Raw genomic sequence first — 288358 nt, 5'->3', positions numbered from 1 at the left:
AGACTGGGGTATGTCTTCACACATGGGTCATTTATAGCTTAGCTCCCTTTTTGTCATCTGCTTCCTCTTGTTCCTCACTCCAAGAACATAGTGGGCTTTTCCTACAGAGCCAGACACTCCTTCCCTTTCTCTGCAAGCTGGTAGGCCACTTCCCTCTGAGTGACTGACTTTAATGCAGACACCCTCCTGGCTCACACAGTAGACCTTTGAGTACTCCCTTCCATTGACACAAATAATTCGGAACGGGAACAAAGTGGGAGGGTTTTGATGTCACTTTTATAGTCATTATCCAGATAGGGTATGTGGATGCACTATCTATGTATAAATTAGAACCAATGTGGATTGGTTCTCTTTCAAATGTCATTTGGTTAAGGTGATAGCTCTCACAGCAGAAAGCAATGATGTTGTCTCCAATTAGGAGTATATAAAACAAAGACACTATGAAATCTGAGCTCTCTGCACCTTCCAAAAAGAGTAATTAGTAAAAAAGGCAGGCCGGGCATAGAAATGTTTAATGGCAAAAACTGCTAAAGTAATCGGCATTCCTTTGATAACAAGGTTCTTATTAAATATATAAGGGTGGCCCTGCCTCCACTCTCCCCACTTCAGTGTCTGGGCCACCTCTAGCCACAAGAATGTAATCCATATATGTCCAGTTTCTGGGAAAGCTGTATTCAACCCTCCATTTCATGCCATGCTAAACCAGGAGCTATTCAAAATAGATCCCAGTAGTCCCTGTAAATCTAATTCAAATTCAAATACTTTATTCGGTTAATTGACAATAACCATAAAAGCATACAACATGAAATTTCATTTACAAAGAAGTATTACACATAAGTACCTATATAAAACAGTTTTCCACACAAAAAGACAGTTAAAATTCATCCATACAGATTGATTTCCGCAATATAAATACTTGTTTTAAAAATTCTGAGACTGTTGCAACAGTTAAGACTGTATCTAATCTCTGCAATTCTAAAAACGGTGGGCAACATCGATTTAAGTTCATTTCCTTGCGGATAGGGATAATAAGTTTCCTGCGAGGCAATGTATAAAATTTACAGAAAAATAGTACATGAATATCAGACTGGGCTGAAGAGTCATCACATGGGCACATATTTAAATCATGGGACCAAGAGTTCATTTCAGGGAAAGTCAAAAGTCTAAAAACAATGTTTAATCTAAAACGCGTCAGGACAAACCTCTCATAATTAGTCATATATAAGGTTAAGTATGGCTGTAGTTTGTCCCTAATTAATATCAGTTGATGTAAAGAAACCGTCTTTTTCTTTACTTCCTCTTTTAATCTTTTCTCTTGAAGATGTTCCATACTGAGTTTTTTCAGTAATTTTCTGGATATATTAACCATTGTGAGTGGATCGTCGTAATATTGTTGGCAATCAATTTCAACAAGGAAAGATTTAACATAGTCAAGCCACTTGATCCTACTCACTTTTTCTAGGTTTAAAACATCCCAAAGAATAGCGCGGTTCAGGACACACTAATTTGTTGTCCATACCCTATGCCACAGAAGGATGGGCTGAATTCTAATTGTGTCTGTGATATGCGGCTGGCCGAGTTCTGCATGACAAATATAAGTCGCAACACTCTCAGGTAGAGTTAAAATGTGTCTCAAGAACATATTTTCGGCCATTTGGATTGTTTTTATGCTGGCATATCCTCAGAGACCTGATCCATAAAGTACAACTGATATACAAGTAGCATTATAAATAGTTAAAATTTCCCTGATCGGTTTCTTCCCCATTTTTTTATAACATTTTTTAGAGACATTATTGTTTTTGAGAACAAAAGAGTTCTCGCTTTTACCGCACTTGCCCATGTGCCAGTCTCATGGAACAGGATACCTAAATAAGGGAAGGTAGGGGTAGAATCCAAGGGAATATTATTTATGTACATCGTTTTTCTTCGTTGCTTACTCCCTGTATCGCCGTTCATGGAGAACGTTTTTGTACAATTAATTTTTAGATCCAGGTTTGACATAAAGTTGTTAAAAGATGTTGTCAGGTTCTGTAGGGCCAGGGGCGTCCATGCCCTTAATACCACATCATCTGCATACAAGAGTGCAGGGATAGATCTCTTACCAACCATAGGCATATCCCTGCACTCTTGCAGCAGACGCTGCTCAAGGCCATTTATATAGATCAAAAAAAGAGAAAGGGCCAGGACACACCCTTGTCGTACCCCACGACCTATCCCAAAAGATCTAGTACATTCTCCACCCTTCCCATAGCGGACAGATGCTGTGGCCCCTGAGTATAATTCCCTTAGAAAGCAAATAATAGTTTCTTCCACCCCTAGCCTTTCTAGTAATGCCCAAATTTTACTATGGGACACACAATCAAATGCCGATGTAAGATCGACAAACGTAAAATATAAACGTTCCCCCTTTATCCTAGTATATTTTTGGTGCAAAATAAATACATTTAGTCCTTGTTCAACTGTTCCTCTGCCCTTCTGGAAGTCATATTGCAGGTCACTTATTATCCCATTTTCTTCTGCCCAGTTTTGAAGTCTCGCTAAAATGACTCTGCCAAGGATCTTTATGGACCACCCTTATTAATCACTACTTACTTGGTCCTCACACCCCTTGCCCTGGCATGGGTTTGCTCAGCCCCGTCCTATGGGCGTGTTCCGCCTCCCCCGCCCTTTCTTCCCCTCCTCCCTTCACCATCCTTGTTCCTTTTCCCTTCTTGATTCAACCTTTCTCCCAACAGCACTGCTCGTAACTCTTCAACCCTGTCCTGATGACGATCCCGACTCAAGGGGATCGAAACGCCGTCGACATTGCAGCGCAATTTTATGGCGCATTTAACGTTTTTGGCTCCTGTAAAATTGTTTATTCCATGTTTTAAGTGACTAATACTTAATCCTGCGGAGCCTTCACTGTATAAATTTCATTGTCACTTTGCGCCGTTCGCGCTGTACACGTTCAGCACTTGCCACTTCCCCTTTCACAAATTGTATATACCACCATTCACCAAGTGCCCTCGGGTTGTCACATGATTCCTTCTGTAAAGTGCTGATTTAACTGTATCTCCATGTGAAACATCCTTCTTCAAAATTGGTGAATAACAAGCTTTTAAAACCTTATGAGCCTCCTTGTTTCTTGTTAATGTAATCACTTAACTGCCTTCAACTGATACCTGTTGGGAATTGTTTTTCTTTCTACTCCACACCCATCCCAACGTGGTTTATGGGTTTACTCCTGTTGTTCTTATACATACTTTGAGCAGCTGCCTAGCTGCGAGAGTTGTACCTTTCGGTACCTTCCTTATCCGCCTTAGTCAAAAAAGTCCCCCATCGGTGTATTACCATCCGGCATACACACGATGTCCAAGGAGTCTCTTACTTACTCAGAAGAGTATATCCAGTCACGGTTGGCCAGACCCTCCCTCCTCTCTGGTACGACCACCTCCACGACAACCCCCATTGCCCCGAACACATCCTGTGTGCTTTTGGATAAACTCGAAAAGTTGAAGAAAAAACAGATCAGGACTGATCTCCACGCCCGGATGCTGACAGACTACCTGCGTTCAGGTGTGATCCCTGTGGGCTTACAAATCCGCAACACCCCAGCCATTTTTACACAGGACCCTAAATTCAGAACAAGCTTCAGTCATCTAGCGACCACCTGCTCCCGCCATTGGATGGTCCTTGGCATTGACACGGCCATTGAGCATAGTCGCCTTGCGTTGGAAGAAATTGATGAATTGGAAAAACTTATCTTGGCAGATAACTCTCTTACTGACACCAAGAGTCTTTTAGACAAAATCAACTCAACCATCTCTACATTCAATACCTTTGAAGTTAACAAAAAAGTTAACAAGATACAAAAAGACATCAACAATTACAAAGTGGATATTACATACCCCTACCTAAACGAGGAGTTCTTCAACACCCCACAGAACCCCCTGAGAACACGTAACTGGGGTATATACCGGAATAACCAACAGGTAACTTTATCCGACTCTTCCAACACCTCCGCGGACGACTCAGACGCCGGTTCGTCCACCTCCACATCCAGACCTCAACCGCTTCTGCCACCTGTATTTTTAGCCCGGGGCCGCAGCCGCGGCCAACCTCCGCCACAGAACCGCCCAGCCAGAACCAGACAATACCAACCTCAGGCACCAGGCGAGCGCCAAACTCGGAACCGCTATTACCAATGGGGCCCACCCCAGTAACCAACACGGCAGCTACCTTGGGAACTGATATGACTATCCCCAACTTCAACCTTTCCAATCACATATTGACCACTGAAGAAACCACTCTTCTGTCTCTGGGTCTTTCTTTCGTACCCACTGTATGAACTAACTTCCTGGAGATACAATCCAATCTCTTAAAATTCTTCAGGAGAATTCGTCTCAAGCACTTTTTCGCGGATAGACCTGACTCTTTGCCACTTCAGGTCTCTCCCTTTCGGCTTCCGTCCACCTTCAATCCCCCTACCAATCTTATGACACCCGAAATATTGGCTTTTGAACGGCTAGTCATGAAGGAAGTGATGGACCTTAAAGCCATACCAAGGTTCATCCCTTACAACCTTCCCCTAATTGAAAAACATGCCCTCAACTCCCTCCAAAACAACAGTGGAATCATCATTAAGCCCGCGGACAAGGGCCGCGGGATTGTCGTCCTTAGCAACACCCAAATGACCAGGAGATCATGCGCCAACTCTCCAATGCGGAACATTATCGCCCACTTTCCAGGGATCCTTTGAATGACATTAGAGAAGAGATTCTATCAACCACGTCCTTGGCCAAGGATCTTGACATCATCACCAAAAAGGAATTCGAATACCTGAACAACCCACACCCCAGGACACTTGTTCTCTACGTCCTTCCGAAAATTCATAAGGACGCCACGAATCCTCCTGGACGACCCATAGTCTCTGGTTGCGGGTCTATACTGGAAACACTGGGAAAGTACATAGATGCCATCATCAAGGAATTTGTACCGACCACTGACACCTTTATACGAGACACAATGGACCTCATCAATACCATAGAAGACAAGGCTTTTGATACGACCACTCAGCTTCTAGTCAGCCTGGACATCGAGTCACTTTATACGAACATCCCTCACCAGGAAGGACTCAAAGTTATCAAAAACATCCTGCTTTCCAGACCCCAATCAACAAAAATACCAACTGAATACATCATGGATCTACTTCGAATTGCACTACAAAATAATTACTTTTTGTATAAAGACACGTTCTATTTACAAATAAAGGATGTTTCAATACGCGCTTGCTTCGCCCCCAACTTTGCCATTCTGTTTGTCCACAACATGGAAAAATCACTTATCCTGAACCCCATCAACCCGTACCGACCACAGATCGATCTGTGGCGACGGTACATAGATGACATTCTCTTAATCTGGAATGGTTCTCCAGATACCCTCTTACCCTTTATCGACTGGCTCAACAACGCACAGGAACACCTAAAATTCACAAGCGAATACAAGACCAACGACTTACCCTTCCTGGATGTGATAATCCATGCAGAAGATGGTTCCCTCGGTACATCCCTCTACCGAAAACCTACGGAGCGAAATACATTGCTACACTACTCCAGCTACCATCCCAGAGGCCTGCGAGACGGACTACCATATGGTCAATTCTTGCGGATCCGCCGCAACTGCAAATGGCGCAAAGACTATTTCAGGGAGGCAGACGTATTGGTTACCAAACTTATCAACAGAGGTTACCCACGACGACTAGTTACAAGAGCGGAGAAACGCGCCTGGTACAACCATCATGAAGATCTACTGGCCCCGAATAACAACCAAAAAACGCTGACCAGAATTCCATTCGTCTCCATATTCAGCCCTGATAGCAACAAGATTAGTAAAATAATCAAGAAAAATTGACCACTCCTACGATCTCAGGAACTATTCCGGGAACCCCCTTTGTTCTCCTATAAACGGGGTAATAACATCGCCAATCATCTGGTACATGCCATCACATGGCCGGACCAACCCACGGACAAACATACTATCACAGCCGCGTGGGGCCTGGAACCTGTAATTGGCCACTACATATGCCAATCCTGCAGTGTGTGTGACCTCACCATCAACACAAAAGAATTAACCTACAACAGCCTCACACACAAACTCAACCATCACTCCAACTGCAAGACCCAGAATGTGATCTATGCGATCCGCTGCCCATGTGACCTCATTTATATCGGCCAGACCACCCAAATGGTTAAGCAGCGCATCATACAGCATAGAAGCAGAATTAACTGCAAAGTGTTGACCCCCCCTCTAGTCTCACACTTTCTCGAAAAACAACATCTTGACACAGACCTAAGATGGATGGTCATTGAGAAACCTAAACTGCCTATCAGAGGTGGCAGTATGTCCAATTTGCTAAACAGAGCAGAATGCAAATGGATTTCACGCGTTGACTCTGTTAACCATGGCCTCAACACTCTTGATGAGTGGAACAGTACCATCACTGTCTAAATACCCTTATCCTGAAAACCGAGCCCTCCCTCCTTTGGCCGCCAAACTCACTGTGCTCTGAGACACACCCTGTAGCCGTTTCCTCCCCATCATACTGCCCCATACCAAATGTAACTTGGCATATGTTCTCTATGCACTCTTAGCCAATATGTTTACCCATGTATTCTATTCAGTTAAATTCTACTGTGATTCATCACAACTGATAGTTGCCTTAATTACATATATGTTTTACGTGCTCCACTCATGTATTATAATGCTGACACAACATATGTCTTTCGCTTTCTCTCAATTGTAAACATGCAATCCAACTGACCGATTGAACAATGCATGAGTAATGTCTTAATGCCTGTTTTCTAATGCTTTTCAATGAGCCCTCGATTCAGCCCACGCAATAAGTTTTTGGGCCACTTCTGTTCGCTACTTATTCGGCTTCCTACGATGCCTTGAGCTCGCCAGTCCTGCTCTGTCCTCAATTCTTCCTGTTTCCCTACGTTGCCCCGACAAAACCCCAAGCCACCCCCTGTCCCGCCCCCCTCGCCTCCAGACACGCCTTCCACCTAGCCCACCGCCCAATCACGGATAATATACTAGGTCCGAACCCTTCCGGGTTCACGGAGCTGCTTGCATTCACAGCCAGTCACCCGAATCGCCTGAGCCCTTATCGCCGCCGGCCACCTTGATTTATTCAGGTACTTATGATCATGTTGTCTTGCAGCACGCCAGATGAGGAGCGCGCCAGGTACTGCTCCCGTCGGGCGGCCGCTCCATACATGCCTGCTCCCTCACACCCTCCACGCCTCCTGCTATCTCGCAGAGCTCTAACTCGGGGCTTGTTTTTTCATAGGTGCTGCCACGCTATCACTGCCCATGGCGACACCATACTGGTGCAGGTAAATTGATTAATGTAGATATTAGCCTGTGACTTCATCGTCCCCATTTTGGGTCATGACGGTCCCTGCCTTTCTCTCTTAGACGCCGCTGCCTCCAGCAGGGTATCCAGATACCACACAATTGGTCTTGCGTGCACAAGTATGTTGTAGCATAATTACCCACATTATCCCCAGCACCCGTTTCCCGTTATTATCACCATAGTTCACCGCTACCCCCGTGTCACATCTCCCACACGCGTTAAAAATCCCCCCTTCCAACGCTCCACCAGCATACCCCTTTACTTCGTCGCCTATCCCCCTGTCACCTTGTACCCATCTTAGCACTCCAAATTTTGCGAACCACGACGCACCCTAGACCCCCCTTATTAATCACTACTTACTTGGTCCTCACACCCCTTGCCCTGGCATGGTTTTGCTCAGCCCCGTCCTATGGGCGTGTTCCGCCTCCCCCGCCCTTTCTCCCCCCCCCCCTCCCTTCGCCATTCTTGTTCCTTTTCCCTTCTTGATTCAACTTTTCTCCCAACAGCACTGCTCGTAACTCGACAACCCTGTCCTGATGACGATCCCGACTCAAGGGGATCGAAACGCCGTCGACATCGCAGCGCAATTTCATGGCGCATTTAACGTTTTTAGCTCCTGTAAAATTGTTTATTCCATGTTTTAAGTGACTAATACTTAATCCTGCGGAGCCTTCACTGTATAAATTTCATTGTCACTTCGCGCCATTCACGCTGTACACGTTCAGCACTTGCCACTTCAACTTTCACAAATTGTATATATCACTATTCACCAAGTGCCCTCGGGTTGTCACATGATTCCTTCTGTAAAGTGCTGATTTAACTGTATCTTCATGTGAAACATCCTTCTTCAAAATTGGTGAATAACAAGCTTTTAAAACCATATGAGCCTCCTTGTTTCTTGTTAATGTAATGCTGAATGCATACATCACTTAACTGCCTTCAACTGATACCTGTTGGGAATTGATTTTCTTTCTACTCCACACCCATCCCAACGTGGTTTATGGGTTTACTCCTGTTGTTCTTATACCTACTGTATGTGCAGCACTCTTTGCTATTGTAGGTTTTAGGATTGATTTTAAGTCCTGGATATTTGAAGATGATATTTCCAAAGCTACCGGTTGATTTAAGACGGTATTCCCTGCCCCAATACTTTTGGCCACAGTAGTTTCAGTTGAATTCTGAGTTTGCTTATTTCCTACCATTTCCTTAATAAGTATGGCCTTTGCCTTTGTTGTTTCCTCTATGCTCCCCACCTTTTCCCCTATTCTCTTCACTCTTTCTACTAGCGGTAATATTAAGGATTTAACCAGATGTTCAATCTGAGCCAGTAGGTCTGGTGGTGGGGTAAATACGGGCACTTGTGGTATTGGGCAAACCTTCGATGTTCTAAGGGGGCTGTTGATAACTATTGGGGGACTTAAATGCAATTTTCGTTGTTTCGCTAATCTCCCCCTATGCTTGGCACCTTTACGCTTCCTTTTAACAGATGGAGCCTGAGCAGGTGTAGCAGATTACATAATATCTTTAATTGTTAAGCTAGGGGCAGTACCCAAAAGGCTTCCGTCCAGTATAAATTGTACACTGGACTCAGCACTTGTATTTCCCGTGGTTAGCTCACAGCTAGGAACCCTGATTGGCCCATTTTCCCGTTCTACTGGGGTACATATAGTGTTACTAATCTCATTTCCATCCCCTAATGCAGATGGAATTTGCGAAGATTCAGTTAACACCAAGGAAGATCGTTTATTGGATGTAGTTTCTAAAGATAGTCGTTGTTCGGGTCTCACTATTTCACGTTCAATATCAGATGTTGCCCTTGTTAAATAGTGGTCTATTATCCTCTTAAGCGATCCCCCCTGGGAGATAATAGTTTTGGGAACCTCTTTAGTGGTCATAATATGATTATTATTTATATATGTAGCCAGAAAACAAAACAAATCACATAAGCACAAATTATTAGCAGACAAATAACCAACTAGCCAATATATAGTCCATTTAGCAAAAGCCATAATATAGGCTATCATATCCGTATATATTTAGCTTACTCAGTTTTCTCGATGTCCAAAGTCAAATGGGGTGGCCCAGCCAGCCTCCGTTGGCCTCTGAGGGCCACAGAGGGTCCGCCCTTTGCCCGGGCTTAGCCCGACTGGTTCAGCGTGCGTCCCGCGAGGCGGGTGGTGGCACGTCTTAATGCGGCGCCTCCGGGCGCGTTTAGGGGCGTGTCCTGTGGCTAGAGGCTCCTGGGGGTTGTAGTCTGTAGCCTGAGGACTCCCCCACTCAGCGGCAGCGCCTGGTGAACTGCGGCGCCTGCGGCGGGGGGAAGCTTCGTCCGGGCAAGGAGAACGTCAGGTGGCAGCCCAAACAGGTTGAAGCACTAACAAAGTGCTGAAAAGTGGATTCCAGGTAACGGCAATGGCAAAAATCAGCCCCTGTATTCAAACTATCACCACACGGAGTCCCGCTATCAGACATGATGTACACTCATTGCACATGCACTCAATTGGCATTCACACAGGATATCAGTGCAAAGATCTGTGACCCTCATAACAACATAGGTTTACACAAACAAGCATTTGCAATGCAGTAGGTCTCGCTTTTACGCGAGTATAAGCTATTGGCACTGTAAATGAAAATGACTTTTGTTTATGTTTTAAAAACGAAAACAAAAATAAAAGGCATTGTTATTTGCAATGTCAATAGCTCAAACTCGCGTAAATGCGAGACCTATTGCATTGCAAATGCTTGTTTGGTAATGCAATTTGCTAATGGGGACTCTCTTAATTTGGGCCTATTTCCTGTTCCATTCCGACCCTGGTCATTGGTGTTGTATGGAGCAATACAATGGCAGCCAGTCTCTATAACTTTTTTCTAATTGTTCGTCAATAATAGGATTTTTTCTCTTATGGCTGCGATTCGCCCAGCATGTGTGAGCCCACTTATTTCTTTCTATACTAAACCTCATCACAATTTTCCTTTTCTCAACAAGGGATTTGGTGATTCAGGAGTGACATTTGTCTTTTTAACATTATAGCACACAGATGGAGGCAATACTAATAGATGTTTGAAAGTACTACGTTTTTTAATAAGTACAGCACAGTATATGTTCTCATGCACAATATTGTATAGTTACAGATAGACCCCAGACCACATCAAAGATGGAATTTGTATTTTCTTGGTCCTGATGAAGGTGACACAAATCAGGTTTCACTGAAACACATGTAGGCCATAGACACGCATCTTAGAGACCTACCCCAGAACCAGCCAAAAAGAAGAATTAATCAAAACTAAATTGACAGACTTGTGTTTTGTTGTTATGCTGTGGCACCTATGGACATAAGACAAACTGAATTAGCGATTAGGACTCTTGCTCAGATGTGTTTTTATTGTGAATTTGTTTGTGTGGTATGATAGTTGGTATGTATAGGTAGAATGAAAGGAGAGAATGGAAGAATAATGAGTTATTTTTTGGGGGTCACTAGAAATATATAGCACTGTCTAGAAAAGCTAAAGGTTGTCTCTTTTCTAATTGAAATAGTAAGGTGATTGCATTTTATGTATAAATATGTTTGCTTATATAATTGAAATAAAGAAAGAGTATGAAATGAATAAATAAATATATAAAAATATATAAAAATATATATCTTTTGATAAATAAACAAAACTAAAAAGAAAGTTTATATGTGTGTTGAGATTCTAGGCTGAGAGGAAATGATTTGATTAGAGTTATTACCATGTTGAAAATAAGAAAGGCCAAATAAGAGGTTGTCTCATTTGTATTCATTTGCTGCCCCCCCCCCCCACTCTTATGCCTCAAAGTAACAGGGGGATACCTTTATGTCCACGCAATACAATGATAACACATGATATCTGATATGAATTACACATATCCTAACATCTTTTTTTGAGTTTGTGTACATTTACATTTCGGACGCAGGGAGATCAGGGGATTGGACCAGAATCACAGAATTTGGGGTCAAAAGTTCACAGTGAGCAGGAGAACCCAAGTCTCCAGGTTCAGCCTCCACCCACTAGTCACAGTATCCTGCATTGCATGACTCTAGTAAACCAAGCATCATGCATGCACAACCATACAGACTACACCACCACCCAGGAAGTGTCCCTGCAGATGAAATACTCTTCCTCGTGCTCCCAGCTGTGCATTCTTGAAGAGTGTTGATGAAGCATTGCTTTGACTATCCTCATGGATGAGAAGCTAGATTTTGACCTACTACATGACGAGGAGTGAGCATCCTATTCATGAATCCTCAAAGCAACTTCAGCACAACCAATGTTTCAACCCAAATCCCAATTTGGATGTGGCATAACAGCCAGAGCTGCCGACTTTGGAGCTTGGGAACCAGGTTCAAGTCTGGGCGTCGACTCAACATCCTGTGATTCTGGGCAAATCAATTAATCTCCCTGTGCTTAACAAAAATTAATGTGTCCATCTGGTGCTCGTATAAAGCGCTCCAATACTTTCGGGTCGAGTTTGTGCTATATAAAAACTTCACCCCCAAAAAATCTCTTGAAATCATCACCCATTGCAGTTATTCTTAAGAACACGAATCCCGGAGCCCCCCGTTCGAGCAGGTACTGCATGTGTATGTATTTGGGTCGTTTCATTTCCAAATAGAAATCTCAAAAACGGAACGAGTGCAACAATGATTAATAAAGCTCCACAGGCAGGGAAAACAAGAAAATGGCAGTCAACAAGAAAGAGCAGACAGCTGGCATACAACTTGCACAGCATGAAATATTCAAGGACCTCTTGCAGGGGCTAGTGCCTATTTCATTTGGACAAGGTGCATGCGTATATCGCTTGCCCCTGGCATCATCAGAACACATTCACTTTTGAAACGCGGAGTATGGTAGAAACAAGGTAAGATGAAACAAGCGCGCAGTGGGAGCATGTGAGGCAGAGAGGAGACGCCATGCACGTGCCCATCCCCTGTCCGGGCGCGCACATGGTTTGTCTCCCTTCACGCACCAAATCGACAACAATAGTCTTGCCAAGGTGATGCAGCGCATGCGCTGTATTCACTAGGCGAGACCTAAAAAGGGATTTGTTGGCCACACTCTCCTTGGTCTAAAGAAAAAGGTTGGGTCACACTAATAATGATCCCCAAGAACTAGGCACACCACTACCACCACTTTAGGAAATTCAAGACCTATTTGTAATCTTCTTTGTGTGGATTTCAATTGCTTACAGTACCGGCACATTCCTGTCCTGTAACACATGCCAATCCACAAATGCAGGGTAAGGGTACTCTTTTTCCCAAGAGAAATATAGGTACACAGTGTGATCGTTATTTTTTCATTGGTCACAAATTCCAGTTTGTTTCAGTAGGTATAAAGAGAATTTCTAAGCTAGAGTTTGACGTTCAAAGTGTATTATATGTTAGAAAAACAGTTTGGATCCTCCTAAGTCACATTTCACTGAATTCCCATAGGTGTCTAGGTTTTAGAACTGCTCACGTTTGGTACAGTTCCGAGAGTGCTGGTCTGCCCCCAGCCCAAGTGCTATAGCAATCCCCCATGACAATCATGAGGACACTGACTTTTTAAGCATAATTAGACGATTGCAATGTATGCTGAGAAAAAAAATGGTAGGGTCCTCTCTAGGCACACCTCCATCAATCCCCCTTTATTTCTAGTTTTCATTAAAGTGTATGAGGATCAGCGGTATATATACCCTGGGTGTGAGCTGACCCTGTGAACAAATGTTGCAGCCATTCCCCAAATGACTTACCATGGACATGGTTTTCTCCTCTCATTACCAGTAAGATTAACCTATCCACACATGTATTTATTATTTTTGTCAGCTGATGTATAGTAAGGCAACATGGCAGGACAAATGTCACAAAATACAATATTTTTCTCACCTAAGTTCTGAGAAATTGTTTTCTGAGACAAGGTTTGAATTAGCAGGGAATTCTGCTTTAGAAAAAGTGGTGTCACCTATGTTCACAGCACTGTGCTGGATTCCCCTTGGTCTTTAGTATTCCCAGGCAACTGGAGCGGGTAAAGTTATTTGGATTCCAGCTTGTGCTGGGACCAAGTACAGAAGCTATTCTACATATGAAGTCCACATGACTGTGCAAGATATCAACCTTGCTCCTTTCTTGTTCCACACAATATACTCCTAACACAAGAAAACTAACATTTTTATCAGTGGGGATTTTTTCCACTGCAGATTGCTAGCAAATTCTGGTGTCCACTGCTATGCGAAAGGGAGAAATTGGGAATTTTCCCAATATCAGATGTTTGCAAGGGATCATGTGTAAGAAGAAGTTGAGCAGTACTTACCAGTCACACATTCTAAGATTATCATGTGCATCTGCTTTTAAATAAAATGTGTCTGTCTTGGCATCAAGCCAAGGGGTGAACACTGTAGATATCCTGCTTTTTTAATTTCAGTTGCAAACTGTGCATTCAAAATTCTTAATACAGGTGTAGTATATGTATCTGTAACTCCACTGCTGCATGGCCACCAACACATGTGGGATAGTTTTCACAGAGTGATGTCAGGGAGTTCTGGGAGGGGACATACGTGGTCAGACACTAATCCATGGTGCACATGTCCAGTAAATTCCCATATTATAGATGAAAGGTATGCCTGTAATAAGAAGGCCTGAGTTCCTCTTGTGTTCAGGACGAGTGGTAGATCCCCTGACCTACTCCCCCTGTGTATTCTTTGAAAAGGCATGCTTGTGCCAGGAAATTTCTATCCCCATTCCACTTATATTTTTTCCACCAGACCAACATGAGCTCTAGTGTCCAGGGGCCATTTCAGTTCCCCTGAAGGGAGGAGACCAGGGGATAAAACCCCCACCAATCGCCCCCCTTTTACATTGATGACCTTACAAAGGATTTATGGTCTGCACAAGAGTCCTTTCGGGAGGGCTTTGGTGCCCCTCCAAAAAAGGTGCCTGTTCAGGGAATTTCTGTTTACCGCAGTTCCTATGCTGCCCCTCCTAAAAAGGAATTCTGCTCTGGAAACACGACAGGAGAGTGATCTTTATGTAGAAATCCATGCACTGGTGTTTTGGTTCTCCTTCCAAAAATATGCCTGCTCAGGAATTGAATGTGCCGCCTCCATACCCGTTCAGAAATCCTTTTGGGAGGGATTCTATTTAGAAGGGGACTCTACCCTTTCCAACTTTGCATCATCTGTCTCTGTACAGGGGCTACTGTGATCTTGGTTGCTTTCTTTGAAGGAGATAGGCAGCAAAAATACCTTGCAGCTTACTGGACTTACCGCTCAAATGGAGAGAAGAGGTGATTGGTAGGCAATTGCCACATAGGCTTCCCATGGAAAGCAGGAAACAATGCTTGTCATGTGCGAATTCCAGCCTTTTAGAGGGGGGCTGATTCACCCTGTGAAATATCATGGATTCAGCAGCAGACATATTTGGGGATTGAAATGATTGCAAAGCCCCAACACTAATTATTTTCCCTAGCTGTCAGGCTGCCCAAAAGGATAACCAATTGATGAAACCAAACATTACGAAGAAAAAGAGGATGGTAGATAGAATTATTACTTTATTTAAAGCATATAACAACAATTAGCATAATAGCAGACAATCAATCAATCAATCAAAAAGATTTAATCAACACTTAAAAATGTCATAAAAGTATACATTTATCAAATACATGTAAACATAAGACCAAACCTGTAAAATCTAAAAAACAGAGCTATAGAATCTGACGTGTGTAACTGAAAGGATCCCTTTTAAAGGTTTAGTTGTTGATAGCGAGTTCTTATTTTCATGGTGTCCTTAATAAAATTCAGAATTCCAATACATATTTCGACTGAGGGTAGCCTTCGTAAAAATTCCATTGCGGGCAAATACTTTTTAAAACCAGCTTGTCACAGTAAAGGTTCTAAGAAAAGCAATCTAGGGCGTGCATACAGAGGGCAAAATGAAATACGGTGAAATGTGCATTATCTAGTTTCTTGATTACAATGATATGGTGGCAGGTCAAGGCTCCAAGTACAATGGGCCTCATTTATGAGAAATGACGCATCGCTGCGTGAAAGCAGCGATGCGTCACTTCTCAGTGCGCACTGCTTGCGACATTCCTGATGCGTCATATTTACAGTATGATTCAGAAAAGGGGGTGGTGATGGACAGAGTTTCTGAATTAAGCAGAATACTCATACCCAGTCAACAGATCAGGGCTTGATCCATCACCGTTTTTTAGCTCACTGCACCATCCCAGCTCAGAACCTAGCTACATGCAAATTAGTCTGTCCCTGTCCCAGTGCATCATGGGAACAGGGCAAACCAAACTACCAAGCCAATTCTTTTGCTGGGAAGGAAACAAGTTTCCGGGGACCTGTTTCTGGCATTACAGCCGTCATCGGCCCGGCTTGCTTGAATCCTGATGGTGCAATGAGCAAGGGACTCACATCTGAGTATACCCTTCCACGCTTATGGTGGACAAAACGATTCAGAAAAGGGGGTGGTGATGGACAGAGTTTCTGAATTAAGCAGAATACTCATACCCAGTCAACAGATCAGGGCTTGATCCATCACCGTTTTTTAGCTCACTGCACCATCCCAGCTCAGAACCTGGCTACATGCAAATTAGTCTGACCCTGCAGTGAGATAAATAACGGTGATGGATCAAGCCCTGATCTTTGGACTGGGTAAGAGTGGTCTGCTTAATTCAGACACTCTGTTCATCACCACCCCCTTTTCTGAATCGTTTTGGCCACTATAGGTGTGGCAGGGTATACTCAGACATGAGTCCCTTTCTCACTGCACCATCAGGATTCAAGCAAGCCGGGCCGAAGACGGCTGAAATGCCAGAAACTGGTCCCCGGTAGCTTGTCTCCTTTCTGGTGAAGAATTGGCTTGGTAGTTTAGTCTGCCCTGTGCCCATGATGCACTGGGTCAGGGACAGACTGATTTGCATATAGCCAGGTTCTGAGCTGGGATGGTGCAGTGAGATAAATAACGGTGATGGATCAAGCCCTGATCTTTGGACTGGGTAAGAGTGGTCTGCTTAATTCAGACACTCTGTTCATCACCACCCCCTTTTCTGAATCGTTTTGGCCACTATAAGTGTGGCAGGGTATACTCAGACATGAGTCCCTTTCTCACTGCACCATCAGGATTCAAGCAAGCCGGGCCGAAGACGGCTGAAATGCCAGAAACCGGTCCCCGGTAGCTTGTCTCCTTTCTGGTGAAGATTTGGCTTGGTAGTTTAGTCTGCCCTGTTCCCATGATGCACTGGGCCAGGGACAGACTGATTTGCATATAGCCAGGTTCTGAGCTGGGATGGTGCAGTGAGATAAATAACGGTGATGGATCAAGCCCTGATCTTTGGACTGGGTAAGAGTGGTCTGCTTAATTCAGACACTCTGTTCATCACCACCCCCTTTTCTGAATCGTTTTGGCCACTATAGGTGTGGCAGGGTATACTCAGACATGAGTCCCTTTCTCACTGCACCATCAGGATTCAAGCAAGCCGGGCCGAAGACGGCTGAAATGCCACAAACCGGTCCCGGTAGCTTGTCTCCTTTCTGGTGAAGAATTGGCTTGGTAGTTTAGTCTGCCCTGTTCCCATGATGCACTGGGCCAGGGACAGACTGATTTGCATATAGCCAGGTTCTGAGCTGGGATGGTGCAGTGAGATAAATAACGGTGATGGATCAAGCCCTGATCTTTGGACTGGGTAAGAGTGGTCTGCTTAATTCAGACACTCTGTTCATCACCACCCCCTTTTCTGAATCATATTTACAGTATGACGCATTATGTCACAAGGAGTTACAGATGCGTCAGTATTTCTGACGTATCTGTAAGCGCAAAAGTGACGCATTGCTGGAGTGTGTCACAAAAGTGACGCAACTCTAGCAATGCGTCCTTTCACATGGGGTAAGCCCCATGTGAAAGGGCCTGCGTCAGTCTTACGCCTGCTGTAAGGCAGGCGCAAGATTTTGACGCAACGGCGTCCCAAAAGTGACGCAGTGAAATCTCACAGATTTCACTGCGTCACTTCTACGAAGCTTTTTGTGGGGGAACTGTATACATTATACCTGACGCAGGTATAATTTAGCGCAGGGGTTTACAAAGTGACCCATCTGCTTAGATACGTCACTTTGTGAATAGTGCGCAACAGGAGGCATGTTTCACGCCGCCGATGCGTCACAAAAAGTGACGCATCGGAAGCGCAAAACTGACGCAAGGCCTCATAAATGAGGCCCATTGAGTGGGGAAGGCCACTTTACACTGTGTAAGATTCAATCTAAAAGGGGTAGAAGCAAACGATTAAAAGGGTTATCAATCCAAAATACATATAGTTCAAGGCCTTTAACTGTCATAATCGCGATATAATCTTCCACCATCTTCATAGTCAACATCTTACATAATTTTTCGCTGACACAACATTCCTTTTTTTTTAAGTTCAAAAGAATTTTATTTGATAATAATAAAAAGAGAAAAACAGGTGTCAAAGCAAAATATAATGGAATACAAAGTTAAAGACTCTTAAGCAAGAAAATAAAAAAAAGAACATAAGTATACAGATGCATTTGCAATAAGAAAGAAATTTGGGTACAAAGTGAAAAATAAGGTAGAGATATAGGAGAAATACATGAGCGTAAAATATGGCAATCATAAAAACATTGGGAAAATTTAAGAAAGTGATACAGTGAAGGATAAATGGAATGTATCGAGCGATTAAGGGGGTTTGGGAACTTCTTGTTGTGGAGGCAGAGGATGAAACAAACGTTTACTGCAAGAGTCCAAATAAAGTGTAACTGGAGTCCATAAGTCCATGCGTTTGACAGCCAAACATGCCGGGAAAACATGAGTGGTATCGAGCCTGTGGTTATGGCAGACATTAAACCACCATGCTTTGAAAGAGATTTTGGAGAAATCCTTCCAGTTAACTGTTAATTGTTGGAAAGCAGCAGCAAGTAAAAGGTCAACAATCTGGGGTTTTAAGTCAACATCATCCCAGCAAGGGGAAAGGCTACCCATAAAAATATGTGTGTGGGGAAAAAGGTATAGAAGTATGGAAAATCACATTAACTTGAGCCCAAACCTGTAACCAAAAACTACGAACATGAGTACATAAAAATAACATGTGGAATAAGTCAGCTTGTGGAGATGAGCAAGACCAGCATGTGTGAGGAGTGTTAGGAAAGCGTTTGTGTAGGTCAGAGGGTGTGAAGAGGAGTCTATTATAAATAAAAAATAAAGTCTGAGTGAGTGTTGCTGCTCTTGAAGATTTGCGGAGTTTGGTCCAGATTTTGTCCCAGAAGGGAACTGACCAAGAGACAGACAAGTCATGCTCCCAGGACTCCTCGACTTTGGATTTAGGTCTTGGAGCCTCACTAGCGTGAAGGTATTTATAAATAGCAGTAGCTTTTGGTGTAGTGCGTAAGAAGGAGTGGAGTGAGGAAGTGGGTGTGGATGAGGGAGAAGGAGGGTTGGGTTGAGTGAGGAGATCATATTTCAATAAAACTGCATTTTTAAGCGATTGATATTTGCGTGCGAAGGAGGTGGGTAAGTTATAAAGGATGCGAAGTTCATGAAAAGATAAAAAAGAGGAGGTGGAAAAAAGTTGGGAAATCCATTGCAGACCTCGAGTGTGCCAAGATTTCCAGAAAAAGGGTCTGTCCCGGATGAGTAAGGAGGTGTTATGCCATATGGGGGAGGATAGGAAATCGGCAATAGTGGTAGGGGGTGAATGAGAGGAGGAGAGGAGTATTTTTGTGGTAAACTTATGAATCGGGGTAGAAACAGATGCAGGTTTACGAGAGAAGGAGAGGTATTCGGAAAAAGAGAAGGGAGATAAAAGGAGGCGTTCAAGTTTGGCCCATAATGGACATGGGGTGTCAGGATCTTGGAGCCAAAAAGAGGCTTGTCTTAATTGGAACGCCTTGTGATAGGCTGGGAAGTCAGGGAAGTTAACCCCACCCTCTGATTTAGGACGAATCAAGCGCGCCAAGGACATTCGTGGTTTCTTTTTGTTCCAGAGAAAGGAGATTAGAATGGAGTTGATCTGTTTGAAAAATTTGGATGGGATAGGGACCGGAATATTAGAGAGCGTGTATAAAACAATGGGGGATAGCATCATTTTTATAGTGTCTAGACGGCCCCACCAGGAGAGGTAAAGAGGATGCCATTTGGACGTGAGATCTGTCAATTTTTGAATACATTTGGACATACACAGGGAAACAGTATCTGGGATGGCGGGGGCAACATGCATTCCAAGGTACTTGATATGGGAAGGTTTCCATGTGAAATTGGAGGCGACAAAATCTGGCTTGAATGTAAATTTGGTTAAAGGAAGGATCTCGCATTTGTCATTATTAAGTTTATAACCAGAGATTTGGGAATAGGCATGGACTTCGGTAAGAAAAGCAGGAATGGAGACAGAAGGGTTGGAGACAAATAACAGAATGTCATCCGCATAAGCAGCTAGTTTGATGTGGGAATCTGATAGTTGGTAACCATGGATGGAGGGGTTTTGACGAAGCTTGGAGAGGAAGGGTTCTAAAGCCAAGTTAAAAAGAAAGGGGGATAGGGGACATCCTTGACGAACACCTCTTTTTAAATCAAAAAATGAAGAAATTTGACCATTGGCACAAACCGCTGCGCGTGGGTTAGAATAAAGCAGTGAAATTAAAGACGTAAAAACAGGACCAAAACCGAACCATTGGAGGGTATGGAACAGATAAGTCCACTCAACCCTATCAAATGCTTTTTCAGCGTCCAAAGCAATGGCCGCAAGAGGGTGAGGTAAAGGGCGGGATTTAGAGAGAATGTTAAATAGGAGTCTGGTGTTGTCAGTAATAAATCGGCCTTTGACAAAGCCGGACTGTTCTTCACCCAATAAGTCTGGAAGAAGAAGGTCGAGTCGAGCTGCAAGAGATTTTGCAAAAATTTTGTAATCAATATTGACCAGAGAAATCGGCCTGTAATTTTTGCAGTGTTGAGGATCCTTCCCCTCCTTAGGTATGAGGCAGATATGAGCGTCTGAAAAAGAGCCGGAGGAGGAACCCAAGGAAAGGAAGGTGCCAATAAGGGAATGGAGTCTGGGTATAAGAAGCTTTGAAAAGTGAAGAAAGAATTCCACCGTGAAGCCGTCGGGCCCAGGGGCTTTGTCTTTTTGGAGGGTTTGAAGTGCTTTGAGTAATTCTTGTTGGGATATATCACGTTCTAATTGAGAAAGGTCAAGTGGAAAATGTGATGGTTTTTGTATGGTGGAGAAAAATGTGTCTAGTGAGTGGGAAGATGGCTGAGTTTCAGAAGAATATAAGGTCTTGTAGAAAGTAGAGAATGCAGTGAGAATGTCTGCGTCTGTGTGTTTAAGGTTAAAGTCAGTGTCGTAGATAGATTCAATGTTTAGTTTGTTGTGTTTCACCTTTAGATAATTGGCCAAGATCTTGCCAGCCTTATTTTTGCCCCCATAGAACTTGGCACTAGATTTTAATAAATATAATGATGCATCATCAGTGGATTTTTTGTTAAATTTCATCTTAGCGCTGATAAGGGCGGTTAGAGTTTGCTGTGAGCGGGAGGTAAAATAAGAATGCTCCAATCTCTTAATATCTAGAAGGATGGTTTTAGTAGCTTCTCGAGCAGCTCTACGTTTTTTAGCAACAAAGCCAATGATAAAGTCCCTCGCTGCCGCTTTAAAAGCATCCCAAATAGTATGTTTAGGAACAGGAGAGTTATCGTTTAGGGCAAAGAATTCATGGGAGAAAGAGGTGAAGGCGGTAGTAAATTTGTTGAAACGCCAACGTTTAGGGCCTGTTGATTTGGGTAAGAGATCTAATTGAACTAATGTAGGGGCATGGTCAGAAAGTAAAATTGGACCTATTTCTGCATAAGAGAGAGTTTGGGCAAGATTGTGGGTAACAAAAATGTAATCAATTCGAGATTGGGAATGATGACATGGGGAGTAGAAAGTAAATTCTTGGAGATTCGGATTACAAAGACGCCAAGCATCGGTGAGTTTATGTTGGGAGGTAGTTTGGGAGAAGGATTTGTGAGGTTTGTTAGGAATGAAATGTGCCTTGGAGTTCCTGTCTAAAAAGGGATCCAGGGGCTGATTGCAGTCTCCCGCTAAAATGAAATTATCATCAATGAATCTGGAGACATGCTGGGAAAATGAATGCCAGAAAGTGGGATCACCAGTGGTAGGGGCATATACATTTAGAAGAGAGATTGGAACATTCTTAATAGAGAGTTTAACATAAGTCCAACGGCCCTCAGTATCTGACTCTTGAGCAATCATAGAAGGAGAAAGAGCTTTGTGACATAGAATAGCAACTCCATTGCGTTTACCATCCCCAGGGGAAAAATAAACATCACCCACCCAACTTCTTTTCAACTTAACAGATTCTTCAGCAGACAAATGGGTTTCTTGCAAAAAAGCAATGTCCACATTTAAACGCGAAAGATGAGACAAGATTCTTTGTCGTTTGATGTCAAGTCAAGTCAAGTCAAAAGATTTGTATAGCGCACTACATACCCAGAGGGTTTCAAGGCGCTTAGGAAGGGGAGGGGGATTATTTGTCAAATATCCACGTTTTAAGCTGCTTTCTGAACTCTAGGTGGTTCTGGGTGAGGCGAAGGTAAGCGGGGAGTGAGTTCCAAGTTTTAGCAGCCAGGTATGAAAAGGATCTGCCTCCCATGGTGGTCTTGTTGATACGAGGTATAGTGGCGAGGGCTTGGCTGGAAGAACGTAGTTGGCGGGAGGGGGTGTAGAAGGACAGTCGAGAGTTGAGGCAATCTGGTCCGATGTCGTAGAGTGATTTGTGTGCGTGGGTGAGCAGTCGGAAAGTGATTCTTTTGTTGACGGGTAGCCAGTGGAGGTCTTTAAGGTGACCAGTGATGTGTTCGTTGCGTGGGATGTCTAATATGAGTCTGGCTGAGGCGTTTTGGATTCGTTGGAGTTTCTTCTGGAGTTTAGCGGTGGTACCTGCGTAGAGGGTGTTTCCGTAGTCCAGTCGGCTCGTGACCAGAGCATGGGTAACTGTTTTCCTTGTTTCGGAGGGGATCCAGCGAAATGTTTTTCTGAGCATGCGAAGAATGTTGAAGCAGGAAGAGGATACGGCGCTGGCTTGTCTGTTCATTGAGAGTGAAGAATCCAGGATGACACCTAGGTTCCGTGCGTGGTCTGTCGGGATGGGTGCTTTTCCGAGGGCTTCCGGCCACCAGGAGTCGTCCCAAGCAGAGGGGGATGTGCCTAAGATGAGAACTTCTGTTTTGTCTGAGTTCAGTTTCAGACGGCTTTGTTTCATCCATTCGGCGACTTCTTTCATTCCTTCGTGTAGGTTGGTTTTGGCGGTGCTGGGGTCATTGGTGAGAGAAAGGATCAATTGAGTGTCGTCCGCGTAAGAGATGATGTTGAGGTTGTGTTGGCGTGCGATGGCCGCGAGGGGGCTCATGTAGACGTTGAAGAGGGTGGGACTGAGTGAGGATCCTTGAGGTACGCCGCAGATGACTTCAGAGGCTTCGGACTTGAATGGAGGAAGGCGGACTCTCTGGGTTCTTCCGGTGAGGAACGAGGTGATCCATTCAAGTGCTTTTCCTTGGATACCGATGTTATTGAGGCGTTGTAGAAGGGTGCTGTGGCAGACTGTGTCGAAGGCTGCGGAGAGGTCGAGGAGGATGAGGGCGACTGTGTCTCCATTGTCCAGTAGAGTTCGAATGTCGTCTGTTGCTGCGATGAGGGCGGTCTCAGTGCTGTGTTTTGCTCGGAAGCCAGATTGTGAGGGGTCGAGGGATTTGTTGGCTTCGAGGAAGGCGGCGAGCTGGTTGTTAACGGCTTTCTCGATGACTTTGGCCGGGAATGGAAGAAGCGAGATGGGGCGGTAATTTTTAAGTTCGGTGGGGTCCGCTGTTGGTTTCTTCAGAAGGGCGGTGAGTTCAGCGTGTTTCCAGTCTTCTGGGAAGGTAGCGGAGTTGAAGGAGCAGTTGATGACGTCTCGGAGGTGCGGTGCTATGACGGAGTCTGCTTTGTTGAAGATGTGGTGGGGGCATGGGTCTGTGGGGGATCCTGAGTGGATGGAATTCATCAGGCGGATGGTGTCCTCAGTGGAGATTGGGTTCCAGGCGTTAAGGGTGTTCACGGGGGGAAGATGGTCAGCAGATGGTGGGGTGGGTTGGTTTTCGGGTTGGTTGTCAAAGCTGTTGTGGATGTCTGCAATCTTGTTGTGGAAAAAAGAGGCTAGGGAGTCGCAGAGGGTTTGAGAGGGGGTGATGTCGTTGGAATTGGCCGAGGGATTGGAAAATTCCTTGACGATGTTGAACAGTTCCTTGCTGTTGTGGGCGTTGTTGTCAAGTCGATCCTTGAATGCTGTTTTCTTGGCTTTTCGGATCAATTGGTGGTGAGTGCGGGTGGCGCTTTTGAAGGCGTCCTTAGTGCTGGTGGTTGGGTCTTTTTTCCAGGCCTTTTCAAGGGAACGGCAGAGTTTCTTGGACTTCTTGAGATCCTCGTTGAACCATGAGGCTTTCTTGCTGCCAGGTTTACTTTGACGTTTTTTCAGTGGAGCTAAGGTGTCGGCGGTGTTGGATAACCATAGGGTGAGGTTGGCGGCGGCTTCGTTAGCGTTGGAGGAGAGGGCTGGGGTGTTTTGAAGGAGCGATGCGGAGATTTGGTCCGTGGTGATTTTGTTCCAGTTTCTTTGCAGGGTAGGTTGGAGGTGGATTCTGGGTTTTGGTTTGTTGTAGGTGAAGTGAACGCAGCTGTGGTCAGTCCAGAGGAGCTCCGTAGTGTGGCTGAAGGAGACATGATTGCTGGAGGTGAAGATGGGGTCGAGCGTGTGACCTGCAATGTGGGTTGGGGAAGTGACTAGTTGTTTAAGTCCGAGGTTGGCGAGGTTGTCCAATAGGGTGGTGGTGTTGCGGTCGTTGATCTTTTCAAGGTGGAAGTTGAGGTCTCCCAAAAGGATGTATTCTTTGGAGGGGAGCGCGTGTGGGGTGATGAAGTCTGTGATGTCTTCACTGAATTTTGCGCGGGGTCCTGGTGGTCTGTAGAGGAGGGTGCCTCTAAGTGTGGTCTTGGGGTCGATGTGGATCTGGAAGTGGAGGTGTTCGGAGTTGGCGAGGTTGGCGTCAGAGCTGGTAGAGATGCGGATTGATTTCTTATGGACGATCGCGATTCCTCCTCCTGTGTGGCTGGTACGGTCTTTGCGAGTGATCTTATAGTCTTCAGGGATGGCAATGGTGATGTCGGGTGCGGAGGAAGCATTCATCCATGTTTCTGTCAGGAAGGCGATGTCCGGGGAAATGGTGTCTAGTAGATTCCAAAGGTCAATGGCATGTCTGTGGACGGAGCGGGTGTTGAGAAGGATGCATTGAAGGTGATTGGGATCGGGGATCTGTGCTGTGGTCGTAGCGGAGATGTTGTCGGTGCCGCCGAATTTGCAGGAGTAGCAAGAGAAAGGTCCATGGGTGTGCCCAGGAGCGGCTTGGACGCAGTTGGGGGAACGGCCGGGGTTAAGGGCTAGGAGGGTGGAGGCATCGTAGGTAATGCGGGAGGGCTGGGCAGCGCGAGGGGCAGGGGGTATGGCGCTGGGCGCGGTCCAGGCGCGGACGGGCATAGACGGGCTTACCTTTGGCGCACCTTCGGCGCGGATTGGGCGCGGTCGCTGCGCGTGAACGCTGCGCGCGGGAAGAACTGTCATATATGGATAGTGGAGGGGGAGGGGCGAGGGCGTCTCAGCTGGGAGGCGGGGCGGGCTGCAGAGGAGCACAACAACACACAAAATGGAGGCGGGGGGGTGAGCAGAGCGGAGCGCTAGGGGGAAAACGTGCAAACAGCCTGAAACTGACACAGGCTAATCCCAAGAGCATGTAAATAAAGCGTCAGCAAAGGAAAACAGTATTCAAGCAAAACGAGGCACTTTTAAATGCAAGCAAAGCGCTGCTGGACGATACCGCTGGGGAGCGACCAGCCTGAAATTGACACAGGCAATTCCTAAGAGCATGTGAATAAAGCGTCAGCAAAGGCAAACAATATTCAAGCAAAACGAGGCACTTTTAAATGTAAGCAAAGGTGAGTTGATGCCCTTAACATTCCAAGTGATTATTTTAAGAGACATATCATATCAAAGAAGAGGAAAAAAAAGAAAAGCAGAAGAAGATAATAAAAAAGTACTGAACAAAGAAGATGCGGAAAAAATGAGAAGGTAGTCCAGGGACATATCATATCGAAGAAAAAGAAGGAAACAAAAGAGAGAGGAGGGGGTGCAAAGGAGACCAAAAGAATTGAAAGCCAAGAAGAAGAAGAGAGTCGATAAAAAGCAGTGCAGTATAATAGAGATTAAAAGGATGAGGGAAGAAGAAATAGGGTGAGGAAAAGAAAAGTGGAAGCGAGTTGTGTAGAGGAGAGGATAAGGTAGTCCAAGAAGTAGTCAGAATAAGAGATATAAGACAACAATAGAAGAGTATTCGAGTACCAAGAAGAAGAGACACCTGTGAAACAGATAAGATTGGGAGACGTAAAAGCGAAAAAGATACAAGGAGGAAAGTGAACAACTGGGAGGAAAAGGAAAACATACTTACGAAGGGTAGAGATGGGGAGGGTTGATCACCAGGGGAAGGGTACACGAGGAGATGAATGAGGGGGGAGCGCCAGGCAAAGGAAGCAAGCGTCCAATGCAAACGAACCAACAGGTCGGGGGAATGACGCCAGACATATGGTAAAACCCGCAAGGAGAAGGGAGGAAAGACAATAATGAACGAGACGAATGAGAGAGGGTGAGAACAAGACAATAATGAGTAGCAAAAAGGTACGCAAATAGGCGGCAGTAAACAATGCTAAATAACGAACAGGGAGAGAAGAAAAACGAAGGGGAATGAGGAGGAGAACAGGAGAACATGAGAACAGGAGCCGCCTGAAAACATAACAAGAACAATCAAAAAGACATTCAACCATGCACGACAAGCATGCAGATTAACTGAAATTGCAAAGCTTTAACACGCAGAAATCATGGCGGGAAAGCTGACGAGGAGCTAGAGAAGTCCATATCAGAGGCTTGAGTTGCATTCAAAAAGCTTCGTAGGCGAACAGGATCTTCATATGTCGTAGTTTTGTTGTTGTAGGTCACTCGGAATAGGCACGGGTGGAAAAGACCGTATCTGGCTCCAATGGCACGAAGTTCTGGTCGCATGTCCAAGAAGGCCTTGCGTCGAGTAGCTGTAGCCCTTGCATAATCCTGTGCAAAGAAGAGGTTGGAGCCTGACCATTGCAATCGAGGTGAGGCACGGGCCGCTGAAATTACTTTGAGGAGGTCAGTGTATTCTAAGAAGTACATGATGACACCTCTTGGCCGCGAAGAAGGAGAGGAAGTAGAAGGGAGGCGGCCCAACCGGTGTGCACGCTGGATGTTAAGCGTGGTATCTTCAGGTAGGTGAAGGAGCTTGGGCAGAAATGATTTGAAGAAGGCAATGGGATCAGTCCCCTCGCAATTCTCCGCAAGGCCGTAGAGACGAAGATTGTTGCGCCTGTTATGATTCTCCAATTCTTCAACCTGCTTTTGAAGAGAAGAGATTTGAGATTGCATGTGTGTTACTTTAGAGGATGACTCCTGTAGAGCTGTTAGGGAATGTTCTACTGTAGTCACTCTTGCATCCATCTGAGACCAGTTGTCAGTAAGAACCTGCAACTTAGAATTAGTTTCTTCCATAAAGGGTCTGAGGGCGCGTATTTCTTCCAATAACAGCTCCATGGAAACAGCCGATGTGGATCCCGTTGGCGATGGAGGATCTTTTTTAGGACGTTTCGACGTGACCTTCCCTGGAGGCTGGATGGGCCGCTCCGTGTTAGACTGCGACATTTGAGTGATGATTCCTTGAGAGGCCTCGAGGTGCACCAGTGCAGAAAAGACTTTGGAATTTTTAATGAAGACGCGGCGTGGAGGTTTGGAGGTGCGAGAGAATGCCTTCTTTTCCATAAAGACACAGAACAGTAATGTCCACTACTAGTCCAGAGGCAGTGAAGAGTACACGTAGGAGCTGCTAACTGAAAAACTGCGCAAGGAGCAGGTATGCCATGGAGTGAGGAAAATGGAAGGAACAGCAACCAAATCTCTAATTGAAGAAGTTAGGACATAAATGACGAGAACAAGGAGCCATCTTGGGGACAAAGTGTAGAGAAATGGCACCTTTTGGAGCAAAGAAGGTCCGTCAAAAAGAAGACCTCGTGGGTATAAGGGGAGCAAATGAAGAAGAACGCACAAAAAAAACCGTGCTCAGCACTACTCCAAATTGTAAATAGCGTTGGACATATTGCCAAGGGAGAAAGCAGCTCAGTCGATGTAGAAATGAAGCAGTCTGAATGCTTTTGCAGGGTGCCTGAGGAGATGGGAGAGCATTTGCTCAAAATGGCCACCAGAGGGAGAAAAAACGCAATCCAAACTTGCCAGAATTCACTTAGAGGCAGCTCACAGAATACGCAGGCAGCGATGAAATAAAGAAGCAGAAATCACCTCACCATGAGGGGTTTCCGCTGCGTAGGGCTCCGTGATGAATGCGCATTGGTGTGGGACGGGAGCGCCGCAGTCCGCGCTGAGGACAAACAAAATGGCGGGCGCGACTTTCACTCAGCCGCGACCGCTACAGAAACATGAAGAACGGCCATACCGCCGCCCGAAAAGGACCGCAAACAGGAGCCCCGTCGTCGCTGCAGACTCCGGTTGTGAAAAAGCAGCGTTGCAGGTACGGTTGCTTCGATGAAAACGGCGAAATCCCCTGGCGACCGGGAGCGCTTACATCTGCGCTGCCGTCCCCGCCGGGCGCCAAGCCACGCCCCCCTTGACACAACATTCCTGAAAACACAACTTTGCTGTGTCATTTGCAGGGCCATTAATTAGGAATGGTACATTGAACATTTCCAGGAGGCCTAGATTAGCGAAGCATGTTTTAACATATCCCAGCCAAAATATTTCAGAAATGTTTTGAAGAGACATACAATCAGATATACACTGTCTTGTCAAGCTCGCTCTTGGATGTAGCCAACATTTCAACCGAAGCAAAAGCGGCGTCAGTTTTATGTGACCCTCTAAATATGATAGGCCCGCTTCTTCATGGCAAATGAAATTAGCTACATTCTTTAGGGCAGCCATCAGCTTATGTAAAAAGCCTTTTTCAATACACTGGAGAGTATCCGAATTATAGCAGCTGAGATGCATTTTGTTTTAAAAAATCATCTCTGACAATGATTTTTGCTTTAGTGTCCGTATCCGTAAAAGCAGAAAATGACTTCTGTATTTCTTCCCATTAGTTGGATTTTCATTCTAATATGTGCCTTCCGCTTTTAATTAGGATTAAATGTAATCCCCAAATAATTAAAAACGTTAGCCTTACTGCGTGGGCCCCCCCACGCTAAAAGACCTGGATTTCATATTTGGAGGTTCACATGTCATTGTGTTAGATTTAGACTAGTTTATTTTGAGGACCTGTCCCTCCATGAACTGAGTAAAATAATCAAGCAGTTTCTGGAGGCTTATGGGTGTGCGGGCAAGCAGAACCGCTTTATCTACATATAAGAGCATGAGTAGTGAAAAGTCACCAACCCTTGGTACATCCACCCCAGCTTAGAATCAATGTCATGTTATGCCATGAATATAATTCAGGACTAAGAATGGGGCTAAAATCCAGCTTGTGTGACCCATCTACACAATTCGATTAATTGGGTTACTACCCTGTGGGGACTAAAACACACTGCAACTTTTAAATCAAAATGTAGGCATTTTTATCAGGGTGATAAGGTCCAATTCAAAGCCCATTTTCTGCATTATTTCCCAACGTTTTCCCCTGTTAACAAGGTCAAATGTGCATGAAAGATCAATAAAAGTCATGAAAATTCCCCTTTTTTTGGCCTTAACATACTTGTTAATAATAAGATGCAGGTTGAGTACTTGTTCAGTAGTCCTGAAACCAGGCCAAAAGGGGTTAAGATCTTATTCTCATTTGCCTATAATTCTAAGCGCGCCAGAATTACCCACGCCAACGTTTTTAGCAGTAGCATCTATTAAGGAGATTGGCCCGTAACATGAAGGAGAAAATGTATCCCTTTTTAGGTCTCGCCTAGCCCTGCAGTGCGCATGCGCTGCATGCTTTTCGAGGCATGCAGTACACACTATAGCGGGAAAGCTTTGTTTAAGCTCCGCCCACTCTCCGCCCATCTTTTGGATTGGCTTAGATCCAAAATTATGCCTTCTGATTGGTTTTTGGCTTGTTAGCCCCTCATCCTGGCGGCCATGTTGTGATTTGTATCCTTCCCTGGCTATTGGCCCCTTTACTCCAAAACTATTTTCTGCCCCCTCCGCAGTCTGTAACTTCTTGCCCCCCCTCAACCCCCCACTCCCATTTGTGCCTTCTTGGACGCCCGCCCTCGATTTCCAATGCAAAAGGTCTTGTGTAAATATGAGTCCTATTGCATTAGAAATGCTTGTTTGTCGTAGGATTGGCTGGGTGATCGCACTCCTTTTTGGTCTCACGCACAGCTGACAACTATCTTACGCATGCACACTGAATACCTCTCCTTTCTCAGCTGTTTTTCCTTCCCTTCCCGCCCAGGTTTCAGAACAAGGCGAGAGACTCAAGCGATTGCACATCGTTGTTGTGTGGAGCGCGTAGATCAATCTCGGTCCCCAGATTTATTTATTTTTTATCAGAGATGCATGAGGCCCTGTCGGGCTGGGATACCTCTTTTCGAGCAGCAAAGCTGTCCGCTGATGGAAGGATGTGGAAAAGATCAGCCGGTCCAGTGGTACTGCAGGAAGCTAACACACACCCCCAGCTCGATGCACTGAATCACATTAGTGCAGCGCATAACTCGTCAGGCGCTGCCAGTGTGATGTGTGCACTGCAGGGGAGGGTTCATACAAGGGGGCTTCTGGCAAGCAGCAAGTGCCTAGACGGGGCCTTTGATTTCAATGCCAGTTTTTATGGACTACAGAATATTCTAATTTAGGCTGGCCCTTCACTCCCCTAGGCACTCGGAATCCAGGATAGGCCAAGAATCAAGAGGTCCACTTTTTAATAGGTCACATGTGAATACATTGCCCCTAAGCTATTCTGCACTTTAATTCCAATGTTAAAATCACCACAGTATACCATTATTGTGTCCTGTGATCACACTCGCCCATATCATAAAAAGAGTCTATTAAAGAAGTATGCTTCATTTAAGTTTTATATAAAAGTGTAATATAAACGTATACAAGTAAAGGAGGATGCTACATTTCAGAAGCATTACTTTTATAATGAATATGATCAAGAACTTCACAGAACACATTCTTAACTTTGTACAGTGTACACAGGCGCAATCTATTTTATAATAGGTTCTTTAACTTTTTTAGAAAAACAGAGTCTACGAGACCTCGCTTTAATTCTATATTTTTCAACCAGGTTTCCTTTCGTAATCCAAATTAAACAGGAATGTGTTAATGTTTAAATTTGCCTTCTGGGAACATTAAAGGGTGCTGGTGGCGCAAAGCCCATTTCACACCATGTACAGTGCAAGTCCCATTGGTGTACAGCAAACCCGATTAAGTACTGTTGGGTGGCATTCCTCTTGCTCTGTGCAGGTATTTTCTTTTCTCCTACTAAAGCTGAGCGGAGCTTACTTGTATGTATATCAAGCTAGGCCGATCTGCAGCAGGCACCACCGGATAGTATAGATGCGATGGACCATGGGCAGTGAAGTGAAGTTTATAGTGAGTGCGCATTAGAATGAGCATAATATAACGTATACTTGTAAAGAGTAAGTTTAACCTTCTGGGATCTTTGCACTGAATAAAAATATATGTATTGTTAACCCTTTAATATGGCACTCATGGATCTGTACCCCCACACTTATAATCACTGCCACACAGTCCATTGCAGTAATATGGGATAATATAATGCATGTCTAAACACTTATAAGGTCCCAAAGGCGAGACCAATTGCATTGCAAATGCTTGTTTTAAAAATGTGTTCCAAAATTGCCTGTCACTATGATTCAGGGATTTCACCCTCCACTGCCCTTCTCAGAACATTTGTTAAAATTGGGGCCCACAGGTTTGTCTGTTTTAAATAAATCTATAGAAACCTTGATCGGGCCTGGGGCTTTCCCTGGTGCTGACATTTTTAGAGTCCTTTTGACCTTGTTCAAAGTTATGGGGCTAGATAGTGTGATGATGGTTAAGTCCATCGCCAGGGGTTCTCTTGATTTAATAGACAATGCCTTGGAAGTCCCATGATACTGGAAGATACCTGTAAAGTGAGTAACCCAATTAGCTTTGTTGATCAAGGCTTGCACTTTGTGGGTATTGTGGTCAGAAAAGAAAGGATGGTTTGTTATTTCCCAAAGTTTTGTTCTGTTCTCATGGGTAGCAGCTGGTGACAAATTCTCCGAAGCTTTTGACATTGCCTCCCTTTTCCTTTCATATAATGTTTCCTTTAAAGGCGACAGGCATTTCTCACCTCCAACCAGCACCTTGGAATGCTAAGGTCTTTTTTAGGCATATAAAAGTCTCAGAACATGAGTTCAATCAATCAATCAAATTTGCTTTTTTCGTATTTCATTGAAAACATAAAAGCACAGGTAAAAACATTTCAAGGACAGTGGATAAAAATATGCGTTTACTTTACACTCTGATTGGCTTTCTTAATCTAAACACACATTTTAAAAAGCTTACTATACATTCCATTGTAAATTCATCTTCCATGCATTGTATCTTTAGTTGTGCCACTCTGCATTGTCTTAGACCGTACTGTTTTAAAATCAGTAATAACATTTTTTTTCTTGGCAATGTATAAAATCTGCAGAATAAAGTTACATGCAAGGTCGATTGTGTGGACCTGCCGTCACAGGGGCATAATGCTAAGGTACGTGACCAGTCATTCATCGTTGGGAATGTAATGATTCTATGCACAATGCCTAATTGAAAGCGTGTGAGTAGCATGCGATCATAAGGGCGTATAACATGCGATAAATATGGCTGAATTCCGGGGCATACTAACATATTGTGATATTACACAACGGAGTATTTAGCTTTCTCCACAGACCAACGCTTATCCTCCAGATGAGACATATATACCTTTTTTAAATAACTTCCTGGAGGTAACTTTCATGCGTTCTGGGGTTAAAAATATCTCCGGTTGACCAATTTAATCTGTGGCCTCCTTGATATGTCTTAACCATGGGATGCGATATCCACTATCAAGTTTTAAACAGTCTATGATGACATCCAGATCGAAGGCTGACTCAGGAGTATTCCATATCTTGTGCCATAATAATAGAGGACCAGGTTTTATAATGTCTGCAATATGGCTCAACCCTACCTCTGTGTGACAGATATATGTAGCAGTGGATATAGGGACAGCTAATAAATAGCGCAAAAAACTGTTTTCACTGCTCTGCATCCTGTTTGTATTTGTGTATCCCCAGATTCCCGCCCCATAATGCCCCAGTGGCTTTTATGAACATATTTCTACGGCAGATATTGCAGCTGGCCAGTTACCATTTCCATCGAAATGTATCCCTAAGTAGGCAAATTTTTTAATACACTCAACTTTTTTGTCAATAATAAAGATGTTACAGTTCTTAGAGGTTCTTTTCCCACATTTCATACTGAACGTTTTGCTTGTATTTACTTGCAACCCCCTTGCATGCATATAATTAACAAAATGGGTAACTGTTCTCTGCAGGCCTATTTGTGTCCTTGACATTAAAACCGCGTCATCCGCGTATAATAGTAATGGTACTGGGTGTCCATTAATATTGAGGTGATCATGGGGAAGCCCGGCCAGATAATCTCCCAGGCTATTAATGTATAATGTGAAAAGAAATGGGGTAAGGACGCATCCCTGACTCACTCCCTTTCCAATGCCAAACCTGGCTGTGCATTCCCCATTTTTTCCATATCTCACCCACGCTCCCGCCTCCCGGTAGAGTTCTCTGATAAATGATAAAATGTTGTTTTCAATGTCCATCTCAGATAAAATATCCCATAACTTATTTTGTAAAATGCAGTCAAATGAGGAGGATAAATCGACAAATGTTAAAAACAGATATACTTATCAATGACAAGACTGACATTAAGCCCTTGCTCGATTGTACCCAGTCCTGACTTAAAACCGTATTGCAGCCGTGATAAGACCCCATTCTCCTCTGCCCATAGTTGAAGTTTGTTTAAAATTACCCTCCCAGCCACCTTTAAAAAAGAATCTAGAAGAGATATAGGTGGGTAGCATTTGGGGTCATCACGGTTTCCCTTCTTAAATATTGGTATTAACATTGCATCTGACCAAGTTTCTATGAAGCCAATCTGACAACACTTGTTTAAAACATTCATTAAAAGTGGAGCTCAAATATCAATATTTGATCTGCATACGTCAACTGGGATGCCATCCGGTCCCGGAGCTTTACCTGCAGCACTTTTCTGTATAGCACTTATTATCTCATCTAAAGTGAGATCTATGTCAAGCAGGTGTACCGGCGAGCTCCTCAATGTCTCATTTGTACCTTCTATCCCATAGTTTCCTATTTGTACATCATGCCCTGTCGTGTCCTCTATAGTGTTTGTATCAACACAGTATAGGGCGCTGAAATAGTCAATCCATCTTTCTTCTGTGATGGCTATATCTAACTTATCACAGTCCCTCGTGGTCAAATTTGGAGAGTTAACTATCTTCCAAAATTTTACATTGTCTTTCTTTAGACATGCATCATGTAGGTCTAGCCAGACCTCTTCTTTTAATTTTTGCTTTCTGCTTTCCCGAGCCTGTTTATAGAGTAATCTAGCTATCTTTATCTCTTCTCTGTTCCTTGGTAATTTTTTTAGGACTAATTTTAACTTTTTATAGGCTTTGCTACATTCTTTATCAAACCATCCCCATTTTTTTCGGTTACCTGACCTTTGCTTGGATGTAAGGATTTCTTTAATTTTAGCTGAAATGTTTGCAAAAGGCATTTATAACATCTACTCCTTCTTTTTCCTCCGCCAAGCACACTTCAAAATCTTCTTGTGTTTCACGTACAAGCTGCTCAAGGAACTCTGCGGGGTCCACTTTCCCCCATTTCAATGTATAACCATTTCTACTCGATAGACTGAGCTCATAATTATATGAGGGACCCACGTCGCCCCTACGGTGTGTGAAGCCATTTTCCAATGATAAGGAGGCACTAATGGGATAGTGATCGCTCAATGCATTGCAGAGTGTGTTATAAGTTAAAAGCTTTACAGATTTCTGATTCTTAGGAAACATCATAAAATCAATTGTAGAATTACATCCTCTCCCTATGTAAGTGGGCTTAAAGGCTACTGGGGGGCACATAGTTCATTGACGAAATCTAAATTAAATTCAAACATGATTTCGTTCAACATATCACCCACAGTTGTGTGCTTAAAATGTGGGACTGCATCGTCTTTTTCCTCCCCCAGCCCACATATGCCCTTTTGGTAATGCCTACATAGGTGACAATTGAAGTCCCCACTCCAAATGCAGTGCCGTTCCCCCTTAGATCTCTCATAGAATTTCCTAATATCATTTTGTAATTGTTTTAGAACGTTAAGAACCACATTTTTTGGAACATTATTATAAAAATTGACAATTATCAAAGAGCCAGCTTCCTTCCCTTGCAACTCCACAATCTGATAGAAATCATCATTCCTTGCAAAGGTTACATTCCCCGTAATGAGCAAGTTTGAGATGTAAATACATAGACCACCTTTAGATCTACCTGCTTTGCTGGGTGGGCCGGAGTATGATAGGTCCGAAAGGCCTCCATGTGATACTCACTAATCTGCCAGGTCTCCTGTAGACATATTATCTGGTGGTCTTCCACGACTTTCAGCCAAGCTGGGCCATGTTTCTTTGCGGCCAACCCCGCAATGTTTCAAAATACCAGCTTGTACTGCAGAATCCCTATTGCTTGTGGTATTTCAGAGTAATTTGTATTTATGCTGTTTGGGATGTCAATAAAGATATTTTTATCACTATGTTCCATAACATCACTGGCAGTTTCTGGGCCTGCTGTATCATTGGGATGGTGCAGCTGACGGTCAGTCCTTGTACAGTTGTCTGCTGTATCACCCAGATCATTTTGTAATATTGGCATGATTATAAAGCTACTCTCTGGCCTATCTTCCATAATTATACAGTCGGTAGGCGTACAAACCTTACTACCTCCACTTAGATCTTCCGGTAGTGGTCAGTCCACGTTTCCTAATGATGATAGTGATTCAAATCTATTTTGTGTGACCACATTAAAGGGATTCCACCTTGCTCTGTGGTTCTGTGTCAAAAATCTATCTTGTCCTACCAGATTTGGGGGTTTGTAGAAGAAGCCTAGAGGGAGTACACATATTTCTCTCTCGTTTATATATGTTTTACCTATCCTGGTCAATAATGTTTGGATGAGTCTGGGGTCACTGAATGTTAAAACAATACAGTCCCCAGCCGCCATTTTCCCTCTGTTGCCTATCCAGCTAACCCGGAGGGCCATTTTAAAATTTCTAAACAAAGCTTCACCCAATCCTTTTTTACCCCCTAACCATGAAAGTGATTTGTTACGCAGGGTTTCCCATGATTCATGGGCTGCTTCCTGTAGGGGCAGAACATTTGCTATTACGATAACATAAGGGGAAGCAGCTGGGGGCAGATCTAAATGAGTACCATCATTTTTGTGGGGATTAAGTGTCAGGTTCTCTATTCTTTAACTCACATCATGCCCCTTTAATTGCTTCAGTTCCAGGGTATGACACAGGGCTGATTGTTTTACTATGGGGTTGCTGTTATTGGTATTAACTGTCATGGTCTTTGGATCTTTATTCACGTTACCATTCACATATGTAATTACTGGGTTAAATGGCTGCAAAGAGCTACCCTGGGGAGGAAGGGTGCATTTCCTTGTTAGGCTATTACTTAATAGTTGAGTTTCTATGGCCTTCACTTTTCCAAGTAAATTTCCCATTGTACTCGTTAGAAAAAGATACAATTTGTCTAAGGTTTTTGTTATATTGACTAACTCTTTTCTATATTCTTCAACAGGGTATCCAATTTTCCCACTCACAGCCCCCACATGTTTTTTCTTCTGTGTAGACTTCACAGATTTATTTTTGGCTTTCCTTTTTCTCCCCGGGGTATTTCTATTTATTGCCAGGTTTATGTTCCCAACTTCACTCGCCTCAATCACACCTTGTTTTGGTACAGGGTTTTTTGCTCTTTTAAATGGGGGCTCAATCTCTTGTTCTGAGTCAGTCACCTCGATATGATCAGATATATCCAAAACACATCCATTAATTATATCCATCTTACCTGCCCCCGTGTTAGTGCTTTCGACCTGACTTTGTTGTCTTTCACCCCTGCACTTAAATCTATGGGCAGCGATAGTCTGATCTGTGATATTGTCTCCTCTACAGATGTTATTTGTTCCTCAATTGCTCCCATGGCTCCTTTTAAGTATGTCATAAGTGACTGCTGTACAGTTCTGCCACTAGTTTCTACATTACTGCTCATAGATGAAACATTCTTTCTCTTTCCCATTTTGGAAGTGTAGAACTATTACACTGCCCAGGGAAGGATAATCCTAATATCTTAGTAACACACTGCAGGTGAATTTATCAGACCTCGATTGTAATCAAAAGAGGCTTATATTATACAAAGGGTCCAGGCAGGATTGTGCAGAATATGCTAAAGATAGCTCTGCAGTAGAGGATGCACACTGTGCAAATTATGCTGGGTTTAAGGTGAGTAGGATAAAGTGCCAACAACCCGTCGGGGTGCAAACTGTAGGTCTGTGCAAATTTTTGCTTGGGATTAGGGCAGTGGGAAAAAGTGCCAAAGATTCTAGCAGCAATAAACCAATATGTACACAGAAATACAGAATACAGAGCTGTGCAAAATATGCTAATATTATTCTACAACCATATACAGGTCTGTGCAAAATGTGCTAAGGTTAGGGAAAAAGGGATAAAGTGCCAAAGTCCTAGCAACAAAATATCTATATGTTTTTCAGGGTTAAAAAGTTAAAAAGGTTGATATAAATACTTTAGTGCATAGCAAACAGATCAGTACAAATAATCCTGAAATTAATATATAATACAAGAAAAAATACAAGTCCACTTGGCAAAGGAGTTAAAATGCAAAAAATAGAATAAAATGGTTACAAAACTGGACAAAGATGCAATCTAAAAAAAGAAGGATTTTGTCCGCAAGTCTCGAGATCAAAATCAACGGGTAGAATTGAGTTATTGAACCATCGATGCAGAGGAGCATCTTTCGATGGTTTCCAGGTTGTCAGGCCCTCTCTAATTACTGTGCCTAAATAATAGAAACCTTCTAATACCACGTGGTGCAAGCGTTCTGCGAACAGACAAGCATTTATTGCCTCTATATTCTCCCTGACTATTTTGTGTGTAATGTTTACCAGATCAGTATGTTCCTATTTATTCCACATGCCCCTATTTTCAATAAACACCTGCTTGTTCCCCATTCCCTGGATGTTTCTTATTTATGTTTAGGTTGAGATTAATACACATGATATTTGAATCCCTTAAGCAATTTGGGCGAATTGTGTGAGCTATAACTAAGGGCACAACCTCAGCTGAGATAACTATTAAATCTATTATGAGGCCTGCAGACAATACCATGCAGAACTATATAGTGAACCAATGGGAGACGAAGGGACACACATAGACGACTTCTTGTCTGCTGTACCATGCCCTCAGCTATCAGCAGATTGGCAGAAAGGGTTACTGGGCCCCATCACTAAGTCAGAAATCTCTACCGCCATCAAGGGACTCCCCCGTAATAAAACCCCTGGGATGGATAGCCTGCCAGCTGAATTTTACGCAGCTTACGCTGATATCCTGGTGCCCCAGCTGGAAATCTTATACAATGAGGCGCTAGAAAAGGGCTACCTGCCCCTCACTACAGTGCAGGCGATAGTGGTGTTGCTCCCGAAAGCAGGTAGGGACCACTCTGACCTGGCTAGTTATCGCCCGTTATCATTGTTAACAACAGAGTATAAGGTCCTTAGTAAAGTACCAGCTAACAGACTAATGCCGATACTGCATAAGCTGATCCATATCGATCAGAGAGGTTTTCTGCCTGGGCGTAACACGTCCTTAAACACTAGGAAACTGCATCACCTGCTCACAGAGGCCCTGCACCGATATGATTAAGCGGGTTGTGTTTCATTAGACATGCGCCAAGCTTTCAACACCATTAAATGGGAATATATATTCAGGGCCCTGAGGAGATTTGGGCAACCGGAGGGGTATGTCAATTGGATCCGCCTCTTGTATGATGCCCCTACGGCTAGAGCGAGGGCGGGTGGGCATATCACGGCGGAGTACAAGATACATAGGAGGACGAGACAGGGTTGCCCACTTTCCCCACTTATATTTATACTAGCACTTTAACTACTAGCATTGAAGTTCCGAGCGGAGCGGGATGACATGGGGATAAGAGTGGGTAACACCACGCATTTGTTGTCGACATATGCAGAAGATATTATCCTCTACCTGCGTGATCTCTGCACCCCTATTGGGGATATAGCTGCAACGTTTGAAGATTCGAACAGCTATCAGGTCTCACTATCACCCCATCAAAATCAACAGTATTCTTTTTTAAAGAACAGGCGCCCTTGCCGGACTTTCAGTTTGGCACGATGCAATTTAAGGTTGCGCCCCACATGTTTAAGTATCTCGTCAATCAACGTACATCGGACGCAGGCAGACATGCTGGAGGGTAACCTGAACAGAGCCCTGAGGGCCCTTCGTGCCAACTTTGCCTTCTGGACCTCTCTGCCATTTTCAGTAGCGGGTAGGGCGGCGATCGCAAAGATGGTGGTCCTCCCCCGGCTCCTGTACTATTTTACGAACATACCACTTATGCTTCTGAGTGCCACCTTCAACTTAATGAATACATTACTAATTGAACTCATTTGGGGGTCGGATAGGCGAAGATTCAGTCTGAAATGCTTACAGCGCAGCACGCCTGGAGGGGGCTTGGGAGTGCCTGATCTTAGAGCATACTGCTACGCCTGCCAACTACAGTGGCTGTCCTTCTGGACAGCGGCCCAGAACTTACAAGAAATAAAGATGACTGAGCAATACATAGGGCATAGGGTGCTGCACACCCTCTTACTGCCCAAGAGCTCACGTCCGCTGGATCTCCCCCCATCTGCGCCCGGCATTGCAATGCTGGAGGGCAGCTTTACAGTATACTGGAGTTTTCCCTGCGTATGCCGAGAATGTACCTCTGCTTGGCATTCCATTGCATGGCGGATGACTGACGACACGCAGACCCATGCCATGGTTGGACGCGGCGGTCACTACGGTGGCAGACCTCTTTTGTGACGGGGTGCTGTTGGACCATGATAATTTTGTGAGAGAAACGGGGGCGCCAGCCCATTTAAATGTATTACATGCAGCGCTATTGCAATATGTTAGAGTGCATTGGGCCCCACAAAGGCAAGAACCCCCAACAAATGATCTTGTGAAAACCCTTTATTACATGGGAAGGGGCCAGCACCCCCTTAAATGGTTGTATGTAGGGCTGCGCTCCCATGCACAGATTGATCTGACCCCATTGCGTACTGCTTGGGAGGGAGACATAGGTAGGGCTCTTGAGGATAAGGAATTGGAGAGAGTACTGGGACACCCCAAAAAGGTATCGAGGAACGCGAGGTTCAAGTTTATTCAAACCATGATTTTGCACAGAGCGTATCTGACACCATGTAAACTGGACAAAATGTTTCCAACTACACGGCATAACTGCCCCAGATGTAAGGCAGACGGAGCTGACCTGATACACACAATAGGTTCATGCCCCCAGATTGGAGGGTACTGGGATTCGGTTAAGAACCACACAGTGGAGATCACACAGAGGGAGATTCCGGCTACTATAGAGGGTTGTATTCTGGGTTTGAGGAGAGGAACTTATAAATATAAAGTGCAGCATAGCTTTGTTAATATGGCACTCCTGTTGGCAGTACGGGCGATCACCATGCAGTGGAAATCTAAAACGCCACCCACAGTATATGCATGGCACAATGAAGTGGTTCGCTGGGGGGGCGCAGAGAGTGCTGCGTTGAGGCAGGAGGAGGTGAGAGGGCTGTGGAAGACCCCGATTGCAATGGACTGGGATATAATCATGGAAATCTGTAGGTCCCTGGATGTGGTTTTTGATCCTCTGGTTAGTAACACGCAATGAGGGGTCTAGAACCAGAATTCGGGCCAAAACGGCCCTGGACATAAGTAGACTGCAATGTAACCGTAGTAGACTGACACTTTGGTGGTGCAAATGGCTAACACCTTCCTCCTTTTATCCTTTTTTATGTTGTGGATTCGTATGCATGCAGTACCAGAGGGTGGGGGAGGGAACAGTACAGTTGTGGGTTTGTTTAGTACCTGTTGATGTTAGGCAGTGATACAACCAGACACAGTAGCACGTAGCAGATGCTGACAGTCCAATTTTCGCTGCTCCAATGGTGATTTAAGTGGACAGCAGCTATGTTTTTTGTGGAATTCTAATGCGTATTGCACTGCGCAGTATCAGATATAATAATGTAGATAGGAGAACAGTAATCACAGCAGGATGCTATATGCAATCATGTAAGAGATCTGTAATAGTAATTCTGCAATTCTATGCTACTGTGTGGTACATGAAAACTAATAAAATCAATAAAACTTTGTTTACAAAAAAAATGATTGGTTTGAGCACCATGGTTCAGCGTTCAGACACAGACAGGGAGCCTGTGAATGTTTCCCACTAGGCTGTGTGATGCAGCATGGTGAAGAACACCCAAAGTGCGCATGACTGTTTGGCCGGTCCAAGACGGCCTGTCAAACAGTCATGTGCACTTTGAGTGTTCTTCACCACTCTTCACCCTGGACCCTGCTCTGGCCAGCCACACCCCTCCCTGCACCTAGGAAAGGGAAATACGATTATTATAATGCTCTGTTGTTAGCATTATATTTTTCCTCTGCAATGCTTTTAAAGCAGTGGGGTGACACTCCTTCGCCTTAGCTGAGGAGCTGCCGCTTTCTGCACACCTCCCGAAGAGACTCCAGCAATGCAAAACTCAGCAGCTAGACTCATACTCGACCTCCTAAGAAGAACCCACATCTCACCCCACCTCAGGAAATTACACTGTCCCACGATTTAAAAGAGATACTAGTTCAAGAAGCTGACCCAGGCTTACAATGCCCTGCACAACAAAGGCCCAGCATACATCAACAAATGGTTGACCTTCCACCCACCAACAAGACACCTCCGATCTGATTCCCTCTCCATTGCAGACACCCCATGGATCCACCGAACCAACAGCGGAGGGCACTCCTTTTCACTTCTGGCTGATGAATCTTGGAAGAACCTCCCCCTGGACCTGAGAACAGCACCATCACTCCAGCAATTCAGGAAAGAACTCAAGGCCTGGATGTTTGAATGATCTTGCCACCACACGGCAGCCAACATCTCCAGCCTTGAGACCCTCACGGGTGATTTAAAACGCTCTAAAAATGCCTAACTGATTTACTGATATGTGATGCCACACCGTGTCATTAAGGCATGATAGCGTTTCTGGGGATTGCTTTATTCGATGACTCAGCTGTATTATTTTCAAGCCTGTAATTTTCCCCAATATGGGAGAAACGAAAGTTAAATCATTTGTTCTAACAGAAATGTGGGAGTGCTCCACTGAGTCTAATGTATCATGCTTCTTACAATTCACCAAAAGGAAAAAGACAAAAATGGTTTCTTTTTCAGTGAAATAAATCCACAGTTCGATAAAGGCTATGCTATTTTTGCCTCCGTGGTACAGAGCAGGCTGGAGCCTTTATTGTCACAAGTGCAGACAATAATAAGCTTGTTGGTAGAGAATGGTGAGGTATATTTGGATACAGAAAATAACTCACTTTCCTTCTTCCCGATTTGTAATAAGCTGCGGGGTAGCGTCAGCTGTCCTAGAGGGATTTCTAATTTAATTATACGGTGAGTCAGCATCTAACATTTACCAGGATTGTTGCAGAGAATGACGAGGACAATACACTGTGGACACCGGTTTACAAGTCACCAGGTGGGAGGAATGGCAGCTGTTGCTTTGTGTGGTGTATGCTTTAGTTTACTGCGTGTATTTTATCGTCATGTTTGAGACACTGTCGCTTGGACATTGTGCCTCTTTCTCGTTTCAGGCGTTGTTGAAGAGCAAGTACCACAGCCTGAACTCGTACAAAGGAAGGAACCCTCAAGGTTGCAACATTTATAAAACAAGCATCTGCTGTTAGATGTTATTGGTCGCAGTACTTGCATGCCTAGAGTTAATTAAAGTTCGCTAAATACACAAATGTTGCAAACGTTCATGTCAAAGTAATTATATGTATATATGCTTCATATTTGGAAGATGTTTGCTAGGAATTTTGCTGAGAGTGACCTCCACAGTGTGTGTTCCATTTGCATTCATGTTTTAATGTATTAATGACCATAACAAAGTGGTCGTAATAAAAATTTACAGACCCAATTGGGGGTGAAGTAATATTTTAACAGCAGAGACATTGCCCTTCATGACAGGTTTATGGGATGTAGCTGTATTGTGCATTTGGTGCAGGGCTCTGCTGACATTAGTGATATGCAGAAGGACTAAGGCCACATGTACAAAAGGTTTTAGTGGTCGCAAACAAAAGGAATCGGGCAGTTTGCGACTGCTAAATAGCCTTTTCAAATGTACTAACCTTATTTTGCTAGTCGGTAACCTATTACTAACTAGCGAGCTAGGGTTTGCAAGTCAGTATTAGGAAGGGGCATGTCGAGGGCTTCACTTCCTTATAGCGAGTCATTAGATAAATATATGAATGTTTTGCAAACCGAATGCGGACACGTTTCCCGCCTACTTAAAGTAAGGGGTAAACCAGTCGCAAACAGGAAAGGGTCCCCAGGGGATCCTGTCCCCTTTGTGAATGGTTGCAAAAACATATTTTAAGAGCAGGCAGTGATCCCGCGGACCACTGCCTAATCTTAGAAAATGAAACTGAAGAGTTTCATTCTTCATTTTGAAATGCATTTCTTTTAAAAAAAGTTGGTTATCTAAAAGCAAACTCAGACATGATGGTCTGCTGTCCCCAGCAGACACCCATCCCTGTGTTCTTAGCAATTCCCAGTGGGTCGCAAATTGCGACCTAACGCATGAATATTGATGAGGTAGACTGCATAAAACAAAAGGAGAGTAAGGGAAAGAGACACTCCTGATCCCCCTAGAAAACATACTCAGTAACAACGAAAGAGTGACTAATTGAAGCGTTAAAAAAGGAACACACAGATGTTTGTAGAAGAACCCTCACTCACCAACCTGGTTAGTGACATGCTTCATCATAGGGTCCTCACCTAATCGGCCAAGTGCCGTTCCGGTGTGCTACAACGCCTGCAATTGCAGCAGAGCAGGTTTTGTTTTGTGCTGTTGAGGGTGATGTAGTGTAGTTTAAAAAGTAACCAGATACTACCTTAGGAACAATTTATTCTGGGTGATTGGGTTAAAAGCTAAAAACAAGTGGCGGATCTATGCCAGCTGAGTGATGAGGCTGGAAGATCTGGTTAGGCACAAAAATTGAAAAAATCGGTCGACATGTTTCTGATTGTATATTAATGCATGTTCTGCTAAGCTTTCATCAGGACCTTGTAACTGGTGAGAGTATGGCGGTATATGCTCACTAAGGCGTACCCTAACCTCTGGTCTTGTGCAATTAATAAAACTCACGGTTTTACCACATGAAACGGTCTTCAAGTAGTTCTCAGACCGGTAGTAACCTGCAAGAAAAGAGAACACAAGGGGTGATGGTGCATCCTAGTCTTGCTTTGCTAGAGTCTCGTTCATAGAGTGACTACAGAAAACATCTGCGTTGTGTGTTTAAAAACAGAGTGTCCCATAGGGACTGCCGCGCTACTCAGAATATGTGGCGGTCTGGTCGGCTGAATTTGAAGGACACCAAGAGCCTCCTAGCACTTTTAAAGGACATGGAACTAGAGGAAGAGACCATCTACTTAATCTCACTCGATATAGAAAGCCTGTATACCTGCATACCCCAAGACGACACCATCAGGGCTTTAGAAGCTACTCTTGAGGAGTCCACCTGGGATTATGTGACCCCAAAGGAGTTTGTGATCTCTTGTGCTACCCTCGCTTTGAAACAAAATTTCTTTGAGTACAGAGGTAACCTCTTTTTGCAATCAAGAGGTACTTCGATGGGTAGTACTTTTGCCCCAAGCGTGGCGGGTTGTACGTCTACAATTTTGAGAGGACATTCATCTTAGCTGAAGATAACCCTTACCTCTCCTATCTGAATTTTTGGAGGCGTTATATTGATGATATTATCATCATCTGGCAGGGCCTGGAATTGAAACTACTAGAGTTCTTCGACTGGATAAACAACAGTGACTAATTTGAAGTTCACCCACTCGTACCACACGGATGAGATGGTGTTCCTGGACGTCGTGATCTCCAAAGTTGGCAACACGTTACAGACACGGACACACCACAAACCTACAGAGAAAAATAATCTGCTGCATTTTACAAGCTATCACCCCTGTCCCCCTCGTGAGAATCTTCCCTACGGTCAATATCTGAGGTTACGACGCAATTGCAGCGAAGTAACAACTTTTAAAGGACAGGCAAGAGATTTGACTGAAAAACTGAAGGCACAGGGTTACCCGGAAAGGATCCTAAAGAAGAGCTATAAACGCGCCCGAAACCAGAACAGGGAATCCCTGTTGGAGGACACTGTTAAGAACAAGGGTGAGATACCCCTCACTTGTGTGACTACATATAACAGTGCCTTCCACGCAGTTACAAAAGCCATCCGGAAGCATTGGAAAATCCTGGTGAGCAACAACCACCAGTGGGAGATGGCACTTTTTTTGTACAAAAGAGCAAGAAGCATTAAGGATTCCCTTGTACATACGCGCCCAAAAGTGCAATTCCAGCGCCCGGATCAAACCATTACCGGGGCATGGGGTTTACCGCCCGTGACCGGGCACCACCCTTGTGGATCATGTAGTGTGTGCCACCTGACTACACCTACGAAACAACTTTGTCTTGAATCTGGCTCCATCTGGCAGCAACAAGCACACACGAATTGCAACTCCACTAATGTTGTTTACCTGATCACGTGCCCATGTGGATTACGTTACGTGGGCATGACAACAAGGAAAATCAAACAACGTGTGTGCGAGCACAGAAGCAATATTAGGTGCAGAAAGGCTACTACAAAACTAGCAGAACACTTCCTAGCTACCAACCACACGACCAATGACTTATCATGGACAGTTATTGAGCAGTTGAAATCAAGTCCTCACATCCAACAGGCACTGTTTGAAAAGGAGCAAAGATGGATTTACCGTCTTTCAACCCATCACCATGGACTAAATGATAACATCCCATGGGGTAGTATTCACAAGTAATCTGTCTCTCTTAGGGGTTTAAACCCGGAGGTGTCCCTCTGCTCGCCCACACACAGAACCTATAAGCATCAATCTTATAGCTCTTTAACAACGCTTTATTTGGGTTTCCGTCCTAACCTAGTACTATTTAGATATTTTTTGTACCCTTAGAGGTCTCTGAGTCTCTATTTACTAGTAATGTCTCTTTAGTTGGAAGCGAGTTGCTTCAGCTACCTATACGATTACACCAGATAAGAGACTTCATATATGACCCCTTTTGTCTGTTATACTCTTGGTTATAGAGCGCGCTCCTGAGGTCAGCATTCTAGTTTCAGTCGGAGAATGCTACCATGTGGTGACGTTACGTACGGACGTTCCAGTGACGTTTTACCATGTGACACAGAAGAGATTTCCTTTTTCTTTCCGGTTTTTCCTTCACATCGGCAATATTCGGATCCAGACGTGCACGGCTAGGCACTCGGTGGGACCCTGCAAATTTGGAAGTAGGTGTGGTTCGACTCGGGTGGGAGAGGGGCTCCCTTCCGACCCGTTGGGAACTAACGTTTTTGCTTCCCTCTTCTTTGCCCCACAGAACTCCTGGCGGGTCCCCCGTCTATGTTCCATGAAGTAACTTGACATTTTGTTACAAGTAATCATACAAGTATTCTGTATTTCCAGTAGACAGCGCTTACCTCTTCTCTACCACAGAATTTTACCACTTGCCGATAAAGTAGCACCACTTCCTCTACTTTACCCTTCTCTTAAGCTCGGGTTATGCTCTATCACTCTCCCAGCAGTAAGTTTTAAAACAGGATACGCAATGATCCCTGTACTTGAAGGCTAAGTTTTTATAGACTGTCCTCGCTATGCATTTATCCTCTCACACGTAGAGTCCCTAAACTTGTGATGTGTGACAACACCACCTGTGATATACAACGATATCACCGCAGTATACGACAATACTACTTTTTGAAACAGACTATGCGATGTGCGATTTCACTTGCCACACTTCCTCGACCTGCAGACAGAGGCACCAGCTTCACGCAAACCTCGGAAGCCTTTTCAGGACTACATATAACATAATACGAACTCAACAGATGTTAGTCATAATTCTGTACATCAAAACCCTTATATAACACTTCATACATAATCCTAGCTAATTCTATAGCAACCAATGCTCTGCTACCAAGCTAATTACTGATGCAGCGCTACTCCGGAAATATTTTTCTAAAACCATATCACCTTTCCCTGAAGTACTAAATCATACATCTACTCATCAGTGGGGCCCAGAACACTGCGAGTTACTCACAATAGACTTTCATCCTACTTCATGGATCAGTGAGATTCAAAGGAGAGCTGCTGTATCCTAGTGGAGTGCCCAAATTAAAACTAAATATTTTTTCTATTTACACCTGCAGTTTAAATAAGTTTACCATGGTTTTTATTAACAAAACATTTATTTAGACACACCACCATTATGGTCAATGAATCTGCTAGTAAAAAATTAGACGTAGGAAAATACAAGACCAGCTTAATTCTCCATTTATCTAATTTTTATTAAAAGCAAAGTTTAGCATGTCTAACAGTCTTTATTCGCTTTGATTATTTCTCATTCAAAATATTACTTTAAAGAGAAGATTTTTATCTCAAACAGTTATATTCATTTTATTTCAGAATTTCGGAAATAGACATTATTATTTAGATTTCAGAACATAAGTATTAACAAAAGTCAGATAGTTCCCAAAATTCATTTTCTCCTAACTTCCCTAACTAATAACCTCCTCTAAAGCTCAGTCCTTACTCAAAGAAAATAAAACATTTATTCAAGAAAATCTTACATCTCAGGAAAATCAGCATTCCGAAGGGCATCTCAGGAGGAAATCGAAAAGGAGTTTTTTCTTAAGTAAAGTCGGGGGGTTTTATACACTATTTCACTAACTTTATCTATCTAAAAAGTAAATGTCAATATGAACTCAGATTCTGATTGGACAAATCCATGGGTGGATGAGCATCACCTCCTCATCCTAATATTCAGCTTGTGCAGTTTCAGGGGAAATTAAAGAGTCTATTGTCTTTATTAGTGTCCGGCACAGTCATGTCCGCAAATTGTAAGTTCAGACTTTATTCCCACGTTATACAATAGAGACGTCCATATTTGTTGGCAGTCAACAGGGTTTCAGGACAGTCCATCCTTGAACTGTCTCCCATGCGGGCACAGTCAGCTCGCATTCAGTTCTGTTCAAAGTGCTCATGCGCACTCTGTCTTTCATTCGTGGTTTGGCACAGCAGCCATTTTGTGGCTAGGCCTCACAGGCCAGAACGGGAACTATCATAGAAACAAACACAAGTAAATGTTAATTATTGAAATACAGCCCTTCTGTTTACTTACCCCCGTACTAAGGTTTCCCTGTCAGTTATTACCTAGCAAACAAGCAACATTTATGCAATGTATACTCACTTATCCTTCCGTTTCTGCCACAAATACACACACAAAAAGCACATGTATGCCGCTTTTGATTATTTCGAAGCTTTTGCATTATTTCACATCACGACAACAACATTAATTAGTTAGTTATATTTTCGCCATACATGCAGATTAGTATTCCCACGTGTATTTGTGTGTGCATTCTAATGTTGATTAATAATTTTCCACACCACACTATTAATAAAAGTTATATTCATGAGGAAATGATTTCACGAGGGGTATACAAAATTTTGTTTCTCCACCTCGCTCCATCAACTCCCTCCTTTGGTGATCTTATCACCAAATATCTCCCAAAATGTTGCAAATTTTATCAAAACATGTTTCGAGTTCTTCAGATTAGTATGGTTTATACTTTAGCATCTTTTTCTCTGGTTTCTTTAAAGACCGTTTCTCGAAATTCCTGCATTTCTATATCACAGTTTTCTCTTTCTCTTTCAAGTTTTTCTTGAATTGCTTTCTTTATGGCCTTTCTAACATTCCTTCTTTTTCTATATATGCAACATAATCTTACCATCAAAAACACTAATACTATTATTGTTACTGAATTAGTATCTTACCTACAATTGAACTACCTATTTCTTGAAACCAATGTTTAACTGATGAAAGACTTTTACCAAGTCATTCAAGGACACCCTCAACCTCCAGTGGTTCAATTTCCTTATGCAACTCTGTAATGTTTGCAATGTACCTTTCAATATTTCGACTTTTGTCTGGAATATAGGTACAACAGTGCTGTACCTTCAAAATTCCACAAACTCCTCCTTTTTTTGCTAATACTATATCAAGAGCAAGACGATTTTGCATTACCATAGGTCTCATAGCAACCATTTCAGTCTTTACCATTAAAAATCCACCGGCTGTGTCTGCTGACAAACGATCTACTATCGTTGACAATCTTCGAATTCGATTTGCATTAAAAGATATTCCCACTGCTGGTATCAGTGCTCCACAAATATCACCTATTTTTTCTATTACACTCTCTCTTTTTCTACGACTTAAGGTTTACCTATCTCATGTATTCCATTTGTACCCCTATCTACATGAAAGATTTTTGGGAAGACCAGACCCACGTAGCAGGTCCCATACCAATGGTCCGGTAATCTATAGTAAGCTTTGTTCCCACAGATAAAGTATATTCCAGGAAAAACTGGATCTTTCCCCCTTTAAATCCCCAACCCCCTATAATTCTATAGGTGTCTTTACATTGACTCGCTCCCACAAAAATAATTGTCATACACAGTGTTGTCTCTTCTTATACAGAATTTCCCTAACAATGGAGTATCTATATTTATGGCCACATTCACATTTCTATCATCAATGTTTTCATCTTCAAATGTCCAATATTTGGATTTCTCATGCTTTACTTTTTCGCTACGTTTATAAGCAATTCTTCTCTCTTCAACCATATCTAGAAATGCTTTCTCCTCAACTCTCATTTTACATGTCAAATTATTCTTGAAGGCGTACTCATGGCTCAATTAATCTATTTCCAAAAATAATTCTCCAATTACTTTGGCGGGCTTCATTTTATTCAGGGCATTAACAATTTTTAGCTTCGCAAAATCATCATCTGAATTTGAATAATGATATTCTAATTTTCCTGTTTGTTAAAACAGGGTTGCAATCACACTACACATTATACCGTATGTAAGTGGAAGATGGTGATACGTCACCCCTTCTGAAACAGATGCAGGTAATTTTACCCAAACGTAACAGTCACTGGCATCTATAGTCTTAACATATTCAAATAACAATCTTGAAAATGTATTCTTAGTAAAATCACTAATGGACCTATCCTGATGCAATTCTGGTCTATATACATTCTTTTTGTTAGATTGTCATTACTAGACATTTGTTTTTGTTTTTTACACTTCTGCTTTTACAACTCTATTAAACCCTTTATCATCTATAGGTCTTTCACCTTTAACTTACAATGTTATTCTTATCAGGATTTCAGGTTTTTGTCTTTCACCTTATACCTTTGACTAATTGTCACTTTTCTCTGTGATCCAGTCCATTACTCACTTTTCTCTTTTGACTTGGGCAGCATAAGTTCTCTTGGCTGCAGTTTACTTCTTTAATAGGTGGTAGAACGATATAGGACCACTCAGGTGATTTGTATTTTTGATTTGGTCTTCTCACTCTTTTTGGCCTTTGAGCAACTTCTATTCTTTTTTCCAACAACTCCTTTTGACTGGTTATTTCATTTACTTAATCTTCTAGTTTTCTCGCTTTGTTAACTAGTTTAAATCTCAGTCCATCAGTCTCTTTGTCACCAATTATCTCCTTTACAAACTATGTTTGCCTTAGTGGTGTAATGCTCCACTCTCCAAGCCCTTTTTCTTGAACTCTTTCTCAATGGAGTCTCATCTGCACTGTTATCAGTTTCACTTTCAGTTTCTTCAACAGTTCTATTTATGACAAACTTTATAATGTCTTTTTCTTTTTCAAGATCAGTTTTCTCTTTTGACAGTTCTTTCACTCTGTTAGGAACATCTCCATAGCTGGTACTTGGAATCTCATCCTTATCGTGAGTTATTTCCTCTTTTCCAGTGTCAGAATTTTCGTTCCTGCTTCCAGAGCTTTCAGACTGTTCTTCAGTATTTTCTTGATCACCAGTTTTATCTCCACATTGCTCAGTGTCCTTATTGGTGTCAGTCTCTACTAATTCTCGATCTTCAGATTGATCTTCAGAATTCGGTATTTCGACAGTTTCTTCTTTTCCTTCAGATGCAGAGCTAGCATCTGATACTTCCAGATGTCGACGTTCTTGTCGAGCTTCAGTATCTGGACTTCTCTCTGGTTCACCTTTAGAGTCAGAATCAGTTGTGCTTTCACCTTCCTCATTTGGATTCTCAGGTTCAGGCACACGGATGGTGTGGCTTGCATATACCCATTTCTTCACTCTGGCACATTTAACTGCAGTGGTGCTGACCAATATGACTTGTCTTGGTCTCTGCCAACGAGGCACCAAACAGTTTCTTCTGCGATGTACCTTTATCTGAACCCAATCTCCAGGAACTAGATCATGAGCTGGATTTTTCTCTTTCGTGTTTGATTCAGTTCCCACCTGATAGAACACAAAAGTCCCCACGTCAGACAGGTTTTTGCAGTAATCCAGTATGATGTCATCATTAATAGTTAACAGTTTATCAACTGGTACAAATGCTTGTCTCATCACCCTGCCCAATAAAATCTCATGTGGACTTAATCCAGTCTTTCTGTCAGGTATGGTCCTTAAGGTCATCAAAACAAGTGGTAAGGCATCTGGCCACTTTAGTCCTGTTGCCAAACACATTTTTGCAATCCTGTTTTTAATGGTTCCATTTACTTGTTCAACTACTCCTGAAGCCTCAGGTCTGTAAGCACAATGCAATTTCTGACGAATGTCCAGGGCTTCACTGATCATTTGCATAAGTTCATTCTGAAAGTGGGTTCCACGATCAGTTTTGATCGTTACTGAAAATCCAAACCTTGTGATTATATCACATAAAAGCAATTTTGCAACAATTAGCCCTTTATTTCTCCTCGTGGGGAAAAGCCTCCACCCATCGAGAGAACAGACAAATGATCACTAAAACATATCCGAGTCGGTTACAAGGTGGAAGTTCAATAAAATCCAACTGCATTCATGTGAATCGACCTCCCTCCCGTCCTATGGTTCCCAAACTCACAATTGTTTTTCTGTTTGGACTAAATTGCTGACATACCAGACATCTCTGACACAGGCTTTCAGCAATCATCCTGAACTTTGGATTGTACCACGTCTGTCTAAATAGACGAAGCATGGCATCTCTTCCAACATGAGCTTGACCATGATACATTCGGGCCATGTTTGAAATCATGCAATCGGGCATTACTGGTCTTTCATCTTTGTAAACCCAAATTTCATCTTCCTCTCTTTGTCTGTATCCTGCTTTCAACCAGACATTTGCTTCTTCCTGCATTTGCCTAATTTCCTGCCAAGTCTCAACTACTGTGGTTAGCATTAAAGAACTTGAAACATGCTCCTATTTCTGTCCCGGTTTAAGGATGGAAGATTTTTATCAAAATATTTTGTAATGGAATCTACATACCTGTTACCTCGAGTTATGTAGTCATCTCCTCTCTTATGTGCCACACACTTCACTACTGCAAGCTTATCAGGCAATTGTATTGCGTCAATCAAAATTCTCGCGAATTCGGCATTACGTATGGGTGATCCTGCAGAAGTTAAATAACCTCTTTGGGACCATAGCTGTCCGTAATCATGGACAACTCCGAACCCATACTGACTGTCAGTCACTATGGTAACCTTAATCTCCTTTCCCAGTTCACATGCTCGTATCAAAGCAATCAACTCTGCTATTTGAGCAGAACAAATTACTTTCAGACAAGATGCTTTGAAATACATCTGCCACTGTGCAAACTGCATATGCTGCACTCAAAACACCTTAATTTGTTCTCAGACACGAACCATCAACAAACATTACGTAATCTGATTCAGGCAATGCTCATCTCTGATGTCTGGTCTTGGTTTGGTACAATATTCAAGAACATCTAGGCATTTGTGATCAACCTAATTTCTTACTTCAGTTTCCATGGTATCAGGCTATAGTGTAGAAGGATTGATATTTACATATCTAGAGATTGTCACGTTTTCTCCTCCCAAAATTACTTTCTCGTATTTGGTCATTCTGTTATTGTTAAGGTACTGGGTTTTGTCCTAGTGAGTAGAATCTCCACAGATTGAGGTACATATACCCTCACAGGAAATCCCATCACTATTCCTTCACTTTGTTCTAGACTTACGCTTGTAGCTGCTACTGCTTTTAGACAACCTGGCAATGCCTTTGCAACTGGGTCCAAAACAGCTGAGAAATATGCAATTGGCTTTCTCAGTCTTCCATGTCTCTGAATTAGTACTGACAATGCACATCCTTCTCGTTCACTGCAGTACAGTTCAAACTCTTTTTCATAGTCAGGCATCCCTAAAACGGGTGCTTCACATAAGCTTGTTTTTAGCTGCTCAAATGCTTCCATCTCAGTTTTGATCAGAACTATAGGGTCTCTGATATCTGCTCTGGTAAATCTCTGTAATGGTTTTGCTATCAGTGAAAATCCGCTAATCCACTGTCTACAGTAACCTACCATTCCCAGGAACATTCTTACTTGTCTTTGTGTTTTTGGTGGCTGCATTCCCTGTATAATTTTAATTCTTTCTGCAGTGACTTGGCTGATTCCTTTGGCAATCTTATGACCTAAGTATTGCACTTCTTTCTGACAAAATTGTAATTTAGATGGAGCCACTTTATGTCCCTCTTCTGCCAAATGGTTCAGCAATGCAACGGTATCTGTTATACATGCATCTTTTGTCTTCGATGCCACTAGGAGATCATCAATGTCCTGAACCAATACAGACTCTCCAGGCATGCTCAGACTTTCTAGTGATTTCTTTAGCAACTGATTAAAGATAGATGGACTTTCAGTGTTCCTTTGAGGAATTCGGCACCATGCCAGAATACGATCTCCGAACCGGAACGCAAATATTGGCTGGCTTTCTGGGTGCAATGGAACTGTAAAGAACGCATTACACAGATCAATCACAGTGTACCATTCTGCATCATGGGGAATTTGATATAAAATCACTGCTGGATTTGGTACAATTGGACGACATGGGACAACTATTTTATTAACCTTTCTAAGGTCCTGTACAATCCTAAATGTTCCATTTGGCTTTTTCAATCCAATTATCGGTGAATTACAAGGACTACTTTCTATCTCTCTCAGTATGCCTTGCTCAATCATTTTGTTTATCACTGGAGTTATTCCTTCAATTATTTCTGCCGTCATTTTGTATTGGGGAATGTTCGGGTAACTCACCCCTTCTTTTATAGAGACTTTTACAGGATCTACATCTTTCATTAATCCAATATCTTCTCCTGTGAAATCCCACACCTTTTCTTTCACTACCTTTCTCAATTCATCAGGTATCTTTTCTCGATCAAACACAGGAAACAACTTATTTTGTTCTGCCTCAATCATGAGCATAGTCATTTTATACAGGCTATCTTCATCTGGAGTTTGCAGTTCTATGCCATCTGGTGAACAGTACATGGCACAGTTCATTTTGCACAAAATGTCTCGTCCTAACAGATTTACGGGGCTACTATCACATACCACAAATCGATGCATGTCTTTGAAATTTCCAATTTCTACTTCAACTGGTTGTGTTAAGGAGGTTTTAATCTGTCTATTAGCTACACCTACAACTTGGATGCTTTCTCCAGAGAGAGGAAGATTTTGTACTTCCACTGATCTAACAGTAGAACGGGTACCACCAGTGTACACTAGGAAAGTTATTTCTACATCATTCACCTTTCCGTTCAAAAATGGACCAGACTGATCTACCTCAAGAGTGGCTCCAAGCACACACTCTTCTCCCTCTCTCAGGCATCGTCAAAAACTTTCATCCGACTCACTCCCACCTTCCTCTTTTAACCAATACTGGGGACTCACTTTCGCTCAAGGCGATCAGTTTACCTGCTCTCCTCCGCTGAATCCTGTCTCTGCACTGTATCTCTGTTGATTTACACTGTGTGGAAGTGGCGGTTGTGGCACCTGACTTTGCTGAATAACTATCTGCTGCTGTTGCTGTTGAATTACCTCATGCTGCACCTGTGGATTCAATGATGTATTTTTGGGATTAACTCTTGGTGGATACTTACACTCTTTCTTCCAGTACCCTATCCTGCCGCAATTATGACAAGGAAACTTTTTCTTAAGGTCTTCTATATTTCCTACTTATTTTGTTTTGTTGAAATTTCCTTTAAATTTCCCTTGACTTGCATCAGTATTTCTATTCTCCAATTGTGCCACCTGGTGTTCTGCTACCTTCACTTGTGCCCACACAGCTTTTTCTTTTAACTTCTTTTGTTTGGCATCAATTTCTTCACTACAATATTTGGCTTTTCTTAAAACATCATCTACAGTGCTCGAATGCCATCCTATCATACTATGCCTAATCAAATCTCCAATTTCAGGTCTTAATCCATACACAAATCGGTTTATAAAATGACTCATGTCTTTTTCGCTCAACTCTTCATATCCACTGTATTGTTTAAACACCAACAACAATCTTTCACAGAATGCATGTACAGATTTTTTCGGTTCCTGTGTAGTTGTGTCTATATTGACCCAATCTGTCTCTTTTGGTGGAATTTTATTCTTCAAAAACACTATCACTTGTTTGTATTTGGGCATTACTTCAGGTGACGGAGCACCTGTTACTTTATCACAAGGATATTCTTCTCTCGGCCAATTTACAGCTATTTTACACTCAGTCCACAAATCTGCTGGCACAACTATATCAAGTAATCCATCCAGATCAACCCATGGTACTTTTGAAACTTTCACAAATCTATCTAATTGTCGATACCGTTCTACTGGTTTCTCTTTTAATCTGGGGAAATGATTTGTAAAAGATATTATGTCCTGTCTACTCCAAGGAACATTCACATATCCTCCTCCTGGTAATTCTCTCATAGGAAATTAATTTACTGCGCTGTCTTTTTCTCTGACTGGAAACGCTAATGTAGATTTATCACTAGCCTCTTCTTTCTTCTTTGCCCATTTCACTTTCCACTTATTCACATGCCCCCATCTCTGTAACAGCACAATCAATTCTTTTATTTGGGTTAACCTTCCGGATGTATTCATATTTTCAATATCTTTTTCTGAAAAGTCTACTATGTAGGATTTCTGCAATGTTTTATTCTTTGCAAATTCTACCTCAAATTCACTTGCTAATCTTTCTAATTGATCATGCACAGACTTTGCTTTCCATGTTATGCTTTTGCACATAAACATGAGTTCATCATCTTGGTACGTTTTGAATCTGTCTGTTCCAATTGTTCCAATGATTAATTCTTCTATATCGATTTTTAACCTTGCTACATCTAATACTTTGGCTTCATGCTCTTTTAATTTCAAAGTTTTAAGCCAATCACTAAATTCTTGTTCTAACGGTCCTATAGGAGTCTGTGTTAAATCTATTTTCTCAATGCTCTTTTCAGGTGTAGCAGAATCAGATTCTGCTCCGGTTGCATATTTATAGGGAAAACTCTGATTAAAAGTTAAGTCAAGCGGATTTACATTACTTGCTCCTCTAATTTCTGACAAATCTGGATAAATATTTTCTTTTACCTTTTGAAAACTTTGCTGTAAAGGGATTGTTAAACTTGGCTCTTTTATTCTTTGATTTTCAAACACTGGGATCACAGGTCCTATCGTTACTGGGACTGTTACTGCTTCTATATTTTTCGTAAACTCTTGTATCTTCTCTGTCAATTCATTTGTAGATCGTATATATTCGGCAGTACTTGTTTGTTCCTCAACTCGGTTTTCTACTCTATTCACACTTCCTCTTTCGTTATTCTGCTTGGGAGTACCAGTAAGTCTTGTTTCTGTCATTCAGGCATTTGGATTATATCTCATTTCTACTCTTTCAGGTATATCTCTAACATTTGAAAATTGCCTTGGGTTTCATTAATTCTGTCTTCTACTGATGGAGCATTAGGTGTAGTCCATAAAAAACCTCGTTGATATGGTGGCAGTCTCCTATTTAATATTTCTTCCAGTACAGCATCCAATGATTCACTATCACCATAACCTTCTTTCCCTGTTTCCACATTTTTCGTCTTTTCTGTACATTTCCGCCCTTCATATTCATCCGCTAATCTAACTGGATACATGCCATCGCACATGTCAGCATTTCTCCATCTGCGCATTCTATTCTCATGTGTCTCTCCCCATAATCCACGCAATCTACCTCTTGGTCTGATGTGTTTTTCCAATCTTTCTTGTTCCATTTCGTGCATCTCATCTTCCCATTCAACTAAAGCTTCAAATTGAGTCGGTCTAGGTCTCGGCTCAAGCTTTATCATCCTTTCTCTCAAATTTCGTAAAACTGCCAGACTCAAAGATCCGACCTCTGGAAAGGCTAACGGATCATCATTTCTGGTATACCTTGCCCAATTCTCAAACCAAACACATGTATGGTAACCATATTTTGACAACATATAGGAAGCAGGCGTTTTCGGCGGAGGAAGTAATTTTCCCTCGCTTGTTACTATCACCTTATCCTTCACAAACACATTTTTCAATTTCTTAAACCATGAAGGTTTCTTCTTTTCCTCTTCGTAATAGTAATCCATTTTCTGTAAATTCCCTGCCTTTCAAAATATCGCGTACTCTTCTGTTGCTGTTGCGTAACACCAACCTATCACAGAGCGGTTTACACTAGCGTACCAATTAGAACAAGATACATCTCCTTAGTGCTTAACCAATAGTTTTGCTGCTTTTCGTGATGCACCAATCACCCTTACTCTGTCTTGGTCACAAGGACACATTTGTGCGCGACACTTTTGATGTCACCAGCGCTCAGGCTTCTGCAGCGCCGACTGACCCCTCCTTTACAATGTTTATCGAGTAGCCGTATTTACAAGATATACAACTTATTCGGTTAGTAACTTACACAAAACAACTCCATTCGTCTGTTTCGCTAAACAAAGTGATAGAAATTTCAATCATACAAGTATTCTGTATTTCCAGTAGACAGCGCTTACCTCTTCTCTACCACAGAATTTTACCACTTGCCGATAAAGTAGCACCACTTCCTCTACTTTACCCTTCTCTCAAGCTCGGGTTATGCTCTATTACTCTCCCAGCAGTAAGTTTTAAATCCGGATACGCAATGATCCCTGAACTTGCAGGCTAAGATTTTATAGACTGTCCTCACTATGCATTTATCCTCTCACACGTAGAGTCCCTAAACTTGTGATGTGTGACAACACCACTTGTGATATACAACGATATCACCGCAGTAAACGACGATACTACTTTTTGAAACAGACTATTTGATGTGCGACTTCACTTGCCACACTTCCTCGACCTGCAGACAGAGGCACCAGCTTCATGCAATCCTTGGAAGCCTTTTCAGGGCTACATATAACATAATACGAACTCAACAGATGTTAGTCATAATTCTGTACATCAAAACCCTTATATAACACTTCATACATAATCCTAGGTAATTCTATAGCAACCAATGCTCTGCTACCAAGCTAATTACTGATGCAGCACTACTCCAGAAATATTTTTCTAAAACCATATCACCTTTCTCTGAAGTACTAAATCATACATCTACTCATCAGTGGGGCCCATAACACTGCGAGTTACTCACAATACACTTTCATCCTACTTCATGGATCAGTGAGATTCAAAGGAGAGCTGCTGTATCCTAGTGCAGTGCCCAAATTAAAACTAAATATTTATTCTATTTACACCTGCAGTTTAAATAAGTTTACCATGGTTTTTATTAACAAAATATTTATTTAGACACACCACCATTATGGTCAATGAATCTGCTAGTAAAAAATTAGACGTAGGGAAATACAAGACCAGCTTAATTCTCCATTTATCTAATGTTTATTAAAAGCAAAGTTTAGCATGTCTAACAGTCTTTATTCGCTTTGATTATTTCTCATTCAAAATATTACTTTAAAGAGAAGATTTTTATCTCAAACAGTTATATTCATTTTATTTCAGAATTTCGGAAAATTGACATTATTATTTAGATTTCAGAACATAAGTATTACCAAAAGACAGATAGTTCCCAAAATTCATTTTCTCCTAACTTCCCTAACTAATGACCTCATCTAAAGCTCAGTCCTTACTCAAAGAAAATAAAAAAAATTTTCAAGAAAATCTTACATCTCAGGAAAATCAGTATTCCGACAGCATCTCAGGAGGAAATCGAAAAGAAGTTTTTTCTTTAGTAAAGTTGGGGTTTTTTATACACTATTTCACTAACTTTATCTATGTAAAAAGTAACTGTCAATATGAACTCAGATTCTGATTGGACAAATTCATGGGTGGATGAGCATCACCTCATCATCCTAATATTCAGCTTGTGCAGCTTCAGCAGAAATTAAAGAGTCTATTGTCTTTATTATGTCTTTTATGCAGAAAGCGGCCGCTAGGCTCCTGACGGGTCTTTCCAGGCGTCAGTCTGCTCGCCCTGCGCTGAAGGCGCTGCATTGGCTCCCTGTTAGGGACAGGGTGAAATTCAAGTCGCTGTGTATCGCCCACAAAGTTCTGCAGGGGGTAGGCCCACCCATTCTTGGGGACATGGTTCAACCCTACAAGGCCTCCCGCTCTCTCCGTTCTGATCATCAACACCTGCTGCAGGTTGGGAGGGTGAGGAAGGCAAGAACCGGTGGTAGAAGGTTCTCTATAAATGTGGCCACCCTGTGGAATTCTCTCCCTCTGCATTTACGCGCGGAAGCGAGTCTGTTTCGGTTCCGCAAACTTTTAAAAACTTTTTTGTTTTCTGCTTAATTCCTGCATTATTGTGGTAGTGTACCTCTCTGGTGAGCGCTGGGATGCCCAAGGGTAACCAGGCGCTATATAAAATTCACTAATAATAATAATAATAATAATTAGCCTCCGGCACAGTCATGTCTGCAAATTGTAAGTTCAGACTTTATTCCTACGTTATACAATAGAGACGTCCATATTTGTTGGCAGTCAACAGGGTTTCAGGACAGTCCGTCTTTGAACTGTCTCCCATGCAGGCACAGTCAGCTCACATTCAGTTCTGTTCAAAGTGCTTATGCGCATTCTGTCTTTCATTCGTGGTTTGGCACAGCAGCCATTTTGTGGCTAGGCCTCACAGGCCAGAACGGGAACTATCATAGAAACAAACACCAATAAATGTTAATTATTGAAATATAGCCCTTCTGTTTACCTCCCCCCATACTATTGTTTCCCTGTTAGTTATTACCTAGCAAACAAGCAACATTTATGCAATATATACTCACTTATCCTTCGGTTTCTGCCACAAATACATGCACAAAAAGCACATTTATGCCGCTTTTGATTATTTCGAAGCTTTTGCATTATTTCACATCACGACAACAACATTAATTAGTTAGTTATATTTTCGCCATACAAGCAGATTAGTATTCCCACGTGTATTTGTGTGTGCATTCTATACTATGTTGATTAATAATTTTCCACACCACACAATTAATAAAAGTTACAGTTATGAGGAAATGATTTCACGAGGGGTATACAAAATTTTGTTTCTCCACCTCGCTCCATCAATGTGATTGTGACTGTTTTTTGTTCTAAATATTTGAACACAGGGAAATCATTTGATTTATTTCAGGAATCTTGTAATTTTTATTTACATAACCCATGACTTTTATGTACGTATATCTAAGGGTGTTTCCAATTTGTAATTTTGCAGTAGGTTTGGTTAACCAAGCAATACATATTTCATTCATGGTCAGGAATGCAATTGTACGGGCACATGGATTTGTGAGCATCAAGGGTCCCTCTTTCTGTCATGTTGAAAAGTTTTTTTCTGCTTGTTTGTGAGGGATTCTATCAGTAAAATGTAGGGTCCGTTTTTACATCCATGACTTTCAGAGTTCACAAACCACTGGCTGGGAGTAGGAAAGTTCTTCCCCACGAAAACTCTGATCAATTTGAAAACAATTGACCAAATTGTGCATTGTACCACACAATTTCTTAATGAAATAGTCTAAAATGTAGCAGGTTTTGCAAGCAGTTTAAATGACCTTGGTTTGAAGTTTAACAGAGCATACTTTATATGTAAAAAGTTGAAACATCTCCCTTCATGTCTTCTTATAATCTCTTATTGGGAAAATAAATGCATTTTCAAAGTACTTTCTTAACTACTGCAATCCGTAGCTGTCATATATTCTGGCTTACACTAAGGCCCGATTACTGGTCTGTCGGTCCACGTGAAAACCGTGGCGGAGAGGAAACTTGTGCCTCATGCCCTGTGGATGCACACAGGGGGACACAACATGTGCCCCCCTGGCTGCATGCACCCCAGTTCCTGCATGTCATGGACTTTTCAATCCATGCCATGCAGGAACTGTTTTTGGCGTTCTCATTGCGGTGGCCATTTTCAGGGCACCGCCGTGGGAATGTATAAAACAAAGGCCCCAGACAGGAGGAAACTCCTAATCTGGCAGGCGGTCTGACCACAGCTTTGGTGGTGTGGCGGCGGGGCGAACCTGGTGCTGCACCACCAAATGTAAGTCCCTGGAAGAGTCTAACTCTGAGTGGAAAAGTGAAGTGCTCTTGGCATCAGAGGTGATGACTTTTAGGTTTGTCTTTTGGCAAGTGATGATATTTTGAGGGTGCCATGTATCCATTTTCCTGATCCTATGCTTGTACTCAATGCTTAATTTGAGACAGTGGTTTTTGGCGCCACACTTATGACAGTCTACCATTTGGTGGTGCTGCTCATCTAATTTACAGATGAGCAGAACAACGGTAGTTTATGAATACCACATACATTTACATTGATAATACCTGCCTCCCCAGCCATTCCTTTAGCTTTGGGGACCTCGAATAATCTGAATTGCTGCACTTGCAGGCAAGAGAGATGGTTAGTAGTTGTGTTGGCAGCGATGACAGGGACGATGGGTGGTTCAAGCTGCAGTGGGCTCCTGGTCAGGGCCCTGGCACTCAAAACCTGAAGTTGGGGGGTTTATTTCACACTTTCTTTCATTGATCCATACTACGCATTTCATGTGAAATAATTGCCATTTAACACGCCTGAGAAAGTAGGTAGACTTGAAAGGATGGGAAATTTGACGGTTGCACAAATATCTCAATATCAGGTCTTATCAGAACTCTAACTCATGTTAGGTTGGTGTTTGGGCCTCTTGTAGCTGGGCTTTGCAAGATCACTTTTATAGGTTCCTTCCTTCAGACTGTGCTTATATGTTTATTTATATATGTAGCACTTTTGTAAAGTGTTACATATTACCCATGTTAATATAAAATAATATAAAAAATATAAATTTCCATAATTCATTCGCTGCCTCCTTCTATTGAGCGTTACTATTTTATTTCAATGAAAATCATGACGTCCCTAGATATACCATATATACTATAGGGGCCGGATTACGAGTTTGGCGGTGCAGCGCAGAGTCCACCCTGCCGCTGCACCACCAAACCTGTGGTGAGGCCGCCCACCAGATTGGGAGTTTCCTCATCTCTGGCAGGCTTTTTTTGCATTCCAATGGCTGTGCGTCTAAAAATGGGCCCTGCAATGAGAACGCCAAATCAGGTTCTGCATGGCATGGACTGAAAGCTCGATGCTGTGCAGGAACTGATGTGCATCCACACATTGGTGTACATGTTGTGCATCCCTGTGTGCATCCACGGGGCACAGAGGCTTTGTTTTCTCTCTGCCAAGGTTTTCATGGTAGAGGAACCGCCATGAAAACCCAGGCAGATAGTATAACTCCTAGTATGTGTGGTCCCGCCAAGCATAATGATACTCCACACTGCCTCAACATTGTCAGGGAATGGCGGTTCCCTGGCGGCTGCGGTGGGGCTGTGGGGCCCCACCGCCCGACTCACAATAGGGTGGTGGGTAAACCACCACTGATGCGCACCCGCGAGCCTGGCAGTCCCTGGACCACCAGACTCGTAATCAGTCCCCAAGTGTCATGGTGTGCTAAAACATTCCACATATGCTATATAATTTACCAACATGGCCACCATCTTATGCCAGTCTCTAAAACTATTATTCAAAGTAAACCCATCATATGCCAGTCAATACCACTTATCCCTTTTGATGCACTCATAAATATACACAAATAGGCACATGCACAAACACAAAAGCACACTTGCACACACACGAAAGCACACATATGCTCCTGTGAGTAAGCACTTGTGCATGTGAACACATGCATCCAAACACACAAAGCGTGATTCAATGTCAATTCATAGTGTGTCACTAAACCTCTTAAGCACCACATAAACTCTACTACTACGTGGGGTGTATGGTAGTATACCTCAAGCTATAATGCCAATATTATTGTTAGTTCCAGTAAATGGTTCAGTAATTTATACCAGAGCTCAACCCCTGGTAGCTATGGCACAGAGCTCTTAGGCTTAACTTAAGAAAATGTGTACAGCATTTACAAGTATCAGAAAAGTTAAAAGGTCAAAAACACAACACAGTACATATCCCACTCCAATTTACATTAATAGAAAATATTTGAATGAACAAAATGACACCAAAATGAAAAAAAATCTAATAAGGGGAACCAGGGATGATTTTTAAAAGTTTTGAATAACAATATCACCACATCGCAAATCGTCAGGCATTTAGTCACACTTGACCAGGGAAAACCTTGGCGGTGGAGAATGTAGCAGGACCTATAGTGTTTGGACAAAATATTGAATAAGAAATATTGTGATACAAAAATGTCATGCGAAGAATATCATGATGTCAAAAACGACATAGACCGGAATATCGAAGGTAAGAATATCTTTTAAAGGGGCAGATTACGATGTAGTTCGGAAACTCTTCTGATCAAATCTGTTTCGGAATCAGGTTCTGCAAGTCCGACTGACCGATTTTGATGCTTCCCAACATCGTTCGGTCGGACTCGCATTGACTTCAATGGAAGCCTGTGTTTCGAACGAAAACACAGGCTCTCATTGAAAAAAGGTGTGGTTGGGGAAAACCTTGCACTTTGTGACGGTCACCTCATGGTGCCTGCCACATTCTGCATGGTTGGAAAGAGGGGTCCCTTGGATACCCCCACAGGCACCAACTGGGCCCCCAACGTCAGATTCCGACAGCCGTGTTGTGTCGGGCATACCGAATCGGAACAGTTATCCAAATCGGTCATCATAATCGCTCACTCAGAAACGTTGTCCGTAGAGCTGTAGGATTCAGCTCCGAAAGACTCGGGCTGCCCGAATGCCTTTCGGAACCGATTTGGACAGCCCGAACGGTTTCCGGGCAACGTAATAGGTTGGTTGAAAATGTGTACGATTCAGTCAGAAAAATAGGTCATTAACTGGATTCTGAGATTCCGAATCCCATTCAGAGCCTTTCCGACCGACATTGTAATCGGCTCCTAAGTCTTGTTTTTGGTATTGTTGCAAAAAATATCATTTTAGAAAATATTGTTGTATATAATGCTATTCATCGCTGTTATTTCATATGTATTTTATTGTAGTGTGTTAGCTGTTAAATGTTTAACACTAGTCCAAATCGGTCATCATAATCGCTCGCTCGGAAACGTTGTCCATAGAGCTCCAAAGGCCATTGGGGCAGGACTTGTACAATAAATAACACAGATTCAAAAATGGCTGCACATGCATTTCAAGTTTGTGCCACTGATGAAGAGCGGATTAATGCTCAAAACGCACGTTGGAGTCGTGTAAGGATCCTGTTAGTGCTGCTGCCGGCAGTGGTGTGCTGAAACCCCTTCGGGTGTGACCTCCTCACTGGGGCACCCCTGTGTTTTGATTGATATACATATATATATATATATATATATATATATATATATATATATATATATATATATATGAGAACGCAAGTTCCCCCTCTCCAGATCTGCGTACGCGGTCAAAGCCTCCATGCCATCCACAGGAAGGAAATACGGACCACCAATTCAGCAAGTAAATCTTGTTTTATTTCAGTTCACAAAGCCAATTTCAGCGACGCGTTTCGAGCACAAGTGCCCTTGTTCACGCTGCAGTGAAAAAATAAAGCAATCACAAGCCTTTTTTAAATGCAGTGCACCATGTGTGTTACCGCCCCCTGGTGGTAACTTCCCGTGTCACGTGGGTGATAACAGTGAAGACAGACTATCGCTGCAACATAAATATATCGGGTGCACACTTATGAAAAATAGTCATAGGATAAATCCAAGATTGTACAAAAGAGGTATTGAAATAAAGAAAATAGATAACTGGTTGAATCCATAATACCTCTTAAATGGTCACTGTTTCTAAAAACATGCAATGGTAACTGTCAACTAGACTTTTTACTACCATAACTACATAAACAACAGGCTGTATACTAATTGGTATTTCTAATACAGTGATTAAAATCTAAAATGTTCAGAAACATGTAAACCAATGACTTCGGTGTGCAAAATTTAGCAATATTATACTAGCAGCAAATAGACCTTAATAAAGTGCATATGTGAAAGAAGTGCAAAAAGAGTGATTGCGACGAAAAAAGTGTAGCAGTGCAATGTTAGCCGCATTGTAACCGGACTAAAGATGCCGTATATACATATATTTCAAAATTCAGAGCCCTGAATAAAAATGATCATAAATATATTTTGGCTATCAAAGTCATAAATGGTAAAAGATGGTATCAAAAATGCAGTATCAAAAAAGTGTTAAAAAACGGGTATATATATATACAAAGATTTACATAAATTCCTATATTTACAAAAAGAATAGACAGATCACTTCATCATCAATACATAGGTAAATTGCGCTGATGTGCAAATGTAGAACCATAAAGTGCTTGTAAAGTGCAAAGTCAAAAAACTATCTTATTTACACAAGATCCAATATTTACAGAATTGCAACACGACTAAGATGGAAAAGATCATTTGTTCAATATACACACACATATATATATATATATATATATATATATATATATATATATATATATATATATATATATATATATATATATATATATATATATATAATATTCACTGAAATAACCATAGGTTTCACACATGTTATAGTTAGGAATTAGCATTTAAAAAACCTTAGAAATTCACTGAAAAAAAACATAGGTTTCACCCATGTTATAGTTAGCTGGACATTTATTTTTCAGAAAGACACACACTCACTGGATGATGTCATCAGTGATGTCATTTGAGATGTCATGAGTGATGCCATGAGTGATGTCACTGACATTGTCATGAGTGATGTAATATGTGACGTCATCAGCACTGGACTGCGGGCGCGCGAGTTATAGTTAGCTGAACTAGCTATAACGGGGGAATTTCAATGGTTTTGTATGAGACAAATGTCCAGCTAACTATAATGGGTGAAACCTATGTTTTTTTTTGGTGAATTTCTAAGGTTTTTTAAATGCTAATTCCTGACTATAACATGCCTGAAACCCATGGTTTTTTCAGTGAACATATGTATGCACTGGAAAACTAAACACCCACTTCCTTTACAAAGAAATGGAAAGTTTGCATCTCTACAACCTCTCTAATTTTTCAAGTTTTTCATCTTCCACTCAATGTACACATCATTCACACATACACACATCTAATTGCTGCATTCCTTAACTGTGATTATCAACTATTCTTCTAATGTATATTCATATTCAAAGTGCAAGCCCTTTATCGAGCCTTTTTGTTTTAACTACTGTTCCAGGAATTCTGCTCATACACAGAACTGTTCATAAAGACTTAGGACCTCAGTGTATTACGGTGTTCCAAAACCCACCTTACTACACAAACAACCTACCAGACTAGCAATCAGTGACTCAATGGTTCTTCGTTTAGAGCAGTGTTTCCCAAACTGTGGTCCCCGGACCCCCATGAGTCCCTCATACATTCCCAGGGCATCCGCAGGCAGCAGTTTTAAAAGCACTGAAAAGTATCTTGTTTAATTACCAGTTTTCAAAGAACAATAAAAATGTGAAGATAACAACAGTGATTGAGTTCCCGGCTGGAGAGACATGAGAGTTTTGTCCAGTGACAGCTGTGACTGAACTAATGTAACACAGAGGGTTAATATGCCTACTGCAAAGAAGTGTACCATACATTTTAAAAAACAGTATTTGATATGCATCTGTCAGTGGGTTACTGCTTTTGTCACACAGATTCTTTTGTTACACTGCAGTTCATAAGTGACAATCGTAATCTAGCACAGTGACCAAAAAACTGTCATCAAACAACTGCTTGCAAACTGCAAGTTAATGACATGCTTTTTTTCAGTCTTTCAGTATCCTGATGCTTCAAAAAAGGTTTCTTTGGGTGGAAATACATGTTTATTGTTGAAGTCAATGCTAACCACTGTGTTATGTTCTGAATCCTGAGTTTGTGCTTCTCCAGACCAGCACTCCTTAAGTGTATGCTTCTCCAGACCAGCCTCCTTGGCTTAACAACACACTCTACTACTTCAGAAACGCAAGGCTGCACCATATTTACAAGAATATGGTGCAGCCCTGTGTTTTCCCTGCACTGGCGCTACATTAAATAGAGGAAGATTGTTTATGTGCAGGAAGGTCCCCCTTCCTGCACATAAACAATATTGAAATGTCATTTTCTCACTTCTATGTGTACTTCTTAATGCATCGCACATGGAAGTTACAAAATGTCTTTTTTTTAAAAGTTTGTGTATGTGCAGAAAGGGTCGCCTTCCTGAACATAAACAATCCAAGGCGTTTTACAAAAACGAGGAGAAATAAAGCATTTCTCATTGTTTCGCCTAGTTAAGACCAGGTTTTCCCTGGCCTTAATTTTGGCTCTGCTTCCCATTTACGCTGCTCTTGTAAATAGTTTTCAAAGAAAGGGGGTTTACCTACAAGGAATTTTGTTTATCTAAAGTTTTTTACAGTTGTTTACCAAGGTTGTTTTAAGTCTCACCCTGAAAAGTGGTGGATAAGTGGAATAAATCAAAAAGGAAGGTATGTATTTTAATCACAATTTGCCAATTGAATCATGAGTCAAGGAGAAGCAACAAAACATAGTATGTAAGGTGATGTAAATTAACCTATACAAAAAAAACTATGCTGACATCTTCTCTGTATTGCCCAAACCTGCAAGGGTATATTGGGGTCCCACTCCATTTGAAAGCTCTTGTAAATAGGCGGCAGAGTCAAAATCAATGGGTGTCACAGAGGAAACGCCCACCACAACACGCACTGCCCACCGCTTTCACGCTAAGCATTGTGTCAAAGGGAGTCTTATTTACAAGGGACCGTTAAGTCACATTAAGTGGCTTAACGTTGCCTTGTAAATAAGGCAAAGCCCCTACCGCCACAGAAAACTCTCAGAAAGTGATGTTCCCATGGTGATAGGGGCTTGTAAATATGCCACTAAAATCATTAGTAATTTGAGTATTTGTTTTGTGTACACATATGTGTTAATTTTTTTCCGAATTACGGTTTTAATGTTTGAAATTTAAATCCTACAAATTGCTTGGGGTTCCCCAGCTTCCAGTGGTGACTCTATGGGGGGTCCTCACGAGTCAAAGGTTTGGGAACCACTGCCCTACAACAAAAACACCAACAACTAGTCAATCCAGAACATGCCACTTAGATTACATGAAGTAAAGTGGATAACAATAGCACTCTTTCATTATACTCTTACACCAGTCCAATACAAGATGTAAATAAAGAACATGCACCTTTGAAATGTTTATTTCTAACACCAAAATCTCATGCACAGTACCTTAGATAATACAACCAAACATATTATCACAAAGAAGGTTGTCAGCATTGTTACTATTCTATAAGATACAAACAGAAAAAGCATCCTATAATACTAAAGGTAAACACATTTAAAATATACCTACATTTCACCCTCCCTACCTAGCAGATTAGTTTATATCTACAGACAGTCTCATAGGATTACATGGTCAGACCCATACCTCTGGTACTAAGCAGTAATACATCACATTCAATGCTCCACAAACTATCAAGTTATGAATGTTCTCCAACTGTGTGTAACTTTGCCTACACAATGCAGTATGAAAAGCGTAAGTATCAAAGGTGGACACAACTACATATGTATTATGGCTCGAACTTCCGAGGATCATTCTGAACAGGCACAGTATTCAAGATAACTTTGATGTTCCATGCTCTCACTATACACACAAAACTAGCGAGGCACTTTACAAATCTAGCATACCAAATTAGCCTCAGCCCCACGGCACCCTTTCTTCATCAAAGCATGTGATATAAACGTGTGCCACTTAGAAACGCACACTCCAAGACTAAAAACCAGAGTGCTCTGTTCACATTTCCCCAAAAAAGTTATTCGCTCTTTGATAGAAAGCAGTAGCTAAAAAATAAAGATTACGCAGAAAAATCAAAGAGTCTTAATCCAACAGCATGTAAACACTGTATAGCAATAGCCTCCCACAGGAAGTCATTGTTCTCATCTGAAAACATTTCAGCCATCCAATTCAATAGTGAGAATGAACATACATGTTCCTCAACCACCGGAGCCTCTATCACCATCAGAGGAAAACTCGGGTCATCTTCAATGTAACTGCATGCCATGAACTCAAGCGCCGCTGCAAAAACATTCCAACGTCCCATTAATCCATGCGTCGCTGCTAAGGCCATAATCCCACCGCCAGAACAGAGCACGTCATGAACCACTAAAGGACTCATCAACTGGTCGTAATCCGCGTTGGGAGACACTGTACTGCAGAGACACAAATCCAGGGCCCAGTCAAAATCACAGCTCAGGCAATGGAAGACAGGCTGAACGCATGTGAAAAAGGAGAATCGAAACGATAATCCATAAACTGCACTCAACGTTCTAAGAGGCAGCGCGCCATAGTAACTAAGCATTCGGTTGCGGGCCAGCAACAACCGAGAAATATTGTTGTCTGCTGCAAGATGTGAATCCATTTTTAAGTAAGCAAATTAATACAAGCAAACTGGTAACTAATGTGACCATTAAGCACAATTCACCAAAGATGCTGCAAAATATGCAATGAAAAAACACAGACAAAACACCAAATATACTTTCTACAGAACTCACAAAACCAATTCTTATAATTTAAAAAAAGTAAGCTAACACCCTACTTGAGGACGCATCAAAGATAGTCTAAATTAACTCCCTACAATTCATGGTACGTCTGTATTTAACAAAGCATACACTTCTGTGCGGGTGTTTGCTACATGAAGGACAAATGTTTCTCTAGCACATGTAAAAGCGACCTCTTTTTGAGACAATAGCGCTCTTTTACGACTCATTTGGTTGACTCTGCTTTCAAGGGGGGGACGTTTTAGGCATTACCTACCTGCCATATACCGCCACATCCTGCCGTGAGGTAAACGGCCAGCATACAGAGACATTCCTGCTGTGAGGGGAACGGCTACAGCAGGAACAGAGTCGAGGGACTGCATCCCCCAGCAGCCCCGGACCCCCGGCGCTCCCGTGACGCTCCTGCTGCGCCTTCTGGCGCTAGAACATCGCGGAACATCTCTCGTCCCATGGGACGCGCGCGGGCGAAGCCCGGGCAAAGGGCGGGCCATCTGTGGCCGTCAGGGGCCGGAGGTGGCCTGGCCGGGCCCCGTCCCTAACACCTACGGTTCAAGGACTGACAAGGGACATCATCTGGGACTCAAAATTGGTCAGTAATATATACTATGCAACTGGGTTAAGTGGACTCTATATGTTGAATTCGGGGGTTTCATACTAGTTACTCCTTAGTATAAGTTGGGGTTTGTTAAAGCTCCCTTTTGGCGGGTTGTGCCCTGGAACTTCGGCCCAGTCCAGCCTAAATTACATGCTAGCGCTAGGGTCCATTAGAGTATTAGGCGGGCCCTAAAAATGGCCTGCACGGTCCAAACAAGGTCCTCTAAGTCCAACATTAGCACACCTCCAGACCTGATAGGGTACAGTAGATCGAAGGGAAGTGCACAGCGGAATTGCAATAAACCCACCGCAATTGATAGGATGTTGCGCAAGGCGATAGGGGTGGTGGCGAATGAGATCGAGTGCACCGAGAGACGACTCTATTTAACCCCACAGATGGACCTAACCGTGTCACAAAATAAAAGGGTCATCATAGCTACACCTATCACACTGCTGGGTATATCTGACCCAGAGATTACTGACATCTCCTGTGCACAAGCTGAGAAATTACCCAAACAGGTGACATCTAAAAGGGGGGCCCTTCAACAACTAGGAAACAATACAGAAAAACCCACGAAAAGAACTAATAATGAAAATAAAAAGAAGAGGGTTGCTCGCAATGAGGCAGTGATAGATAAGTCCCACCACGAGGTAATGGAGAAATCAGAGGGAGTGCCTGATGCTAAAGCACCCCCGTGGGTAGCCCAAATTATATCAGATCTACAGGATCATTTGGATCATCTGATTGCTAATCAAACGAAAATAATCCTCAGCAGACTGGATAAAGTGGTAACCCCGATTAAAACCAAAGGGCTGGGTGGTGGTAAGGATAAATCTCCTCCCCCAAGCGACACTTTACCCAAGGCATCACCTTTAATCACATCAGACATGATAGCCACAAGTCCCCCAATCATAGGCCACACTGACACCGACAGAGCCCTCCAAACTTTATTGAGCACACATACATCTCGTACGGCTCAAGACCACACGGACCACCCAAACGTGCTGGGAGGGGGGAAGAGTGGAGGGGCTAAAGGCAGCCATCAAGTTATGGTACATAAACAACCCTCTCCACAAACTAAGACCCAGGGCCAGGCGGAAAGATCGGCCCCTAGATGTCCAGTTAAGAATCCTCCAGTTTGCCTTAATTTACCTCCTCAGGCAGCCCCAAATATAATCATTTTAATGGGGGGACCCGAGCTGAGACCAGACCAGACAGAGTCATATGTTGAGCTAAAAAACAAAACCATGTTTTGGCTTAACAAGTGTAGGCCTCGGGCAGGTGATGACCAAGGGGAAATCCTGATGGTGCGCAGGGTGGACTGGGTGGGCAGTAGACCCAAGGAACATACTGGGGACTGTGTGGTGGTGAATTTTAGGAGTCAGTATGTCGTGGATCAGATACTTAGGTGGGGCCCCAATACAGAACTAAGCAACATTAGATCCCTACCCCTGTGTTTTTTCTATCCCCAAAGAGTTAGTAACGAGGGCTGGGCCCAGGACAGCCAGCACAAAAGAGGGTGGACCACAGTTGGGCGCAGCCCTAGTTGGCAACACGCTGCCTCAGGGATCCAAAGCCTGATACATTTACAAAATAGATTTGAGCAACTGACACCCTGGAAGAATTGTACTGACTGAGCAGGCACACAGCCCACTACAAGAAAGACTTTGGGGAAAACAGCAGGGAACAAAGAAATGTATTTATTTCCCTCTCTCCCAATAGCGATTTAGTCCAAAACTCACTCACCACAGAGGTGGGGATGGAGGGGTGCACACAAGACAGATTTCCAGTAGAAATGGAAACAGTAAGACTAGCTAGTTGCTCTACGGGGAACAATCCACAGCTAAACCTCCCCAGACTAGAGAAACAGGAAGAACCCCCTGTAAAGGATAGGTCAATAAATCACTCCCCTACCACATTTCCCACGATAAAACCTAAGACACAGGAAGGGTTAAAATTGGTATCCTGGAACATAGCAAGACTCATGTCGAAACTTGAGGATCAGGAATGGAGGAAATATATAACTGGGTTCCAGGTTATATGTTTACAGGAAACATGGGTGATTGATAGCAACCCCCTCTTTCTGGAAGGGTTAAAGCGCTTTTCAGTGCCAGCCCAGAAGGCCACATCGGGGAGAGCCATGGGCTGGCTTAACATTTTTGTGAACCTTCAACTAGAAGGGGCCTGTTCCAATCTCAATTGGCCATCCCACAATGTGCAAGCTGTGCCTTTCTCTGTAAAGGATTAAATATTACCCTGGTTAATTGGTATAACGCGGTGGGAGGCACACGGAAGGGTGCCACTACAAAAGAACTAGATGCCCACCTAAATAATTACCTGACTACAGGGATGCGGGGGCAGCACCCTCTTTAGTACTGGCGGGGGATTTTAATTGTCATCTGTGCCTGAGCCTGAGCCCGATTAACAAACCGTGGTCGGGTTGCTCAGTGGAGAAAGGCCCAAACTTTTTACATTCCCCTGAAGGGATAGATCTAGACAGAATGCTAAAAAGCCACAACTTGGTCCATACTATGGACCTCGTCAAATTAAGGGATGGAAAGGAGATCAACCCCACATTTAAGGGAAGAGGTTGCCGATCCTATATCGACTATATTATGGTCTCCAGAATCTTTAAAGACTGGGTTAAGGGGGCAGAAATAGAATGGAGCACTTTCAGTGACCATAATCCCCTCGTGTTGGAACTAAAACTACCAACCTTAACACGTAAATCCCGAGGGGATGGCAACATAGAGAGGGCAATAGACATGGGGAGGCGTCTTAGATGGTCTAAGGTAGACGGAGACTCCTTTTATAAATTCCTTATGTCAAAAGGCGAAGACACGTTTAAAGTCTGCCTCGACCCTCTTTTTGAGGGCGTGGAAGTTGTCACCGCCTTTGAGGAGATGGCGAAATTGATTGAAGGTTTGTTAAAAACCACTGAAAATGGGAGACCAAACACCGCACCCAGATGGTTTGACACACACTGCACACAGGCATGCAAAAAGCTGAAACACAGCTTAAAAGCCCTACCTAGAGATAAGACATATATTGCCCAATGCAGGCTGTTATATAAAAATGCATTAAAAAAAAGGAAGTACAGCCTACAAACACAAGCATGAGAAGACTTAAGGGAGGCAGCAGATAAAAGAGACCTAACGGAGTTCTGGAAAATTATAAATAATCCATGCTTCCAGGACTCAAATGTTCCACAGATCTGCAATACAAAACTCCCAGAACAGTGGTACGCCCATTTCAAAAAGCTTTATAACATACTGGCGAAAGCGCAAAGGAAGAGTGGACTGCAGCGAATTGGGCTGCAAGGATGGAGTTCGCTATAACTGAAATAGAGGGAGCCATACAAGGTCTCTCACAGAACAAAGCGCCAGGCCCAGGCGGAATACCCCTTGACCTTTTCCTAAGCAAGGTGGAATTGTGGGCCCTTATCCTGACGCGGGTCATAAACGCGGTGGTAGGGGTCTGACTACCGCAATCTTGGTCTACGGCAACAATAGTCCCCATCTTTAAGAAAGGGAATAGGGACAACCCTGAATGCTACAGACCAATATCCCTAATAGATGTGACAGCTAAGGTTTTGGGGCGGGCCGTCCTTAATCGCCTCATGGAATGGGCAGACACTAATCAGATAATTACGGATACCCAATATGGATTCAGAGAGAGAAGATCTACTATCGACCAGTGTTTGAACCTCTACCTTCTGGTTGCCAAGTATACGATAGCCAGTAATGAAGCTGTCTACCTAGGGTTCATGGACCTAAGTGCAGCATTTGACAATGTGACCAGAGAGAAATTATGGGCCCTGATGTTAAGCCTAGGGGTGGCTACAGATTTGGTCAACATCCTCAAAGCCTTACATTGGAAAACCTCGGCATCAGTGCGATATAACCTGGATGGCGGGAAGACTTTGCCTTTCCCCTGTAACAGGGGAGTAAGGCAAGGCTGCATATTACCTCCCTTTTTATTTTCATTATATATTAATAACTTAGATAAAGAACTATGTAAACTAGGAGTAGACTCTCCCAGAGTAGGGAGCCGTAGCATTCCCGTTTTATTGTACGCGGACGACGAGGTGCTGTTAGCCCGGACGCCCTTGGGGCTCTAGAGACTGATAGACTGCTTCGTTCGCTTTATGAACTCACTAGATTTATCCGCCAATCTTGACAAATCACATGTTATGTTGACAGGAGCTAAACCAGATAACGGGTTCTCTTACAAGACTGGCAACCATAAACTCGGGCTGGTCTCGTCCTTCCCATATTTAGGTCTCCTATTTGACGGACGGCTATATTTTAAAACCCTCCTGGAAAAACACTTCTCCAAACTGGTGGCCTCAACCGGGGCAATAATGACCTAAGGTCGCAGGTTAGGCAGATGGTCCCCGCATGAAGTTATGAACTTGTACAGTTCAATCTGCTGCGCCAAAGTAGTCTATGGGGAAGAAGTATGGGGCTTTGTAGACGCCCAGCACATACAGACCGAAGAAAATAAATATCTCAGAAGGGTACTTAAAATCCCCCATAGTACCTCTGCCTACATTGCACATGAAGCACTAGAAAGAATGAACAGATATCCTGAGCTAGAAATTCATCAATATCCGAGTCCAAGTATTAAATCCAAAAAGTCACAGTATCTTTGTTTTATCTTCATTTATTATCCATTCTTAGGTAAATCCAATCTTCACCAGGAAAGCATACAATAGCCGCTGCCAACACTTGTTTTGTCTTAGTCTGGTGACCAAATGACTTCGTCAGGGCTGTAAATATTATAATAAATGTAATCACTATTCCATTCAACTTCAATCCTACCACTTGATAACATATACAAAACAGTCCATATCAAAACAAAGTGGTCTTAAAACAATTTTCAACACTATTAGACATTCATATAGTGGTTTACAAGAGAGACCAATAGAAGAGGTCCTCTAGGATTCCGATAAAACTATTTTATCAGAGAATAACATAGTTTAAGAATTGCAAATAATACATCAATTATTATGTATATACTGTCCTTTAAAAGCTAAAGTTATTGACAATATACTATATAATACAAAAAGGGAAAAGAAAGGGAAGATAACGTGCTATTAGTAGGAGGTTGTTTTTAATCCAAGAAATACTAGATTCAAACGAAAAATTTAGATCCCATAGAGAACGTGAAAAAGAGAAACACAAAAGTGTAATGATCCTATAATCCCAACATTCACCATAGCCGTAAATAAGAAAATACGTCTGAATACGTGGAATCCAAGCGAAGAAAATATAGTAAGAAACCCGTTGTGAATTATTAGATAAATAAATCAAATAGGCGCAATAAGAGAAGGGAAAGTGAGCATGAGCATTTTTTGGGCTCGCTCACCATATGGCTAGAATAGTTCGTAATGGAGTTTTAAGAGGTGTGCCATAATCCATTCACAGCATCCACTCATATGCTAAAATAAAAGATCAACCAATATATTGTCAGCACATAAAATTAACCCTCCTAGAAGGTAAATGTCATAGTTTATGAAAATAATCCCAAAAAACTGTGTTTCAATATATATAAATTTAGATGAGGTGAAGGCTATTCAATGGTTTAAAATAGATGATTATATCGCACTCACTTATTTCTAAGATATTCCACGATATCCAAAGTATTCTCCAAAGGTATCAATAAATAACGAAATCCATAAGTTCAGTCCTTTAGGGTTTATGGAAAAAGTATAAAACCAACCCGTATCATAAAGGTCAGTTCATAGATAGTCCCGAAGAGTATTTGTGGCTCACTCGTGTCCTAAAAATGAGAGCAATCTCTGTGTCAGTTATAATACCCGTATGAATAATAGTTGGAATTCAAACGTAAATAGCATCACCGAGTAAGTCCCTATATACAACTGTTTAACCATAATCTAATAACTAGTTAGAACCGAACTTGTATGTCCCATCGTACGTTTAAATACAAGAAGCTATTTCTTTTCAAAGGGAATAAGTTCCATATAAATACATGCATAATAGTAGACGCGTCCCCCAAGAACGTACAAACCAAAATTAGCAGAAAATCGGACGAAGACGTCTTGAAAGTACCCTGAGTTACATACCTCCGAGTACAGAGCAGTGTCCACAAAGTTTCCCAATGCAGGTGGCGTACAACAACAGCGCCATCTTGTTTCACTTTTATTATTGATGGTTCCCCAATCCTGACACCAACAACGGACTAAGGTTCAACGTGCCACCATAATGTTCCAGGGAAATTTAAGCCGCCATCTTGTAGTGGGTAATGTTCGTAGGGCAGACAAATTCGCTAACTTTTTTATTTAAATTCTACTGATAAAATATGGTCCCTACGACCTTAACTCTAATCTAGTTAAATTCGTAAGCGGCAGCATTATAATGAGTACAATCTGACCAAATATTAAGACGAGATAACACGTTTTCGTTATCAAACCCGTTTGTACATACACATTACAAGGTTCCTAGATCGTGAGTATTAACTACTAGGGTAGTCATCCCGATCAACTCATACGTAACTATTTTGTCAGCAGTTGATTTGGTTTGTAACCAGAGGTAAGATTTGACCATCATAACAGGGGGCAAAGTAAGTAGAACAGAGTATATTAAATTGAAAGCAGGACAAGAGTGAAAGTTGATCATATACAGATACTTAGATTCATATTGTAATAATATTCATTGGTTCACATTGCCCCACTCATTTTTTGTCCCCTTCTGCCCTCTGTCCCACTTTTGTGCCCTTCTGCCCTTAGCCCCACTTAGAATGGCGCCGGCAAGCTGCCAGCGCCATTCTAAAATAGCTAGAAATAGCTTCAACAGGAAGCACTAATAGATAAAGTAAAGCAGGTGCTCCAGTTGAAGGTCAAATTAAGTTACACAATCATTAATCACCCCAAGTTTGGGGTGATTAATGATTGTGTGACTGAATATGAACAGCACCTGCTTTACTTTATCTATTAGAGCTTCCTGTTGAAGCTGACTTTTGTAACTATTTTAGAATGGCTCTGGCAGCTTGCTGGCGCCATTCTAAAAGAGTTACAAAAGTCAGCTTGAACTTTTGACCCAATCTGTTCCATTCGCGGATTTTCGTTCGCGGATTTTGCGGGAAATTCGCGAATCTCGCGGATTGCGAATTTACCGAAAATCCGCGAAATCCGCGAGCGGAACGGATTTTCCCCTCATGCTTAGACACTGCTCTGTACTCGGAGGTATGTAACTCAGGGTACTTTCAAGACGTCTTCGTCCGATTTTCTGCTAATTTTGGTTTGTACGTTCTTGGGGGACGCGTCTACTATTATGCATGTATTTATATGGGACTTATTCCCTTTGAAAACAAATAGCTTCTTGTATTTAAACGTACGATGGGACATACAAGTTCGGTTCTTACTAGTTATTAGATTATGGTTAAACAGTTGTATATAGGGACTTACTCAGTGATGCTATTTACGTTTGAATTCCAACTAATATTCATATGGGTATTATAACTGACACGGAGATTGCTCTCATTTTTAGGACACGAGTGAGCCACAAATACTCTTCGGGACTATCTATGAACTGACCTATATGATACGGGTTGGTTTTATACTCTTTCCATAAACCCTAAAGGACTGAACTTATGGATTTCGTTATTTATTGATAGCTTTGGAGAATACTTTGGATAGCGTGGAATATCTTGGAAATAAGTGAGTGCGATATAATCATCTATTTTAAACCTTTGAATAGCCTTAACCTCATCTAAATTTATATATATTGAAACACGTTTTTTTCCGTTTTTATGGATTATTTCTATAAACTATGACATTTACCTTCTAGGAGGGTTAATTTTATGTGCTGACAATATATTGGTTGATCTTTTATTTTAGCATATGAGTGGATGCTGTGAATGGATTAAGGCACACCTCTTAAAACTCCATTACGAACTATTCTAGCCATATGGTGAGCGAGCCCAAAAAATGCTTATATTCATTTTCCCTTCTCTTATTGCGCCTATTTGATTTATTTATCTACTAATTCACAACGGGGTTCTTACTATATTTTCTTCGCTTGGATTCCACGTATTCTGACGTATTTTCTTATTTATGGCTATGGTGAATGTTGGGATTATAGGATCATTACACTTTTGTGTTTCTTTTTTTCACGTTCTCTATGGGATCTCAATTTTTCATTTGAATCTAGTATTTTTCGGATTAAAAACAACCTCCTACTAATAGCACGTTATCTTCCCTTTCTTTTCCCTTTTTGTATTATATAGTATATTGCCAATAACTTTAGCTTTTGAAGGACAGTATATACATAATAATTGATGTATTATTTGCAATTCTTAAACTATGTTATTCTCTGATAAAATAATTTTATCCGAATCCTAGGGGACCTCTACTATTGGTCTCTCTTGTAAACCACTATATGAATGTCTAATAGTTTTGAAAATTGTTTTAAGACCACTTTGTTTTGATATGGACTGTTTTGTATATGTTATCAAGTGGTAGGATTGAAGTTGAATGGAATAGTGATTACATTTATTATAATATTTACAGCCGTGACGAAGTCATTTGGTCACCAGACCAAGACGAAACACGTGTTGGCAGCGGCTATTGTATGCTTTCATGGTGAAGATTGGATTTACCTAAGAATGGATAATTAACGAAGATAAAACGAAGATACTGTGACTTTTTGGATTTAATACTTGGACTCTGATATTGATGAATTTCTAGCTCAGGATATCTGTTCATTCTTTCAAGTTTACATTTGTGACCTGTCTCTTTGTCACATTGTTTGGTTCTGGGTGGGTGACCAGGACCTTATCCTTAGAGCTAACCAGATTTTGAATTACATTACCAATATTTCTTCCCAGCGCAACTAACTCTCATTCACCTGTTGTTTTGTTCTACATGAAGAACTAGGGCAGGCTCACATTGAGGACTTAATCATGGTCAGGCCACTGATAGCATGGGTCAAGATTTGGATTAACCCGGAGGCTGTCCTAACTATACAAATCATCACAGACTGCCTGAACAGAGATAAAGGAATGCACATTCCTTGGCTACAATATGTATGTGGCACACTGGAGGGCATTGGTTGTGGAAACATCTTTACCAACCCCGAATCCATTATACCGCAGGACCGAATGAGAGTCAAAAAAAGGTTTGGGGAACATGAAAACACATGGAGGGTGGCCAAGGAAGTGGGTAAATCCACAGTCATGACATATAACACAGTCAAAATCGTAAAGGGAATAGAGCCATATCTTGCACTGACACACAATGCGCAGGACAGATTTTATATGACCCATTTTAGGCTCAACCTTTTACATAACATTCTAGCAGATCCTGCCGGTTTTACTATAACGGTTGAGCAGAAGGGTACCTGCGGCTACGACAATAGGTCTCCTCAGGATATCCTTCACTTTGTTTTATTATGCCCTTTTTATAGCATACCTAGGCGCAAGTTCCTGGTGGGACTTTTGAAAAGTGCAAAGCTTAAACATGCCAAGGCAGCCCTAGTGTTCCTTCAGCAGGCTAACGATGCGTACACTCTGTTTTGTATAATGAATTTTATTAAAATGGCGGCCAGGTTAAGGAACCCGAGTGTAAGAATCTGATTGTATAACCTTTCTGCGGATGGTCCCCTGATGAATTAAGTCTGTACGATAAGATTGATTTTAAAGGAATGTAAAATGTTTTTAATTGTTTTTATGTACTTTTTATGGTATTTTGTAAATACCGAATAAAGATTTTGACTTGACTCTGCTTTCAAGGTCGAAATCAACAGCCAGATGGAAACATCCAGCTTCCCATGCAGAGGAATTAACATAACTTTTTTTTAATCAAACCACACGCTCAGTTACCGTAATCATGTAAGCATTGCCTAACATCGCACAATAAGACACACAGCTGAATCGGATCTCCAATAACTGACTACTTCTAACTATTCTCATAGCTCGCCCTGTGCTCTCATTTGACAGTGAGAGAGTGATTGCACCATAGTTTCTACTGCTAATCCTTTTCAGCATACGCTACGAATACGATAAAACATCGATAATTTTAACACCAGTCCTTGATAATATGCCCCGAATTTCGTAACGCGCCCTGCATCGCAAAATGCCATGCAGGGCACGGAAGGAAGCGACATATTATGAACAACATAAAGCAATACATTATCGCCGCTTTTATCGACAGAAAACTGCTGATAAAGAGGCAATAATGGGCTTGATAACAGGCCCTTGTAAATTCCCATAGCAGCCTAGGTTCTGGTGTTAACCTGGGCTGCTATGGAAATTCACAAGGGCATATTATCAAGACCATTATCGCCGCTTTATCGGCAGTTTCCTGCCGATAAAAGCGGCGAGAATGTATAGCCTTATGTTATTGATAATGTGGTCCGAAATTTGTTTAATTAAGTTAATTGTTTACTTACCTACAATCATCCAGATTCCATTCTTTATTACCCCCCACCCTGTCCCTCCCCCGCTCCACCTGTCTCATCACAACTCCCTCCAGAGGCCGCGTCTGGACTTGATAATACGCCCTTGTTAATTCCCATAGAAGCCCATGTTAACACAACAACATGGGTTTCTATGAGAATTAACAAGGGCGTATTATCAAGACCATTTTTGCCATTTTATCGTCAGTTTCCTGCCCATAAAACGTCGATAATTTTAACACTGGTCCTTCATAATATGCCCGTCAGTGCCATATTATCAGTAAAGGGCGATACATTATTGCCGCTTTTATCGGCAAGAAACTGCCGATAAAGCGACGATAATGGGCTTGATAATAGGCCCTTGTAAATTCCCATAGCTGCCCAGGTTCTAGTATTAACCTCGGCTTCTATTGCAATTCACAAGGATATATTATCAATCCCATTATCGCTGCTTTATCGGCAGTTTCCTGCCGATAAAAGCGATGATAATGTATATCCTTTTGTTGATAATATGGACCATTGCTCTTTTTTTGACCAGTAAACTTGGGTGCATATTATCAAGGACCGGTGTTAAAATTATCGCTGTTTTAATGGCAGGAAACTGCTGATAAAACGGCGATAATGAGCTTCATAATACGGCCTTATTATTTCCCATAGAAGCCCATGTTAACACCAGAACATAGGCTTCTATGGGAATTAACAAGGACGTATTACAAAGCCCACCCTCCCCAACATTAATAAAAAACTCCAGACAATGCTGGAAGGTCATTTTACAAATCACTGGCCCAGAAAGGTGGCGTTCCCCGCGACGTGTATGGTGAGAGAGGGAGGGAGAGCTCAAAACTTTTTTTTTAAAAAAGACCCGAGGGGTGCCGCTCCCCGAGACTGCGGGGAGTAGGACCGAATCCCCCCCCCGCATACTTCAAAATAAAACCAGAGTTTTCCAGTGCTCGGAGCACCTTAAAAGCCATTATTAAGAAAAATTGCCCCCGTAACGGACGTCTACTTTTTTTTTTACCTTTTCCACCGCGTACAAGTACTGCACGAGTACCCCGCCATTTTTTATTTAAAAAAAAAATAAAAATTGACCCTAAAGATCCATGTACCACCCCCTGACCAAGACTATAGGCTCAGAATGTTTCTACCCTGCCCCCTTTCCTTATTTCTCAGCTTTGTTTTACTGTTCTCTTGTGACTCTGCTCTCCCGACAAACAACATGGCTGCCAACACTTCCTGGTTTGGAGTATTGACAGTCAATCAGCATGCAGCTCCTGCTCGTAATTGTAGGTATTTACATGCACATAGGCGGCGATTTTTCTTTAAAAGAAAGAAAATGAAAAATAGAGCCTAAACACCCATGTACGAACCCCTGAGCAAGCCTAGAGGGTCAGAATGTCTCTACCCTACCCCCTTCCCTTATTTCTCAACTTTGTTTTACTGTTTTCTTGTGACTCGGTTTTAGCGAGGCACAAGATGGCCACCAACACTTCCTGGTTTTGAGTGTTGACAGACTCTCACAGCCAATCAGCATGCAGCTCGCGCTCGTAATTGAACAGATTTCAGTATGCGTACTGAACTCTGACTCTAGATATCGCTAGGATTTTAATTGCAATTTTCTCAGAAACTACTGAACGGATTACACCATTTAACAGAGAGCACAATCTGCGAACAGAACTCTACCTCTCTGCCAAATTTCGTGTAATTCTGTTCAGCCGTTTGGGATGTAGCCCTGGCTAAAGGTCCCTACGGAAAATTGCATGGGGAAAACATGTTTTGAGACCCCCCTTTTTTCTCGGATCCCTGCTTGACGAATCACCCCCAAATTTTCAGGGAAGGAGCGGAACCGAGCAGGCCATTCTCTTGGAGAAATTCACGAAGATTCATCCACCAATATATATAAAAAGATTCCCAGCGAGTGCGGATTTCCTTTTTTGATCATGAAGGATCCTGGAGCTACATAATTTAGCGGTGTCTACGACCGCTTCCGCACCCGTTGAAGAGTGCTTCGCAAGTCGTGGAAATCTGGAGCGTACATATATATATATATATATATATAGGATATAGGACCGAGTTTCCATAGGAAGAGCATTTTTTGTTTTGTTTATAACTTTGGTGTCATTTGATGAATCTCCATGAACTAATTCTTTGTTCATATCAGTTCCGATGTTGAAAGTTTGGGGGCGATTCGTCAAGGGGGGGGGGGCGAGAAAAAAGGGGGTCCCAAAACGTGTTTTCTACATGTTAATTTCCATAGGAAACTTTAGACAAGGCTACAGGTCGAGCGGGTGAACGGAATTACCCCACATTTGGAAGGGAGAAGGGTCTTGGTCTAGGAAGTACATTTTTGTTTATTTATTGTAAATCCATTCAGTAGTTTTTGAGAAATATCAAAATTTACAGATATCGATATTTGGGAATTCTGCCATCTGATTGGCTGAGGCTTTACGAGCAGGAGCTTGCTGCTGATGGGCTGCAAGGGCTGCGAGCGGTTGCAACTAGAAAGTGTTGGCCGCCATTTTGTGATTCTGTTAAAGCGAAAAATGTCAGAAAGAGGAGGGTAGGAGCACTGTAACCTCTGTGGGGTGTTTAGGGTGTGCTATAGAGGGGTGCGAAGCAAAGTATTCACCCCTAGCGGTGTGAAAATGGTGGGCTACGAAAATTAAGTGAGGTATTGCGTAGTGTCTGATGCTGATAAGGTGGGGTGGTGCTGGACTCGGGGATTAAAGGGTGAGCCCAAACTGTGTGTTGCACTACCAACCCGTACTGGTCTGAAAGTCCTGGGGTAGGGAAAATATGTGAGGTATTGTCTAGAGTCTCATGGTGCTAAGCTGAGCTGCTGCTGTACTCGGGGATGAAAGAGTGAGTCTAAACTGTGTGTCATATGCGGTGAAGTCATGGGTTCTGGCTGCTGTGCCACATGTGTCCATGTAGTGTCAGCATGTAGTTATACCTACTCGGGGGAACTTTTGTTTTGAACATTGTAACTTGTGTATGGTGCTTAGGGAGTGTTATATAGGAAGTGCGAAGGTAAATTTGTGTGTATGAAATGAATTTGGTATTTGTACAGTGGAAAGCACTGACTCCTACAGGTCTGATGGCGCTGGGGGCATAAGCTGAAGTGCTGCTGGAGTTGGGGATAAATCTGATGAACTACTGACCTCCATTGTGAACTTTTAACCTGCACGTGCTGTTGAATGTTCAATAAAATGTTGCAAAAGTATATTGTTAGGTTACAAAAAAATTTATGAACTTTTAACCTGCATGTGTCGTAGGATGTTCCAGACAGTGTGGTGATAAAATAGGTTGAACTTGTGACCTGTATGTGGCGCGAAATATTAAGTAGCTTTTCGTTTGGAAAATTCTAAACTAACCAATCGAGATAAGTTTTGGAATGTCATTGAAGGAATGAAGTATTCTGATTTGTTCTTTACATGTATTTATGTGTGGAGAAACAGAGAAATTGTGGCATTCCTGGTTCCATTCTTGATTAAATTGGTGCTTTACATGAACTATGTGACAAAAAAAGAATTGTATGCATGTGTGACATTTGAAATCTGCATACCAACTACAAAGGTGAGTTAGAAATGAACAAGGTGTGTTATATCTTCTGTAGTAGTGATTAAGTATTTGAGGATATGTTTTAAGTTTGAAAGTATTTTTTATTTTAAAGTAATATAGTGTTAGTAAAGTGTGGTGTTTGATATTGGTTATAAAATATGCATAAAATGTGACCTGTTGTTAAATAAGTACTTTATATATGTTTAGGAATTTTTCACAAAGAAGAAGTGTAGTTTGTCATCTTTATAGGACTGTATGGTTTTGAAAATGAGGTACAGCGTTAATTTGGATTTGTAATGTATTTGGGCGAGATAAACAAAATGTCACACATTTGCAAATTATACTTTTTGTGAAAATAGTGGGGTGGTGGAAGGAGATATATGTGTTATTAAGTTAAAAGCGATAAAACAAAACCCACAAATGTTATGTGGGCAGGTTGTAGTCTCATTTTTGACACTGAGAGGTTGATTTGAATGTAAGTCTGTTGTATAGGATTTTAGGACCCTAGTGTAATTTTCCCGAATCATGCCCTTATATAGTTATAAATCACCCTATCCTTATATAGGCATAGAAATCATAACCATATTTAGACAGAGCTCATGCAGTTCACATACGGCATGGCTACTTCCACTAGTTCCAAAAATCCACTAAGATTTCTTGGAAAACTCGCCTTCAGCAGTCAGAGACTTCCCCTTGCTTGAATATTGATTTGTCCAAGAACTCATGGAGTCTTCAAAGAACTGAGGCTCTTTGATGACGTTATTATGTCCAACCTTACATCAAATTTGGCACCTTCAAGGTATAAATATGTCCACACTTGCCCTAGCAAACACACAGTGGTTTGAAGCAGTTTGACTATCTACTTGCCCAACGCAGCTCGCTACAGCAAGTCCCGAAGGAAGCCGACCCTCCAGCAGACGCACTGAGAGAGAAATCCAGTTCCATTGTTTCCAAGCTACCCTTGCGGGTTGTTGGGAAATCGAGTCCTGTGACAGAGGGTTTACCAGACCTCCTTCATTATAAACCAAGGTATGGAGCTGATTAGACCCTAAGAGAAATCTGGGATAGATTCTTGGCATAAAGAATACTAAACCTAAGCTACATCACACTTACTTCTTCCCTCGTACTAGACCCAGGTCAGGTACATCGGGGTAGGCGTATTTTAGAAGCACCAGTTGAGTACTTTTAGTCTTTATTTATTCATGTATTCTATTCTATATATTTTATGGCTTAGAACCCATACCATGCTTGTACAGTATTATTTTATAATACTCTTTTTGCTGTACGCATTTTACTTTGCAGCCAGTATTACGATTGTAGCAGTTTATTTCTTCTGCATGAGAAAGAAGACTGTTCAATAAATACCTTTTATTGAAAACGCCCATCTCTCTATTTTTCTCTGCACCTCTGGTGAAACGAAGCATGCACAATTGACTGAGTAAAATATCTATCTATAGTTTCCACGACTCTGAAGATACGTTTTATCTTGGGGAAACAAAGTTGTCATGTTTATGCGGTTGTCAGAAACAAATCCCTTCTTGTTTATTCGAGAAAGTTTCTAGTGACCACTGATCTAGCTGGCACTCACAACTAAGTCTAATATATTCAATAGAGACCTAGTCGACCTCAGTCCTACGTCTAATCTATAGGATATATTATTCCAATGCGCAGAGCCTATTGGCAATATAGGAACTACACTACATGGCGCCCAACGTTCGGTAAGGCACTAATTTAACGCTTAATACTAGAGTAACTCTGTTGTGCTTTTCACAGAGACCCATTTTTCCCGTAAAATACTCCAATAGACTTCTGGAGTGGATGAAAGGATAAAAACTCTGCCATAACTGAGTAGGACGAAAAATCCTATGTATTAGTTTTTGGTTAGTTCAACGCTGAAGGATACAGTGTTCCAAAATATTGTGCACCTTATCTTTGTTTCCTTGAAACTTGCTCTGCAAACTTTCATTAAACAATGTTGAATAACGGCGACAACAACGCAACCGGTGGAGCTGCAGTGAATGCAAACCAACCGGGCTTTGACGTTACAGGGTTTACTGAAGACAAGGATGATGCTATAATAATCCCAGAACGCTTAAGAAAAACTATAGCTATAAAGCGTATAGAAAATGGCCTATCACCAAGAGGTGGTAGGGTAATCTTTGTCATAGAGACACATGAATATCGGCAGAGAGAGGTATTCTATTCATGGATTATCTTTCCACAAGCAAATCCAACAACACTTGTGTTTCACATCTATAAGATAGAGGAACCTCCAATGGAATACATTCCTTTCGAGGACGTTGAAATTCCATTAACATACCAAGAGCATCAGCTCTGGTTTAAAGGCGCCTCACACCATCAAAATCACATTACCAGGCTCGGTCCATTAGGTAGACCAGGAGCAACATGGCCGGAACTAGCCAGCTATACACCACATCCTGACATTGAACAAATGACAAGTCCAGAACTGTTAGCTCAGCTAAAACAATTAATAAAAATACATAGACAATTGGTACAATATGTCATGCAGACTCTAACAGTCCAACCTGCTATAAGAATTCCACAGCACACCCCTCATCAGGGGAACACAAACAAAATTACACCACAGACTATACAATCAGTCATTGGTAAATTGCCCGCAAAAAAGAGAACAAATTCCATTCTGGTTAGCTCAAAAAATTACTCAAATAGAGGCAGTATTTCCCGAAAGTACACCTCATGAGAAACACAGGATTCTAACAATCTGTTTACCAATGGGGATAGCACCACACATGGAGGACTGTGACACTTGGGGTACAGCCTTTGCTTCAATCTACACAAAGACACATGGTGTACCGTCCATGGCGGTGATATCAGACGTCCTGAAATAGATTCAAAATGAATACAAGGCAGATCCTGCTTTAAATTTTGGTATGAAATTACTGAAAGATTTCAAGCAGGTCTCAGCTATAATATTAGCTAATATTAAAGGTGAAGCAGCATCAGTGGCAATCCGCCAAAAACTAAAAGAACTTGATGTCACTGAGCAACCGTATGAACTTGCCAGAATATTAGAAAAATCATATGAAGAACTAGGTAGAGATAGTTTGGGAGGAAAACCAGTAAAGCCTGAACTAACAGAAAATCCTGAAAAGGTTTTTATTAAAAATAATCTCACCACTCCTGAAAAGAAGTGGGAAAATACTAGACAGACACTTCCTAAAGAGAAGTGTTCCCAATCAAGAGGTAGGTCTCCTCAAAGGGAGCCCTCTGAAAAAAGATATAACCTCAGAAATAGGGATAATTTGAGAAAACCTGATAGATATCAAGATACTGATATACGTTTCTCTCGTACCTTTCAGACTTCCTAGCAGAAATCCAAAAGAAGAGGACGATCAGAACACAAAGAAGAACGCGTGAAGTCCAAAGACGATCAGCACGTTCCAAAAAATAAGAAAACTCAATTCTCCAAAAAGAAAGTAGCAAGTATCAAAATCAGACATGCTGAGGATCTTGAGGACACAACTCAAGAACGGGAAGTGGGCCCTGCCAATGCTGGACAGCGCAGCAGAAGTTACCATACCTCACAGGATCCTGAAGGATCATCTGGAGACAGTGGACTTGAATGAATGCATTCAAGTTGAAACTGCCGACACCAGGGTTAGTGTACCCCATAAGCTATATGAAGTAACGCTCCGGATGGAGGGGGACATAACTAGGAAAATAAAAGCACTCGTTTGGGAGAAGCTCTCTAAGGGTTATTACATTCTTCTAGCTGAAAAAGACTGGCCACCTCAATTTGTCAGGCAGTGCCCACATGGCGAAGACATCATTATCATGATGGGTTGGTCTTTTAACCCCAAAACCAGTGGCACAGCCAATACTGCTTTTGCAAATGTTCATTTTCCTTTAGACTTTTTACTCATATTCACTCTTTCAATTCCATGTTCCATTCGCTCTTTCACTGTAATCTTTTAAATCCACATGCAAGTGACTGTAATTTCCTGAAGTTTCTCATGTTTAAGTTGGCCATCCGAACCTCTTCTTCAAAAACACGTACAAAAGCAATTTCCATCAGATGCAGTTTTAATAATATCCAATGCATTTCGACCCTCGAGGGCCCTTCATCAGGGATAACTGAAATTAACAATTAGATGTACATTACAATCTTAAAAATGCGCAATTTCTTTGTATTCTATAAGTATGCTAATTGCACTACATCTCATAAATATAGACGCCTTAAACCCACATGTAATGTTCTCGTGTTGTGGGAGGTCGATCGGGTGGGACCTAAAAGTTAACGTGATCCAGATAGAAGTGGTATAGTGTTCTGTTAATTATTTAGTATTTTAAATTTAAAATTTTAATGTAAAGTAAATATTAGTTTAAATATATGTTTTACTTACTTTGTAACAGAGTTGTCCAGATATATATTTCTGTTTTCAGTTTCTGGTCAGAGAATCCATGAGAGTTTCCTCTTCTTGCAGTTTTTGTCAATTTTGGAGTATTAAGTTGATAAAATGTGTGTACCTTTTCTGTTTTTGATTTAATTGTTTCCATGACTTTATTGGTTAAGTTTGTTTATAGTTTTTTGTATTGGTTATTTTTGTTTTGGTTTGAATTATTTTAACAGTCATGCACTTCTATGGGAAATTCTAATTGATGTTTAATATGTAGTTCTATACTTTTAAAATATATTTTATTTATTTATATTTATTAATATTTAGATTGCTGTATAAATGATTGTAGTTTTTGTAAATATTTCTTAACTAATGTTATGTATTAAGTTATATTTGTGTTTGGAGTGATTAATAATTATTTTGGTGACGCAATATATATTTTTCTAAAAATGTGTATATATGTTTTTTAATTTGTATTTTAATATTTTGTTTACAATAACAGGCAGTTATTTTTATATTTATTAATGATAATGTAATTACTTTGCCAATATTATGGTAATCTTGTGTGAGGCTATATTTTTGAGCAATCATATGTTTATTTAAAGGTAACAATATTTTTGGTGCCAATATTTTTATTTTTAGGTAAGTAAAAAATGACATTTATACAGCTATATTTGTGTTCTCGATATTTATGGTTTTATTATTTAAGGGAGGCGATAGGTTTGTTAACAATGTTTAACTTCCTATATTTTTGTATATCGTTATTGTGTGCATCGATGCTGTGTCATTGAACCAGAGCTACAGCAAGGACAGGTTCACTGGTGATGCACTGTCGGCAGATCAACTGGCAAGTTGGTCCCACTCCAGTGACATTTCTCCAGGCACAATTTTAGCAAAGAGTCTATAAGTCCCAATGTTTAGAATTAGCGGAAGGATTGCATTCTGACACCAGCCAAGGGTTCTGGAAAAAAACTTGGGGGTCAGGAATCACTCCATCTGTAGCCATCAGGTCCAGGGTAAGTACAATTCAAATTGGTTAGTTGGCCTCCTTCAGGAAAATGGCCGTTTGCAGATTTTCTGTCCCTGTGTCAACCAACAGACCCTTGGAGTGTACGTCTTTATCTCGGGTACAAGTGGGAGCATGCCCAGCCCTTAGGGTTCTCCTCACAGGTCAAAATAGCAGGTGCCACCCTTCTTCTGTCATCCACAGGTCCAGTAGTGTTCTGAAGAACATGCCTAGGTATGCTACATTTATGCCTGGCACTAGCCTGTGGGTTGGGATGACTCCTCCCCCCTCCCTGACCAATAGGGAAAAAAACAGGGGCAACCTGATCCACTTTTGCAGCAGGTCCTGTGTGCCCTACTGCAAACAATCCCACAGTGCTACCTTCAACCTAAATCCAGCATGGCATACTCATTCCTTCCTTGTGTAGAGCACCACTGCCCACCCTAGAAGTGCAGCCAGGGAAATTGTGCAACTCCTCTTCCACTGGAATTGGAGCCAGGCTGATGAGGAGGACAATAGGAGGGCAGGCTCAAGTGTGATCTACCTTTGCCTGTGACAGGGAATGACCTTTTGAAGATAATTAGGTTCCTAAGCACTGTCCAGATGGTCATCCCACCAGAAGAACAGGGCACCTCCCAACACCCAGGCTCTTTATCTCAGCTCTGGGAGCAAGTACCTCATCAGGAAGGTATTCAGCTCCTGGGTGACAGCTGGAAGCTCATGTAAATGGGCTATAAGAGGTTATAGGCAGGTAAAAGGTGATTTTAAAAAAAAGTATCCTTAGTAAAATATTTAGCACATATCTGACTTTGCCAATGGACCGAACTTATTTGAAAAAGTCCAAGAAGAAACATTTATTAGGTTCCTAGACAGAGATGACATAATTTAATTTTAATATTATCTCCCAATGCTTTTATATGGAGCAGCTGACCCTGATACAATGAAAATAGGTATTTAGGCCTTTTTACTGTAAGATCACGTTGTACATTAAACCTTTACATGTCCTAGTCTTAAATACCAACCACCCTGCCTTATGGGCATTTAAGGCTAACTTATGGATAATTTAATAATGTTTAAAGTATGGTTTATGTGTGAAAGGTTTCCCTTCTAGATAAAAGCTTAATTTCTCTACAACCCTCTTAATAGTGAGGCACTCTTTTTCAATCACTGGATACTTGTTCTCTCTGGGAAACAGTTTGCAACCAATGAACAGAATGGGGAGTTCAACGCCCTCTTGAGATAATTAGTACAAGACAACCCCCAACCTGGTTTCCAAGGAGCCAGTCTGAAGTATGAACGGTTTCTTGAAATCGGGGGAGACTAGTATTGGACTGGAGATAATAGCTACTTTAAACTGATGAAATGCTTCTTTAGCTTTTCAGGTGGATTTAGAATGTCTTTGAGTTTTACCACTCTTTTTTTAGGAGATCCGTGAGGGGCCCCTCTTTCTCAGAGTAATGGGGTATAAATTGTCTTTAGTACCCCAATAACCCCAAGAAGGCTCTTACCTCTTTCTTAAAAGTGGGCAATACAGTATCTAGAACAGCTTTTATTTTTTCTACTTGAAGTACTATTAAGCCGTTTCCCAAGACATGCCCAAGATACTTGACCTTGTTGAAACCTATTTTGAATTTTTTTGTATTTACGTGCAACCAAGCCCTTTGTAGGCTTTGAAGGATTTGTTGGTAGTGTGTGAGGTGTTCTTCCCAGGAAGCACTGAATATCACAATGTTGTCTAGGAAAGCTGATGAATAAGCTTTGTGGTTTTGAAGCAAGTTCAATAATCTTTGAAAAGTGACTGGGGCTCCATGGAGACTAAAAGGTAATACAGTGAATTCATACAAGCCACCTGGAGTCACAAAGGCAGTTTTTTCTTGATCTATCTCTTAAGGGGGAACATGTCAATAACAGTAGGTGAGATCAATGGTTGAGAAGAACTGGGCTTTTCCTAGCTTCTCAATCAACTCATCAACCCTTGGTAAAGGATAGGAGTCAAATTTCGAAATAGAGTTAACAGCCCAGAAGTTAATACAGAATTTGATTCATCTAAGCGGTTTTGTGACTAAAACAATAGGTGAGGACCAATCACTTTGAGAGGGTTTTATGACTCCCATCTTTATCATGTTGTCTACCTCAGTGGCAATTGGTTGTCTCCTAGCTGCAAGTATTCTATGAGGCCATTATTTTATCACCTTCCCTGGGGTAGTTACTATAGGGTCTCCGAACATGGGTGTTCTACCTGGAAAGTTAGAACAAATAGAAGAAAAGGGCTACAAAAAAGCTTGAAGTGAAGAGTGTTGTTCATTGCTTAACGATTCATTCACTAGAAGCTGATCTTGGGTAAAGGGGCCCTGGTTTGGGTCAAAGAGTGAAAGCTGGTTTGTTTTAGGAAGGGGACCCAACCACTTCTTCAGAAGGTTAATGTGATAACGGTCTATTTTTCAGGGGGGGCATCTGTATCTTGTAGCTGGTGTTACTGACCTTACGTACTGCCTTGTAGGGTCTCTTCCATCCTGAACTTACTTGAAACAGTGAGGTGGGTAAGAAAACCAAAACCCAGGTATTAATCTGTAGGCGCCTCCATTTTTTCCTCTGTTAAAGAAAAACTTCTGCCTAGTCTGATTTTTCTCCAACTTTGAATGAGCCACATTTTGTAACGTCCGTATGCGTGTTTTAACTATTGGGCATACTCTCTGAGATTTCAGGCCTCATCTGTTTTTTCCTGCTTCCAGGCCTCCCTAGTCATTCATTTCATTTCATTTATAAACTTTATTCGATTGTTTAAAAAACATCATAAAAGTATACAGGTTAAAACAATCATATAGTGTTGCACAGGGAAGGTACATATCATATCATTGCTTGATGTCAAAACACACAACTACCAGCCAATAAATAGAACAAGAAATAGTGACTAAAAAACCATACTTTTTCTTGCAGCAACAGATTTCAAAATAAAGGTTGCGGTAAAAAAACATAAATCCGAACTAGCAAGTAAGAATAAAAGTTTCATGGCATTTGATGTAGAAGACACTAAATATTTTTTAAACAACGGTTTCAAATAAACAATACGTAGGGATTTATACAGGGGGCAAATTAACATAAAATGCAGGGTACTTTGTTTGGTTAATCCATCACATGGACATGGAGAAGTAGAATGATTTTTCATCTTTGGAAACGCCACAAGGTTGTGGACAATACCAAGTCTGAGTCTGGATAGGACAAATTGATGGGATTGTCTGCAGATGATTTTAAGATAAGTAGGTAGCCCAGAACCCTCATTTACATTGGAGGAATAGAAAGCATGGGTTGAGTAATTGCTTGTGTCAACTTTGCGTTTATTAAATTTTGCCCTCAAAAATTCTTTTTTCACCTCCCTTTTGGATAAAGTAATTACGATTGCAGGGTCACTACATATATCCATATCAAAGAGTTCTTTGTAAGTAGTAATCACATACTTTATCCAAGGGATATTATGGGCTTTTTCCAAATGCAGGCAATCTTTGATAATACCCTTAGTAAAGCTTGTTTCGTCCTTCAACCATATAGATCTCCATGCCAAGAGAGGTCTCAGTTCAATTAAGTCGGCTATATAATCCAACCCTAGTTCCTCGTGAACCAGGTAGGTAGATGCAGATGATGGTAAGCAAAGTAACCGTTTCAGAAACAGATTTTCCGAAGTTTGCAATTCCCTAGTGGAACAGTGCCCCCATACCCCTGAGCCGTAGAGCGCTATTGAGGTGCATCTGTGTCTATAAATATTAAGCATTGCTGGGATCCGCCGACTACCCAATTTAGTGGCAAAACGGAAGACACCTAAGGAAGCCTTCCCCATCCTAGCTTTTATATTAATTTGTTCAGGGGTCCATGAGCCCTTGTTATTAAAACTGATGCCCAGGTAGCAGAAATTATCCACAACCTCAATTCGGTTTTCTTTAAAATAAAAAGGCTTAAGATTGTTTACCTTTTTGCCGCATACCATTATAAATGTTTTGGAGTTGTTGATTTTAAGTTTCTTACCCTGTATGAAATCATAGAAACAGTTCATCAGCCTCTGAAGGCCGATTGGAGTTCTAGATAATAGGACAGTATCGTCCGCATAAAGCAACACTGGGATAGGTTGGCCTCCTGCTTGCGGTGCATCTGCTTGGATATATTTTAGTTCCTGTTCCATAGAATTAATAAAAAGAGAAAAAAGCAAAGGGGCCAGTACGCACCCCTGCCTAATACCTGATTTGACCATAATCTTTTTTGTACATTCTCCTGCTGGGCCATATCGAATCTGGGCTGAAAGATTAGAGTATAACCTTGCTAAGAAGTGGATAATAGCTGGGGGTGCACCCATGTCAAGAAGGGTTGTACACAACAGGGAGTGGTTCACCAGGTCGAAGGCACTAGAGAGGTCTGCAAAACAAAGGAACAAAGAACCAGATTTAACCTTGGTGTATTTCCCTATTAAAAGGTTAAGGTTAATGCACTGATCAATTGTGCCGAGGCCCTTTCTAAAGCCATATTGGGATTGTGCCAGAATGTTATTATCAGCCGCCCACTCTTCCAAGCGTAGCAGTAGAACCCGGCTCATGATTTTAAGGGAGGAATCCAAAAGGGAGATAGGGCGGTAGTTTTTAGCCTCTCCTCTATCTCCCTTCTTATCGATAGGAATAATAATTGATTAACTCCATGTTGCCGGGGTGGAGTAATCTGCGGCAGCATTAAAGACTTGGGTCAATAATGGGCTCCACAGGGCCAGATCGTATTTATAGAGCTCTATCGGTACCCCATCGGGTCCTGGAGCTTTACCTCCTTTGCTGGAATTAATTGCCGTAACTACTTCTCGGATGGTAATTCCCAATGGCTGTGGTGTCAAAAAGGGATTAGTACAGATGTTATCATAAAACTCCCCGTGTGGATAAAAAATTCCAGTGAAGTGTCGAACCCAGCTATCTTCACTTACTTGAGCAGTAAGGACTGGGAATTCTTCCTTCTGGAGGAATGGGGCGTTAATTGTACTCCAAAACAATTTGCAATCCCGAAGGGCTGCGGCACTATCCAGGTTGTCCCAGGCTTGTTCTCTGAGTTCATTTTTCCTACCCTTTAATTCTATGTTGTAATTGGACCTCAAAGTTTTAACCACTTCCCTATCTCTTGGGAGATTGGATAACGCATTCTTAAGGGTTTTTAGCGCCTTTGTGCATGCTTGGTCAAACCAGCCCACATTTTCCCGTCTGGTATTAATCTTGTTGTTAGTGAAAATTTTATTAATAATAATACCAAGTTCCTCAAAATCCGCTATAATACCCGCGGGGGGAACATTAGTTTCGAGACAACGGAGTATCGGTCTGGAACCAGCTGCCACGGCTGTACTATGTAGTTTCTCTGATTTTTCCAAACACCACTTTATCCGTGTTCCATTTGGCCTACTTGGAATAATATCATCTATAACCCTTCCGGTAGGCGTGTTTCTAGGGCCCCATGTAAGGATGGACATTGTTAAGGCATTGTGGTCACTCAAACAGTAGTCCTTAATAATCGGCACTGTACAGAGCGGCACCATTGCAGTTGAAATCACCAAATGATCAATAACAGACTCTGTATCCCTCCCTTTAAAAGTAGGAACAATATTGCCCATCATATCAAGAGCTGGTTGATGGATGACTAGATCAAATTGCAACAGAAGACTGTTGAGGGAAGCCCCGTATGCGGAGTGTTGAAAGTGTGCTAAATTCTCCCCCAAATCTCCTTCAAACCCACAAACTGGGGTGTAAGAGTACGGGCACGTTCTGATATTGAAATCACCCCCCCATATAATGTCATAAGATTTGTGAGATTTATTACAAATTTTCTTCAGGGTAGCTTCCAGTTCATCCACAACTAAGGTACTGGTAGGATCAAAGGTATTATTATAGTGATTAATCAGTAAGGTGTTCCTGCCCTTTTTAACTTGCAGTTCCAGAATTTGTGAATGTGAGCCAACAATGGAGCAAGATCTTACTGTTACCGGAAGATCTACAGATATTAATACCAGCAGGCCCCCTTTTGCCCTCCCCATAACAGATTCTTGAGCATGACAGTTATAAGAAACAAAACCATCACAATAAATATCTATAGTAGACCATGTTTCCTGTAAACATAAGATATCAAACCCAAGAATAAGTTCCCTCCACCCCATGGCTGAAACTCTCTGACGCCACCCAGCTATATTCCAGCTCGCCATGGAATAACCTTGGTCACTAGAAGTAGGCATCTGTTCTAGAAGAATTATCTTGGGGGTCGGCAATGTACTTATACATCCCCTATCTGAAGGATCCCCGACTGGCGGTATAGGTTGGACTTCCTTAAGTTTGGCTGGAATTAAGGGAGTCGAGTCCATGGTATCCCCGTTGTCATACAAGTTAGCCTGTTTAAATGGGTGGGGGAAGCAGGGGTATACACTCTGGGTAGTCAGTCGTCTCCCTCAAGTCCATATAAACAGCTATATCGATTAGGGTCCCAAAAGGGGTTTTGCGGGGTCTGAAATTGTAACAATCTGGGGGGTCTTGGATGATGTGATCTTAACCTTCCCCTACGTTCAACCCTAGTCCAGTCATTACTTCCAGAATAATACGTGTCATTATTAGGTGGGAAAAAGAAAGAAACTGGAAGAGTCTGAATAGTGGAATCAGGTGACCTGTTAAAACCCGCACATATGTGGGACACAGTACGGGGATCTCTAAAACTGACAGTGATGCAGTCTCCATTAATGGATTTAGGAGTCTTACCAATCCAGGGTACCCTCCTCACCATAATGATTTCGTTGTGGAGGTGTGCCGGTAATGGTCTGTTCCAATTAAGCCATTTAATAATTTGATTTTTAAGGGAACTAAAGGTTTCAGTTTCTCCCCTTTCTAATGGAGGTACTCCTGCGGAGATTACCATAAACCAGTTGGCTTCCGGTGGGAGATCAGGCCGTCTAGTTCTTGGAGTTTTAAGATCGTTAGAAAGGGGCCCTTTGGTCTCAATGGTCATAAGTCCAGGTGGGTTGTGCAAACCTGGTTGGGGGCTTATAGTATGCTGGAGGGTGACTGGGTTGGCTACATTAGAAACTTGGGGGGCAGTTTGGGAACTTACAGCCGTCGGGGCAGGAGTTTGGGTCACAATAGTTGGGTGAATAACTTGTGGAATGGGCATACTGGAAGGAGGACAAGTACTATTAGGCTTGTTGGAATTAGCAAGAATAATAGCAGTCGATTTCTCAATATTTGACATTCTGAAATCCAGCCTGTCTAACTTAGCCTCCAGTGGGAATATAATAGATTTAAATAGGGTAGCAATCTTGTCCATATAGATTTCATGACTAGAGGTACTCACTTCATGGTTAGTATTAGACAGTATGGGTTCACCATGTAGTTTGGCTGTTTTGGAGGCCCTCCCAGTGTTTTTACCCTTTTTATTATATTGTCTTTTCCGTTTCCTAATAGCACCTTCTTTCTCCCCTTGTGTATTAAGGCAGGTAGTACTTTCATCAATTACAGAGGAAGTGGAAATATTATTACAATCAGAGACATGGTTAATTTCAGCTACAATGGTAGATGTATTTGGTATGGCAACAGGATCTACACTTAGCAGGGGGGCTGACTCTGAAGATAAAAGTTGGGCGTCCGCCACAGACAAACCATCAATTAGTCTTTCTGGTGTTTTAGTGTTAGTTAGAGGGCCAATGCTTGATCGTTTAAGAGTCATTAGTTCTTTAGATAGCCGTTTCTCCAGGGTGACAATTTCTTTATCAATAATGTTGTTAGCCCTAGTAAGAAATTTCTCCATACCTCCCGCAGCAGAAGGAGGTCCTCCCGCCATCAAAGATTTACTCCTGGATTCCCGTCCGACCATGGTCCAGGCAGTGTCAAAAGACAAGAGTCTTAGGGGGTAGCCTGGTCCGGTCACTGCCGTTCACGAACGGGCACAAACGGGCCCGCTCTTGGCCCGGTCTTCGCCCGTGCGCATTCGCGCGCGTCCCGCGGGCCGGGAGATGACGTCCAGTAATGTATGCTTCCTGATAAAGCCACGCCCCAGGAGGGGCACGCAGAGCCCAAGTCCAGCCCCTAATTTCAAGTGCAGGGAGGAAGCGGCGGGAAGAGGACCAGCTGTGGCAGATTAGCACACTGCCCGCTAGTCCTCGCAGTCCCGCTGCAAGCCTTTTGATGGAATGTGGCTTCACTCCCTGGTCAGCAGGCTACCCGGTGCAGGCAGTCCAATATTCTCGAGCGGCTCCCGCGGAGCGGGGGCCGCGAGACGTGGGTCCGGCGCAGGAGACAACAGACAGCAGCAGAGTAAAAGCGCCCGCAGGTCAGTCCGTATTCCCAGGAGGGCCTCCCTAGTCATTTCTAAGAACGCTCTAGGTTGTTGAACGTATAGAAGCTCAAAGGACGAACAACCAAGACTACTCTGAACTTGGCATCGAAAGACGAAGAAAGCAAGGGGTAGGAGTTGTTCCCAGTTTTTCCTGTCTCTAGTAAGCATCTTTTTAAGGGCTAAGTTAAGAGTCCCATTGTACTTCTCATATAAGCCATCTGTTTGAGGATGACAGACAAATGTTTTTGTATGAGATTTTTAGGATTTTACAGACCTGATTTATAGGGCGTGAGACAAAAAGGGGTGGCCTGATCTGTTAAAATATCCTGGCGAAACCCTACCCTTGAAAAGAGTTCGATTAGTTTGTCACCAATATTGGCAGTAGCGGGAGCCTTCAAAGGAAAAGCCTCTGGAGAGCGGGTAGGATATTCAAACACTACTAAAGCATACTCATTGCCTTTCTTTGATTTGGGTAAAGGTCCAATAGGATCCATACCAAGGCCTTCGAACGATTCCATATAATAGGAAGAGGATGCAGGGGTACAAGAGGGGGTCTGAACGGATTCTTCCGTTGACAGATCGCTCACTCCTAACAATACATTTTAATATTGACGTAGATGCTAGGTAAATAAAAATGCCTCAGAATATTTTGGGATGTCTTTATAGCTCCAATGTGTCCTTCCATAAGGTGTGAATGAGCGAAGAAAAGGGTCTGATCACGGAAGATCAGAGGTACCAATATTTGGGGTGGATCATCTTTTTGCCCTATCTGGTAGAGTAGGCCATTTTTAGTGCAAAACTGGGATAAATATCCTGGGGATTACTTTAATTTCTTCTAGCTTCCTATCATGCAATCTGGAGGGTGGGATCATTATGTTGAGCGTAATGAAAAATCTTGTCTAAAATCCAGGGCTCCTGGGTTATGAGGATGGGTTAACCTACAGGTTCCCTGGTTCTTTCTATATGTTCGGTCTCTTGATTTTTTATGTTGGTCAAGAATAACCCTAAAAAATGTGGGTTTACAGTCCCCAATAGGAGATCTTCAGAGAGGTTCATCAAGACGCCAATACTAACTAGGGATGTAGCTTCACTCGGATTGTTGATGGAAATCTCAGCTAAGGGGTATCCACTGACATCCCCATGGACACAATAAATATGTACCACTTTCCTGGGTGATACCTGGAAGCTCTTTATCAAATTACCCTGGACAAATGACTGGTGACATCCCAAATCTTACAATGCTGTGACCCACTTATCATTCACCTGCACACTTACATAAAAGCAAGTTCCTAGTTACTCAGTATATAGTATGGACTTTGAGAGATAGCTCACATCCATGGGTTTTTCAGTTGTTTTCTTGTGGGGCACAAATGAGCGATGTGGCCCATTTGCTGCAATGAAAACATGGAGGTCCTCGGTAGACAGGACTTTCAGTCTTATAGCTCCAGACTTTCAATGGTTCAGTCCTGGGATTTGTTTTTTTGGGCTTCCCTTGTACAGCGTTGATGGGATAGGTTGCTCAGTTTTCCTGAGGAAAGGTGCGAGGTTGTGCCTGAGAAAAGGTGGTGGCCATGTTGACAGCTTGTTCTATGATGAGATGAGTATGTTGTTGTAGCCAATGCTGTGTTAAAAAGGGGGAGAGCCTCTAGATATTGCTCAAGGTAAATGAGATTCAATGTCTCCTCTTTGGTAATCTCTGTGGGGCTTAGCCATATATCGGCTGTGGTCTTCAATAAATAAAAAAAGGGTTTTAGGGTTATCGCCCGGGGACCCTTTTTCTTTACGGAACCTATCTCTATATGCTTCCGCTTCAATACCCAAGTGATCCAATATGATGTGTTTGATTCCTCAATATGGGGTGTTTCAGGTGTCATTAGCTACTTGATAAGCTATTTGAGCCTCACTGGTTAGAAGGTGGGCTAAAAAGAATGGTCATTTTCCCACTGGCCATTCACATGCTTTAGCAGCCCTCTCGAAATTTTGAAGAAAAGCATATGGATCCTCTCCTGGTATATATTTTTGTAGGGCAATATTAGGGGGAACTGGAGTACTGCCTTGTTGAGTCTAGAAGTTAGTGGGACCTGCTCTTTGGCAACTTTATGGATATATTCTACTTGCAATGAAATAGTCTCTTTAAATAGGCTCCTGTCAGCCAAGACTGAGGTCATTTGTCTTTCCAGGACCCATTCTAATTTCTCTTGTGCTTTGATCAGTTGCTGTATAAGGTTCTCCATAATTTTATTGTAATGGAGAATTGCCAGCATTCTCTACCAAGTGTGAGAGGTTAAGAGACCCAACAGTCAAAGGCAGGAATATTTGTTTATTTTCCTTTTACATAGGTATAGGGTTCCTCATCTTTTCTCCTTTCTACTTCTAGGTTCTGCAGGACTCTTGCCAAACTGGAATGCCTACACCGCTTCCCCCTCGAAAAAATAAACAAAAGTGGCACAGGTAAGTTTTTTCTTCACACTTTACACTATTTTGGGATGAGGTGGAAGGGAAGATAACCACCTACCATTCAATGATCACCCAGTGCTCGTTGCTCAAATCTGTAGCCAGGTGAAGTACCTATGGGAAGGTGTGTTTCAGTGTCCTGTATTTTTATTTTCAAAAGTGCCGGCGCAGTGAGAGCTCTTCGACTTCTCCTTCCCTCCTCCCTGCCATAGCCCATATAAGAGGAAATATACTGCCAAGGTTGGCAGAGCTTGCTGCGCACTGTGCTGAAGTAGTCCGTATGGACTCTATATTTAATTATTCAACATTCATTCAATAAACAATACTAATGCATAAATCCAATCCAATGATATTACACACAGTAATGAGTGCACTTATGGGAACTCTTTTACATATATCTTCATGAATTAAACCAAATACCAAAATTTACCATACACATTGTAATTAACTGGTTATACAATTTTCACGTGTTCACAAAACATCACAAAGCATTTTTGACATGCCCAATGCATTTCGGGACCAAAATGTCCCTTCCTCAGGGGAAATCTGTAAAAGCAAAATACAAAATTTCACTAATAACATATTTAATAATGGACATATACTCATTGCATAAGAACTCTCATATCGCCATGTGCAGGTCAAAGCATGCTGAGAAATCAGTGAAAATAAAGTGGTGTAAAAGGTCGTCAAGTAGTAAACTCTTCAAGGCAGGTGTAGCGGTGATGTTAATAAAGTGTAAGCGTAGATCCTGTGAATTAAATGAAGGATTGGAAAATAAGAAAATGCAAAGCATACACCTCGACCTGTGAAGTCAACATTGACTGAAGGCCAATAAAACTTATAGAACCGCATACTCATCAATAGATTACCAACACATTTATAAAAAAGTGCTAACACCAGGAAAGTGAAATAAATGTGGTAAACGAAACAAGAGGGATGGAATTAGACAAACCATACCTGCCTGAATTCTGCTGATCGCCAGCTGCGACCAATAAGAAACAACAAAAGGCTTAGTGATTGAACACAAACTATATGCGGAACTGAGAAAGTATCATTCCAAGCAAGTTAACAATATACCCTACCTGATGGGAAAATTCAGTTATTGTACCGTTGGACTAAACAATAAGTGCCGCCTGGTGAACACCAGAATGATCAGAGCTGATAAAGCTGCCAAAACAAATTATAAATAAAGTCCTCAATACACTAGTATGCAATCAACTATAATAACAAAATACGATATAATGGTGCACCAAGAGAATTGAAAAAATGTCCGTGGCACTTACCTGCGCCAAAACGACCGAAAAAATCTCCTCCGTGAGAGGTATACAAGATTCAGCGGTGCCGTGAATCCAGTAAAGGAACTCTGAAAGTGTAAAATGAGGATAATGAGACCGACCCACCCGAACTGTAAATATCACGTAGCGGCGTTGTCCTATTCGTGATATCTATCTGCTCCTACCTGTGTTTGCCTTGAAGTCTCGTGGATGCTATTCTCTGTAGGTGACTCGTTGTAGACAGGGTGAATGCGAGGAACACTCGAGGTCGGTTTCAAATGAAACCACATCAACCAATTACAGGCATTTTTATGCCCCCATATTATCGTATATAATACGTTACCCTCTGTTTATTTATTCAGTTTTACAGTTTTAGTTGTGTTGACTGAACTGTAACCAGTGTGTTGCATTGTTATTATTATATGTTCTAAGATGGTGGGTCACCGCGGGTTCGTTTCACTCACTTCCGGTGAGTCCTATTTCTACGTTGATGATTGTGGTTTCATTTGAAACCGACCACGAGTGTTCCTCGCATTCACCCTGTCTACAACGAGTCACCTACAGAGAATAGCATCCACGAGACTTCCAGGCAAACACAGGTAGGAGCAGATAGATATCATGAATAGGACAACGCCGCTACGTGATATTTACAGTTCAGGCGGGTCGGTCTCATAATCCTCATTTTACACTTTCAGAGTTCCTTTACTGGATTCACGGCACCGCCGAATCTTGTATACCACTCACGGAGGAGATTTTTTCGGCGTTTTGGCGCCGGTAAGTGCCAAGGACATTTTTTCAATTCTCTTGGTGCACCATTATATCGTATTTTGTTATTATAGTTGATTGCGTGCTAGTGTATTGAGGACTTTATTTATAATTTGTTTTGGCAGCTTTATCGGCTCTGATCATTCTGGTGTTCACCAGGCGCACTGATTGTTTAGTCCAACGGTACAATAACTGCATTTTCCCATCAGGTAGGGTATATTGTTAACTTGCTTGGAATGATACTATCTCAGTTCCGCATATAGTTTGTGTTCAATCACTAAGCCTTTTGTTGTTTCTTATTGGTCGCACCTGGAGATCAGCAGAATTCAGCCAGGTATGCTTTGTCTAATTCCATCCCTCTTGTTTCGTTTACCACATTTATTTCACTTTCCTGGTGTTAGCACTTTTTTATAAATGTGTTGGTAATCTATTGATGAGTATGTGGTTCTAAAAGTTTTATTGGCCTTCAGTCAATGTTGACTTCACAGGTCAAGGTGTATGCTTTGCATTTTCTTATTTTCCAATCCTTCATTTAATTCACAGGATCTACACTTACACTTTATTAACATCACCGCTACACCTGTCTTGAAGAGTTTACTACTTACCGACCTTTTACACCACTTTATTTTCACTGATTTTTAAGCATGCTTTGACCCGCACATGGCGATATGAGAGTTCTTATGTAATGAGTATATGGATATGTTATTAGTGAAATGTTGTATTTTATTTTTACAGATTTCCCCTGAGGAAGGGACATTTTGGTCCCGAAATGCATCGGGCATGTCAAAAATGCTTTGTGATGTTTTGTGAACACGTGAAAATTGTATAACCAGTTAATTACAATGTTATATGTATCATTTTGAATGTACATTTTTCTGATATAACCAGAGATATATGGTTATTGCAAGTGGATTTTGGTATTTGGTTTAATTCATGAAGATATATATAAAAGAGTTCCCATAAGTGCACTCATTACTGTGTGTAATATCATTGGATTGGATTTATGCATTAGTATTGTTTATTGAATGAATGTTGAATAATTAAATATAGAGTCCATACGGACTACTTCAGCATAGTGCACAGCGTGCTCTGCCAACCTTGGCAGTATATTTCTCCTTTGTCCTTCAGCACTTGACAGGCAGCCAGTGCTACGCTGCGGCACCTTTATAAAGCATTGGTTATAAAACTGTTGAAAGCTTTTGATGAGGTAGAACAGGGAGTGCGCCTCCATCCCCCAATTTTCTATAGCCCATATAAGGGCACATACCAGCGAAAGCCACGATCCTCCGATAGCACGATGTGAGTTGGCCTCCTGGTGTCTTCCTGCTGTCCTAGGTGGCTCGGGGTCATGTTCTCCGGCGTTTCTCTTTCTGGGGCTGGTTGCTTGGAAGCCTCCTCCACCTCCCGGCATTAAACCAATGGCAGCCAGCACATCTCTTCTTTGGTGTGTTCCTCTTCACTTCCTGGACACTCCCCTAATGGGCCTTCCACTGCTTTGATTGCTTGTTAGACTCCCATGACATCTTCACTTCAGTTCAGGGAATCCCTGTAGTTTTTTCCATTAAAGGGAAGGCGATCTTTGATGGCTGCAGCAATGTTGGAGAATGAGGCTTGTTCCATACATCGCATTCCTTCTCTGAAGGGCTGAAAACAAAGAAGAGAGGCAACATGATGAAGTAAACTCCTTGTCGAAATCAGACTCATGGGACTAGAGTCCGATATTCCTGTTAGCATGATTAGTGCTGAATTTGTAAAAAAGGAAATACAATGACCCGCTGTCAGTGCAATTATCATATAACTCCAAATAATCACACTGGTGTGTAATAATTTAGACTATTCCAGTTTGCTCAAATATTTAAAATGACCTGGGTGGCTTGTACTAATAATTTGTAATGGGAAAAAGCCCTTACCATGCAGCCTTTACACACAAGACATTTACCATGCAGACTTTACCACTCAGGCAAGTACCACACAGATAGATATTTGAACCTTTACCATGTAGAAAATTACCACACAGGTAAATATTTTCTTTAAATCAAACTTTTTATGGTATTTTAAAGAAGTGGTTTAGGTGCTGGTAGAATTAAAGGGAGGTAAAGGTAATTTCAGTTTTACAAGGTGGGTAGCAGTATAGGAGGGTAAGGGTGGTTATCGGATTTGGTGGGTAGAGGTAAGGGAGGAAAGGGTGATTTTAGGGTTAAGGGGTGGGTAGAGGATGAGGGAGGTAAGGGTGTTATAAAGGCTTAGGGGTTTGAAGACATAAAGGGAGGTATAGGTGAATTTAGGTTTTAGGGCTGTTAGAGGTAAATGGAGGTAAGGATGAATTTAACATTTAGAAATGGATAGAGATAAAGGCAGGTAATGGTGAATTTAAGGTTCAGGGATTCATAGAAGTAAAGAGAGTTAAGGGTGATTATAGGGTTTAATGGTGGGTAGAGGTAAAGGGAGGTAGAGGCAATTTTATGATTTAGGGGTGGGCACAAGTAAAGGGAGGTAAGGGAAATTTTAGAGATCAGCGGAGGGAAGAGGTGAAGGAAGGTTAAGAGTAAAAAGGAGGGTTTGGAAGCTCCCCCAAAATAAAATATTATTGTAAATTGTAAATGTAGTTATACAGTGCTTGCTACCCCTGATGAGGAATAGAAAAACTTTTTTTGGTGAGTATCATGCTACTCCAGAAGCCAGGATAAGTGTTTTTCCTTGTGCATTTGTTGTGTTAGGATTATGCTCTGAATTTCTAGTGTGTTTGGTAAAGTTTGGGGTAGGGTTAGAATGACAGGAGTGGATTTGAAAAGATGAAGTAGTGAATTGTTTTTGTAAGTAATGATCTGTGTGTGCTTATTAGTTGGGTGGCATGGCTGAAATGGATCACTGACAGAATGTCGACGGACAGAATATCGAGCTACAGGAATATCGAGTCTACAATATCGATGGACAGATAATCGGCAGCCTATCTCTACAATGGTAAGTATAAAAATATAGAAACCAAAATATCGTTGTTTAAAATGTCGTTGTTTAAAATATAGTTTTTCAAATGTCTTAAAAATAATATAAACATAATTAAATAATGAATATAATTACTAAAAGTCTAGTTAGAATTATTAAAAGAATTTAAAAACGGATAAATAATAAATGTAATATAAAAAAAGAATTAAACATACATATTTGTTTTATAGATATTAACTTAATATTATTATTAAATAAATATTTTATTTTATAATGTTAAAAACATAAGAAAAGTTATAAATATATATATATATATATATATATATATATATTTTTAGCACAAAGTTGCCGGTAATCCTGGGCTCAAACTGCACAGCGGTCCCTTCCTCAAAACCGGCGTTTTTGAAGAAATAATTCCAAGTTTCCTGTCCGCCCTCCAGGGCACAGAAAAAGGTCGGGACACTCCGAGATATTCAAAGGTGTTTATTTACCACAAAGGTTCAACAAAGCCGACGCGTTTCGCCGTTAGGCTTGCTCACGGTAATGTCAGCACATTTTCCACCTGCATACATACACCCAGTGATAGTAATGGAGATAGGACTATGCACATTTCAAAACATCAATATGACCGCCATCTTATAATGGTTTTGTGTCTAACACTCTCGCCCCAGTGGGCTAGTTCAGCAGTATGCATATATTGTAGATACCTGCTCTTGCCACAAACGTTATTGGTACACTAGGAGTTATATTGTCACTACATGTGTACAAATCCATAACGTAACAAATTGTCCCGCCCCAGTGGGCAAACGTTGCGAGAGTCTTGCCAGATGGTCAGATTCACTTCCCCAAAATATTTCCTCTTCATCATACTGCATAGTCCTAAAAATACAAACAAACGTGGTGCTCACATAACATTGCAAAAGACAAAAAGACAGTACTCACCAACTCAGAATTTTGGAGTCTAAATACATTATAGACTTCGAATCTCTGATGCCCATAGGGCTTAATTCCAGTGAGGAACTGGCAGTCCATTTGTGATGACATGAATATAAAATACAGTCTGGAACTTCTTGTATATACTTATTGCTGCATACCTATTAAGGTTTTTTAATGATGAATGAATGTTTTTTAACACAGTACTGTCTTTTTGTCTTTTGCAATGTTATGTGAGCACCACGTTTGTTTGTATTTTTAGGACTATGCAGTATGATGAAGAGGAAATATTTTGGGGAAGTGAATCTGACCATCTGGCAAGACTCTCGCAACGTTTGCCCACTGGGGCGGGACAATTTGTTACGTTATGGATTTGTACACATGTAGTGACAATATAACTCCTAGTGTACCAATAACGTTTGTGGCAAGAGCAGGTATCTACAATATATGCATACTGCTGAACTAGCCCACTGGGGCGAGAGTGTTAGACACAAAACCATTATAAGATGGCGGTCATATTGATGTTTTGAAATGTGCATAGTCCTATCTCCATTACTATCACTGGGTGTATGTATGCAGGTGGAAAATGTGCTGACATTACCGTGAGCAAGCCTAACGGCGAAACGCGTCGGCTTTGTTGAACCTTTGTGGTAAATAAACACCTTTGAATATCTCGGAGTGTCCCGACCTTTTTCTGTGCCCTGGAGGGCGGACAGGAAACTTGGAATTATATATATATATATATATATATATATATATATATATATATATATATATATATATATATATATATATATATATATATATATATATATATATATATATATATATATATATATATATATATATATTACATAAACCTGTAATATAAAAATACAAATAAAATATCTATATAATAAATTAAAGCATTAAAATTGATATTTATTTAAAAAAAATATTTACACTACATTAACTATAAAAGTAGGGAAATGTTGGATAGTGTAGGGTATAGAATGACTATTCCCCCTACAGAAAGTGCAACAGTAGGGAAAGTGTTGAATAACGGAAGGGAATAATTTACTATTCCCACTACAGCAAATGCAACAGTAGGAAAGTGTTGGATAGCGGAGAGGAATAATTTACTATTCCCACTCCAGTAGGTGTAACAGTAGTGAAAGTGTTGGATAGCGGGTTTGTAAAAATTACTATTCCCACTCCAGTGAGTGCAACAGTAGGGAAAGTATTGGATGGCAAGTGGGTAAAAATTACTATTCCCACTCCAGCGAGTGCAACAGTAGGGAAAATGTTGGATAGCAAGTGGGTAAAAATTACTATTCCCACTCCAGCGAGTGCAACAGTTGGGAAAGTGTTGGATAGCGGGTATGAACACATTACTATTCCCACTCCAGTGAGCGCACAGTAGAGAAGGTGTTGGATAGTGGGTGGGTAAAAATTACTATTCCCATTCCAGCAAGTGCAACAGTAGGGAAAGTGTTGGATAGCGTGTGGGGATAATTTACTATTCCCACTCCACCAAGTGTAACAGTATGGAAAGTATTGGATAGCGGTGGGGAATAATTTAGTATTCCAACTCCTGCTAAATAATTAACATTAATTAACAAATAATTAATTTTTCTAAAATATCTTACCTCCCACTATATTCCCCTATAAGCATTACCACCAATATTGTAAAATATTACACAATTAACATAATAATTTAATTAATTAACTAATAACAATTAACAAGCAAATTAAAAGCAATCAAAATAAATTAGTTCACACAATTAATACGTTAAAATATCTTTGAATAAATATTGTATATAAAAAAATAATAGAACTTTTTATTAAAATTAAATTACTTCCTACCCTACTCCCCTATCAACCCACAACCAACACATAACAAAATTACACAATTAACAGATTTACTAATTATTTATTAATAATTAATATCCAATTCATAACTAATTATAACATTTGTTAACACAATTAACAATATAAAATATGAATTACATACATAAAATTTAATACAATTATTAATTAACTAGTTATGATTAAACTACTTCCCACCCTACTCCGCTATAAAACCACAACCCGCTCCTCAAAAAACTACACAGTAACATATTTACCAAATAATATTTAATTATTAATAACCATTTAATAATTAATTAAGAACAATTTAATTAACACAATTAACTATATAAATTATTAAATACACACATATTATTAATAAAAGTATTAATTAATTAATTTGAATTAAATTACTTCCCACCTAATTCCTCTATAAACAAAAAACCCGCTACGGAACTAAAACACAATATTTATGTTATAAAAAAAAAAAGATAACTTCTTAAAAAATGATTATTAAATATATTAGAAATAAATTACTTCCCATCCTATTCCCCTATAAACCCACAACCCACTACAGAACTAAAATACGCAAAAATGAATTAACATAACATAAATTACTTGTAAAAAATTCCAACTTACATTACAAAAATAAGGTATACTTTTAACACATATACTATGATACAAAACACACAAAAAAATCGATATTATTAACAACGTTATTTTTACCAACAATATTACTAACATCGATATTAATTAAAACAATATTTCTTACCTGCATGTCGATATTCTGGTCGACGATAGTCTTGATGGTCGATATTACGATATATTGATATTTAAACATCGATATAATGGTATATTGATATTTAAACATCAATATCATGTCTGCATACCGGCTGAAATGGAGCACTGGAAAATTGAGAAGAATATATATATATATATATATATATATATATATATATATATATATATATATATATATATATATATATATATATATATATATATATATATATATATATATGTGTGTGTGTGCGTGTGTGTGTATGTGTTATATGTGATATACTCACACACTTGATGCTTGGTATATTTGTTTTCGTTTGATTAAACCCCTCTATATAAATACACATATGTACATTGAAGAGCAAAATCTTCATTCTGTCCACATTTATCATGAGGTAAATTTTTTATGCTTTCAAATAACTGTAATGAACTCATATATAAATAAATAAACACACAACACTTATTGTAGGAATTAGTAGCAGGCATAAACATTAATATCTGCATCTATGCACACACAGAAGCAGCAATTTTGACATGGATATACACATATATCCTGTGATATAATGTACAATTTCACCTTATATAAATGTATTTGCTTATAACCAGAGGCATAGCTCAAAGTACAATGACGTACAATCTGAGCTGCAGACTTGGGCAGTTAGCTTAACTTACTTTATGATGATATAGCACGAGGGGGTGAGATACCAGACTCCTGGAGAAGAGCCGAGATTATTACAATATACAATGATGCATGCACCCCCTCAAACTGTAGACCAATAAGCTTAATCGATAATGCACAAAAGGTTTTTGCTAAACAAATCCTCCAAAAACTGCCATATTGGGTAGATTCTAATAATATCATGTCAGCCCTCCAAGCTGGGTTTCAATCAAAGATAAGTACTTCTGACCAACTTTTTAGATTTGCCACAATATATTGGAAATATGTTTTACTGCGTCATCAAAAACTTTACATGGCTTTTATAGACATTAGAGCTGCTTTCGATCTTATTCCACGTACCAATCTGTGTTTTTTTTTAAACACTATTGTGGTCCCTTGGAATCTGATCCAGCTTATGTCTCAACTGTACAGTAATAACTTTGCCCAGGTTCTTTGCGGACACATGGGAGATTTAACTGAACATATTACAATTCAGTGTGGTGTGCGACAAGCGTGTGTTCTTGCACCCAGCCTTTTCAACCTCTATATGAAGGACGTAGTGGACACTGATGAATTCGAGAAATGATTCCTCTGTCTAGAGTAACAACAAGGTACCAATTATTTTATTTGCAGATGATTCCCTACTCATTTCCAAGACACCTATGGGGCTCCAGCTCCTGGTTGACAAATTAAAGGTTTTTGTGTATCAAGGGGCTTGGAGCTCAATGTTAATAAGACCAAATATATGGTGCCTGGGAAGAGAGTGGTCAAAACTCAATTATTCGTGTAGGTGGATAAGCCTTAGAGAAGGTGCAGAGTTTTGAATACCTGGGGGTAAATGTATTGACGATCTGCTTGCCCTTGTGCTTCAAGAATTAAACAAGTCACATGCACAGGCCTCACAGAAGGCTGAGGCTAGTAAACTGAGTAGCACAGCAGCCTTACTAAATGATGGTAATGACCCCCAAAATATAAGTCCATAACACCCCCAGGAGGAAGCCTCCAGTGTGGCCACACCTGTAGATCACCCTGCAAACATTTGTGATCGATCCCCCTGGGAAACAGTCCCCCCTAGGCAAAATCACAAGGTTAGGCAAGGAGACCAAAATGTTTGCAATCATGAGCTCCCAATTGCGTTTAGTCAGCAATAGAAACTTCACAACTCAAACTCAGAGTGCCCAGGAAATACATCTTCAAATAAGGAGGGTGAAAAAGCAATACTGAACTTAGATTGCACCCCCTATACTTTGGTACTCACCGGAGTCACTTATCTCCCTCCAGGCGGCCAAGAAAACTGCCAAAACCTCATTAATAAATCAGCTCATTGGTATCGTAGTAAAATATCGCCCCAGGCAAATTTGATAGATAATATTATCATGGCCAAACGAGTGAGCTGGGTGGGCCACATGACAAAATCAGCTAAGGGAGATTTATAGTTCTTAATTTTAGGGACCTCAGGTATGTGCATTTCCTTTTGAAGTACCTTAATGATGCAGCAGGGGAGAATGACCCCATAAGGGTCCACCCGTTGGGCTTTTTCCACCCACCCAACAGGGACAATATTCAGAGCCAAAGCCCCCCTACTCTGGCCCTAAGAACTTATGCTCTTCCACAGCAGTTATCGTTTACCCACCCAAATCACGTTGAAACTCTATCAGGCCTTACTGATATTGATTGACTGCTTGCTTATCCTAGAGAGGTAGTTGAGGAGGGGGGCACGGCACAGGCAGGTAACAATCGAGGCAGTGCTACTAACATTGTAGAAACTGTAGACACAGGGCGTGCGTCTTTAGTACTTCCCATAACCTATCCCCACACTGATAGAGTTAGGGGTGCAGGAAACCTGGGAAAACCTACCGCCTACTTCAAAATCATCTTGTGGAACATTGCAGGATTCTGTTCTAAGATAAGTAACGAGGATTGGCAGAGTATATCAAAGGCTTTGATCTCATTTTCCTCCAGGAAACCTGGTCTAGACATGATATATCCTTGGATGGCTACCGCTCCTTCTATGTTCCTACATTACCTTCTGCGGCAGGGAGGGCTAAGGGTGGGATTGTGGGTTTTATATCAGTAAAATATGGATCTATAAAAGTCATTAGTATAAGCTCATCACCCTGGCAACAACTAATCATGATCCATAATCTAACCAAGGTCAGAATACTCCTGGTGAATTGGTACCACAATATCTTTGATCCCAATAATTGTAAGGCCAGTGATATCCTACATTAAGAGATCACGCAAATCACTGGGAAGTGGCAGCTGCTATGCATCATCTGGGTAGGGGATTTTAATTGTACAATCTGTAAGCACAGCTTTCAACGTGGATGCGGGCTGGAAGACAAGGAGGAACAGCCCGAGCCCCATTTCATTCACTCATCCCTGGGAGAAGCCCTAAATTCTGTGCTAATAGGGAACGATTTAGGCCTTATAAATTGTTGGGTCAGGGATCTTTCACAACAGTGTCCCACTTATGTTGGATGTGGTAGGGCTGGCTCTATCAATTTTATGCTAATATATAATAATTTCTCTAGGCTCGTTCATGATTTTGTGGTGGAACCTCACTGCGCGAGTGATCATACCCCCTTGTCATCTCTCTCAATCTAAATATCTAGGTGGGGAGGACGATGATCACCCGATCTATTACTACCGGAATAAGGGAGTCAGGCTGAATTATGGTAAGATCGATCCCCTCACAATTGAGAGAAATATTATCAAAGGCAACCTCACTCAATTACGGTGTGTTTGAAGTCAGACTCTCCTCCAGAGGATGTTGTTCTGGAGTTCGGGTCACTCCGCTCTGAGGTAGCCATGAGGCTGACGAGGAGTCCTAAGCATGGGGAACTCCATGAGGCCCAGTGGTTTAATTCCGATTGTTCCAGGGCCCATAAGGATTTAAAGATGGCACTTCATGATATTCCCCGTAACAGAGATTTAGTTAAAGCCACAAGGCACAAATATAAGACCATAATTGAGGGTAGAAAAACAGAACTGAGAAGTTTAGAATGGGAAGATCTAGAGAGAGCAGGAGCTCTAAGAGACACTAAAGAAAGTTCAGAAATGATAAATTGCCTGTTATTTACTGAAGAAGCTAGGCAAATGGATTCACTGATCCTGAGAGATGTGTGGGTAGGCATTGTTAACCCCCACATAAAAGGGTGGAGGAGTATATATAAGGAATTTGCCTGTAGATTTATTTGCTGCTAATAACTCAGTCTATCTATCACAGTAGCTGAAGTTGAAGAGGCATTAGCCCAGATGTCACGTCTGAAAGCACCAGGTCCTGATGGGGTGCCCCTTGACCTTTTTAAAAACAATCCAAACCTGTGGGCACCCCTGCTGACAAATGTATTTAAGGCAGTATTTATTGGTCCAATGCCCGCATCCTGCAAAGAGGCAACAGTGGTTCCTCTTTTTAAAAAAGCAATAGAGTGACCCGGCTTGTTATAGGCTGATTTTGCCTATTGATGCTACAGCTAAGGTATTAGGTTGAGTTTTCCTTGCGCCATTTGGAGACCTGGGCAACCACTACAGGAGTGGTATCCAAAACACAATATGGTTTCAGAAGGGGGTTAGGCACGACCAAGGAATGCCTTAATTTGTCCTTAATTATCAACAAATACGTGAAGGCCAGGAAGGGCTTAATCCCACTGGCCTTAATGGATTTGTCCAGTGCCTTTGACACTGTTAACCGGGAGAAAATGTGTGATATGCTGGAAAGGTTGTGGAAGAAGCATTGGTGTCACTCCTCCATAGTCTACATTTTAATACTTCAGTTCTATAAGATGCAGCACTTAAGGGGAAAAAACTGACCCAATAGCTTCAACAGAGAGTGACCGTCAACGGGGCATCCTAACCCAGTTTCTATTTTTCATATATATACAAACGGTTTGGAGGCTTCTCTATTAAGGGGCTGATTCCGATCTGGGTCGGAAGGGCACCGAACGCGATCCGGCCCGGAAAAACTACGAGCCGTACGCATGCTTTTCGCCCGACAGCTATACAAGCGAGCAAGTACGATGCGAGCTACGTAAAATTCACCGACCGAGTTGTTTCCGGGTCCGAGCCGCTCCCTACGTCTCGGCTGTAAGCTAACCGTGGCCTGCAATGGATGCGATTTACGTCCGAGCCAGTACGATGCACGCGTCGGAGAGCCGGTGCGAGCCGGAGTGTCCGGCTCACAAAATGTCCAGGAAGTTGCCTTTGGGGGTTCGCGTTGGACCCCCTGGCACTTGCAGCCCTACGACTCGGACACAGGGAGAGGCATGTACGGTGCGGATGGCACTGACGCGTACCCACTGTAGGGGGGGCCCTTGTGCGAGACGTACCCATTCAGTCAATGGGAGCCCATGTACGCGTCGTACGACCGGCTCCCATTGACTTCAATGGGAGTCCGACCGAACCGAGTTCGGCAGTATACTGCTGCATCGTGCTCGCTCGGTCGTACTGCAGGACTCCGGCTCAGTCAGAAAACACTCCGGATTCGGCTCGGTCAGAGAGCTTTCCGACCCGTAATCGGCCCCTACGTAGGTAACTCGATTTTCCCAAAATTGGCAGTAAATCTGTCTTCTTGTTATCTTATGCTGACGACACAGTGTTAATGGCCATGACAGCGATTGGCCTTCAGAATTCCCTTGATACTTTTATTGATTTTATTTTGTCACTTGATCATAAAGAAAACTTTATTAAATCATATATTATGGTATGCGTCCCAAAGAGTACAAAAACTAAGATTTTTTTAGCACGGGACAAGAGAATAGAAAAGGTTGAGAATGTTATGTACCTGGGGATTTATTAAACAATACGCTAAGTTGGAACCCACTTGTGACAGCAAGAGCCCACCATACAACTAGGGCTGTGGAGGGGCTATTACGTTTTGCATGCAAATTAGGCCATAAGCTCGTTAGGGAAATAATTACCTTTTACAAAGCCAAATGCCTTTCTATTGCACCATATGGCACAGGGGTGTGGGGACATCACAAAAACCACCAGCTATAAATAGTAGAAAATAAATTCACTAAAAGGCTTATGACGATGCCTAATAGTGCCCCTAACTGCCTATGTCATGCCAAATTGGGATTAGATTATGTAGAGTATCACATATCTTGTGCCCCCCTACTCCTATGGTTGAAAATCTGGCTGTCTCAAAAACTAATGTTCTCACAAGAAATCATTAAAGTTTGTCAAATCTTGACCAACTCCCTAAAAATATCATGGCTACGTTTTTTGAAAGACCAATAGGATTGGGGCACTTCTATGATAATCCTGTAAGTATTCCACTGAATGTCAAAGAGGTTATAAAAGAGGTGTTCCATTCCAGGGGAAATATGCGTTATCCTCACCTAGCTGAGATAGGTCCCACATACTTGTCCCCAGCTCCATTCCAATATTATTTAACATTAAATACTAATCTGCAGAATAGATTTTATCTAACTAGATTTTGTTTAGGTACTGTGCATTTTTTGTTGGCGTTTCCATGCCAGAGTGGGTGGGCAGATGTTCTCTCACCTTGTCCATGTGATAATCTTACCCGACAAAGCCCTTTGCACTCCTTTATGGCAGGTTCAGCCTAATAAAGATTTATTGAATGAATGAGTTATGGTTTGTTTTAAAAGTGTATTTTAACGTTATATATTGTATCACTCTGTGCTTGTACACTTTGCTGGTGCTTGGACACCAAATATAGTAATATTACTATTTCTACTACACTGACGTGTACTTGTATAACAATAGCTCTTTTTCCATACTGTGAGAAGTATGGTTTGTCATGCCTTAGTATACTGCTGTGCCACTCTCATGTGTCCCAGTTAGGCCCAGAAGGAAACGTTGCCATTTTACATGAACACAGGTCTTTCCTGAAGTTGCCTTCACTTGTCACATCGAATTTTGGTACACATTTGCATTTGTGACACTTTGGGTTTGTTTTCTAGAAACATTGGCCTTGCTTACATGAATCAACTTCGCAAGACCACTATCATATTGTATTGGCACTATGTACAAGGCCTACACATGTATTGTGCAAATGTGTTCGTTATGTTCATCTATAAGGCAACACAGTTATCTCTAGCACACAAGCAGTGGCAGCATGACCACAATCTCAACCCAAAGGAAGAATGTTTTTTTCTATAATTAAACATCTGTTTACAGGTGCGGTCAGAGGAGGCAATCCTGCTAACATCAAGAGGTCTCTACATACTGAAGCAACTGACCAACATTTCCATGAGTGGTGACCAAGACGGGGTCTTGCATTCTTACCCACTAGGTAATGGGGTTAGATCATCCAGTAAGGGGATTCTTGGCAGAATATGCACATAAACCCATGAAATGTAGGTTAGGGTCCGCTCAGTAGTTTTAGCACGATGGTGGAACTTTTTGTTTTGTTCCCTGTGCTGACACTTATTATAACTTTTGTCTGCTTCTGTCTATTGATCGTTGCAACACATATTTTCTATACAAGAATCACTTTGGCTCAATAAACATTGAAAATGTCCTTCTGTGTATTCTTTGTATATTTCTCTGAGCTACAGACAGCATGAGTGTATGAGCAAAATGTTCTAGGTCTGCCACCATGGTTCCTGATGGAACAAGGTTGTCATGTTGAGTGGTTGCCAGAACATTTCGCTCCCTGTCTAGGTTTAGGGGGGGGGGGTACAGTGGCACTGTGAGCAAGCTGGTCTACGGGACAACATATCTTGTGGGCATGCACCAAATCAGTCTGGCACAATCCCAACTTTTATGTCATCCACAAACGTGCATTTCATACTGATTACTGGAACCTATACAACACTACATTCTTGAGTTGTGAGTATAGTCATCATATGGGTAAGAGACAGCTTTTGACTAATCTTCTGAAGTGGAGATGGTTGTGAGTGGATCTTTTGTTTGTAGGTAGGGATTTACATAATTTAGATGCTTGGACAGAGAAAGATGTTCCACCCAAGGCTCTTTTCTTGTATGTAGGAAGCCATTCTTGAGCGTGGGTTCCTTTGTTCTATGTATTTGTTGATTTTCTTCCTGATGAAGAGTGGTTCTTTGCATGTATTGCTTTGTGTGTGATAGAAAGCAGCATGAAGGAAGATCTTCTACCAATGGATAACCAGTGTAAGAACCCTTAAGGTAGGAGATATGTGTGCATCCTGAATTCTATGAAGTCTTCTTGTAGTTGACAAAGTTGAGCCATGATACAGACCATTAGTGTTGTCCAATAGGACTTGAATGAAGGTAACTATAACCATGTATGGGAATGATAAGGGTGGGTTAATGCTTTGCAGTGTTTTCATTGTGAGAAAGCATAATTTGGTTACCTTATCCACTTGTGTATTCATTGCCAGTTTTGTGTCCATGGTAATTCCAATGTTTTTTTTGCATCCTTAGATATTTTTGGTGGTGGTCCTAGATCGTCAGGCCAGGTGTAGCGAGGATTGTATGTTTTCCAGTCACAACAGGTGAGCATTTCAATTTTGGAGGCATTCCAATTGAGGTGGCTCCTTATCATCCATTGGTTAATGGCCCGGAGACAAACAAAGAGTTTTGATGTTTTACTGTCGTTTGCGCTTTCCAATTTTAGAAGTATTTTCAATTCATCTGCGTAGATATAGCAGGTGATGTTAAACCCTGTGAGCAGATCTGGTAGTGATATCATGTAGATGTTGAAAAGTATTGATGAGAGCATTGAGCTTTGAGAGACTCCTGCTTTTATGTTGTATTGTTTAGAAGAGAATGGGGAGGTAGGTTTAATATTTGAGCTCTTGTGGAGGTAGTACGTGATCCTTATGAGAGCTGTGCCCTCTATTCCGGCTTCCTCAAGTCTTTGGATGAGTGTATAATTATCCACTGTGTCAAAGGCTACTGAACAGTCCAAGAGAAGAAGGGCAGTAACCATGTTGTGGTCCACATTATTTTTAAGATCATCCCAGATAGGATTAGGGCTGATTCTATGCCTCTTCTTGGACAAAAAAACTGTTTGGGAGTTGGAAAGTATTGAATTGACTTCAGTGAATTGTGATATTTGGGCGAAAGCTACGCTGGAATGTTGCTTTAGCTTTAGCTCTGTAGTTGTTGAGGTCTTGGTTGTCCAGGTTAGGTTTTTGTAAAAAAAAAAAAGGGATTCTTATATGCCTTTTGGAGGTCTTCTGGGAAAATTCCATTTGTTAAGGAGTTGTTAATTAGTGTTTTTACTGGGATGGCTGCTGAAGTTGAAAGTAGATTGTTTTTTGAAGATGTGAGGTGGACAAAGGTCAGGGGGACAGCTGGCTAGTTTGCTTGCTTTGAAAAATCCCAGAAATTCATATGGTGATAGTTTTTGAAAGGAGTGCACTTGCTGTGTTTGTGTGTAGTTGGAGGGTATTGCTGGAAATGGGTTAGGGCTGTTGAATGTTTTGTTGTTTAAGCAGGTATCCAACATATCTGCTTCAGATTTGTAGCGGTTAGCCAGTTTGTCTAAAAAAAACTTGAGAACTGGGATTAGTAGCTTCTGTGCATTTTGGTTTAGGGAATTTGGTTAGTATTTTATAGAATTCTTTATTTGCACACTTTGCATTATGTATTTGCTTTGAATAGTATAGTGTTTTTACATTTTTTGATTGTTGAAATGTATATTCTGTTTGTGTCTGCATTGGGGTATCTTGTCTCTAGGGTTTATTATCGTGAGCAAGTTGCATCCCTTTGTTGTTAGATTAATTTTGTAATTCTCTATTTATTTAAGTTGTCTTATTGTTATGCTTAGATGTCTTCAGATAATTAGGAGATCAAAAGCTCTCTGGAGCTAACCGTTGACAAAAACCTTGCTGATCCACAACCCATTTTTGTTGGTTTTTCGATATGGTCAAATTTAACAATAATAAATTCAATCTTGTAATTATTTCGATAGCTTATAAAATGTATTGCATATTCCATTGCTCTATTTACAAGTCTATGTTCCACCTCCAGATTTCTATGTGAAATTATGCAACAATTTGTATGTAGATATGTCTTTTTCCAATCCTGCTGTACATGACACTGATTTCTCGATGTTTAATAATCTTGCACATGAGGCTTTAGTAATTGGAATGTTCACTCTATGACTTTCCACAGTATCTTTAGAAGGTAGATTTATAATTTCTTCCTTTTCCAGAATAAGGGCCCGATTACGAGTTTGGCGGTGTGGGAGCGGGCTGCCACACCACTACCCCACTCCCACACTGCCAATCAGGGCCACCTGCCACCCGCCAGAAAACGAGTTTCCTCGTAGTCTGGCGGGCGGGTCTTTGGTAATCCCACAGTGGTGCCTTTTAAAAAGGCACCACAATGGGAACGTCGAAGCCTGTTTCTGCAGGGCATGGACTGTGAAATCCATGCTGTGCAGGAAAGGGCATTACATGCAGGGAGCACACCATGTACCCCCTTCATGCATCTCTTGGGCCTGAGGAAAAAGGGGGCTGTGTAGGACCCATTTGTTTCCTCACCACCACCCTTTCCAATCCGGGCTCACTGCTGTGATTGGGGTCACAGTAGGAAACTTGTAATATATTTGGTGGTGCCGCAGCGGCACCACTAAGCATATGACCGCCGCACCAGCGATCGTGAATCCCTGCCAGTTGCGGTAGTCCTATTGTGGTCTGACTGCCAAAGTTGTAATACGGTGGTCCGACTGCCGGTGCACACCACCACCACTGCGCCACCACAGTTTTGACAGTCCACGGACCGCCAAACTCAGAATAAGGCCCTTAGCATTTCCATATTTAAGTCAGAGCATTCTTTGAGGGTTGGAATCAATCAGACTACAGTTCGTGCTTGTAACAGAAGATGATGCATTACTTATGCAGGAGAATGAAGGTTTGGAGATAAAGAATTCATTCTTCTTTTCAAAAGCATAATTTTATCCTCTTCTCTTAAAAACCCTACAGAATATCTTCTAATTTTTTTTCATATTCTTTATCATTAGCTTGCCTCATATTTTGTATGAGTTCAGTATATGACAAATGCAAACAAAAGTTTACATTGCCTGTACTTCCTAGTGAATTGTCAGTTTCTTTTTGAAAATTGGCTCATCTTTCACAGGAGTACGTTTCACAAGATCTCCAAATACAATGACACATTTCTGTCCAAAGAGAATGTCATATGATGTCTTTAGTACTTCTTCCATTCGTAAGTGAACAAAAGCCAACATCAAGTTGGACACCATGCTAATCTCATCTATAATCAAAACTTGTAATTTTGTTTCAAAACTCTATGGAGTTCTTGACAGGTATTTCATTTTAAGTATTCTAATTTGTTATCATGTTCCAATGTTAGTACTAATAGACAATCAAATGTAATTGCTTTTGTATTATGTGCTGCTAATCCTATAGGCAACACTAAACGACAATGGGGTAACCCTGTATTGTCCAGAGCGTGGGTGTGACATTATACATAGAACAATGGCTCTGTTGTATGAAATTGTATGCCAAATTATTAAATTCTAAAATTGCACAAATGCTCATCAAATAATCTGAAAACATGAAGGCCTAAACAAAGCAATTATTGAATAAATGCCATGTAATCTTAGTAATTCTATGATAGTAAATCATTACATCCACCAATCAGATGCTCCATAAATGCTGAGTGAAAAAAGGTGCTTGTGCATTGCTTAAAAAGATACTGTACATATGCATTTAAACAAACAATTTCAGATTATTTTAGTAAACCCATCCATCGTATCCCAATCTGTATTCTCTCGGCAGTGGATACAATAGTCACATGTCTATAGTTGCCAAAAAATGGGAAATCACAAATACAGGAAAGAACTAGAATCCTCGAAGTTTCGACACTCCTAAGAAGCGTATGATTCCTGCACATCTATTGGGTCTTCATCAAGACTGAATATGGAAGCACCTGCATGTAAAAATGCATATTGTTAGGCCCCATGTGTCATCAAAAGATAAACGATCTTTTTCTTAAACGTTTAGGAGTAAATTCCAGGGGAGTCTATAAGGGGCGGCTGTACATGCTCTTATTCTGATACCCTAATATACAATTAGACCGTGTTTAACAAAATGTCTCCATTAAAAAAAGAATTCGCCAAAAACAAGGCAGACATTTTTTTTAGAACTGACCCTCTTAGATTGATGCGTGTAGATTACGTAAGACTCGGTCTCATTCACACTTAAGAAGAGCAACAATTAATGGCTAAAACGTAGTCAAGGAAGAGTTGTGGGTAAACGAGTTCTACTAAGGACCTACCTGCAAAGACTGAAAACAGCTCCGACTGACAACTCTGTGGTAAACGCTTGTGTCACACTGCAACGGCAGACAAATAGATAGTGAAGAAGCAGAACGCAGATGTATGCCTGGACACTTCCTGCTAGGTGACAAAAACCTCTTCCCAATATGGCGACTTTGAGGTGAGTGGTCAAACTTTTACAGGAATACTTATCCTTGCTTACTTTGGAAACAGTGTGACATGGTGTTCCTAAAAGGGATATATATTGACTTGATGGAAATTATGTACGGTGGCCCGGCTCATATTGAATAATGTGTAATTTCTCTTCCCTTAATGGCATGGTAAAAGTCGCCTACCATGAAACTCAAACAGGGATTTTTGTGGGAGACAGCAGATGGACACCCAACAGGGGAAAGGACAGGACCATGTTTGGGGCAGAGGGAGGTGTCGCCATCGAGGTTTGGACAAGGGAAGAGGCAGGGGTCGGAGAGCGGTATGATTCTATCCTCAAGAGAGTCATGAAATAATACAGAGGCAACCACAGCATTACAAGTGGTTGCACCGGGGGTGAAGACAGAGATGGATAGTGCTCTAATCAATCTCTCTGATTATGTACTTTCTAATGGTGAGCAGGATGTCTTATCTAAAGGTCTCTCTTTTGTACCAACCAGACTCCCTAACACCTTTTAAGTCAAGAGGGAATTACATCATTTTTTTATGAAAGTCAGGCTAGGACATTATTTCAATAAGATCCCTAGTCTATCCAAGAAAGATGACATAGGTCTCTGGACACCCTCTATGTTTACTCATCCGGCACAACTTATGTTCCACAAAGTACTGGCTTTTGAATAGATTATTCTTCACAATGGGCCCTGCAGGCCAGGTCGCCCCCTCCTGCCGCAGAGCACCACCTGTGAGCTCTGCCTTTCCCCTCGCTGCCGCTCGCATCAGGAGTTCGACCCTGCTGTGCTCCCCTGTTCATACCGTTCATCAGCTGTTCCCTGCAGCCTTGCTAATTGTGTATAGTATTTGTGCCCAGTTCTGCCAGTTAGTTAATTGTGCCGTGTTCGTTTCTGCCTCTATTTCTGCATGTGCGCTTTACTGTGCTAAGTTCTTCTTCACTCACTTCCTGCCCTCCGGCCCTTGCGTTCGCTCGCCCCGCCCCCTCCTTCTCTTCTGTACTCTGCCCAGTTGTACCAGTTGTAATTGGTGCCGTGTTCACTTCTGCCACTGTTTTCTGCCTGTGCGCCTACTGTGTCTATTTTTTCCTCTCACTCACTTTCCCACCCTTGCGTCCACTCGCCCCCCCACCCCCCTTATTCTCTTCTGTACCCTCTCCCGCTACTTCTCCCCTGCGGCCCCGCCCCTTGCCATCTACTCGCCGCCCCGCTCCCGCCTCCAAGCTGCTCCTCCCTCCCTCCCTGCCTTAAATGGCGTCCGCTGCGCATCCGCGCTGCTGGCGTGCCGAAAGCCCATCTGTGCCCGTCCGTGCCTGGACTGCGCCCAGCACCAGAACCCCTGGTCCCCGTGAACGCCACAACGCCAGACTCCAATACAACGCCAGCACCCTCCATGTGCTCAACGCCGGCCGAGACAACTCCTGCTTCCAGGCCGCCCCGAAACACACCCACGGACCCTTCTCCTTCCGCACTTGCAGCTTCACCTGCGAGAGAACCACCAAACCTCCAAGGACCGGACCCAACCACCTCCCGTGCATACTTCTCAACACACGCTCCGCACGCAAACACGCTATCGTGCTCTCGGACTTGCTAGACACTGGCGCCCCGGACGTTGCCTTCCTGACTGAGACCTGGTGAAATGACTCCTCGGCGCCCAACATCGCCATAGCCATCCCAGACGGCTACAAGATCACCCGCAGGGACCGCACCAACCGAGTCGAAGGAGGAATAGCAATCGTCCACAAGTCCACCCTCAAGGTATCCACCCACGCAGAAGACACCCTCATGACCGCCGAACACCTGCATTTCCAAATCCACACCGACCCCAACACCACCCTCAGAGGAACACTCGTCTACAGAACCCCCGGACCCCGGGCACCATTCAGCTACTCCATTGCTGACCTCGCCAGCACCCACGCACTCGCCTCCATGGACTTCATCCTCCTCGGGGACCTGAACTTCCACCTCGAGAACAAGGACGACGCCAACTCCGCCACACTGATCAACAACCTCGCCAACCTTGGCCTCAGACAACTCATCACCGCACCCACCCACGCCACCGGCCACACGCTGGACCCCATCTTCTCCACAAGCACCCACATCACCCTCAACATCACCGAGCTCCCCTGGACCGACCACCGCGGCATCCATTTCACCTTCAAGAAACCAACCACGCACCACCGCACCCAACTGCTGCCCCATCGCCGCTGGAGCAAAGTCACCGAAGAGCAGCTGACCACCACCCTTGCCCTGAACCCACCAACCGACTCCACCGACCCAAACATCGCCGCCCGCAACCTCAGATAGTGGATCCACGACTGCGCCAACACCCTTGCTCCACTCAAGAAACCCTCCACAAACAACACCAGCAGAAAAACCACCTGGTTTACTGACGAGTTCCAGACCTCCAAGCACACCTGCCGGAAACTGGAAAAGAAATGGCTCCACGAACGCACACCAGACAGCCACGCAGCCCACAAGGGTGCCACCCGCAGACATCACCACCTCATCAGACTAGCCAAGAGATCCTCCTTCAAAGACCGCCTGGACAACAACGCACACGGCAGCAAAGAGCTCTAAAGCATCGTGAAGGAACTCTCCAACCCTAGCGCCAACGCCAACAACGTCCCGCCCTCACAAGAACTGTGCAACTCACTGGCCACCTTCTTCCAACTGAAGATTGCTGACATCCACGACAGCTTCAACACCCTGATCTCGTCAGACACCACCCCCTACGAACTCCACCTGGACCAACCACCTGTCCTCCTGGACCAACGTCAACATCGATGAGACACGCAAGGTCATGAACTTCATCCACTCAGGATCACCATCAGACCCATGCCCACACCACGTATTCAACAAAGCCGACGCAAACATCGCACCCCAACTACGGAAGGTCATCAACACCTCCTTCGAAACAGTGACATTCCCGGAAAGCTGGCTGCACGCCAAAATCAACGCCCTCCTCAAGATGCCCAAGGCGGACCCCAAGGACCTCAAGAACTTCCGACCCATCTCCTGCTCCCGTTCCCGGCAAAGGTCATAGAGAAAATCGTCAACACGCACCTGGCCCGCCACCTCGAAGACAACAACATCCTGGAACCGACCCAGTCTGGATTCAGAAGAAACAGCACCGAGACAGCCCTCATCGCTGCCACAGATGAAATCAGGCGCCAACTAGACAACGGCGAAACATCAGCCCTCATCCTCCTGGACTTGCCAGCCACCTTCAACACTGTCTGCCACCGCACTCTAAAAGCACGCCTCCAAGAAGCCGGAATCCAAGAGAAGGCCCTCGACTGGACCACGTATTCCTCTCCGGCAGAACCCAGAGAGTCCGCCTCCCACACTTCCGTTCCGAAGCCACCAACATCATCTGCTTTTCCCCCAGGACTCATCCCTCAGCCCGACGCTATTCAACATCTACATTGTCCCTCTCGCTCAAGTGGCCCACCAGCACGACCTCAACATCATCTCCTACGCCGACGACACCCAGCTCATCCTCTCCCTCACCAAGGACCCACACACCGCCAAAACCAACCTCCACGAGAGAATGAAGGCCGTCGCCGACTGGATGAGGAGCAGCCGTCTGAAACTGAACTCGGACAAGGTGGAGGTCCTCATCCTCGGACCCACCCACTCTGCCTGGGACGACTCGTGGTGGCCGACCACGATAGGAACAGCACCAACACCGACCCATCAAGCACCCAACCTAGGATTTGTCTTCGACTCCTCCCTCTCCATGTCGAAGCAGGTCAACGCTGTCTCCTCCTCCTGCTACAACACCCTCCGCATGCTCCGCAGGATCTACAAGTGGATCCCGACCGAGACAAGAAAAACGGTGACACAGGCCCTCGTCAGCAGCAGACTAGACTACGGCAACGCACTCTATGCAGGAATCTCAGCCAGACACCTGCGTCGACTGCAACGCATCCAAAACGCCTCCGCCCAATTGATCTTCAACGCGCCCCGCCGCAGCCACACCACCCCCCTCCTGAGAGACCTGCACTGGCTCCTCGTTGACAAGAGAATCAGCTTCAAGCTCCTCGCCCACGCGGCACTCCACAACGCCGGACCAGCCTATCTCAACAGCAGACTCAGCTTCTACAACCCCACCTGCCAGCTCCGTTCCACCAGCCTCGCCCTCGCCGTTGCCCCCCGCATCCAACGAAAGACCTCCGGAGGCAATCCTTCTCCTACCTCGCCGCCAAGACCTGGAACACCCTCCCGACCCACCTACGGCAGACCCAAGACCTACTCACCTTCAGAAGACTCCTGAAGACCTGGCTCTTCCAGCAGTAGCGGCACCCCCATCCCCTCAGCGCCTTGAGACTCTCACGGGTGAGTAGCGCGCTTTACAAGTTCTTTGATTGATTGATTGATACAGCTTCTGACTACGTTTTGGAGACCACTTTAACATGGAGGAATCCTGAGAAAGTTAGTGAATTTTTTGATATCTTATTGGTCCTGTGACATTTGTTGAAAAGCGATAGAATTTGAAAGCAGGTTTAAGGGGGATCTGGGAGCTCTCTCAAATAATCTATGATTTTTTTTGTCAAATAGTACATTTGGAAGCGTCTGTGCTTGTAAAAATGGTGAAATAACCCATTGAAAAACACAAAGAGTCTGTAAAATAATACAAATATATTTACCAAACTGGTGGGAATTTTCCACAATTAAGTTTTGTGAAAAGGAAGACAGACAGGCACATAATGTGGTTGACTGACAGAGTAAGACCTGTCTGCAGAGGACTGACACAGGCAGGTTCAGTTTGTGCAGTTTGCAAAGTCAGATGGAGCAAGCACGAGGTGCTCCAGAAAAAAGAAGACAAACACAGTACACCCCAGACTGACTTAAGTAGGCACAGTGTGTGTGAAACAGACACGAGCAAGCATCGTTTGCACCAGATAGACACAACAAAGCACAGTGTGCGACCGACAGACAGAAAGGCACAGTATAAGCCAAGCAGACACGGAAAGGCACAACATGCATCAGGAAGAGAAAGAAAGCCACAGTATGCACCAGACAGGCACAGGAAGGCATAGTGTGTGTCAGACGACACCTGATGAAACAGTGTGCACCAGACACTGGAAGGAATGGTGTGTGTGCCCGACAGGAAACCAAAGTGTGTGCAGGGCCAAAAAAGGCATGAATTGTGCACCAGAATGACAAACGCTTGTATGATGTGCGCAAGGCAGAAACAGGCTGACACCATGTTTGCCCTACAGACATGCACAATACACAAGGCGGGCATGGTGTGCATTATAGTGACACAGGATGGCAAGGTGCGCGCCAAACAGAGGTACAAAATGTGTGCTGACTGAGCGGGGTAATACATTGTGTGCCAGAAAGACACCGGCAGGCACAAAGTGTGCCAGGCTCACGCAGGCAGGCATGACGTTTGAAAAGGTTGATTCATCACATTCAAAAAAGGCACCTTGAACAGTTGTTGAGCTGCAGTGAGGGTGCGGTGCTTTCTGGTGCTTGCAGTCATTCACATCCTGCCTTTTCTATTCCGTTCAGTTATAAAGAGAGTATTGCATTGCCTTTAGGCAATCTTCTTAGACCTATTTCACAGTTTTTACCGCTCTTCAGATAAGCTCAGCTTTAACTTGTTGGTCTGTCTTGAATGATTACTGACTCAGTTACCGAACACTGCGTTCATGTAGAAGCAAGGTGCCACACTGACGTGAAGTAAAAGTACCAGAATGCACTGGGGTCTCATTGAGGGCCAAAACCTGAATATTGTTAATACTGATGCTGCTTTGTCCAAGTGCAGCCACACCTATACAGGTAGGCCTATTGTGTGCTGTGCAGCCATGCTGCCAGGCCCTGTACTAGACTTAACCGGCAAGCTCACTTTATGAAAAGACAAGCCGTGTGCCATGCTAACACGGGCTTGTGCAATGTGTGCAAGATAAACAAGCACAAATGGTCTCAAACTGAAACAGCAAGGTAACAAGTGTGCCACTCGTACAGGCATATGGAGTGGGAAAAGGCGGTAGGCTGATGAAATATGAGCAAGACAGGGGCCAGCAAAGTGGTGCCAGACTCACATACGACTTAGTGGATCAGTAACTAACTGGTAATATTCATTACTCCAAGTACAGGCTTTCCCCAATATAGTCCTTACCTGCGAGATCCTATCTTCATCTGGCAGAACTTGTTCCCTAGCCGCCAAACAAAAAAAATCTTTCCAACTTGGTCGCCATTTCTTTTTTTTTTTTTAGAAAATAATTTCATTCCAATTCATCCATATTGTTTAAATATAAAAGAAAACACATTGTATAGTTTATCTAGCAGAGAAATGCAAAAAAGACAAATACGAATAGATTACATACATGAGTCGAAAAGATACTAATAGCATATTAGGAAGCAATACATATCAATTAAACAGAGACTGAGTGGACCAAGCCGTGATAGGAGACCAGATCTTTTCCCCCCGCATCCTGGACTTAGGCCCCCTAGTAGCATAAATCGCTGTTTCATAGTTATAAACTGCCAGGAACCTAGCAAGCCAGTTTTGGAAACTTGGAGGATTTTCCTCTTTCCAACGAGTAGCCAAGATAATGCGATATACAGCAGAGCCGATAAATAACATTACTACCTCACTGTGGTGCAATCTCAAAGTACAATCATATCCCAGCATAAAAATAGTTGGTGATTCCGGCAGTTCTCGTCCAAAAACCTCCCTCCAAAACTCCCAAATCATTTTCTTAAAAAGCCCTAAGCTGTCACATTCGTAGAACATATGCACAAGCGTCGCAGGTCCGCTTTTACACCTGGGGCAACGGTCGCTGTCATTTTTCCCCCAGGCATACAACTTGGCAGGTGTATAATAGAGATTATAAACTGTTTTGTACAGCTGAGCTCTAAGATTGGTGGAAAGTAAGAATTGGGAGGCCATTGTCAATACCTTGTCTAGGTCCACATCTGGATTGTTTAATTTGCTAGCCCAGGTTGCTTCCGTACGTTCAATATCATCAGGTGTATTAGCAAGTAGTGCATTATAAAATGTCCCTATTCTAGAAGAAGATTTTTGAATATCTTCCAATAGGGGTATTCTGCTCCAGTTTATGTTGGGAAGCAGATGATTAATGCTTGATCTAACTTGAAGGAATTTAAGATAATCGCTGCTGGGTATAGAATATTGAGTCTGGAGGAAACTAAAATTAAGTTTTTTCTCGGAGCCTAGAAGATCAAAAAGAGATGTAATTCCATAACTCTTCCAATTGGCAAAAGTCCCATCATTAATGTTTTGCGAGAAGAGAGACGATTGCCAAAGTGGGGAATATCGGGTGTATTTAGGAATTTGCAAAAATGTTGTTATTTTAGTCCAAGCTTTCCAAGCCCCTGTAACAATCTTGAATTTGACTTTTTTATAGTATCCAGGATCGTAGTGTCTGAGTAGGAGTTCTCTGGCTTTAGAGCCAAGGGCCAACTGGTATATTGATGGAATGTCGGCACCTGCTTCATTCTGTAAAGGACTAACCAAGGGAGCAAATTGCTGAATATATGCAGCCCAATAGTATAGGAACAGTTGAGGGATAGCCAGACCACCTCGATTGTAAGGGAGAGACAGGTATTTTAGTGATCTTCTTATCTTGCCATATTGCCAGACGAATTTGGAGATTTGGGAGTTGAGGATTTTGATAAATTTATCATCTACTAATAGGGGGATGGTACGGAATAAATATAGAATTTTGGGGAAAATAGTCATTTTAATATAATTCCCCCTACCTATAATGGTGAGGTGAAGGCTATTTACCCTAGCAAGATCCTGTTTTATTATATCAATAAGGAGTTCATAGTTAAATTTGACGATGTTTTGAGTTTCGGCAGCAATTTGCACTCCGAGATACGTGGCCTTATAGACCCGCCTGGGGTCAGAGCAAATCGTGTTTTGTGTACATAAGATTACTGTCTTATTCCTATTTAAGGAATATCCTGTATAAGACCCAAATAAGAGTGCAGTTGCCTCTATCTCTACTAGGGCTGTCTCCGGATCGGGTGTTAAAATGGCGACATCATCCGCGTAGGCCAGGACTTTAGTTTCAAAGATACCTGTTACCACAGGATGAATTCTGGGGTTGGCGAGAATATTTAGAATCAGGGGGTACAGGGCGAAGAGAATTGGCGCCATTTCTATGTGGCAGTAGAAAAGAGGAGGAGTAATGACATCACATCCTGTGTATGTACAAGCAAGTTAAAACAATCCTCTATTACATAATCAATCCCACCCCACTGGGTGGGCGGGTGTAAACAACCGGGACTGTACAGGTGAAGAACTGGACTCGGAGTAATGAAGATTACCGGTAAGTAAACAGCACATTACCGCTCACCCTTCTTCCCAGCTACAGTCCTTACCTACGAGAGAATACCCAAGCAGAACATGATTGATTATAAAAGAATACCAAACACAATAAGGAAATGCAAAAAGATCTTTACTAATAAGTGAGACAAAATAATTGATGATTCTGAAACAGCAGAAAGTACACAAATTCAAAAACGGTTGAAAAAAAACCTTCTCCTAACTGGACTCTGCAATGGAACAAGAAAGTATGAGGGGTTTGCCAAGTGGCTGCAAAGCAAATGTCTTTTAAATAGACTCACTGCTCGAAAACAGGCCCAAGAGGCTGACATCCCCCTATAGGATCTTCCCTCAATGACTGAAGGAACAAGAACCTTAGCCAACTCATAGCACATGGTAATGGTGGATTTAATCCATTCAGAAAGTGTTCCGGTAGACGGATGGGATCACTTACTAGGCAAACCAAAGTTGACAAACAAAGAATCCACCTTAAGGAAAGACTGTTCTAGCCAAATAAACAGAGAGGGCTCTATGCAAGTCCAAAGAAGGAAGACTCTCCTTCTCCGTAGATGCTGGCTCTGGTAAAAACACAGAAGAACAATATCCTAGGAGGAATGAAAGGAGGAGAAAACATTTCTTTAAAAAAAGTAGTACTGGGTCGCACACAACCTTGTCAGGAAAAAAGCGAAGATATGAGGAATCTGAAAGTAATGCACCGATTTCATCTACCCTTCGCTCTGAACAAGTTTCCACAAAACACCACTTTTTGTGTCAACAGCTTGAGATCTACTGATTGCAGTGGTTCAGCGGGAGGCAAAGAAAGAACACACAAACCCAAAGGTATCTCCCAAGGAAGTACCTAAGAACGCACTGCATATAGCTGAAGAAAGAAACCTTGAAGAATACGTAATGCCAAAGGGGCCACCAACATCAGACATGTAAACCCTTCCCTAGGCAGCATTTCTCAAAATTCTGCCAATGTCTAGACTTATGTTTAGAAGGCTTTTGGGACTGTTAAATAGCCTTTGCAACATCCTCAGAACAAACTTTTGCTAACAAGCATTCCCGTTCAGTAGCCAAACCCCCAAATCCAACTGACTGAGGGACAGAGGAGAGATACAACTGATGATGACTTAGTGGGGAAGGATGAAGTGGAAAGATCCAAGGAGGAACCATAGTCATTGACATCAAGATTGGAAACCATGGGCGCTATATCAAATTCAGCACTACTAAAAGCACCTGAGCTTGGTCTTCTCGAATTTTCTGCAAAACACGAGGAATCATCGGTATTGGAGGAAAAAATACCGAAGCCCTTCGGCCACTTCACAGAGAAAAGCATCTGTTAACCATGCCTCTTGGGTTGGACCAAGGGAGCAAAACTTGGACATAGTGCATTCTCCCTGGTTGCAAACAGATCTAACCAAGGATGGCCAAATCTGGCTCAAATCTGAGAAAACACCCTGATTGAAAGACAAATGGTCACTGACGAGGGAAATTTCCTACTGAGCTGGTCCACAGGCCCACTTTCCCTCCCCTGAAGTTAAACCACTTTCAGATTCAGGAGTTTGGATTCTGCCCACACACAAATCTTCCTGGCAAGGTGAAATAGCGAATGAACTATTACACTTGGCAATTGATATATGCTCAATTAAAACAAGGGTGGCGGGACTGGGGCATTTTGAGGTCTAGCGCACGGTCCCTACAGCTATGAGAACAAGGAGAGTACTGTTCCTATGTGGGTTTCTAGGTCTAAGGCGTGGTCAGTGGAGGGGAGTGCTCCTTTTAGGTGCAAGGACCTTCATGTACCCCAAGAGGTGTCATGCTTCATTATCGGGCAGCTCCTCATTGGGTCAGCGCTGCAATGCTCAACAGCATGAGTGAGTGATAAAATGTGAGTAGAAGGGGTGAGGGTGATGTGTGTTAAAACAATTATTAAGCGGATCCAAACAAGAAATACGTTTTAATACGAGGGCCCCTTGGTCAAGGATAAAAACATGATTTGAGCATAGAATATATACAATGGTCTATTTAGCTGCAATAAATGTGAATCAAAAAGTTCGACATGTTTCATTCGTGTTACAGTCCCTAGCGGAACATGGCATTTCGTCGAGACTAAAAAGACCTTATTCTACAATTTAAAGGGATGGGAGAATAAATAGTTTATGCACCTTTGCCCTGTATATTTTACATAGACATTCAAAATATATCCTGTATACTTTACATAGGCATTCAGAACATCTGATGAGGTAGACCTGAGAACTCAGGAAGGAACTTCCCCAATCGGAACGGACAAGGCGTACACTAATGAGCGTACCACCAATACGCGTCGGACCGCGGTGCATCTGCCGACCTACCCAAGGCCCTGCCGGTGCCAGAGTCCATATATGCCACCACCCCCTGATTGTTGGATTGAATGCAAACAAGGTGCGCTGCTCTGACAGTAGCCAACTCCCTCCAATTGGAAGATGACTGAGCTGCCTGATGAGATCACCTGGTCTGTTCAGTAGAAGATCCCAGAACTGCTCCACATCCCAACTTGCTGGCATCTTTTGTTATTATTACTGGGGAGGACTGCTTCAGTTAAGGACCTTTATCCAGAGATTCTGGCCTGAGCCACCATTGAAGATTCCAAGAAATCTGAGGGGAGAGTCTTATATATCTGGGAGAGAGGGTTCCAATGGCCAACACATGATGTACCCAGGGATACAGGTGGTGGTGACGCCACAAACAATGGCCAGAGAGGACACCATTTCCCCTTAACTGCATAACCATAGTCTTACTGAGACCTGAGGATGTAGCAACAAGTCCTGTAAATTAAGCATCAGCTTTTGGATTCTGTCTGGAGAAAGAAACACTTCCCCACTGTCTTTATTGAAGACGGCTCACATTAACTGAAGCTGCTGAACTGAGTGAAGATGGGACTTTTCGGCACTGATTAGGAAACCATAATCCTGAAGAAGACTGCAGACCTCATTGTTATCTTGTTGTGCCTTCGAGAAAGAAGGAGACCTTATAAGCCAGCCATCAAGATATGGATATACCTAGATGCCTCAAGAATACAATATACCGACCAAAGGAGCCAAGGTCTTAGTAAAAACTCTTGGAATTAGAATTTTAAAAGCTGATGATCTACAGCAAATCCTAGAAACATTTAGTGAGCTTCAAAAATTGTGAGGTGAAGATAAGCATCCGTTAAGTCTAAGGACATCAAAAAAATCCCCTTTTCTAGTCAACGGATGTAGGAAAGTAGGATCTGCTTCTTATGGTTACCCCCACTTTTTGCTTGATGTTGCACTGTTTTTGACTAGTGTGACTGTCATCCTGCTAAACAGGACCCCAGTCTATTGGCTTCTCCTTTAAATTGTTATACATGTACTTTGGTACACTCCAGATTGGATACTGGGGTATACTTATCAGTCCCTAGTACCCAGGGCAGAGGTGCCCCAGAGGCCTCCCATGGGCTGAAGCAAGTATTATGCCACCCATGAGAGGCCATGCACAATTGAACTTCAGGTCTGCTACTGCAACCAGTGTTAGCTGGTGCTTGCACCACTTACTTTAGATATAGGTTCACTATATCAATAGGTCACTACACTTAAAACTTATGATCACCCCTAAAGCGGGCCTTAACAATCCTGAAGACAGGGTGCTGAGTTTTACGTGAGAGGGCACCCCTGCATGAGCAGAGCTCCTCTGCAGCCTTCAAAGACCATTCTCCAAGGTTGTCTGTGACTCAGCCAGGCATATAGTTAGAGGTGCATTATAACCTCGTGGTAAATGCTATCTCGAAAATGGCTGCATAGAAACATGTTGTGTTTGGTATCAAACACCTTGGAATCATACTTCCCACACCGGTAACCAGTGTGGGAGGTATGATTCCACCCTTCTGAAGCAAGCTTCATGGGGTCACTAATCTATTCGGTGCCAGCCTTCTCGACCCAGTCAACACAAAATGGATGCTGCCGACCAAAGACACATTTCTGCCCTCCTACTGCTGAGTCAAACTTGAGCAGAGGAAGGCAGCATAATAGGCATCCTGTCAGAGGGAGGTGTGACCACCTCCCAGCCGGATTTAGTGTACTGGGGCTGGGTGGGTGCACTCTGAGAGTGCATGAAAGTCTGCACCTGCGTCACAGTTAGTGTCCATGTGCATAGTTCAGCTCAAACCAGTTCTGGGAGCTGTTGGCTCCTGCTCTGACACGAAACTGGACAAAGGACATGGGTGTAACAAGCCCTCTATCCTGACCCTCCCTTAGGATGGGCCCCCAAATCTGTCCAACCCTTTCCCGCAGGTACAAAAGGGCTTACCTGACTGTAGTTCTTTAGATTTTATGTGGACAAGATTCTACAAGAAGAAATCACTGACCTTCGACCGTCAGGAAACTCTGGTCTTTGCTGCACTCTTAATGGGCCCTACTTCACCCCCTCTCTGTCCAACGCTTTGTCTGTGCCCATGCTCCATTCAGACTCCGTGCAGGACCTGTGGTGTACTAAGGACAACCAAAGAATCTTCCTTGGGGTGAAGGAGTCACTCCCCTGCATTCGCAGGCACCTCAATTCAGCTGACTGGTCTGCGGCTCCCAAGCTCCTGCAGACTCTGAAAACTCCAGAAAACAGAAGGTTGGTTTCAGAAGTCCCTGAGGTTGATCTGCCCTCTCAGCAAGTTTGAGGCCAGTATCCCTCGTGGGGACTGCGTAACCTGAACCCCTGTGCACCTCATCTATTTGCAAGTGCATAAGCTTGTTGGCGATTCCCGAGCTTGTGCATTGGACTTCATGTAGTCCTGACCTTGAGCAGTATTTCTACCAAAGAACTCTGGCCTCCTTGAACTGAGTGCTCCGTGAGCTGGTACTTGGTGATCTTGCTCGAGGTCCCCTTTTGACTCCTGGTCATTTTGCTTGTGGGTCCTCCTGATGGTCATCTTGAATTCTGTTGGGTTGTCCTGGTTGCTTCAGATGTGTCCTCACTCCACACTGCTTGGTGAGTCCCTTGGACCTTGCTGGTCCACACCATAACCTACTTGACCTTCCAACGTGGGTTGCTTTTGCCAAGGCTTGGTGATGCTCCAGCCAGACACCGACTGCTCAGCACTTGACATCCTTTGTGGGACAGCTCGCATCTGTCTCCTGGTCATCCTTGACGTCTCCTGGTCCTCGTGGCTGCAGAGTCAACGATCCTGTCTTCGCACCTGAAGCACCCGACATCCGTGGGCATTCGTATACTGAGCCCCCGGTCACCCTGAAGTGACCCAGACTCTGTCTCGGACTGGCCGCCTGGTTAGCTGTTTGTTTATGTTGCACGGCCATTTTGTTTGTTGTGCCTCGTAGCGAGGCTCCCCAGCACGCACCCACCTCCCAGCTGCTCCTCCCTCGCCCATCCCCCTCCACTATCCGCATATGACAGATGCATTTCCGCGCAGCATTCACGTGCAGCGATCGCGCCCCAGTCGCGCCGAAGGTGCGCCAAAGGTAAGCCCGTCTGTGCCCGTCCGCCCCTGGACCGCGCTCAGCGCCTGTCAGCCTGGCCCCCACAGCTCCCACCCCTCTAGAATCACATACGATGCCGCTACCCTCCTCGCCCTCAACCCCGGACGCGCTCCACAATGCTGCGAAGCCAGCCCAGGACGTACCCACGGCCCATTCGCCTGCCTCTCCTGCAAGTTCAACTGCTTCAGAACCCTCACCAAACCCACTTCCTCCACACACAGCTCCGACTCTAACCGCCTGAAGTGCATCCTGCTGAACACCCGCTCGGTCCACAGACACGCAACTGAACTCTGGGACCTTCTCGACACCGCGTCACCGGACATCGCCTTCCTTACAGAAACATGGATGAACTCATCATCTGCACCCGATATAGCCATAGCCATACCAGACGCCTACAAGATTATCCGAAAAGACCGCACCAATCAAACAGGAGGAGGCATCGCCATCATCCATAGGAACACCATCAAAATCACGACCAGCTCCGACGATAACTTTGCAACCGCCGAACATCTCCACTTTCAGATCCACACCGACCCTAGGACAACACTTAGAGGCACCCTCATCTACAGGCCTCCAGGTACCCGCACTCAATTCAGCGATGACATCACTGACTTCGTCTGCCCACATGCCCTCGCCTCCGAGAACTACATTCTTTTAGGAGACCTCAACTACCACCTTGAAAACAAACACGACAGCAACACCACCACCCTTCTGGACAACATGGCCACTCTCGGACTCAAACAACTTGTTGACACCCCCACCCATACAGCCGGACACACGCTCGACCCTATCTTCACCTCCAGCAAACACATCTCCTTCGATCGCACCACAGCTCTCCATTGAACGGATCACAGCTGCGTTCACTTCAGCTACAAAACCACCCTGAACCACAACCGCCCACAACCTATTTCTAGGAGAAACTGGAACAAAATCACCTCCGACCAACTCCTCACATCACTCAACCTAAACCCTCCCACCCTCTCATTGGACCCAAACCAAGCGGCCACTAATCTCAAGCAATGGATTACCCACAGTGCTGACGAATTAGCACCCCTGAAAAAGCACCAGATCAAATCAACCAGCAAAAAGACTCCCTGGTTCAATGATGACCTTAAAAAATCCAAGAGGCTATGCCGCACCCTGGAGAAAACATGGAGAAAAAACCCAACCACCGACTACATGGCCACCCTCAAGGCAGCCACCCGCAAACACCACCAACTGATTCGATCCGCCAAGAAATCAGCTCTCAAGGATCGTCTCGACAACAACACTCACAACAGCAAGGAACTTTTCAACATCGTCAAAGAATTCACCAACCCCACCGCAGCATCTAACGACATCACTCCCTCCCAAGACCTCTGCGATGCGCTATCCTCCTTCTTCCACAACAAAATTGCCGACATTCACAACAGCTTCGAGATTACTCCGAGCGATCAATCCTCCCCACCCCCCTCGGATCCCATTCCGCCAACTAACAACCTTAGCGCCTGGAACCCAATCAACACTGAAGACACCATCCACCTAATGAACTCAATCCACTCTGGCTCGCCAACCGACCCCTGCCCCCACCACATCTTTAACAAAGCTGACTCCATCATCGCACCCCATCTCCGTGACGTCATCAACTGCTCGTTCAACTCTGCCACCTTCCCAGAAAGCTGGAAACACGCCGAACTCAGCGCCCTTCTGAAGAAACCCACAGCAGACCCCTCCGAACATAAAAACTACCGACCCATATCCCTCCTCACATTCCCGGCCAAAGTCATTGAGAAAGCCGTCAACAGCCAGCTCGCCGCCTTCCTTGAATGCAACAACTCCCTCGATCCATCTCAATCCGGGTTTCGAGCCAAACACAGCACCGAAACCGCCCTCATTGCAGCGACCGACGACATCCGAACACTTCTGGACAACGGAGAAACAGTGGCCCTCATTCTACTCGACCTCTCCACCGCTTTCGACACAGTCTGCCACAGCACCCTTATACAACGCCTTCGCAACATCGGCATACAAGGAAAAGCCTTGGACTGGATCATCTCATTCCTCGCCGGGAGAACTCAAAGAGTCCGACTTCCCCCATTCAACTCAGAGGCCACTGAAGTCATCTGTGGTGTACCTCAAGGATCTTCACTCAGTCCCACCCTCTTCAACGTTTACATGAGTCCACTCCCTTCCATCGCTCGTCAACACAACCTCAACATCATCTCTTACGCCGACGACACCCAGTTAATCCTCTCCCTCACCAAAGACCCCAACACCGCCAAAACCAATCTCCACGAAGGCCTGAAAGAAGTAGCCGAATGGATGAAACATAGCCGCCTCAAACTCAACTCAGACAAAACGGAGGTGCTCATCCTAGGATCTTCCCCCTCTGCCTGGGACGACTCTTGGTGGCCTTCCGCTCTGGGCACAGCACCCACACCCACAGACCATGCACGCAACCTTGGCTTCATCCTAGACTCCTCTCTCTCGATGTCCAGACAAGTCAACGCAGTCTCCTGCTTCAACGTACTTCGCATTCTCAAAAAGATCTTCCGCTGGATCCCCCTCGAGACAAGAAAGACTGTCACCCACGCACTGGTGACGAGTCGACTGGATTATGGTAACACACTATACGCCGGAATCACAGCAAAATTACAGAAAAAACTCCAACGCATCCAAAACGCATCAGCGAGACTTATATTAAACATCCCTCGCCAAGATCACATCACCGGTCACCTAAAAGACCTCCACTGGCTTCCCATCAACAAAAGAATTACTTTCCGCCTTCTCACCCACGCACACAAGGCCCTCTACAATCTTGGACCTGAATGCCTCAACACTCGACTGTCCTTCTACAAACCCACCCGCCAACTAAGATCGTCCAATCTAGCCCTCGCCGCAGTCCCGCGCATCCGAAAATCCACCATGAGTGGCAGATCCTTCTCCTTCCTTGCTGCCAAGACCTGGAACTCACTCCCCACTCACCTTCGCCTTACTCAGAACCACATCTCCTTCAGAAAAGAACTTAAAACCTGGCTATTCGACAAATAATGAACCCCCTCCCCAAGCGCCTTGAGACCCTCTGGGTGAGTAGTGCGCTATACAAATGACCGAACTTGAACTTGAACTTGAACTTTCAGGTTCCATCCATCATTAATCCATTCTTGTATTCCAACTTACACTTTCTTCCTTCCTGGCAACAGCTCTTCTTCACAGCCCTCCATTGAGAACGAATAGCGGTTTCCGACACCAATCCAGGTCTATGCATCCAGCTCCTTTGGGATAGGTAACTCGGGTACTACAGTATCCACGGGTTGGGTGGCTCTCCAACCTCCTAAGTTCCAAAGGGCTTCCTCGAAGCCGAGAATGGTCCTTAAACTTTAAAAGTTTAACAGCGACTTCCCCATGGAATTGTACAGAGCCCGCGGTCGTGTTACCACACTGCACTCATCCTCTGTGGGGTCCCTTTCTACTTACCTTGGGTGGTTCCTTAGGGTCCCAGCAATTCTACATGTTCTAGATACTGTCTTGATTCCAGTTGTGGTTCTTATACCGCTATTTTAGTATATGGTTTGGTCTCTCCCTGGAGATCACTGTGTATTGTGCTTCTTACAACTGTTCTATTGATCTCATAGTGTGTGCTTTGGGTTCTATCCTCGGGTGGAGGATACTAGAGAGTGTTATATTAAGAAAATACATATTTTTATATAACTACTGTGTGGTTCTCCTTTCATTTAATTAATGCAGGAGGTGATATTCTGGTAAAAGAAGCTGCTTTACATTCCTTCAAGATTAAGCCTGAAGGCTGCTCTCCATGCTACCACTAGGATAGCTTTTTAAAGGTTATCTTTGCCCTAATACATCAAAAGGGTTGTTTGGACCGGTGCAAGGTGTCCACTTTAATTAGTGGATAGCATATACCAGGCTAACTCATCACATTTGTGTGCAGCGTTGGGATTCAAGCCTGCATTGTTTTACCAGATAAATCTCTTTGTATTGATTGACTGAAAACCACTAAAGTATTATGCACATATAATACTTCAGCTTAGAATAAGTAAGTTCTACTGAACTTAGGGTTGGGTAAGTTAAGGGTCTAGCACACCCTTTCTCCAACCTAAGGGAGTTTAGTTCCCACTAGGTTAGGTAGGTGAATACATCACACCACACTTAGGGCCATATGTAGGTAAAACATGAATACCGATTCCTTAATACCGAATTTTACCGATTCAGTATTAAGGAATCGGAAAATGCGATGTAGATAAAAAATCGGTAAATTTTACCGATTCGTTAAAAATCGGTAAAAAATACCGATTCGGAACGAATCAGTCCAAAAAAAAATACTGAAACACCAATATCGAATCGGAATTACCGAATTCATTACCGAATCGGTAAATACCGATTCGGTAATTCAAAAAATCTTAATTTGATGAATCAGCCTATCCTGTGTCAATTACCTCCCAAACAGGAAGTGGCCACACCCAGGCAGCTGCACAGAACCTGGAGCTTACTGTGAGGCAGCCAGGTGAGCTGAGGAGCCAGGAGCAACAGAGCCTCACAGCTACAAACCAAAAAAAAACTGTTTGGAAATGGCATGCCAGCACAGAGAGTAGGATGGAAGTGAAAGGAAAAGGAAGCTGAAGTTCAGCAAAAAGGAGCTGGAGGTACTGATCCAGGATGTGAGTTAGGACCATGACAGGCTTTTTGGTAAGCAGTCCCACCATGTGCCCGAGTCTCAAAAGAGACAGATCTGGGTTGGGAAACAGGACAAAATTAATGCCATTGGTGTGACCTAGCGTACCATTGAGGACATCAAGAAGAGGTGGTTCGACCTCAGGAAGACGGCGAAGGCAAGGATGGCAGAGAGGCAGAGGTAGGCTGGCAAAACCGGTGGAGGAAATAACAGAGCACCAGCACCTACACCACTGGAACTGATGGTAGAGTCCTCCCTCCAGCCGGAGAGTGTGAGTGGCGTGGAAGACGCAGACAGCTCTGCCAGAGCAGCAAGGACACAAGGTAAGATGCATGCCCAGCATGCTGTGCTACCCCCTCCCAACCCCAATCCCCATAGTGGCATAGTGGCTCCCACTCCACTCCATGGCTTACTCATTACCTGCTATGCATTGTGGGAGATGTAGTTTGAGGGAACTGATGTATAGGACAGTCAGGCTAGCAAACACAATGTGAAAGTAATAGGCAATCTCAGGACAGCCACTGTGATCTGTAGGCATGATGTTTAATGCAATTCAAATGCAGACAGAGCAGTGAGTATATCTACATTGTGTCATTACAGGCGATACATCTCGCAGTGCTGCAGAGGGGAGCAGAGCAAAGACAGCCAGGTCAGAGGGAAGGCAACATGAGGAAGAGAGTATGCCTGCAGGGACCACAAGCTCTGCACAACCACCACCACCAACTGCTCCATCACAGGCATCACCACAGCGCCAGGGAACGCCGCCATTCCCTCATATTCAGTCCTCACTGTGACGATCACCAACACCACCACCACCACAGTCAGGCAGGAGGCATGTTGTGGCCACCCTCCAGCAGATGGAGGAGTCATCGGAGGAGGGCACAGGGGGCCAACAGTCTCCAGTCCATGAGGAGGGCAACAGAGAGAGGGCTGGTACTCCATCTGAGGGCGCCCACCGTTCATCCAGACGCCGCAGGGCAAGGCCGGCCAGTCCTGAAGCATCCGAACAGGGTGAACGTGTGTTTGCTGGACTGGAAGGCAACATGCTCAAGGTCCAGCGCCTGCAATGGAGAGAGATGCAATCACTGCATAGGCAGGTGGCCTACATTAACAAACACATGCACAGGATGGAAAAGGGCATCAGTGCAATGGGAGACAACATGTGTGAGGGAATGCAGAAAGTTGCAACCTCTGTGGACAACCTCTGCAGCCAGTTGGAGCAGGACCGTCTTGGCAGGCACAGGGAGAGGCAGAGACTCCAGGCCTATACCAAGGCAGTGAACCGGCTGGCCATTGCAACCTCCCTAATGTGTCGAAGATCCATCACCATGCAGGAGGAGATGGCGCATTGTAGCAGGGATGTGGCCAGGGGCATGGTATAAATAACCTCTGCATTAGAACTGCTGCAGAATGCGAAGGCAGCCACAATGGAAGGGGGGGACAGTGAGGAGGCTACCAGCCGTGGTAGCATTACGCCCTCTCCCACCGAGGGCAGGAGGTGCAGCGAACGCCACAGCGCCTCGCAGGAACAGTCTGACACTACAGACAGTGTTGGCAGGGAAGGTGCACATGCAGCGCGTGGACGAAGGTAATAGGTACTACTGCCAATTGGCAAACATTAGATGGGTGATGTAACCCATGTCCAAATGGACACTGCTTACAATACTGGTGGTGTGCTTATTAAACACCATTACCAAAATCTGTTACTGGCTCTGTCTCGATACTCACTCAGAAATAGTTTGACGTTATCTCTGCCCGTTTCTGTCTCCCATCATGTTCAACTGCAACACCAGCTGCGCAGTGATCTGGCTGGGGGTTGTCCTCATCCTCGTCCTCAGAGTCAGCTAGTTCCACTGCTGTTCCTTTTTTTGTGGCCAGATTGTGTAGCACTGCACATGTAGCAATTTCTTTGCAACATTTGATGGGGCTGTACTGACGTGCACCTCCACTTTTGTGGAGGCAACGGAATCTGCTTTTAAACAGTCCAAAGGTGCGCTCCACCACGTTGCGTGTGCTCTTATGTGCCACATTGTATTTGCTCTCCCTTGGGGTGGATGGGTTGAGATATGGCGTGAGTAGGTAAGGCCGGAGGGCATATGCGCTGTCACCTAAATACAAAAGAAAGTGCCATTAATTTGTGTCACCAATAGCTTGAGCCAAGGTATACATCAGGGCGTGTCACATTGATTTACCTAGTAGGTATCCTTCTCCAAAGTCACCAGCAGCCAGACGTGTATGGATGCCACTGTTCCAGAATATGTACGAGTCGTGGTTACTCCCTGGGAATTTGGCCACAATGTCAGTTATGATGAAGTTGGCATCACATATCACCAGCACATTAATGGAGTGGGTAGATTTGTGGTTGCGGTAAATGTATTCAGTTGCTACAGGTTTGCAGATTGGTATATGGGTCCCATCGACACAGCCAATGAGGTGTGGGAAGCGCCAGTTGGTAGAAATCCAGCTTGGTCTTCTGCAGCTCCGCCTGTGTACTGGGGAAGGTTATGTAATAACCCATTCTGTCCATCATGGCATCCAGGAAGGTTTTGAAAAAATGGGATAGGCAGCTCAGAGACACACCACCTGCTATGGCTATCACACCCTGGTAACTTCCTGATGCCAGGAGATGCAGGCAACAGAGTACCTAGACATGGGTGGGTATTGTGTGCGCCCTTGGTGTCTGATGCTCAAGATATGGTTTGAGGTCCCGCATTAGGTCAAGGATGGTGCGTGGGTGTAGCCTGTACCTTTCATGGATTTCTGGTTCAGTCAATTCAAACAATGTGATGCGCAGTCTGTACACCCTCTCTTCCCTTCTCCAGATCCTCACTCCTGCTGCTCTCAAGCGTAGTCACCTTGCTATGAGGTAGAGGCCCACCATTGTGTTCACACTGTTGCATTTTGGGGCTGTTTTTATACACTGCACCTGATTACCACCTGCTCATGATCAGTGGTAAATACTGAATCGTTAACACCGAATTTGATCAAATTCGGTAATACCGATTTTTGCTACATCGCATTTTGGGATTTTTACCGATTCTTTATTTACTGATTCGGTATTCATTGTTTCGGTGTTCACCGATCGGTAAATAAGGAATCGGTAATAATTTACAGAATCGTTATTACCATTGCCATTCGGTAATACGTACATCTCACAGGGCTAAATACTGGTCGGTTAAGATGAAATTTACCGAATTTCGGCTTTACCGACTGGTATTTGGCCACCTACATATGGCCCTTAGTTATGCCTTCTAAAGGAGAAGCCAGTGGCTCTCTGCCTTCTAGGTACAATGAATTTTCATTCCAGGAATTGAAAACCATATGTGTTTCTAGAAATCTGAAGACAGGAAGAAATGCCAACACCCAACATCTCCTTGAGGTGCTACTCTCAGATGACCTTAGAAAGACCCCTGAGTCAGACGAGGTGGAAAGAGTGGGTTGGGTAGGGAATGAGGACAGGTCAGGAGGGGAAATCTTTTATACCTAGACTCAAATGCTGGCCAGGAGGATCAAGATGATTCCCACCTGGACAACTCAGATCTTCTGGAAGAAGGTGGAGAAGGCCCCAATGGTCCTCTCTTCACTCCTCCTGGAAGAGTACAGAGTTTACCTAGGAGAGCTAGATCTCCCTCTGCAGAATCTAACCAGTCAGGGACCTCCATATCTCATAAGAGGGATAACTCTTATGATAGACAGTGCCAATTTCTGGAGCTTGAGAAAGCTAAGTTTAGGCTCAGGCAAGAGCAATTGGTCTTAGATAAAGAGCCCATAGGAGTCCAGAAGGCTATGAAAAGATTGGGGCTAAAGTTCCATTGTGGCAGCAACAGTGTCCCTGGAGTTAAGGAACATTCTTATGACAATAGGAATCTGAGCAAGAGAGTCCCTCTCTACCATGGGGGGATGACATCCACAAATAGATAACTGTTTAGGAGAGGGCCTGTAAAGTGCAGAGGGTCCCTAAAGAGCAATGGGAAGCTATCTTGTGGCTCTCCTTTGTTGACAAAGACGGAGATTAGCTTTTCACTGTAAAAGAAGAGGACGCTGAGATTTATTCAGTCCTGAAGAATGCACTCGCTGATGGGTTTGGCCTAACCACTGAACAGTAAAGGATTAAGTTCAGAGATACCCAGAAGACACAGGCTCAGGACTTGGTAGACTTTTTAGATTGTGCCACTAAGGCTCTGGAAGGCTGGTTACTTGGCAGCAACGTGAATTATTTCAAGGGACTGTACAATATGATTATGAGGTAGCTGATCATTAATAATTGCCAAAATCAATTGTTACATCCATACCTGATTGACTCTGATCAGACTAATCCCCAAGAATTGATTGGGAAAGAAGGAAGATAGGTGGGTCAGAACCAGGGTAAAACAGAAACACCAGAACACTGGTGGTGACCAAAAGAAGCAAGACCTTCAGATAAGGGTGGGAGAAAAGGTAAAGACCAGTAGTCTTCATCAGGGCCCCAAAAACCTGCATCGGTGGAGGAGTCACAGTCTAACAAAGGTAAAGGCAAAAAGAAACCTTGGTGCTTCCTGTGCCAGGAGAAAACCCATTGGACAAGAGATGCTAAATGTCCAAAGGCCAACGATTCACCTCCTACCACCACTGCCCCTAAGGCAACTGTTCCCCATAATTCAGCTTAAAGTTGTGGTACAGGGAACAAGGGAATAGTAGGGTTAACCTTGGGCTCTGAGATGGGTTCCGGCCTAGTCAGAACTCCAGCTCAGGCTGTACATGTCTGTGATGGAGGCATGGATATTGAATGGATATTGCCTCCTTATTTATGAGCCCCAGTAACCTGGGCCTATACAGACAGCAGCATTTGATCAATGGTAAGGATGCCATGGCATATAGCGACACAGGAGCAAGTGTCACTATGGTGACAAAACATCTTGTCGACCCTGACCAGATCATACTTGGTGAGATGTACCAAGTGACCAATGCTAACAATGTCAGGACAGACCATTCCTTGGCAGTTGTTAATTTGAGCTGGGGAGGGGTAAATGGCTCTAAGAAAGTTTTGGTTAGCTCAGACCTCCCTGTGGAATGCTTATGTGGAATGCTTTGGAAACTTCAGCCTGGGCTGAAGTGGAACTCAGGACACATGCAGCAATGTTGAGCATCTCTGCAGGTAAATGTAAATGTAAATGTACATGTATTTATATAGGGGAAATTACCCACATCGCAGGCATCTAAGCGCTTGCTTAGGGAACCCGTCCTGGTATTCCCCTGTGAGATGACCCCGGCAGGGTATCCACAAGGTGAAAGCCAGGCATCCCGCCGCGAGGGGCCGTTGTGGAGATTAAGCAAGCTATTGCCCAGAGTCGCAGAGTGTGAACCCGTGAGTCGAGTAGGCACCGGAGCGAGAATTATCGAGTCCGTGGAATTATTGAGCCCAAGCCCCGTCGAGGCGGGGAATTGAACCCTGGTCCAGGGCCGATCTCAGCTTCCGGGTCTGCCGCCTCTAACCCCTGAGCCACACTTCTCCAGTGGTGTGTTTGCTGTGACTAGGTCACTGGCCAAACTTTATTCAACCGATCAGGCCCTGGATCCTGCAAAAATGGACCAGGAGCCTTCCAAGAGAAGGAGCAGGAGGGGCAAGGCAGTGTCATCCACTAGGCTCAGAGTGAGGATCAATCTCCTGAGGGAGATGATCACAGTCCCTGTGAAGGAACTGTCTCAGATGAACTTGAACCTGATCAGGTTGATTTCTTGGGGACAGGGGCCCCTTCCACGACAGATCTGAGTCAGGAACAGCAAAACTACCCTTCTATTGATGTCCTCAGACAACAAACTGCTGCTGAGGCTGCTGTGAGTGCCTGTGGATCCCACAGGATTTACTGGGATGAAGGACTTCTTTACTCAGAGGGTAGAGACCCCAAGCCGGTGCCACTAGGAGATTGGTCGTACCTCTGAAGTTTAGGGGCTTCCTACTGACACTGGCACATGATATCCCTTTAGCAGTATACTTAGGCCAAAGCAAGACTTGGGACAGGCTTGTCCCTTACTTTCACTGGCCTAACATGCCAGAGGGCACTAAGGAGTATTGTCGCTCCTGCACCACCTGTCAAGCCAGTGGTAAGTCAGGTGGTGTCCCAAAGGCACCCATCATAACACTACCTGTGGTGGGGGTTCCCTTTGAAAGCTTTGGGATTGACATAATTGGTTCCATGAACCCTCCAACTGCATCTGGGCACAGCTTCATACTTGTGGTGGTGGATCATGCCACTAGGTTTCCAGAGGCAATACCCCTTAGAACCACCACAGCTCCTGTGGTGGCCAGGGCCCTCCTGGAAATTTTTTCCAGAGTGGGTTTTCCTAAGGAGGTCTTGACTGACAGAGGTGCAAACTTCATGTCTAGTTACAACACTGCAACGTGGAAGGAGATGGAGTAAATTACAAATTTACCACACCCTATCACCCAGAATGCAATGGGTTAGTTGAAAGGGCATGATCATGGTACTCCCAAAAAAACTGAGGCGGAATTGAGATGTCCTTTAGTTCTGCCTTCTCTTTGCCTACAGAGAGGTCCCACAGAAGGGGATTGGCTAAAGCCCTTTTGAACATCTTTTTGGGCATCCAGTTTTCGGTCCCTTGTGTTTAGTGAAGGAGGGATGGGAGTTACCTCTCAAACCACCTAAACAAGACATAGTGGACTATGTACTTGGTCTCCGCTCCAGGATGGCTGAGTATATGAAGAAGGCAAGTAAAAACCTTGACGCTAGCCAAGATTTATAGAAAGCTTGACATGACCAAAACGCCATACTGATGGTGTGTCAACCAGGACAGAAAGTATGAGTGTTGGAGCTGTGGCCCAAGCAGCTCTCCAGGACAAGTGGCGTAGACCTCATACAATCTTTGAGCAGAAGGGAGAAGTCACCTACCTGGTGGATCTTGGTCCGGCCAGGAGCCCCCACAGGGTGCTCCATGTGAACAGGCTCAATCCATATGTGAACAATACAGACATGGGCTTGCTCATGGCTACTGATGAGGGACAGGAGGAAGAGAGTGACCCACTCCCTGACCTCCTCTCACAGAACCCTGATGAACGCTCAGTGAATGGGGTATAATAAATGTATGATCCCTTTGCACTCTTATTTATCCAAGTTTCTGGAGATAATTCACCTGGGTGGGCGCTGTGTCTGACACACGGTGCCTGACCGTGCCTTTAACGTATAGAATCCTTACTTGTGAAAAGGGGGAAACCCTCTCACAAAGACGTGCGCTCTGTAAACTAGAAATTGCAAGGTTTCTTTTCTTGTATTGTTGCCAATTGAAATGATTATCGAAGAGTCTTTTAGCTTTGGTTAAACTGATGTTTATTGCATCCAAAATATTTGTTCCTTATTGTATTTCATAAGGAAACATTTATATTTTCTTTTTCTTTATTCCACATCTAGAAATTTTTACATTTTATCCTTTGCCCGATGCATTTCGGGTCGAGATGACCCTTCTTCAGGGGCCTAAAAATAACAAAATACAGGACCTTAGGAAATACAATTGTAGAACAACAGTCTATGTATGTGTACTTATGAAGGTCAACATGCCTTGTGTGTGAATAATCAGTAACTGCGACATGCATGATAGTCTTGATACCAGAGCACCAACAGTGAAGATGATAACGATAAAACATGAGAACGCTCGATGTGATACGCAAATCAATAGTAGAGGATAAGGGGACTGTGCTCCGTGAGGGGAACCGAGGACAGGCAGTCAGTGGATCAGAAAAGTGAAAAACGAATCGTATTAGTCATAACGGTATAAGGAATGGAAGGTTGAAGGACGTGGCTTAAAAACAAAAAAGATAGCAAAGTGGTAGGAAACTTACTCGGATAAGGTCAGAACGCTGGCGTTTGATGTTCGTATCGAGATGAAAATGCTGGAAGCTAACGGAGGGGTAATTCAATGCAGCTGATGTAGCCGGGAGGCTAATCACGTGATCGGAGTAAGGAAGCTTCATGCGGAAGCAAGAAAACGCTTGCAAGACAGTACGATAAAGTGATATAATTGGTGTGACTATAAAAAATTGATTATACGAAGTATTATGTGGACTACGAGAACAATATAGAAATGTAATATGTGAAAGTAAGACAAAAGGTATCTCGAGCTTACGAGACCTCGCCCAAATGGCGGTCGCGTGATATGAGTACAAATGCTTTATACGGAAATAAATGCGAGTGTAATGATATGGGTTCAAAAAGACTAATAAAGTTAAAATGAAAATAACAAAAGTGAGAATGTGGAAGATAGCTTAAACTGGAGGGAAGAAGGAAAGATGGAATTCAAAATAAATCATAAGTGAAATGGTAACGGATGGAAATACGTAAAGTGAAAACTCATAATAAAGCTCTAGAAAGCTATTGATAATTGTCGATGTCCTATATGAGGTGGTGCATGCAATGGCATGTGTAAGTGTCTAAAGATGTATTGAAATGAAGGTTAGTGGTACATTAATGTGCACTGATGAAATAAATATTTTCGGGGATCAGAACAGTCCTCTTGACAATGAATCATAATGTCTATTTACAAAAAACACGAGTATTCTATCCTGTCGTTCATCCCTACTGGTTGTAGGGTATTCAATTTTTTGATCCCAAAAAATTCTGCTTTAAGTCTCTGTTTTACAGGATCCATGTCGCAAGGTTGTGGCACTACCTCCAAAATGGTGAATTTGAGCTGTGCTATTTGGTGTTTAGCTTCAGTCCAATGTGTCGCGACTGTAGATTTCAAATTGTATGCTCAGATGTTGCTTTTGTGTTCTGTAATTCGAACTTTGATTTTTCTTTCGGTCTGTCCGACGTATATTTTACCACATGGGTACTTGATTGCATATATTGTGTTTTTGTTGTCACATGTACTGGTATGATGCAAATCTATTTTGTATCCCTTGGTAGGGTGCATTATAGTTTTACCAACCATGACGTCATTGCAATGTACGCAATTTAGGCATCTAGACATCCCCTTATGAACAATCTTGTTTTTTGGCGACGTAGTTAAGATTTCTTTCAAATTTTTTGACCTTTGGATGGCGAAGGTTATATGATCACTATATAGACCTTTCAAATCAGGTTTCATGTTGATTAAAGACCAGTGGTTGTTGATTATCCTTTTGATTTTAGATGACTCTGTAGAGAATTTTAATACACATACTGTTTTTTGTTCTGGTGTGGTGCATCTCGGTGTCAACAGTTGTTCTCTTGGAATATTAGTGACTCTTTTTATCGATTCTTGAAGAACTTCCTGGGGGTATCCTCTCTGTTGGTATTTTATAGTCTGTTCAGTGAATATTTCTTGGAGATTATTCGGGTCAGATGTAATCCTCTTAAGTCTAATGAATAGGGAGGTTGGAAGATGTTTCTTTAATGTTTCGGGATGGAAACTTTGATACAGTAGACTTGAATTTCTGTCCGTTGTTTTTGTGTGTACTTGAGTGATCAACTTATTATCAATTATATTGACTTTCACGTCCAGAAATGCTATAGATTGATCATCTATATTGTGAGTGAATATGATTCTGTTGTTTACTGTGTTGATCCTGACGATGTTTCTTTCAAGTTTATTTTTGTCACCTTTCCATAGGATGAAAATATCATCGATATAACGTTTGTAGATAATCAAATTTTCTATCCATTCTGGGTTGTGGAGAATGCGATCAGTTTCGAATTTGGACAAATAGATGCAGGCATACGAAGGGGCCCCTCCGAAGCCCATGGATGTTCCATTACATTGATTGAAAAAATTACCTTGCCATTTAAAGTAACTGTGGAACAAAGCGAAATGCATAAGTTCAAGTAAAAAGATTTTTTGAGTGTCTTCAATGTCTTCATTAAGTAAACCCCATTCAAGAGCTTCAAGTCCTTCATTGTGAGGAATTGAGGTATATAATGCTGTGACATAGCCAATATTTTGATCCTGAATCGAGAGTTACGTCATTGAGAAGGTTTAGAAAAGCAATGGTATCCTTGATATATGTGCTGCCCTTTTGTACTATAGGTTGTAGATACCAGTCTCTGTATTTTCCGATTGGTTCGGAGATGGAGCCACAGGCAGAGACAATGGGTCTGAATGGAGGGTTTATAGAGTCTTTATGAATTTTTGGTAGCATATAAAGTTTTGGTCGACATGGGAATTTGGTCTAGAAGAATGCGTGTGTTTTTTTGTTGATCCATTGCATTTCAAGAGCATGTTCAATTATTGATTGCAAAGTTTTTTGAAATTCGTTGGTAGGATCAGATTCCAGTGGTTTGTATATTTGTTCGTTTTGGACATGTAGGTTGACACTTGTAACATAGAAATTGGAGTCGATCACTATAAGTGCTCCTCCTTTGTCTGCTCTTTGGAACGTTAATTCACTGTCTTGACTTAGGTTTTTCAAGATGTTCCATTCTTGGGTAGAAAGATTGAACTTTTTAGGTTTAGTGAAGTTGAACTTCTGAATTTCTGTGAGAACTGTTCTTTCAAAGGCTTCAATTGTTTTGTGGGTAAAGGGTGCACAAAAAGAGCTCTTAGGTTTAAATTCTTTGAGGGTAGACTCTGACTTTCTCTTGAGCAGTTTGATTGTCTTTGAAAAAATAGCGTAGTTTCAATGTTCTAAAAAATTTGAAAAGGGCTATTTCAGTTTCAGGTAAATTTGAGTTGTAAGTGGGGGCAAATGAAGTGCCTTTATTTAAAACTGCAATCTGTGATTTAGTAAGTGCTTTTGTAGAGAAGTTGATGACTAAGTCACCTTTGTTTTGCTTCTTGTGACTCTCCTGACTCGTTCTTTTTCTGTTTCTTTTTCCTCTCCTTGTTTTTCTGATTGCGGAGGTGCGTTGGCTGCAGGGCTTATTTCTAAAAATACGGTTGTTGTGTCTGAGTTGGTTGTAATTGTTTCTCTATTGGTTTTGATATTGTAGAGACTGGTTTCCTTGTCTGAGTAATGTCTGATTTTGATACTACACTTTCTTGTGAAGAGCCCATATTTGATTTTTGTTGAGGTTGCTGCCCTTTTTTCTGATTGTAGATTTCTGCCCATGTACATACTTCTTCAAGTTTACTTCTTTGGTGTATTTTTCTAGTTTGTTATTAATATCCTCAAGAAATGTTTGAAGATCTTCGTGTTTATTCAATTCTCTTTTGATATTTGCTAATGCTTCTACTAGTACTTTAAGTACTTTAGCAAGTTCTTCTATAATTAAAAGAATGAGGTCCAATGAACATTTGTTAAGAATTTGGTACCACTTTTCAACAAATTTCTTATTGTTTTTGCAAAGCATTGGTTTAAGGGCTATTCGCAATCCCCTTGGAATCCTTTGATTTTTATGATAGTGAATTAATGTGGTGGCGTGTAGCCTTTGGTTTATCTCTTTCTTGCTGATGTATTCAAGTTGTTTTAAAAGTGTGTAGTTGTTGTGATCTGTGGTGTGAATGCTCTGGTCTCCTGTATTAAGCCATAGATCTCTTTGGCTGCTTCAGATGTGAATACTAGAGTTTCCGCTTTGTTGGTTGTTATCTGAGCTATATCGTCGAATTGCATGTTTGACAGTGGTGCAGTGGGGATATTGTAGGCAATGTTTGATATAATAAATTGATCCCTTTGCACTCTTATTTATCCAACCTTCCATTCCTTATACCGTTATGACTAATACGATTCGTTTTTCACTTTTCTGATCCACTGACTGCCTGACCTCAGTTCCCCTCACGGAACACAGTCCCCTTATCCTCTACTATTGATTTGCGTATCACATCGAGCGTTCTCATGTTTTATCGTTATCATCTTCACTGTCGGTGCTCTGGTATCAAGACTATCACGCATGTCACAATTACTGATAATTCACACACAAGGCATGTTGACCTTCATAAGTACACATACATAGACTGTTGTCCTACAAATGTTTTTGCTAAGGTCCTGCATTTTGTTATTTGTAGGACCCTGAAGAAGGGTCATCTTGACCCGAAATGCATCGGGCAAAGGATAAAATGTAAAACTTTCTAGATGTGGAATAAAGAAAAAGAAGATATAAATGTTTCTTTATGAAATACAATAAGGAACAAATATTTTGGATGCAATAAACATCAGTGGATGGGGTAGCCTTGGCAGGCAGTCTCACTGAGAAACAACAGAGTGATTGCAGGAAGGTCCTCAATCAGTACAGACATATGTTTTCCCTGACTCCTAGTCAGACCACTTGGTGTACCCATGAAGTGGGCACAGGTGAGAGTCTACCTGTTAAAAATAAGATTTACAGGCAACCTGACCATGTCAGGGACTACATCAGGACTGAGGTCCAAAAGATGCTTGAATTGGGAGTGATTGAACCCTCAGATAGCCTTTAGGCTAGTCCAGTGGTCCTGGTACCCAAATCTCATACCCAGGGTCGTGAGAGATAAATTAGGTTTTGTGTGAACTGCAGGGGGCTCAATGCAGTCACAAGGACTGATGCTCACCCTATTCCTAGGGCAGATAAGCTCATTGACACTTTGGACTCAGACAAGTTCTTGAGCACATTTGACCTCACTGCTGGATATTGGCAGATCAGACTAGCTGAGGATGCCAAACCCAAAACAGCATTTTCAACCCCTAGTAGGCATTATCAATTCATTGTAATGCTCTTTGGCTTGAAGAGTGCACCTGCCACATTTCAAGGGTTGGTAAATAAAATTCTCACAGGCCTGGAAAACTACAGTGCAGTTTATCCAGATGATATTGCTGTCTTTAGTTCCACCTGGGAGGATCACCTGGTCCACCTAGGAAATGTTCTGGAGGCCCTGCAGACAGCAGGCCTCACTATCAAGGCCACTAAGTGCCAGATAGGGCAGAGTAAGGTTGTTTACCTGGGCCACCTTGTGGGTGGAGGCCTGCAAAATCTAGACCATCATAAGATTTACAGGCAACCTGACCATGTCAGGACTGTATCAGGACTGAAGTCCAGAAGATGCTGGAACTGTGAGTGATTAAGCCCTCATATAGCTCTTTGGCTAGTCCAGTAGTTTTGGTATCAAAACCTCACACCCTGGGTGGTAAGAGAGAGATGAGGCTCTGTGTTGACTACAGGGGACTCAATGCAGTCAATAGGACTGCTGCTCATCCAATTCAAAGGGCAGATGAACTAATTTATACTTTGGCCTCAGCCAAGTTCTTAAGTACATTTGACCTGACAGCTGATTACTGGCAAATCAGATTAGCTGAGGATGCTAAACCAAAAACAGCATTTTCAACCCCTAGTGGGCGCTACCAATTTGTGGTGATGCCGTTTGGCTTGAAGAATGCACCTGCCACATTTCAAAGACTGGTGAATAAAGTTCCCACAGGTTTGGAAGCCTATAGTGTAGCTTATCTGGATGATATTGTTGTCTTTAATTCCACCTGGGAGGATTATCTGGTCCACCTGAGAAATGTTCTGGAGGCCCTGCAAAAGGCAGGCCTCACTATCAAGGCCACAAAGTGCAACATAGGGCAGAGTAAGGTTGTATACCTAGGCCACCTTGTGGGTGGAGGACTGGTTCAACCATTGCAGAGCAAAATCTAGACCATCATGGACTGGGTTGCTTCAACTATCCAGACTCAGGTCAGGGCTTTCTTGGGCCTGACTGGGTATTAGAGGAGGTTTGTTAAGGGATAGTGACCCTCTTAAATGATCTGACCTCTAAAAGAATGGCAAAAAAAGGTAAATGGACAGTTAGCTGTCAGAAGGCGTTTGATGACCTGAAGCAGGCCATGTGCACTGCTCCCATTCTGCAAAGTCCTGACTATTCAGAAAAAATCATTGTTCAAACCTATGCATCTCAGTTGGGGTAGGGGCTGGGTTATCACAACTGAATGAAGAGAGTCAGCCAGTAGCTTTTATAAGCAGATGGCTGACTCCAGAGAGGAACGTTGGGCAGCCATTGAGATGGAAGCCTTTGCTGTGGTTTGGGCTCTGAAGAAGCTGAGGCCATACTTGTATGGTACTCACTTCATTGTTCAAACAGACCATAAGACCCTCTTATGGCTAAAACAGATCAAGGGTAAAAACCCCAAACTTTTGAGGTGGTCCATTTTTCGACAAGAGATGGACTATACAGTGGAACATAGCCCTGGGAGTAACCATGCCAAAGTAGATGGACTCTCCAGATGTTTCCACTTAGAAAATGAAGACTCAGTAGGTCAAGGTTAGTCTCATCTCCTTTCATTTGGGGGGTTGTATAGGAAAGTATGATCTTCTTCTTATGGTTACCCCCACTTTTTACCCCAGAGGCCTCCCATGGGCTTAAGCATGTATTATGCCACCAAGAGGTCTTGCAAAATGGAACTACAGGTCTGCTACTGCAACCTGTGTAAGCTGGTGTTTGCACCACTTACTTTAGATATAAGTTCACAATATCTATAGGTCACTACACTTAAAATGTATAAGTCACCCCTATAGCAGGCCTTAGGAATCCTGAAGGCAGGGTGCTGGGTTTTACGTGCGAGGGTACCCCTGCATGAGAAGAGCCCCTATGCAGCCTCCAGAGACCATTCTCCCGGGTTGTCTGTGACTCAGCCAGACATATAGCTAGAGGTGCATTATAACCTCGCGGTAAATGCTATCTCGAAAACGGCTGCATAGAAACATGTTGTGTTTGGTATTGAACACCTTGGAAATCATACCTCCACACCAGTAACCGTGTGGGAGGTGTGATTCCACCCTTCTGAAGCAAGCTTCATGGGGTCACGGATCTATCTGGTGCCAGCCTTCTCGACCCGGGCATCACAAAATGGATGCTGCCGACAAGAGACACATTTCTGCCCTCCTGCTGCTGAGCCAAATTTGAGCAGAGGATGGCAGCACAATAGGCATCCTGTCACAGGGAGGTGTGACCACCTCCCAGATAGGATTTAGTATATTGGGGCTGCATGGGCGCACTCTGAGAGTGCCTGAAAGTCTGCACCTGGGGCACATTTGATGTCCCTGTGCATAGTCCAGCTTAAGCCAGTTCTGGGAGCCATTGGCTCCTGTTCTGGTGCAAAGCTGGACAAAGGACATGGGTGTAACCACCCCTCTCTCCTTACCCTTCCCTAGGAGGGTGCCTCAAATCTATTCAACCCTCTCCCGTGGGTACAAAAGGGCTTACCCGACTGTAGCTCTTCAGATTTTATGTGGATGAGATTCTACAAGAAGAAACCACTGACCTTCGATGGTCTGGACACTCTGGACTTCCCTGGACTCTGACTAGACCCGACTTCGTCCCCCTCTCTGTCCAAAGCTTTGTCTGTTCCCTTGCTCCATACAGGCTCTGTGCAGGACCAGTGTTGTACTAAGGACAACCAAAGAATCTCCCTTGCATTCACAGGCATCTCAACACAACTGACCGGTCTGCTGCTCCCAAGCTCCTGCAGACTCCAGCAACATAGGAGGTGGGTTTTGAAGGTCCCTGAGGTTGGTCTGCCCTCTCAGCAAGTTTGAGGACAGTATCCATTGAGGGGACTACAAAATCTAAACCCCTGTGCAACGCGTCTATTTGAATGTGAATATGCTTGTTGGTGATTCCTGAGTTTGTGCATTGGACTCCATGTAGTCCTGACCCTGAGCAGGATTTCCACCAAAGAACTCTGGCCTCCTCCCACAGAGTGTTCCGTGGGATGGTACTTGGTGATCTTGCTCGAGGTCCCCTTGCGACTCCTATTCATTCAGCCTGTGGGTCATCCTGAGGGTCATCTTGAATTCTGTTGGGTTTTCCTGGTTACTCCAGATGTGCCCTGACTTCCCATTGCTTAGTGAGTCCCCTGGACCTTGCTGGTCCACACCATAACCTGCTTGACCTTCCTGTGTGGGTTGCTTTTGCCAAGGCTTGTTGGTGCTTCAGCCGGACACCAACCCCTCAGCGCTGGACATCCCTCATGGGACAGCTTGAATCTAGCTCCTTGTCATCCTCAACATCTACTGGTCCTCGTGGCTGCAGAGTCAAGCATCCCTTCTTCGCACCTGAAGCACCAGACATTGGTGGGCATTTGTCTACCAAGCCCCTGGTCCCTCTGAAGTGACCCAGACTCTGTCCCCTCTGCTTTCAGGTTCCATCCATCAAAATCCACCCTTGGATCCTAATGCACACTTTCTTAGTTCCCGGCAGAAGCTCTTCTTCGCAGCCCTCCATTGAGAACAACAGCGGTTTCCGACACCACTCCAGGCTTTGCACCTGTCTCCTCTGGGATAGGTAACTCAGATACTATGGTATCCATGGTTGGGGTGGCTCTCCAACCTCCTAAGTTCCAAATAATTTTCTCGAAGTCCACCGAGAAGGGTCCTTAAACTGTAAAAGTATAACCGCGACTTCCCCATAGAATTGTATGAAGCCTGCAGTTGTGTTAGCACACTGCACCCATCCTCCGTGGCGTCCCTTTCTACTCACCTTGGGTGGTTCCTTGGGGTCCCAGTGATTAAACACTGTCTCGTCTCCAGTCCTGGTTCTTATACCACTATTTTAGTATATGGTTTGGTCTCCCCCTGGAGCCCACTGTATATTGTGCTGCTTACATCTGTTCTATTGATGTTGTATTGTGTGCTTAGTGTTCTATCCTCGGATAGAGGATACAAGAGAGTGTTATATTAATAAATACATAATTTTATATAACTACTTTGTGGTTCTCCTTTCATTTAATTATTGCAGGGGGTGATATTCTTGTAAAAAAGCTGCTTTACATTCCTTCAAGGTTAAGCCTGAAGGCTGCTCTCTCTCCACAGCTACCACTATGATAGCTTTCTAAAGGTTATCTTTGACCTCATACATCATAAGGGTCATTTGGACTGGTGCAGGATGCCCACTTTAATTAGTGGACAGCATATACCAGGCCAACGTCTCACAATGGAAAAATACTTTGCAGTGTTGTCATTTTGAAGGATCAGTACTCTAGATAGTTGTTTAAGTTTTTTAAGTTCAGAATTGCATGACAAATTACTGATAGCTTTTGTACGAGAACCAGAGTCAAGTAGTAACCTTTGCCCTGTTCTTGGAGTGGTACAGGACCAATAGCATTCTTTGCCAAAAGGATGTTATTACTCCTCCCCTTTTCTACTGTCACATAGGAATGGCAGCCATGTTGGGAGGATTTATTTGTATATCGGCTAGGGAACAGGTTCTGAGGGACTGAGATAAATAAGGACTGTAGCAGGGAAGACGGATGAGGAGGTAAGATAGGAGAGTCTGCCAGGACCACACACACAGTGAGATAGAACGACAAAAGCAGACACACTGTGGTCCCATATGTGATCTGCAAAAATATGCACGCCCACATCGGCACATGCAGGCAGGTCCTCTGCCTGTGGATAATTCCGTTGTGGTGCACATCCAATTAAGAAAATCCCACCAGGATGCCCTTCCCATGCAGAATAAAGAGTTGTAAGAAGCCTTTACAAGCAGAACTCAACCTGGCTGTGTGTTTTATGTACAAAGAATACACAAATGATCCATGGTTTGCCTTTCAAGCTATTTTGTGTTGTGGTCTGGTGAGCAAAATAGTTGGCTCTTGCATTCATTGCTGGAAATCTGAAGAATGCTGAAAGAACCCTTCTTGCCTTCCATTCTACCAGTGGCCACTCCTCCGCTAACGCCCTCCACTGCCAGCACTTTAAAAAATGTGGTTTGAACCCCGTTTAATTTTCATTTTATTTTTCACGTACTGAGTCGTGGGGGCGGACCAGGGTGGTTACAGGCTGGAGGGAAAATGGTGGGCACTGCCTTCACTGTCCATGTGGGTTTGGCCAGCCATCTGAGGCCGTCTAAACCCAAATGTCCAGTGACACAATCTCCAACCCCAGGTGCATTGCTGGGTTGGAGAGAGCAGGCAGAGGCTGCCAGACTGTCCAAGAGTGTAAATCATCTGCGCTCAGTCCAATCCTGAAGCTGCTCTCATTCATGCTGGAGGGTGGCAGGTAAGTTCTTTTTTAATTTTTTTCTATTTGTCTCCATTGTCCCCATTCGCCCACCTCCCTGACCCCCTCCCCCACTCTGCCTCTTTTCTCCGACACAAGCCGCTCCTGCATTCTACAGATCCCAGCACTCGGTACTGCAATAGTGGTGCAAATTCATAAGCCATACGTTTAACCCCAGCTGCCCTGCCTTGGTGACGACCCTTGAGTAATTTAGGATTGTCCCCTACAGTAGCCACAAAACGTACTCACCTCTTGATGCATGCACTGTTCTAAATCTGGCTCACTGCAAATCTGATTCCCATTCAAAACGTGCAAGCTCTTGAGGCTGTAGATGTCAAACACGTGTCATTTGTATAATGTTCCTCCCTTTGCATCTGAAGACATACAAATGGCGCAAACATCCTCCCTGTCAGTCCCTAGACCTTCAGTGAGAAATAGTGAGCTGCTGAACGCCTATGTGCCAGGTAATGGCAGGAAGATTCCACCCTCCGTCCGCTCCTTATTCCCTCAAGAGCCTCTCTAACTTGCTACTGAAGGACTTAGAGGGGAAGGCTTGTTAACAGCAGAAATTACAGGGCTCTTGGGAAGACTGTTTTTTTATCCATAGTGAAAGTTTGAAATCCAGTCACTGTGTGCCAGCCAGGGGTTGCAATGTCAGTGGTTGCAAAGGGCAAACCAGGGGTTGTAACGGCAACCTCTGGCGACCCCCAATCGACGTCCATGGGTTCGGTGTCCGAGGAAGAATGAGGACAAGGAAACTGCAGGCACTCCGGATGAGTGAGGCAATGGATTTCCACTTAAATGACCAGCCTTTCAATCTTGGCCAATGACTACAAGGGTGTGTGAGGGCACATAGTCATAATACTGCTCTTTCAAACTGTATCCCATCAAGTGCATGTTGGAAATTGCTTGTCCAGTAGCAACAAAATATTGAGTGCTGCATGTCCATATCAACTGTCCATGGTAGGTCTACAGTGTAGCTTGAGAAGAGGATGAGAAGGGGCAAAAGAAAAAGATGAATGGGAGTGGAAGGACCATGCCCAGTCTGCACTACAGATCAGCCCCGGACAACAGAGATGGAAAATACATTGATCAGAAGATAGGCTCATCAATGTTAGATGCATGAACAAAATGAATAAAGCGCTTCAAGATGACAAATTCAAATTCAAGGTATGTATTATTGTTACATGAAAAGTTAAAAACACAAAACAGAGTCACCATGTCAAGGTAAAACGATGGAAATAGTTTGGTTTTCAATGAACTGTCTTTTCAGGAAAAAAAAAGAAAACAAATGGAACTACACGCGACACTGTGATGATTTGCCCCCTACGCACAGCACCTGCCATAAATTATTTTTCCACATTTGCTCTGCATCAAATCTTGGTCCTCTACCAGCTTCTTTAGTGTAGGAGGTTGCAGAGGAGGTAGCAGGCCATTAGACTTAGTCAGCAATGTCATTGTTTTTTTCACTTTGGCACCAAGCATTAGTATCCTGTAGTGATTCATTATTACATTTGGTAGTTGAAGGTTCTAAGGCAATATGCCATTGTCCCATTAATATCATCTCATCTTTACATTTAGAAAGACAGGGCCAGATTGCATAAAGTAACTTGAGGACACAACCAAACCATAGGTACTCTGTACAAAAATGAACTAGGTGGTTAACTACTTTAGTTAATGTTCCAGCTACATTTTGGTCGATCTACACTTTCCAAGCCCCCCTGATGCCCTATTGAGGCCAACACGCAACATCTGCACAGCAGTTTCATGCCAACAGGAGATGTTCCCAACTGTCCTACTCTGAGATCCATATAGCAAAAAAACAAGTGGTATCCCTGACAGTCTTCAGCTACTAGTGAACTAATAGTATCCATTCCTTCCTGAAATTCCCCAGGGGAGAACTTCATTTTTATACTGCTTTTTAGATTTACTAATTGGTTACCTGCTCTACAGCTGGTTTCTATGCAATAGAGAGACTTCGTTTTTTGCAGGGGCAAGGCCAAGCCCTTTTTGTAGCCCCCTATTGTCCTGCCACCCACTTATCTTCTGCTCTCCTGCATGGGCTTAATAGCATGTGACCAATACCTGTACACATCACAGCTTCCCCAGTGAAGTGATGGGTCAGATGCATGTTTCTAATCCCTGCTGGGAGTCAAAGGTTCACTTGCCTAGCATTCTGGGACTCCACTGAGTCTTTTTGAGGCTTGGAGGGTAAGGGCAGACTCTGCCTTTCTGTGCTCTGCTCCTTACGCAGCCCCTGTCATATGGGCATTTTAGGAGCCTATGCCATGGTCTATGTCACTAGACTCATATCTGTGCTTGAGTCCAGTACATGTGAGGGAATAGATTTAAACTCCACACAGGTGCTGGTCACTCAAACAGGCTGTGTACCCCCATTGAGCTATGCAGGGCTCCACAGGAAAGACCTAATGGGCAACGATTCTCTGAGAGGATTGAGGATCGACCAAGAGGGGTTTGCTGGTTTGGAGGCCATGCCTTTTCAGACCATTGTTCTTTTTTTTTCTACTGGCTTTACCTTTTGTTACTGTGAAAATGTTTTAGGACCTCCTATCCCATAAGAAGATGCTGTTTCAAGCGTATTTCCTCATGCCAGCCAGTTCAAGCAACCACTTCAGCCAGAGATTCAAAGCTACCAACCCTTCATTTTTACCAGGCAGGTTTACTGGTTTTTAGAAGTCAAAGACTGTACTTAACCTCCAACAGTGTAAAGCTTTTCATCTTTTGTCAGCCTGGTGCCAAATTCCATAGTCACTACCCCCAATGGGTGCTGAGTATAGCTTCCAAATACTGGTTCACTGCTGTGGCAGTGTGTGATGTAGGCGCACATGATAAATCAGCCAAAACATAGCACCTATGGGGGCTGGGTAGCACTTGCAAATGCTGGGTTACTGCTGTTGTAATGTTTGATGTGGTACAAACTTGCTAGATCAGCCAAAGGGTAGCAAACATCTAATGTGTTTCCATTCTGAGGGGTTCCAGGCAGGAAAACAGGTAGCAGTCCTCGAGCTAGACAAGGAGAGGCGAGAGGACTCCACAGAGGCTGCAAGCTCTTTATTTATTTGATTTTTCACGGAGTTTTATATAGCGCGAACTTGACCCGAAGGTATCGGGTATCAGAGCGCTTTACAAGAGCACCAGTTAATTACATGAGAACACATGGGAGGGGTGTGGCGCTGCGGAAGGGAGACTGACGCTGGAATCTGGGGATCACAGTTCGATCCCTGGTGCTGTCGGCAGATTAGCCCAGCACCATGTGACTCTGGGCAATAGCTTGCTTAATCTTTCTACGGCCTCCAGTGCCTAGAGACCATTACGGGTGATTGTTCGCTCTTTACAAATGTGAAATATTATTACATTCATTTTTGTTAGGCACTAGGGAGAATAAGTGATTTGCCCAGAATCACAGGATGTTGCGCGTCCTTGCAGAGACACAAACCCTGTTCTTCAGATTTGAAGTCGACTGCCCTAGCCGTTAGGCCAACTCCTCTTCTCTCCATCTCCTCTCCTTAGCCCCGAACCGAGAGCCCAGAGCTGTGAGCTGCTTACTGGAGAGGCACAGGAAAAATATCAGCGCCTCCTCCTCATCTCCCACTTTCAACACCCATTCTGCTCTTGTGAGTATTTTGGGCTCGCGGCATGTGTCCTCTGAGCCCCACGCCATGGCGACTGCACAAAACACAGCCACCGGGGATCAGAGATTGGAACAGAGCACACGGTGGGGATGTGGCAGAGTTGGGAGCTTTGCCTCAATTAGTTTTACTCAACACCAGTTTTATCTGACCCCCCACCACAGAGTCAGAGCACGAGACGACGGCGGAATCAGTTAAGGGAGAGCGGCAGCTGTAAAGCAGAAGATCAGAAAAGAGCACCCAGAGGAGGGCTCAGGGGCAGGCGTGGTGGGCGTGGTGGGCTAGGTTCCACTGCTTAGGTTGAGCCCCGAGGTCCACTGAAGCATCCTGACCAGGATCAGATGTGACATGTGGCCCAGGTGCGCTCCACCGCCACGTCTCAGCCTGCCCATCCCTCTCCACTGTTCGCTTTCTGCCCTCTCTGCCTCTAGTGTTTACAGTCTCCCCTGCCAAACAATCAGCATGTGTAAGAAGGGTAAGAGCAATACTCAGTACCACATTACTATGCTACCTGCCACCTGTTGGTCTATGCCAAGCTCCAGCTTGCCGATTCCCATCAGTCATGAAGGCTGTTGGGACGGAGGTTGCTCGTGTGGACTGAGGACCTGGATTAAGTTACAGGGATCCCCTTGAGAGGAGAAGGAGAGCCGCTATACTTGTAATAATTAACAATTGAGGAGTGACTCTGTGGATGTTGGGCACTGAGGGACTGCGTCCTTTCAGACATATAGTGAACCAATGGATTGAGTGGCCTTGGTGACCTTTCTCTGTAATTCGGGGATTGGAGAGTGCTGCCCTCACTGCTATAGCAGTGACCCTATACCCTTGTCCTGATTAAGCCAATAGAAATGATTGGCTGAAACGCGACCGCGACTGCGTCAACACCTTTTATGAGGAGTCCCTTAAATATCGAGTTGGTCTAAAATAAGATCTAAGCACCCTTTTTGAATGATTAGTTAAGGGAGTTTCACTTCTGGCGCTGTGAGGACTTCCTCTGAGTGTATTACTTTGTGTTAGGAGTATACACTGCGGGAATTTGTTGCTTAATTAGGGTATACATATATATATATTTTTGTTGTATAAAACCTCTTTTGGTTTATGTATGTATTGTAGATGTTGTATATTTGGTGCATATAATGTATTATGTATTGTATATAGACATGAATGTGATTTAGAGTGTTTTGCCTTTGTTTATCCTTTATCAAGTATATATATATACAGTTATGTTGGTTGGTGCCCTACCCCGTCTTTTGACACATATATTTTTTCTTTACTTATAGATATATAGGATATGTAAACATTATATTGAACATCAGGGTAATTAGTTGTACCTTGTATGCAAATAAATGTTGAATTGATCCTTCTGTACTTCTTTTTGTTTACATACATCTTGGATGTCCCTTGCTCATGTATTGGAGGGTGATTTGGGCATAACCACTTTTTTGAGCTTCTAGTAAAAGTACCTTAGAGCAGAGATAGGGACTTTTGACTTACCCACCGCCCACACTTCACATACAAAGCACCAGTTCTCAAAACAGTTGGTCGATTGTGGCTGCTCCCCTGCTAATTCCATCAATCCAATAAACCCAGCCCCCAAATTTTCTCACAACTGCTTAATCAAGCTAAATGTAGCAGCTCTAAGAAGAGTCATCGCCACACTTAAGCCGCAATTGCTAAAACCCCTGAGGAGTCCTAGGGGATTCATTCCTACAAAACCTAAGAGCCCTAGATCATGAATGGGGCATGCCTGAGACCCTCCCCAATAAATTGTTAGCACTTATTACCTTGGTGAGGCGAGGCTGCCCCTACCTGAACTGATCAGTCAGAGAAGGCACACAGATCCACATAGCTTAATAATTAAGTGCATGGACTCAGAGATCTGCAGCCTGATTCATGTAGCTAAATTGCACTCGCAAAGGGCCAGATTCTCAGAATCTGGCCCTTTGCGCGCGCAATTTTTGCATTTGGTATTCATGATACCAAATGCAAAAATCGCTATTTAAGAATTCGCATATTTGCGTGGAATGGCATTTAAGGAATCTCTAATAGAGATTCCTTAAATGCTATTCATGACACACAACAAAATAGCGATATTGGACATTTGGGGCCGCTATTTACCGACAGGTCAGACCTGTCGGTAAATAGCAAAAACTCAGAAAAATGCTTTTAAAAGCATTTTTCAAAGTTGCATGTAGCACACACACATGTCCTTTGGACATGTGTGTGCGCAACACCTGTCCAAAAGTGCATTTTAGGGGTGCTACAGGGCGTCCTTTGGACACCCCTGTCACCCTTAAAATCGCTATCTCAGTTGCGAGTAGCAAATTGCTACTCGCAAATCCCCATTCATTCCAATGGGCCTCTTGGCCCATAGGAATGAATGGGGAGTATTTGCGAGTAGCAAATTGCTACTCGCAAATAAAGAACATGTAGGAATCGCTATTTAAGTAGCAATTCCTACATGAATGCTGTTTTGCGTGTCCTCAATAGCGAATCGCTATGATTCGCTATTAGGGACACGCAAAACGGCCCGTACATGAATCAGGCTGCTAGAGACCGTGAGTGGCCCAATTCCAATTCCAATAAAGGCTCAGATGAAGTAGCAACTAGTGTCAGAAAGCATAACAGCAAACCACCCTCCATGCTCCATGTGCACTGTCAGCTCACCTGAGTTCGCTCAGTCCTCCCATCTCACACACTGAGACTAGGACCATCAACAGATAGCTCAATGACAACGTAGCACCAGCAGCATGAGGTCAGGCCAGGCAAAATGCCCACTACTGCATGGGTGCAAGCGGAGGAAGCTCATTCACCGGGCTGCTCCTACTCAGGGCCAGGTAGCCTGCCCTGACAACCTACCTAAAATCACCTCAAAACTCCAAACTCTTCAATGTGGCATACTTTCTCTCAGACATGACTGATAGCAAGGGCCTACCAGCCCCTCTAACATTAATAATAGCGGTACGCACCAGGACTACAACCCAATGCTCAACCCTGGACACAACGCACAGGCCTGTTCCCACTCCTGTAGGGACATCTAACTCCCAAGTCCCACTTTTGGGCCACTGAGGCCACAATGACCAAGTAGAAGGGGAATGCCCAGCAATCGGGATACTAGAACGGGAGGAGATCATTGACCTTACCTCCAACCCAAACAGCCAGGGTGTGGGTCAACCAAGCCAATCCAACTCAGCCTCCATTGTGGTAAGCACCATAATAGTGGAGAATGGCATCACATTCAAGTAAATACCTCCTGGACTCAGCAGCATCCAATAAACCAACAGCACAACTTCAAGGACAGCCCCCATCCACTTGTACAGAGAAAGCAGCCCTGTGCCAAAAAAAATGTGGAAAAGACTCAGGTCAAGAAGGAAGAGCCCAGATGACACCGCAAGTGCACACAGACTGCACAGAGACCTCATAGCTAAGACAGGAAGAATGGAATGAGATGCTAGCTTCTTACATCACTGAATACGAAAACAAAGTCACCCCGAAAAAATCCAACCCCCGTTGGGACCCCTCAAACAGGGACTGCAGCAAAAAGGAACAACTTCCCAGACACACGGGTCTGGCCTTCCAAAACCTCCCAAAACCATTCAATGCAAAGTTGATGCCATGGACTATCACTTTGGCTATGCACGTGGTAGGAATTGATGGCAAATAAGCAACTTAACCTCATTATTAGGGCAGAAAATTATTCTAGGGAGCTAACCCAAAATTGCACATGATCCCTTATATTGGAGAGACTACCCGCCACCTTAGCCCCCTCTTCAATGAAATGAAGGTCGTCCCTAAGGCCTCAAATAAACAAAAGGAAGCTTCTCCTACTGGGTGTGACCTTGGACAAAGGAGGGGGTCTAGCGACCAAACAGTCTGAAATAATGACTAGCTCTATTACACTCAGCCCAACTTCAGATGTCCAATCTATTTCTGCCCCCTACCGTCTATTGAACCCCCGTGAGACTGTTACTTGAACATGAAATACCTTGAAAAAACAAGAGACAAAAGGTGTTTGACAAAACAGGAACAGTTTGTTTAATTAAACATAGCGACTGGGAAAACAATCACAGGTACAGGGTCTGAACACTGTCTCAATTTACATTCGGTGGGTGGCCTTCTTTTATACAGTTCATTGTAGCTAATAAAAGGTTTCTGGTAATCCATATATGGCGAGGAATGTAATTTGCTGACTTTGGAGTCATAAATTAATTGTCGAATGTAAAATGCAGGTGGACCTCGACCTTGCATGGACACAATGCGGAAAGTGGGCAATGTGTCCAGATGTCTGGCATGGGGACCATGTGATCACTGCGTGTGCTGTGTTTTGATCGGCTATATGTTTCTAATTCATGTGCCATCTGATTCTATGGTGTTTTAGGGGCGTGTGAATCCCTTCCAGCTTTGACGCTTTATTGGGGCCAATCTCCCTCAACCATTGTAATATAGCTGCTCCTAACTGTGGGATTGATCTAAGGTTTCCTGTTCATGCATGTCTGATGGCTATGTGCCACCCAACCTGTGACCTATCAATCAGTGACGAAGGGCCTAGGTCTCAGAGCTCGCCTGACTACATATTTGGGAGTTGGGTTGATGTGGGGTTTACAACTGGCAATGTCATTAATAAAGAAGCAATGTCATTCTCATAAATTAATATATTGTTTCCTTGTTAGCATCGACTCCAGGCCTTTTTGTCTGGGCTGATTTGTTTGATATAGCAGCTGGGTGTTGGTGCACTTGAAGGTTCTCAGGTTGACCTGTTTGGATAAGAACTTGGTTCATTGTTAACTCAGAAACATTACATGTGTGCCATAATCAATGGTTTTCAGAGTTTCAGCATTTTTTCCCTGGTGGTGTGACCTCCAAACTTCACTAGTCGCTATTTTAGTGAAGCACCGGAAGGAGACCCCTTTCATGTATCTTTTAAGGGTAATAAGAGTGACTATTTGGGATCCAGACAGCTTAATCTGTTTATGAGCTGTTGAGCCCCCCTCCATTCCTAACTGGATGCCTAGATTAGTGAAAGGCATTTGTGGGATGGTCTGGTTAGCATAGAGATGGATAGCATTATATTTTAGCCAGAGTCACTAGTTGTCCAGAAACGTGTCTCGTCTGGTGCGTGCATGGAGGCACCGTTGGTGTGAGTTGTGTCTTTTTTGTCTGCATGTGTGTCGGAATATATGATGAGGGGGGTGTGCCACTATTTTGTGCAGCTGATGCTTGCAATGTGCCCCGAGATCACATATGTACGTATCTCTCAGTTCCCGGCATGAGCGTGCAACATGCCCTACCTTGTGGCGCCAGGTATTTTGATCCCGCCTTTCAACTGGGAGCTTCTTTTTATTCTCTCTCTGTTTTTCTTTACTTTTGGGCATTACCCAGTCTCATGTGATCTTTTGCCTCATTTTTTAAGTGGGAGACAGGGTCAGAGGATACTCTGTGTCCCCCCTTTATATCCCTACCTATACTGCCTTGTGGTGTCTGAGGTCAGGCAACTGCTTTTCCTGGATGATACCTGTGAGGTTTGGAGCATTTGTTTATCACTATGCTTCACCTGGAGGTGGGCGCCTCCGGTGTCCTACCTTAATCTGGAGCTGCAGTGGATAGTTGGATCCCTCTTCCCAGGCCCCTCCCTCTCCCTCGGATCATTTCCTGCTTTCAGCACACTTGGACCTACTCTCCCTATCTGGTAAGAAAGATCTCTAAGGTCGTGCATTGTAAGGGCGTGGCACGGTGACCGAACTTTAGAAAAGCGGGATACTTCACAAAGCATAGGACATGGCTGACTAAGTCCTCACAATTGTCGAACTCAGGGTTTTTGATCAAAAGATTTCAAAAGTCTGCTGGGGAATGGTGAATGTGAAAACCCGGAAACTGCCTCAGCAAATCTGGGATGTCTGTTGCCCTGGTGAACACCACCCCCGACCTATTCACACTTTGTGCATCTGCTGTGGAGTTTTTAGGGTTCTACTATCATAGGCACACAGGAGTCCTGGTTACCGCCACTGAGAACAGCTTTGTTTTAGAATTGAAAAAGGGGTCTCCATTTGGCGGAGGCTTCTCGCTTTTTAGAGGTGCTGTTGGGACTATATACCATGATGGAAATATTGGTGCTGGGGCAGATGCCCGAGAATGGGGACCTTTTGACTTGGTGATTGGGACCAGTGCCTATTTACTTTGGATGTGGGGACCTGGGTGTCTGCTTTTTAAATACATTCAGACTTCCCTTCACCTGAAGTGAGGCCAGCCAACCCTGCTCCGGGGGATCAACAGCAGAGTGGGGCCATGGCTCTTGGAGGCACCTTATGTAACCTGGTTATTCCATGCTTCCTTGGGGTCGCCATTGACTCAGAACTTTACTGAGGATACCCGGTCGACACAGCTCTCAGTCACTCTGAATCTCTGGATAAAAGTCATATTTTTAATTTACAGTTTTGTCTCATTTTGTATTTCTTTTGGTTTTCTCCAGTTTTTTGAGAAAGAGTGTAGGTGGGTGCTACTTATCCTTACTTATGCTCGAGGTTTATCTTACTGCTCATTTTGGCTCTGTGATTCTGTTAAGGCGCTACCTCCCCATGTAGCTACCCATCCCTGCTGAGGTTATGTCCCCAGTCCTTGTTGGGCTGAGTTCCCTGCCTGTGGTTACTGCTGCCACGTGGTTTTCCACTTACCTGATCCCTGCTGCGAGAGTGTAGGGTGCATTCTGATTCCCCAGTGCTTGGTTTTGTTGCTGGACATTTGTGCTTTTTTGTGCTGGCTAGCCCTGGCTCATCGATCTCTGCTCATGGTATGCCTTCAACCGGCATCTGTCCACCAGATGGCCCCGTCTGTGGCAATAGTAGCACTCCCTAGGGTCTGGTTGCTGCCAACCTCCCTGGCCCCTACTGCCATAGCTGGGTTGGAACCCTCTGGGAATTTGTGGTGGAGCTCCCCTAGAGACTGGTGCCATTTGCAAGGTCGTGGCCAGCACTGTTCTCTCGAGGGCGGTCTTTTTAAATTACTTTTGAACCCATTTAGCGGTGTCTCTTTGGGTTTGCTCCTGTTTAGGGATAGTCCCTGTGAGCCGTTATGTGGAGAGTACTTGTGTCCGTCCTTCTGTCCCGTGTAGGTTTTTACCTCGAATATGTGCAGCAAATTTTACTACCGCTACACGTTCAGGTAAAGTAATTAACAGTTTAAAGAGGTCTTTAAGCATAGCGTATGTACCGCATGACTTCAGGCAGCCTCTTCGTTGACATCTTCGGATGCTCGGGGGCACTGTGATGGTAGCATAGAATGAGTTCCATTAACTTGTGATCTTCAGTGTTTCCAAATGCATGCAGCTTCCAGCTGTTACTGCCAAAACCTTGTGTGTCTCACCCCAGTTTCCTGATTTATCACAGAGGACCTATCGGGTAGCACAGGCATGACTCTCTCCCCCCTCTGGTACTTTATTACCTAGAAAGGCTTTTGTCCTTTTAATAGCCTCAAGTAAGGGACAATGTGCGTGACGTACCCACTGCCTAATGAATTCGCAAAGTTACAAGAATTTTTGCATGTTCGTCAAAACTGCCTCAGTGAAGGCAGTCTGGTTGGTGGGTGATGTGCTTACTTGTCTAACTGTGATATGGGGGCATTTTAATGACATTGGTGTCGGGAAGGAACTGCAGGGGAGGAGAAGGCCATAGTCCCGTCATTAGAGTCCCGGATGGTCATTTTTAGCTTGCCCATCAAATCTCGTCCCAATAGATTGATTCGGGATGAGGGAAAATATAATCTCCATCCTCTCACATGACTGCCTCCTATATCCAATTCTGCGGGAATTCAATGTGGTTACGAAGAAGAACTAGGTAGTGCTCCCGTACATTTCCCACATAACAACTGCGTTGAAAATATAAACTATGTTATGTCCAAGCGTAACCTGAAAATTATCGAGAAGGTTTTAAAAGTAAGTAGACTGAAAGACAGAGATAATATCTATACATTTGAAGAAGCAAGGTCGTCCTCATGTATCGATCATTTCATCTCTTCAATAAACCTAAGGACCTTAATATTAGAATGCTTTGTTTCCCCAAGCCTATTGGGTGATCACCTTCCAGTGTTAATAATCTTAAGAACCTCCCTTAGTAAACAATTACAATCAGGTATCCAAGAAATGGACATAAAAACACAGGGGGAAAATGGGATCTCAATTAAATGGGCAGGTGTGGACCCGGAAGTCTTTACAAACAGAATCTTATTAAAAATCAAAGATATTAAAAATCAAAGATTACATTGGTACTTGTTTGGGAAACATCATTTACAGCGCAACGTTTACCACGCAGTGCTTTTACATCGCAACTTTTACAACGCAAACCATTACAACGCATTGCGCTGGGGGGCGCTCTAGGATAGGGAATAGATTTAATTTACTATCCAACACCTTCCCTACTATACACAGGGACTGGAGTTAAATTAAACTATTCACTATCCAGCACCCCTCAACACTATGCGTTGTAAAGGCATGCGTTGTAAAAGTTGCGATGTAAAAGCATGCGTGGTAAAAGCATGCGTTCTGATGTCATACATCCACTTGTTTGGATGAATCCACAAGTAGCTTTGATATTGTTAAGGCCTTTCAATCTCTCTCTACTTTAATTTCAGATAACTTACGAAGGAAAAGTAAGAAAACGATATCACATTCCCCAAGATGGTTTGATAACCAATGTTCTAGATTAAATAGAGATTTAAAGTCGGCATTAAAAACGATCCCGCATAATAGGAAGGTGATTAGTACCCTACGAAAATTATATAAAGAAGCCCTTAAACAGAGAAAGGGAAAACGCGTGGGAGAATCTAATTATAGCCGCCAACCTTTAAGATTTGGTCCTTTTCTGAAAAACTTTGGATCAACCCTTCTTCAAAGAGGTTCAATCAGTAAAGATTGATACAGTAGTGACCCCCGAGGAATGGTTAATCCATTTTGAAGCAATTTTTAATGAATCCAAACAGGGTATTTTAAACATTCAGGATAAAATTGTCATAACCGTAAATAAAACTTATGTAGGGTGCATAACTCAAGATGAAATCAGAACCGCCCTTAAGAATAGCTCCAGTGGTAAGGCTGCAGCCCCCGGCGGAGTCCCAATTGATGTATTTAAACACAACATGGACTTCTGGGTACCCGTTTTGTTTAAATTCTTTAATGCAACAACTGACGGGATGATACCGGCCACATGGGCGGAGAGCTTGATAGTCCCCATTTTTAAAAAGGGTGACAGAAGTAGTGCTAGTTGCTATTGCCAATATCTTTGCTTGACTCAACGTCTAAAGTCATGGGCCGAATATTGTTGGCCAGGTTAGAGCAATGGTCAAACGAGAATAATATTTTATCCATAGCACAGTATGGCTTTAGACGTGGTGTTGGTACAATTGAGCAGTGCCTGAATTTGGATCTAATAATAGGAAAATATACCTTTGCGAGGGAGGGCTCCCACCATCTTTGATTTGTGAATTTATCAAGTGCTTTTGACTTGGTGAACCACTCAAAGCTATGGGAGACATGGAGAGGAATGGGTGCCCCGGAAGATATTATTGGCTTCCTATCTCAGATCTATGCTCCGCTGTCCGCAAAGATACGCTATGGAATATATGGGGAATGCACGAAGCACTTTAAAATCACCCGCGGAGTAAGACAGAGCTGTACTCTTGCCCCCTCCTGTTTTCACTTTATAAAAATGGTGTTGACATTTTATTACAGAACAGTGGGGTAGATATCCCAATGATTGGTAAGCGGGCCACACCCCTCTTACTGTATGCCGATGATGCCGTCCTGATTTTCAGGACGGCTAACGGCCTGCAGACTCTGATGGATAATTTTACAAGTTTTATGACGGAGAAACATTTGAAAATTAACCTGAGTAAGATGCTGGTTATGTCCTGTGGTAAAAGGAACATTAAAACAAAATCTCATTTTAATCATCGGACATTAATAGAGAGAACATTCACATTTTCTTTCCTGGGGATTCTTTTTAATAGTAAGGGTAATTGGAATACACACGTAACTCTATGTACGTTGAAATTTGTGAAAATAGCGGAGGCCATTTTTAGATTCTCCCAAAAAATTGGTAATAAACAGGTTCGGGAGATTTTTAAATTGTACGGAGCGAAGTGTATTACAGGGAGTTGTTACAGTGGGGCCCTATGGGGTCAGATTGATACCTCGTCATTACATATTCTTGAAAACAACTTTTTAAGACGCCTGTTAGCTGTCCCTGTTGCTTGCTACATATTCAATTATCTTGCACAGGGAAACTGAAACTCCGTATATATATGATTTAATCAGTATGGCTGCTTTAAATGTGTGGCATCGTGTTTGGGTCAGGGAAGAAACTCATTTCACGAAGGATATTATTTTAGATTGCCTGTCTCAAGATGCCTTCAAGGCTCGCCACGGAAAAAGCCCTAAGTCTATTAACAACCTTATAACCAAACATGAGCCGACCCGCAATCTCCGCTCCGCCCACCTGTCCCTCCTCACTCTGCCCTCCTTCAAAAGGAAACGTCTTGGCGGATGTCGATTTGCTCCTTTGGCTCCAAAGGTCTGGAACTCTTTCCCCATGTCACTCCGGAGATGCACTAATCTCATGGAATTCAGGGGCGCACTGAAGACCTGGTTATTCAATCAAGCGTCCGGTTAGGTAACTGTTTGTCATCTCCCCCCCCCCCCCAGCGCCTTGAGACCCTACGGGTATGTAGCGTGCTTTATAAGTGTCACTGATTGATTGATTGAACATTAGCGCCATGAAACCTCTGGGTACCCGTGCGCTTAACAAATTCCGAATAACATAACATAACATGGTTGTAAAAAAATTCCCTGGTTAAGCTATATTGCCAGTCTTCTAGAAGAATGCAGTTTAACTGTGAATGATTTTAAATCAGTAGATGTACAACACTTCAGTAAGGTTGAACTAAAAAGGAGTTTTTTTAATGTAAGGGCGGCTCGTAGAGACGAAGCCACAAGCTCCAAGAAAACTCATATCTTATCTTGAGGGTCCTATGGTTACGGGATTACAACCATACCTCGTTTCTGTAACCAATGTACAACATAGATTCTCCCTAACCAGACTAAGATTTAGCACTTTACATTTCTTATTTGCATTTCCTAAAAGCAATAAGTGGTGTTCCACCATGCCAAATTGTTCGTGTGACGGCAGTTCTAAACAAAGTACCCTTCACTTTTTATTGTTTTGTAAATTTTATACAGAAATTACGAAAATGTATCTCTGTCCAAGTTTTTTAAATTATTAGCCTGTTTTCCTATAAAACTGCTTTTAATCATTTACGAAACTTGGGAAAAATGTCAGTATGTAACACAGGAATTTGTTATGTAATGATGGCAATGAAACAAAGGAATGAACTTGCTCACCTAGAAAGACTGAATTATGGAGTAATGTAAGCACACCTCTCTAGCGTTTGTGCTTATTTAATCTATGTGATGAAGCTGTGCCTCTTGATGTTTTTAATTTAGATGTGTTTTTCTTTCTAACTATAAATGGAATTTAGTATTTTTGTATCATATGCTTTTGTGGACATTTTTCATGATCCGAATAAAGCTTGTTTGACTTGACTTGAATGGGATCCTTGTCGTCATACCCAGAAGCCCTTACATAACCGTAATGTGTTTTTAGATAATGGGACCATACTCCCCTTAGGTATGACCTTGTCGCCCTCGTGTCTATTAGGAAGCTGTAAGGAGTATTGTTTACGAGTACTGCAACTAAGGGTTCTTCTTCTGGTTGGCACATGGTTGACAGTGCAAGTGAGTGATTGTGTGCCCTTTCTTTTTTAAGTGTTAGAGATGTTCCCTCTCATCTAACTGGGCAAACACTGTAGCCCATCTTATTAATATATTCCTGGGGGAGTGGAGTTCTCTTTGTCACCTCAAGACGCTGAATCTCTATTGAGAACTGCCACAAACCTCCCTATCACTCATGTATGTTCGCCTTAACCATTGGGAATGTATGCTTTGTTTTCCCGTTGAATTCCTATGTATAGGTCTTGATAGACAGGGGTTCAAGCTTTTGGGGACCTTTCCAAGGGACTTGGGCTGCACTGGAAGAATACGGACTCGCCGACCTTTTGGTTTCTCATGCTTGGGCCTAACTGTCTGTCTTTCAGCAGAGGGCCCGTCGGCTCCTACTGTTGGTGGATTGAAATATTCTAATGCAGGGGGAGCTGAAGTGAGCACCTCCATTCCTGCATATGGTGGGGGAGATGCTGATGCTTTGCTTACTACCGATATTGAAGGGCTATCACTCAGGGCCTCTTCAAGATGGCCCATAATTCTCATAAAGCCTCTCTACTGGCTCTCTTTTGCCCTATATAGTTAGTTTTTAGATGTGTTTTAGTATGCTCAATTATGTTAATGTCTAATGTCCCCTCTTCAGGCTTGGGATATGTATGCGCCTTACTGTATGCATGCCATTCTTGGCAGAACTTTTAAAGTTTCTTTGCCTGTGTGGGAATTCTGGTTTCCATGTGTTTTAATGGGGAATCGATGACAAATGTAATGGTTTTGTGGACAAAACATGACTTAAGTCTTTTTGGGAGTCTTTGATCTAATCATGGCGATGAAGGTACGTGGTGCACTCTTATAATTTTACATACTGTGAGCTCAGCGCTATTTATAGATGCATCAAACATCAAACAATTCACTTGAACATTTAATTAAAGACAGATAACAATGCATATGAAGGGTTGCAACATAGGTGAAAAAAAATAAATAATAAAACAGTATCTGCACGATATCAACTTTTGTACAAAATTCAGTTTGCAATAAATAACAGCACCCTCATATGAAGTATTGAAACCTAGGCAACAATGAGGATAAACTAAGTTCCAAAAAGTGGGAGATCTAGCTAATGATGTGGGCAATAAAGATTCCCATAATAAATGATATCAGGCACATGAGGACCTCATAAAGGGAGCAGACTCTGAGCTCTTTAGTAAGGCACAGAATCCGAGGAGGGGGCAGCAACATAAATCCTCATGGTATAATGCAGCCGGCAGGAAGGCAAAGGGATAACTCCTCAGAAGCATCAAGGAGGGAATAGGCGGAGAGAAGCTACGAGAAAGTAGACGGGCATATAAAAAACTAGTTGCCCACGCTAAAATTGAATGGGAGGAGAACCAATGGGAGGAGCTCACTAGTTCCCTCGCAACAAGAGACTACCGAATGTTTTGGCGAGTAGTAAATGGGGGGTCGGGCGCCTCCATTCGGCAATAGAGCCAAATATTGCAGCAGGGGTGTGGCAGGCACACTTCCAGTCTCTTTATAGTTCTGAGCTGGGAGAAACTATGAGTGACATCGGTAATGGATTGGCTGAGTATGACGGGGACTTGATAACAGGTGGGGGAGGTTAAGGCAGCAATTGCAGGACTGACATCTGGAAAGGCGCCAGGATTGGACGGTCTCCCTGGGGACCTGTTCAAGCAGGAGCCCGATGTTTGGGCCCCCTACCTTGCTACTGTGTTTAACGCAGTCCTGCACGGTATGGAAATCCCGAGTACTTGGCTGGGGGCAGAGGTGGTTCCCATATTTAAGAAGGGCTCGCCCCTGCTCCCAGCCAATTACAGACCAATTAGTTTAATTGACATGCCCCAGAAGCTGTGCGGTAGGATACTGTTGAATCGCCTTCAGGACTAGGCCGAGGAGACGGGCGCCCTCAGTCCATACCAGGCGGGCTTCAGGAAGGGAGTCTCTACAGTGGACCAGGTTTTTCGTTTGAATGTTATCTATTGGAGGACAGCGATATTCGAAGGTGGCAGCTTATACACTATATTTGTGGACTTGAGGGCCGCCTTCGACCTGGTGCCCAGAGGGAAACTTTGGAGTGTTCTGGCCGAGATGGGGGTCCCCCCGGACATTCTGATAATTTTACAGAGACTGCATCATAACAACTTTGCCCGGGTCAGGTGCGGGAAGCTTGGGGAATTAACTGACAGATTCCCCGTTGACAGGGGGGTTAGGCAGGGTAGTATATTGGCACCGACCCTGTTCTGCCTCTTTGTCAATGGGGTAATCGCCCATCTCAATGGCATTGAATACACTGATGCTCCAAAGTTGAACGGCAGCAGGGTGCCTGCAATCATGTTTGCGGATGATACCCTGCTGCTGTCCAACACCCCCATGGGGATACAGAGGATCCTTGATTCTTTTGTGGCTTTCTGCACAGAAAGGGGGTTAGAGATCAATTCTACAAAAACTAAGTTCATGGTCTTGAACCCAACCCAAAGATCACGCCCGAACCCCTTACTGGGATCATCACGTTTAGAGAGAGTCTCCACCTTTGAATACCTTGGTGTAACGTTGAATGAAACCATGTCCTGGGGAACACACCAGACTAGGGCTAACCTTAAACTAGTGCAGACCACTGGTGGCATCGCTCGGAGGATGAAAAGTTCCACATATCGACCACTGGGGCCGGTCATCCAGATCTACAAGGCACAGGCCAGGGGTGCTATTATGTATGGGGCGGAATTGTGGGGCCACACATCTTCCCACAGTTTGTCTAGAACTGAGAACAATTTTATTAGACAGAAAGTTGCACTCCCGTCTAGTACACCGCTCCTCCCCTTGAGGATGGACCTGGGACTGAGACCAATAGCAGATGAATTGGGTATCAGACCCATAGCCTTCTGGCGAAGGTTATGGAGCAGTGAAGAACTTTTTACCTATAGGGCGGAACTGAGGGAGTTTCTAACCCACCCCAAAGCCTTACAGATCCCCTGGATAAAATATATAAAAAAGTCCTGTGTGAGACTGGGGCTCCCCGACCTATGGTCCGATCCAGCTAATGCTTCACTAAGGATCCCACGAAGAGTCTTGGCCAATGCTTATCATGAGCAGAAACTAGCTATGGTTTTAGATTGCCAGGGTGAGGGGTCATTAACATCTGTATTCACGCAAAGCAAGGATTCATACAGGCTGGAAAGGGTTCTGGATGGTATGACTCCTGTGCTGGCCAGGAAGCTATTTCTCCAATGGAGATATGGCACACTGCCTCTGCGGTTCTACACTAGCTCCTGGTCAACACCGCCCTCTACCAAGCAATGCCCGGCATGCACTTGTGCTGAGGAAAGCGACCTACATGTGGTCTTGTTTTGTCCAACTTACAAGGCCGCCAGGAAATATTAGCTCTTACCACTCATCAGAAACTTTGGTTGTAGGGAGTATCTCCCGATGTACAGAATTTTAAAAACTGACGTCTCGGGACCAACGGTGTTTGCACTAGCTAAATTTCTTACAAATGTCTGGCATACTCGCACCCGTATTCTAAAGTCGCAGTTCTCCACCTAATTTTAAGATTAAGAATTTTAAATGTATGGTCTTTTATCTGTTTTCATCTAGTAGTACTTATTTTTTAGGGTGGAATGATTTTACACTGTACAATATGTGCTTGCTGCTTATTTTCGATGGTTTTATATTGTTCCATATGTGTTTTTTGCATATCTTTGATGGCCAATTCAGCCGAAATAAAGATTGAAACTTGGACTTATAATTTTACATACTTTGAGCTCAGCGCTATTTATAGATGCATCAAACATCAAACAATTCACTTGAACATTTAATTAAAGACAGATAACAATGCATATGAAGGGTTGCAACATAGGTGAAAAAAAATCAATAATAAAACAGTATCTGCACGATATCAACTTTTGTACAAAATTCAGTTTGCAATAAATATCAGCACCCTCATATGTATTGAAACTTAGGCAACAATGAGGATAAACTAAGTTCCAACTTAACGGCACCAGTTGCAGTGGGCCATAATACTGAGCCACAGGACCTAGAACAGCCCAGAACATTGATGTAAGCCCAGTTTAAGGGAAGGACTACCTTCTACTCACATCCTCCTGTCAGTTAACACAGTCAAAGAAACTCATGGTATGGCATATGGCTCGTCAAATTCAGCAATAATGACATGCAGCATCTGCTGCAGAAACAAGTTTTGCAATAGTAACCAGGTCACCACATAGGGGCAAAGAGAAAACAGCCCCAACCAACCTTCAGCTGTTGGTCAAGAGTACACCAGCACAGTGTGAGAGTGCTCAAGCAAGGGGACACATTGCAACCTTGTTCCTTCAGCTTAACTGCTCAACAGGAAATGATGACATCATTAACCCAGCCAACATTATAACACTGCTGAATCAGACCCTAGAACTTACCGGGGTAACCCTAATGACATTGAATATATACAATGTGTTAAATACAAATCAAGGGCACCCGAAAGACAAAACAAATGTCACCTGGAGCTCACCGTACATGGCGGACATGGTACAGTGCGAAAGCAACCACTTCCTGGCATGGGGCATGATCGTGGATCAATACTTAGAACCATGGTACCCTTCAAGGAGGACCAAAGGCACCGATCCACAAAAAACAAAAATACACCACCAAATCCTTACTCACTGATAAAAAAAGCACTAGGTGCAAGCCCACAAAGCAAGGAAAAAGTGATTAACTCAGACATTATTTCCTACTATATGATTCAGCCAGGATAGTGTCAGCAACAAATGAACTAGGAATAATTGCAAGGTCACTAAATAAACCACAGCCTGCAAGTTGATCGATGGCAGTTCAAGCAGACACAATGGAATCTACATCTGCCTTCCAACTCTGATCATGAAACATACACTGCCTAGTAAGTAATCTCAAAGACCAGGACCTCCTCACCTTTCTCCAAACTTTCTCAGTGGTCGCCCTTCAGGCCAATTGGGCTCAAAAACCAATTGCCATCTCCAGGTTCTCTCACAATGTATTCCCAGCCACCAAAAAAGCCAAAGTCAGAAGCAGCAGAAGGGGCCTCACAGTCTACTTGTGTACAGCGATCAAAGCCAGCAGCAAGGAGAAAAAAACTGCCTCTGACAATATCCAAATACTGCACATAACAATGCAGATGGAACGCACAGCCAGCACAGTGGCTTTAGTAAACTTCTGCCCACAACCCAGCTGCAAAGACCATACAGAGACCCTGAAGAAGCTGTGCGACAGCTTCCTCAAAGTACGATATCCCACCCACACTCCAGGACTACGGCAACAGGCAACTTCAATTAAATGTGCTGCTAGGACCATCACCAAATCCAATAGAATAAAAACAGACTTTGGGAGGAGGGAATCAAAGGGTCTTAACCTGCTCAGCAAACTGGAACACCAAGGCAATATCCCACCCGCCATGTCCTTCCAATCCACAAACGGCAAATCTCTGTTCGACTACACTCTTGGATCTCTGTCTTTATATCAGCAAGTCTGTGTAAGTCGGTGAAAGAACGGTTAGCGACCATTTGCCCCAGGATCCTGAACTCGTCCTTACTGTGATCAAGAACATCTGCACCTCAGACCTACTGTTATCAACCTACCTGGCCGTCCTACAGAGGGTAAAATGGATCTTAGCTACCATGGAATTGCTGGAACAGGAAGCTGAAAATCACTTAAAATTGCCTCAGAGCAACAGGAATTCCCCTAGATGAAATTGGTAAGCCTAAGTAGATTCTTTCTCCTAACAACAGGCCGTATAAGAAAAACCTTATACAGCCCTTCCAAAAATATGCCATCCTGTGCAAGTTCGAAACAGGTGCACAAACAGAGAAATTAAAATTCTGAAGAAGGAAGTCAACAAAGCTTTTTTGAGGAGTATGGCTGCTCCCTCATAATGAACATCTCATAGCCAACTTAAGGTGCAAGAAAAAGGCTTTAAAGAGGGTGGTTTGGAGCAAAAAAGAGGCACATCACCTAATCCTTCTGGGCCTCCTTCCTTCTTGCTCACTTTAACAACAGAGCAAGCACAGCAGGAACAGCAGAATGCCCAAGTGCGGCATCATTCGACAAGCACGGTCCATCAATTTTATCGTCCAGGGGCACAGATGAGGTGCAAATTATAGACAAAGTAACAATTCCTAGGAAGATAACTAAAAGCAGAATTACTGGCATTCCTGGCCCAAATGGAATTCCTCAGACCATCCTGGAGAGCAGCGGCTGGAATAGGTCATAACGACTGGTTCCAAATGGACACAGCGATACTACTCTTGAGTGTCATTTCAAAACCGCTGCACCAGATGAGGCCACATCTGACATTGTTTTAGGTGGTCTCCTGTCGTTAGGAGGAACTCCCCTAGACGACTGTTAGTGGTATAGTATTCTTACCACTTTTTACGTTAGATAGTTCCATTTCACATTTTTTCTCACACATGGTCCTGAAGAATCGCCACTGATCTCTTATGACAAACACCAGGCGAGAAACATGTTGACCTCCAGGGAGTTGAATGTATACCCTGCCACATAGTTAACAGGATATAATATCCCTCCCGTAGTTTTTTACTTTAGGCAGGGTACCCAATAGAATAAAGATTTCATTCACCAGTGGAATCCCTGACCTATTTTAAAACCACAGCACCTACATCTACACTTTGCTAGGCCCCTCAACCCCACTGCACCCTTACGGCGAGGAACAAAAGATCTCCGACAAAGAGCCCCTTTTAGGGTGCCCATTGGGTATTGCAGCGCGGGCCAACGAGGAGCATGCTCATATGATGAAGTATGACACCTACATTGCTGGGTGTGTGAGAGCACTAGTTCCGAAAGGAAGAATTCTCCTTCCCCCTACTTTTCTTCTTCTTCTTTTTCTTGACCCCTGTTTCTTCTTCCTCCCCACTCTACCCCACAACCCAGTCGTGGATAATTCTGGTGAATACCACCTCACCAAGGAACTGCGTACACTTCTTTGTCATAAAGGTATAAGGGCCCTCTATTGAATCATGCTCTATCAGGTGCTACGATTCCAGCATCTTGGAAAGGGTCCATCATAGCACCCAACTTCAAGAGAGGCGACAAATCAAAAGCTGAAAACTATAGACTGATAGCGCTCATTGACAATGAGGGGAAGTATAATGCAGGGATCCTACTAGAACAGCATCTTGACTTGGCCAAGGCAAATTCAATTATCCCGATCTACCAGACGGGGCTCACAAAATAAATACAGGACCATGACAAAGATTATGGCGCTGAACCCTCCTGCTCGACTCTTCCAAAACAGCCAAATTACCAGTCTTTTTTGCTACAGGGACTACAAAGCCACATTCAACTGTGTTAAACGGAAAAGGCTTTGGAGAAAATTAAGAAACTGGTTTGCACCACGGGCACTCCTAAGAGCAATTGAAAATGTATATATGAATACTTGGCTTAGAATAAAGATAGGCAATGGGGATAACCTCTCCAGGGTCATTTCAACATGCTTTGGCTTAAGCAGGGTTGATTCCTAGCCCCCAGTCTTTTCAGCCTATTTCTGGCAGACCTCTCTCCAGTCCTGTCTTTGGTTAACTCCGATGCTCCGAAACCTGAATCTATTCTCCTTTCAAATCTCATCTATACTGATGATTTTGTGTTGATCAGCTGTACTAAGGTTGGGATGGTAGGTCTTCTGAATGCCACCCATGGATATTCATTGAAAATGTCATGATAATCAGCACCAAGGAAACCAAAATCGAGAACTGTTTTAGAAAAACAAGTGACAAAATTTACTGGTTTCTTGATTCCACCAAAGCTGATTAAGTCAAAGAATATAAATATCTAGGACTTACATTTGACAGTAAAATACACTTTAAGCCCCAAAGGGAGGAAATTAAAAGGAAAGGGCTCACACTGGCAGCAGGTCCTAGTGAGCTAGTCCGGAACCTGAATGGTCTGTCTGTAGGAAAGTAGGATCTGCTTCTTATGGTTACCCCCATTCTTTTGATAAATGTGATACTGTTTTGACTAGTCTGACTGTGATCCTGCTAATCAGGACCCCAGTATATCTGCTTTCTCCTCAAACTGTTATGTTATGTACTTAGGTACACTCCAGATTGGATACTGGGGTACCCTTGTTAGTCCCTAGTATATGGTACCCATGTACCTAGGGCATAGGTACCCCAGAAGCCTCCCTTGGGCTGAACCATGTGTTATTCCACCCATGAGAGGCCATCCAAAAGGAACCAACAGGCCTGCCATTGCAACCTGTGTAAGTTGGTACATGCTCACTTTCTTAAGATGTAGGTTTACTATATCGAAGGGTCACTGCGCTTAAAACCTATAAGTCACCCCTAGAGCAGGCCTTTGCAATCCTGAGGGCAGGGTGCTTGGTTCTAAGTGAGAGGGTGTCCCTCCATGAGCAGAACACCCCTGCAGCCTATGGTGTCCATTCTCCTGGGTTGTCAGTGAAGCAGCCATGTACGACATATAGAGGGGCATTACGCGAACACGTGATGGCCAACTCTACAATGGCTGAAACTCACCCTATCGTGTTTGGTGTCAAACATGTTGGTATCATACCCCCATACTGGTAACTGGTGTGGGAGGTATGATTTTACCCTCAGAAGCGTCCCTTGTGGGGCTCCTGGTGTTTCCGGTACCAGCCTTCTAGCTCTGCACAGCACAAAATGGTTGCTGCCTACCAGAGACACATTTCTGCCCTCCTGCTTCTGAGCAAAGCTCGAGCAGGGGAAGACAGAGCAATAGGCATCCTGGGCCCGATTCACAGAACTAAGTTAAGACAAAATCCTAAACTTACTACTTTTGGTATTCACAGAAGTTAGGATTTTATCTTAAGTTTGTCTTAAGACAAACTTAAGACAGACTTAAGACAAAATCCTAACTTAAGTCTGTCTTAAGTCTGTCTTAAGTTTGTCTTAAGACAAACTTAAGACAAAATCCTAACATCTGTGAAAACCAAAAGTAGTAAGTTTGGGGTTTTGTCTTAACTTAGTTCTGTGAACCGGGCCCAGTGTCACAAAAAGGAGTGACCACCTCCCAGACAGGATTCAGTGTATTAGGGTTGGGTGGGTGCACTTGCCAGTGACTGAGAGTCTGCATGAGGGGCACATTTGGTGTCCCTGTGCATACTCCAGTTCAAACGTGTCCTGAGAGCCGTTGGTTCCCGCTATGGCGCAAATATGGACAAAGGACATGGGAGTAACCTCCCCACTATCCCTACCCTTCCCTGGAAGGGTACCCTGAATATTGCCAACCCTCTTCCATGGGTACATAAGGGCTTACCTGGCTGTAGGACCTTAGATTCAACATGAACATGATTCTAAACCAGAAACCACTGAGCTTCGACTGTGTGGACACTCTGGACTTTGCTGGACTTTATTTGGGCCTGACTTCATCTCCCGCTTAGTCTGCTGCATTTTCTATGCCGGTGCACCATGCAGGATCCATGCAGGACCTGTGGCGCATCAAGGACAACCAAAGATATCTCCCTTGGAGTGAAGGAGTCACTCCCCTGCATCCGCAGGCACCTCAACACTGCTGTATGGTCTGCTGATCCTGAGTGCCTATGGATTCTGAAGGCTTCAGCAACTCAGGAGGTAGGTTTCTATGTTTCTTAAGGTCCGAGCTGTCTTCTGACCAAGTTTGAGGTCAGAATCCCATGTGGGGGCTGCAATACACAAACCCCTGTGCAACACGTATATTTGCAAGTGCATATGCTTGTTGGCATTTTCTGATCAAGTACATTGGGCTCCAAGTAGCCCCAACCTTTGGCACCATTTCCTACCAAGAACTTTGACCTCCTCGAACCCAGTGCTCTGTGAGCTGTTGCTTGGTGAAATTGCTTGAGGTCCTCTTTCGACTACTGTGCCTCTGGCCTGTGGGTCCATTTGAAGGTCAACTTTGCTTTTCTTGGGCTCCCCTGGTTGCTCCAGGCTCGCCCTGACTCTCATGTGTTTGGTAATGCTCCTGGACCTTGCTGGTCTGAACTGTACACATCTCCTGGTGCCCGTAGCTGCAGAGTCAAGAACTCCATCAATACACCTGAAGCACCCGACATCGGTGGGCAGTCGTTTACCGAGCCCCTGGTCACTCCTGAGTGACCTAGACTCGGTCCCATCTGCTTTTAGGTACTCTTTGACAAGAATTCACCTTTGGTTTCCAACTGACACTTTTCTTCCTTCCAGCACCGGCTCTTCTTCGAAGTCCTCCATTGGGTTTGACGGCGGTTTCTGACGCCACTTCAGAGCTATGCACCCAGATTCCCTGGAATAGTTAACTTGGGTACATTGGTATCCACGGTGGGGTGGCTCTCCAACCTTCTGTCCTCCATGGGGTTTCTTCAAAGTCCACTGGGAAGGGTCCTTAAACCCTAAGGGGGATATTCTCAAGAATGTATAATAACTACCGCAAAAGTAGCTTGACGCAACTCTTCACATCGCAATCTATCGCGGTTAAATAACACAGTGTTAACGTGGTATTCACAACACAGTGGTACCATGCGATAGACCCAACACAACGCGACAAATGAACGCGCTAAAATCAGGGCAAAGCCGCAAAAATGCAAAAAAACCAACATGAAAAAAGCAGCGATGACGCAAATCGCGATACAGAAATCAGTGAAAACCAGCCACGGGCCTGCAATCCCCAAGCCACATGCGGGAAAATGTATTCCAAAAGTTGGAAAAAAAACACATACAAAAGCCAAACAACAGCGAAGCACAATGGAGGCAGTCGGAGCAAGTGCAGAGGCCAACCAGAACCCCACAAGCCCCCCGGAGGACCAACCTGGGATATCGGGGTCAGGAAAGGGCAAGGAGAAGAAGATTTGAAAGAAAAGGTGCAGTCCGCAGGAAAACAGGATCCCGATAACAGAGGTGATAGAACACCATCAACTACTGTTCATCACCTCCACTGTGTCACTGGCAACTAAAAATGGAATATGGCAGACCATTGTGGACAAGGTGAATGCAGTTGGAGTGCTGAAAAGGACAATGGAAGAGGTCAAGAGGCGCTGGAATGATGTCAAGCGCAAAACCAATCAGAAACTCGCAAACAACCGTAAGGCAGCAATGCAGACTGGAGGTGGGAGCCCAGTGCCACAGGAGTAGCTGGACAAGATGGAGGAAATGGTGTCGACAGTCATCAGTGGGGAGACGGTGGCAGGAGTCGGGGGCCCGGACACTGCTCAACATGACCGAACACAACAGCAACAGGATGAGTAACACCCAGGGACTGGGGGGACGTGGGGAAGGGGGGAGATGGGTACAATGGCACACATGCACAAGTAAGCAAAGCAAAGCTGCAGACAAACCATGCCCCAGACCCCCAAATCCCACCTAGAAGCCAATTCATCCAAGTACGCAACATCTCAGCACTGTATAAGCACAGAAGTCAGAGGGACACCGCATGTAAGGGATAAGGGCCAGCCAAAGCAGAGCTGCAGGGGCGACTCCCCCAAAATGCGGTACACACACATCACCTGCAGAGGACATCAACATCAACAGCAATGTGGCACAATCCGCAACATGTCCACCACAGAACAGAGGACACAACTGGTGTTGCTTGTGTGCAGAAACTTGCCAATCACATGTGGCATAGCAGGGAAATGTGAGTCGACAATGAACAAGTACCAACACACATCTGTGATGTTGTGGGAATGTCCACTGTCCCACACCATATAGGCAGCTCCCCACAAATAGTCACAATGTACACTGTCATGCAGTCTGAATGTAAACATGTACAATGCGTCAACATAGATGTGCACACAATGTTAAGCTGCATCTCCTCTTCACATTGCAGAGGGAAATTCAACACCTCCTGCACATCAGTCCCAACCTCTCTTCTCTGATGACAAAGAGGACCAAAACACCTTTGACTCTGACGCCCTCCAACAGCTCGTGGACAGCCTCCGCAGCCCACTTCCAGGAGCAGGCCTGCCCAGCTGCTATGAGGAGATCCCACCCCCTGCACTAAACACACAGCAGGCAGCACCCACACCACAGCTGCCTCTCTGAATGCCCATGATGAACACATTGCCTTCCAACACCGTGTGTTGGAGTGCCAGGAGAAGCTGGCTGAACAGTTGCAGGTGGTGTTCAACCACATGGCAGACAAACTAGACACCATACGTGGGTGTCTAAGTCCCATCAGGGAACACTCACAGTCTCTAACAGACACCAACAGTCTGCTCCATGCCCTCCAACGAACCATGGCTGACATCGCAGGAGTCCTGACTCTGCGACAAGAACGACTGTCTAGTCAGAGTGACTCTAGCGAGCTTGCCTGGGATTTGGGACTCATGCGGTGGCTCATGGAGAAGATGGAGCGGACGGGGTCGGAAAGATTGGCTGCCACGGCTGCACACGAGCGAGAGGTAGCTGGGACCCTCAATGCCATAAAGACCCTCCTCCTGACATTGCTGCCACAAGGCCTGGCGGTGATGCATGCTGCTGCTACCACTTTATTCACATCCCCGGCCCCTGATGTGTCAGTGCCACACAGTGCTGGAGACAGAGAACTACCACCCACTTGTGAGGCACCTGAAACAGCAGAGGACGAAGATGCGGATGAATCTGCCCTCGTGGTCAGAAGGAAGCGGTAGCATCCATCTCCGCCATATGGCCTGTTTCTGCTTGGTTCTGCCCCCTGCATTATCACCTTCCACTGTCCCCCGATGCACTCTGCGACACTCACTTTGGACCTCGACATGGACTGCCATATCCTGTTTGGTCACCAATGACACAGCTATCAGACTGTGGACTGGACTCCTCCTCTACTGATGTACTTCCACGGGCTGTCAATGTGGCGTGGGGTTTGCATGGCCCTGTACTGCTCCATCTATGACACTCCATTGAATGTGCATTAAACATTCATTACACACCGATGTGTCATGTCTATGATCTTGCAAGTGTGGAGGTATGGATAAATGTAGGGTCAATGATTCCCCCTTATGTCCATGTTGCTCATGTTGTGGGACTTGGGTCACAGTGTGACGCATAGCTGATTGCGTTCTGGGTGGCACCGACACTAGAAATGAGACACACGTATTAGTCACTTCCCTGTCCAGCCCAGTTTGGAAGCACGCCCAAAGCCCCGGGGTGACTCTGCTCATGCACATGGGGGGACAACAATGCTACATGTCCCAGGTCTTCCCTCTAGGGATCTGCTGCTCACAGGTCTAGTTGTCAGCATGCCACAGCCACTCCCTCATGGCTAGTTCACACCCACGCCACACCATTTGGCACCTGTGTCACAGGACATGTGACCCTACCAATGAAAAGGGCCCTGCCACAGCACCTTGCCCTGTGCCAGGGATGACATGATGGCGTCCACACCACGGTACTCAATCATAAAGGGTCCATTGCTTGCGGCGCACAGACCTGGTGGTACTGGATACACTGCGGTAGGCACAGGCACACCGCCACTGGACGGTGTCTTTCGGTGCACTGAGGTAGAAGCACCGTAAGTGCTAAGCGGGTGGGCAGCCTGTGATGATGTGCCATCCAGGCGTCCCGGAATGGTGGCATTAGTGTGAGGCCTGCTGGACCGCAGTGTAGGCCTGAGCCAGCAGGCAGTGCGGGCCTACAGCCACGTGGCATCAACCTCATAGTTCACAGAGTTAGTGGCACCTCTAGTGCTAAGTGGGTGTGCAGTCTGCGATGATGTCGTGTGCACTGATATGATCCCCTGCCATAGCGAAATCAAGACCCAGAATCAAGTGTGTGACCTGGTGGCCCACGGTGCGGGGCTGCATGATGTGGAGGGTGCCATGGTCACGAGACCCGGGCTTGGATCTTCCAGTGGTAGGCCCTCTTGGAGACACGCTGGTTGTGGAAGGTGAGCAGGGAGGCCTGGTTACGCAGGGGCAGGCAATCACCGCTGGGCAGCAGGAGGGGCTGGGGTGCAGCAGCCTGTGTGCACAGGGGTGGGAAAGCGCGGATGGCGTGTGCTACTGTATGGACTCTGCCATTCATGTCTCTGGCTACTGTTTCAGATGAGGGACCTGGGAGACTGCAGTGTGTACTGGCACGTGGTTGGAGACACACCGGTGGGACATCGGAAATCCTGTGAGGGGCAAAGGAGACTCACCGCATCACTTGCTGCCACACTTGCTCCTGGGGCCCTGACGCTGTGTGTTTCCCCCGCTGCCGTTGCTCGTGACACCGAACAGCCGCTGTGGGGGGAGACTACAGCTCCCAGCCTGCACAGCAACCAGCACCGCCCACTTCCGCCTCAGCGCGCCCAGAGGCGCTTAAACAGCGGCAGCTCCCTCAGTGGAGCGGGGACATCGGAAATCCTTTGAGGGGCAAAGGAGACTCACCGCATCACTTGCTCCCACACTTGCTCCTTGGGCCCTGATGCTGTGTGTTTCCCCCGCCACCGTTGCTCGTGACACCGCACGGCCGCTGTGGGGGGAGACTACAGCTCCCAGCCTGCACAGCGAACGGCATCACCCACTTCCACCTCAGCGCGCCCGGAGGCGCTTAAACAGCGGCAGCTTCCTCTGCATCGCTGACGCGCGTGGGCGCTGCCGGGCTAAGCCCGCGCAAAGGGTGGGCCGTCTGTGGCCGTCCAGGGCAGGAGGAGGCAGGGCAGGGCCACCCCTCTGACATCGGACCATGGGTAAGCGTAAGAACACCCCAAACACTGAGGGGGGGGGCAAGAAGGCCAAAGTACCGAGACACTCAGAGACTATTATTTCCTACCTTACATCTGCTGTGGGGGCTTTGTCAAAGGAAATAGCCACAGCCCAATAAGAGTTGGGCTTGATACCTCCTCCACCTATCAACCAGTCTACCACCTCGGATACTGCCCCAGCCCCATGTATCCCACTAGAGCCAGAAGTGGCAGTCCTAAACGCTAACCCTTGCGCTGCTAACACTACCCGCCCAGCCCAAGCCCGCTCCTCTGTTCCAATTTTGCTAAGTCAGCCCTAGGGGCTCGGGCATGAGAAAAAAGTCACCACTAAAAGGAGGGAAAAGCCTGAGAGTGCTAACACCATTGAACATTTGGACAAGGAGAATATTGGTGAGCACCTAGAAGCGCTATTCGTTGCTCGTATTGAACCCTTGTTAGTGGGCATAGCGAAAGACATTGTTGATACCATGAACACTTGCCTCGCCGGTCTCTTAAAGAAATGTGCCCTAATTGACAATTTGGTTAAGAAACTGGGCCCTGTCCAGGAATCAATAAGGGTGGATAGGAGTTGCGCAGATATTAGTTCACATAATGCAGCAAGTCTAACGGCCCCATCATTGTCATGCGATGGAGGGACCGTAGACAACGCTAGGGAGCGGGATCCTTGTAAACCTTTAAGTAGTCCTCCTACTACCCAGCCATTTTCGGGAGATACTCACAGCCACCCCGAGACTTATTGCCAAGTAACCAGCGCAAGGGCCAAGGTGTTCCAATTACACTTAGAACTGCCCCCGGATGCCGCACCCTTAGTTGCCGCATTTATAGTGGTTCCCCCGCTAGCAAACGGGGAGTTAGAACCCACAGGGGCACTAATACAAAAGGCCAGCCAATGGTGTGCTGACACTAGTAGTGGTGAGACAAACATTTCCAATAGGATCATAATGGCTAGAAGGGTGGGCTGGATTGGATACCGTCCCAAAAACGTGAAGGGTGACTGTGTCATAGTTAACTTTGACAGCCCAAACCTGGCGGACAGTCTGTTTTGGGACGGTTCAGTGATCCGAGACACTGGGAACATGAGACCGGTTCCCTTGGGCTTTTTTTATCCGCCGCCTGTCAAACAACACCCACTTGCAGATTTACACCTTAGGTCACGTCACTCGGCCACGGTAGGGAACGGTTGGAGAGCAGTAACAGAAAGGTCTAGACGGGGCAGACCCCATATCTCTGGCGTAGGTCCCGACCCAGTTCTGTTCAACAGATTCTCTCCACTCGTTGACACAGAGGATATTGACTGGCAACCAGCCCCAATGTTGTCCCCCTTAAATGGCACCTCGACTGAAGAGGGCATAGCACTGTGCAAAATCATTAGCTGGAATGTAGCAGGTATCAAAGCTACAAGGGCAGATACAGCTTGGATTAACTTTTTTACTAGTCACGACGTGAGAGCCATACAGGAATCTTTGGACACCTCTGCAAGCTTTTGGTTTGATGGTTTTACCAGCTTTGCCGTCTCTGCAACACCTAGTACCGCAGGTAGAGCTAAGGGGGGGGCCTCCTTTTTCTTTTTTTCTTACAGCTCACTGGGTCATTTAAGCAGCTGGAGTCAGGTTCTTTGAACCTTTTAATTGTGGAATGGACAGTTTCACCTGCCCGCACACTTTTTCTAATCAACCTTTATAATTCCTGAGATAGGGTAGTGGATAATGACCACATTGCCTCCCTGGATAAATTTTTAGGTAAACTCAGTCAAAAAAATGGGGCCCTGACGCTGTGTGTTTCCCCCGCCGCCGTTGCTCGTGACACCGCACGGCCGCTGTGGGGGGAGACTACATCTCCCAGCCTGCACAGCAACCAGCACCGCCCACTTCCGCCTCAGCGCGCCCGGAGGCGCTTAAACAGCGGCAGCTCCCTCAGTGGAGCGGGGACATCGGAAATCCTTTGAGGGGCAAAGGAGACTCACTGCATCACTTGCTGCCAAACTTGCTCATTGGGCCCTGATGCTCTGTGTTTCCCCCGCCACCGTTGCTCGTGACACCGCACGGCCACTGTGGGGGGAGACTACAGCTCCCAGCCTGCACAGCGAACCGCACCACCCACTTCCACCTCAGCGCGCCCGGAGGCGCTTAAACAGCGGCAGCTTCCTCCGCATCGCGGACGCGCGCGGGCGGTGCCGGGCTAAGCCCGCGCAAAGGGTGGGCCGTCTGTGGCCGTCCGGAGCAGGAGGAGGCAGGGCAGGGCCACCCCTCTGACATCGACCATGGGTAAGCGTAAGAACACCCCAAACACTGAGGGGGGGGCAAGAAGGCCAAAGTACCGAGACACTCAGAGACTATTATTTCCTACCTTACATCTGCTGTGGGGGCTTGTCAAAGGAAATAGCCACAGCCCAATAAGAGTTGGGCTTGATACCTCCTCCACCTATCAACCAGTCTACCACCTCGGATACTGCCCCAGCCCTATGTATCCCACTAGAGCCAGAAGTGGCAGTCCTAAACTCTAACCCTTGCGCTGCTAACACTACCCGCCCAGCCCAAGCCCGCTCCCCTGTTCCAATTTTGCTAAGTCAGCCCTAGGGGCTCGGGCATGAGAAAAAAGTCACCACTAAAAGGAGGAAAAAGCCTGAGAGTGCTAACACCATTGAACATTTGGACAAGGAGAATATTGGTGAGCACCTAGAAGCGCTATTCGTTGCTCGTATTGAACCCTTGTTAGTGGGCATAGCGAAAGACATCGTTGATACCATGAACACTTGCCTCGCCGGTCTCTTAAAGAAATGTGCCCTAATTGACAATTTGGTTAAGAAAATGGGCCCTGACCAGGAATCAATAAGGGTGGATAGGAGTTGCGCAGATATTAGTTCACATAATGCAGCAAGTCTAACGGCCCCATCATTGTCATGCGATGGAGGGACCGTAGACAACCCTAGGGAGCGGGATCCTTGTAAACCTTTAAGTAGTCCTCCTACTACCCAGCCATTTTCGGGAGATACTCACAGCCACCCCGAGACTTATTGCCAAGTAACCAGCGCAAGGGCCAAGGTGTTCCAATTACACTTAGAACTGCCCCCGGATGCCGCACCCTTAGTTGCCGCATTTATAGTGGTTCCCCCGCTAGCAAACGGGGAGTTAGAACTCACAGGGGCACTAATACAAAAGGCCAGCCAATGGTGTGCTGACACTAGTAGTGGTGGGACAAACATTTCCAATAGGATCATAATGGCTAGAAGGGTGGGCTGGATTGGATACCGTCCCAAAAACGTGAAGGGTGACTGTGTCATAGTTAACTTTGACATCCCAAACCTGGCGGACAGTCTGTTTTGGGACGGTTTAGTGATCCGAGACACTGGGAACATGAGACAGGTTCCCTTGGGCTTTTTTTATCCTCCGCCTGTCAAACAACACCCACTTGCAGATTTACACCTTAGGTCACGTCACTTAGGCCACGGTAGGGAACGGTTGGAGAGCAGTAACAGAAAGGGCTAGACGGGGCAGACCCCATATCTCTGGCGTAGGTCCCGACCCAGTTCTGTTCAACAGATTCTCTCCACTCGTTGACTCAGAGGATATTGACTGACAACCAGCCCCAATGTTGTCCCCCTTAAATGGCACCTCGACTGAAGAGGGCATAGCACTGTGCAAAATCATTAGCTGGAATGTAGCAGGTATCAGAGCTACAAGGGCAGATACAGCTTGGATTAACTTTGTTACTAGTCATGACGTGAGAGCCATACAGGAATCTTTGGACACCTCTGCAAGCTTTTGGTTGGATGGTTTTACCAGCTTTGCCGTTCTTGCAACACCTAGTACCGCAGGTAGAGCTAAGGGGGGGCCTCCTTTTTCGTTTTTCCTTACAGCCCACTGGGTCATTTAAGCAGCTGGAGTCAGGTTCTTTGAACCTTTTAATTGTGGAATGGACAGTTTCACCTGCCCGCACACTTTTTCTAATCAACCGTTATAATTCCTGAGATAGGGTAGTGGATAATGACCACATTGCCTCCCTGGATACATTTTTAGGTAAACTCAGTCAAAATAATTACACCAATTTTGAGCTCATCTTAATGGGCGATTGTAACACCCACCTCTGTAGTATTTCCTGTTACACAGGAGAGTATGAGGGTCTCCCAGGTGCGACGGCCCCACACTTTGAACACACAAGGTCAGGAGAAGCCCTTGAAGAGTTACTGGCCAATTTTAATATATATGAACCATTCTATAAGGGGGGGGGCGAGAGATTATGCACATACAAGGGTACGGACCATGGTTCTGTTATAGACTATATCTTTGCGTCCCCAGGGATCATCGCTAAGGTCAGGAAGTATAAAGTTATCGCCTCGACCCATAGTGACCACAACCCTTTGTTGTTGGAGTTGCTTTGGGGCGAATCCCCGTGTAAACAGGTTGGTCCCTTCCAGCCAGGGTCTACATTGGTGCCTACAGACCAGGGCAGACGGCTTAAATGGGGACAGGTGGTCCCAGAAAGTTTTACCGCTAATCTACTTCCCAAAATTGAGGGTCATATAGCGACCTGTTTGGATCCAAAGGCTTCCAATCTAGAAATTATAGAGGCCTTTTAGTCGGTATGTGCACAAATCTCGAGGGACCCGATGTCAAACCAGAGCCAGAGAAGGGAAAAGCCCTATAAATGGTTTGACGCCAATTGCTCGAGAATCCACAGGCGCCTTAAGCAAGCCCTCACATCCACCCGAGAGATAAGGCTCTCATTACCAACTTGAGGAGGGAATATAAAAAAACCCTAAATGGGAGGAAAAACGCCATTAAAAGAGATGCTTGGAATAAGCTACTATCAATAGACGTTTTGCGAGATAGTAAACAATTTTGGGACACAATAAATCAGCCATTTTTCTCAGATTCAGAGAATGCAGTCACAGACTGCGTCATCCCTGATGAGAGGTGGCTTCTCCACTTTAAAGAAGTATATGGTGACAAGGACTGTGCTGCTTTCTGTGGCTCAATGGTAGCCCTGGATTCCGCCCCGTAGTTTTTTGTAAGGACGAAGTGGAGAAAGCCATTTTAGAGACATCCATAAACAAGGCGCCGGGGCCCGACGGTGTACAGGCAGACCTATATAGACACTCCCCGAACCTATGGTCTCAGGTGCTAACAAACGTCTTTTGTGCTGCCAATGAGAATGCATTTCGTGCCACCTGGGCAACCTCAATCATCGTGCCAATTTTTAAAAAGGGGCAGCGTGACGACCCAGCATGCTACAGACCCATTTCCCTTCTTGACTGCCATTAAGATCTTAGGCAGAGTCCTCTTGTTTAAGCTAAGGGCGAATTTAGAGGTCTGCGGGGGGCTCTCGAACATACAATATGGGTTTAGAGAGAAATGGGGCACCCTGGACCAATGCTCTAACTTGCACCTTTTAATCTCTAAATACACGGTAGCCAAGGAGGGGTCCCTTTTTCTGGCCTTTATGGACCTCTCCTCGGCTTTTGACTTGGTAAATAGGTCCAAGTTGTGGTCCATCTTACTGGAGATGGGAATTGATGCCTCATTCGTTAAATTTATGGCCTCCCTGAACCAGGATTTATTTGCCACAGTTAGGGTCACTAAGGAAGGCAGGTGCATGTCTAGGTTTAAATCAGAGAAAGGGGTGCGCCAAGAATGCATCCTGGCCCCCCTTCTATTTACTATTTATATTAATGGGCTAGGAAAACATCTAGAGGCAGGGGGGGGCGGACGTTCCGCGTGTAGGAGGAGCCAACGTACCGGCCCTCCTATACGCGGACAACGCAGTCTTAATAGCGCGCACTGGCAATGGTCTCCAGACTCTGTTGGACCTCTTCGGGTCCTTTATGGAGAACCTAGACTTAAGAGTCAACGCAAAGAATCCCACTCAATGGTGGTAGGCCAACAGAGAAGTAAGCCTAAAACTTAAACCTTCATCTGTAAGCGGGAGGTGGTTTCAAGGGTTACAATCTTCCCCTACTTGGGGGTCCTGTTCGACGAAAGGGGGTCGTGGGTTCCCCAGATTAAGGCTAAGAGCTTATCCCTGGCCCGTTCCACGTCCGCCCAGATGGGTTTTTCAAAAAGGCTAGGGGCTAGGCCAATGGAGGCCCTTTTGAAAGTCTACAACAGCAAATGCATCCCTATTGCCACCTATGGGTCAGCCTTGTGGGGCTATGTTGCCCAAGATAAAATTCAAAGGGTCGAAAATGGGCTCTTAAGGCAAATTTCTGTCCGTCCCTAAGTTCCCCCCTACCTTTTCTATCCACTCTGAGGTGGGTTTGACTTATATAACGGATAGATAGAAATTGGCCCCCCTAGTATTCTGGGCAAAAACATGGCTTCACTCAGAATTAACCTTGAACCATGCAATTCTGTCGGACGTTTTGTCCATGGATTACGCCATGAAAATACCCTGGTTGAACTACCTAAAAAACACTTTTACATACCTAGGGAGACCCAAACTTTTTTTGTCACCGTCCAATATTAGGAGAGAGGATGTTAAATGGATTAAGAGCCACTTCCTGGCGAGGGCATGTTTGGCCAGAGAGGAGAGGGAACTAGCGAAACCCTCAGTAAGATCACATCTAATGTTAATTACCACCCCTTCTCTCCAACCTTACCTTAAAATTGTCACCAAACCCCTACACAGATTCTTACTGACAAAGTTTAGGTTTAATCTGATTCACTTTTCATTAGGTTGTTATCAATCATGGTCCAAACCAGAAGAGGCTCCCCCCTGTGACTGTGACAAATTTTCCAATCAAGATACCATGCATTTTATGATGTTTTGTGGGTTTTACGTAATCGCAAGGAAAAAATATTTATTACCTATGTTGAGGGAGGCCGGCTTTATTCCAGTCAGGTCCGCATTAATTTACCTCCAGATATTGAGCAACACTCGCATTATCTACTGGGTGTCAAGTTTCTTAGCGCAGCTTTCAGAATTAAGAAGAAACATGCGCCACCAGATGCATTAAATTAATCATGGTATCGCCCACATTGATTTTATTTTGTGTAATTTGCAGTGTAAAGGTTTACCTGGGCTTAGCACTGACTTTGTACATCAATGAATTGCCTATTTTAACGTTGTATCTAATTTTTATGCCTTTTATGATATTTAACAAATTGAATAAAGTGTATTTTGACTGACTGATTGACACACCGGTGGCTGTAGGTGAGCAGTGAGGTCTGGGTCTGCAGTGTCAGAACTCTCTCTCTCTCTCTTTCTCTCTCTCTCCCTCGCTATTTCTCACTCTCTCCCTCTTTTTCCCTCTCCCTCCATCTTGCTCTTTCTCCCTCCCTCTCTTTCTAACTCCCTCTCTCTCTCTTTCTCTCTCCCTCTCTTTCTCTCTCTCTCTCCCTCTCTTTCTCTCTCTCTTTCTCTCTCTCTCTCTCTCCCTCTCTCCCTCTATTTCTCTCTCCCTCTCTTTCTCTCTCCCCCTCTTTCTCTCTCCTCCCCCCCCCCCCTCTCTCTCTCCCTCTTTCGCTCTCTCTACTTTGATGGGCGCATGACACACCTTCTTATCTGTATTTCCGTCTTGCAGGCTGTGACTAACAGCAGAATGCCCAGAGAAGACCCACCGTGCCTCTACAAGATTGCTTTTTGTTTGATCTGCGATAAAGTTTTTATGTGGATTATGTAATTTTGATGTATGATTTCAATTTTTCTGGCCGCACATGTATGTTAGGTGTTGTGATTGTGCAACTTCAGGGAATTAGTTTGGTTCATGGTTTTGTGGTATTGATGTGCATTCTCTTTGTTCAAAGGGGTGGAGGGTGGTGGGGTCCGGGGGGTGGTGGTGGTGGGTGTTGTTGCCCCATTGGGGCTCCGGGCTGCATGTTCAGTTGCTCAGGGGAATCTGTTGTTCTTCATGTTTGGCTATGGGCTGTGCTCCCTTGGCTGCTGCTGGTTGTTGTCCGACTTTACACCGGGTCAGGAGCAGGTGTTAGTTTCCTGCTGCTAATGCACCTTATTGCCTGTTTTGTTATCTTATCACCGATCTGGCTGGTCATTGAGAATGTTGTGGAGAGGTTTTGTCATTGCTTTTTGCTCGGGACGCCTACTCGGCATCTCATTAGCGATAGTTTCCCGGGTCATCTGTGGTGATGTTTTTTAAGGATGCTATCGCCGGAAAACTAGTGATATAGGCTGTTTGCACCAGCTTGTGAAGGGGCGTTACATTTATCGCCAATTTGGCTGTGATAAAGTTCTGATAACTCAACATTAGCTTCTTGAGAATATGTCCCATAAACTTCAACTGCGACTTTCCCGTAGAATTGGAGAGAGCACGCGGTCGTGTTCCCACACTGCACCTGTCCTCTGAGTGGTCCCTTTATCTCAATTGGGTGGTTACTTGGGGCCCCAATGATTCTACGTCCTCTCGACACTGTCTTTACTCCAGTCGTGGTTCTTATACTACTTTCTTATTATATGGTCTGCTCCCCCCCTGGGGCCCACTGTATTAATCCTATTTACTGTGGGTTTTCTGTGCCTAAGTATTGTTTGCTTATCTCTGTGTAGGAGATACTGTGTCGTACTAGATAGTGTTATACTAATAAATATATATTTTTATAACTACTGCATGGTACTACTTTCATTTAACCAATACTATAAGTCAAGTCAAGTCAAGTCATAACATTTATATAGCGCACTACATACCCAGAGGGTTTCAAGGCGCTTAGGAAGGGGAGGTGGATTATTTGTCAAATATCCACGTTTTAAGCTGCTTTCTGAACGCTAGGTGATTCTGGGTGAGGCGAAGGTAAGCGGGGAGTGAGTTCCAAGTTTTGGCAGCCAGGTATGAGAAGGATCTGCCCCCCATGGTGGTCTTGTTGATGCGAGGTACAGTGGCGAAGGCTTGGCTTGAAGAGCGAAGTTGGCGGGAGGGGGTGTAGAAGGATAGTCGGGAGTTGAGGCAATCTCGTCCGATGTCGTAGAGTGATTTGTGTGCGTGGGTAAGCAGTCGGAAAGTGATTCTCTTATTGACGGGTAGCCAGTGGAGGTCTCTAAGGTAACCAGAGATGTGTTCGTTGCGTGGGATGTCTAATATGAGCCTGGCTGAGGCGTTTTGGATTCGTTGTAGTTTCTTCTGGAGTTTAGCGGTGGTACCTGCGTAGAGGGTGTTTCCGTAGTCCAGTCGGCTCGTGACTAGAGCGTGGGTGACTGTTTTCCTTGTTTCGGTGGGGATCCAGCGAAATGTTTTTCTGAGCATGCGAAGAATGTTGAAGCAGGAAGAGGATACGGCGCTGACTTGTCTGTTCATTGAGAGTGAAGAATCCAGGATGACGCCAAGGTTCCGTGCGTGGTCTGTCGGGATGGGTGCTTTTCCGAGGGCTTCCGGCCACCAGGAGTCGTCCCATGCGGAGGGGGATTTACCCAAGATGAGGACTTCTGTTTTGTCTGAGTTCAGTTTCAGACGGCTTTGTTTCATCCATTCGGCGACTTCTTTCATTCCTTCGTGTAGGTTGGTTTTAGCTGTGCTGGGGTCCTTGGTGAGAGATAGGATAAGTTGAGTGTCATCCGCGTAAGAGATGATGTTGAGGTTGTGCTGGCGGGCGATGGCCGCGAGGGGGCTCATGTATACGTTGAAGAGGGTGGGACTGAGTGAGGATCCCTGTGGTACGCCGCAGATGATTTCAGAGGCCTCGGATTTGAATGGTGGGAGGCGGACTCTCTGGGTTCTTCCGGTGAGGAACGAGGTGATCCATTCCAGTGCCTTTCCTTGGATTCCGATGTTTCTGAGGCGCGGTAGAAGGGTGCTGTGGCAGACTGTGTCGAATGCTGCAGAGAGGTCGAGGAGGATGAGGGCGACGGTGTCTCCATTGTCCAGTAGAGTTCGAATGTCGTCTGTTGCTGCGATGAGGGCGGTCTCAGTGCTGTGTTTGGCTCGGAAACCAGATTGTGAGGGGTCAAGTGATTTGTTGGCTTCGAGGAAGGCGGCGAGCTGGTTGTTGACAGCTTTCTCGATGACTTTGGCCGGGAATGGAAGAAGCGAGATGGGGCGGTAGTTTTTGAGTTCGGTGGGGTCTGCTGTTGGTTTTTTCAGAAGGGCGGTGAGTTCCGCGTGTTTCCAATCTTCTGGGAAGGTAGCGAGGTTGAAGGAGCAGTTGATGACGTCTCGGAGGTGCGGAGCTATGACGGAGTCTGCTTTGTTGAAGATGTGGTGGGGGCATGGGTCTGTGGGGGATCCTGAGTGGATGGAATTCATCAGGCGGATGGTGTCCTCAGTGGAGATTGGGTTCCAGGCGTTAAGGGTGTTAACGGGGGGAAGATGGTCAGCAGATGGTAGGGTGGGTTGGCTTCCGGGTTGGTTGTCAAAGCTGTTGTGGATGTCAGCAATCTTGTTGTGGAAAAAAGAGGCTAGGGAGTCGCAGAGGGTTTGAGAGGGGGTGATGTCGTTGGAGTTGGCCGAGGGGTTGGAAAATTCCTTGACGATGTTGAAAAGTTCCTTGCTGTTGTGGGCGTTGTTGTCAAGTCGATCTTTGAATGCTGTTTTCTTGGCCTTTCGGATCAGTTGGTGGTATGTACGGGTGGCGCTTTTGAAGGCGTCCTTGTTGCTGGTGGATGGGTCTTTTTTCCAGGCCTTTTCAAGGGAGCGGCACAGTTTCTTGGATTTCTTGAGGTCGTCGTTGAACCATGAGGCCTTCTTGATGCCAAGTTTGTGTTGACGTTTTTTCAGTGGTGCTAAGGTGTCAGCGGTGTTGGATAACCAGAGGGTGAGGTTGGAGGCGGCTTCGTTGGCGTTAGAAGAGAGGGCTGGGGAGGTTTGGAGGAGTGATGCGGAGATCTGTTCTGTGGTGATTTTGTTCCAGTTTCTTTGTAGAGTTGGTTGGAGGTGGATGATGGGTTTCGGCTTGTTGTAAGTGAAGTGAACGCAGCTGTGGTCGGTCCAGAGGAGATCTGTAGTGTGGCTGAAGGAGACATGGTTGCTGGAGGTGAAAATGGGGTCGAGAGTGTGACCTGCGATGTGGGTGGGGGAAGTGACCAGTTGTTTGAGTCCGAGGTTGGCGAGGTTGTCTAAGAGGGTGGCGGTGTTGTGGTCGTTGATCTTTTCAAGGTGGAAGTTGAGGTCTCCCAGAAGGATGTAGTCTTTGGAGGGGAGCGCGTGTGGGGTGATGAAGTCCGTGATGTCTTCACTGAATTTTGCGCGTGGTCCTGGTGGTCTGTAGAGGAGGGTGCCTCTGAGTGTGGTATTGGGGTCGATATGGATCTGGAAGTGAAGGTGTTCGGAGTTGGCGAGGTTGGCATCAGAGCTGGTTGAGATGCGGATTGTTTTCTTATGGACGATAGCGATTCCACCTCCTGTATGGTCGGTGCGGTCCTTGCGTGTGATCTTATAGTCATCAGGGATAGCGATGGCGATGTCAGGGGCGGAGGAAGCGTTCATCCATGTTTCCGTTAGGAAGGCGACGTCAGGAGAGATGGTGTCTAGAAGGTTCCAAAGGTCAATGGCGTGCCTGTGGACCGAACGGGTGTTGAGAAGGATGCATTCTAGGTGGTTGGGGTCGGGAATCTGTGGTGTGGTCGTAGCGGAGATGTTGTCGGTACAGCTGAATTTGCAGGAGAAGCAGGAGAAAGGTCCATGGGTGCGTCCAGGAGCGGCTTGGGCGCAGGTGGGGGCGCGAACGGGGTTAAGGGCTAGGAGGTTGGCGGCATCGTAGGTAATGCGAGGGGGCAGGGCAGCGCGAGGGACAGGGGGTCTGGCGCTGGGCGCGGTCCAGGCGCGGACGGGCGTAGACGGGCTTACCTTTGGCGCACCTTCGGCGCGGGTTGGGCGCGGTCGCTGCGCGTAAACGCTGCGCGCGGGAACTACTGTCATATATGGGTAGTGGAGGGGGAGGGGCGAGGGCGTCTCAGCTGGGAGGCGGGGCGGGCTGCGCACGACGACAACAAACAAAATGGAGGAGGGGGGAGCACACAGAGCGCTTGGGGAGAACGCGCAAATGTAGCAAGAATATAATCACAATGCAGCAAAAATACAATCACAAACAGCTCAAAGCGCCCACTGATCAAAGCGGCAGTCAGGTACAGCTGAGGCTCAAACCACGAAGCAAACTCGTCCAGAGCGCCAATATAGTACAAAATGCAAGCACAATCACGCCAATGCGCACACACAGCGAAGCGGCAGCCAGGCACAGCTGAGGCAGAAATCACAAAGCAAAGCAGATTTCTGTAAGAGCGCTGCTAACGATACCACAGAGGCGCTAGGGGCGCTGGGAGCGACCACTCCGGCCAAAGCGTAGAGTGCATTCTGGTAAAACAAGCTGCTTAACATTCCTTCAAGGCTAAGCCTTAAGGTTGCTCTCCACAGCCACCACTTGGATAGCTTTCTAAGGTTATCTTTGACCTCTTAAGTCACCATAAGGGTTGTTTGGACTGGTGCAAGGTGCCCATTTTAATTAGTGGACAGCATATACCAGGCCAACTGCTCACACTGTCTTTCAGCCCCATCTTAAAAATAGCAAGGGCCAAGGTGGTGCCAAGTCTGGCGTACCGAAGAGAAGCTCTTCAGGGCAGGGTCTCAAAAACTCTGGACAACACAATCACAAGAATTTACTGGGTAATCTTCCATCTCCCTAGATACACCTCACCTGCCTATATCAGGCTAGAATTTAGTCTAGCCAAACAGTCAATAGCAAGATGCGCTACATTTACCATCATGTGCTACAGGCTTCGGTCCACCGAAAGGGGCACCATGAACCACAATGTTTGGTGGGAAATAAACAAATCACATTTAGCAGCCACAGAATATCTTAAAACATCATTTGACCTGTTTGGGCTAGCACAATTGTGGTCTATAGCGCCTAGTCTCGAAACGTTCCAGAGTGCCATTAATAAAACATCAAAACTAATTTCATGTCTGCAGGACAGGGCATCCCTCAAGAAATATTCCCATGCATGGACGTTGCTAAATAGTTACACCTCCCTAGAAACCACGGAAATAACTTGGTGAGGCATTTAGTAGCAGGACGAAGGGTAACCTTTTAAAACAACACCTAGTCATCCTCCCTACTGATGTGCGCACTTCGGCATGGGTAAGGGCAGAAGGACAGGCTCAATGCAGGCTATGTGGAGACCAAAGTAGGGCGCAATCCATACCATCTGCCTCTCCAGGTCCACTTTAAACCTGCGCCGTCACTGGCTTTGGCCCTTTTGAAACCAGGCAGGAGTGTGTTTTTGTAGACATGCCACAATGGATTGTCTAAACTCTGGAGGCCCTTAAGTAATCTCTCGGACAGTAAAGTATTTCCAAGGAGTTGACCGAGCCCTAAAGAAAGAACATTATCAGCCTGAACAGACTCGCCAGCCTTGAACACTTGCTCCCCAGGGAAAAGGGGTTTATGTAACCATACAGACCCATCAACCATAGAACTGTAGTAAGACAACCTCGATTTACTTGGCATGCTAAAATAATCATTTGCACTAGTCCTTCTTCTGGCACAAAACACTTCTACTACTCCGGCCACAGAGAGCACTTGCATGTCTGCAGTGATAACATCCACAGCAAGGCAATCATTCTCAGTGCTATACCAAACAACCATTCCACCAGTTCTTCTTCTGCAAAAGCAGACTAGCCTGTGGCCTCAGGTAGGATGATCCTAATCCATTACATATGTCTGTTAAGCAGCTCTCAGCGCATTTGCACAAAGAAGGACTCAAACGTTTAGCCAACGAAACTGGATATTGAAATCTCCCCTCCCTTATTCAACAAGGACATTTGAACCATTTTATTGCATTTATTTATCACATTCTACTTTTATTGTAATGATTTTAATTAATCAAACAATCAAGCTTACTTTGACTGACTTTGAGTGGCTCCATTTGCATCATCCATTTTAATTGAACAGTTTCATATAGAGTTCCTGTAGCACATGCATATAAGGGAACCTTACGAAAAACTCAGAATTTTATACCTTCACAACTAGTAATTAAACAAAGGATACCAGTGAATATCTAAAACTTCAAGAGAAAGCCAGGTCAACTTCATTTGCAGAGGAGGAGCAGCCAATGGTTACTGTACAATGTAATATGATGTGGTTGAAGAAAAGTTGAAAAACATGTGTTCTTCTTTTGATACTGGTGATAATAATATTGTGTCGGGTGTCATGGGTTTTGGATGATGCTCAAAGCATACCTCTACACAGTAAGGGTAAGGTCATTTCACTTAGACAAAAGAAAAGAACCGCCCCAAGTAATGTATTTCTGGAATACCATAGGACGTTCTTTGGTGAAGGGACTGCCTGTTACCCCACCCAATATGTCACCAGCCTGTGGACTGCATATCCATTGTTCCTGGTAAATTACTCATATTCTCGGCCACGTCAGTTTACAGAAGTAAAAGGAGTCTTTGGTTTTGGATATATGGGGCCATGCATATACCACAGAAAGCCACTGGGAGTGGATTATCCAGGTTGTGAAAACAATACATACTGTGATCATTTTTACATGGAAGCACAGAACATAACACTAGTGGGTTGGCATTACAAGGAGTTGACGTTCCTCAAGAGACCAGTTATTACCCTGCTTGCTGGCCCATTGTGAACAGTACGGATACTTCATTGTATATAAATCATTTAGGGATATTATTGTACAAACATACGGTCCCCTTAGTGAATAAAGAGGATCCAAGTACTTTCGGAATGAACTCTATGTACGCTGGAATGGATTACAAGGGGCCGATTTATGCACACCCAGGGTTTTTTTGCTTGTCCAATGGGATTTATTCCAATGTCTATAATGGTAGAGATTATGTGGCCCTTGAAATGGTATTGCCTTTGGGTGGGCTCTGTAAAGATTCCAAACCTAAAATAAGATGGGTCAAAAGGACACTAACGAAAGAATTCTGTGAGGGAGTGATTGATATAGAGGCTAATAATTACAGCAATGGTATCACCTTGGATACATCCTTTCTTTTATTTTGACATTGGGTGAGAAGGCTAGAGAATTATTTAGATACAAGCTGCAAACGTTATGTAATACAACACTAGCCTCTTTGGGCAACATTACCAGTCAGTTGGAAAGAATGCTGATATTTTCGGAACAGACTATATATGCAGTGGATTTTATTCTAGCCAAGAGTGGTGATGTATGCACGGTAGTTAACTGTCAAGGTTACAAGCACCCTTACCTGTAGGTTGCTTGTAGATGATTCCGCAGAGACGTTATGGACCAACTTCCCCAAATTCTAGGCAATCCCTAGTGATTATGTATAACACTGAGGTAATCTTCTAGAAGTCAGGGAGGTAGGCCGGATCGTGGACGCTACCAGCTCCCTTAATTGTCGACCTGCGAGGCAATAAGGAAAGCTATTTGTAATCTCTATTCAGAATACCTATTCTCTATTTCAGTAACACAAAAGGTTTCTTTCCCTTGAATATTCTAGACAAATTATGTGCTAGCCTACCTGCGACTGATAAGGCCTAGGCGTCGCGTCCGTGTTGTCGTCGTGAAGGATGAAGTGTAGCAGAGCTGTGCTGAATGGTATGAGTTGCCAGAGAATCTCCTTGACACTGAAGAAACAAACAGTTGGGAATAAGTTACTTCCTTTCTTATGCTTGTTTATTAACTTCAATTATTCTTAACTATTTTATCCCCCCACTTACTCTCTCTGTTCTTAGTTGTGTCTTCCTTCACCTTTTTTCCTCCTAGACAAATTAACATTCAAACAAACACGTCTTGCACAAAATCACTATAAAGGACTAGAGTTCCAAAGTTAGCCTTGATACTTCTCAAAGCCTAAAGTACAAAAGATAATTCTGTTCGGAATATTACTCTTCAAAATTCTCACAAAGGTTCTTTAAACAAAGTCCAGGTAAGTTTGTTCGAGTTTTTGACTTCTTGCCGCTTGCTTGCGTTGGGCGCCTGAAGAATTAAACAAGAATTGAAAGTTTTCACTTAGCTTGTCTTTTAGATGCCGAGTTGGAGACCTTCGAAATGCTGGGGCGCTGGCTGACGTCTGCAGGCTCGGTGAACTTTCCAGGACACTCCGATGCTGGGCGATGATGAGAGGCAAAGCGTCGAGCAGCGTTGGGTGTGGCCTTTTATAGCTGTGCCACACCCAGGGTTTGCTGACGTAACGCGCACCTTCCCCAGCGTGCGTCTTTCATCGCGTACCTTCGCACCTTTTTCCTGCGTGCGTTTTTACTTTGCATGCACTCGCGCTGTTGATGCTTCAAAGCATTACTCTTTCAGTAAGCGCACAACGAGGAAAGGAGCACAAAGTCTCTCCCTAGTCCCTTCTCAATAAAAACAAGATAACAAGAGCACTTTAACAATACCATCAGAAACGACTTGAAATATACAATTCTAAGTGAGTACATGAGTTAGCACATGAAACATTATGACACACACACACATATTACATCACTGGAGTGCTGGTTGCACGGGACAGGGGTGGGTTTCATGAAAGGGAAAAGTGCTTTCATGGGAGTCGAGAGCACCAGATGTATGTGATTCATGACAGTACTCCCCTCTCAAGAGCCCTCCCAAAATGTGTGGAACAGGTTTGGGTTTGTCTGGATTATGAAGATGGAAACTTCTGAGTAAACGAGGAGAATTCTGTAAATTGGAAAGAGGTTCCCAAGATCGTTCTTCTGGACCATAACCCTTCCAATGAATTAGGTAAAACAGCTTTCCTCGAATTCTCTTTGAATCTAAAATTTTCTGGACTTCAAATTCAGGAGTTCCATCTATGTATAGGGGTCCAGGATTTTCTCTGAATCTGGTCTTAGGATCACAGGGTTTAATCAATGACACATGAAATACAGAATGAAATTTATATTTAGCAGGCAACTTTAGTTTAATACTGACCGGATTGATAATTTTCTCTACATCAAATGGTCCTATGAATTTTGGGCGAAACTTTTTACAAATATAAATTTTTAAGTTTCTTGTGGATAACCATACCTTGTCTCCGATGGAGTATTTAGGTGATGGTTTTCTGTGTAAATCCGAAGATTCCTTTTGGCTTTCTTTTGCTTGAGCTAAATGATACTGCGCCAAATGTTGAACATGAATTCGTTTCGTAATGTGGTCTTCTAAAGATGGTATAGCCGAAGGGATTAAGATGGTTTCTGAAATATTTTTAGGATGGAAACCATAGGTGCAGAAGAAGGGTGACAGAGTGGTGGAAGAACTTTCCATGTTATTGAATGCAAATTCTAAAACCCATAAAATATCTGACCATTCCTTCTCTTCTTCTACCAAGGCACATCTTAAAAATTGCTCTATGGTTTGATTGGTTCTCTCTGTTAAACCATCTGTTTGAGGATGATATCCAGAAGACGTACGAATATCCATACCTAAGGTTTCACCTAAATGTTGCCAAAAATGTGAAACAAATTGGGGACCCCTATCAGAGATTATCACCGAAGGAATGCCATGTAGTCGAATTATCTCTTTGGAAAAGATTTGAGTTAACTCTTTTGCAGAGGGAATTTTCTTTAATGGGATGAAATGTGCCATACGAGAGAAATGATCAACTACAGTCAGAATCGTGTTAAAACCTTCCTTGGTTTTAGGAAGTTCTACGATAAAATCAAGAGATACGGTGTGCCAAGGTTGAGGGGCAATTGGAAGAGGAAGCAGTTGACCACTAGGTGCCTGATGTTGTGTTTTATTCTGTGCACAAATTTCACAAGTCTCAATATAAGATTTAACATCATTTAATAAGGAAGACCACCAAAATTTCCTTCTAATCAATTGACTGGTCTTGATAATTCCAGGGTGCGCAGACATAAGTGTGTCATGATGCAACTGAATAACTTTGTTTTGTAATTCTGGTGTGGGTACAAAAATTTGTTCATTCATATACAAAAATTCGTCTCTTAACTGTAATAGAGGATACAGGTCATACCATTCTTGTGACGTTTTCTCCTGAACCTTCTTTTTAATGTCTTCCAATACATTAGATACTACTACTCCAACCTTAAAACAATGGTCTGGTAAAACAGCTTGGACTTCTTCTACTGAACCTTCTTTTTCTTCTAACATTGCCAAACGTGACAAAGCATCTGCTTTTAGGTTCTCTTTTCCTGGCCGGTAAGTTATCACAAAATTGTAATCATTAAAGAATAATGTCCAACGTAATTGCCTGGCTGTGAGTGCCTTAACTGAGCGCAGAAATTGTAAATTTCTGTGATCAGTATAGATCGTTACAGGATGTCTTGCCCCTAACAAGTAATGACGCCATTCTTCGAAGACTGCTTTGATGGCTAACAACTCCTTGTCAGCGATAGCGTAGTTTTGTTCTGTAGGGGTTAGTTTCCGTGAATAATATGCAATTGGATGCATTTGACCAGTTTCTTTGTGCCTTTGAGATAGAATCCCTCCAATGGCAAACTGAGAAGCATCTGCTTCCACGATAAAGGGATTAGAAGGATCCGGATGCATTAACACAGGAGCTGTAGTAAACTGTCTTTTGAGGTTCTGAAAAGCTTCCTCTGCATCGTTATTCCAATCAAACTTTACACCTTTCTTCAGAAGCCTAGTAATTGGGGTTATCAATTGGGAGAAATTACAGATAAAACGCCTATAAAAATTAGCGAACCCCAAGAAACTTTGTACTTGCTTCACTGAAGAAGGACTACTCCAATCTAGAACTGCTTGGATCTTCTTAGGATCCATCTCTATGCCTTCTGGACTTAGAACATACCCCAGGAATTCTACCTTGGTAGTATGGAATGTGCTTTTCTCAAGTTTTACATACAAGGAGTTGTCAAGAAGCTTTCGAAGAATAGCTCTTACTTGTTGTACATGTTCTGTGGTGTTTTTCGAATAAATGAGGATATCATCTATGTACACAATGCAACAGATATCTAGATATTCCCTTAGAACCTCATTTATAAAAAATTGGAAGGCCGCGGGAGCGTTGCAGAGTCCGAATGGCATAACCTGGTACTCGTAAAGACCGAATTTGGTACGAAATGCTGTTTTCCATTCATCGCCACTCCGAACCCTAACCAAGTGATAAGCTCCCCGCAAATCCAATTTTGTATAAATGACGGCATCTTTCAATTGGTCTAAGAGAGTTGGAATTAGAGGAAGTGGATATCTGTTCTTAATGGTTACGTTGTTAAGAGCTCTATAATCGATGCACGTTCTCAACTCACCTCCCTTTTTCGGGATAAAAAAGAGAGGAGAGGATACGGGCGATTTTGAGTGTCTAATAAATCCGTTTGCCAAATATTCATCTAAATACTCTCTTAAATGGTCGTTTTCTTTTTCAGTGAGTGCATAAATACGACTACACGGTAGAGTAGCCCCAGGCACAAGATCTATTCGACAATCAAAATCCCGATGTGGTGGTAAGGTATTGGCCTTTGATTTATCGAACACATCGTGAAGATCAGAATACTCTTCCGGAATACCTTCCAAAAGTAACACACTCTTTGAGTTCAAGGGGAAGTTACTACCTTGAATCAGTACTTTTGAATCTTGTGATAACAGACAGGTTGATTTACAGTAATGTGAATCTAACAACACAGTTCTTTCTACCCAATCTATCTTGGGATTGTGCTTAGCGAGCCAGGGGATACCTAGGATCAAGCGAAATTGAGGTGCGTCAATGATGTCGAAGGTTATGTTTTCTCTATGGACATTCAAACAAGTCATGGCAAGTGTTTCTGTGTGGAATTGGATTAAACCTGATGATAACTCTTTGCCATCAACTGCCCTAACCACTTCAGGATGTTCTTTGGATTTGATCTTAAACTCTAATTCCTTTAAAAACATTGTGTCTATGAAATTGCCTGTGGCTCCTGAGTCAATTAAAGCGTCAACCGTCCATCTTTTTTCTGATTCTGTAAGTGATTGTAAAGTGACCTTAATACTGAGATGTTGAGAAGTTATCTCAGGAGTGATGGAGGCCAAACTAGAAATCTTACTCGACAATCTGACCTCTTGATTTGTCGAGCTAGCTAGTTTTCCGACTGTTGTGTTAAGGCTACTTCTGGACTCTTCCCCTTGGGTTTGTTTGGACGCACCGGGCATTCTTTGACAAAGTGGCCTGACTTGCCGCAATACAAACATTGGTTTAATTTTCTTCTTTTGTCCTTTTCTTCTTTACTTAAAGGACCTTTGATAGTACCTATCTGCATGGGTTCTCCTAAATCTACCTTAGGTGTGATCTCTGCTCTCATACTATTATTTCTCTCTTTAAAAGAGAAGACTTTGACCTCTGTCTTTCCTTTTTCACCTCTGCGTTCCGATAACCGATGATTTAATTTCACCACTAAATCAATGAAATCTTCTATGGTATCTGGAGGGTCTAAAATTTGAGTGACCATATCTTTCAATTCGTCTTTGAGTCCTTTGTAAAAAAGAGAAACCCTTTTTTCCTCTGGCCAATGAGCTTCAATTACAAGTCTATTGAATTGAGAGATATAATGCAATAAGTCAGATGAACCCTGTTTTAAATGTAATAACTCATGATCTGCCGATTGGACAAAGACATGTTTTGCGAACAGTTTTTTCATAGTGTTTTTAAAAGTTCGAAGATTATAGAGAATTGGGTCATCTCGATCGACTATAGGCACTGACCATAAAGCTGCATCACCTCCTAAATAGGAGAGAATAAAGGCTATTTTTGAGGAGTCGTCAGGAAAAGCTGCTGGTTTTGCTATAAAATGTAAATGACATTGGTTTAAAAATATGGAGAATTTATTACTGTCTCCATAAAACCGTTCTGGAGGTGCTAAAGGAACAGGTACTGGGGTTACCACTTGAATCTGAGTTGAGGTTGAAGATGAGCTAGGGTCAGGATGCAAGGTTTGAAACCCTGTCTGAAAAGTTGCTGGTTTCAACACAGACTTCTGAGTTGGAGAGAAAGTCCATGTACTAGGACCGGATGAAACAGGCTGCATATTACTTCGAATATCAGCAACCTCCCTACGAAGGGCTGCGTTATCTGCTTGAATTGCAGTTAACAAATTTGCCATTTCTTGTAAAGAATTTGTAATGGAAGGATCCATAACGTCTGGGCGGAATAAAAGTCGTGGGCTTTGCCTTCTGTCAAGGTTACAAGCACCCTTACCTGTAGGTTGCTTGTAGATGATTCCGCAGAGACGTTATGGACCAACTTCCCCAAATTCTAGGCAATCCCTAGTGATTATGTATAACACTGAGGTAATCTTCTAGAAGTCAGGGAGGTAGGCCGGATCGTGGACGCTACCAGCTCCCTTAATTGTCGACCTGCGAGGCAATAAGGAAAGCTATTTGTAATCTCTATTCAGAATACCTATTCTCTATTTCAGTAACACAAAAGGTTTCTTTCCCTTGAATATTCTAGACAAATTATGTGCTAGCCTACCTGCGACTGATAAGGCCTAGGCGTCGCGTCCGTGTTGTCGTCGTGAAGGATGAAGTGTAGCAGAGCTGTGCTGAATGGTATGAGTTGCCAGAGAATCTCCTTGACACTGAAGAAACAAACAGTTGGGAATAAGTTACTTCCTTTCTTATGCTTGTTTATTAACTTCAATTATTCTTAACTATTTTATCCCCCCACTTACTCTCTCTGTTCTTAGTTGTGTCTTCCTTCACCTTTTTTCCTCCTAGACAAATTAACATTCAAACAAACACGTCTTGCACAAAATCACTATAAAGGACTAGAGTTCCAAAGTTAGCCTTGATACTTCTCAAAGCCTAAAGTACAAAAGATAATTCTGTTCGGAATATTACTCTTCAAAATTCTCACAAAGGTTCTTTAAACAAAGTCCAGGTAAGTTTGTTCGAGTTTTTGACTTCTTGCCGCTTGCTTGCGTTGGGCGCCTGAAGAATTAAACAAGAATTGAAAGTTTTCACTTAGCTTGTCTTTTAGATGCCGAGTTGGAGACCTTCGAAATGCTGGGGCGCTGGCTGACGTCTGCAGGCTCGGTGAACTTTCCAGGACACTCCGATGCTGGGCGATGATGAGAGGCAAAGCGTCGAGCAGCGTTGGGTGTGGCCTTTTATAGCTGTGCCACACCCAGGGTTTGCTGACGTAACGCGCACCTTCCCCAGCGTGCGTCTTTCATCGCGTACCTTCGCACCTTTTTCCTGCGTGCGTTTTTACTTAGCATGCACTCGCGCTGTTGATGCTTCAAAGCATTACTCTTTCAGTAAGCGCACAACGAGGAAAGGAGCACAAAGTCTCTCCCTAGTCCCTTCTCAATAAAAACAAGATAACAAGAGCACTTTATATACCATCAGAAACGACTTGAAATATACAATTCTAAGTGAGTACATGAGTTAGCACATGAAACATTATGACACACACACACATATTACATCACTGGAGTGCTGGTTGCACGGGACAGGGGTGGGTTTCATGAAAGGGAAAAGTGCTTTCATGGGAGTCGAGAGCACCAGATGTATGTGATTCATGACAGTAACGATCAGAGTGTGGTCAGGATCAAGAATTTGGAAAAGAATATTACCAAACACATTATGGATATTCTTTAAAATGTCAAGGGAATGGAAAGCGGCAATTGGAGTTGGTCCCTTTTGGGCAGTTGTGGTTGGATTCTTCAGAAAATTATTTATCCTATAGTGGTGTTGGTGCTCTGTTGTATTCTCATATGATGTCTTCCCCTATGTTGTTCATATTGTGCCACTATTTTCACACCCTAACGGAACAATTCAGCTCATGTATGTCACTAATGCTGAAATGATGATTCAGTCATATATTGACGATCTTATGAATATAGATGAAGGGATATTTGAGGAATCATCTCTCCTTGCTGTTTCCCTGCCTGATGTCGAATGTAAAGAATGTTCATAATGATTATACACTCATGTTTCTGCCTCGGATGCTCCATTGGTATTTTCCTTGATCATTTTGTTATATTTGTGATTATACATAAGCACCTCTCTTGTTAGCAAATGTTTTTAGCTCATGCTAAAAAGTGGGTCTGTTAGATTAGGCTATTTGCCATGTGTATAGTTCCATGTATAAGTTAGCATTCGCTACACCATTTTCTTTTCTGTGTTCCAATTTGTATGGTGATCGAAACTAATTCTCACTTATTCCAAGAAATGCCACTTGCTAAGTTGTGTCTCTGCAATAATACATAGTTAGTGCCAGCACATAGCTTTCCCACTGGATAGAGACCCTATCCCACCTGTCTGTTACTTTGATCATAGCACAGGGTGCAGCAATCTTGGATTGGGGTGAGTTGTGTAAGATATGGGAGCAGAAACCTTTTTAATGAGTTTTCTCTGTTCAGCTGCAGCTGCCTGGAAAATTCCATTATGGGCGTGTTCTTTGCTAAACATGTCATGTATAATGTACCCATACTTGTGATTCTTCAGTTACCTCTGTACCACTCCCAGGTACTGTGCAGATGGGGCTCTGCTCTGAATGTATACGAATAGACAGGTATTGGTCTATATTTTTCACTGACTCTACAACTCATTTTTTATGGAAGGCTAAGAGGTAGTCTACAGTGACCCAGTGGCCCCAAACAGGTCAATTCATTCAGGATGAAGTTAAGGCGATGCAACATGCACAAGATGATTAGTTCGAGAATCAGGATACAAAATATTACAGAACAGACATCCGGGTTTCCCTCATCAGAAGTTTGTGGGTATGGGGGGCGTGGCTAAGCGCCCGATCTGGATGGAGGTGCGGCGGTAGAGCTCCGTCCGTACCGGAGCTGACTGGCGGTTCGCGCCACCGACATCGCATCAGAGAGGCAGTGCATGATGCGGGACAACGCCTGGCTTCACATGCGGTAACTCCTGCCGCGGCTTGGAGCCTTTGCGCACGCAAATTCCTGATTTAGCACTGGTCGCGGCTCTGAAGCGGCCGCGACCGCCATTTTGTGCTCCAAAGCGGCGCTCATCCCACACGTGAATTTCCCATCTGCACTCCAGCGGCATGAGGCTTCCTGCTCTGTCTTCACCCACTCTACCACCATGAAGACATTTTCTGACCTACACAGGTGACTTTTCTGCATTCTTGGTATGACAAATGGTAATTACTTCGTCTTTTTTGCCCTCCTCAGAATGGGCCGCCATTTTGTTTTTCGTTTTCTCTACCTGGGATTTCCTTGCGATTTGAGATAGGAGTTGCCTTTCTCCTTTACCTACTTTGGTATTTTTCTTCTTACACATCGCTCCATTGACTCTTTTTTGGCATCCTTCTACGACTTCCTCCATTTTTGGGCGCTGTTTGTTCTTATTATCTGGTTTTACTCCTTCAGCCCTAACTCGTGCGTCTTCTACAATCCTTTTTACGCACGCTTGGATGGCGGTCTGTTCCAGCAGGACCCCTAAGCGCAACTACATTAAAAACTCCAAACTTTTTACAGCGCTAGCTCACTTAGAAGCTTCTGCACCCTCCATCTCCAGTGAAACGCTGTCTAATATGGATACTCCTTCACAAACTGTTTCTAAAACCAACTCAAAGAGGTTAAAAAAGGATCCCCCCTCTCCTACGAAATCCTCCTCAGTCATCTCAATGGAATTGCTTCTTGAGGAGATCAGGGCCTTGCGCCCCTACATGGAGGAGACTAATGCCAAGCTGCAAACGCTAACTGACAATTGGTCTCAAATGGACGTCAGGGTCTCCACCGTGGAAAAGTCTGTGTCATCTCTTCAGGAGTCTGCTACCAAGATCGCCCACATGGATTTGCAGTTGTCCTCTCTCCAGAAGCAGGTGGAGGACCTTGAAAATAGGAACAGACGTAATAATCTTTGTCTTTACGGCCTGAAAGAAGGTTGTGAGGGGAATGATCCTATAACTTTCTTCAAGTTCTTTCTGCCCAAGCTCTTGCACCTACCTGAAGACACTACGCTCAATATCCAACGTGCTCACAGGCTTGGCCGACTCTCATCTTCTGCCTCTCCATCCACAAAGCCCAGGGGTGTCATAATGTATTTTCTTGAATACACGGATCTATTGAAGGTTCTCCTGGCTGCTAAAGCTTCTCCACGCCTTACCTGGTCTGGCTCCACCCTATTCTTCGCCCAAGACTACGCCAAATCCACTGCTAACCGACGCAAAGCCTTCCTTGACATGAGAGCGGATCTTCGATCTATTGGAGCCAGATACGGTCTCTTTCATCCTTGCTTATTCAAAGTCACCCACAACAATAAGACCACAACCTATGAAGATCCAATGCGACTCCGAAGTTTCCTTAATTCCTGCGGTCCTGCTAACATGGAGTTCTCCAGTTCCAGTTCTTCATCCTCATTCCCTCCGTGACTTCTCTCATTGTTGTAATTGGTTCTCCTAGTATCCTGCTAGCCTTTTATTCATGTTTCTGTATCTTCTTTGATTGTTAATCCCCGTCCCTGTTTTTGACCAGTCTTTTTTGACTAGTCGACCTTCGTTGCTATTTTACGCATCCTTATTTGTCTGTTTTATTGCCATAGTATATTCTAGATGTCTTCTCTTACCTAATCACGCTGTTCTCCTTCTTTTGCAGATCCCTATTTAGCGCCCCGTTATGTCTATCCTGTTGGACATCTCGTTGCCCCGTTTTCCTGCCCTCCGTTGGTTGGCCTTACCCCCCTTGTCTCATCTCCGTTTTCCTCCCCTTCGTCCTCCTTCCATATTTTGTACCCTTGTTCCATCACCCTTGTAAGTACCTACCCTTCCTTCCTTCTTCTTTTTGAAATGTTTTCATATGTTGTATCTGTTCCTGATCTCGTACCCTACTTCACCTTGTTATTTATTTTAGTGTCATTCTTTTTCGTACAACTTTGCATCTTTTCATGTCTTCTCCCTTTTCTCATATGCTTGCATCATTTGTCTTTTACTCTTTCCTTTCCTTCTATCCTTTTTTCTCTCAGACTCTCCTTGATTCTCGTTTCAATCTCCCTCTGGTATGCTCCTGTTATTTCATCTTCACCGTTTTACCCTTTCCTGCTGTTTCTTTATTGTTTTTACTTCTTAGTTTTTGCTGTAATCCTCTTGCCACGTTCTTTATTCTTCTTTTTCCCATTTACTCACTGCCCTTTTTCTCTCCGTCTTCCCTTTCCATTTATCTGTATTATGCACTTGTTTGAGGCTTCTTCTTGTTTTCTTACTTTTTTCCTGCTTCATTCTTTTAATATTACTTAATATCATTACGTATTGTATCGTGGAACGTTAAAGGTTTGCACTCACCAATTAAGAGGCAAAAAATTCTTTCTCATTTAGCTAAACTGAATGTTGACTGCTTTTTTGCAAGAGACTCACCTATCTGATACTGAAGCTGCCAAACTTAAAAGAGGTTGGGTGGGGGCTGTGTTCTCCGCTCCTGGTGATGGTAAGAGAAAGGGTGTTTCCCTGTTAATTCGCAAATCATTTCCTCACTCAGTTCTGTCATCTGAATTTGACCCTGAAGGTAGATGGGTGTTTGTTAAGCTCTCCTCGAAGGGCACCTCTCTTTCCCTGCTTAATGTTTATGCCCCCACTGGCGGCAATCCCGCCTTTTGGAGTTCCTTTACCACCCATATTACTGAATGTATAGATGACAATTTTATTTTAGCCGGTGATTGTAACTTGCCCCTTGATCCCTTTTTAGATAGGAAATCCACCTCATTTTTTGTTCCTAATAAATCGCACAAACTTTTCACGCATGCCATCTCTCAACACAAACTTGTCGATGCATGGCGTATTTGCAACCCAACCTCTGAAGAATTCACTTTTTACTCCCCTGTACATCACTCACAATCTCGCATTGACTACATCTTCCTTTCCCATCATCTATCGCAATCCCTCACTCAAGCTGATATTGGCCCCATAATGTTCTCTGAGCATGCCCCAGTACTCATTAATATCGATATCCTACCCAAACCTATCGGACCCAAGAGGTGGCGCTTCAACAACACCCTTCTCCTTGATCCTAAATTCACTGAATCCTTCACGGACTTCTCCACTGAATTTTTTACCCTCAACGACACCCCTTCTCTACCCAAACACACCATTTGGGATGCCTATAAAGCTGCTGCCAGGGACTTCATTATCAGACACGTTGCCACAAAACGCAAAGCTGCACGCAAGCTTACCAGTGATCTCCTACTTCAAATCAAACATCTAGAACACTCCTTTTATACCTCCCATTCCTGAGACAGTTTGAATGCCCTTGTTTGCGCCAAAATGAAATATAACAAGCAAGCTACTGAAGACGCCTCATTATACCTATTGAAATCTAGTTCAAAATTCTATGGTGGGAAAAACAAGGCGGGGAAAATTCTTGCAAATTATTTGAAAGTTAAACAAAACAAATTGAACATTGAATCTGTTTTTGATACTACTTCTGTTTTACGTCATAAAGATTCTGATATTTTAGAGGAGTTCTCCCGATTTTATTCTACACTCTACTCTTCTGACACCCACCCCTCTACTCACTCCCTTGATACCTTTTTTGCAAGCATTCAACCTCCTTCTAATTTTACAGTCGATTTATCTACCCTCGAACTACCCATAACCACGCGCTAATTACATAATGCCCTCAACTCTCTCAAAAAAGATAAAGCTCCAGGCCTGGATGGATTCACGGTCGAATTCTATTTACATTTTGCCTCCCTACTTTTACCAAAACTGCATGCCCTCATTGATTCCTTTGTATCTAGCGGTGCTTCCTCTGGCACATTTTCCGACGCCCACATCTGTATTATACCCAAGGAGGGTAAAGATCCACAACACTGCAAAAATTATAGACCAATATCACTCGTCAACATTGATTATAAGTTATATGCCAAGTCCTTAGCAATCAGGTTAGATCCTTTCCTCCCAAAACTCCTGGGCCCGAACAATCCGGATTTGTTAAAGGCCGTTATATCACAGATAACACTAGACTCCTTTTCAACGTCCTCTCCAAATCCTCACGTTTCAACGATTCCCTGGCTGCAATCGCTTTGGATGCCGAGAAAGCATTCGATAGAGTCGAATGGTCTTTCCTTTTCTTTGCGCTAAAGTGGTTTGGGTTTGGTCCCAATTTCATCGCTCTCATTTCTTTCCTTTATTCTAATCCCAGAGCCGCGGTCTGTGCCAATGGCTTAATCTCATCCTTTTTCAATCTAGGTAGAGGAGTCCGTCAGGGCTGCCCTCTTTCTCCCTTCCTCTTTAACCTAGCCCTCGAACCCTTTCTCTCCAGGTTGCGTCAGAATCCCCACTTATATGGCTTTCAACTTTCTCATACCCACATCAAACTAGCTGCCTACGCAGACGACATTCTCCTCTTTATGTCCAACCCTTCTGTCTCTATCCCCGCATTCCTCGCTGAAGTTCAGGCCTACTCTCAATTATCTGGCTATAAATTAAACAATGACAAGTGCGAGATCCTACCCCTCACCAAATTTACCTTTAAGCCAGATTTTGCCGCATCCAACTTTACATGGAGTCCTACTCACATAAAATATCTTGGTTTGCACATTACCCCTTCTGTCTCAGATACCGTTTCACTCTGCCTCAACAAATGTTCCCAGAAACTTTCCGACCTCACCTCCAGGTGGCATCCGCTTTACCTCTCCTGGTGGGGCCGGCTTGATACCGTCAAGATGATGCTGACCCCAATAGTCCTTTACGTCATCTCAAATATCCCTGTTTCTATCCCGACCAAATTCTTTCAGAAAATCAATACTATTCTTTCCTCCTTCCTATGGTCCCAAAAGAAACCGCGCATGTCCTTGCTCCGTCTTCGTCTTCCTAAATCAGAGGGTGGGGTTAACTTTCCAAACTTCCCCGTCTATCATAAGGCTTTCCTCCTTCGGCAAGCTTCCCTTTGGCTGAAGGATCCAGCTGAGCCATCCCCCCTATGGGTTACAATCGAACGCCTTTCCCTTTCTCCTTTTTCCTTTGCTGAATACCTCTCCTTTTCCCGCAAACCCCAATTTCTCTCTACCCCTATTCACAAACACACCGCTAAGTTACTCCTTTGTTCCTCTCCAGATCCCCCTACCTCTGTCACTGAATTTCTTAATTCTACCATCTGGTATAACAATAGCATTCTTATTAAGCAAAAACCTTTTTATTGGAAAACTTGGAGACAAAGAGGATTACTTTGGGTTTCCCAACTCTTTCAGGGACCAGACTTCTTATCTTTTCCTGTCCTAAGTCAGACTTTTTCACTCCCTTATTCTTTCGCCCCCAAATTCCCTTTGCTGAAAGATGCGGTCTTGTCTGCCTACAACTCTCTTCCTCGATCCCCTCCCCTCTCCGACCCCCCTAACCCAGCCTCATCTCTTCACGCCTTGCTTAACACTGGACCCAAGGCCTCTTCCATTTACCATTCATTTCACACACCCTTATCTTCCCGACCGAAGTCAACGGTGGAACAGCTTTGGGAAACAGACTTAAACACGTCCTGGCCTTCCTCCTTGTGGGATAAACTCTGGACTAAACTTCGCAAATCTTCCAGAGCTGCCTCCCTCACACAAACACTTTTCTTTATATACAATCGACTTCTTTACACTCCGTCTCTACTTCACAAGAGATTTCCCTCAACCCTAGACCTCTGTTGGTCCTGCTCCGCACCTAACGCCACACTCCTCCACATGCTTTTCTCCTGCCCTCCTACTTACACCTTTTGGACTCAAGTCTGGGATCAAATCAACTCCATATTCCATACTACCTCTCCCTTCTCTATTACTGACATTTTTCTAGGAAGCCTCTCTCCTTCCTGGGCACATGTTGACTCTAATGTACAAATTATTGACCTATTACTAGCTGTTGCCTTTCAACAGATCACTGTTAACTGGAAGAATTCGAACAACATTACCTTCAAAGCTTGGTGGTTTAATGTTTGCCATAACCACAGATTAGATACTGCATTTGTATACCCTCTTACCCTAGCCCCGAAGAGACACGCCTTATGGCTTTCCATTACCCTTTATCTTGATGTTTGTGCTAAACGTTCTACCCATTTATCTCCCTCTCAGCAAGAGGTTTCTAAACCTCCATGACTCACCTTTCGTTCCATTTCTTTCTTCTATAGCTCGTTAATTTTCACAATTGCCCTCTGTTTTGCTTTCCTTCAGATAGCCTCATATTTTGTGTATCTTTCTCCTCTCTCCATTATTGTAATGTTTTCATGCATTTGACCTCGCTATTGATATTGTATTTTGCTTTGACTTTGTATTGACACCTCTTTTATTTGAATAAACTTTATTTTGAACTTAAAAAAAAAAAAAAAGAAGTTTGTGGGTATAAAGCATCAGCTTGTCCCTACACTAGCACTAACGTGACATCCGTACATAGCATTTCCCAGGCAAGATAAGGTATGGTGTCAGCGTGTAAAGCCTTCCTAAGTAGTCTCCCCATATTATCTGGGTCCAGTAGCATAAAGCTACAGAGCGGGTTCTAAGATGCGTTCTCTCTCTTAAGGCAAGGCAGAAGTCCCGGTCACTTTCCCTAGTTACGAAACATCAATACCACAGGTAGTATCTCAGGTAGGGGTGGGCGGAAGTCACGTAAGGGACTTACGTGGAGAGGGACGGAGATTGAACCAATCTGTGTGCCTCTCCGCATAGTTCCGTTACCGGACACCCGCCCGCCCTCAGTATTAAATTACATTAAAAAGCCTGAAATAACATTTAAATAAAACTTACCTTATCGCCTGCGGGTGGGAGGTGGGCAGGAAGCGGCAGCCAACTTCCGTTACGCCCCGAGTGTGCCGAGATTTGCCTTGTTTCTCCGCCTACATTGCGAAAGGACGAAGGGGCAAATCTCCGCACATTCCGTGGGCGGAACAGAGATGTCCTCATTGGTAACTTTCCAGTAGGCAGCCATGCTCCCAAGCTTGGCGAGATGACCTTGATCCCCAGGCTCCCTCCTATGAGATAGCAAAACAGTTCTTCACTATCAGTATCAACACTCAATGTATCCTTTTCTCCCTAAGTCTAACTCCTAAAACAAAGACATTATTTTAACAAGGATGATTCTTCCACCTGCAACAGAAATGTGAGACAGCAAAATCCAACATGTACATGAAATTCAACTATTAATTCTAATTTGAGAGCTTCCAGGGAAAATGCATTTCAGGCCTACAGTTTTTCGGCCAACATAAGAAAATTGCACACAGGCTTAATGAAATGACATATAAACTGAACACTCTTACTGAGCAATTCTAAATCAAAACGTTACATAAGCACATCAAATATGTGCATGATTGTCAGCAGTATGTAGGAATTCTGCTCGTTAATGTTTTCAGTTAGTTGCATCTAGTTTCAACGTTAATTTCTTCCTATTTACATTGAAATGTCCCGAATACACTACAATTCACAGTATTACAGTTCACATTTTAATCTCTGATGTTAATACAACAAAGGTGCGAACTACTCATAATTTTGAAGCAACCCTACAAATGAAAATTGGATTTAGTCGCAACGTTTCTTTTGGTGCCTGGGGCTATCTTTTGTCTTAGTCCGACCTAGTAAGAAGACCTTCTCTTCAAGTGCTTTGCACATTTTTCTTAGAGATAGACTTTCTGCAAGCCCAATTGATAAGACACAGCAGATGAAATTGTGTATCTGGACCTACAAGCAATGCTTCATTTGAGAAATAAAGCATTCTGGCACCTTTTGTCCAGTGAAATTAAACATTGTCATGCCAAATGCTAAGGCTGTTAGTCTAGATTCCTCCTCATGCCTCTTTAGTCCACTACCAGACACTTTCTGACCCTATTTCTTACTGTTGCAGGTTCCTGTTTTCTCCGCTTGCAACCGTTTTGCAGTCTTTCTCTTCCTCTGTCTTTCTGATCTGTGTGTCTTTCCCCCCTTGCACTCAGTAAACATCTGATGCTGAAAAATAAGTGCCTGTTCCCAGAAATAAGTGCTGGGGACCCCATTGACAGGCAACCCCTCAAATTAGGTACTGACCTTAGGACACAAACATACACGAGGCAAGCTGCTCAGTATCCATCTGGAAATACACTTTCCATTCATTAGAAAATAGCAATATCAACTGTGTCACATCTGCTCTTGAATGTCGTAATTATTACAAAGACATAGTTGGGACAGAGATTGACTTTCGGACTCAAGAAGAATGAGCAAATCCCTGCATAAGTAGTGCACTTACAGATACACTGAGAGCCCAAGAGAAATACAAGGAAATCAGGAGTGATAAGAATGATTTCAGTAAATAAGAACAGATGAGGCAGAATGCGCTAGAACGGCAGCACATGACAAACCAAACAACCAGGACATTGCAGAGAACCACAAACAATAGGCTGGTACAAAAAGGATACAGAGAGCAGATACAGGAGCAAAGGACAGAAACACATGAAATGTATAGAGGGTACACATTCACCACATGCACAGGGAAGGAATACAGGAAGCACATCTAAACTGGAAGCAAAAAAAGATAGATTTTTTTAAAAAAACTGTGTAGTTTAGGTGATGCGGCAAACCATACAATGAAGAAGGAAAAAATAAAAATGTAATACAGAGATCAGATATATTTGAAGGAAGGTGCACCGAAACAGGACCCAGTCTCTTTTAGTAAGAATGTAGCATGATCATTAAACAAATAACTATAGTTCCAGTTTGCGGAGGTTCATCAAGCATTGTATAGTCCGAGAGTTTTAGGCACTGGAAGCTTGCAAGACGTTGCTGGAACCAGGGAAGCCAGGTTGGATTTGGGCTGACCATGGCTGTTATTAGGAGTGTGTGTGCTAGTGTGATAACGTTCCTGCACAGGAAGTGGAAGTGACTCTAGAGATCTGTTTTCCAAGTTTATTCAGTAGATATCAGTTGAGCAGAAAAGAGGAAAATCATCTCAGTAACACAACACCAGCAAGCAATTCGGAGGCTGAGATTAGCCTCTTGTGATCAACTGTATTAAAAGCGACCAAGAGATGGAGGGGCACAAGGGAACAGGATCTGACCTCATACAGAATGGATGTATATCATTTGGGATTTTTAGGAACTCTTTTTCAATGCTACAAGCACGGGAGAAGCCAATTTCAAAGTCGGCTAGCAGATATTTCTGGTTAATCTAGGTGACCACTCGAGTGCTTTTCGTTTCCAGGGTTCTTATGATACAGGTTAAGTAAAAGAGGCCTTTTCAGAATTGTAGCTGATTTATACAGGTATTAGCAGATTGGGATAAAAACAATTCTCGTAGCCCAGAGGAAAAAGTAATTTTTATGACAGTTTTGCTGTAAGGGACTTAGTGGTCTTTGAGAGGTGTCAGTTTGCTCCCAAACACAGGGGGAAATTACTATGTCGGGCGGAAAGCCTCTGCCTGACAGTCGGAATCTCCTCGATCGTGTCAAAGCCCTTCCGACCAACTTGGTCAATTTACATTCCAACCGCCTGTTTATGATGTTCGCGGTCGGAAGGTAAACTACGCGGTCATTCTGAATCGGTTCTGACTGCTCTCGGAGTATTCGTGTTGGTTGGAACCACATCGCATACCCCGATGGGCAGCGTTTCAGTCCTTGGGATTACGATGTCGATTTCCAACAGCCTTTCTACACCAGCCTGTCTGACACTAAAAGGCTGTCTGAAAGAGACTTCATCCTGCAGGCTCCGGTTGGGGGCCCATGGGGTACCTAAGGGACCCCCCCAGTAAAACCCTGCTCTGTGTGGAAGACATCTTGGGGTGCCGGTGACAGGGTGTAGAGTTTTACACACACATCCCCATTTCCCCATAGGAGCCTGTGTTATGGCCGGTTGTCAGGCATAACACAAGCTCCTATAGGAAACAATGGGAATCTGAATGAACAGTGTTCAGTCTCATCGTAATGGGACGGTCGGAGACGCCAATAGCGAGTCTGTCGGTCCTGAGTTGTTGTCGGGCGGAAGCTTTCCACTCCACATAATTATCAGCCCCATAGTTGGCTTTGTCATTGGTAATAGCTTAAGTTTTACTTTCTTCTCAAGCTTTTAATCTGGCAGGGAACATAATGAATTTAGGTTATGTAAAACTTTTTTTGAGTTACAGACTTCTCTTTTTTACGATAGTAGACCAATGCCGGCTTGTTGGTTGTGAAGAATTAGTTGAAGCAGAGTAGGGTTGTTGTAAACTGAGCGGATGTTATCTTCCTACAACCTAACGTTGATGTCTGTAGATAGATCAGGATGATTGATTATTGATGAGAGGAGTTAGGCAACCGAATTTTAGAGTTACAGATCCAATTTTTAGTGGTGGGGACTTTGGAAGGCATTAATGTGGTGATGACAAGCTTATGAAAAAGGATGGGAAAGTGAATAGATTAGTAAATTTCAATTAGCGGGAAGTATTTAATGGCAATCAAGTCAGCAATGATTAAGTCTACCTTTTTTCCTTTTTTGTGTTTTTGAATAGAAAACATGTTGATGGAGGTTAAATAGATATAAGATGCTCTCCAGGTAAGCAACGAGTTTGCTTTTGATTTTGCACAGTTAACAATGAAATCCTCCAGAAAGATGTTGTATGTAGCAAAAAATGTGGCTCTGAGCAAAATCCATATGAATTTGGGTCAATGAAATAGGATTTGAGTTTAAGGATTTAGTAAATGATATGTAATAGATGGTTTTTCTATGTTTAATAAGCTTTAATAATAATACATGTCACAATGAACCGGCAATAAACAAAGCATGTATAATCAAATAGGACATAGGGAAGCAAGCAATAAAAACAGAGGAGAAAGCTATTTTCATTTTTAAATAGCATCAAAAAGGGGGGGGGGGAGATGGGGAATAGAAAAACACAACGGGAGATCAAGTATTATTGCATAATAGTAAAATTCAGTGAGAAGATTGCAATACCACTAGAAAAAAGATTTTATGAGAAAAAACTGCATGAGAAAAGAGCAGAGAAGCTAAACAATTCACAGAGGTTTAAAATTCCCAGAATCTATAAGAGAGATATTTGTTATTGTAATCTTATTTAGATAGATTGTTAATGGTTACCAATATAAGTCTCTATTAACAAACGGTGTACAAGAGGAGGCAAAAGCAATATCCAATCAATGGTAGTGACATACATTATTCCACCAAGCCTGAACCATAAGATTAGCTGAGGTTTTCCAATTAAGAGCAACTTATTGGAAGGCTAAAGCCAGAATAAGGTCAAATAAACCATGTTCATGTTTAGCCAAACCAAAGTATCTAATAAGCTCCCTTTGAAACGAATAATACTAGAGAGAGGGCTATGAAAATTAAATATAGAGGAGCTATAGAGCCAAACCTTTTTCCAATAGGAGGCAACAGCTGGACAAAGAAAGAGGATGTGCATTAAATCAGCTGCAGGAAAGCCACATGACCAACAACTCATATCATTTGTATGAGACAAAGTAGCTATAGATACAAGTGTGAAATATGATTTGTGGCACAGAAAGAACACAGATTGAGGAGTGGATGCAGATCCAAAAAGCTTAAGTGAGCGAGTCCAAATCTTATTCCCTAAATTGATGCTCCAAATATGACCCAAATCCACTTCCCAGGCAAGCTCCACCTTAGTCTAAATACAATCAGGATCAGAAGTTAAGATGTATCTATAAATCAGCGAAGCTTTAGGAAGTGCAGTGAGTACTTTAAGAAGGGAATTTTCAGCAGAAAGGGTTCCAGTCAAAGGAAGCTAATTAAAGACCTCTAAAATGGCTGCCAATAGAATAGAAAATGTGTACCGTAATGAGCTAGGACATTTAAAAGTAGCTTGAAATTGAGGGAACGAACAAGCAGTTATACCGTCAAATAGATCATGAACCCACATTATCCCCCACAATTACCAGGATTTCCAAAAAAGAGGTTATTCTTAATAGTAATGAGGTGCTTATACCAAAGTGGAGATTGTAAACAAGAATCTCTAGATACATTCTTCTGTTGACGAAGCAGTCTCAATAATGAGCAAGTATGTTTAAATAAGGGGCTAGAAGTATTGATATTCTTGGAAGGGAAGGCTAGAACCTCTTTTGTAGAGAAAAGATCAAGTAAAGAATGTTCAATAGTAAGCTGTAAAGGGGGAAGATTCAGAGAAAAGCCATTTAGAGGCTATTCTGAGACAGTAAGCTTTATGATAGATCCAAAAATCAGGAAAATGAACACCCCTACTAGATTTCGATTTCCGAAGAAGCGCCAAAGAGATTCTAGACTTTCTATTTTTCCAGAGTAACTTGGAAAGGAGAGAGTCTATTTTCTTAAAATAAATAGACGGAATATAAATGAGAAGCATAGAGAAAAAGTAAAATAAAATATTTAATTTTGGAGCTATTCCACAAGAATCCAGTAGATGTAAAGGAATTCTGGACACGGAATTGGGTAAGAGGGAGAATTTCAGTTTTATTCAAATTAATCTTATAGCCAAAAGATAAAAGATAGAAAAATCTGAAATTTCTTGTAGCATGGGAGAAATAAAAACCTCAGGAGTGGAGATAAAAAGTAGAATATCATCCACATAGGCAGATAGTTTCAAATGATGATCACCATAAAGAAATCAAAAAATAGAATCATTATTGGGAAAAGAAGATAAAAAAGGTTAAAGAGCTAAGATAAAGAGAAGAGGGGACAACCATGATGAACGCCACGTTGTAGAGGAAAGTATTGAGATAAGTGACTATTAACCAATACAGAAGCCATATGGGAAGTATAGAGTAAAGAGATAAGGGAGATTATATTGGGACTGAAGCCATGGCAGATAAGCGCCTTAAATAAAAAAGACCAATCCACACTATCTAATGCTTTTCCTGCGTTTATGAAACTGTAACTAAAGAGTAAGAAAGAGAGGACGCCTTATTCAAAACATTAAAGAATAACTGTTATCAGAAGTCTATCTGCCCTTAAAGAGGCCTCATTGTTCTTTATCAATCAGATGTGGCATAAACAGTTTCAATCGTAGAGCAAATTGTTTAGCAAACACTTTGTAGTCCACATTGACCAAAGAAATAGGACAAAAGTTATTACAATACTGAAGATCACGACCCTTCCCCTTTACCAGATATAAAAAAGAATTGAAAGTAACAAATTGGAAAAATGTCAATAAAATTCCACCTTTAAGCCATCCAGACCCGCAGTTTGACCTTTTTTGAGCAGATTTAAGTCTTTAGATAGCTCTGCAAGCAAGAGATCAGATTCTAACAGAGAAAAAAATTAAGATGATCATGAGGAGGAGAGGAAATGTTATTGAGGAAAGATTGAATACAGGAAACAGAAGGAGGCGATGATGGGGTATATAAATCTTTATAAAATGTCATAAATCCATCTAAAATATCCTGATCCTTAAACAGAAGCTGCCCTTCTGAAGAGTGTATGGATTCAATGAATACTTGATCGTTCCAGGATTGAAAACTATGAGCCAGAACCTTACCCACTTTATTACGGCCACCATAATATAGATGCAGCATTATCCGTAGTAACCTTATTAAAGTCCAACTTCACACGTACAAGTTCTTGTTGAATAGAATCAGAAGGAGAGGTATAACATTTGTGTTCCAAACATGTAATATTAGCTAATATAGATTTATGCTGTTCAAGAGACTTCTTCTTTTTAGAGACATAATCTATAATAAAGTGGTGATCTGTGTCTTTAAAAGTGTCCCACAATAAAGGAGATGAAAAATTTGGGTCACTATTGAAAATAAAAATTTCATCAGCAAAGGTGACAAATGAGGCAGAAAAAGTGGATCCTTTAGAAGAGAATTATGAAAACGCCATCAAGAGGACCTGGGCTGTAGACAGAGCAATTCAAAATCAGCAACAACCAGGGCGTGATCAGAAATAACAATAGGTTCAATGGAGGAAGAGATGAGGTATTAAGTTAAAGATTTAGAAAGAAAGATATAGTGTAAGCAAGTAAGGGAGCCACGAGGGGGGGCGGGGGGGGGGGGGAGTCAGGATGATATTACCTCCATGCATTCACAAGGTGTGTCTGAGATATGGTACTGAGAAACTGTTTATGAGATTTATGGGGAATAAAGCAAAATTGGGATTGAAGATCAATAAAGCGATCAATAATCTGATTACAATCACCCCCCCACCCTAAAAAAAAACCTAATCTCTCAATTGGATAAATGTTTTTGCAACAGTAGGCCAAAATGAATAGTCCGGCTGGGTTGGGCCATATACATTAAATACTGTCAAAGACATATTATTAATGAGCAATTTCACTAACAACCACCTACCCTCAGAACCAGGTTTTGGGATACAACTGAACATTTCAGTTTTTTATGACATAAAATTATTACTCCGATTTTCTTGGTGGAAGAAGGGAAGACTAAAACCAAACCTACCCAACCACATTTCAACTTTAAAACATTTGACTCTTTGAGATGTGTTTCTTGTAAAGAACCAAACCTGGGTGATAAAAGGCTAAATGGGATAAGATTCTCTGTCTCCTAATAGGATTAACTGCATTTTCACATTCCAAGAAATACCTCTGAATGTAAAATAACAGGGATACATATAAAACTACGCCATCAACATCAATAAAAAGAAAAGAATGGACTAGAGAAAAAGAAAATGGAAAAGGGAAAAACTTCAACGAAATCACCAAATGGAATATGAATAAAAAGATTAGAATAGGAAAGAAAGGGAGAGAAGAAAAAGTGCAACAATAAGAGACAGTACATGCCTGCGATTGTAATGCGTACCTTCATGGGAATAACAGAAAGAATAGGGAGCGGCTACAGACATCAGATGATAGCACAACTAACATGGGACAATGCACCACATCGGGATGCCATATAACACGAACCGGAAATGCATACACATGGAATCTGAGATACCTTCAATAGAATTAGGGAATCAGAAAAAAAAGTCAACAAGACGTAGAAAGCAGATACCAAGAGAAACAACATATACAATATACAAAGAGGATAAAACACTGCAAATGTTAACACTTACGGTCAAGTTATGGAGGAGGGACCAGCAATCTCCATCGAAGATGTAGAATGAGAATGGATATAGTATCTGAGATACACATGGTCTTAAAAATTAAGAAGTTGTGTTCTAAAAGGTTACCTTAAACAAACATGGGTGGAATAAACCATAGCATGCACAGAAAGTGCAGAGTTCAGGACAAAGATCTAGGAACTCCTTCTGTTGTTTAGCAGTTATTGTAGAGACATCTTGAGATAGAAACAGTCTTGTGCCAGAACAAAATCATTTTTCTTGAGCTTGGCTGCATTTAAAACTTGAAATAGATCAGTGAATCTCAAAATAAAAGAATTACTCCACAGGTCCTTGAAGGAGCAGATGAAGACGATAGGCATAGACCTAATCAATGCGCCTGCTAAATATTTAATTTGGTTGACGCAGGAAGAACATTAAGCTGTGAAAGATAAGTTGTAAAATAAAAAAACAGGATTGTCTATCTCAATTACCTCCATAAGACCATATAAGCTGAGGTTATTCCGCCCATTTCTGTTTTCAAGATCCTCTGCAGATTTTTTAAGCAACAAAACCTCACTCCCAAAAGTAATATTTCTTGCAGATGAATCCTATATGTTATCAACCTGTTGCTCCACCAAGGATAAATGAGAGTCCATTGACAGCTGTTTATTGTCCAGATCCTGCAGACAAGTATTTGTTTCCTCAACTAAATATCTCAAAGCATGTATTTCTTCCAAAAGAGTATCCAAAGATATAGGAGACATTTGATTTGGGCCGGGAAGGAGGAGCCTGCTTAAGCCTTTTATTGGCTGAGGGTGGTAATTGTACTTTGGTGCAGGGATACGTGACCCCCCAGGTCGAGATGAGACAGATTGGGCCATTCTGTCAGAGTTATGCAAATAGTTAATGGAAGGAGCAATATGTAAATTGTTGGTAAGGGGCTTGCTTGTAGTATGTTAATTATTTGAGTGCAATAATTTCCTACTTCTGCCCATGAATCTAGATAATAAGTCCAGGAAAAGATTTTGAAGTAAAACAATATTGGGCAGAGATCATTCAACAAACGGCAAAATCCCTCTGAAAAACTGCTCCTGCCAATGGAAAGGTACAGTCAATATGGCATAAATGAGAGGGAAACTCAGCTAAACTATGAAAAACAAAGTCATTGATCTAAACAAGCCAAGCTCTGAGGAGAAATCCTCCAAATGTAAAACTACGAAGTGGCGTCCCCAAGCTAGTCTCCAGAGTTACCTGCTAAATGCAAGGTCCAACAGGAACATGGTGGAAAAAGGACATAAAGGACATCAGCGTCACAAGGAGCAAGTATTCAGCCTCAAGCAGATACCCGTTTCAGGGACAAAGCAGCGCTGGAACCGCCATAATTACAGTGGCAGTGCCAGAGGCAGCATGGAGCTCTGGCATCATGTAGCAATCTTAGGTCACGCCGCACACACCTCCCTAGGTAGTTTTTAATGCGGAAAGAATATGGCATCTTTGAGTTAAAGGTAGAGCCTGGCTTGGGTTTCCAGTCTGTTAAGTCTTAGTAAAAGATGGCAATGCTCATTCTTACTTAAATTAGCTATCCACATGTGTAATTGCACAGCCCTGAGTTTTGGCAGTAGTAAATAAACTTTATTTCAGCAACCAAATGCCTTGAAAAGTCTGAACAGCCAAATAAATACAGATAAAACAAGAGACGATATATAATAGGCATCCATTACAAACTATATGGTAAAAGGAGATACAAATAGTATACTTAAAAGGGATTACAACTAATACAGAAACAAATTATCATATAGTTAGCAAATGTTCATCCTCACAGGTGAATATCATTAAAATACAAGGAAATTCCTCCTGATACCCCACATATGTCTTAAACATTTGGCCACAGCACAAGCATCTAAGGTGGACCAGTCAGATCTCAACATTCTGAGGGCAACAAAATGACTCAGGGTGCACAGTACTCTACAGACAGGTTTCAGCTACTTCTCCCAGGGAATCCTTTTGGCAGGGCATACAGACATAACTTTGGCAACAGTCTCCGGTAGATCTGTGCAACAGAGGGAAACACATAGATAATGGGGTATAGTTTGACCACCTACTTACAAATGTATTAAGAGGGAGGAAACTCAACCTGAAATGTATATACAATTTCCTTTCATTTGGGACCAAGATGGTAACAAGATAAGCCTCTAATACATGGCCAGATTTAAAATCCAGGAATTCATTCATCACCCGAACTCCTGTCGACATTTTATACTTACAGTGCTTGACCCTCTCCCAGTATTGATCTTTCACCCAAGATTTAGAAGCAAAGGTATCAATAGATGTAAAGTCCCAAATCTCTGGCAGAACTCTATCAGCCACCAGTGATTTAACTTTCCAGAACCAAGCAAGTGTTTTAGATTTGTCCAAAGTAACTACCTGTTAAAGTGTGACTAATTCAGTCTTAGACTTGATATACCTCCAAAACAACATAGGACGCAATCTTTCCATATCACTTACTGATCTCCTACCAATATCCAACTTTACCTGCAATATCGGGGTGCTGGAGGGAACATGCACCAGGTTCCTCAGGAACTTATGTTCTATTAAAGATAGATCATCACATCTTTTAAAGCCCCAGAGTTCCGCCTCATAAAGTGCACTTCTCAATGCTTTAAGATCATAAATTTGAAGGCTTTCTAAATGAGGTCTGGTGTTCTTTAAGGAGCGCCCCAACTGTTTGCCTGAGTTTAAGAGACATCTTGGTGGTTTCCATGACATTCTTTCTGACAACATGATGCCCAAATACTGAAACAGATCAACCCTCTCTAGGTAATCCCGTTCAGGTAGGCCTCCCCCTTCATGTTTTAAGGGTCTTAAGTGCCATATACCTAGTATTTGAAATATTTATCTCAAGTCCCCGCATTGAACAGAAAACTTCAAACTGATTCAATAACAGTTGCAGGCCACCTGGAATTTTTGACACCAAAAGGGTGTCATCAGTGAAAAGGAGCATTGGAATTTTCTCTTTATTTAGCATCAGGGCATCTGCGGGTTCAGTGGCTAGAAACTAGACTACATCATTCAGGTAAAGTGAAAAAAGAGTTGGGGCCAAATTATCCTTGGCAAACACCCATGGACACATTGAATGGTTTTGTAAGTTGGCCTTGGTCCATCCTCCTCGCTCTGGCACAATTATCTTCATGGAGATGAACCACAATAGATAAAATCTCCATGAGCATACTCATGTCGTGCAGCACACACCAAAGGTTAGCTCTGGGGACTAGGTCGAATGCTGATTTCAAATCAATTAAAGTGACACAAAGACTCCCTTTCCCAATAACCACAACTTTTCAAAATAATAAGAGGAAATGAAAAACCTGATCAATTGTACTTATCCTGCGCCTGAAGCCTGCTTAAAGGAGTGACTATATACAATGCTCATCTATCCAGTCCTGTATCTTCAACAACAAAGCTTGAGAGAAGACCTTCTGGGTTAAGTCAATGCGAGTTATGTCCTTTACTTCATTGGGATATTCCTGTCACCCTTCTTTTAAATTGGCGTCACCTCAGCTTCCTTCCAAGAACCAGGAATTTGAGCGCCAACAGCTATGGCATTAGAAAATAATCTAATGTATTTAGGGCAGCTGTCCCTTTCTTGTAGGAATAGCTTGACAGGAATGTTGTATGAGGCACAATTGTGTGACCAGAGGTTTGAATTTTCCCAAGATCAAATAAATTATCATCATACACCAAATGGGATGATACTAGGGCAGTGGTGATGGTGACTTCAGAATAAAGTGATTTAAAATGGGCACGCCACTCCTCTACTGCTATGTGATTCTCAACCGATGGTTCAATTCTAGGTACCCTCTAAGAGTTACTTTCAGGTCTGGGAGCAAGGGTAACAACCAAAGAAAGATCGCAAAAAACTTCCCACGGGACCTAGTTTTAGTATAGGCATGGCTTGGCAGTTCGGGCTGGACTGTTCCCTTGAGGCACAGGGTCAGACTGATTAGCATATAGCCATGTCTGAACTGGGGTGGTGTGGAGTGCAAAAAAACGATGGATTTAGGCCCAGATCTCTGTACTGGGGTGAATGTATGACATTGTTCTGCATTCTGTCCATCAACTGTGGTTTTTGCATTTGTCACCCCGAGTGGGATGGGTATGCTCAGACGTGAGTCCCATGCTCTCCACACCACTGGATTCAAGCAAGCCAGGCTGAAGACGGCTGGAATGCCAGAAACCGGTCCTCGGAAGCTTGTTTCCGGTCCAGGGAAGGCATGGCTTGGCAGTTCGGGCTGGACTGTTCCCATGAGGCACAGGGTCAGACTGATTAGCATATGGCCATGTGTGAACTGGGGTGGTTTGGAGTGCAAAAAAACGATGGATTTAGGCCCAGATCTCTGTACTGGGATGAATATATGACATTGTTCTGCATTCTGTCCATCAACCGTGGTTTTTGCATTTGTCACCCCGAGTGGGATGGGTATGCTCTTACATGAGTCCCATGCTCTCCACACCACTGGATTCCAGCAAGCCGGGCTGAAGACGGCTGGAATGCCAGAAACCGGTCCTCGGAAGCTTGTTTCTGGTCCAGGGAAGGCATGGCTTGGCAGTTCGGGCTGGACTGTTCCCATGAGGCACAGGGTCAGACTGATTAGCATATGGCCATGTCTGAACTGGGGTGGTGTGAAGTGCAAAAAAACGATGGATTTAGGCCCAGATCTCTGTACTGAGGTGAATGTATGACATTGTTCTGCATTCTGTCCATCAACTGTGGTTTTTGCATTTGTCACCCCGAGTGGGATGGGTATGCTCAGACGTGAGTCCCATGCTCTCCACACCACTAGATTCAAGCAAGCCGGGCTGAAGACGGCTGGAATGCCAGAAACCGGTCCTCGGAAGCTTTTTTCCGGTCCAGGGAAGGCATGGCTTGGCAGTTCGGGCTGGACTGTTCCCATGAGGCACAGGGTCAGACTGATTAGCATATGGCCATGTCTGAACTGGGGTGGTGTGGAGTGGAAAAAAATGATGGATTTAGGCCCAGATCTCTGTACTGGGGTGAATGTATGACATTGTTCTGCATTCTGTCCATCAACTGTGGTTTTTGCATTTTTCACCCCGAGTGGGATCTGTATGCTCAGACGTGAGTCCCATGCTCTCCACACCTCTGGATTCAAGCAAGCCGGGCTGAAGACGGCTGGAATGCCAGAAACCGGTCCTCGGAAGCTTGTTTCCGGTCCAGGGAAGGCATGGCTTGGCAGTTCGGGCTGGACTGTTCCCATGAGGCACAGGGTCAGACTGATTAGCATATGGCCATGTGTGAACTGGGGTGGTTTGGAGTGCAAAAAAACGATGGATTTAGGCCCAAATCTCTGTACTGGGATGAATGTATGACATTGTTCTGCATTCTGTCCATCAACTGTGGTTTTTGCATTTTTCACCCCGAGTGGGATGGGTATGCTCAGACGTGAGTCCCATGCTCTCCACACCACTGGATTCAAGCAAGCCTTGCTGAAGACGGCTGGAATGCCAGAAACCGGTCCTCGGAAGCTTGTTTCTGGTCCAGGGAAGGCATGGCTTGGCAGTTCGGGCTGGACTGTTCCCATGAGGCACAGGGTCAGACTGATTAGCATATGGCCATGTCTGAACTGGGGTGGTGTGGAGTGCAAAAAAATGATGGATTTAGGCCCAGATCTCTTTACTGGGGTGAATGTATGACATTGTTCTGCATTCTGTCCATCAACTGTGGTTTTTGCATTTTTCACCCCGAGTGGGATCTGTATGCTCAGACGTGAGTCCCATGCTCTCCACACCACTGGATTCAAGCAAGCCGGGCTGAAGACGGCTGGAATGCCAGAAACCGGTGCTCGGAAGCTTCTTTCCGTTCCAGGGAAGGCATGGCTTAGCAGTTCAGGCTGGACTGTTCACATGAGGCACAGGGTCAGACTGATTAGCATATGGCCATGTCTGAATGGGGGTGGTGTGGAGTGCAAAAAAACGATGGATATAGGCCCAGATCTCTGTACTGAGGTGAATGTATGACATTGTTCTGCATTCTGTCCATCAACTGTGGTTTTTGCATTTGTCACCCCAAGTGGGTTGGGTATGCTCAGATGTGAGTCCCATGCTCTCCACACCACTGGATTAAAGCAAGCCGGGCTGAAGACAGCTGGAATGCCAGAAACCAGTCCTCGGAAGCATGTTTCCGGTCCAGGGAAGGCATGGCTTGGCAGTTCGGGCTGGACTGTTCCCATGAGGCACAGGGTCAGACTGATTAGCATATGGCCATGTCTGAACTGGGGTGTGTGGAGTGCAAAAAAACGATGGATTTAGGTCCAGAGCTCTGTACTGGGGTGAATGTATGACATTGTTCTACATTCTGTCCATCAACTGTGGTTTTTGCATTAGTATAGACTGACACCAGTTCTACGAGGCTATCTACAACACAAACTCCAATATTGATATCCTTTTATTATTTTGTTTAATATAAAATTAAACCAAACTTTCTTCCCTCATTTTTCATTTGTGTTCACATACAAAAAACAATTTTTTTAGTAAAAAACATTCTTTATATGATTTTTATTTTATATCAATTTATTCAGTTGTGATAAATTAACATGTACGTTAGTTTCTCATTGCAAACAATTATTTCATCATATTAATGTCACACCCTTTAAATGATGACCCCACTTGCACACTACCTAACATACCAGACACTTCATTCTTCATACATAATCTACACGCAACCAGCTCACAAACACCAAAGAGGTCACTGTAAAGACAGATCGCGAACAGTCTCCGTGGCTGGGTTGTAGGTTGGGTATCTGACATCCAGGCTAACGTATGTTTCGGTGGCACATAATTACCTGAAAGCCACCTTCTTCAGGACCACCAATTTTAACATGAAGGTGAGTAGAAGGGGAATAAACTTTACATCAGAGTTGAAATCTTTCTCAGTACATGGGAACTGACTTTCGATGTGATGTTCACACTGCTACTGCCGAATTTAAAAGGCAAATGCCTACTCGGATCACTCGGATAGAATAATGTTCTATGGGATCCTCAGTATGTGATTTCAGATGATGTGTTTGAACAGTATAGCACAGGATCATATGTAATCTGCGCTCATGAGGTTCGATCCATCTAATTAACCTTCCCGCCTGGGTTCCCGCATTAGAGTGGCTGCTAGCTCTTTACGCAAAGGGCTGGTGTCAGCCTATACTAAATCAATATAGGTCGCATGAGAGGTTTTTTGTGATTTTTCACATTCTAGTACCTCCATGTGTAACCAAGGGCCAGAACTTGTTGATATCTTTGCCTCTACAAGCCTCATATAGAAGGCACCTGCTATCTTTATCTCACTCATTCTTTGCCTTTGCCTGGGTCTGTTTAAATAACTTCCTTAGTGATCTTACATGGGGTACAACATTTGATTTGATGGCCTGAACGAGTTGTGCTCGCACTGTTCTACATTTTCTACTAAACCAGGTAATTACTGCCCTTGGATGTTTAAATGACTTAGTTCTTACCACAGGTGGTGTAACATACTGTACCAGCCGCTCAAAGAGTCTAGAGTTCATGTCTGTGACTGCCCCCAGTCCTTCTGCCACTTTACTCAGAACTGAGATCTCCAAGGTATTCTCTTTCAGATCCTTTTTTCTGACTTGCAAAATCTTGCCCTGTGGTTCTATGTTCCGTCACTTTAAGCATAATTTATCATTGGTCAAAACTAGATTGCAAGATAATGCATCCTGCCTATCCTGGTTAGGCAAACAACTCCATGGTAAAAACAACCTTAGACATAGGGGGTTATGATTGCTTTCCATTATGCCCCGTATTTTCATGTCTTTAACTGAGTACCACAGTCATAAGTCCAACAGGATATAGTCTATACCACTCAAACAAATAATCCTGTTATAGGTGTGTGCTGCTAGCTTATCGGACTTTCTTCTTCCATTAAGAGCTCTGACCCCAAACTCAAGGGACAAGGCTTTGAGCTGGTCTGCAGCCTTTGTCTACTTTTTGACAGGAAATAACATCAAACTTGGGATCTGCCAGAGTTCATCCTTCTCAGCTGCCCCACAAACATCATCTCTGGCTAGGGGCTAAAAGGAGAGGTTAAAGTCACCTGCTTATATCAAAAAATGAGAGGGATTTTTCCTGTCCAATAGCTCCTCTAATTTCTGAACGGTATTGGATTGCCAACCCCCTCGTGTTCTGCCCGCATAGATATTATAAATATCAATGATGGTATTGAAGCGCCCCTTAAGTCGAATACCCTGAAAATCAGGTCTGCCAGTTTGAAGTTGGGTGATCCCTCATCTCAATTCTATCTTCACCAAAAACAACAGCCCCCCAGTGGGGTACCCAGACTTGTTCAGTGACGCGGTCTATGGAAATTTAGATACCAATCCCTATGGGTGGGCTCGACATTCAGGTTTCCTAAAAAATAAAAATGTCTACAGGTTCCACAAATGAAATCCAGGGGTAAATACAATTTTGATTTAACTCCAGTTATGTTCCACGAAACGAGCGCGAGCTTTGAAGGTACCTTAACTAGTGGTGACTGTAAGACTTGAGAGAAATCACTAGAGATGAAATGGCTTGTATAAAAGAAATGTCAGGGTTTAATACCAGGTTTTTGCTTGATACCAGACTACATTGTCTCATTAACTGACTTGTAGGAGTGGGATTGTTGGGAATAATATGAGCATAAGAGTGGCCTATTTGGGAGTCCTACTCAACTCACTGTACCTAAACAGAGCACCTCCCCCTATCCACGTATCATCTTGCTCCAGTAGTCAATCAACCAAACAAAACACTGAGACATCCCCAAAATCTTAAAATAGGGGCTGGTTGTTGGGTGCAGGTCCAGTAAATACCAGGTTATACTTAAATTGGAATTTGGAACCAATGGGAGGTTGGTTCTTAGATCCAGTGCCACCAAATTATCAACCAAACTCCTGTTTGTTAGCAATAATTCAATGCACGGTCTGCCTGGCTGTGGGTCCGCTGTCTGTAGGACTACTGGGGAGATTTGGAACTCTCCATTTTCACCGGAGGAGCCCCAGAGCCTCACTGGGTCTTCAGCTGCGGCTGTTGGTGCAGGTGTCGTGACAGCCACACTCTGGTGGGACTCGGTGTCCCAGAGTGCAACGCCGGTAACTACCCGCAGCTGCTGAGGGCGGAGGCGTTTCCATCATGCTACAAAGTGCTGCCTCAGATCCCGCAGTGCAGGGTCTGTCTGACCATGCCTGGTTGTGAGTCTGCTGTCTGTAGGACCACTAGAGAGATTTAAAACTCTCCATTTTCACTGAAGGATCCCCGAGCCTCACTGGGTCTTCCGCTGCTGCTGTTGGTGCAGGTGTCATTACAGCCACACTCTGGTAGGACTCGGTGTCCCAGAGTGTAACGCCAGTAACTACCCGTAGCTGCTGAGGGCAGAGGCGTTTCCATCGCTCTACAAAGAGCTGCCTCGCATCCAGCTGTGCGGGACGCGCCGGGCCAAGCCCGGGCCAAGGGCGGACCTGGCTGTGCGCGTCTGAGACCGACCGAGGCTGGGCTGGGCCATTCTCCTTGGTTCCTCTTTTTGATTTGTCTAATTGTCTATATCCAGAGAATCGTTAATGAGAAAAGTGAGTTGGAGAGTCCCAATTAGTAAATTTCAAGGCTGGTGGAGCTTTAAGTGTTTAGTGTTGGCCGCATCGTGGTTCGCAACAACACTTCAAACCATTGGCGAGGACTGGAGAGGTTTGGATCCTAAACAGCCATGGGCAAATGTTCTTCTCCGGCGACAAGGCCTACCACCAGGCAGAAAGCCCCTTTGCCAACTCCCACTGCCCAACCGACCGCAATTGACAAAATGCTTCAGCGGGCCATAGGAGCAGTGTCTAGCGAAATTGAGCGCACCGATCTTTAACACCGATCCTTGTCCACAGCTCAACATCTTCGGAGCCAGAAACCTCGCATTTACTTTCAACACCAAATGTGATCCCAAGCCCAGAATCCCCATGTGCACAAGAAAAGATAGCCTCTGGATATATCACTCAGATCCCTGTGGGAAGGGGTGCAAAAAAGAAAGGTGGAAAACGAAAACCAAAGTTCCAAAGTTTTTATTTATGATTTGGAATTCCAAGGAATTCCACATAAAATACAGAATATAAATTAGCTTATACACATCATATTAGTTAAAAATCTTTCTCAGAATTACACTTATTAATACCAAGAAGTTAATATCAAAAACACCATTACAAAAAGAACAAAAACATTTTTTTTTTTTTTTTTTTACCCACAGTTTTCCTTACTTATATAGCAATTATTACTAATCTATAGTGTCACAATAAGGGGCATGATATAGCATTAACCTTGATTTTAACGGAACAAGTACACTTATCACCAGAAAAAACAATTTCAAGAGTCCCAGAATGTCAATATATGATTTGCTTTGTAAGAGACCATTAAAAAGAGAAAACCATGAATAAGTGCAAGCGCATCAAAAGGAAAAGAAGAAGAGTTAAAAATACATCATAAAAAAACATCTAACAAAATATAACATCATTATTACAGATACTGTAACAGTAGTGTGGGCATGATTAAAATATTACTCTTACGGGTCTTTTAAAGTGTCTATAGTGCTTCGAAATAAGTCAACTTAAAAATTGATTAGATAAACATGAACATTCCTTAAAGATCCCGAACTTCTCACAACCCATACCAATTTCAATAGACATTTAAAAATTCTTTTAAAAAACAGAATATTTTATAGCACATCAATTCAGATGGAGGGGACATGAGGAAATTACGAGCCTGTACTGCCGTAGAGATATTATACTGAAGAAAACCAAGCCTTAAGTATTTGCGACGGACAAAATGGAGTGCCGGACATATAATTAAAACATGATTAAGGTCTTGTACACCACCATTACATAGACTGCAAAATCTTTCAGTTTTGGGAATACCTTCCCAGGCACCTGTCACAATCCTTAGTGGGAGAATGTTCAGTCTCAGTAAAAGGAGCACTCGACGTGCTCCATGATACACATTCCAAAAACGTATGGCTGAGGTTTTTTCACAATACAACTCTCTGAAATGCAATCAAGTCTTCCATTCATAGTACATGACTGCTGATCTCTTTTGCACGAGATCATGTATATAGATTTTTTAATAACAATCTTTAAGGATGACTTATCTAAACGGAGTACATTTTCCAAATCAAGTTCAAAAATATTTAACGATTTTAAAAAGTTCCTAAAAATTACACTTTTCATTAACAAATTTTCAAAAATTTCCTTGTGCAATGCAGCCCTTAGTAAATTCTCCTGCCCATTCACCAAAGCATTACACCACCGCAAGCAAGCTGCCATCGAGAGCACATATGTTGATAGAAGACCGAATTCAAGTCTAAGTGCTGCAATGGGCGCAGAAGAATTTAAGTTACATATTTGGCGCCAAATTTTACCTTCGACCTTCTCAAATATACCCCACTCCCTTTCTTCAATAGCTTCTATTGCATAATTTAATGTGGGCGGAATCTTTATTTTATATACCGCAATGGTATGAGAGAAATGTCTTTTTCCACATTGCAGATAGAGTCGATTAATACCAGCTGCTTGCGAAATGGCTTTACTTTTACAGTGGGCCAAATGTCTTTTAGCAGAGCACCTATTTGTGAAGATTTTTCCCAAGTACTGATAAAATTTTACAATTTCCATTCTCTAGTCTCCTAAAAACCATTTCAAATTTGGTCTCACCTTACAACCACTATATCTAAAAATCATCACTTTGCTCTTTGAAATGTTTATTTTTAAAAAGTTTTCTTTAGTGTACATAATCAGTTCCGTCAATCGCCTCTGAAGTCCAATTGGAGTTAGATCCATTATTAAAGCATCGTCTGCATATAGTAGACTGCTTAACTTTAGGTCACCCAGTTGAGGAGGGTCCCCCTTACATTCCCCCAACCGGCTCGGCAAATCATTTATATAAAGTGAAAAGAGCAACGGGGCTAATAGACAACCTTGCTTTAAGCCATTATTAGTGGGAATTTTCTTTGATAGTCCCTGGGACCCTCCTAACAAAACTTGAGTCCAAGTGGCTGAGTGCAATGCTATTATTATACGCAACAGGTTCCCCGGTATACCCAGAGCGAGCAATTTCCTCCACAGCGTCCCACGGTCCACCCTATCGAACGCTGTGGAGAAATCGATAAAAGCAGTATACAAAGGGGACCTACGACTCACCGGATATTTATCAATGAGAGTTTGTAAAACAGATATATTATCCAGCGTTCCACTATTCTTTCTAAACCCCGATTGCTCAAGAGGGATTAAGTTATTTTCAAAGGCCCACTCTTGCAGATGGATTAAAATACTTTTTGCAAATAATTTACCTGTTGCGTCTAGCAAAGAGATTTGCCTAAAGCTAGATGGAGTATTTTTTGGGCCCTTTTTATAGAGCGGGACTATTACACTTCCCTTCCATGAGTAGGGGATAGTCCCGAGGTTATAACAATGAGCAAACAATGGGAACAGAAATTTTGCCCAATCGGCACTATCATTCTTTATGATGGCCACGGGAACATCGTCTGGGCCCATTGCCCCTGAATACCTAGCCCCCTTAATAAATCCCTCAATTTCCTTTATTGATGGAGCTACAACATCAGCTACCGTTTGAGGGATATTACACAGTCCAACATCTTCTACAGACCCTGTATTTGCAGCATACAATAAGGAGATGTAGGTAGACCATTCTTCCTCCGGAATTAACATGGGTTGAGATTTTTCTATACTATCACAATATTTGGCAATTAACGCCCAATATTTCCTAGTATCCCCTGAGAGCGCCACTTCCCGGAGTTTTATCCATTTTTCATCTTCTGCTGCCCTCCGGACTGCTATTAATTTCCTTTTCCGTATCTGTTTTAACCTGTATATCTCCCGTTGTCTCACTACCGCTGGAGTTTTAAATTGAGCTCTTATTAACTCATTTATTTTCTTATTTAATTGTTTACTATCACTTGACAGGTTTTTTGGGGGGCCACCTCCATCACTATGCTGCTTTTTACCTAATGCTTTTATGGCACTCATAAATTTCTCATACCCCACGATCAAGTTCTCGTCAACGAGGCCAGGTAGAATATGTTCAAAGACCCACTGAAAATTCGGGAGATTCTTAAATGACCAAAAAGTGCGACCATTCTTTTGAGAGTAAGATATATTATCCTTCCTCTGATTCCAGAGTTCTGGTTTCCCTAAACTTATTGCTAGGTTTACCATCAGAATGTCATGATCACTTAGCTTTGTTGGCATCACGTTAAATTGTGAACATGCCCCAAACATTTGGAGTGACACGGCCATATAATCAATCAAAGAATGGCCAAATGCCCCATGGAAAGTTAATGCTGCTGGTTGATCTTCTGCGAATCTACCATTTAACAGAACAAGGTCTAACTCCCTAAGACTTTGTAGCAATAGTAACCCCCTTTTATCCTCTTTTAAATTTGGCGGGAGAACGAGATCTGGAATACACCAGACTTCCTCCAGATCTTCATTGGAGAACGTCTTGATAGAACTATCACTTATTTTGGCGTTGAAATCACCAACCATTAATATCCGCACTCTGTCTTCGCTCCTACATAAATCATACACATAAGCGCCAATGGAATCAATCAAAGGGGTAGAGGCCTTTCCCGGAGGAATATACACGTTTTCCAAAAACAGGGACCCACCTTGATCCTTAGAATTACTATCCAACCTCAACTTAGCACACATACAACATTTCGAAGAGTGTATATCTATCACTGCATCCCATACAAAATCACAACTCAACAAAATTGCTAGTCCACCACTTGCGCGACCTCTCTGTGATTTCTTTGCAGCAACACAATGCACATAATAGTTCTCCAGCTGGAATTCTTCTCTTGCCCATGTTTCCTGGAGGCAGATTATCTTTGGATCTTGGGGGATCAATGATTTAAGCTTCAGATTATCTTTACCTAGCCCAGCAATGTTCCATGAGGCAATGGTACACGGCAGGCTACCCCTGCGTCTTTAATTTTGTTGTAGCCGGATTTGCCCCATTAAGGGCACTTGCAATCCAACTCCATTTGGACACATCATTTGCTCTGTCTGCACCAATAACCTCTTGGACCACCAAATCCGGGAGCTTAATTGATCTTACTCCTACTGCCCTACCCACTGTTATTTTAATATCATCGTATTGAAAGCGCGGGCTTTCTCCCTTATTTTCCCGGTTTTCAATCCCTAGCCGATTGCTAAAAACCATGTTATTTTTAATTGAATCATCATATAAAAGTGAACTAGTAAAGACGTCAATTCCTCTCTTCCTAAATCCGTCCGCATTCGCTAGAATGAATGAGGACACTACCCCTGATGAGAAGGTAACTTTTGTTACATATGTCTGATACCTCCGGTCTATGTGGACTAATTCAATATCTTTACTAGAGATTAACTTTAGATCTTCTATTTCGGAGATAATTTTTAAGAGAACACTTCTGTTTAGAATTAATGACTCGGCATCGAAAAGGGGAATGAAAATAATAACCCTATTCGAGTGCCCAACACAAGTCACTAGAGGCTTTGCCTGATTAGCATCATACACACTTCTATGTGCATCATCATCTAAATGACCCCCTTTATCCTTGTTACTAATTAAGCACATTCTCCGATTACCACCCCCATCTTTACTTATGTTCAAAGTCATTGTCAGTGGTGTTTGAGCAACCGGATCATGTACGGCACCATGTATTTCTATTCTTGGGCTGTTTTCAGAGCTGTTTAATTTAATACTATCGTGCAAATTAGAACCACCTCCAATATTTTCTTTCACCCCCCCAACAATAACCGGAACTGTAGTCAGCCCATCCGATAAGCAATCCAACTGGTGCCCAAGAGGTTGTGAGTTACCAAGGTTCTTATTTAAATTCTGATTATCCACAGTTGTTCTACACCTTTTGTCGTCTTGGCTAGGGATTGATGTGTCATTAATACTTATCGGTTCGAAGCGCAACTTTCTTTGTTTACGCTTTGGGAACCGACGATATTTCATCGATTTTCTCCTCCGCCTATGACCGTTTCTACTGGATCCTTTCCTTGCTAGAGACTCCCCTGCATCAACAGAACTCTCTACAATATCAGATACATCGACAAGTTTTTGAGGTAGAGTATCCTTCTGCTTGCTCAACTTAAAAATTGCATCACCCAGATCTACCTTTTCAACTAGGCTCACTAAGTTAGTCTTTGATTCATCCATTTTTTGTACTATAGGCTTTTTTGACTTACTCTTTACAAAGATCGGGAAAACACGCACAGCATTTTCCTTAAGACAGGCATCTACAGATGTCTCATCCCCCAACAGGAGGACATTTGCAGACTCATTATGATTTACTTTAGTTACACCTGAACTTGTTTTTCCTTCGCATTATATTTTTGTTAAATCTGCCTGCAAAACATCTGGTTTATCTGGCCCTAAATCTTTGTCAGAATTGAAAGGTACATTTAGCGTTTGGGCTGATTTGCAAGCAGTAGAGATGACACGGTTCTCATGTACCGGTCTATGGTTTTTAAGATCCAAAATCCCTCCTAGAATTGGCGTAAGGACTTTCAAGATGTGATCTGAATTTAAAGTACTTTTCTCCAAAAGAGACAAAATTGCAAATAATATTTTTTCTAAATTGGAGAATGTACTTAATAACCCATCTACCCCTACGTTCTCATTTAGTGTCGAAGAATGTACGGGAACCTTTACTTCATTATCAGAAGTCAATAAAGGGTCTACACCTGATAGATCCTGTAAGTCCGAAATCATAGACAAGTCTGTAGGAGTACTACTATACAGGATGGGCATGTTAGTTTGCGTTCCTATATTGGTGGACAATAGATGTTTATTTGGGAGCCCTTCTAAACCCCCACCCTGCATACACAATTTCTCTAAATATCTTACTCGATCAGCGTTCCTTTCTAGTGGGATTGCTAAATCCGGGACGGTGTAGTCCTCGAGTTTGGCCTGGCCATTTTCCGAACTATATTCTTTCAAATCTTCTAATTTTTCAGAGGCACCAACTAGCCTTAATAGTGAACAATCACTCGGGCTCCTATGTGTAATATTTACATTATCTTTACTATTATCCATGTAGGTAATTAAGTTTGCTAAAGGAGAATATGATACAACATCCCTGATTTCAATTTCTTTCCCCTCAGCATATTCTATTACCTCTGATTTTTGATGGTCCATTTCCATTTCCGTCACAGATTTATTTTCCTCGTTTACTACATGCTGTATATCTTTCAAACTAGCTACCAAAGGGGGCGACATTTTACTACGACACCCATTCCCCTTTAAAATGGTAACAACAGGGTAGAGAGTCTCGCGCCCTGTTGTACTACCATCCAGGCTTAACTCTTTTATATCATCTAAGTCCATTGACCCCACCATTAAATTCCCGTCCAGCTCTCCATCGCCATTATTTTGCCCCATACCACACTTATAACTCCTTCCTTTTTTTGAAAAAATTGATTTTACTGATGGATAGGATTTTAATAAAGACAGATGTGCGCCTCGTCTATGACGTTTAATGGTTTTTTGAGGTTTGATAGAACTCAAACTATTCAGACCAGAATTACTGTGGGGTACTAAAGAGTCCAAACTACTCAGACCAGAATTACTGTGGGGTACTACAGAGTCTGCTGCTTTAGCTTTAGTCTGTGAGCGTAATCGCCTCACAGACATTACCATTATGGGAAAAGTGTAGCAATAACTAATATATTTGACCAACCCGCTATGGATAACACAAAATAGCGGGGAGCAGAAAATGAGCACACAAATGATTTACAACACAATCCCCATAAAGTTCCGTGAAAAGGGGTCACGTACCACTATGTCCAAGGGTTGGCCCGATCCGCAGTGACCTAACACGGCCACGCGTCGACCCCTGTCTAGCAACGGGGACTAATGCAAATATAGTCACCACTAGGGGATAAAATGAAATTAGTACACAATTCGAATCGGAAAGGAAGCGTCAATGGGGTGGGCCGACCGGCCTCAGATGGTCTCTGAGGGCCTCAGAGGGCCCGATCTTCGCCCCGGGCCACGGCCGGGAAGAGGAACCAGCTGTTGGTATTTGCAGGAATGCTGGTCCTCACAGTCCCGTACGCCGCGCCTCTCGCCTCCTCTGCTGCCACGGGGTTAGAATCTCCTGCAAGCTCCACAAGGGTGACAAAAAGTCAAGTGTGCTACTCCTGTAGCGGAAAGCAAAGTCAGACGGTAACAAACACCTCTAGCGAGCGGCTCCCGCGAGAGGTAAAGTACAGCAAGGGGGGCGTGACACTGGGAGGGGGCGCGGCTCGGCCGGGAAGAGGAACCAGCTGTTGGTGTTTGCAGGAATGCTGGTCCTCGCAGTCCCGTACGCCGCGCCTCTCACCTCCTCTGCTGCCACGGGGTTGGAGTCTCCTGCAAGCTCCACAAATTAATTCGGCAAAGTAAACAAACGGCAAAGTACTGCTGCAAACGGCACCACAAGAGCGGGGGCCACGAGCTGTGAAGAAAGCGGAGGGAGGAAGTGGGTCACGCCCGGGAAGAGGCACCAGCTGTAGATGATCAAGGGAATGCTGGTCCTCGCAGTCCCGGGCTACCGCTGTAGGTCCTAGTTATCAGGGAACACCACGATTTGTCACCTCCTCAGCGGGCACGGTAAACAGAGACAGCAGAGTGAACTATCAGCTCCAATTAATTCAACAAAGTCAGCAAATGGCTAAGTACTACTGCTAACGGCACCCCTCTGCAGGATCCTTCAATACTGTGTGAGGGACGCAGCTCTCTGGAGATGCTAAGTTAGTTGCCTTGCCTTGCCCTCGCCTTGCCTCCTTTCTGCCTTTCTGCTGAGCAATGGTTGAAATTCTTAGCAGCTATGAGGCAGATTGAAAGGGGGGCCGACCTCACAGACCCACAGCAGCCCCACTGCTGCTACAGCAGCTTCAGCACCCAACTCGCTCAGCGTCACTCTCCCGCGGCTCCGGTGCGGGTTTAATCCGGGCTTGATCCGGGACGGGGTGTTGGAGTGAGGGCAGGCGGGTTACAGGCAGGCAGATCCGGGAGTAGGTCCGCTCTCTGGTCTGGACTACAGGGGTGGACACAGATGCCAGATGCAGGTAGCGGCAAGTACAAGCGCGGGTGCAGGCGGGTTACCTCTACGGCACCTTCATGGCTAGTGCGGGTGCGGGCGCGTATCCCTGCCGCCTCCCGGTCGGGTGAAAGTGCGGAAACGGGTGAGCGGGTGAGATACACAATACACGATCACCTCCGCAACCTCTGCAGCGCCAGGAGAATCGCTGAGACAGTCTCAGCCTGCAACCCTCAACCCGCTGCCTAGTCCGTCTGGTCCGCACGGCTCGCAGCTCCCTCGTGGCAGCCCACTCCGGCGTCTGCACTGAATGGCGATCTGGCGTTTCTGACCAGCGTCTCAGTTTGCTCTCTGGCACTCTCCGAAAACGAAAACAAGCTACACACAACGAAGGAAGTCAGGTAAAACAAACCCCTGGCATGCTACTCAACCAGCCTCCGGGGGCTAAAGGCACTGATGAGTGTTGGCAGTAAACACCGGAGCACCCGTAGTGGGCATCTAATCTGTTAAAGGAACTTAAAGCACATTTCGCTCTGGCCATAAAATCTGAACTTGATGCTGTAATGAAACGTATTGATAATCTATCAACATTGATGGATCCTTGGGGGAGCAAGGTAGATGTCATTTTAAATCCTCAATCTCCAAGTTGGCTTTGCATCAAAACCAGGTAACCCCACCTGTCCCCAATGAACCACCCCCTTCTGTAGCTCCTAATCCAATCGTGCAAAAAAACGCATCTTCCACGCTTATACCACCTGCCCCACAGAACCAGGACCCAGTTAATCCTCAACAGAGGCCTCCCAGTTGCCCTGACACTGAACATGACAGTAGGCATATAGCAGCAACATCAGGCCCATCCAATAAACATCAAACTCAAGGTAATCATGATGTTTACACCAGGACCACTTCACAGTTTAAAATAAGGGAAACTAAATTCCTACTTCCTTGTATAAATCTGCCCCCAGCATCCATTCCCTACGTTGTTATTTTAGCTGGTGTACCAGAGTTGGATATAGGCTAAGGGGAGACACACTCTGAACTCAAATACAAAACCGCTTTTTGGTTAAATAAATATAGGCCTCTCCCTGATCACGAACAAAGCAAAATGTTATTCACACGCAGGGTCAGTTGGCTGGGGCAGCGACGAAAGGACATACCCAGAGATTGTGTTGTAACTGACTTTAGAGATAACCGGACGGTCAAACACATCTTGGACTGGGGCCAATCAAGGGAGTTAGGGGGTTTTCTCTCTCTGCCTTTGGGATATTTTGACCCCTTTAGGCCTATGTCTGGCAAAGAGGGAACTATGTACAAGAACTGGGGAACAAGTGATGAGAATGGTACCACGTCAAATATGGGCTGGGAATGCCAAAAACAATGGCGTATAATATCCCTGTCAATAACAGATTTAGGGCCAGATGTAGGAGAGAAAATACCGGTCGGTAACGGCCGATTTCGGCCGTTACCGACCGGTATTTAGGATTTGGCATGTAGGGGCCATCATTTTACAGAATCGGTAAATTTACCGATTCGGTAAATTTACCGATTCTGTAAAATACCGAATCGGTATTTTTACCGATTCGGTAAATCCAAATGTAGGTGACACTCCTAAGAGTGTCACAGGCCCTTAAGAATCGGTATTTTACCACCCAATCCAATTGGGTGGTAAAATACCGAATTCAGGTGTGCATGCACATCTGTGCATGCAAACCTGTGCAATGTGACACACAGACATGCCCTTAGGGCATGTTTGTGTGCCACATGGCACACAAGTCCGGAATTGGGGTGCTAGAGGGTGTCAAAGTGACACCCCCTGCACCCTTGCAAGATTCAGCATTTACCGGATCGGTAAATACCGAATCCTACCGATTCAGTAATTCTTAAATTAGAATTACCTACATCTCCCCCCTTCACATTTACCGACTCTTAAATACAGAATCGGTGACATTCGGTATTTAAGAGTCGGTAAATATGAATAACCTACATCTGGCCCTTAGTTCTCTGTATCTGGTAGACTGACTAAACGCCACTAATAAAAGGCCCACTAATAATAACGAGGTTAAACAGGGAAACACACTGCAAGCTGATTCCCCAATGAATGGAGGGACAAAGGAGGGAAAAAAGGCCTTAGAGAAGACCTGTGAGGCTGTTGCCACAATCCACACCCTTAGCCCTCTGAGTAATATAAACTGGGCTAATGAATGGAGTCTAGAGGAGGACTAGGGAACAATGATAAGAGATACAGCAAGTCCCAATGCAGGAAAGTTGTACCCCCAGACCTTGTTAGTTAATACAGATGAACCACAAAACACCCGGATCTTATCCTGGAACATAGCAGGCCTTAGCTTGAAACTAGACTTCCCAGATTGGGGTGATTTTGTAGATAAAATGAGCGGTGCATGTTCCAGGAACGATGGTCAAGGACTGAACTATATAGAGTGGGTTACGCAACATTTATTTTATTTATTTATTTTGAAAGTTTTATATAGCGCGAACAAGATCTTTGCAGATATCAGAGCGCTTTACAGGGGGAGATGAAGTAATAAAATGTAATAGTTGAGGTAGTTAGGTACAAGGTGCACAGTTACATAGGTAGGTCAAAGAAAAGCCGGAGGTAGATCATAGGTGAGGTAGTGTCAGTACAAGGTACATAGTCAAACCGTTGCGCCAATAATATAAAAGTACAAAAGTAAGCATATACTTATTTAAGCATGCTGCAAGTGTTTTTGGAGATAACATAAAGGTGGGCATAGTTGAGGTAGGTGCGTGCAGGATGTATAGTCACACAGGTGCATCAGTAGTACAAAAGTAGGGATGGTTGAGGTGGTGTAGGTACAGTGTGCAAGTCAGACAGGTGCGTCAGTAGTACATCAAAATACAAAGAGGGAACATATACAATCAAATAAGTCATAATACCAGTTGTACAAGTAGTACAAAGAGGGAACATATACAATCAAATAAGTCATAATACAAATAGTACTAGTAGACCAAGGGGTCAGGCCGGTATTACGGAGCGGATTCATGAGAGCTACAGGATAATAGATCATGTGTATTTAGCCATGAGGATCGCTTTTACTTCTTTCTTAAACAGTTTGTTGGAGGAGATGAGCCTGGTTTCGGGAGGGAGTGAGTTCCAGATTCTGGGCGCCATTCCTGAAAAGGAGCGTTTATAGGTTTTTTCCTTTCTGAATCTTCGAGGTTTCAGCAGAAGATTGTTTGTACTTCTAGTAGTTCTAGAGCCACCTGAGATTGTCAGCTTTTGAGTGAGGTAGCTGGGCGAGTTGTGGTGTACAGCCTTGTGAGTCATGCAGGCGATTTTCAGATGTATTCTGGCTTCAAAAGGCAGCCAGTTCAGGGATTTAAAGTCAGGGGAAATATGCGAGTGTTTTTTTGAGCCAGTGATGAGTCTCGCTGCAGCGTTAAGGGACGCTCTAAGGGGTGCCGTTGTTGTTAGTGGGAGCCCGCAGAGGGCGGTGCTTCCGTATTCTATGTGCGGGATGACTATAGATTGTACTGCAGTTTGGAAGTCTTTGGCTGGAAGGAAGGCTTTAAGTTTCCTCAAGGTATTGATTTGGAAGTTCGCTCCTTTGGTTGCCTTGCTGATGTGCTGCTGCATGTTGAGATTGGCGTCAAGTGTTATGCCTAAGGATTTTGCTGAGTCTACCACGGTAGGTTGTACATTTAAAGCTGTTAACTGCTTAAGCCATGTTTGAGCCGTGGAGATTTTTGCGGGGGGAGAGATCAGGAGGAACTCAGTCTTCAGGGCATTGAGTTTGAGGTGATTCTCTGCAAGCCAGGACTGGGTGTTTCTGATCGTGGTGTTCAGAAGCATGATGTCCTTGGGGGATTGTATTTTGAGATAGAGTTGGGTGTCGTCGGCATACATGTGGAAGTGAACATTGGATGTCTGTAGCAAAGTAGTGAGAGGTTCCATAACTAGGTTGAACAGTGTAGGGGAGAGGGAGGATCCTTGTGGGACGCCTAGTGATACAGGTACCGGAGAGGACATCAGGTTGTTGCTTTTGAATCTTTGTGAGCGGTTGTGTAGAAAGGAGGTGAACCACTTGAGAACAGTCCCTGAAATGCCCATTCTTGTGTTTAACAGTTCGAGTAAGTTCTCATGTTTAACTGTGTCGAATGCTGAGGAGAGATCCAGAAGGATGAGGAGGCAGGTTTCGTTTTGGTCTAGGATTTGGAGGGCGTCGTCCACTATGTGCGTCATGGCTGTTTCGGTACTGTGCCCTGCACGGAAGCCTGATTGATGAGCGTTGAGGAGATCAAACTTGTCTATGTGTTTAGTCAGTTGTAGCTGTACGTATTTTTCCAACAGTTTGGCGAGGGTGGGAATATTTGTAATAGGGCGGTAGTTGTTTAGATCAGTGGGGTCTGCTGTTGGTTTTTTTAGTAGAGGTGTGACTTGTCCGACTTTGAGGGCATCAGGGATGGATCCTTGTTGAAGAGAGCTGTTGATGATTTTAGTCCAGAGTGGGAGGAGCAAAGGGGTAAAGTCTTTTACAGCGCTTGCAGGAAGGGGGTCAGTTAGGTGATTGGATGGTTTCAGGGTGCTGAGCAATCTGCCAATTTCTTCTTCGGAGTAGGTGCTAAAGGATGACCATGTAGCGTTGTTCTTTGGTTCAGGCGCTGCTGTGAGTTGGGGGTTGGAGTAAAGGATTGCGTCATTGAGGAGATCGCTTCTTATGTTGTCGCTTTTTTGGTTAAAGAAAGCAGAGAATTCTTCACAGGAAGGTGTAATGACCATGGTGCTGATTGTCTGGGGTTGTTCTTTGGATTGTGTTCTGATTAACTCAAACAATTTCCTTGGGCGGTTTTTTGCTTGGGCGAGCTGGAGGCTGAAGAAGTCTCTTTTTGAGCATTTTATTTTCCTGAAGTAGGCATTTCTCTGCTTCTTCAGGCTTTTTAGGTGCAGTGCAGAGGGGTCTGACCTCCAAGTGCGCTCTGCCATTCGCATGGCCCGTCTATCCTCATTGAGGCTCCCGTCATACCATGGGTTTGAGATCTTGGACGAGACTCTTTTCAGTTGCATGGGTGCAGCCTCATTGATTATTGTGGACATAGCATTTAGATAGTGGTCAGTCAGGAGTTGAACGTCCGTAGCGCCGGACGGGGGAAGTAGTAGATTGCAGCTGTTAGGCGGTAATGAGTTTGGGTTGAGTTTCTTCATGTCCCTTTTCCAGACTTTGGGCTTAGAGGGTTGCAATGGGTTACATTTAATTTTTTCATTGATAAGGAAGGAGACAATATGATGATCTGACCAGTCACAAGGTTGAATTGACTCCAGTTGAATAGCGTCCTCTTTGGCGATGATAAGGTCGAGGATAGCACCTTTCTCATGAGTCGGGCTATTGCATATTTGGGTGAAATCAAGGGCGTTGAGGAATCTTTTGAGGCTATTAACCACTGTGGCACTGCTGTCGTTCCAGTGGAGATTGTAGTCGCCAAGGAAAACTTGGGTATTTTGCCGTCCTGAATTGGTTGTTATTGTGTCCATGAGTTGTTGGCAGAAGGAGAGCTTGTCTCCAGGTGGGTGGTATATGATGTGAAGTGAGCAGACCGGTTTGCTTTCGCTTATGACATCAAGGCAGAGGTATTCACAGGAAGTAAGAGAAGGGGCGGACGCTTTAGTAACTGAGAGATTGCTTCTGTAGATACAGGCAATTCCACCGCCTGTTTTTATGGGCCTGTCAAGTCTAATTATACAGTAGTTGGGGGGGACTAGTATATCCAAGATAGGTGTAGAGGAATCTGACAACCATGTTTCAGTCAGAATGGCCAGATCCGGTTCCTGAGACATGATGAGCTCGGCGACCCCCGCGGAATGTTTTTGGGCCGATCTGCAGTTGAGAAGTATGCATTTGAGGCTAGGGGCGCAGAGGGTGGAGGAAGGTTCTGTAGTGATGGGCACATTAGTGAGGTTGTTAGGGACGGCGCCTCTGTTATCCTTTTGGTGCCTGAGGGGGTTAGAGTTGATCGTTGGGATGGGCAGTTGGTTGGTGGCTAAGCGATTCTGGGGAGCCGGGACGTAAGATTGGAGAAGGGCGTGTGTCTCATGGTCTGTGAACGTATTGGCAGTGCGTCTGGGGCGGTTGGTGGTATTGCGAGAGGGGATAGAGGTCCAGTGGGGGGGGAGTTGTGTGATAGGGCGAGTAGGCGGTGAGGAGGAAGTGTTGTTAGGTGTGGAGGGAGTATTGCGATTGGTGGTAATGCGATTGTGATTGGTATTGTGATTGTTGGAATTGCGAGAGGGGATAGAAGTCCGGTGTGGGGCGTGTTGTGTGGTAAGGCGTGTAGGAGGCGCGGGGGGAGTGTTATTAGGTGTAGAGGTGGTGGTGGTAGAGGGGTGTCTGGGGTGTGTGATGAGCAACTCTTTGATGGAGTGTAGTTCTTCTTTCAATTGGAGGAGGGAGGACATGATCATGTCGAGCGTGGTGTTCGGCGCGGAGTTGGGGAGGGGTACAGGCGATGAACCGGCGAATAGGTTGTTGGAGACGGGTGAGGATCGGGATGGGGAAGTGGAGCTGGTGAAGGGGTTGGGAGTGTTAGAGAGAGGATAGATGTTAGGGATGGTGTTGGCGTTGTCGGGAGGGGCATCAGTGCTAGGGGGGGAAGGGTGAATGAGGGCGGTGTGGAGGCTGGAAGTAATGGGGGAGGAGGAGGGATAGTGGGGAGTGAGAGTGGGGGGTGAAAGGTTGAAGGAGGGGTGAAGGCTAGGCGGGACGGGAGTGCTAAGAATGTGGGGCGAGATAGGCGGAGAGAGAGCCAAGTTATGTGGGGAGCAGTTGGGGGAGGAGGGGTGTTCTGAGAAGATTGGTGTGGAGGACGGGACAGGCGTGCAAAGTGTAGGGGGGATATGGGAAGATGAGCAGAGGGATGAGGGTAGGTAGGGGGGATGGTGGAGCGGGTGGTGTAAGGGGGGGCGGGGTCTCTGTCTGATATTGAGGGGTGGTGAGGGGTAGCTGCAGCAGGTGGGTAAGTGACTATGGTGCTGGGTGTGAAGGTGAGATGAGTGTCGTTCTGGTGCTGAACTTGGTTGGGGGTGTTAAGGGTGGGTGCTGTGTCGTCAGGGGTGGAAGGACAGGAGGTGATATGAGTGCAAGTCCGAGGATTGGATAGGTGCTCTTTGAAAGTGGGAAACAGATTGTCAAGTAGTTCCAGGTTCCTGTCTGTCGCTTGAATTAGGACAATCCCATTATTGTAAATAGTGATGGTGGTTCTGCCTGGGAAGAGTTGGGATGGTGTGATGGAAAGTGTTAGGCCATGGGTGGATTTCCTGGTGGAGGAGACGTTGAGTAGGGTGAGAAACGCTTTTTTCCACTGAGCTCTGCGTGTAGTGTGGAAGATGATATCGGTGTTCAAGGGTCCATTGACCGACGAGAAGTAGGTGTCGGCAAAGGGGGTTTCTGGGTGGGACTTAAGGAAGCTGTGTTTGAAGCGTTTGGCTGCTTTTTTGGTGAGCACGGGTGGGTAGTTGATTTTATATGTGTGCTTGCCGAAGAGATCCATGTTGCAGTTTAATAAATAAATGCCACCACAGTTTACGCTACAAATGCCACCACAGTTTACAAGGCTCCTGAGTGCCCCTAGGGCGCCAACGTGACACTAGTGCGCCTACGTGACTCTAGTGACTCTAGTGAGCGAACGAAATACAGATGCAATCTGAAGATACATGAATCAAAAGTGACAGTAGTGTGCAACCAAAATATATGAGGTAGCGATCAAAACATACCAAGTGAAAAATAACAATAATAATAATAAAAAGTGCAAGATACATGAATCAACAGTGACAATACACGATATATGAATTAAAAGTGACGATAGTGAGCAACCAAAATATATGAGGTAGCCATCAAAACATACCAAGTGAAAAATAACAATAAAAATAATAAAAGTGCAATGATTAAGAATGTACAAAAAACGACTAGAAGTGTAATACTGTAATAGAAGGCAGACACTCTATCACAGGAAAGTGTGTGAATGACTAGTCCATGATGGCAGCCAGGGAGAGAGAGACCAGTCTAAAATGGCCTCCATGTAAGGGCGATAGAGACAGTAGTCCTCTGTCTGTTTTTGTTCCTTTGAGAGCAGGGCCTGGCAGTTTCAGTTTCTATTTGAGCAATCCCTGGGAGTGTTATCTCTATTTTGGAGGTCCTATGCGGAGGAGTTACGAAGAGGAGCCTCGTGGACATCTGGCTCGAGGTACAGGGGGGGATTTATTGCTTCTGTTAGTGAACTCAGCCATTTTGAAAAAAGGAAAATTTAAAAGTGTGATGCAGTAAATGCCTTTAGAGTGTGATGCAGTAAATGCCTTTAGAGAAGTCTGTTTAGTAGGTAAACCGATGTCGACAGCAAAGTTATGCACACATCGAGTTTTGTAGCTCTCAAGGGTCTAACAGAAATGCGAGATGCAAATACCATGCTCCATCAAACCTCCATGCACGCCTGGGGAGCCTCGATCCCTGCCAGCGTCTGTAGGTCACCCGGTCCGCTGCCTTGATCCACGGCCCTTCCCGCCTCGACAGGCGAAGACGCTTGCTTCCAGCTTGGTTTCCTCGCTCCACCCCGGCAGCTTCACCCCGGCAGCTTCCCTGGGCAACGAGGCAACACTCCCACTCGGCTCCCGCTCCCTCAGCCAGACCGCAGATGGGGGCGACGACACCCGTTTCCCGCTTACCTCGCTCCACCACGGCAGCTCCCAGGGCAGCGGGGCAGAACTCCTACTCGCCTCCTGCTCCCGCCGCCAGCTGCAGGTGGGGGCAGGCTCTTTGATCGATCCTCCAGAGCCAGGTAGCCCCCTCCGATGAGTGCTGCAGCTAACCCTCCAGGGTCCGCAGGTCCTCTCTCCAGGTCCCGGCATCAGCAGGGGGGACCGCCGGGATTCACAGCTGCAGGGGGATTCCTGCTGCTGTCCGCAGGGCAGACAAACTCCCGAGCCGCAGACCCTCCCGCCTCAGTAGGTGACACTGCTTGCCTCCAGCTTGCCTCGCCGTGTTCCTCGGGGCTCCACTCCGGCCGCCCACGCTCCCCCTCGGCTCAACTCGCGCTGGCTCCAGTATATACGGTATAAACATATTCTTGTCCAGCCGTTCAGGGGACTAGGGGGAGGCCCTCGGGGGTCTATGTACTTGGGTTGGCGCACACTTAGGATGCAATGTTAAAAAGTTAGAGACTCTTACCCCTGACATCCTGTGCATTCTTCTTTCCTTTAATAACTCCCTGAAGATTGCAATAATCAATGTTTATTCTCGACCAGTGAGTCAGGGACAAACCTCTTGGACGCTCGACTGCCTCACCACATTTCTCCACACTATACCAAAGAATTGTTACGTAATCATAGGCGGAGACTTTAACTGACAATTCGAGCCCCTGAATGGCCTTACTACAACTATCACAAGTGAGAAATACTCGGTTTGGTCAATCCCAGAAACTAACATCCAGCCAACATGGGCATGGACTCCCTTAGTTTTACGGATGAACGCAGTTATGCTTAGCCACTCACTAAGGTCCTGCAATGGCCGATTCGCCTCCGATAGTCCTGGGAATTTTACTTTTAACAAGCCGGGACAGGCATCTATAATAGATTATATCCTGGTAGATGTCCAATTATGGTATAAGACTATGGATTTCATGGTTAGCTCCCGCCATGAAAGCGATCAGAACCCACTGGCCCTAGAAATAGACTTTCCTCTGCCCAAGGACCTCCAAAGCACATCTTTACATCACACCCCAAACCTAGTATCAATTGAAGGGGTGAGGAGGGTACGCTGGGGGATATTTGCACAATCAACAGACAAAGTGGCTACTTTGTACCAACAAATTGCCCCCTTTTTAGAAGTAGCATTTCAATTGTCTGTAACTAGCTGTGGCTCTGCATCACAATTGACAATGGAAAAAAACACCAGGTTTTGCTCTCCACATTGTCACAATTCTTTTATAAGAGTGATGCGATTAAGCTGAATCCCAAACCCAAGCGTCCGTGGTACAACAAATCATGCAGGGAAGCCAAGCAGGCTTTACTACCTTCTATTACAACGAATGACAAACCATGAATAAAGGAAGCCAGGGCCCAATATAAAAAAATCACAGCTGGAGCAAAAACCAATTGGGAAATAGATAAATGGGAAGCAACAAAAAAAGCTTTAAACAACCATGGAATGCGAGGCTTTTGAAATCTAGTCGAGACATGGAAATCTGAAGGTCAATCAGCTATTGGACCAAATTTGGGGGAAGAGGTTTGGAGATCTCCCTTTAGAACCATATATTGTGAGGTCTGTAGAAGAAGCTGAAGATGTTAGGGAAGTATTAGCTACCTCAGAAGTAAATCCCCCAAATTTGAACGCTCCCCTTGCACAATGAAGGAGATCACAGTGGCTCTGGGTAAATTACTCCCAGCAAAAGCACCTGGGCTAGATAGGATCCCTGGAGATTTATTTCGATCTGAAAAAGTAGTTTGGGCACGCTACTTATGTTCATTATTTAATGTCATTCTACAAGGCATCAGAAAAAAGAGGAGTTAGGCCTAAGGGGGCAAGGCACAAGCAGGGCCGTATTATAACTTGTTAAAGAAAAATGCGACTGTGTCTCACATTTTTTTGAAAGCTGAATGTGTTTGCTAAATAGCCAAACCCATTGATTTCATTTGTTTGTGTCAGGGCCAAATGTTGATACACACACTAGCCTGTCTGGGGGTTTCTTCTCTTTGACATTGAGGAGGGTTTCTCGTGGTGTGAATCTCGCTCTTTTTGCGGAGTGTCTAAGCAACTTTTTGGGATACCTTCTTTTTGTCATCTCAATACAAAAAGAGGTGGCATGTTTTTCAAATTCCGATACCATTGTGCAATTTCTCCTAATCCTTAATAGTTGGCAATAAGATGGGTTTTCCTTGAGGCCTCTTGGATGCACACTTTTGTGGTGCAGTATAGTGTTCCTGTCTGTTATTTTCTTATAAAGAGATGTATTTAAACACTTCTCTAGAGGAGAGACCTCAACATCTAGAAATGTCACTTTTGTTGGCCTTGAATTTGTTCCACCAATGGCTGAATGCCCCACATCAAGACATCAAGTTCTCTGTAGAATCAAGCATAACAAAAATTACATTTCTAGATGTCAAAGAGAAGAAACCCCTAGACAGGCTAGTGTGTGTATCAACATTTGACCCTGACACAAACAAATTTAGACAAACAGTTTTGAAGAACTGGCACCTCCTTGAAAACCTAGAATGCCAATTTCCCAAACAACTATTTGCAAAGACAAAGAGTTAGGCCAGCAAATAGTCAGAGCCGACACTTCTCTACCTAAACAAAAAGGTGATTTATTAACACAATGGAACTTGAAACCTATTGAAGGTCATCGCAAGTGCGGCAATTGTGTCGCTTGCCACATTACAATAAAAGGCACAGAATTTGTTCAAAATAATAGCAGATGGAAACATCAGGATTTTACTAATTGCAGAACAAAGAACGCGGTATATGCCATAGTTTGCCCATGTTCTATAATATACATAGGCAAAACAAACCAACAGCTCAATTCGAGCATCACGCAACACAGATCATGAATAAGGAAAAAAGTGAACACTGTACCAATGGTAGAACATTTTGTGGAGAAATCACACAGTGAAATTGACTTCAAATGGACTATACTGGTGGTCATTAAGACTTCTAAACATCAAATCGATATTGATGATGCGCTACTTAGAAAAGAGGCTTACCTCATTCTTAAGTACAACTGTACACTGAGGTCTTAACAGCATGTCAGAGTTATCAAAAACTTAAAAACTACTGCGCCCAGAATGCACTGCAACGGTTTTTCAAGGTAATAGGGTCCTATTGGACAACACTCAGAAACTGCAACTCCCAAGTACATCAACACCATTTTAGTTTGAACACCGAGGATGAACTCCATTGCTGACCAAACGAAGAAGGATTAGAAAGCAAGTGCAAAGTAGAGAACCAAAAATGAGGTAAGCGCAAAAAGATGAAAGAGATTTGGCAGCAACCGTTGGTTAAATAGACACAGAACGACAACTAGTAACCGTTTTCTGATATATATTTCTTGCAGAGCATGCGAGTAAAGTTAAAAAGCAAGCCCCGTAATTGCAAGGAGACGTTGCATTAAACGTTTGAGATGTAGAGTACACAGCAGGTTGTGAATGCCCGGCCAGAAGGTACAATAAATAATGAGCCTACACAGAGCGAAAATAGAATTAGTTAAAATGTTGTTCCTCCACGTCAAGCGCATGACTAAGCCGATTTATTGTTCACAGGACTGCAACGGCCACCACACAAACTTCGATAAATGGAACCAAAAGAAAAATAAAGGTAGGAGACAGCTGCTAACATCATAAACATTTAAATAAAGTAATACAAATGCACAATAATGATGGTTTCTTCTGTTTCACACAGAACTATCACCTTCTGCAAATAACTACCTGCTGGTTTAAAATATGCATAGAACAGAAAGATAAATAAGAAGTCTAAGGTAAATGATCTAACCATAAACAATGAGACTAGTGAATAAAAGGTAAATAGAAAGGAGCCCCTTGTAACAATTGTTTTATGTCATACCCTTACAGAAATCACCATTGCTGTTTAAATACAATTGCCCTGATGAGTTCCCTGGTACTTCACGCCCAGGAACAGAAACGCGTCAGCAGATAAATATACAGTCGACTTCACAATAATTTGAATTTGTGATTAGAGAGAAAAATCTCCAATTTTTCACAAAAATCCAACTTGCCCTATAAGATTGGATATCGAATGTAGACATTAAAGAGTCTTAAGGATCATAATCAAAAGCACATCACCAATAGCGATATATGTATTGGATGTCTTTTTTGTTAAAATGTTTTTCATGTGAAAAGTGTTTGTGATATATGATGTACTGCACATTTATATTTATTTAAGTTTGTTTCTCTAATTGTTTTGAGTACAAGGATGTATTGATATGACACAATATACGTCTTTTTTCAGATTGAAAGAAACAACTAAGAATAAAAAATAGTGATAATAAAAAGGTGAAGATAAATACACTGGTTCAAACTGAAATCAATGGGTTTGGCTATTTAGCAAAGACATTCAGCTTTCAAATAAATGCAAGACACAGGCACATTTTATTTTAACAAATTCTACAAGGCATGGCGCTACCCCCGACCTGGGCAGGGCAGAAATCATTCCTATTTATAAAAAAAGGCACACCACTCAACCCAGCAAACTATTGCCCAGTAAGCCTCAGAGATGTTACACAAAACATTTTTGCTAATGTACTTCTGGGCCGCCTGCAATCCTGCATAGAAGAGAACAATGTACACCTTTACAATGTACCTTTACAAGCTGGATTTAGGGCCAAGACCTCGACTGTCGACAAGATCTTTAGATTGCAACTGATCCACTGGAAAGCTGTGGTTTTAGAGGGTGGCAGCCTCTATCTCACATTTGTGGATCTTAAATTCGCATTCAACATGGTTCAGCGAGATCAGCTATGGGGCATACTCCTCGATATGGGAGTACCAGATTATCTTTGCCACCAGCTGAAACGTCGGCACCAAGACAATTATGCGAGAATAAGATATGGTAATAAAGGTGAATTGACCGCTCCCTTCCCAGTAGAGAAAGGGGTGAGACAGGGATGTGTCTTGGCCCAACACTGTTCTCCCTCTTTTTAAATGGATTAATTTAAACCTTACTAGCAAGGATATCCATAGACTCCCTAAGGTTGTCGAACCTCAAAATTCCAGCACTTATGTTTGCGGACGACACGCTGCTACTCTCTAAATCACCCATGGGTATGCAGCCGGTACTTGAGGAATTCAGTGCCTTCAGCAGGAAAAGGGGTCTGGAGATTAATCTGCAAAAACCAAAATACATGGTCTTCCATGGTAATACCACCAATTGCCCACACCCTCAATTGGACAGCAGGGCCCTTGAGAGGGTTTCCATTTCTGATTATCTGGGGATTACACTTAACGATAAGATGGACTGGGGGACACAAGTAAAGAAAGCTAATATAAAATTGATTCAGTCTACAGGGGGCATTTAAAAAATTCACAAAAACTGCTCACAGAAACTGATAGGCCCACGAGCAGAAATGTACAAAATACAGGCTAGGGGAGCTTCACTATGCAGGGCAGAACTAAGGGGCCACTGCCCACCAACTCCGCTATCCATGACAGAGAATCTATTTCTCAGGCAATTGTTGGGCCTCCCCAAGAGCACCCCACTAACACCACATAGGATGGACTTGGGGATTGATCCCATAGCAGATGTAGTCACCTCTAGACCACTTCTATATTGGTACTGCCTCTGGGGCACACCAGAGTTAGTTAACTACAGAGAGGAATTGAAGGATGTCATGACCCTCTTGGGTGCAGGGAACCTACCATGGTTCGACCATATCAGGAATTCCTGCCAGGCACTGGGGAGAGCAAATATATGGTCAACTCCCGAAGAAATCTGTCCCACAATTCCCAAACAGGCTTTACTTGTCTCCTACAGAGAATACAAATTGGCCCAATTATGCCAGAGGACCAATACAAGTAGCTTGACCTCCAGGTTTATGGATTTCAAACAGCAATACAGGTTGGAGCTGGCACTTGATAGTAATCAACCACTCTTGGCAAATAAACTGTCCCCCCCCCATTTAGACAAGGGGTGCTTCCGCTTCTAGCATTTACCAATAAATGGCAGGGAGCACTAAAACTAGATTGCCCAGGGTGTGATACAAGTGAGGAAACAGAACTACATGTTCTTTTCTTCTGCCCTGCCTATGGTAGGCAAAGGCCTAAGTGGGTGTTCCAGCTCTGCAGAAATCTGGGGATTAGACACCATACTGACGTCTTTAGGCTCCTCAAATATGAATAGGACTCACTATTTGTGTTTACTATTTCCAGGTTTCTCTATGTGATGTGGTGCATTCGCAGGGGCATTTTAAAGAAAAATAATTTAGAAAATCCTTAGCTCCCATTGCCCATTAAATATGTAGCTATGTTATGCCTGCACATTTTTAGAGCTCAAATATAGTCCCGTAAATTTTTCTCTTTCGGGTTGCTTTCTCTTTGGAATGTTTTATATTTTAATTGTTTTGAACGTGTTTTTTTAAATATGTATGCCTTTGGGTTGTCAGTTAAAGTTAGAAATGTTGTTATGTATCAATTGACTTGAGTTTTATAGATATTAATACAACAGCAATCACTAATAGCATGGGATATTGTAACTTCTCTTGTTGAGATGTAGAATACACATCCACTGTTGAATATTGCTGCACTATTTTAGTACTAGAACTGTCAAGAGGGACCGCAGTCAATGCTGAGCCGTAAAAACCTTGCACAATCTCGACTTGCACTCTTAGTTCTATAATGACATTTTATTCTAACATCTGTTCTTATATTAATGTATAAAATGTACTTGTATTATTTTACATACTTTTATGGCCATACAGCAGAAATAAAGCTTTCTTTGATTGATTGATTGCAATCCATAACATTATGAGGAATTGTGGAACGTTTAACCCCAATAATGTCTTCTCTGATGATTGACCTACAGCCCCTAATATAGCGAATCCACTGGATGACCTTATTCTTTGAGAATCCTCGTCCTCCCATCATGGATTTGTTAGGTTCCTAGGCATGTTAACTATATAGACTTTGCATTCGGCTGAGCCCTCCCTGTTCTTCTGAGGTATTCAATAAGGATTTGTTGGGAGATTTATGTGTACACCACTATGAACACCAGAGCATTTTGAAATATGACAGCCAACATTGACCATCATGGATTGCCCTGAATCACTTGAAATACTCCTGTTACCCGAAGGAACTGAAAAACGTTTGCCTTCTGCCGTATGCAACTTTCTTGGGATCGAGCCAGCTTTTACTAGTGGGCCGTTAAGAGTGACCTTCCAACCACAACCACTGGCCAGAACCTGAATACAGCTGGGGTGATGATCTTGTGCAATGTCCAACCGTGAGCGTGGGTCGTCCCTCCCCTCAAGATGCTTGTTAACTAAAGACGGTTATTCACACATCATGGTCTTATGAGAATGTAGTTTGGTTCTCAGCTCAATAGTGTACTCGGAAACCGCAGTTTGTTTAATAGGAGTGGTTGTTAGATCTCCAACTGGTGGGCTCCCCACATAGCCATCCCCCTCCCATAAAGAGTTATCGGGTAAAGACTGTAGAGGGGTGTAGCGGTTGGTACATGAAACATCAAGCATCCTGGTGTCGGATTCAGGGTTTCCCCCCTTCATCAGCCAGACTAGCTTGAATCTGGTTATGCTATGTTATGTTATGTTACAAAAATCTTATATAGTGCACGGCTACTCCTAGGAGTGTCCCGGTGCTTTAATGTAAACCTGTAGTAGAAAACACAACACAACAAATAATCGGAAACGGAGATCAGAAAAAAGAGCGTATCTAAAGAGCATAGAGCCAGATTTTAAGGCCCTTCCTAAAGGTCAACAGATTGGAAATACTCCGCAATGGCACAGGCAGAGTGTTCCAAAGCTGTGGCGCCAACAGCCTGAAAGACCGGCCCCCAATGCGTGCCTTTTTTACTCAAGGGACCATGGCCAGGAAAAGAGACTCGGATCTGAGGGAACGGGTCGGGCGATAGAAGGCTAGCCTCTTCTAGAGATATTTTGCTCCAGTGGCATGAAGAGCCTTGTGGGCCAAGGTCAAGGCCTTAAAAACTATCCGCTTCCGGACAGGCAGCCAATGAAGTGACTGCAGGAGGCCGGAAGTTCTGACTCGCATGTGGAGGCCAAAAATTGCCCATGCTGCCGAGTTCTGGACCACCTGCAGCCATTGCAGGAGATACTCCGGCAGGCCGAGATAAAGGACGTTGGAGTAGTCCAGTCTCGAGCCATTTAAGGCCTGGACCGTAATCTTCCTATGATCTTCCGGAAGCAATGGCAGAAACTTGCGGAGCATCTTCAGGAGGCCAAAATATGTACCTGTAAGGCCAAAGATCTGTGATCATTGTCGTTCTTGATCCCCAGATTCTTGGCTAACTGGGAAGAGCCTGCTGGGGGAAACATGTTGGCAGGCCACCATTCCTGCCAGTCTGGATCCGACCGGCAGCCGAAGAAGAGTACCTCAGATTTATCCGAGTTGCACTTGAGGCTGTTGAACTGGAACCAGTTAAAAACAGCCTCAAGGCACCCATGAATACTCTCTCCATCAAAATCTGCTCCTTTCCCACACGTAAAGAGGAGCTGGGTATCATCGGCATAGGAAACGATCTGGGCCCCAAACGTCTCCACCAGTGCCGCCAGGGGGGTCATGAAGATGTTAAAAAGAGTCGGGCTCAATACTGAGCCCTGCAGAACTCCGACTCCCAGTGGTGGCATCACGGCAGAGCAAGGGGGGGCCCAGACCGTTTGTCGGCGGCCAGCCAAAAAAGATCTAAACCAGCTGAGCACCGTCCCCCTCAGACTGATCTCATGAAGTCTGATGAGGAGACCCTCATGGGGGACGGTGTCGAAGGCCACCGACAGATCAAGCATCACAAGCATAGCTTTGCCTCCTGAATCCAGAACCTTCTTGATTGCCTCCGACACTTCCAAAATTGCCGTTTCGGTGCTTAAGTTGGTACGGAAGCCGGATTGGGTGGAATGCAGCAAATTGTAGGATTCTAAAAAGCTGGAGAGCACGGTATGTACATGCTTCCCTAAGATCTTAGCAAAAGCGGGCAGGAGAGAGATGGGCCTGTAGTTGTAAAGAGCCTCAGGGTCTAAGCCGGGCTTCTTGAGTAGAGGAATGATCATCGCCTGCTTCCGGGCCTGCGGAACCACCCCCCCCGCTCAAGGAGAGATTAAGAATGGGGTTCACCAAAGGATTAATGACTTCTGCCACTTTCGCTAGAAATTTGGCGGGGCACGGGTCAAGGGGCGATCCAGATTTAAGTTTGGCCATAGGTTCCAGAGACGAGGAAACAGAGAGGGGCGGAAAGTCCGCCAGAACCGGCTCCGAACAGGCTTTTAAATTTGATCCACCCATGGTGCTGGGAGATAATCCAGCTACCCTCAGGGGGAAAGAATCCTGGATCAGTTTAATCTTCGTAGTAAAAAAATTGGCAAGGGCGCTTACCCATGGCTCTGAAGGAGCTGCCTGGATCGCAATAGTACGTGGGGCCGTAAATTTCCTCACAACAGTGAAGATCTCTTTGCTCGAGTTAGAGGCAGTCTCAATCCTTTTTGCAAAGTAACCTTTTTTTTCAAGAAGGATGTCACGATGGTAGGCTTTAACAGACGTCCTTTAGGCAAGCTTGGCCGTGGAATCATACTGTGAGCGCCAGGCCCTCTCTGCCACCTTGCACTGCCGTCGCGAAGACGCCAGTGCTTCAGTAAACCAAGGGGCAGAAACCCGTTTAGCTGTTTTACTTAGGGCAGTCACAGGGGCAAGATCGTCCAGCCTCTTCATTAGCCAAGCTTGCAAAGACTCTAAATCCCTTTCTAGTTCTCCTGTCATAGGGCAGGGATGATCCAAACATGCCTGTGCCAGCATGTCCGGGGTCACCCGGTGGTATGCCCTGGGCGCTTGACATGGCTGCCGAGAGGCGGTACTGGATGGTTTTATAGTCCCAAACACATGAAATTTGACTAGCCTGTGATCCGACCAGAGCACCGGTAGAGGAGTCAGCATCTCTATAGAAGTAGTGGAAAAAACCTGATCCAGGGTATGGCCTTTTTCATGCGTTGAACCAGAAATATAGGGAGAGAGGCCTAGAGGAGCCGTGACATCAAGCATTTTAATTGTGTCTGGGTCCGAACCATCCTCCATATGGAAATTGAAGTCCCCGGCCAGCACACAGTGCTCAGATCTCAATACTAGTGCGGAGACAACCGACTGGAGATCTTCAAAGAAGGGGCCCACCAATCCCGGGGGCCTATAAACAAGAAGCCCTTTAAAAGACTGATGGGGTGATATTGCTAAAGAAAAGGCAAGGGATTCACAGCCTGTGATGGTATCCATGGGAATAATGGAACAGGTGGCGCAATTATTCACCACCAGTGCCACCCCTCCGCCCCTCCCCTTCAGTCTATCTTGCCTGAAGATATTATAATCAGGAGGAATTGCTGTAGCAATATCGGGATTAGAAGACTCCCCTAACAACGTCTCTGTCAGCATCAAGCATAGAGGCTTTTCCGTGACCAGGAGATCATAAATATCCAAAGCATGTCTGCTCAATGATCGAGTGTTTAAGAGCAGACAGAGATGCTTCACGCGGTCTGCCTCCCTGTCAGAGATAGTGACCGGGGCATTGCCTGGCGACCATCCGCAGCCTGGACAACGCCTCTTACCCCTAAATCGACCCGGGAAGACTTTATGACAGGAACATGCAACCTTTTGCAGGGACCGAAGCTCCGCTGGCGTATATCGAATCATGAGGGCAGCTGAAGTGGATATCACAGATAGAACAGCCCAACCCGTCGCACGAGAGCCTCCGGGACGCTGACGGGCTGGACTCTGGCGTGACTCTGGCGTTAGTCCGGCGCGTCCGCAAGACGCGGAGAACGACTATCCCCTTTTGTAGAAGCTAGAGCGCAGCAGAGCGCTTACTCCCACCCAAGATGGCCGCTGTCTGTGCTTCAACTCCCCAGGACCACGCTCTCAGCATCAGTACTCAGCTGAGAGCGGGCCCAGGCAGCGGGAAGAAGCGTAGGAGGTAAATGCCAGGAAACCGCCTTTTAATCAAGCGGAAGGGTACCACAGATCAAGAGGCCCGAAAACGCTCTGTTAATCGAGCGAAATGCGGCGGTGGTAACAAGTTTAAAAACAAGTTTAAAACACACAGGTAAAGTGATAGGAGAGAACCTCCCGGCTTCCGCTTAAGGAGGGAGAAAAAAATGCATAGCTTACACGGGCGCAGACAGCAAAGAAGCCCCTTTTATAGAAGCTAGAGCGCAGCAGAGCGCTTACTCCCACCCAAGATGGCCGCTGTCTGTGCTTCAACTCCCAGGACCACGCTCCCAGCGTCAGTAATCAGCTGAGAGCGGGCCCAGGCAGCGGGAAGAAGCGTCGGAGGTAGATGCCAGGAAACCGCCTTTTAATCAAGCGGAAAGGTCCCACAGATCAAGAGGCCCTAAAACGCTCTGCTAATCGAGCGAAATGCGGCGGTGGTAACAAGTTTAAAAACAAGTTCAAAACACACAGGTAAAGTGATAGGAGAGAACCTCCCGGCTTCCGCCTCAGGAGGGAGAAAAGAAATGCACAGCTTACAGTGGAGTAGTTTATCCAATAAGTCCTCCATGGTAATTGGGAGAGGAGATTTCCTAGGAGAGGCAGGATCTTTTTTAGTCTTTTATATCCTCCAATTGGATTCTCCCTGCGTGAAGCGGAGGTAGCATTGGTTAGAGTATTGCCTCCCTCTGCCATATTGGAGGTGTGTTAGGCAGTATCAAGAAAAACACAACCAGAAATAAGGTGAGAGGAGGAAGTGATTGCCAATGTCTGAATTTGCTGACCAAAACTGTGAAAAGCAAACCAACTGTAATGGAGGATATATCAGAAGGCTGAGTGATATGAGCTGACCCAGCAGAGATACTATAAAGTGAGGAACTGAAAAATACGAAGTGAAAGCCCTCAGGAGGGGAAGTTATAACATTTCTCAAAATGTGGCCATCATTGTGGAGTTTGGGAACCGGCTGAAAAATGTCAGTGGTGAGAACGGCAGGAAAGGTACCATTCGCAACCTGCAAGCCTGAGTGGGCTACGTGAGGAAGGATGACCAAAGTGTCAAAAAAGACTCACCTCCGAAGTCCCTGCCCCTTCAGCTGCCCTCCACTTCCATGGGGAGAGGCAAAATATGTCTCCTTCCAGTCGGAAAAGAAAAGCAAAATTTGGACCGGGCGCGGGAGCTCCGTCAGCTCGGTCAGCCAGCAGTCATCTGCATGCTTGCCCTGTGTTATGTTGAACCTGGGGGACAGTACTTTCATAGTTGACCATCAGCCACGGTTTTGACAACAGAGGCTGACAAGAGAAGCTTCTATCCCATGTCAAAATAGGTTTGGGGGAGTGTTGCAACAAAGGTTGGGTCATGGAAGGTTTTCTGTTTGGAAAAGGAAACGCTACTACATTGGCACATAAATTGTGTTCCCCTCATCTAATCCAATTCAACAGATTAAATGCATGTTCTGTTCTTAGCCTAGGTGCGGGAAAGGGAAACTTAAATTTTCAGAACTGTTCAAATGGGCTTTTGATTACCTTGATTTCTTTAAAAGTGTAAAAATCGGTATGCAACAGTGGGACGCTTTTAGAAATAAAATATAATTCACATTCTTACATATATACATGCATATCCAGTCAAAGGTATAGTGCCGATATGAACAACCCTTCCCCCGCAATATTACCATAGCATGCACTGTAATAAATATTCACACAACACAGGTTTGTTGGAAAAACAGTTTACTGCAGGTTCATTTCATAAAAGGAGTATGCCAACATGGTGGGTTAACTTACAGGCGATCCAAGGGCAGGCAGCGGAGACTGACTTAAGCTGCTCTCTCTGCCTGATGATCAAATTGCACCTTGGCCAACCCAATCAGTGCTATCATTTATGTGGGGATTCTCTCCCTTAAATACCGTGGACCACCAGTCCGTGACTTTGCTCACAGCTATTTAGGGGTGGAGCGTAGCAAGGCAAGCCCCTGGTTGCTCAGGCTTACAACCGCCCGAAGGTCCAACAGGCGGTGATGTTATATAGGGTCCTGCCATATAGACTCCTGGGGTTTGGCATAGGGCATTCTTTTGTGCTCAGGACGAGGGTACCCCAATGTACCAGTCAGCCTCTGGATCGCCCTGTAACTCCAACTGCAACATAAATTAACAAGTCAACATGTTACCTAGTCCTCCGCGCCATCCAGCTGGAAGGTTGGATATGCAATAGGGAGGGAGACGGTATGGCCAGGAGTACAAAGAGGAAGGTCAGAGGGAGGAAGCAGGTATAAATACCTCACCCAATCCACTGGGTGCCGGAAGTGATGCTGCCCAGGCGCAAGATTTTGTGGGACCCCCTGGGGATCCCTGAGAATAGAGTATGGGGATGTGCCGAAAGCGGCACTAAGGTGACAGCCCTTTCAGATGGGCGCCTTGCGTGCACCACGGGCAGCCTCAAAATGCTTTTAGGCCTTTAAACAGTTATTTAAAAGTAATGCTATTTCTACACATTCATTAGTGAAAAGGTAATATTGAAATGAACACAACGTGGACGCGTTTGTATATGTGTGGGCTTTTCCCCTAATTTAAGTTTCATAAGTAAACTGTGAAGATCTTCCATTAAGTTCCGCAAGCATAACTGTTTGGCATTGGGTCCTAGCAAACCGCTTCTTGCTTCATTAAGTAGAAAAAGGGCATTAAGGCAAATCTCTCAATAGTTTGTCAAAAAATAGTTTTATTCTTTGCATTCTTTAATCTCAAGTTTTGCTTCTACCTTTACAAATACAGTACTAAAAGAACCAATATCCCCAAAAAATATGCAGTGAGCGAAGATTTTTTATAACTTCAAAACTGTATGCATATAGATATTCATATAGAGGCAAAGAAGCAATGTACAAGCCCAAAGGCAAGGAACATATTTAGCTTTTGTGTACAGGGTAATAGGCTGGACAGCTGGGTTCAGAGAGAGGTGGGCAATTTTCCAAGGCATTGATTACTTTCTTTTGCCTATTTACTTTCAGATCGTATTTACCTGCTGAATCTAGGAATAGTCGGTCTAGTAATGGTTTGGTGAAAAGTTACATTGTTTTGAAAAGCATTCTGCTTTTGTTGAGCTGCCTATTGATGGTATTGGTGTTCACTCGTGCATTTTAGCAGGAGGTAGTTTTGGACCTGTTTTTCTTCCATTGTATTCCTTGTTGTAGCGCTCTAGTGTTTTCCAGGGTCTTGGCCGAGCCTGGAAACACTAGCACACTATGTAACACCTTCTGGCCAAGCGTGGCCAGAAGGCTATAAATAAATGGACCGGAGTCGCTCGGGACTTCCGGTCCGACTGAGCCTGTATCCCATGTGTGTGTTGCCCCAGTATATGGCCCCCCCTTACACTGGCGACGAGGGTGGGATACGTGTTATCCACCGCAACAAAGAAGGTACCTGCAGCGACGGCCGGAGGTCCGCAAGGCAGCAGCAGAAGTCGGCGCGGAGCAGAGGCATCCAAATCAGCAGGCGGCAGAACTGGTGAGCAGCAAAGGCCAGGAGCTGCGCAGAGACACCAGCGGAGCGCCTGAGTCAGCAGGCCGCAGAACCAGTGAGCAGCGCATGCCAGAAGCTGCATAGGGACACCGGCAAAACTAATCCCCGAGAGACGCGAGTGCAAATAGCGGGCCTACCTCACAGGAAGCCCAACCACCGGCCATCCACACGCACGCATGCGCAGAAGCAGCAGGCCCAGCCCCAGCTCCAGCTCCAGCTCCAGTGCGAGAGCACGTGCGAAGGAGCCCAGAGAGACCACAAACCACCAAAAAACCCCAGCAACACGGGGAAAGAAAGAAAAGCAACTCGGAGGCTCACAGTGGGGGAAACAAGCAATGGCAACACCAAATTTGCCAACAAACAAGCACTGGCAATAGCTGAAGGGGCAACAAGTGCACCAGGACAGAAAGGCACCTGGGACAAGAGCAGCAAGGAGTATTAACACAAGGAGGAGTGCTTCTGAGAGACACCAGCCACAAACAAGCACAAGTAAAACCACAAGAGAGGTGACACACGTCCCCGTGTCATATCCCCACACACCAAAAAGACACAGAAGCAAGCGCCAGAGGCTAAGCATCTCACAATGTCCGACAAACCAAATGCCGCAGCAGGAGGGCAACCGCAGGCGAAACCTCCAGTGCAACCAGCAAGGCCACCGACGCTACAATCAGCGCATTCACAAATTCAGGTGCTACCGCCATTCAGTGAGTTGATTGATCCTGCGACAGCAGCCCCGAGATGGGCAGTGTGGGTTGGGCTACTGAACAACTACTTTGTAGCCACTAGAGAAAAGTATGAGGAGGTCAAGAGATCGCTACTCCTACACTTTGGAGGGGATGAAATTTACAAACTCTTCGCGCATCTCCCAAATACCGGAGCAGCCAATGACTATGACGCTGCAGTTCGAGCGCACTTTGACCCTCAGCTCAACCCACACTATGAGCGTTTCAAGTTCCGACAGTCAAGGCAAAGAGAAGGGGAAACGATGGATGGATTCCATGCGCGTCTAAGAGAGTTAGTAAGTACGTGCACAGAAGACGACCAGACAAAGGAAGTCACCGTGCAGCTCATTCAAGGATGCCGAAATAAACCAATAAGGATGCTGATATTGTGTCAGCCACGCATCACGCTGGAGGAAATATTAGTCCTTGCTCGCTCGCACGAGCTGTCAGATGCCCGATCCACAGCGATGGAAGCCGCCCTTAACCCCCATGCAGATGCCGGGACCAGTGTAAAGACCGAAAGGGCAGACGCCGCGCGCACCCCCGGTCGGAGCGGGTGAGGACGATGGCCAACCAGAACGCCACTACGAGCGTCATGTGGCTATTGCCGATGAGATGAACACAACCAAGATGGCTGCCCTGCGCGAGGGAAAACGTGCTCCAAGTGCGGAGTACCAAACCATTTCGCGAGCGTTTGCCGAGGAGGTTTCCACGGAAGAAATCCATCAGGCAGGAAGAGAATCACCCGAGCAGTCAGGCACCTAGCCCTTGATGAGGTTCAATCTTCACGATCCACGAAGACACAACATCGCCAACACACACGCCTAGATGATTCATCTACTGAAGAGGACGAGGAGTGTCACTTCGTGTCCTTCACAAACGACTTGAAGAGAAGGCGAAGACCCCAACCGAAATGCCAGATCGAGATTGACGGTTCGTCAGTGACTAGAGTAATAGATTCTGGCGCCACCGTAAACGTGATGGGCATACAGCATTACAAGAGCCTCAACCCAAAGCCACGACTGGTGCCGTCCAAAATTTGAATCCTAACATATGGCAGCCAGGAGCCGCTTCCTCTACAGGCAAGATGTTGGTGCAAATCAAATCAGAAGATCGAGAATTCACCACAACATTTCATGTCGTCGACAAAGAGGCCGACCTACTTGTCGGGAGCCACACCGCAGAGGATCTCAACCTCATTGCGTTTGCCAACACTGTCAAAGTACTCCAGACAGAAGACATCTTGCAACTATTTCCGTCACTCTTTCAAGAGGCAGCCTGTGAAATTGCACATTGACAAAGCCATTCAACCAATTATGCTGAGGCATCGGAGGATTCCGTTCCACCTAAGAACCGCCGTTGAACAAGAGCTAGCCCAACTAGAGAAACAAGGAGTCATTGAGAAGGTGACAGGCCCGACACCGTGGGTCTTCCCCATGGTGATAGCAGAAAAACCCCGACAGTCAGGAAAAATAAGAATCTGCATAGACATGCGAATGCCCAAAAAGGCGATAAAAAGGGAGAGACACAATATACCCACAGCCTATGACATTTTAACGGATTTAAACAGAGTCCAGTGGTTCTCAAAACTAGACCTGAAAGCCGGGTACCACCAACTGAGGCTAGCTGAAGAAAGTAGATACTTAACAACGTTCTGGACGCATCTAGGCCTCAGAAGGTACAAGAGGTTAAATTTCGGAATCTCTTCGGCTGCAGAAATCTTCCAGAACACCATAAAGGAAGTACTATCAGGTTTACAGGGCGTGCTAAACGTCAGTGACGACATACTAATACATTCCAAGACCAGCGAGGAACATCATCGGAGACTGAGAGCCACGCTCCAGAGACTAGCTGAACACGGGGTAACATTGCGCAAGGACAAATGTAAATTCTTCCAGAAATCAATAGAGTTCTTTGGCTATGTGCTCAACTCGGACGGAGTCAAGGTGGACCCCAGAAAGTCTCATGCAATCAGATATGCCCCTGCACCAACGACAGCCTCAGAAGTGAGGAGCTTCTTGGGCATGGCCCAATACTGTGCAAGATTCATCCCGAATTTGGCCACAATGGCTGAGCCACTACGGAACCTGACGAAGAAGGACAGTCCATGGAAATGGACCGACACGGAAGAAGAGGCGTTCAACAAGGTAAAAGCTGCACTACAAGACAGGACCAGTATGGCCTATTTCGACACAGCGAAACACATGGAAATATTGGTGGATGCCAGCCCTGTCGGACTGGGGGCTCTGCTCACACATGAGACAGAACCAGGAGTGTGGGCTCCATTGGCATTCGCGAGCAAAGCGCTCACCACAACTGAGGCGCAGTACTCCCAGATCGAAAGGGAGGCACTGGCGGTGAAATGGGCCTGTAATCACTTTCACCTCTACATCACGGGACACCCGTTTCGAATGGTGATGGATCACCAGCCGCTAATACCTTTGTTTAGAGGCACAGCCCCCCATCCACCACCGCAAATTGAACGATGGGCCATTCAAATACAGCAATATCAAATGGACCTTGTGTACAGGCCCGGGGCAAAGAACCCTGCAGACTTTTTATCTCGGCACCCAGCAACAGACACAACACTAGAGATAGAACAGGAGATCCAGACTGAAGAGTTTGTGAACATGATATCACAATGGGCATGCCCTGAGTGTTGTCAGCGGACATAATCGTAGCACATTATGCCAGCGATGTGATCCTCCAAAGAGTCATGGAAGCAATGAGGACAGGATCCTGGGAAGGCTTCTTACGAAACGTCAAAGCTTGGAGTGAAGAGGACCGGCTGCGCTCGGGTCAGTTCCGGAAGGTGCACAACAAACTCAGCATTGCAGAAAATGGGCTCATCCTGAGAGGACCTCGAGTTGTAATCCCTCAGGCGCTGCAAGACTAATCGACAACGCTAGCCCATGAAGGACACCAGGACACCCGGAGGATGAAAGCCAGAATGCGTGAAAAGGTATGGTTCCCCAACCATGAGAGCAGTGTCAACACAGTGGTGCAAAACTGCCGAGCATGCCAGCTGACCAGCGCCACAGAAGTTCCAGCACCCATCATCACTGAAGAACCTGCACCATCTCCATGGTCGTGGGTCAACCTGGATTTTGGTAGCTTCCCGGATGGGAGAGTTACAGTAGTACTTATGGACAGCTACTCTAAATATCCCATTGTAGACCTGGCACCGTCCGCTAGCTTTGGGAACATTCAACCAATATTGAGCAAATCTTTTGCCATGTTTGGCATTCCACATGTCCTCAAAACAGACAACGGTCCTCTGTTCCAAGGAAGCGATTTCAAGGAATTCCTGCAAGGACTGGGAGTGAAGCATTGTCGCATCACACCGCAGTGGCCCCAGGCCAACGGGGAAGTGGAGCGGTTTATGAGGACTATTAACAAGACTCTGCGAATAGCCACAGAAGAAGGAACCAATCCAGAGGAGGCACTCCAACACTTCCTCAGGGAATGCAGGAGCACTCCCCACAGCACGACTCAAAGATCCCCCTGGTCACTCATGCTAGCGGGCCCAAGGCATGATCTGCTCCCCTTGGCTGAAAACTGGGCCCCTGACCCATATCTCCCAGAAACTCAAGAGCGACGGAGGAGAACTAACAACAGGGCAAGTCGGAGAAGGAGAGCCCAAGACCGAACATTAATTCCAGGAGATTCTGTGCTCATTCGAGCAGGGCGACCAGGTGGAAAGTTCCACACCCCATATGAGGCGGTGCCATGGACAATCAAAGCAATGAAAGGCACAGCCATAACAGCACAGCGAAATGGAGAAGAAGTAACTAGAAATATATTGTGGTTTAAGCGAATCCCCTCTACACCTAGCAATGCATAGCAAGCTGGCGAAACACCGACAGGAGAGAACACTGCGAGTGGATCAGAAGAATATCATCATTCCGATCCACCAACAGACATCCCTGCGACGGCACCACCATCACCACAAAAGTCCAGTCCAGAGCATGCATCCATAAGGGGAGGACGACGGTATACCCTCAGGCCCAACCCGAGGCCCAGTCAGAGACTAGCAGATTTTGCATGTTAAGTGTTCTACCTTCATTTGTTCAAAGGACCAACTTGGGAAGGAATGTAGCGCTCTAGTGTTTTCCAGGGTCTCGGCCGAGCCCGGAAACACTAGCACACTATGTAACACCTTCTGGCCAGGCGTGGCCAGAAGGCTATAAATAAATGGACCGGAGTCGCTCGGGACTTCCGGTCCGACTGAGCCTGTATCCCATGTGTGTGTGCCTCAATGATTTATGTTGCCCTAGTATATGGCCCCCCTTACACTTGTCAGCAACTGGTGCAATTCTTGTCTGTGAGGTCTTTACGATACCAGGGTGCCAGTGACTTGGAAATATACCTAGAGAAGGCTTTAAGTGGGGTAGATCCTGCCAAGACGTAAACCAAGCAATAACTAAAAATTCATTTTTGCTGTTTCCCGTTTTCTGAATGCAATGTGGCACAAACGTAGGAAATTGATTACTGTACCCAGCGTTTAGTACGAATTCCTGTTTTAAATTTAATGTGATGTTCGATAATGAATTCTAAGTTTAATCTTCTCTTATTCTGTGCATAGTATTGTATGCTTACTTGTAAATTTGTATGTGCAATGTATTTTAAATGTAATTCTTATTTATTATCTTAAATTTTGTATTACATGCATTTCTATGAACTTTTTTGGTCCATGGTGGCCGAAATAAAGTTATCGAATGAACTAAAAATTCACTTTGAAACAGGTCCTTACTTGTTGTAATATTCATGTCGTTAACCTTATAGGCAAAACACTGATTGATTTTTCAAAAATGTTTACAAAACCCATACGATAATTGATGTCAGCGATGTAGTCCATTTTTACATTCCACTTTTACTTCATGTTGCAAGTGTAATTTAGTTTTCCAGATGTTTTTATTTCTGTAGATTCTTTCAGACAATATTGAATTCTTATCTAGTGCATTCTATGAACTGAGCTACCTGTGGGTGTCTGGGTGAATTTAGGTTGTGGTTGGCAGTTCATAATGGGGCACAGTTGAAGGTTATGTAGTTGAAGCAGAGAGAGGGTCTCACAATTCACGGCACTGTTCATAAATGTGTGCATGCTACATACTGATCTAGTGCATTAACTTTCTGCACAGCAAACAGAGCAATGGGAACTGATGTCACAATCATAGTAACCATTTTATATGAAAGTGTGTAAAAGAAGTACATTGCTGCTGAAATAACCAGTGTGGTGCTATGCTTACTGGCGATGAGTGAGACACAATGTGTGGAAGATGAGGTATGGAGTAGGAGAAGAGACTAAAAGAAGTACATGCAGAAGGACTGAGTGAAAAAATGGTAATAGGGTGGAAGGAAATTATGTGCCAGATAGGCAAGTGGACTATTTCAGAAAGATGTGGCAATAAAAATAGGGGAAAGTGTCTAACAGAGTGAGAGACTACAGAGGAAAGTGGTGTTCAGGAGAGAACGGGCTTCAACGGGACACTTTGAATATTACTACCCCTTCCCAAAATCTTAATAACATTCTCAAATCTAATTATAATAATTCATAATAAAATCAATGTTGTCAGTCATTTTTCTGATACTGCTAACAGGCATTAACAGAGCAAATAGGCCTGCCATGCATTACAATGCAGCTCTCATTCTCAGCTACATTTGGCAATATTCAGGAGGTTGACTTCTTTTGCACACAGTCCTGATATCTGTTAAATGTTGGGCAGCATACTTTTTTAAAAATTGTTTTTATTGGCATTTGCAATATAAAAACATTAACAGTTACATTCAACAAGACAATCAGTACATCACATTTGTTCTGTGGACCGTGGGTGTCTGGACCGGCCATGTCGCATGCCATTTATAGCAGAGAAGAGCCGCATATAATACATTACAGTAAAACAGCAGTGATCAAAAGGTATTGCTTCATATCCAGACCATGGTTTAATATTATCTATAGGGTCTTAACTCTCATTGTCAGGGAGAAGGCATGGATATCCGGCACACACCTTAAAAGTCATCGTCACTTTACAAATGGCTCCTAGAAGTCTCTGGGGCGGAATCGCACTGCTAGCTGCTCTCAATATGTCTCCAGTTGCATTTTACAGTGTGTAATACCAGGGATCCAGTTTGTTGTGGTCGGCGACCGAGCCGCTCTCCAGTGTATGGCAACTTGGCGCTTTGGCAGGATTAACAGCATCGCAGTTAGTCTTCTACGTTTGGGTGGAATGCCAGTGTTATCCCCCAGTAGCGACGCCAGCGGAGTGCAGGGTAGCCCATGTCCTGTAATGGTCTGTATGTGTAGTAACACTCGTGTCCAGAAGTTAGCCACCAGCCGATAGAGCCATGCCACATGTAAGAAGCGGGCCTGTATGTCCCCACATCGCCAGCAGCGATCACCAGGGCGCAGGCCCATTCGGTGAAGTTGTGGCGGAGTCCGATATACTCGATGTATACATTTAAAGTGTATCAGTCTTAACCGATAATTGGAGAACAACAGTTTCAGCTATCCATAAACTAATAGCCATTGGTCGTACCAAGATGTTTGTCCCTATCTCCGACTCCCACCCTGCTTTTGCCTCGGGAATAACGATTGAGGATTCTTGCTGCATAGTATTATCAATGTGGGTGATCAGCTTACGGCCATGTTCAATCGCAAGTACGTTTTCTAGGGCAAACAGTCTTGGGGGAGGGCTCTGAAATGTGTTATACCCACTTCTACAGGAATATCATAACTGGTAATATAAAAGCATGCCGCTGCTGTGGGGGGCGCCTGTCTACACATCTGCTGAACAGTTAAGAAAGAATCTGCAGGAAAGAGGTCTGAGCCTTTGCAAATTTCAAGTTGGGTCGCTCTTTCGTGTGCCCTGCGATCTGTCAGTGGGAGAAAATGTGGTTGGTTTGCTAATTGCATCTAGGGGCGTATACATTTTCTAGTTTTGCTCTTTTGCGCAGTCCTGACCAGGCCCATCGCAACGTCTGTACGGAATTAACCTCCCCTCTGGGTCTTTTATAGTATTGAAAAACAGCAGTAGCAAGTAGCAGGGGAGCCACTCTGTCCATTTCTATAGCATGTGGCTGAAAAGGCGTAGGGTGTACCCAGTAGTGAAGGAAATGTGCTTGTGCGCTATAAGCATACAGTATAAAATCCAGTACCGCCAGTCCCCCTTGGGATTGGGCTCGGATGAGTGTCTCCCATGCTATCCGAGGCTGTTTCCCCGCCCACACTAGTTCAATCATGAGGGAGCGTATTGTTTTGAAAAAGTGCATCGTTAGAGGGACAGGGATATTTACAAATAGGTACAGCAGTTTGGGTAAAATTACAATTTTAGTCAGTGCAATGCGTCCCATCATTGAGAGTGGTAGCGTCTTCCATCAGGACACCCTATCCTTGATCCAGTCAACTGCCCTGCCACAGTTTTTGGACCACAATTTATTAAGATCCCCGCATAGCCAAATCCCCAGATAGCATGTTGGCCCTGTCGCCCGGGTGAATGGGTACTCTGTATCGAAGGGGCGAGTGCCAGAGGTCTGAGGGAAAATAACAGATTTATTCCAATTTATTCGTACCCCGGAGAGCTCTCCATATTGAATCAATTATTTTGTCATAGGTGCCAGGTTTTCACTAGGGTCAGTCATATATAGTGTAAAATCATCTGCGTATAGGGAGTTTGATAACCCGCGTGATGTAAACCCTATGCTGCGATGTGCATGGTGTTGTCTAATGAGCGCTGTCAGTGGCTCTGTTGCAATCGCAAAAAGAACGGGCGAGAGGGGGCATCCCTGTCTTATCCCCCTGGTTATGTTGAAGGGTGCAGAGACCAGCCCGTTACTCGCACGCGCTCTGTGGGCATCGTATATAATAATTGGATCTGTTGAATAAACATGGGGCTGAGACCTATGCGGCGTAGCAGCGGGAAGAGGAAGCTCCACTCCAGGCAGTCGAACGCCTAATGGCATTGAGTAGGGCTGCAATGGCCTGGAGGTTTGGGTCCAGGTAATCCATTAATGCAAATATCGTCCTTTGATTGTGGGACGTGGACCGCCCCGGTATAAAACCAGACTGGTCTGGTAAAATTATTCGGGTAAGCAGAGGTTGCATTCTGGTGGCTAAAAGTTTTGCATAGATTTTTGCCTCTATATTTGTTAATGAGATTGGGCGATATGAATCGCATTGGGTTGGGTCTTTGTCCGGTTTCAAGATGGTTATTATAATGACTTCTCTCATTGAGGGGGGTAGATAACCCATCTCCATTGCTTCGTGATATACCGCTAAAAGGCGAGGAGCAAGGATATCTACATATTCTTTATAGAACTTAGCCGTCAGGCCATCGGGGCCAGGGGCTTTGTCTGCAGGGATACCGCCAATGATCTGTTTGATGTCTTCCACCATAAAAGGCATCTCCATGTACTCTCTATGAACTTATTTGAACCAAACCAACATTATTGAATCAAAGTATTCATTCAAGAGGTCCTCGGTCGGGCCTATTTCAGATTTATACAGGTGTGCATAAAAACTGCGCATCGTGGACAGGACTTCTGGTGGAGAGCGAACCAGCTCCCCTTCCAAGGTAGCCAATTCCATAATAAAGGGAGAGCTTCAGGGTCCCCGTAAGAGAGTGGACAGTGTTTTGCTCGGTCTGTCCCCTTCTCCGTATCTACGCGCTGTGGCCTGTTTATGTAAGAATTTAACTTCCCGCTCCGGTTCTTCCTGAAAGGTTGTGAGGGTGTTGCGCATCTTGGCTAATAGAGAGGGTGTTGGTGTTGTGCAGTATTGTGTTTCTAGTACATGTAGTTCTTTTTCAATTCAGCTCAGAGCATTTCTAATATCATGAAGAACCCCAGATTGTTCTACAATACAATGGCCACTAATTACTACTTTAAACTCCTCCCATAGAATGCCCATGGTCTTCACCGACCCCGTGTTATTGTCAAAATATTCTTGTATATGCACTCTAATGCTTTCGCGAAATGCTGAGTCCAAGAGAGCATTGGGTGGAAGGGGCCAGGAGAATGGCTGTCGATAAGGCTGCAGAATCAGTAGTTCTAGGGACACTGGGGCATGGTCTGATAATGTTCTAGCGTGGCGGCTGGCAGTCTGTACTCTGGTCTGTAAAGCTCTAGTTAAAAGCCAAAAATCTATTCTGTACCAGGCTTGACGATGGTGCGTGATGCAGGTACCCTCACGCACCCCGGGGTGGAAAGCCCGCCAAGGGTCTGACAAGTCATAGTCTTGTATATGCCTTGTAAAATTGTTGAGGCTTGCGGATGATGTGCGCACATCGCACCCTCCCTGTCCATGTGAGGAGAAATTGTGATATTAAAATTCCCACCCCAAGAATTGCAGAGTCTCCGATAGATTGGATTTTGTGCCAGAGGTTTTGGAAAAACCGGGTCATCCATATTAGGCCCATAAACATTAGCTATGATCAGTAGACAGTGATATAGCGTTCCTTTCAGGAGAAGAAAACACCCTTCTGGGTCTATAATCGATTGATGTGTGTGCCAGGGGACTCCTTTCCGTATAAGAGTTGCTAACCCACTAGAGTAACTGGAATAGCCTGCACTATGGACCTCGCTCCAGCGAGCAGTGGACAATCTTGTGTGTGTTGGTCCTAGGAGGTGAGTTTCTTGCAGGAGACATACATCAATTTGGTGTCTAGATAAATATGAGTGCACCAGTCTGGATTTGCAGTGATCATTCAGACCCTGCACATTCCAAGTAAGACAGTTGAGGCTAGACATGCTGCTGCTCCTGCCATTCGAGAGCCAGGTTAGGTATGTCCGTTTTTGGGTGCTCTTCCCGCTGCTTCCCTCTCAGTCTCTGCTGTCTGCAGTGCGTGTTGTGCTTACGTCTACAGTGTTCTGACTGGACCTGGCTGACCATAGATGAGATCATATGTTACAATGGCCGTACTGTCTTGAGGCAAACCGCAACAAACAACAACTCCCCCTACCACCCCCACCCACACCACCCCCCCAAACAGGTTGTGTATCCCTTGCTAAACATCTCCCTACGATAGGGAGACCTCATAACTCAGTACAGCTGGGAATCATCCCTCAGGGGGGGTCGTGTAGTTGCCTGCTAACTGCCCTGTCACTCGAGGGCAGGGTGGCAGAGCGTATATGGTCTTATTTGGCGTGTGTAGACATTAACAGTAAACTTCCCCAATAGTGTATAGTGCGAACCCTCTTGCACATTATATCATCTGTCATTGTCACTCATCTGATTTCCGGGTTCGTGCAAGGCTTCGGCCTCCTGTCGTCGATTCTGTCTGGCCTTCTGCTTCGCGAATTTCAGAGCTGCGCTGGCTTCAATGAAAAACAAGGGTTTTCCTCCTGTGTGGACCCGCAGTTTAGGCGGGTACATCATTGCATACTGCGTGCCAGATTGTTATAGTAGTTTCTTGGTCGGTATGAATTCTCATCTCGCTTACTGGACAGCTTGGGTGAAATCCTGGAACAGCGCAATTGTATTACCTTGATACTGAGTATCCCCTTTTTCTCTGGCTGCTCTCAGTGCGGTGTCTCTGTTAAGCATGGGCGGAATTTGCAAATTCGCGATACGCGAATTGGCGCAAATTCCTAATACTGGAGTTTGCGCAAATTCGTAATCGCGATTCGCAAAAATCCAACAAATTCCGTGAGCTTGCGCATTTTTTTTTGCGAGTTCGCGAGATTTTTTTGCATGTTCAGGAATGAGAACTTGCGCATGCGGTCGCAACGGTAGCGAACATGTTGTTTCCACTTAACCAGCCTTCTCGCAATGCCTTTTTCCTGTTTCAGGAAGCAATGACGTGTTCGCATTCGCAATTTCCTGTTTTGGGTCGCAATGACGTGTTCACGTTAGCAATGTCCTGTTTCGGGTCGCAATAACCTGTTCACGATCGCGGCGTGGCTCGGCCAGCTACCAAAATCTCGCAGCGCATGCAAACATGGAGGAAAACTCATCAGCGAACGCAGAATCATGGTAAGTCAATGCTGCGTGCGTGAGATTGTATTTTTGAAGCACGAACAAGAAAAAAAAATCAGCCAACTTGCGAATTGCTGATTTTTGGGCAATTTCGCGCGATTCGCGGATCAAAAATTTGCAAATTCCACGAGCGGAATGAATTTTCCGCCCATACTCTGTGCCTGTAGTTAAGTAGTCGAGCTATAATTGGTCTAGGAGGGGCTCCTGGGCTAGGTCTAGGGCCCAGGGTATGATGTGCTCGTTCCACCAGAAACATCGGGGTGAGGTCTCCTGCACAGAGATCTTGAAGCAAGTCTTCCACGTATCTTTCCATGTTTTGGATGTTGGTGAATTCCGGTATTCCTGTTATACAAATGTTATTCCTTCTAGTCCTTGCCTCCAAATCTTCATTGTGGGCCTTCATCACTTCTAGGACTTTCTCCATTCAGAGCACAGCTCAACCCGTCGTCTCCTGATGGTCTTCTGCGTCTGAGACACACTGCTCTAGGTGTGTCCAGCCGACCCTCGTGTTTATCAATTTTTTGTGACATATGGTCCATTCTTTCCGCCATATTGTCCAGTTTAGTTTCAATAACCTTCAACAAAGCAGTCCATGGGGTCTGATGCCAATACTCCCAACAACCAAACATTATTCCTGTGAGCTCTTCAAGTCTCATTACTGAGCCTCTCATGCACTATCGTGCACCATCTGGAACTCGTGAGATAGCACAAAAACCCATTCTTTAAAAGCATGAACTCTATTCTCAGTTCTGAACGTTTTGTCCTCAATATTTATATTTAAACCTCTGCCTTTCATCGAATTCAGATGTGTATGAATTATGCCTATGTTTACACCAACTATGTCCACATATTAGTCAGTGTAGCTTTCCTGTCTCTCATTTGAGCTGGCAGTGTGATGCATTCCAAGTGGTGTTCATTATTTTGCTGTGAGGCAGGCTGGGCCTCCTGATTAGCAATGCTGTCTGCTGCAAGCTCTTGTGGGTACTGTTCTGAAATGCTTAAACAGTTCAATCTTTTTCTTTTAAATCTGTTTTACCCATGTCTCAGGCAGGAATAGTAAAATGTGTGAGTTAAAACTATCTCTTGGTAGGTGAAAATAATCTTTATTCTGGTACCCCCAATGGATAGGCTAAAACCAAGGTAAGTGAAATAGGGATATATATGTTCCTCTATGTTATGATCTGGTCTACATGCTTCTGCCTATAAAGACCAAAAGGTTCTCAGCATTCATCGGGACCATAATTGCATGTCAACAAAGAAAAAAGCAAACAGCTGACCAAGGTCCCGCACATCCAGTCCACATGTAAAATCAATTTGAAAGTGGTGCAATCACATCCCACACCCGCTGTCCAAAGGTGTCAGAAACTGCTGATTTTTCAAACAAATACGGAAGGTGCACTCGTTGAGAAGTCAAAACGCACAAATTGAAGTTTTTTTTTTTGATTTCAAGAAGATTTTATTGAGAGAGATAATGATCCAAGTAATAAAAACCAAGTACAATAGAGGTGATACATTCTGACAGAAGTGAAAAAGATAAGCATATACATCACTTAAGAAGTAAGAAAAATAGATATAAATAAAATTAAAAAAGACACTCAATGCGAAGTTGAGAATATGAACCAATATAGGCTGTCAATAATCAAAAGCAAAACGCATCACTCTCTTAATTGAGGATGGGGACAAGGGAGGAGGTAGAAGAAAAGAAAGAAAAAAAAAGAAAAGAAGGGAGGAAAACACAGCAGAAAGAAGAACGGGATGAGAGGACGGGAAAGAAGAAAGAAGAGAAAAAAGAAGGATTCCCACACGAGCGACCCAATGAGACACAAAGAACAAACAACAATTAGACAGACGGATGAACAGGGAGTTGAGGTACTAACCCTTTCGAGGAGAGTTCCATATAGTCATCCAAGGCTTTCCAAACCCCTTTAGAGATGGAAGGCGACAGGTGTGCCAGATCCACTGAGGTGTGGGCACTGCGTAAGAAGGATACCCACGCCCACCACGTATGATAAGAGACAGACGAAAAGGATTTCCATTCCATAAGAATGATTTTAACCGCTACAGTTAAGAGAAGATCTAACAGTTGTAATTCTATCGGGTCTAAAGGAAGAGGAGTAGGAGCAGCCAAGGGGCCTAGTAAGACTATAGGAAAGGAAAGTTGAAGCTCAATATTAAAAATAAGGGATAAGTGTTGCTGAATAAGGTCCCAGAAAGGTGTAAGTAAGGAGCAATGATAGAACATATGTGGAAAATCACCAGCCACCAATCCGCAACTCCAGCAGAGGTCGTCGTCTTTAAGGTTGAGCGAATGAAGACTCTTAGGCGTCCAATGGAGGAGATTGATCGAGAAAAATTTAGATTGCATTAGGGAAGGAGCTATTTTATTACGGATAGCCAATTTATCAATGGATTGCCAAGCTTCGGATGAGATATGATCTGTGATGTTGTGATCAAAATGGCGCGACCATTTTTGTTGTGCCACCGTCTGATCAGGAAGCGACGTTGAAGACAGAAATTTATAAATTTTGGAAGCAACATGACCAGCTTTGAGCCAAATGTGGAAAAGCGAAATGGTGGAGGAGGAGGGGTGAAGACGAGTTTTAGAAACAGCAACCTTGATTTTAAGAAATGTATAGAAGTCAAGATTTGTTAAAGAGTGTTTATGTGCCAAGGTAGAAAAAGGTAATGGATCGCCAGAATCACTATATAAATGTTGGACAAGAGAGATTCCCTTTGCAGCCCAGTAAGACATGAGGGCGGGAGAAATAGCAATCTTGATTTTGGAGTTTCTCCAGATAGAAGACCACCTAGTTTTATGCAACGGAGTTGCCATCTTCCTATCTAATTTCTTAATCGCAGTAATTGTATCAATAATGATAGAGCGGGAAAACAGAATATGCAAAGTGGATGTAGTACAAAAAGATGCAAGTGGTAAAGGTGATGCTAATTCCTGTTCTATGAGTATCCAAGAGGGGACATGGCGAGTTGGAGGAGAAAACCAAAAAGCACCCTGAGAGGCCAAGAAAGCAGTTTGGTATTTCTCCCAGTCCGGAAAGTTACATCCACCCATATCACAAGGTCGACGTAAATATTTATATGCTAATCGAGCTCATTTGCCATTCCATAAAAATTTAGAAGTGATAGCATCAATTTCTCGAAAAAAGGAATCAGACAGTTTAAGCGGCAACATGGAGGAGACGAAATTGATAATCGGCGTGATCATCATTTTAAGGGTTTGTAAGCGACCCCACCATGAAATATGTTTTGGAGGGTAAACAGTCAAAATATCGAGTTCTTAATTTCGACCTACACTTATATCGAGTTGCTAATATCGATGGGACAGAATATCGATGTCCAGAATATCGATGGCCAGAATATCGACCCTAAGGTAAGTAATATCGAAATTACTAATATCGATAGCATATATATCGATGTAAGTAATTTCGATTTACTAATATGTGTTAGAAATATTAGTTAAGTATTTAAATTAATTGTTATAATATGTGTTTAATATGTTTTTATAATTTAAAAATATATAAAAGTAAATAATATGTTTTACTACCACAGCGGGTTGTGGGTTTATAGGGGAATAGGGTGGGAAGTAATTTATTTGTAATTAAATAATTTTTTTTTCAATGATTAATTTATTTTGCAATTAAATATTAATTGGCAATGATTTATTTTAATTGATTAATTGATTAATTAATTGATAATTTATGTATATTTTTAACTAAATTATATGTTTTACTACCACAGCGGGTTGTGGGTTTATAGGGGAATAGGGTGGGAAGTAATTTATTTGTAATTAAATAATTATTTTCAATGATTAATTTATTTTGCAATTAAATATTAATTGGCAATGATTTATTTTAATTGATTAATTGATTAATTAATTGATAATTTATGTATATTTTTACATAAATTATATGTTTTACTACTGGAGCGGGTTGTGGGTTTATAGGGGAATAGGGTGGGAAGTAATTTATTTGTAATATTAATTAATTTTGGGTAAAGGGGTATTTTTAGGGTTCAGGGTCAGTTTTCAGTTTTTGGGTAAAGGGGTATTTTTAGGGTTCAGGGTCAGTTTTCAGTTTTTGGGTAAAGGGGTATTTTTAGGGTTCAGGGTCAGTTTTCAGTTCTTGGGTAAAGAGGTATTTTTAGGGTTCAGGGTCAGTTTTCAGTTTTTGGGTAAAGGGGTATTTTTAGGGTTCAGGGTCAGTTTTCAGTTTTTGGGTAAAGGGGTATTTTTAGGGTTCAGGGTCAGTTTTCAGTTTTTGGGTAAAGGGGTATTTTTAGGGTTCAGGGTCAGTTTTCAGTTCTTTGGTAAAGGGGTATTTTTAGGGTTCAGGGTCAGTTTTCAGTTTTTGGGTAAAGGGGTATTTTTAGGGTTCAGGGTCAGTTTTCAGTTTTTGGGTAAAGGGGTATTTTTAGGGTTCAGGGTCAGTTTTCAGTTTTTGGGTAAAGGGGTATTTTTTGGGTTCAGGGTCAGTTTTCAGTTCTTTGGTAAAGGGGTATTTTTAGGGTTCAGGGTCAGTTTTCAGTTCTTTGGTAAAGGGGTATTTTTAGGGTTCAGGGTCAGTTTTCAGTTTATGGGTAAAGGGGTATTTTTAGGGTTCAGGGTCAGTTTTAGGTTTTTGGGTAAAGGGGTATTTTTAGTGTTCAGGGTCAGTTTTCCCTACTGTTGCACCCACTGGAGTGGGAATAGTAATTATTGTTAAGTAATTATATATTATATATGATTTATCATTTTTTTTTATTAAATATGTATTATTATTTATTTTAACAATTATTACATATATTTAAATATGTTTAAGTAATTAATAAGTATTATTTAGAGTTTTTTTATGTTATTTTAAATTTAAAAATAATCGATATATTTAACAACGATATTTTTAACATCGATATTAATTTTTCGATATTTTGGTACTTACCATGTTGTACATAGGGCGTCGATATTTTTGCTATCGATATAATTACGCCGATATTTGTGTAGGTCGAAATTCTGTCTGTCGAAATTCTGTCATAGATCCGTTTTGGAGACCATGTATCCAGAAGACGACGTACTTTGGTAATAGTCTGAGATTCATTATAAGCAACGGTGGCATGCAAAGTAGAACAGAAATAAATTCCCAGATATTTGAGATGTGTAGCTTGCCATTTAAAACCAGCCGAACCCATATGAGCAGGAAAGCAATAGGCATTTAAAGGAAACATCTCAGTCTTATCCTTATTTAGAGTATACCCCGATACCGTTGAAAACAAGGAGATGATGTCAGAAATAGCAGGGATGGCCAAGGCGATATCATTTGAAAAAATGAGAACATCGTCGGCATGTGCGGCAGTTTTAAGACAATGAGAACCAAAAGAAAAACCTTTAATATTAGGATGTAAATCAATCAACCGAAGAAGAGGATCAATAGATAATAAAAATAAGAGTGGGGATAGGGGACAACCCTGTCTTGTGCCCTGGCAAAGATTAAAGAATGAAGACGTAGCACCATTGACTCTAATGTTAGCCTTAGGTTGGGAATATAAAGACATTACCATATTAATGAAAGAGTCTCCAAGGTTATGTGCACATAGGACAGCGCGAAGGAATGGCCAAGAGACCTTATCGAAGGCCTTTTCTGCATCTAAGGCCAAGGCCGCGGCCGGGAGTTGGGAACGTTTGGCAGCACCGATAATATGACAGAAAGTGCGGATATTGTCCCGTGCCAGACGACCCTTAACAAAGCCAGTTTGGGAGGGATGTACAAGGTGGGGAATAAAGGATTCTAAACGCTTAGCCAGGATTTTAGCAAAAATCTTTGCTTCCATATTTAGGAGCGAAATAGGCCGGATGTTTTTAGGATCCGAATGGTCCTTCCCTTCTTTCGGGATCACAACTATGGTGGCTTCAGCAGCCGTACCAGAAACAGAGCCATCCTGAACAAAAGCATTAAAGACAGATTGTAACTTGGGGACAAGCAACGGAAGAAAGGTTTTATAAAATAATATTGGATAACCATCCGGGCCAGGGGCTTTCCCAGAACGGGTGGCCTTGATCGCAGCAACAATTTCCTCGGGAGAAATAGGTTCGTTCAGGATGGAACGATCTTCCTCAGAGACTGACTGAATCGGAATCGATTGTAAAAAATCTTGACATTTGTCAAAAGAGGATTGGTTAGAGGGGGTATATAGTTTGTTATAAAAATCACGAAAAACGTCAAGAATTTCTTCCGTTTGAAACTTTTTAGAGCCAGTGTGATCTGTAATAGAAGAAATTTGTGAGGACTTAAAAGAGAAATCTTGAAATTTTAGGGTAGCAGCCAAAAGCTTCCCAGCCCGATTCTTCAGAAGTAACTTCTTGGACTTTTGTGCCTGGACACCAATATGAGCCCTTTTAGTAACGATCGTATTATATTTGTATTTTAGGAGCTTTATTTGCTGTAGATTAGTCGGATCTTTGGTGTGTCGAAAAGAAGCTTCTAGAGTTTTGATTCCAGATGATAAGTCAGTAAGCTCTTTTTTAATAGCCGAATTACGTTTGGACATACATTTAATGACTTGACCCCGGAAAGTACATTTAAAAGAATCCCAAAGAGTTATTGGAGAAGAAACAGAGTCCTCATTTTCACAGAAAAAAGTATCTATATCCGTAGAAAACTCCGCCACTTGAGAGGAGTCATGTAACACTTCAGTATTTAACCTCCATGAACGACCACGCGGTTTAGGAGCAAAGGAAGATAGCGTAAAAGTGACCGCGGCATGATCAGAAATGACAATGGGGTGTATAAGCGGAGAAGAAGAAGAGGAGACAAGAGAAGAATGAACTAGGAGATAATCAATACGAGAAAAGGAGGAATGCGGCGAGGAGAAGAAAGAGAAATCACTACCAGTGGGATTATGAAGACGCCAGATATCGTGAAGAAGAGAAATGGAACACATGTTAAGCATTTGTTTGTGTGCTTTAGGAGGACGAAACTGAAATGCAGAATTCCTGTCTAAAAGAGGGTCCATTGGTAAATTAAAATCGCCACCAACAATGAGATTGCCAGCATGTGAGGTATTATGCAAAATTTTAGTAATGGATTTCCAAAACGCTGGATCATCAACATTCGGAGCGTAAATATTCATAACATACAAATCATGTTGTCCATCCGACAGTTTAGATAAGAGCCAACGACCCTCAGAATCATGCTCAGAAGAGAGAATTGATAGACCAGAATTCCTTGAAATTAACGTAACAACTCCATTTCGTTTGCCAGAGGCATCGGAACATGAAACATCCGACACCCATTCCTTCTTCAAAAACAGCGCTTCTCTGCTAGTGATCTTGGATTCTTGAAAAAGAACTAAATCTGCAGAGAGGGACTTACAGTAATCCAAGATTTTAGACCTTTTCACCGGGTGATTCAAACCCTTAACATTAAGGGATAACACATTTAAACCTGGCATGTAAAAAAGGAGGGATCAAAAGAAGACAACACTGATAACAGAAAAAGAACGAACGTGAAAAATATAAGGAACCAAATTTTAATCAAAAGAACTTCTGTGGGAGCATCCATGTGGGAGAACCAGGAGAAAAAAAGAAAAGGAAGAGATGAAAATAGAATAGAAAGGAGAGAGAGAAGAGGCAGGAGGGGAGGTCTAAAAAAGACCCATATCATGCAAGGGAGAACGTGGAAGAAGCGAGTAAGGGACCCATATTAGGAGCATAAGTGGGTAAAAAAGATTAGCCCAATACTAAAATACAGCAACTGATAATAAGAAAAGCAAGGAGCAAATAACACCGGAAAACATTATTATAATGCATTTATTAAACTGATAAAGAAGAGAATACTCTAATGCAGAATAGAGTAACAATATCCTAGCGAGATTAATATCTATACTAAGCAACAATAGTAGAGAAAAATAATAACAGTGTAATTATGTACGAAAAAGCTAACCAGCATATATCATTAATTGAATACAATACATATTATAGAAAGTTAAGACATAGTTAAAGAATAACGTAGACCTGCATATGACCTCACTATGAAGTCGACTAACAGAAGGAAGAAAAAAGAGGTGCGTGAGAGAACGGAAAAAGAGTATTGTAGATAAAAAAGAGGGAGAGAAGAGAAGAAAGAGAACAATTATAGTAAATAGCAGAGCAAATAAGGAAGAGAGTTGTACATCAACTATAATATAAGAACATCCTAGCAGAAGATATATGCGAGTAAGAAATGCTAGTGAAATAAGTACTAACACGCTAATTATATATGAAAAGTTTTAAACAGTAGATAAATGTAAGGCAGGTAAAATGCATATTTTAAAACAATAACATCATAAGTGAAAACAAATTATGACAGTAATAGAGAAGAATATGAAGCTAAATCACCGAAGTAAGAAAACAGAGAGGTGAGACAACTTGGATGAAAAAAGAGAAAGGAAAAGACTCGGAATAAAAAGAGGAACGACAGTGTTCAATAAATAATCAGAAGGAACTGAAAAAATGACGACAGATAGGAAGTAAGAAGAGAAAGAGTGGAAGGATAAGAAAAAGTGTTGTCGTAGGATAAACAATATGAAAATATAGGGAGGTTGAATATAAGGAAGAAGGAGAAAAACGAGATTAGTATGGACGAAAGAAGGGCAACGTTAGGACGAACATTGTTAGAAGGATAAACCGACAAGTAAATTAGCTGGAACAAAAGAGGAGGCATCTAGCCATAAAAAGCACACCCAGAGATAGAGAAGAGACAGTTCAAGTTCCTGAGGCACCAGGAGTCTGCGAAGTTGCTCTTTGGATTTCCATCTCTATCTCCAACTGGTTGTCCAGGAATGTCGCCAAATCCGCCGGTTCATTGAAGATTCTGGAACGACCTTTATGTGTAATGCGAAATTTGGATGGACCAGAAAACGAAAAAGGAATGCCCATTTCCGTGAGTCGTTTTCGAAGGTTCAGGAAGCCCTTCCTTCTTATGACTGTGTCTCTGGCAAAGTCCTGGGAAATGGAAATACGATGGCCATCCCAACTGACTTGCTTAACTTTCCGCATATGAGAGAGAATCAACTCAGTGTGTTGATGTCGCAAAGGCTTAAAAATGATTGCTCTTGGCTGGGTTGCTGCCTTAGGTCGA

At 43.7% G+C, this 288358-nt stretch overlaps 1 protein-coding gene across 1 annotated transcript; it reads right to left on the bottom strand.

Annotated features, from left to right (window-relative positions):
- Nucleotides 1-50491: 50491 nt before the first annotated feature.
- Nucleotides 50492-211659, bottom strand: LOC147727909 (uncharacterized). Its single transcript, XM_086963703.1, is given in 6 exon segments — nt 50492-50588; nt 50590-51822; nt 205379-205556; nt 207611-207888; nt 209216-209289; nt 211591-211659. Coding segments are annotated over 6 exon segments (1929 nt in total).
- Nucleotides 211660-288358: the final 76699 nt, after the last annotated feature.

The sequence above is a fragment of the Lissotriton vulgaris genome, chromosome 3_1, assembly GCF_964263255.1.
Source record: "Lissotriton vulgaris chromosome 3_1, aLisVul1.2, whole genome shotgun sequence".
NCBI classification, from domain to species: domain Eukaryota; kingdom Metazoa; phylum Chordata; class Amphibia; order Caudata; family Salamandridae; genus Lissotriton; species Lissotriton vulgaris.
This window is presented reverse-complemented; position numbering and strand designations above follow the sequence as displayed.